A 286,113-nucleotide genomic window follows, 5' to 3' on the forward strand; every position below is an offset into this window, starting at 1 on the left:
TTACAGTGAAGGGATCAATGGTGGGAAGCCCCACGACAAGAACAAACACGGAAGAACCGATTGCTTGTGAAGAACTCACTGGTGAAGCGCTTTCCAGATGGCCTCATTTCTCCTCAGCTTGATTACAAGCTTCTCAAGAGAACCCCAGAATCAAAAACTCTGGGGACTCACCTTCACTTTGCTGGGTGAGAAAGTCCTTTGGGAAGTCTTGTTTCCTCACAGGAAAAACAGCAGGACAGATGACACATCAGGAAATGCTACTTAGATTCAAGCACGATGAAATTTTGTCAAGCAAAAATAGTCTTTATTCAAATTTAATGGAAACGGGTCACTATACTTTGCAAGACGGGGAAAAATAAAATTAAAAAAAATTTTCTTTTTTAATATAAAACAATATAATCACAATACCAGAATATGGAGCTCTACAGTTTACTTCCTATGGGCTATGCAGTATCAATTTCTCTTGACTGTGCTATTCACAACGTTGTTAAGTCCAAAAATAGGAAACCAAAGTGGTGGGAAACTGAAGACTTGCACTTTCACTACGTGGCATACATCAAAGGGCATCAATTCAAGGGCAAAACGGTTGAACTCACCACACCTACCTATGCCATCATTCCAGCCCGAGAAGCCGTCGGGGTGCTGAGCTCCCTTTAGCCGTGGCCAGGCCTTAGAGCCAAGGCATTTGGATGTCCTGCTGTGAGTAAAGGGAGGTTTGAGGAGCTGCTTTTCAGTGGAGGAGCGGGAGGCCTGGCGCCAGGAGGCGGTACCGAGGAAGCACTGAGATTGAACAATTGGAGACACACCATTAGGGGAGTTCAATGTACAGCGGTGAGGGTGTTCTACTTCACTCTTGTGCTACGGCTACCAACATGTACAAAAGACTTCTCGGCAGTTCCAGTGTGGCATAGCCAGTTAGGATCTTGAGTGGGACCTGGATCTAGATCGGGAGGGCGACCTGGAAGCAGACCTGGATGGAGACTTGGACCGAGAGCGTGTTTTTGAAGCTGACTTCGACCTGGAGCGCGACTCTGCAGGGAGACTAGGTTTGGATTTGGAAGTGGATCTTGACCTAGCTCGGGGCTCTGGATTGGGACCCGCATTCTCCCCCTCAGCCCGGCCTTCCCTCTGGCCAGACTCTGCCTTGGCATGCTCCCGCTCCTTTGACACTGAGCGGGATGGTGACCGGGAGTGGTCGGTGTCCTCCTTCTTCTTCTTGCTGCTGACCTTGCTGTCTCGCTTGCTGCTATGCTTGCGGCTGCGCTCACTTTTGCTGCGGCTGCGGCTTCGGCTTTCCTCCCTGCTTCTCTTCCTGCCCTTCCGCTTGTCCTTGCTTTTGCTGCGGCTGCGGCTCCGGCTGCCCCCTTTGCTGCGGCTTCGGCTCCGACTCTTGAGAAGGTTCTTCTCTTGGCTTCGTCTCTTCTCCTGGCTGTGACTCCTGCTCATGCTCCTTCGCTTCTCCTCCTCTGCTCTCCTCTCCTTGCTCCTGCTCCGACTCTTACTGCCATGGCGGCTGGGGCTGCGGCTCTTGGTTTTGCCAGCACTGTCGTTGTTCTGGAGCTTGTCCTCAGCATGATCTTTACTCTTGCTTCGGCTCTTGTCAGCACTACGGCTGCGACTGCGGCTCTTGTTGTCTTTGCTGGGACTCCGGCTTTTCTCCTTCTTACTGCGGCTGCGGCTCTGACTGCGGCTGCGGCTCTTACTGCGGGAGTGAGAACCTGACCTGGAAGACATAGGTGCTAAGTGAGTAACAGGTGACTAGACACTCTGCAAGTCAGGAAGTAAAGAGCGCACAGAGCACGTGGGGCTCGATCTAATGCATGGAAGCAGCCAGGACGAGGGAAGGTGCAGGCCCACCTGGATCGGGATCGGCTCTTTGAATGGCTGCTTTTGCTGCTGCCACTTCGGCTTCTGCTCTTCCGGGAATGTCTGCTTCGAGAGCGGGACCTGTAGAGAGAAAAATTTTGACAGGGTCTCATTAACCTTTGCTGGCCTGGAAAACTCACAGAATTCACCTGCCTTACCTCTTGAGATTAAAGGTGTGTACCACCACACGCAAGTGAGAAAACAAAAACTTTAAATTACCAACAAGGGGCTGCAGAGTTGGCTCAGTGTTTGAGAGCACTTGTTCTTGCAGAGGACCTGGGTTCATTCCCAGCACTCATATGGTGGCTCACAACTATCTTTAACTCTAGTTCCAGGGGATCTAATAACCTCCCCTCCTCTGACCTCAGCAAATACAAGGCACGCACATGGTCCACAGACATACATGCAAAGCAAAATACCCATACATATAAAATAAAACTTAAAAAAAAAGACTGCCAATAAAAGACTGTCTAGAGTGGCTCAAGAGATGGTTCAGCAGTTTGGACCACTGGCTACTTTTGCAGAGGACCCAGGTTTGATATGCAGCACCCGCATGGCAGATCACAACGGTCTGTAACTCCAATCCCAAAGGATATGATGCCTCTTCTGGCCCTGGCAGGCAGCAAGCACACACAAATGCAGACACACATGCAGGCAAAACAACCACACACATAAAGAACTTTAATTGTATAAAAAATAGGCTGTCTAGAGCAAACCAAGATATTTTTTTCAATCAAAAGCCATCTGTTTCACATAGCAGTAGGGCATAGTGGTGCATGCTCGTAATTCCAGTGCCAAGAGTCAAAGACAACATGTGAGCATGCTCCAGGTTAAAGAGACTTGATGACCTCTGCTATATGACTGAGCCGGGTCCTGGCCAGGAAACACTCCAGCACAAACACACCCATGGAGCAACCAGGTAAATAGGAATATCGCTTTGCTATCTGGTAAAGACCCAATTATATACTGTGTGTGTTCTTGGGGACAGTTAGGTAAGTGCTGTAACTTACGATGTGCTTCAGAACACAGTGCAAACACAAGAGTATGTAATAAATACAAAGGAAGGAAGGAAAACAAGGCAGAACCACTGCAATCGTATCCAAACTGGCCTTTCAACTTTGAGGTTTGAGAATGACCACAAGGAAAGGCATGGGGAAGCAGTGAAGTGCATTCAAATGGAAAGCAAACAGGAAAAGGCAGGAGACTGAAGATACAGGGCTCCAGTGACAGCAGACAGAATCAACCTGAGTACTAAAATCATGACTGTAGTGGAACACAACACACACACACATCCAGAGACACCAAAAGAGTACCTTTGTTGTTTCTAGACAGTGGTCAGTCACACAGATGCTACTTATGGTGCAACAGAAGTTAGGGACAGAGCACTACTTAAGGCTGTAGTCTTGTTGAAGTATGCCCTGTTTTTAATGTTGCAAGTCCTAGCCTTGAGTTCACAGGGAATTTAAACTGGGGGGAAATGCACTAGACAGCCTCACTTCAACACAAATGTATGAAAAGTTGTAGCTCGCTATCCTGGGAAAGTCACCCTTGCCTCATTCTAGAGAGAGCCCTGTGCACCCGTCACAATGGTCACCACTTGCTCACTGCCGGTTTTCTCCAGGGAAGGCAGGGACCAGGTCTGGCTGGTGACCTCTACTCTTGAGACTTGCTCATCAAGAAGAGTAAGCACAGGCACAATGGCCACACATGCATCTAACCCAGTCTGTGACTCAGCTCTCCAGAAGAAAGGTGAGGCCACTGAGTTGTGCCTCAGAAAAAGGACTTTACTTCTGTTTATATTTGTGATGTAAGAGTTCAGGAGTTTCACAAATAAATGTTCAGATCAAAGTCCTGAGTTACTGAACCGCATGGAATCATGCTCGGAGAACCCCAAAGGAGAGCAGGAATGGGCTGTCCATGCTGCTTAGTGAATTACTGTAGAATGCCCACTCACAATGTTAACAGTACCTTGAGTGACTCCGGCTCCTGGAGTAAGACCGGCGCCGTCTAGAACCTGGCTTGTCTTCAACTAGTCTGATTTTTCTGCCGTTGACTTCAGTTCCATCCAACTTTTCCAAAGCTCTTTTCATATCAGAGTAAGACACAAACTCAATCACCCCTTCATTTTTTCGTCCCTTGTGAGCATCTGCATACGTCACTTCTCCTGCCTGGCGCATGTAATCCTAAAAAAAAAAAAAAAAAAAAATACAAGTTAAAGTGCAAAAGGCAACTGAAACTGGTCTAAGTGACCATAGGCCTCTGTCTTCATTGTCTCAGGCAGTGTGGTCAAGTCGAAGAACAGATGTATGAATAAAGGAGAGGAATGACTCCGGGCAGAATTTAAGATGTAGGGCATTGTCTAATTCCCAGTGTTAGTGTGTAACACACTTGACAGACATTTGTGGTATGCGTTCATTTTGCTGAGTTCTGTCCTGACCAAGTTTGAAGACACTGAGCAGGTCATTTTATGGCATTTCCCTACTTGCTATATCACAAACATGTCTGTCAGTGTTTTAATATACCTAACATTCCTAGTCACCACCCCTGCATATTTTTGAAGGTTTCTCAATTATCGTGAGTGGAGGTTACACCTAGATTTTGATCATTAGTCATAATCCAATCAAGAATGCCTCTGCACAGAATTTGATTATTTGCAGAAGTATGGGTTCTGGATAAAGGGCTGGGGGCCATCCAAACTAGGACATTAGTCATAGTTAGACCAAAATGGATTACCCTGACAAGATGAGGGTGAAGACAACTGGTAAAAAGCTGGGCCAATGCTACTAGTTTTTAATTTCTATATGTGTATGAGTGTTTGCTTGCACGTGGCCTCAGAGGTCAGAAGAAGGTACTGGGTCCTCTGTACCTGGTTACAAACTCACATGCCTGGCTGACTGCTTTGAGTCACCATGTGGGTGCAAATGCAGCCCTGCTGAAGAGCAAGTGTTCTTTTTAAAAAACATTTAACTTTATGTGCACTGGCATCAGATCTCCTGGAACTGGAGTTACAGACAAGTGTGAGCTGCCATATGGATGCTGGTAATTGAACCTGGGTCCTCTGGAAGAGCAGCCAATGCTCTCAACCACTGGGCCATCTCTTCAGCCCCAAGAGCAAGTGTTCTTAACTGCTGAACCACCTCTTCAGTCCCCAGAGCCACTACTTTATTTCAGCTAGCCACGCTTCCAAATAGTGATGGATAATAGATGGCTCCTAACAGCAGCTTCATACTGATGCTCCTTCATGTTTTAAGTGTTTACTCCTAATTATAACCACATAGGCAGATATAAATAACTATCAATCTTACAGATATGGACAGTAAATTTCAACGAAGTTAACTGCTTAAGGTCAGTGAGATAGTCATTAGTGAACAGAGACCGTAAGAATCAAATATGGAATCATCCCCACCCCCATCCCGAGACAAGGTTTCTCTGTGCAGCTTTGGAGCCTGTCCTGGAACTTACTCTGTAGACCAGGCTGGCCTGGAACTCACAGAGATCCGCCTACCTCTGCCTCCAGAGAACTACGATTAAAGGTGTATGCCACCACCCAGATGGAATTATATTTTCATGAAGCAAAGTTAGGGAGAGCCCCATAGTATGGCTTTGAGTAAACCCCTATAAGAGTTGCCTCCTTCAAGTGTGGTACTGTATGCCTTTAATCACAGCACTTGGGGAGACAGAGGAGTTAGAGGCCAGCCTGGTCTATAGAGTGAGTTCCAGGACAGCCAGGCTACACAGGGAAACTGTGAAATTGCCTGTGGAACCAAATTCTCTCCTCTTCCTCTTTTTTTTTTTTTTGAGACAGGGTTTCTCTGCATAGTCTTTGCTACCCTGGAACTCACTCTGTAGACCAGGTGGCCTCCAATTCAGAGATCTGCCCAACTCTTGCTTCCCAAGTGCTGGGATTAAAGGGGTGTGCCCCCACCACCTGGCTTCGGTATTTCTTGAAAGAGGGGACGACCCCCACCATCTTTCTGAGATAAGGTTTCACTTCTGGAACTCACTATGTAGTTCTAGCCTCAAATTCATGATCTTCCTGCCCTGACCGCTTATCCAAGCATACTACACCTGACTGAGAAACAAAACTTACAAAAGAACACAGGCTAGACAGTTTCATTGTGCCGACCCACACTTGAAGCTGACATCTGCAATGTTCGAGCTTGGGTTAACAGAAACATGGGCTGTTTTAGCTTTTTCTATGCAGCTCCACCCCATTAGCTCCCTAGAACACTGTCTGCAATGGAAAATTCCATGTAATACAAACGATTCCTTGGAGCAGTTAGCCTCCTCCTATGTAAAGTAGGAGTGGTGTTTTGATGCCCTTTGTACTCCTATAGGACCTTTATCTGGAGAACTGCCCAATGCTCTGGTGGTTTTAACTCTGTAACCATTACACCGTGAATGCCCAGGCCTGCATAAATTGCTTATTTTCTACTCTTACCCATGCCCAACCTTATCTGAGAAGTTGATGAGGCCCAAACCTTGAGGTCTTGCCAGCTGCACCGACTTGACAAGTTCTCCACAATAAGTCTGTACTCTGTGCGGGTAGGAGGACCATATTTATCTCGCCCACTTCTTCGATAGCCATATCCACCTTTAGAAGGTTCAGACAGACGAATTACTACAGTGTAAAATGAAGATGACACAGCAGACTCTCAAAATATGCAACTTCATGCCCCCTCTCCAAACAATGGCATGTGTATTTTAACCTTAGGCTCATCTTTTATTCTAGAGTTTAAACATAAAAATTTAGCAAGCTATAACACATACTCGTCAGTTAATATTTATATTTTAAATTAGCATACATAAAAGATAACAATTTAGGAAAAGCAAGTTATTAAATCAGTTACTATTACTACCCATGGTGATTAAATTTTTTTGTGAATATTTTACATGGAGGGAAAATAAAGAGAACCTAATCTCATCTGCAGCTAAAGGGTTCTCACCACCCAGTTCTGAGTATGACTGTGGTCATCACATGGCTTCCCATTTTGGTCAGCCAAGGGCCACTCATAGAAGGGTAACCAAGGTGAGCAAATGGAACAGGTGGTCATTTTAGCCTCAAAGGATTCTTTTAATTAAAATTGAGATCTTTCATAAATATATGTGAAACAATTGCATTACAGAGGAAAACAAGCACATCATTAAACATTATGAAGCATTAAAACAAATTTATGCCATTGAGTTTTAAAAATTTACAATTCTGTATTTTAAAAGATACAATCTTATAGAAACAGCTTAAGTATCAGTACTTTTAAATAAAACATTACTTTAAAAATTAGCATCTGGGGCTGGAGAGATGGCTCAGTGGTTAACAGCACTGACTGTTCTTCCAGAGGTCCTGAGTTCAATTCCCAGCAACCACATGGTGGCTCACAGCCATCTATAATGAGACCCGATGCCCCCTTCTGGCTTGCGGGCACACATGGAAGGAATGCTGTACACATAATAAATAAATAAATATTTTTTAAAAAAAATGATAAAAATTAGCATCTATAACAAAGGCATGTAACTGATAAAAATATGTTCTTCAAATGCTTACTGCGTCCAGAACCGTAACTGCCATCCCGGCGTGGGCCTCGGGCATGCTCAACAATGACTCGTTCACCACAGAGGTCTTTGCCATTCAGCTCATAAACAGCATCATCTGCATCACGCAGATCATCAAACTCCACAAAACCATACCTACAAGAGAGCAAACAAAACCTGGTCAGCACCACTGGCAACCAGCTCCATTAACATGTCAGAAATCAACGAGGTTCATGCTTAGCACAGGCTGGGGTTGCAAACTAAGGGCCAAGTTTCTCTTTGTGTAGCCAGAACCACCTTGTTTTGTGCCAACAGGCAACTGCAAGAGTCAAAGGCTGTGTAAAGTCTAGCAGGAAGCAGCAGCAAATGCTTTCAAGGGCTGCTTGGGTTAAGGAATCAAAACTCTGCACTTCCTGGGACTCGATCTGTGATATTTTAAACACCACATGAAAACTCACCCTCTGGCAGTTTTACATGTGTACCTTAGGTGCAGCTGGGCCTCCACTGATGCACTGTTTTATTAACTGCTAAATCATGTTCAAAGTATAAAGCAGGTAAAAGTCACATTATCTTAAGATTCTTTTGCCAAAGATTTTTTTTTTTGAGAGTTCCTGTATTCTACCTAAACAAATCAGTCACAATTGCATTAACTGTTCTAGAAATTACTGGAGAAAACACCTGGAGTTGCTTACTTCCCCGTGGGATTCCAAGTTCATTTCCATGGTGTCTGGAGATAGGCTGGAACTGTCTACACACCACTGTATAAGAGCCTATATACTGTATTACTAGATACTTTCGAGAAAAGATATGGTTGGTGGTTTAATACATGTAGGGTAAACTGCCCCCCAAATCCTGTTAATGCCTGCTACAGACTATAGTTTTTTAAGCAAAGTACAGAATTTGTAAAATACCTACAAGCAAGGTTAAATTCTCTTGAATGAAGATTTAGTTTGGTCTATGAAAGACCTGCTTTGTGAATACTGTCTGTATTTAAAAACCAAAGTCATCCTTCGGATCCTGCCCTGTCACAAAGGAGTTACAAGCCAGTTCTTTAGATTCTTGCAAGCTGTGCACAGTGCAAACAGTGTTTGTTCTTCTTTAAACACAATGACACTGGACACAGGCCACAAGACTTGCCAGGAACAACAACAACAAAAATCTCAGGATTATTTTTTCTGTGGGGGCAGGTAGGGTTTCACTGTGGAACCCTGGCTGGCCCTGAACTAAGTAGCTCCCCCCTTCCCCGTGTGTGGATTACAGGTGTGTACCACTGTGTCTACCTAGTCCGGTTTCTTGAGTTGGTGATCTATTAGTTAAAATGTCAAATTAGAATGCAAAATTGCTGAAATTTACCTTTACTAAAGAGTTCTTTCCAAACAAATCTCTCAAGGTGACAAGGTTTAGAGAGTTAATTTTTTTAAATTACAGTAAAAAAAAGTATGCATCATGGCTCCTGTGTGTAGGTCAGAGGAAAACTTGTGGGAGTTGAGTCTCTTCTTTCACCACATGGGTCCTAAGAATTGAACTTAGGTAGTCGGCCTTGGTAGAAAGCATCTTTATTCACTGAGCTTGGTGGTCCCCTTTTGTTTTACAGGGTCCTTTAAGTGGCATTCAAACTTTAAGAAAAAAAATCTCCATTAAAAAAAAAAACAAAAATAAGAGACACCTACTTAACAGGAAGTGTTTTCAGAACACCTGCTCATGTAGCTCTGTGGAATCTTTGAAACAGGCTTCCACAGGCTGGAATTAAGAGTACAATAATAATAATGGTCTTAAACATGCTGTTGCATTTGTCAAGGCAAATAAAAGAAAGCCTTCCTAACTACTCATGTTCAAAACTACTAGTCACTAAAAACCCTAAAGGGACACTATATTGCAGCTGCCTTTCCCCTTCTAGGTAAGATGAGTCAACAGGAAAGTGATTGTTTTTGAGATCAGGTCTTGCTATAGCCCTAGCTGGCCTCAAACTCATAGAGATCCACCTTGCCTCTGTCTCCAGTGCTGGGATTAAAGGTGTGTGCCACCATACCTGGCAAGGTAAAGTTTTTCAAAAAGCAAATTAAAAAAAAAAAAAAAACCAACAACAACAAATACAAACACTACTTTACTTTGGCTTGGTTTAGGATCTTTTAGAGATCATAAAATACCAAAAAGATCCAAGTATGGTCCTTTCTCTAACTGTGTAGACCAGTCCTGGACCAGCTCTGCTCTCCTCTGCTCATGGCACCAGGTGACAAGCAGACACCAAGTAGAAAGATAGGCAAGAACACTTGTCATGGGCATGATGAAATGGCTTTCTCTCTTTAAAAGGTATCCACTGGCTCAGCACCCGCCAATGATCAGAAGAGAATTAATGTGAGGTCACAACAGCACCAACTCCTAAAGACTAAACAAATCAATTACAGGAAAATCAAAAAATATTTTCCCCAAATACTTAAGGTTTATATTACAGATCACAGAATCACAAACCCAAGACCCTAAGTCCTGCAGGGCAAATGAGGCAAGAATCCCAGCAGCTGTGGGCCCAGTGAGGCTTCAGCTTAGACTCCTATGTGATGCTGTTCTCAGCAGAGACCACCCCATTCTATGGCTTATATGCAGAGCTCATGTGACCTTTCAGGAAAGCAGTGACAGCCTACTTAGGGGAGGCACAGTCATTTAAACATAAATCAATGCTCAGATAGACCAATCTCTACCATTGAGGCTGAAGTAAGACACGGGGACAATTTATGATGCCAAAGGAAATTGTTCCTGTATTTCCTAATATTTACTTCTAAAAACTCCACAGGGGGTCATTTAGTAGCCTTTATGGGGGTACTTATTCAAATAGTTGACTTAAGGTCCAATTTATTTCACAAGAAAGCTTTGGTGACTCCTCCGTGAAAAGCTTAAAAATCTATTTGGAGCATTTTAATGGCAAAGTCCAGATCAAAGATCAAATCAGACATTAGATTGTCACTTCCCTATGCCAATGGCATGCTGGATGGAGCTGAAATCACAAAAATACTATGGAGAAACGGTGGGGAATTCTGGTTCTGAGGATGGAACAAACATTAGGTTAGTGTATTTCTACCAAAATGCTGTCCACTCAGCTTTGCTTTCTGTGAGCAGGTCCAGTGAATGGCCCCCCAAGGAGGCAGAAGCCTGGGCAAGTAATACAATGTATTCATCAAACAACCTCTTATTCTAAACAATATGACTTTAATATTCATAGCACTCAAGAGTCAGGTACCAGTAAACCCAGTTTCACAAATGAGAAACCGAGGCACAAAAGTTAAAGAACTCTCTCATTAAGAACTCAGCAGGGCTTTTGTGCGGAGTTTTGACTCACAACTATATTAAGATGGTCAGCTGGACTGGCTGTAGGCCCAGTTCTGTAAGGAACAAACTTTACAGCAAACTTGTTTGTGCCTAATCGCCAAGGAAGAGTATATGCTACATACAACTAAGGTTTAGTAGCCTTTATGGGGGGTATTCAAATAGTTGACTTAACATCAAGAGTATACTAAATGAGTGAATAATTTAAAATTTCAAAATTGGGCAGGTCTAGACCAAGAGAGAGTAACACCAGAGTCAGGGATAAATTTAACATTTTATTATCTAAGATGTCTTTTAAAACTGTGGTTCCCAAATTAGTTTAAAAAAACTTAGCAGTCCTTCAGCTAAATTTTCATATCTTCAAAAAGAAAATCTAACAGATTCTTCAAAAACCAACCTGCACCCTTCTTTAAATCCCCCCCCCCCCTTTTTGGAGACAGGGTTTCTCTATGTAGCCCTGGCTATCCTGGAGTTCAGACATCCACCTGCCTCTCTGCCTCCCAAGTGCTGGGATTAATGGCATGTATAACCACTGCACAGCTAATAAATGTATTTTTAAAATTAAATATTGACATGAACACCACCTATTTTGTACTTCATACCAAGTAACACAAAACTGACCTATTCTCAAAAAACCATCAAAGTTCTTTGGAATTTCCTGTCCAGGTATGGAGGGATTCTGAGGCATACGTGTGACTTTATCACATGACAAAGCACCTGGTGGGACCTGTAAGTCCCACAAAACACGACTTGGACAGATAAATTTCTCTAACTATAAACCTGCTGCTGCTGCATTAAGAACACTGTTAAAGAGATTTTAGCATGAGACTGATGAGTGTGAGGGAGTTGGGGAGAAGGAATTTAAGTGAAGGCTCTATCTTGCAGAGACTGATTAAAAACCCATATCTCAACTTCCTCTACGGTGGCAGCCTTTTATGCTTTCTTCATGCTATGTGTAAGCACTACCACACACACAACACTTCAATTAAACACAAAATTTTCCTTCAGTGATTCTCTATTGCTTCTTTGCCAAAGTGTTTCCCATGGCCTTGGCATATCCTGACAAACACAGTCAAAAGAATGAGGGGGAGGGAAAGCTAGTATTACTTTCTCCTTATGAAGCCTTATGATTCTGAAACAACTCCAGTGGGTACCTGGACAGCATAAAGCAAAGCCATGTTGCACCCATGGCTGCTCGGATTTTGGTCCATTCTCACCCCTGGAATGAATGCTCTAGTACTGCTCAGTTATTGGTCAAACTGAAAAAGTACAACTGGAATGACATATTGATTTCAATACAAGGTCTCTTAAGCTATCCATTTTAGAAATGCTAGTCACATTTCTTGCAAGAGTTATTATCACCCAAATTCACAATGCTGCCAAGCAGGCTTTCTCTGACCCCAGTACTTGTAAATACCAAACAAAGGTCCTGAACACCACGAGGTTTGCATTTTCCTTGATGTTTCACGGAAGAGGTCGCCACTTATCTCACCCTCTTCAGAATAGTTTATTTAGGGTTGTCTGTCCTCCAAACACCCTCACTCATCAGAGACTGGAGCACAGGCCTAGGGGAGAAATGATAAGCACGCTGGCCTGGAGATGAGCTACTCAATGACTAATTGAGCAGGTTTGACTAGGGGGTGCTGCCGGGGAGTGGATACAAGGAGCAGGGAAAGCAAGCCTCCATGCGACTGCAGACACCCACCAACACTGCTTACCGAGGAGCATGCCTCGGATGGTCTCTCAATAAGGAAATGTGCCCCTTTCCACAGTGGATCTCTGCTCACCTTTGTCCTAAAACTGTGCCACATGCTTTTCTTTGTATGTGGACAAGACAGTCCTCAGCCAACCATCAGCAGGATGTGAGTTTTGCTTTCCCAATGTGGTGAGCCATTCCCACATTCACTCATTTTCCTTGTAAGAACCGAACCTCTCCATGGCTGGTCAGGATTAGGGATGTTGCTGTAGCCAAGGAAAAATTTTCATCTGTTGAAGTTAACCCACAGGGTGGCTTGAACCCTCAATCTAGAGCCAGTAGCACTGTATTTTGAGGGCAGAGCCCTTAAATCTGCCCTGAAAGAAATGGTATTCAGTGAACAGGAATCAAACAGCTTTTTTTTCAAAGCACTCAGTTGATCCTAGGCTTCAGCCAACTTGGGTCTTAAGAAGTGGAAAGGGCACTGACAGGAAGGACTAATTCTTGACAGCTGCATCAAGTGCACGGAAACCTGCAGAACAAAGACAGTTCTACAGCCAACTCTTGTGGTCAGGTGAGGCCGACTTGGAGAGGCGTGTGAATGAGAACAGTGTGACTGCCCTGACTCCACGGGTCTGCAGCATTCCAGGGCACCGGCAGCCAGGCCCTTCCAGCATATTAACCAGTGTCACATTTACTGCTTAGCATCAGTGGTCATGGGTGTGAACTGACTTCCACAGTGACTGAGGGAGTTTACAACCCATAGTGGCAAGCTGCTGCTCCAGGAGCAGGTTCCTGAGACCCTTTCCTATTCTGAGACAGGAAGGAGGCTGCTCTTGGCTTTCTGCCCTCCCTTTCTTTAGTCTCAGAGGAGGGAGGGCCATCAAGGCCATCCAGAGAAGGTGGAAGACTTACCCGTGCTCACTCAGTGGCAGAGCTGGGGTGCGACTTCAGGGCTCACCATTACCCAGCCTGGGGCTCTTTCACGTCGGCAAACTGGCAGTTCCCGCACACCAAGAGCTCTCTGATTAGAGCTAGTGTGGATTCCTGGTCTGCAAACGGTTGGCCACAGCTCAGTCTGCACTTGATCTTTCCCCACCTTCAAAGAAGAAAACCTACCTCATGATTTCTCTCTTCCAGAGCCCCTGATCACCTGATTCACTCCCAAAAACCTTGCAATCATTTCTGACTATCCTCCTTTGGTAATCCACTGCAGCTACTGTCAAGTTCACTAGTTTTCTTACTGCGCTGGGTCCTTGGGACTGTTTGTGTCTGATCATAATTGCAGACTACAGCTATTTTCACTCAGGCAACTTGTCTCTTTTGTTGTAGTGGGGAAAGCCAGCAGCGAAATTACTCTGTTGCTTAGAAGTCTCCTAATATCTTTATGTACTTCTAAACACTCTGACTACATAAGCTGAATCCTTTCAACCTTGCTCATGGCTGAGAAGAACCTTCTTCAGGAAGCCCCAGAACCTTGCATGCCTGATGCTCATCCAGCCATTTCTCTAGTGCGTCCGTCAGTATTTTGTCTTATAAGGCAATGCTTTTCTTTTCAAGCCCTGTTTCTTTTGGTTTGTATTATCTCATCAATTATGAGGGCTTTCACATAATAAAGGCTAGCACCTATTGGGTATTTAGCACAGTGCCTGGCTCATAATAAAGACATATTTTATTGTCTATAATATTTCATTTGTAACTCATAATAAAGGCTAAGAGTGAATTATTATTTTCACTCATGATGAGATAACTAGGCACGGAGAGGTCAGGCAGCTTGTTCACGGTCAGGGAGCATTTAAGTGGTGGAGCTGGAGGTGAACCTAGGCTCAGGACTCTTGAATCCCAGCTTTAAGACACAGATCCCAAAGCCTTTGAAAGGCTTTTCTTGTTCCCCACAGTCCCGAAGAGAATCTTTTCTATTTAATAAGCACTGCTGCTTGACTTAACCATAATCTAACCTCAGATAAGCCAGGTGGTAGCAGTTTTTTGGTACAGCAGAGTGAAGTCTCCAGAGAAAAAGGACATTGGTCTTGGGGTAGGGTGAAGCACTCTAAGCTGGGGCATGAGACAACCGGGTTACTTTCACTCTTGTCTTTTGGTTCCCATTAGCCAGTGTCAGCCATCTGGTCCTTCCGAAAACATGTGTGGGTTCAGAACATAACAGACTAGAAGAATAGAGGAAAAATAAGATTATTCTGTGCAATCTCCATTCTGGAGGTCCCGCATCAACCCCTGCAGTCTGTCTTTGCTTCCAAGGATCAGCAAAAATTAGATAAGGATAAAGGTACTTGGACCTAGTTGTGGTGACATGAGTGATCACCAGAGACATTACTTAAGGATACATTTAATTAGTTTTGCAAAGGAATGGTGACTGGGACCAAAATATTTGTATATTTATGCATGAATATTAGGAGAAAATAAATGGGCCAGAAGTCAGTATTAGGTTTACAGACTTCCAACTAGAACAAAACAGTAGCAATGGATGATACAACATCTAAGACCTGATTTAATTTTAATTCCAAGCTACTCCACCCCATCAGGACGCTTTCTTCAAATTCCTTTGTAATATTAACCAACTCCTATTTTTCTAGATCTTGCTATGTGTCAAGCATTACAGGAAGCACTCGTTGCTTTACTCACCCTTCCCAATTCTGAGGTCTACTGCTATCTCCTAGACAGAGAATTAAGACCTGGGTCTCTGACTAAGGCTATTCAAAATTCTCAGACTCTTCAAACTCTGATCCTAACCTAAATCCTACACCCCATCAGGCTCTGCCACCTCCCAGACCAAAAGAAAGCAGTCCTTAACAAGCGAATCTGAAGGAAAAAACAAAACAAAAAAAAACCCCAAAAAACAAACAAAAAAACCCCCAGGGGTTCAAGGAGCACAGGCCTGAGAAGACAAATGCCCACATGTTGAGCACAGTGAAGGCAGAGATGCCAACCCTGTAACTGTGTGAACACTATTCAGTTGTAAATGTCTCCTACTAAGTCATTAGTGGAAGCAAAAATAACTATAAAAGTTTCAACAGTTTGAGGGCTCTGATCTCATCAATGGATTAATCCAATGAGCTCATAATCCGATGGACTTACTAGGAAGTAGTGGAAACTTTAGTGGGTTTGGCCTAGTTGGAGGACATGGATCATAGTATGTATTTGGAGAATATATAGGCCCTTTCTTGTTTCTGTCTCTTGGTCATCACAAGGTGAGCGTCTCTATCGCCACAGGTTGCAATTGACAAAGACATTCTCCTTAACAAAGGTCCATAGCCAAGGAACCAGCTGAGCATGGACTGAAACTTCTAGTATGGTGAATTAAAACATATCTTTCTCCTTTTAAGTTCATTTGCTTGGGTATATAGTTACAATAATGAAAAATGACTAACATGGAGTAAATCGTTTGATGACAAAAAAATCTAACGAAAAGTAGCTAAATTCAAGTCTCCAGGTTTGCTTTGATTTTTAGCTGGAGACTGAACCCAGGGACTTAGGCTTGCTAGGCAAACATTCCACCACTGAGTTAAATCCCCAACCCAAGCCTGGGGTTTAAGCCACAGCGTAGCTACCAGGAATCTCTAAAGGAATATTTATGTACCGAGGTGAGAAAAATAGAAACAATCATTATAAAAAACTAAATAAAACTTACTCTAAAGTAGATGATCCACCTGCCTCTGCTTCCTGAGTGCCAGGATTAAAGGTGTGCCCTATCACCTCCCTTGAAACAACATTGTTAAAGAGCTAAGTGCGCTAAGCCGCTTCACTGCTCTTACCATATTCTTAGCCTAGGAAATGGGATGCTTAGAAAGCAACACATTTGTAAATAATCTGTGGATCAAACTATACTAACCATAACCTCCTTGCCATTATTAAATAGTTAAAGTCAAAAAGCTGCTTTCCTTAAAGGAGTATGAGGCAGCTAGGGTCCAAAATTACACCCGTGTCTCTTTTTCAATCTTCTGACACTGAAAGGGCCTCACACTAAAGTTCACGAAGCTCAAACCACAAACTACAAACAAGATTACTGACCTCATTACTATTACCAGTTCAGAACACATTTCTTAGGACACAAAATGACATGCACCACTATGTCCATTATACCCCCTCACCAAAACAAGGACACACTCAACAACAGTGCTACCCAAATCTACACAGAAAGTGGTCCATCCTCTCAGCACACTGGAACAGACTGTTTAAACTCACAAGGCTTCTGCCTCTGGGAGCATCTGAGCTGTTCACAGACCTTTCCTAACTGGCCCTCAGTAGCTGTCTATTCTTCTTCCCTTCAATTTTGTTAAAGATGCCAATGCCATTTCTTGGAGATACATTTCCCCCAAACTGGCCATTTCATTATTTTAAGAAAAATTTCAAGTTCTTTTAGATCTGTTGCTTCACTGCACATGAAGCCTGTCGAGTCTTGACCATCTGGTCAGGCTGCTTTCAAAGTTCCCCTCAGTCGCCCTCTTCTCTCTAGTTCTTGGAGGTCTCTTCTGGCATTAGCGCCATGTCTGGCATTAGCTATCACCTCTAGCCTGGGATTTCACCTCAGCCCAGAAAAGGTATCCAGAGCACAATCCCTTCGCTTAAAGGATATTCTAAGAACAGAGGCTGTAGGAATGGCAAAACATTGAAATATGTGCTGATCCTGACACGCATCCTACCCCAGGTGGTCATGACAGAAAAGCCTGAGGAGGGTTAACCTAGCACTCCCCATCCATTCTCTGCCCAAGGCCAACACTGTAAGTACAGTCTGTCTCACTTTAGGTTCTTCGGCTTATTAGAAGCCTCTAAAAGACTACAGGGTGAACAGGCCAGAGGACCCAGATTACCCCTCCAGGCAGGAAAGGAACAACAGTAGAGAAGCTTGACTGACTGTCACAGCAATGCCATAGTTTCTAGAGCTTTCAAAAATTCATTCTGCAATTTTGGCCTGTCAATCACATGCCTCAGTTTCTATAGTTGCACAGACCAGGGATACCACTTGTTTATAAAGTGCTTTCATACAGTCAGTTGAAATAGAAACTATGCAGCTGGTGAGATGGAACAGTGGATAAAGGCATCTTTCACCAAGTCTGACAACTTAAGTTGAATGCTGGGAAACCACAAGGTGGAAGGAGAGAACTGACTCCCAACAGTTTTCCTGTGATCTCCACACACGTGCTGTGGCATGCCACACCCCCATAAATGGACTTAAAGAGAGACTATACAAATGCAAGTTGTTAATGTTTTCTACTGCTTAAGAGCTCAGTGTTAGCTCACACATTTACAAGTACCATTCCTGATATTTCTTTAGGTATGTGGAGCACTTTTTGGAATACCTGGAAGCATTCCAAATCTCCAGGAACCCAAACCACATCCTGTCTACATTCTGTGCTCTAAGAAGAGCTATCTCACACAGCCTTCTCATTTGAGCAGTCATCTCAATGAGAAAAGGAGGAACAATATACTAAACGAAGAATGGAATTTTAAAATGTCTTGACCAAATAATTACACGTCACGTTTATTCATAACACAAATCAGGAGTCTGGCAGCCAAGAAAAGAGAACTGAAGCGGGGTAATTTATGTTAGAAATATTTAGATATAATTTAAAGTATAGTCTTGTTTGATATTGCTTTCTCAAAAAAGTTTAAATCTCTCATGTTGTGGGAAAAGAAGTAACGTAGGATTGATTGCATCTGTAATAGTTATAAGACTACCAAAACAATGACTATTACTTCATTTGGGATTCTGTCCTGTCTTTTTTTTTGGTTTTTCGAGACAGGGTTTCTCTACAGCTTTGGTGCCTCTCCCGGAACTAGCTCTTGTAGACCAGGCTGGCCTCGAACTCACAGAGATCCGCCTGCCTCTGTCTCCCGAGTGCTCTGTCCTTTTCTTTTTGTAAGAACAAGGTCTCACACGGTCTGGGCTGTCCTCAAACTCTGAGTAGTCAGACACTTTGCTGTACTTCTGATTCTGCTGCTTCCACCTCCCAAGTGCATTACAATCAAATGCTACCACACCTGGCTGAATTTGTTGTTTACTGAAACTGAATTTTTTCCCTTTCCTTTTCTTTCTGAGACAAGGACTAGTTAGTTACATTGCCCAGACTGGCCTTCACCTGAATAGCTGGAACTATCCTATCAGAAGACACCGCCACATTGTGCTTCAGGCAGCAAAGATGTTAATAGCATGGCTCAATGCCAGTGAGGTAGCCACGATGTGTGCATTCTTAGCTTCTGCTGGTGTTCTTGTAACTGGTGTGGTTCTTTCTCTTTTTGAGATAGGGTCTTACTATGTGGTCCTGGCTAGCCTGGAACTCACAGAGATTTATTTGCCTCTGCCTATTGGGATTAAAAGTGTGCACCACCATGCATTAAGACTTTTGTGTGGCCAGGCAGTGGTGGCACACGCTTTTAATCCCAGCACTCGGGAGGCAGAGGCAGGCGGATCTCTGTGAGTTCGAGGCCAGCCTGGTCTACAAGAGCTAGTTCCAGGACAGGAACCAAAAGCTACGAAGAAACCCTGTCTCGAAAATCCAAAAAAAAAAAAAAAAAAATTTTTGTGTGCTCACTAATGAATTCTGTTCCATGAAATATGTCTTAAGACAAAATGCAAAAAAGGTTTTCATGCATGATATCCAACAAAGGGTTATTTATTACAGCTAGAATTAGGAGACAATCTAGGGAAATAATTTAGGCAAAGCACAACTCAGCTAGACAAGGAATTTTAGGCAACCAACAGTGAAGATTCCAATATAATAAGAAAATTACACAATACAAAAAGTAGCACACAAGACATGGGGCTATACCTTAGTCGGAGTGTCTGCTTAGCATGCATGAAACTCTGGGTTTGATACTTGGCATAAAATGGATTAGGTGGCCCGTATCCAGAATCCCAGCACTTGGGAGGGAGAGGGCAGGATTATCAGAAGGTCAAGGTCATCCTTGGGCTAGTATAGTGGGTTTAAGGCCAGTTTTGGCAACAAGAGAGTGTAGTCCAGATTGGCCTTGAGCCTTGAACACACGATAATTTTGACTCAGCCCCCTAAATGTTAGGATTACCATAATATATCATCAGAAAACATCAAAAGATCTATAATATCTCCTTTCTGGTTTTTCTTTTCTCCCTTTCGTCTTTTTGAGACAGGGTTTTTCTGTGTTTAACAGCTCTGGCTGCCCTGGAACTTGCTTTGTAGAGATCAAACTGGCCTTGAACTCACAGAATCCACTTGCTTCTGCATCCCAAGTGCTGTGATTAAAGGCATGTACCACCACTGCCTGACTTCCTTTCCGGTTTTTACACTGTCTGAATTACCTACAAGCTGCACATAATCTCTAAGTCAAAAGTTATGTTGTAAAGTTCTTAACTCTGGTAGGCTAAATGAAAAAAAAATCAGTTTATTGAAAATTCAGAAAACAAAGAGTTCTTAAACAAGGGAAGTAAAAATATTATTTGGGGCTGGAGAGATGGCTCAACAGTTACTAACACTTTGGCTGTTTTCCGGAGGACCTAGGTTCAGGTTCAGTTCCAAGCACCCACATGGTGGCTCACAACTGTCTGTAACTCCATTTCCAGGAGACCTTGTCTATTCTGGCATCAGACCCATGCTGCACAGGCACACATGTAGGGAAAACACCAGCACACATAAATTAAATAAAATAAAACCTATTGGTTTGGAAATCAAGGGCTACCAGAAAACATAAAAATGCACCCCCAAATCCTAAAAACGTGCAAGAAGTTTTACATAAAAACATTCTCTAGTGCCACATAAAATAGCGAAAAATCAAAAACAATCTAAATGTCAGTTCTAACTTAGCTTTAAATGCAAACCCTAAAACGAATTCATATACAGCAATTCTATATAATCATTATAAAGTCGAACTACAGAGGCTGGAGGTATGGCTCAGCAGTAGAGTGACTTGTCTACCATGCATGGAGCCTGGAGTTGGATCCTTAGCACAACAGAACACATCATACAAGGCAGGTTGTTGAACTTAGAGAATATTCAAAGACAGACCAGGCTTTTAGGCAAACAGGCAGTAATGTGTCACATGACCCTAAGTTGGTTGAAAAAGGAAAGAAAAAAAGGGGGAAGAGAGACAAGGAATATATGTATGCATAGATGTATAGCTGGGCATAATGGCGGATCTCTTTTAGTTTGAGGCCAACCAGGTCTACTCAGTGAGACCCTGTCTCAAAAAACAAAACAACCACCACAACAAAAAACCCAAAAAAATTAAAGAAAGAAGGAAATGTATGTGTGAAAGATTTAGATGTGACAAAAAGTTAGACCATGTGCCCCAAATACAAGCAGAATCATCTCTGGATGACCTTTTGCCCTCCTTCCAATATTAGAAGTTAAGCAATGTAAAACTGTCATAATGGGAAATATGTTGTATTTTGAAGAAAAAGTAAAATATGATTAATTCCTAACCAGACTCAAATGATTGAGAGACACAGTTCAAGTGGCACACTACTTTTAAGACTGGAGGATGATCTTAAGGTGGTGGGACTTTGTTAGGGAGTGTATAGCTTTGTGCCATCACTAACAGCAAAGCATTTACCTGCTATTTGGCAGCGCTCAACTCACCAGAAATCTATTACCCGTAACATTAGCTTAACTAGACCTCCTTCACTCTCCCTCTAAAGAGCGAGCTCCTGGGAAGGCTTCAGTCCATGGAGAAAATGCATGGATTCCTCTCAGCAAATAAGGCCCAGTGGCACTTGATTAGGATAGGGAAACACAACAGGGACCTAACTCACTGCAAGAGTTTTAAAACACACACACCAAGCTTCATACTACTCTAATTTTAAACAAAGGTAAAGACAAACCTACCCAGTAGAATGAAATGAAAACAAGAAAACCAAGCACCAATCCCAAGTTTTCTATCGAAACTCTAGCCGTCTACCATTTCACCGTCACATCAAACACAGCTCCGGCATTTCCAGCTCACTTTCCCTTGAGTGCTTGAACTTAGGACTTTAGCCAGCTAGCTAAAGAAAGAAAATCTCAATGATTTGGGAACCTATTTTTCTAGTTCCTAAGCAGGTAAATCAAATCACCTAAGGATGTATTAAGTTTTACTCAAAACTAAAAGACCTGTGACTGAAACTACAAGATGTCTGTGGCAAGAGAGAAAATTCTGTACATAAAAACAAAAAAGTCTAGACATTACAACAAAGTGATTTACTGCTAAAAAAGAAACTCCATACTACATGTAATCAAACTCAATAAAAGCCACCATAAAAGCTGAAGGGACAGGAAAAGGTACTAGTAGTTTTGTCTCTTTGAGACACTCCCAGAATTCAATCTTGGTTCACTCTTGCCCAGAGTGGCACCAGGTGGTCTCTGAGGCAGGTAGGTGTAAGGTCAACACAGCCCCAGGGAGATTTGCATCACACCTGTAGTCCTAGGAAGAACCATCTGTCTCCAAGTTCTCTAAAACAGAGGCAGGTTGCCTGGCTCAAGGAAACACTGAAGTGCTTGTATACACAAAATCCTCTCCTGGATAGTAAATCTCTATTTTGCAAGTAGAAACTATGTTACCCCATTACCTAATTAAATTCTCAACTTTACAACCCATCTGCCAACACCTACAAGATATCTCACCTTAATAAATGTGAACAAACTCTCTAGCAATTCTTTACAGTCCTATTAATCCAAAACCTGTTCTAGAGTTTCAATCCAGAAGTGTTCAGACACTTCCCTGTAAGGAAGTCCACCACTGCCCCAGGTTGAAGACTGTGAACTCACACCCATAGCTACGTCTCCTATTCCACTTCCTTCAGCTCCCCAGCATCTCTAACACATTGTCGTCCTCTTCCCTCAAGTTATTTTCTTCTGTAATGATTTCTGAGTGATACTAGGTCATACTGTATGGAATTAAGATGTCTGTCCCACCTGTCTTTAAATCTCAGAAATACTTTGCACTCCTTAACTCAACCTTGATCTATAAGGATGGATTTCGTGCACATCATCCATCATCCGGCAATATAAGAATGAGAAGCACCCAGGCAGTGAGTGTCTGTCCTCTGAGCACTCCCCTGAATTGTTCCATGTTTCCCTCAAAACCTTTGAATTCTATTCATGATTTAAAATTTAGCGTAAAACTTTTTTTAAAAAATCTTTTTTATTTTTATATTTATCTTTTAAAATTTATTTTTATGTGTATGGATGGTCTGTTGTTTGTCTGTGCACTGCAAGCCCTGCCTAGTTAGTGCTCAAGGAAACCAGAGGAGTCAAATTCCCATGAACTGGAGGGCCAGTTGTGAGTGCTATATGGGTGTTGAGAAGTGAACCCAGGTCCTCTGGGAAGACAGCCAGAGCTCCTAACAATGGAGCCGTCACTCCAATCCCCTAGTGTAAAACTCTTAATAGCTGTTTCGGGTTTGGTGTTACTTTCTAGATCCTCATGAGGCTTGATCCAGCTAGAAGGTATCATACAAATGGTCCTTACCAGACCACCTTTCCACCAATTAAAACATGTGTTTCTGGACACTTCTCTTTCTTCAAGTCCTAGTAAATCCACTTCAAAGCTCATTTTAAGAAAAATCTGTTCTGGGCTGGAGAGATGGTTTGGTGTTAAGAGCACTGGCTGTTTCTCCAGGGGACCTGGAGTCTATTCCCAGCACCCACATGGCAGCTCACAACTGTCTGTAACTCCATTTCCAGGGGATCTGACACCACAAACAAACATGTAGGCAAAACATCAATGCACAAAACAAAAATAAACAGTTAAAAAAAAGAATCAATTTCAGTAAACTATTCCACATTTTACTTGTCTGAGTTCTAACTGAGAACCAGTATTCCTTGATTCAGTTTAGTCAGGAACAGAACACTTCTGCTGCCTTACTCAATCATGAAGCACATGCGGGCATCCTGTTGGGGGTACACATCTGAATCACCCTTCAGTTTTGCCCTACTACCTTTTCCAACTCTCATCCACACCCTGAGAAAACAGACCTCACCAAATAATACACTGTTCTCAAACACTTAGGAGCTGACACACTTCCTAATAGGACTTCAGTACAGTGTACGGCCAAAGTATCAACCGAGAAAACAGGTTCAGAGTAACTAAGTCACTTGCTTAAAGAAACGTAAACTGAGGACCCAGGATTTGACTCTCACTTATCTAACTTCCAAAACCCATGTTTCACCCAGAGTTATTCTGTCAACTTACTTGGGCTGTAGGGGGAAAAAGGGTGGGTGGGTGGGGATAATCTCTCACATGTAAGGTAAGGACCACAAAAAAGCAATCCTCTCACGTTGTCTAATACTTTCTGTAAGTTCACTCAACAAAATAAGAAACTGTCTAAACCCTTTATGCGAACCCAGTAGTCTGTAACATTTCACCGAAGTCTTGCTCTCAGCAAGGAGATTCTTCTAAGTATCAATTCGAAATCCAGACAGTCTGAGAACGTGCTGGCTCATGTGCAACTCATATTAAGGTATATTTCTTCTCAAATGTCAGTTACCACTGGTCTCAACGGAACAACGGCAAAGTCTTAGAAACCAGCCAAACAACAAAGGCAACAAAACTAAGGGCTCCTCAGGCTTAGTGCCTCCAACGCCGTTCCGCTGCTTAACACCTTTCAAGTCCGACTTAGTATTCCTCAGCTCCCGAGCAAAATATGCGAATATCTTCTCCGGGCTGCACGGCTCACCCGTTCCCCCTGAACCCAGCTGGTAGCCTCGGCTAGCCCTGGTCCGCCAAAGCAGATTAGGGCTACACGCCCAGACCGCACGGGGGAGGCTGTTAAGCAGGCAATTTTGAGATCTGTGTCTCCACCTGCACCAGGAGTCGACGCAGACCTGGCCAGGGCGGCCACTACCCACTCGGCAAATCCTCCAACAGCAGGCATCTTCTGGCAGGTCGGAGAGCCAAAACCCCAGCGTGGAAACTCTGTACGGACTCCCCCAAGATAACGAGCTAGCACTTTAATTTACTCTCGTAAAGGGAGCGGGGAAAAGCTTTCAGCGCGGCAAGACGATACTTTCGAAACTGTCACTACACTACTCAAACTAGAGGCTCCCGCCCAAAAAAAGTGTGGCACACAGAAAAAGCCAGCGCTCCGGTCCCCGGAAACACGCGCCGGGAACCCTCCGGCTCGGCCGGGCAAGCAGGCGACCAGGGAGAAGGGAGCCGGAAACCTCGTCTGCTCCCAGCAGCCTCAGAGCGGGAAAGGCCCACCTCTCCCCAGAGACGAACCAGGCCTCGGTCCCGCGGCCCAGCGAGGGAAACCCAGGCCTCCCCGGCGCCCGGAGCCCCAGCCCAACCCGGGCCGCCGTCCCCATTATCCCGCCACCACCCCCGCCCGCGCAGGCGCAGTGGGAGTCGGGCCTACCCGCGCCCCCGAGGCGCCGCCGCCATGGCGGAGCAGAGGAGGCCGGCGGCGGCTTAGCGCCCCAGAGAGCGCTGCGTTCGCGTCGCCGCGGCCTCCCAGCCACCGCTGCGGCCCTGTCAGCCCCCCGGCCGGGCCCTCCGCCGCCCTCCTCACCCGTTCTTCAGATCCACCTCCAGGATCTTCCCGTAGCCCTTAAAGAAGCGCTCCACATCGCGCTCCCGGGCCTGGTAGCTCAGGCGGCCGATGTACACCCGCGGCATCCCGGCGGCGGCTGGCCCCGGCCCCCCTCAGGCGGCGGCCGGCGAAAGGAGAGCGCGGCGGCGGCGGCGGCGGCGGCGGCGGCGGTAACGGGCGGGCGGCGGGACGGACGCAGCCGAAGCCCGGCGACGTACGCGAGCACGCAGCTCGAGAACGCGCGCCCCCGCGCCCTCCCCCCACCCCGGGCGGAGGGGAACGGGAGGGAGCGCGCGCCCGCTTCCCGCCCGGCCAGAGCTGGGGGAAGGGCCTTCCTGGAGGCGCGCCGGCGCGGGGCGGGGCCTGGCCGGGTGAGCGACAGCTGCAGCACGTCTTCTCGCGAGCTCGGCGTGGCGTCGGCACTTCCCCCGGAAGTGTGCGCGGGTGCGCGCCGAGCGGGTGGTCCATCCTTTGTCCTTTTCCCGAGTGTGTTTCTGCGTCCGAGCGGTTTACGGGTCAACGTTCCGGGTGGGAAGTTTGTGGATCCGTGACCTTGAGCCCATTTCCTTTTCTCAGGTCTCTGGGCCTCCTTTATCTTCCTTGTAGTATTGTCTTGACAGTTATACTAGGTACGTAAAACTGTTCAAATAAACGATTCCTTACTATTTTGCGTTGTTGTGGACCTGACCCGCAAGTGCTCTACCTCTGAGTTACATCTCAGATTATTATTTTGGATACAAGCTCTATTGTCCTGGCCATCCTAGAACTCACTATGTAGACTAGGCTGGTCTCACAGAGGTCTGGCTGCGTCTGCCTCCCGAGTGACCACTTTAATACGTTGCAGCTAGATGAGGCACGACAGGAAAGTTTTCTAACCTTTAAGAATGTAATATATAGGTGTCCACTGTGCTGCCAGAATAACCAAATGGCATGGACGTGCTTGTTCTGGGTCATAGTGAACTCAGTTTTGATTGGTTCCCTTTCAGTTTTACCCAGTCACTGATGGGTTTTGTTTCTCTCAAATTGAGAATGGGTTTGCATTCTCAATTCAACTGATGTTCAGTGTAAAGTTTTCCCTTTTTCTCTTCTGCTTCCTTAGCGTTCCTTCCCAGGAGCAGTTCCTTAAATATTTTTATTAATTTACTATACAGCTTAGGTTTTTTTCATACAAGAACTTTCTATATCAAATGGCCTTGACTTCCAGAAACCTCCTGTTACAGCCTTCTAAGAATATATTTCAGGTGTCACCATACCTAAATTTTGGCTATTTTGAAAATAATTCCAGAATTTCATGAAAAGCACTAAGGATCATTTTTGTCTCATAACACACCTTTTACTTTATTTATTCTTTTTTGGATTTTTCGAGACAGGGTTTCTCCGTAGCTTTATGGTTCCTGTCCTGGAACTAGCTCTTGTAGACCAGGCTGGCCTCGAACTCACAGAGATCCGCCTGCCTCTGCCTCCCGAGTGCTGGGATTAAAGGCGTGTGCCACCACCACCCGGCTAACACACCTTTTATACACAATAACTTACATAGTCACACAGGGTCCAACCTTTGGGTTTTATAACTGCCACAATCAGTGACCATGTAGGATCTATATAGGAATATCATTAAGGACATATCTAATAGAATACTTGTCTAACCTAGTTTGATCCTCAGACAACTAAAGGGTATGAGCATTTTATTTTGGGACAGTCTCAGTATCCCAAGCTGGCCTTGAATTCACAACAGCCTCCTGCCACAACTTCTTGTGTGCTGAGAATGCAGGCATGTGTCACCATGCCTGGTTTAGCATGTATAACTTGGTAGCTGTTGTGTCTCATCAAATATTTTGATCTCTGTCAATCCAGCGAAAGTGGTATCCTCCAGGCTATTTAATGAAGAAAGGAGTGAGCCTTTCTTCATGTTCTCTTCTAGCCTCTAAGGGCATCCGCACACACTTGGTATACACACCTTGACACATTTTCTTTTTTTCTTTCTTTCTTTCTTTCTTTCTTTCTTTCTTTCTTTCTTTCTTTCTTTCTTTCTTTCTTTCTTTCTTTCTTTTTTTTGGTTTTTCGAGACAGGGTTTCTCTGTGGCTTTGGAGCCTGTCCTGGAAGTAGCTCTTGTAGACCAGGCTGGCCTCGAACTCACAGAGATCCGCCTCTGCCTCCCGAGTGCTGGGATTAAAGATGTGCACTATTACCGCCCGGCCCTTGACACATTTTCCTTGGTGTGTTTTATCCTTTGCCTATTTTACTTGATTCATAGCTCACTGTAGACTAGGAAAATCAGCAGTTTGACAAATGAATTGCAAATATTTCACCAGTGTTTTTTGGCATTGTTATTTTGTCTGTGTTATGTGTGTGTGCACGCATACGTGCACATGTGTGATACATGCGTAGAGTCAGAGGACTTTAAAGAAATGCTTCTACGTTTCATAGTATGACCCAGGAATTGAACTCAGGTCCACATAGACTTGTGTGACACTTTTTTTTTTTTTAAGCCTGTTGAACCTTCTTACTGGCCCTATTGTGTTTGTCTTATAAAAAAAATTTATGTGAGTGCCCCACCCCTAATTTTATGTTATAACTCAAAGGCTTTCTCACTCTGTCTTTTTCTTCTGATGTTGTTTGGAGGTAAGGTCACACATAGACCAGGCTGGCCTAGAACTTGTGGCTGAGACTGGTCTTAAACTAATCCTCCTGTTTCCTAGATGCTGGAGGCACAGGTCTGAGCCACCACATTTGGTTTGAGGTGTGAAGAATTTTTTTAAAAAATTTAATTCACAATATGCATATGAGTTCAGAAGTCAGATGTCAAGTCCTAGAGCTGGAATTACAGGTGGTTGTGAGCCACTTGACTAATATGAGTGCTGGGAACACAATTCTGGTCTCCTTCAAGAGTAGTATATGCTTTTAAAGTGCCGAGCCAGCTTTCTATCCCTTTCTACTAGTTATAAGGTTTGCTTTGTACAGTAGCAATTTATCACTCGGGAAGTGGCTCAGCAGTAGAGCACCTACCCACCATGGTCAAAGCCCACCCTCTTGCTAGACCCTTCCAGACAAGAAGAGTGATGACCAGGTGGTGGTGGAGGCAGAAGCAGGTGCATCAGGTGGATCTCTCTGAGTTTGAGGCCAGCCTGGTTTACAGAATGTGTTCCAGGATACACAGAGAAACTTTGTCTTTAGAAGTCAAAAAAAAGAAAAATAGAAAAAAAAAAGGGGGGGGAGACACAAGGTTGTGCAAGCACCCTTCTCCCTTTTCTGTTTTCCCCTGAGGACACAGGCACTCACAACATTGTGGTAGACACCATGGAATTGTGGGATGGATGCTCCCAGAAGAGGACATGGAGGCAGAGCCAGGCCCCATTAAGGCTGCAGGTGTGCTCCAGCTTTGTCTTAGGAGGTCATGGCTATTTGGGAACCTAGGGCTCCATTTACAAAGGGTGTTTAATGGGCCAGAAGGGTGACAATGTGTCCTGCCTTTGTAGAGAGGAGGAGCAAAGGAAATCATTCTTTTTGTCTCTTTTCCTTACTGGCCTCTGAAGTGTTGGCACCCATTAACTGGTCTTCAAAATTTGACTGTGGGGTGGGGGGGAGGGGGTTTGAAATTCGGAAGCCGGGGAATTTCTCCTTTTATCCTCTCCTGTACTTCTGTCCTAGCACTGCCCGAGGATCTTTCCAAAGCCTGTGCCTCTTCTCAACTGTCTTTTTTCTCCTAGAGTCTCTTGACTGAGAATCCTGACCTGCTACACCGCCTGCCACCCTTTGCTACATCTTGGCTTAGTTCTGGGGAAATCACTTAAGATGATTAATCAGTTAAATGACAATACTAAGCGGAGATTCTGAGGTAGGCAGCTGGGGGTCTGGAGGTGTGGGTGGGTCCTAGGTTCCTCTGACTTTGTGTCATTCTTACCGGGGTCAGACACGGCTGTGTACGCTCCAGGAATCCTGTTTGAAATTGGGTGGGAAGGTAGAAGGAGAAAGACAGTGCATAGCAGCTTCATTTGAACAAGGTTCTAAGACACTAGCAACCTATACCTGTCATATCACAGTGCTCAGACTTGTTAGTTGCAAGGGAGACGGAAGCACATTGATTATGGCCTACTAGGTCCACCCCTAGAGGCTGCAGGTTTTAACATAGCTAGTGTTTGGGGAAATCAAGGGTCAGCCATCAGTGCCCCAGCTCTAACTGCTTACCTGAGCTGAGTCCTGCAGCTTGTCTTCCCTTCCTGAGTAGACAACGGAAGACCCAAACCTCATACCTCTAAAGGCACAGTGAAGCCCTTCACTGTTCTTCCTGGGCTGATTCCTATGCTTGTGCAGGAACCCTCTGCACCTGCCATCTTGGATTGGAACAAGGCCTCCCTTACAAGGCTTTAACCTCCAACTTTGTGACTCCCCTACCTTTTATTCCTGCTGTCTCTGGGCTGCCTTCCTGTACCCTTAGGTTTTCTCACTTGTCCACAGGGACCTTTGGTGCAAAACACCTATCCCAGCAACCCAGAGGACATAAAAGGGCACAGGAACAGGGTGAAGCTGATTCTGAGCCCAGGTGTAGAAGGCAGCCGATTTTATTCAGGAGGCATCTGCTGACCTGCCCCAGTCTCGGGCTGAAGCAGTCCTTTCCTCTAGAGAGCACAGATGCTCCCAGAGGCAAGCTGAGCAAGCTGGAAGCCTGTGTGCACACCAGCATGCAGATATAGCCTCCCAGGCTGTGCACACCGGCACGCAGTCATAGCCTCCCAGCCTGTGTGCACATTATCACTGCCTTGAAATCTCGTGCTCTCAGGCAGGTTCTAACCTAAAGGATCTCTGTGATCTGATACACACACACACACACACACACACACACACGTTCCCACCTCTGCTCAAGTTGCAGCCCTTTAGGCAGTAGCTTCATGCTTCTGGTTGTGATTTCCCAAGGCCCGGGACTTCTCTCCAGAAAACTAGCTGCTGGCTTTGCTTGGTCCACATTTCCTACTTGGTCTTCAGAATTCTGCAGACAATACTGCCTTCATGAAGCCTCCCTCCCTTGACTGAGCTGAACCTCTGTCCTCTCACATCTTTGCCCTTTTTACTGTAATGGCCTCACACTAGGCCACACTAAACATTCAATAAATGCTCCCCAAATGAGACTCTGAGATGAAGGTACAATGAATGGATCAGCTGACAAAGGAGACAACTCCAAGTTGTTGTGCTTTGCTTTGGGCAAAATGATCATGAAGCAAAAACGAGAAAGCCAGACTCCTTTAGCTTGTATAAAACAACTTATTTTTCATAGTCAGCTTGTCACCTTGCACCTCGAGCAAGCCTTGCCCAAAGCCCAGGTGTCTGCAGCCCTGCATGCCTTCTGCATAGCACCAGTCATAGTGGCTCCGCCTGGGGGTTTAATGCTGGCGTTTCTCAATAGCACCACTAGGGACCTTTTGGGCAGGATCATTCTCTGGGAGGTGGTCCTGGGCGCTGTATCTGTTCTTCTGACAGTTACTGGAATGGAACCCAAGGCCTGCTGCATGCTAGATAAGCACTCTGTCACTGAGCTATACTCCTGGTCCCCTTTGTAAGGAAAAAGTTTGAGATAGTTTTGGTGTATAGCCCAAGCTGGCTTCCAACATGTGGCAGTCCAGCTGACTTAAGCCTGCCGATTCTTGGGATTCTAGGTGTGTACTACTTTGCCCTGCTGTAAAATATTTAGCAGTACCGATCTCTGCACAGTTGCAGCAATAACAACTCCCTCCCCAAGCTGCAATAACCAAGTGTTCCTCTGGGTTTAAAAATGGCCCCTGGCTGAGAGCCACAGGTATAATGTTTATTCCCTCAGTTACAAAGGAAGTTCCCTCAAGGTGGCTCAGACACCTGAGATCCTGTGTTCTCGGTCTCTTAAGCTTTAATGACCTCAGCCTGGCACTCACCTTGGCAGCAGATTCCCTTGCCCTGGACAGACACACACTCTGGGAGAAGTTAAGCACCTTTCCCCTTCTGCCAGACCCTAGGGCACACACTGCTTAGGGTGTGACGTCTGACTTGGCAGCAATCCCCCAGCCTCTGCGTTCAGAGTGGTCAGGCAGGGCAGGGGCTTCCTGGTGCTATGAGGCAGCAGGTGCACAGTAGTCCTCCACAGGGATGACCTCTAGTCTTCATCCTGTCCTCGGGAAGGCCAGCTTCTCATCCTCCTAGAGGGAAGAGGCAGTGAGCAGAAGGCAGCCTGGGGAAGACTGGGGTCCTCACAGAAGGGTCAGCAGCCAGACAGACTTACTGGTGTCCACTCTTGCTTTCCTCCTGGTCCTCTGGGACAATCACATGGTGAGAATCTGCTTTGAAGACACAAAGGGCTTCATAGAGGCTTCCAAGGCCTGCTGGTAGTCCTGCAGTGGAACCTCGGAACAGGCGGGGGCTGTGAGCTGGCCTTGGCGAATGAGGTCACAGAGGGTGAGAATCAGCTCCCTGAACTCATCTGCAGGAGGTGGGAGGAAAGTTAGACAAGAAGCGAGGGTCTGACATTGTGAGGCCAACATGAGACAGGGAGACATGAAGAGAGATCCTAGGACTGAAGGGTGGGCACTGCCTACCTTTCTAAGGGGGCTCAGATCCACAGAACAGGAGTGGTGAAACTGGCCCTGACTGGTGGGTGGGGCAGCAGTAGAGAACTAGGGAAGTCAGAGAAGGCCAGAAAGCAGTGTCCCAGGCACTGCTTGATGTCAGCAGGTCAGATGAGGGAAAGCTCTCCTTGACAGCCCTGGACTTCCACGGGACTCTTCAACTAAGGCAACCACTACCCTTTCCTGGGCCTGCCTCTTACTGAGGGCCAAATCCATGCAAGAGGCCAAGTGAAAGCTTTGGCTGAGAAGTGCTTTTCATAGAAATAAACTCACTCTTGAAGTCTAATCCAGTTCCTGATTAAAACACTACTCTGGTGGGTGTAATGTCTCACACCTTTCACACCTTTAATCCCAGCTCTTGGGAGGCAGAGGCAGGTGATCTCTTGAGTTTCAGGCTAGCCTGGTCTACATAGTGAATTCCAGGATAGCTAGAGCTACATAGTCTGACCCTGTCTTGAAAAAACACAAAACCACTATGTTGGCTTCCTAATCATCTTCAAGGTAGGAGTATGAACTTAAAAAAAAAAATTATTAAGCCTTGCCTAATCTGGTCAGAACCTGTTCTTCAACTTCTCAGTCCAGTACCAGGCTAATGCTCCAGGTGTCAGAACCTGCTTTGGGTGCTGGGTTCCATGCTCTCTTCTTAAATGTTTACACTGGGAGCTAGGTGGTGGTGGTGCACACTTTTAATCCCAGCACTCAGGAGGCAGAGGCAGGTGGATTTCTGGTTTGAGGACAGCCTGGTCTATAGAGCGAGTTTCAGGACAGCCAAGGTTACACAGAGAAACTCTTGTCTTCAAAAACAAAACAAAAGAAGCTTACATTGGGTGGGGTATATGTACTTCTAAGTGTATGTATGTAGGTAAGATCAACACACATTGAGGTGTCTCCCTGAATCGTGTTCCTTATTTACAGACAAGGTCTCCCTGTGCTGTCCTGACTGACCTGGAACTCTCTATGGAGACCTGCCCACCTCTGCCTCCCGAGTGCCGGGGTTAAAGCTGTGCGCCATTCTCAGAACACCTTTAGTTTTCTTTTTGTTGTTGTTTTTTTGTTTTTCGAGACAGGGTTTCTCTGTGGTTTTGGAGCCTGTCCTGGAACTAGCTCTTGTAGACCAGGCTGGCCTCAAACTCACAGAGATCCGCCTGCCTCTGCCTCCTGAGTGCTGGGATTAAAGGCGTGCGCACCGCCCGGCTCACACCTTTAGTTTTTGAGTCTCTGAACCTGAAGCTCTTTATTTGGTTAGGTTGGCTGGCCAATGAGCTCCAGGGATCCCCCTGTTTCCCTCCCCCTTAGCCTCTCCCCGTAGTCCTGGGGTACAGGCTTTATACATGGGTGCTGGGAATCTGAGCTCAGTCCTAAGTCTGTTTGGCAAGCACTTCAACCAACCCAGTCAGCCCCCAGCCTTCCATTCACCCCCGATGAGCTTTTTGCATGTACCACTCTACTCAGAACACCCATGCACCCACCACTTCCCTCCCTTTCCTTTGGCCAACTCCATGGCATTCCTCATTCTCAGCTAATGACTGACTGGGTGACTCCTAGTCTGGGCAGCTAGGCCCTAGCAGTAAGAGGGCTCATCTCACTCTGGCAGCCCCATTCCTAAGGGTAATTGACTTAGTGGCTATGAACCTCAGTTTTCTCCTCTGTCAAATGGCTCAAAAGAGTTTAGACCCACAATGCTTGAACTAAGGCAGTTCTGCAGCTAGGCCAGGGCGACCTGGATCTGGTGATGCTGGAAGCACCACGTAAATGGTTTTTTGTTTGTTTATTTTTGTTTTTTCCTTTTTTGAAACAGTATCTAGCTGTATAGCTAAGGATGGCCCTGGCCTCACCATCCTTCTACCTAAGCCCCTAGGGCTGGGATTATATGTGTATTCCATTGCACCCAGCCCGCTCTCTTTACTTGGCAGGCTTCCCCACCACCCCCAGTCAGCTCCTGGGAACAGGGCTGGTCCATCTCTCTGGACTCTGGCCAGTCTAGAAGTGATGCGCTGTGACTGTGGTCAACTCTATGCTTTAATCTTGTTGTGAGGCTGTGGACTCCGTCACTCTGCAGGTCTTAAGAGTAGCTGGTCACTTTATACTCGGCTCTACCCTCCGGTGGCTCTTGGTATCAGACAATCAGCCACTCACCTGAACTGTGGTTCTTCTTCCACTGGGACAACCAGAAGCCCCGAAGTCTGAGGTCCTTAAAAATGAGCAGGCTCTGTGGACACAGGAGGATTTGCTGGGGCTCTGAGTACTAGAGCTTAAAGCATTGCTTCAGGTATAGATCCCTGAGTTTAGATGGCTGGAGGGCAAGGAAAGAGACGTCCCAGCCCTGGGCTGCAAGTCCCCAGCTTACCACAGAGGCTGTTACAGGTTGCTTGGCCATTCCCCCATAGGTCACCATGGTTCCTCCAGGCCTGCAGAGTTCAGAGAGAAGAGTGGGTACAGACAGAGACAGGACCTACCATGGCCTTAAGGTCCTCCAAGAGGAACCTGCTAAGACATTTACAGGAAACAACTCTGGCTCTTGAAATCTCTGGGGAGGTTAAAAAAAATACAGCTTCCCAGTTTAAGCCTCTGATTTAAGGAATTAGGAGGCAGGGACTTAAAAAAAAAAACATTTATTTATTTATTTATTATGTATACAATATTCTGTCTGTGTATATGTCTGCAGGCCAGAAGAGGGCACCAGACCTCATTACAGATGGTTGTGAGCCACCATGTGGTTGCTGGGAATTGAACTCAGGACCTCTGGAAGAGCAGGCAATGCTCTTAACCACTGAGCCATCTCTCCAGCCCGAGGCAGGGACTTTTATTAAAAATAATACACATGCTGGGTATGGCGGCACATGCCTTTAATCCCAGCCCTTGAGAGGCAGAGGCAGACTGACCTGTGAATTTGAGGCAAGCCTGGTCCACAAAGTTCCAGGCATGCCAACGGTCCAGTGAGACTGTTTTAAACAAAGCAAGCAAGCAGACATAATGAGGCACAGGGGTCAAGCCAATAGTCTCAGCAGTTGGGAGGCAGAGGCAGCAGGATTAAGTTCAAGGCCAGTTTCAGCTACAGAGAGATACCCTGCCTCAAACCCAAATACAGGGACAACACTCTCATGCTCCAGATAATCAAGACGATGATCCAGGGTTGGCCCACCCATGGAGGCTGAGGCTGCGTGCTGTCCTGAATCTCCTGGACAGCAGAGCTCACGGCCAGGCTTAGTCTGGGCTCCACTTGCAGCTACAAAAGTGCGACCTGAGTGTTGTAATGAAGACGGGTCAGGCCTTGTCTCTTCATCTGTAGGTGCTCACTCTAAAAGATTTCTGCCATGGCATGGAGAGCCAGCTAAGGAAGGAGTGACGTGGACAGGGAAGGTGACAATGCTGAGTGTCCTCTCTGGAAGGGGCTTTGTTGGACCCTGCAGGCTGACAGCCATCTCAACAGTTAAACAGGCACGACACAAATGCAGTGTTTTGTTTTTGAGGCAGGGTCTGGTCATGCAGCCCAGGCTGGTATCTAATTTGTAATCCTCCTGCCTCAGCTGAGATTCCAGGCAAGTGCCAATATGCTCTAATGTAATTTCTTACAATGAATAGGTGAGGCTATCATATGCTAGACTTAACCTTTGCTGCCTTCCCTGCTCCTTGAGTCTTTTAGGAGTTGGTTGATCAAAAATGACCTGAGGCACATTTTAGAGCAACTGAGGAAAACTGCAAAGGCCCTAAGGGAAGTAACTGCCGTATGGACCTCCCTACCTGTCAATCATAGTTCTGGAGCGGTACTTACCTCTTCACAGTTTAAGCGCATGCTCTAAGCCGTATCCTCGGGCTCCTTATTTGTCTTCTCTCTGTGCTGCCGTGTCTCCGTGTACGTGCCTGTGTGTGACTATGTCTGCCGTGTCTCCGTGTACGTGCCTGTGTGTGACTATGTCTGCCGTGTCTCCGTGTACGTGCCTGTGTGTGACTATGTCTGCCGTGTCTCCGTGTACGTGCCTGTGTGTGACTATGTCTGCCGTGTCTCCGTGTACGTGCCTGTGTGTGACTATGTCTGCCGTGTCTCCGTGTACGTGCCTGTGTGTGACTATGTCTGTATCTTATGGTTGCCTCAAACTTGGCACATAGCTCAGTCTGGCCTGGAACTCACAGAAATTCTTTTCCTTAGTTTCTGAAGTGCTAAGGGGTGCCCCACAAGCCTGGCTTAGCTTGTCCTTAAAGTTCCCCTCAAATGGCTCTCACTCAGGAAGGAAGCTTCTAGAACAGCGGTTCTCAACTGTGGGTCACGACCCCTTTGGGGTTGAATAACTCTTTCATAGGGGTCATCTAAGACCATTGGGAAACACAGCTATTTACATTATGATTCAAAATTAGCAAAATTAGTTATGAAGTAGCAATGAGATAATTTTATGGTTGGGAGTCACCACAACATGAGGAACTGTATTAAAAGGTAGGTCCCAGCATTAGGAGGGTTGAGAAACATTGTTCTTGGGGAAGCCCTCCCCTGTACCAAGCACAGCTCTCAGCATGTTATCTGTACTGTCTCCATGAATTAGCACAGTGACATCACGGGAAACTAGTGTCTTCTGTAGGGGAGCGCTGAAGCCCGTCACTGCTGCATCACCTCAGCATCTCACACCAGCCGCAGAGGCAAGGCCTATCTCCTACTCCCATTTCAGAGATGAGGAGACTGAGGCTTGGTCTTTTTCATATTTGCCCTAACTTTTCACAGGTTCACAATTATGTCAGTGTCCACACTTGTGACCCCCGCTTCCTTTGACAGCCGTACGGAGGATGCAGTCAGCCTCAGACTGTTCATGGACTGAACAGGAGCGTCTGTAGTTATGAAAAACTCGGGCTCAACTTTTGCTGTCTTGCCAACTATACCTTGAATGAGGTGATTGTTCTCTCTGGGCTTCATTTTTTAAAGTCTAGAATGGAGATGGGGCGGGGGACACAGCTCAGAGATGGAACACATGCTTAGTGTGCCTGAGGCCCTGGTTCAACCCCAGCACCCAAAGGAAAAGCAAAACAAATTTGGAATAGCAGTAGCTGCCTAGGGCTGCAGGACGGCGCGAAGGTCACTGCAGAGGCTGACTTTCAACACAGCCACACAGCTCACCTGTCCCAGGTTATGCTCTGCCACCTCCACAGCTGGTAGGTCTCCAGTTAACAGTGAATGGAGCTCCTTCCTCCCCAGTGGTGGGAACTGGTAGAGTGCCCACCTCTTCCCCTCAGTACTTTATCTGCTTTCAAATGTTTGTAAGAGCTGTAATGTTTCCTTCACATTAATCCTAGTTTTAACAGACATTAGGACAATATCAAAGCACTTAGTTCAGACTGAGTGACTGCTTTTTTTTTTTTTTTTTTTTTTTTTTTTGAGACAGGGTTTCTTTCCAACAGTCCTGGCTGTCCTAGAACTTCCTCTGTACACCAGGCTGGTCTCAAACTCCAGAGATCCATCTGCCTCTGGGATTAAAGGTGTGCACCACCACAGGCTAGGGAGTGACTTTTTAAGAGGCTCCTCGGTGACGACTCCTGGGTCCTTGGGGGAAAAGAAGCTGACCAGGCTTCTTACGCACAGAGGATGAGGCTGGGGAGTGCAGGCCAGGAAAATGTCCTGGTGTGCTGCTACTCAACTTCCTGAGTTACACCTGTCACCAGACAGCCCTCCCAATAGAAATCTGCGGTTGAGGAACTTACGCAAGGTGTCTTAGCAGCTCTGTGGAACTCTTCCCACCAACACAATTGAGAGCCAGTCGGGGCAGGGGCACGTCCTAGAAAGTAAGGAGCCTACCGTGAGGGTGCAAGCTGCTGCAGTGGGGTTCGAAGCTGCTACAATCAGCAAGTGCTGTACCAGGGAGAAAGAGTGAAGGAAATGGGGTGTGGGTGACTTTTGGACGTGTTATCTGCCTAGGAAGGGCTTAAGCAGCTTCATCCTGTTGCCCACCCTGGGACTCTGGGAAGCACAGATAAAGAGTGTCTCTGGTCAGTGTCAAGGAACAGAGACGTCTATCTGTGATGTGTTGACCTCCACTTCAACAATGTTCTCCAGGGCAAGCGTTCAACAAGCAGGTATTTGGTCCTTACATATGGTTTAGTGCAGAAAAACTCCAACCGGGCCGCTCACTTCCTGAGTCTGCTGTCCCACCTGCCATGTGAGTTGATAGAGCATCCCACAGATGTTTAAAACCTCAGCTTTCCTAAAGTCTGTCTGCTTCTGCCTCCTTCACAGTGTCTGGGCACTTACAGCATGTTGTCCCATACTGAGGTTGGGATGGGCTTTGCTCTTTCCAGAAGAGAAGGTGGTTGTCAGGGTAGAACAAGGAGCCAGCCCCAGACTTCCCAATTACAGGGGATGGCACAGGACAGAGGGCATTGTTCGCTAGCTGATGGCCTTGTTTTTAATTATTTTATTTTATTTTATTTTGAGACAGGGTTTCTCTGTGTAGCTCTGGCTGTACTGGAACTTGCTCTGCAGACCAGATTATCTTCGAAATCATAGAGATCCTCCTGCCTCTGCCCCCCGAGTGCTGGGATTAAAGGTGTGCACTACTACCACCTGGCCTATTTTTAGAGATTTGTTTTCTTTTATGTGTGTGGATGTGAGTATTTTGCCTGCAGGTCTGACTGTGTACCATGTGTGTGCCTGGTACCCATGGAGATCAGAAGAGGGCAAGGGCATCTGATCCCTTGGAACTGGAGTTACGGATGGTTGTGAGCCACCATGTGGGTGTTAGGACTCAAACCCAGATCACTTGCAAGAGCAACAGTGCTCTTAACTGCTTAATCACAGCCCTGGCCCCTGGCTGGGTACCTTGAAGATGGTTTTTGTCTCGGGGATCCTTAGCTCCTCCTCTGTGAGGACATAGTCAGCTCCCAGATTCTTCAGTCTGTCAGTTAGCTTCTGGATGTCAGGTCTGGAAACCAAACACAATAAGGGGCCTTAGTCACACTGGCCAACTACCCTCTCTCAAGCTCCTAGGACCCCTCTGCCACAGCTTCGAGAACATGTGTTTCTGTTTTGAGACCTGGGATTGAGGTTAAGCCAGACCTCAAGTAGGGACCGGTCACATAACTTAGTCATGCCCCACCAGCTCTTGCCTCATTTCCCCACTGCCATTCCTCCCTGCAGAGCCAGGCTGGGAGACAATCAGAAAACCCTGTCAGTGTGCAGGCTGGAACTACTGGCCCCGGGCAAGAGCCACTCTCCTTCCTAGTTCTGTCCAGACACTACCTTCTTTCCTCTTGTTCTCCAAGGCACTCAGGGCATCATGCAAACACTCTTGTGCAGTGGCCCTGGACTTTGGACCGGGCACACAGAATCACTTTATCATCACTGCAGAGTCAGGGCTGAAGTAAGCACTAATAGTAAGAACGGACTCCATGAGTGACTAGGCCACACTGGAGCACAGTGAAGCTTAAAGGGACTAGAGGGGACAACGGAAAGAAGGAAGGACTGCTACTGACTTGCTGTGTCCTCCTGAGGAAGCAGCTTCCTCTCTTGGAAACTTCAGCTTCCTCATCTGTAAAAGAGATCACAAGCCTGCCCCACCTCCTTCCCAGCTGTGTTTAGTGCAAAATGCCAAGTGGATGGGGACCATGGGTTAGGGAGGTCACACAATGGTACACCTCAAGACCCTCCCAGCCGGGCAGTGGTGACGCATGCCTTTAATCCACTCGGGAGGCAGAGGGAGGCGGATCTCTGTGAGTTCGAGGCCAGCCTGGTCTACAAGAGCTAGTTCCAGGACAGGTACCAAAAACTACAGAGAAACCCTGTCTCGAAAATCCCCCCCCCCCAAAAAAAAAGACCCTCCCAAATGGGAGCTGTGGTTTTAAAAGTCTGGGTTACATTAAGCCAAGCTCAACTGTTCAGTAAGGACCACCTCTAACTCCTTCTGACATCTCTGTTTCAGACTTCCACATAGACTTCTCTGCTCTGGTGAATGCATGAGCGTCAGTGGTCAATCACTCATGCTCACACAAGTGCGCCATCTGGTGGAGATGTGGGTACCCACAGAGTACCAATTTCCAATATGGGATTAGACCCCCCCCCCATACCTGTCTCGGACCACATTGATGGTCTTTAGGCGGAGGGCTGAGGCGATCTGGATGACTGCTTGCCCTACTCCACTGTTTGATGCGTTCTGGATGATCGAGTCCCCTGTGGAAGAGATCCAAGTCAAGTCCTGCAAACCTTGGCAGGTTGGGGGCTCCCAGCCTGGGATCCTGGGGCAGATCTAGGACCCAGCAGTACAGCCTTCTCAGACCTTGAACTGTTACTCTCTGTTATCCCCTTACTTCCCACACTCTACCACACCCCAATGCTTCACGGGGCCTTGATCATCTTCCCATTTTTTTTAAAAAATTTCTTTTGGTTGTTGTTGTTTAATTCTCTGTCTGGGCACCTCTGGCTTTTCTGTATCTTGTCCTGTAGACCAGGCTGGCCTTGACCTCAGAGATCCACCTGCCTCTGCCTCTCAAATGCTGGAATTAAAGGCACGTGCCACCACCACCTCTAATTTTTATGTCCTCTGTTCTCTGCTTGGGCCATTTATTGTTTTTAAAGTTGCATTTCTTTGTATGTATATATGTGTGCACACGTGTAGGTCAGAGCTTGCAGGTGCATAGGTTTTCTACCATGCAGGTTCAGGGGTCAAACTCACGTTGTCAGTTTCAGTGGCAAGCACTTTTGCTTGCTAAATCATCTCCCTGGCCCATGTGCAGGTGATGTCTCTGATTCACATTTTTTTTTTCAGTTAAGCTCAACTGTGGTTTCCTTCATGAGGACTCTGATATCTCACCAATGTTCAGGCTGTAACTGTGTCCTGTACGCAGCTGTACCTAGGTCCACATCTATCAGTCACCTGCAGTCCTAGAGGAGGGCTATACCTTATTCCCCTCTGTAAAGGTGCACTTGAAATGGATGAGAGCCGTACTGGAGAAATGAGAAGCTCCAGGGCCCTACAGAATATTTGCTTTTGCTTTGTGGTGCTAGGGGTGGAACCTATGGCCCTGAGCATGCCAGGCAAGCACTTTACCCCTGAGCTACCCTCACCCTACAGAATGACTGTGCTCAAAGCCCAGGCTTAGCTTTGCATTTCACCAGCGTGAGAGGCTGTAGTGGCATGGCATTTCATTTGTATTTTATTTTTTATTTTATTTTTTAAAAAATATTTATTTATTTATTTATTATGTATACAATATTCCTTCTGTGTGTATGCCTGAAGGCCAGAAGAGGGCACCAGACCTCATTACAGATGGTTGTGAGCCACCATGTGGTTGCTGGGAATTGAACTCAGGACCTTTGGAAGAGCAGGCAATGCTCTTAACCACTGAGCCATCTCTCCAGCCCCTCATTTGTATTTTAATAAATAAAGCTTGCCTGGGTATCAGGAAAGTAAAACAGCCATGCTGGCCAGCCTTACAGACCAGGCAACAATAACACACACCTTCACTACCTTGCCATAGAAACCAGGCAGTAGTGGTGCATGCCTTTAAACTAGAGAGGATTATAAGATGGGAGGAGACAGCTCGCACACACAGTCCCATTCTGAGATTCCTGGAGGCAGGATCGCCATTTCAGACTGAGGTAGAGGTAAGAGCCAGTGGCTGGCTGCTTTGCTTTTCTGACCTTCAGGTTGAACCCCAATTTCTCTGAGTTTTTTTAAATTGTGCTTCAAGAGGCAGTGTGCTGCACTAGGGAAGTATGGGCTCTGGAATACAAGGAAGCTGGGTGTGCATCCTGCTTCACTACTGACTGTAACAAAATGAGACAGGCCACATCACGTCCTCTTCAAACTTCAGCTTGTCTTCCTTAGACAACAGTAGGCCTGAGAGTGCCTATCAGAGCATCTATGACTGAAGCCAAATGAGCAGAAAGATGCTCTGCTGACTGGGAAACACTATCTGTTATCTGTTTTTTTTTTTTTTTTTTTTTTTGGTTTTCGAGACAGGGTTTTTCTGTGGTTTTGGAGCCTGTCCTGGAACTCCCTTTGTAGACCAGGCTGGTCTAGAACTCACAGAGATCCACCTGCCTCTGCCTCCCAAGTGCTGGGATTAAAGGCGTGCGCCACCACCACCTGGCTGCTATCTGGTTTTGAAAGTCAGCAAGAGTCAGTGTAGAATGGGCTATAGCTGGCGGCAGACTCCTGGGTCAACCATGCCCATTTGCCTTGGCCAAGGCTTCAGCCTGTCTCTTGATAGTGCATTCTCAACCGTGTAGGCTGCCAGCAGCACTGGTCTGTTTCAGTTAGAGGCTTGGAGGACAGGAGTGCAGAACAACAGAGACACTGGAGCAAGCACCAGCCTGCCAAACGCTGCTTTCCACTGTGTTCATTTATGCAAATGTTCTAGTGAGCAGTGTGACATTTGTGCTTACTTTGGTCAGGTCATGAATTTGTTTGGCCTCATCAGCCCTGAGGCAGCAGAGTGGAAATGTGGCCTGCAGGCACTTAAAGTGGGTAGCATCAGAATGCCTGGCTCTGTCAAGCACAGGGCTGCCCTAATCAGGAGTGACCTCAGACTAGGACATGAGATGAGGCACCCAGTGTCTGCTTTATTAAGATGCTCAAGTCTCTCACCACACCTGGCTCTCTCCACCACAGGCACCCAAGACTCCCCTTGTCATGGCTGAAGGCCTTGGTTGGTGGCTATCTAGTTTTTTCATAGTCCAATAGCTCTTGGCCTCGGTTCTTTACTGGCTTGAGAGAAGAACAGTAGGTGATTTCTACAGCCCTGCTTGGCTCACAGATATGCAGTATACAGAGTATACTTTCACACATGGGGAAGGTAGGGCTGGCTGGGGCATAGAGGAGTAGCCAGAAGGTCTGCTTGGCATGTTCCAGGCCCCAGATTCTATTCTAGAACTGGAAACAAAATCCCCCAAAGCAACAAAACCAAACGGGCCTGTCTTCTGTCTTTTGGGGGTTAATTCTGCGGTGTATCTTATGAGGACCCTTAGGAGATTATGGGAATGACAGCAGTAACTGGTCTTAATGGGCTCTGCCTCTGTCCTGTCTTGCTGTCCCACTTCCCCCACTCCTGCTTCTAGGGACGACTTCCCAAACAGCTTGCCCCAAGGTCTGCTTGGTTTTTGCTTTCAGAGGAACTCAAGTGACACTTCTGGCTGCTTACTTGTTCCCTCACTGGTGAAAGGAAGCCTAAACATCACACTGTGGTGACCCGTGAGTTTCTGGCATCCCTTCACTCTCAATCTTATGGGTGAGCAGTGATGTGATGGAGGTGATGCCTGGGTCCAGACCCTGCTTGTTTGCCTGGGGCTTGAGTTTTTAATGCCCCAACAGGACCTTCTGCATTGCTCTGAGGATGAAATGCTCTCTGCAGGAAGATGCCGCAAAGGCGCTCATGCGAGGGCAGGGCTGTGAAGTGCTGAGCAGAATTATTAACACCAAGTTCAGCATTTTATTGAAAACAGTGACACTGTCTGTCTCCCCTGGCTTTGTGTCCCCAAAGCTTAGCACAGCTCAACACATTTTTGCTGGGTGACAGCATTCCAGCCCCAGCTCCGGGGAGTGTGACCAGCACTTCTCAGTGTGTCCTCGAGTGTTCTCTAGGAACCCATTGAACATGTTAAACTTAAAGCATAAGATTTACTCAGGTTAGAACTTGGCATTGCCCCTAGGAACCCTCCCTCTGCCACGTGTGCCAGCGAGTTCCTAAGTCTTTTGGGCCAGGATTTGGGTTGCACTCCAGTGGGAAAACCCGGGCACTTGTTTCTTCAACTCGTAGGTGCCTACCTGGCTGCAGCTGTTCAAAGTCCACCAACATCCTGTAGGCTGTGCAAGGGTTGACACCTAGGGTAGCAGCGCTCTGGAGAGGGATATCCTTAGGGATTCCGATCAGCACTTCCTCACTGAACACGGCCTCAGTCCGCCAGGTTCCTGAGTCAGGATAAGGCAAGGTAGTAAGGAAGGAACCCTGCACACACAACCACAGGCTACCCTCTATGGTACAAGGGCATCGAGGGGAGAAGATTTTGAGCAACACTTGGAGGAAAGTGAAAAGCTGGCAGTGTCTGAGTCCTCATGAAAGTTACATGCACAGCGATGTAAAATAATAAAGCAAGTTTAAGTTAGGCTTAGTAAGTCATAGCCCAAAGAGTCCTGATAGAGCATAGTGGGAAACACGCGAGACAAGACTCCGCTGGGTGCTCTCTCTGTTTGTGTTTGAGTCTGAGCAAATTTTGCTTCCCAAGCTTTAGCTCCTTGTACGCAGATATTGTCTGCTATTCTACTGGGCAAGGTGTTAGGGAGTCAGGGGAGTAAAACTAAAATAGGTCAACCCAAGATTCAAACACTAACATATCTATATGTGATCCTTAACAGCTTCTCATTGTTTTGTAAAAATGAACAAAGCAGACCGGGGCCTCAAACTGGCCCCAAAGCTAAAGGGTAAATTAATGACAGTGTGTAGAGTTAGGTGTCCCTTCTTGGCCAGAAACTAGAGAAAAAAAAAAAGCTAAATGGTAAGCCTGAGATAGTCAGTTCAGTTAGCTAGCTGCTATCTCAAACACCTACTCTTGGGGGCCACACAGAACAGCCTTTCACCACCCTAAAGTTAAAAACCAACAGAAACAAGGGCTGGAAAGACAGCTTCGTGGTTGAAAGTCTTCAAGATGACCTAGGTTCAATTCCCAGCACACACATGATGGGGCTTACAACCCTTTTTAACTCCAGTTCCAGGAAATCAGATGCCCTCTTCTGGCCTCCAAGGACATTGCATGCTTTTGGCATACAAATATATGCTGGTGAAATACCCACACATACTAAATAAAACTTTAAAAATCTTTTAAAAGGCAGGATGTGGTGGCACACACCTTTAATCTCAGTACTTGGGAGCTGAGGCAGGTGGATTCAATCTGAGGCCAGCTTGGTCTACCCTGTCTCAGGAAAAAAAGAAAAAAAGAAAAAGAAAGAAAGTCTACAGAAACAAAATGTGGGTTAATTATTTCTTCAGCTTGCCTAAGGAAATGAAGCTATTTTCATGTCCCAAGCTCAGTTCATCCCACATGGACCTTAATAAAGGGCTCAAGAGACAAAGCTGAGAGGTGCCGATTCTTAGTTTTCTCTGGTGTGCTGTTCCGCTCTCTTCCCACCTCCACTTTATTAAAGCTCTCTTACCCTCTCCTCTGGTCTCTATTTCATTCCTAACCTTAGGCCACCTCACCCACCTTGGGGAACACTGCCTTTTGCGGCTCCCATGAAGATCCATTTGGATGATGGACGTGCCTTGAAAACATAAGGGCTGAAAAGCAGAGCGCTCTAACGACAATTTTCCATACATAAATGAAACGCTGTCCTCAGCTTCGCTCTTCAGGGCTCCACTCCACCTCTGGAACCTTCTCATTATGTAACCTCTCCCCCGGGCAAATCCTCAGCTGGGGCTACACTGGAATTTCCATTTCCCAAACTCACCCTGATGTGTGCTCAGCTTACTTTTTCCATAGGAAGGGCCTTTTGGCCCATCTCTGCACAACTTCTCCACCAACAACCTGTTCTAACAGACTTTCTTACACAGTCCTCAGGAGCGTGTGTCTGTCTCACACACATGCATGCAGAGTAGCCCTTGGGGTACTCCCTCTGTTGAGGTACTGCCTCCCTGATGCTCCTGAAGGCAGGGCCAGCCATCTTTGTGATCTGCACCATCACACCTTACAGCCCAGACTCAGGAATCAGATCCTCATAGCTCCAATCAACATGGAGCCAAGGAGATGGACATGCAGGTATGTCCCGCCAGGGCACAGCAAACAGGATTCTGCTCTCTTGGCTCAACTCCATGCTACTGGAGGCAGGCCTATGAACTTAACAATGAATCCTTCACTGCCTAGTTACACCAAGCCAGTGGGTGTATGTCTCCAGAGTAGATGAGCTAGGATCTGGAAGAATGAAATGGTGGCTCACACCAGGGGACGCTCACCTAAACCAGCACTTGCTGGGATCACCCAATCTCCCGGCTTCAGTCGAGACACACTGCTGCCCACTGCCACCACCTGTCCGACGCCTTCATTCCCTCCAACAGCAGGCAGCTTGGGAAGGAGGCCATAGTTCCCTGGGAGAGAAGAAGCCAGAGGGTACATGTGATCTGACTAAAAGTGTTACCCATTGACTTGCATATTTGAACACTTGGTCCTGAGCTGGCAGCACCCTTTTGAGGAGGTCTGGATTTGTTGACGTATGTCACTGAGGGTGGGATTCAGTCTTCAAAGCCATGTGCCATACTTAGTGCTTGCTTTATGTTCTGGGTTCAGGATGTGAGCCCTCAGATGCTTCCTGTTCATGCCTGCTCCTGTGTCCTGCTGTTAACAGATGCTAACCCTCTGGAACTGTACGCCCAAACAAACTCCCTTCTAGAAGTGTTTATGGTGTTTTATCATGGGAACAGAAAAATAATACAGTCGCACTGTCAGGTTAGACTCGAGGGCCTAGAATTTGGGGTTATTCACATCTGAGTCCACCAGGGCCCTGCACTTACCACCTGTCCACCTAACCAAGCTCTGGCCTTCTGCTTTCCTGTCTTTGTGGGGAGCTATACTCTGTGGTACAGTTATCACCAGGGTAAGCTAATACTCGGTGGTACACAGTTATCACCAGGGTAAGCTAATACTCGGTGGTACAGTTATCACCAGGGTAAGCACAAGAAAGAAAGGAATCCAGAGTGTCACAGGCTCTTCAGAGGGGTAGGTTTACCACAACTGCAATCCTCCCAACTCACAGAGCCTCATGTTCGGAGGTTGGCCAGAGAGCCGATACTGTATGCAGACAGCCCCTCTAATGGACAGCCACTGCTAATCCTGAGAATTTCATACCCTACCTGAGGAGGAGTGGAAAGGAGGCAGCTGCTGAGCCAATTAACATAAGCTCCAGAGACCAAGGTTACCTTGGATCATATTTATGTCAGATGGATTGACAGGGGCTGCCAGCATCCTCACGTGGACGTCAGATTCTTCCACAGCAGTGAGCTCCAGGTTTTTCAGTCTAAGCACAAAGCCACAGAAAGATATTGTTACCAGCCAAGACTAAGTGTCTTCTGTTCAAACTGTCTCCCCAAAGTAGGTCAGCAACACATCTAGGTTGCCATGTGTGCCCAGGAACCTGGTTCTGATGGAGAAGAGATGCTTCGAGGACCAGCACAGAGTGGGCTCACAATGACTGCAATGGATAATTCTTGCTGGCCTTTTAGCACCATGGCTCAGTTAGAGACAGAAATGTTAGTAAGCCGTTGCCGGCGGGGCCTTCGGGTCCCCTGAAGCTGTTTGGTTCTAAGAATGTTCTGCACTCACTTTAATATAGCCACTGCTGATGTGTGAACCAGCATCACCTGGTGAGGGCACTCCAGGTCAGACCTGGCCTCTGCCCATGTGTTGGTGGCAGAGGGGACATTTCCCTTAGTGCAGAAATTGAGGCGATGGAGAGAGCGCCTCTGTATTTGTGAAGTGTCTCTGCTGCTGAACTCGCACCCCAGGGAGATGGCCCTTCTGGGCTGGGGTCCTGGAAAGGATGCTGGGGTGGAGACCACGGTGCCAAGCTCTGCCACAGGGTGGCTGGGCACCACAAGAAAATTTCTTCTCTGTGCTGGGCTTTGTGATGAAGGTTTGCGCTACACCCCTCCCACAGCTCCCAAGAGGGCCCAACTTCAGCTCTCACAGAAAAGGTAGATGTGTAGCCCTGGAGGCAAAGCAGAGAAAGGCAGGTCCTGGGGCTCATGGTCAGTCAGTCTAGGGAAAATGTGAGCGCCAAGTTCAGTGGGAGGCCTTGTCTCAGAGAGGAAGAAACAACTGAGGAAGACACCCCAATGTCAACCACTGGCTTCTACACATGCCTGCATGGGTTAGCTCACCCACATACATGTACAAACCACTGGCTTCTACACATGCCTGTATGAGTTAGCTCACCCACACACATGTACAAACACACGTGTAGGGACCCCACATATGTAAAAAAGACCTGCCAGGGGCCTTTGAGGGAACTTTTGTTACAAGTGTTTTGGATGGGTATGATGGCATACTCCTATATTCCAGCACTTGGGAGGCTGAGGCAACAGAATGGTGAGTTTGAGGCCACTCTGGGCTACATAGTGAGACCTTGTGTCAAAACACAGAAGTGGTTTTTATTCCAAAATTTTGTTTTGCTTTTTTCAAGATGCAGTTTCTCTGTGTAGCCCCAGCTGTCCTTGCTCTATAGACCAGGCTGGCCTCAAACTCACACAGACCTGCCCCTCTCTGTCTCCCGTGTGCTGGGATTAAACGTATATGCCACTACCATCTGGCCTTATTCTAAAATGTTTAATGTGCATGTATGTGTCCTGCTTCCTGTGGTGGCCGGAAGCAAAGCTGGGTCCTTTGAGAGTGAAGTCTGCACTCTCAGCCTTCATCTCTGCAGACCCATGGAGGGGTGCTTACTGGCTTGCTCAGCTTTCTTCCTTTTTTTGTTCCTTTTTAAATCTTATGTATTTACAGTTTATTTATTTCTTATTTTTAATGTGCATTGGTGTCTCTCCTGCCTGTGTGTCTTTGAGAGGGTATCGGATCCCCTGAAACTGGATACAGATGGTTGTGAGCTGCCATGTGGGCGCTGGGAATCCTCTGAAAGAGTAAGTAGTCTTAGCCACTGAGCCATCTCTCCAGCCCTCAGCTTGCTTTCTTATAGCACCCAGAACCACCCACACTGTGCTGGGCCCTCCCACACTGGTCACTAATTAAGAAAATGCTCTATAGGCCTGCCTGTCGATAGCCTGAGTTTATTGACACAATCTCTCAATTGAGGTTATCACCTCTCAGGCGGCTACAGCTCGTGCCAACTTGACACATAAATAGCCAGTACAGTTGCTGACAAGACAGTGCTGATCACTGCACTACACTGTGAATCCCCATGACATTTCGGTGAATGCCAACTCCTTTTCTTTCCCGAAACTTAATGTTTCAGGCCTGCGATGCTTCTCTGCCCAAATGTATCTACAAAGGAATCCTTTTCCTCATTTTCCCTTAGCAGAACCATAGAGAACTCCCAGTCAGAGGCTCCCAGCATGGTGCCACAGTATCCCCACACTAAGCCAAGGTAATCCACCCCGCCTACAGAATTCTCACCTTCTTAATTAGACCCAGGGCATGATCTTGGGCTAAAAGTGTGACTTTCCACGTGATGTTTATACTAAGAGTGGCCATAGGCAGGTTCTCCTGAGCTCTTCTCTCCACCCGGCTCTGTGCGGAGAGCTTTAAAATGGAAGGCTTCTGGGGGAAGGGGGGATTAACAGCCCATGTCTAGGGGAGCACAGGTCCTTGAGATGATGAAGTGCAAACTGGTGACTTCAAACTGACACTGATTTACATGGCTGAGTTTGGGGATCCTGACAGCCTACAAGAATCTCTGAGAATCTAGGGAACACAAGCTAGGAAACTCTATACTGTCATGATCCCATAAAGAAAAATGAGGTTTCACCACGATTAAGAACCATCTGTCGGTGGTGGCACATGCCTTTAATCCCAGCACTCCAGAGGCAGAGGAAGGTGGATCTCTGTGAGTTTGAGGCCAGCCTGGTCTACAGAGAGAGTTCCAAGATAGCCAGGGCTATACAGAGAAACCTTGTCTCAAAAAACAAAAAAGAATGAGCTAAGAAAATAAACTAATAAATTCTCACAGAAAATGGTTCACTAGGAAGAGTGGGAGGCCAGGGCCAGAAGAAAAGGCTTTGCAAAAGGAAGGCAGTACCGAGGATTTCATGTGTGTGTACATAGCTGGAGGAGGGAGGGGTCCTCCCTACAATAATAACAGCTACTTACTGAGTGTTCACCAGCCAGGCTCCCTGCCAAGTGCTTTATAGGCCAGCTTCCAGCCCATTTCAATAGCTGCAGACTATTGTTCTGCTTTTATAGCTGAGGAACAAAGGCACAGAAGAGGTAAATAACTTGCGCAGGGCTGCTGACAGTGGGAGGTGGTTGATCTGATCTGAACCTGGCACTCAGACGTTAACAGAGGCCACCTGGTAAGCACTGGACTCCAAACCAAGCAGCAGGCAGTGAAATGAGCTCTAGCCTGACCTGGCCCAGAGGTTGACTCTTGCTGCAGCAGCCTGAGGGGGAGGAAGGGAGGTTGGCATTGGCACAGCCTCCCCAGCAGACCTCACAGGGAGGCCATCAGAGATATTTCTCTGGGACTATATATTAGGTCTACATCCCTAAGAAAATTCCAGCCCTGAGCAAATCGGTTTTTGGACTAGCTGCCTCTTTGTGTTATCCTATTGCTTCTCCCACACTGACAGATAATCAGACCTTTCCTGTAGGATGACAAAGCTTGGGAGCTCAAGCTGCTTAGACACAGCTTTTCTTTTCTCTGCACATTTTTCTACACGCTCTTCCCTCAGCCAAGAATTTCATTTCCACAGCTTCACCGTTAAATAAAAATTCAACTCAGCCTTCAAGACCCAGCTCAAACTTTATCTCCTCTAAGATGTCTTCTGAACCTCTTTCTGGTGCTGGCAATGGTCACTTTCTTAGCCCTTCTGTCCCACAGCAGGGTGACTCATGGGAGGTTAATGTGTTTGAGTTTATGAAGTTTTTCCATCAGAGTTTTTAATTGATGAAGACATAGGTTCAAAATCCCTTTTCTGGAGTTCTTGGGGTCTGATGTCCTCCAGAGTTCAGAATCCTGAGTTATCTACACCCTCAGAGGTTGAGTAGCCCCTGTGGTCAGGTGCTCCTGCAGCAAGTGGCATGAATATTCACAGCAGGGGAATAGACAGTGGCAAGCTGGTTTTCCCTCACAGAGTCAGTTTGCAGAGCTTCCTGCAATTGTGGAAAGGAGTTTGGGTTGTGATCCTTCAGACCTAAAGCCCAGGACTTATCACATGGACGGAGGGAGGGAGAGATAGGAGGGGGGGCTTAAATTTCTCCTTAGTGATTAACAAGTACCTAGGACCAAACTGTCATCTCTAGTGAGAGAATGTGGCATAAAAGTGCCAGTCACCCGAGCTGGTGAGATGGCTCAGCAGTTAAGAATACTGGATATTCTTCCAGAGGACCCGGCTCAATTCCCAGCACTCACATGGCAGTTGACAGCTGTCTGTAACTCCAGTTTCAGACATCTGACACCCTCACTTCAATGCACATAATATGTGTGTGTGTGTGTGTGTGCGCGCGCGCGCGTGCGCGCACAGTCAAGGGAAAGAAAAGTCTGTGATGGTTCCTAGACTTAGTCTGGATTCCTGGATGAGCAAATGGTGAGGAAGGATGAGGGAGCTCACAGTGGACACAGAGGTGTTGTCTTTTAAGTCTGATGCAGGTAACCTGCAGGATGGACAATAGATGATGCTCTGGCTAGACGTAACGGGCATCCAACATAAAGAGCTGCCAGCCCACTGTGTAGGAGGAATCTAGAGATTATAACTCAACTCTGGCCACCAGGTCAGACAACAAAGGACAGCTGAGTCTTCCCAAGCCTGTCAGTCTCCACCTACAGGCTGCTTAGTCTTTCCAGTGCTTATGCTTCAGGCATCATCATGCTGATGTTTAAAAAGAGAAGAAGCAGCCGGGCGGTGGTGGCGCATGCCTTTAATCCCAGCACTTGGGAGGCAGAGGCAGGCGGATCTCTGTGAGTTCGAGGCCAGCCTGGTCTACAAAAGCTAGTTCCAGGACAGGAACACAGGAACCGAAAGCTACGGAGAAACCCTGTCTCGAAAAATCCAAAAAAAAAAAAAAAAAAAAAAAAAAAGCTAAGAAGCTGAGAAACTAAGTTAACTGGCAAAGAAAAAGGAGGAGGAGGAGGAGGAAAAAGAAGAAAAGTAGAAAGCCTGTTCTTTCTTAAGCCAGACTCCAAGCCCAGGCAGAGCACTCATGTTGGTGGTTCTCCTAGGAGGCATTAGCTTTCCCTGGGATTCAGGACATCATACATCTGAGAAACACTGCCTGCTAATCCTCTAAGAGCCAGGCTCCAAGAAGTCCTGCAGGAGAGCAACCCAGGTGGCTTGGTCCAGGTACCCTGACTGAAACATGACTTTCACAGACCAGCCTACTTCCAGATAGCAGGCAGGGCATTGGACTACAAACTGTTCCTGGTTCCCTTGGGCTCCTGGGAAGTTCAGCTGAGATCCACAGAGGAGGGCAGAAAGGTGGGTAGGGACAGGCAGAGCAGAAATTGAGTCTAGGAAGTAGAAACTGCACACACCAGTGGTGGTGGTGGATGCTACCAGCCTGGGGTAAGCTTTGTTGGTCCAGCTGCATCTCATCAGGGAGACCAGCCCCAGCCTGCCCCCACGGAATACCATCAATACCACAGACATGGCTGTTCCTGCAGTCGGCTCTAACGGCGTCGTCAAGGATACCGTAGCTGCTGAGACAAGGAATACAGGGCTGGGCCTGAATTCCAGGAGCTGGCCCTCCAGTGCGATGACAGCAATTCTTGTCCTGATTCTGGCTTTTTAAATTCACCAAAGGAAACGACGGCTGTGTGGCTGAGCTCAAACGACGCACCCAAACGTAACCTGGCTAGATTGCAAGTCACTGTCCCATGAGTTTGACGACGGCGCCAGGCAACTCCAAGGGCTGCCACTGTCTCAACTGATAGATCCCAGGCTGGATAAGGTCACAATGGCTCCTTTGAGGCTGAGGCTGTACACCTGTGATACCATATGAAGTACAAAGGAAACAAAAACAGGCAGAAGAAAGAGCCTTTTGAGACAGGAAAAAAGCGCCCAGTCCCCTGGGACTGGCTCAGTTCTATCTGCTGGGTAAGGTAGACACCAGCCAGCAATGCTGAGCACTCTTCCCTGCCTTCCATGTTTAATTAGCCACCATTTGTTCTTATCTTTCATCTTTCACTCCATCACTGCAAATAACTTCAGACAGACCTAGCTGAGAGAGCGTGTCACCGACTAGAGACTTCCCCATCTGCTCGGTACATGAGCTAGGAATGTGTGTTTTCACACAGCACTGGAGAAGGTGACTGACACCTCACGTGGCCTTCCTCAAGTCTGCATGTGGTCTCATGATCAACAAGCCACCTTCCGTGCCTTAGAGAAGTGCCTCGGGTGCTGGCACACATGTCACAAGTGGGAGGGAGATGGTGCCTCAGCTTCTGGTTTGTGACCCCTAGCAGGGAATGAGTGGTCTTAGCCGGTAGAGATCTAAAGGAGTGCTGGACTCTTAGGGACCAAAGCTCTCTGTCACTCATCAGCCTTGTTGGGCCTCTTTTGGCTTTTCTGACTCAAGGTAATCCTGCCCACCCTCCACTTGGGACTCATCTTTTGGTCTGTCAAACACAATTTCCACTGCCCTGACTTTTTGTATGTGTAGGTCTCACTGTGTTGCCCAGCCTAACCTTTAATTCCTGGGCTCAGCATCCCAAGCAGCTGGAGCAGGTAGTCCAGTGGCTGCTGACTTTCCCAGAGCAGTCAGAGGATGACTGGAACAATGAAGAGTTATTCCTCAGTTTCCATGGCTGCAGGGTTGTGCTGAGAGGGATCTGCTATAGTTCAGACCAGAAATGTCCCTGTGTTAGAGGTTTGGTGGCCAGGGCACTGTGGGTAAGAGGTGGAACCCTGACGTCGGTCTTCAGGTCATTGTGGGTACCTAGTCCTTTCCTCTCTGGCTCATGCTAAGGAGCATGGTTTTGGTGCATGTCCCTATTCAGAAGCAATGGCACTACTCGTTGACCACAACCTCCAAAATGTAGTTTTTTAAGCAGTCTCATGCATACGTTGTGACAGAAGGCTACTTAACACAAGGCCCCATCCTGCCTTGGTAGGAAAGAGTGCTCTTGGGGAGATGGGCTATAAAGGCCGGTAGATGTAGGTACACAGAAGGGAGACCTGTGAACGTCTGTTATTGGCATAGAAGCTGCAGGGAGAGTAAGCATATCACCACTGCTGGTCTTGGCCGAGTGACTTCTTCAGAGGAAGGACTGGAATGTGGACCACTGCTCTTGTATTGTTGTTGCCTGTGGTCCCAACAAAACATCTTAAGCTAGTATGATTCTGTCATCTGTTCATCTACTTCTAAAACAAGGGCCCATCTGAACTCACCCCGAGTGGGAAAGGCCAGGAAGCATTTAATAGGACAGATAGGAATGTGACCTGGAGCTGCACTGAGTGACAGCATCTCTCAGAGGCTCAGGATGGAGGGATAACATCTAACCTACTGTGGGATTCGTTTGTCTGCCACATTTCATCTGAGGCAACAGGAGGAAACCGGGACAGTGGGACACGGCATGAACTCCACAGTATAGTGTGAATCCCATGACCTCAGCGCAATCCCCTCGGGGTCAGTTATCAGTAGGTATTGAGGCATTCAGGGCTTCTGCACCTGAAGCCTCTTTTGCTCAAGACAGTCCTCTCATATGGCTTTGACTTCTTGCTAGTCTGACTGCCCAAAGGCAAGAGAAGGAACTAGGCATCCCTCTTTTGGGTACTTATTTCATTCTGAATATATCATAGCATCTACCCCACTGGGCTGTGGTGGCCCAACTGCTGGACTAGACTGGGGTTTTCTGGGGACAAAGGTATAAATCACTTGTCTCTGAATCTTCCGGGCCCAGAGTCTACCTGCCCCTCAAGGAACCAATGCTGGCTAGTTTCCTGTATCAATGAACACTATGTCCACTTCCTTCATCTTTGACTATGAAAAAGTTCTCAACAAAGCACCAAACATCAATTTAGAAAATACTAAATTCCAGTTTAAAAACCAAGTTACCCACAGAGTTTTAGTTTAAACACCAACATCAAGTGTAGAAAGACTCGGAATAAAGAGCACCCTATAATGAAAATGCCTTACCAACCTAACCCGGGCCCCCTAAATTCCATCTGGTTTAAATCAGAAAGGGTATAGAAAGCAAAGGTTTCCCCACGTGGTTTATCCTGCAGTTGGCAGGTGAGAAACCACTTTGGGTGTTAGGTGTTTCTTTTTTTTTTAAATATTTATTTATTATGTATACAATATTCTGTCTGTGTGTCTGCAGCCAGAAGAGGGCATCAGATCTCATTTCAGATGGTTGTGAGCCACCATGTGGTTGCTGGGAATTGAACTCAGGACCTTTGGAAGAGCAGGCAGTGCTCTTAACCTCTGAGCCATCTCTCCAGCCCCTAGGTGTTTCTTTTGGTGTTTTGAGACTGCATCTCATGTTTCCCAGGCTAGTTTCAAACTCACTATGTAGCCAAGACTGGCTTCAAATTCCTGATGTTCCTGCTACCAACTTTGAGTGCTGAGATTACAGTTGTGGGTGACCACACAAGCTGGATGCAGGCACAGGAAAGAAGAGGGCAGAAACTGGTACCTCCCTCATCCCAGGGCAGATCCCAGGGCAGAACAGAAAATTCGGGGCCACTGAATGACCTATAATTTCACTTTCTCTTCTAAACAATCATGATCCTAATTTTACACTCCATTCCATCCTGGAAAACCCTTTCAGATGACTGTAACTGCTTCTTTCAGTGTTTGTCTCCACTGGGGGCTTCCATCCCCATGAAGAACTTTTAAGCAGGAACATTCTAGTTGTCCTTTGGGCAAGAGCCTTTCAATCTTGAGATTCAATTTCCTTCTCTGTTAAACAGGGAAGACCGAACAAAACTGGATGATGCTGATTTGTGATGCCTAGGACTGAACTCAGGGCCTTGTGCATGTTAGGCAAGGACACTACACTGAGCTACAGTCACCTCGGTCCCATTTGAATACCACAGTCTTCACAGAGAACTTAGCTTGACACTTGCTACTTCGTAGGTATACAAGAAATGAGTTACTTCCACACCAGCACTTAAGAGAAAAGCGAAGATCTGAGGGGATGTTCCCTAGAGTAGGAGGGGAGAAGGATGGGGGGGAGGGGTAAAGGACATCATGGCTTCCAGAACCTTCTAGAACTCTGCACAGAGAACAGGCTCTGAGCACCTCTGAAATTTGCAGACTACTGTAAAATCCTGCATTCTGACTTCGTGCCTTTCCCTAGTGTCTCCCCAGCTCCTAGACTGGCCCACAGTACAAAACACACCTGTCTGGGAACTGTTGTTTGGATTTTGGGTAGTCTCATGACCTACTCATCACAAGATCCAGAGACGCCCTGTCACTGGGATGTGAGAACACTTGATTCTTTTGAGGCTGTGGTTACTGTAAACCGCATACAGAACTACAAAGGAAATTTTGGTCACGGACCTCAGCCCACACACAAAGTTGCCCGAATCTGGGTCAGAAGGGAAGGCCATTCCAGACAGGGGACAATGCCTACTGCCTGGCTGTCTATCCACAGGCATTATTTCCCAGCACTGGCTGGACATCAGTCACCTGGAGGCCTGCGAGCTTAAACAACAGACACCCCAGACCCACTGTGCGCTTCAGAGGTGGAGCCTGGAACAAGCGTCATGTTCTGAGCTTGGGGACACGACTAGGGATCTACACAGAAGACAGAAGCAGCTGTCTTTATTTCTATCTGCCGACAGACAGGGCTGTTCCAGCTTTTCTGATTCTCTAACAGGAAACCAATCAGGAAGCCACGGCACACAGCTGTTCAGCCACTCGAGCCTTCCTCATCGCGCTGGGACAACTCAATAAAAGGTGTGTCTCTTAATGAAATGAGTTTCGGGTTCAGCTAACGCGACAGGAGCAGCTGTTTCACGCAGGCCTATGAGAGAGACACAAATGACAAGCCTTTGGGAGCAGCAGCACACCGCTCTCCTTTTGGGGCCATTTCTGAAATGGAGGCCTGCTCACAAAGGCTTTATCAGCTCACCGCAGCAAAGTCTTCAGGGAAATGTCTTCCCTGACATGATTCATTGCCTCTCAGCAAAATACAACTAGGGGGCTGGTGTGATGGTTCAGCTGGCAGAGGAGCAAGCTGCGAATACAATGATGACCAGAGGTCAGTCACCAGATCCCAAAAGATGGAAGAGAACTGACTCCTGAGAGCTGACCCTGATCTACGCACGTGCACTACTGAACTCAGATATAAAATGTTTGATCTTAGACTAGTCAATCCACCTCTCAGCCTTCTATGTCTATAATACCCTCTCTGAGAATTGTTGGATCGTAATTCATAATTTTTACGTACGGATTACCAACAAATAAATCTACATGTAACTTGTCAGTCTAAAGAGCTGTGAAGGCTGCTTGGAGCGGGACGAAAGTGAAAGCCCCAATCTGGAAATCACGGTTCTCGGAGGCAGCTCTTTGCCCTCACTTGGCTTAGTTGTGTGTTTAGCAAGTGCACTTAGTTCTCTGGGCCACTTCACAAACCCAGCACACAGGACTAATCAGCTAAGAACGAGACTCCCCTGCGGTGCCTTCGTAACTCCTTGGTTCACAGCAAACCGTACAGCTGTGACGGTGAAAATACAGGCTAGGTGCTTTGACAAGCGGAGCGGAGCTGCAGAGAAACTCAAGGTCGTGTGCTGGCCACACCCACCTTTAGAGCAATTTCAAAGAATGCTCAACCAGTAATTTCAACTCCTTGAGGAGCTGAGGCAAGAGAACAAGTTCCAGGCCAACCTGGGAAACACAGGGACACCTTGTCTGAGCTGGGAGAGAAAGGAAGAGGAGCAGGAGCAGTGGAGAACAAACACATCTGTAATCCTGGCACTGGCAGTTAGAGGCCAGACTTTTTTTTTTTTAATGGGACTTGGAGTTGCACACTTTTAACTCCAGCATTTGGCAGTGGGCAGAGGTAAGAGAATCACTATAAATTCCAGGTCAGCCAAGTCTACTTGGCCAGTTCCAGGCTAGCCAGGGCTAGACAGGGAAACCTAAAGAAGGAAAGAGAAAACAATATTAAGAAGATTGTATGTTGGCAAACACCAAATTTTTGTCTTTTGTTTTTAAGGCAGGGTTTCAATATGTAGTCCATACTGGCCTCAAATTCACAATCTTCCTGCCTCAGCCAGTGCTGGGGCTACAGGCATGCACCATCATATACAGCCCCTAAATTGTATTTGGGTTTTTCAAATTTTTTATGTATTTTGCTCTGTGTGTTTTGAGACAAAGGCTCATTAAAGAGCCTATGCTGGTCTCAAACTCACAACCCTCTTCCCTCAGCATGCTGGGATTATGAAGCAACTCGTTTTTGTTTGTTTGTTTTGAGACAGCGTCTCTATAGTCCTGGATATCCTGGAAGTCACTGTATAGGCGAAGCTGGCCTTGAACTCACAGAGATCTGCCTTTACCTCCAGAGTGCTGGGATTAAAGGTGTGCACCAACAAGCAGGGTTTAAACAACTTGTAACTACGTCAAGATACATACGTGATGTGGTGGAAGGAAACTCACACGAGAAAGGGCCAGAGGTGAATTCCAGTCCCTATTCCAATCACTGAGTAACTGTATCACTTTGGACAAGTCCTGCGAGCTCTGTGAAACCGAAACAATAACCTATTGCCTATTTAACTCAGAACTGACGATCCAAATAGATGTAAAATTACTCTGATCTCTTCCTCTTAAATATAAGTCAACAAAGGAGTAGAACTCAGGGAGACCATATGTTCAAATTCCGATTCTCACTGGCTGGGTGACTTTGGGCAAGTGGTTTTAACTTTCGTATGCCTCGGCTTTCTCATCTGCACAATGGGAATACATCCAATAACCACCCCCCGACGAGCGTTGCCTTGACAAGCCACCGAAAGCATCCCCCTAGATAAAGGAGTGCCTGCCACAATCCTCGATCAATATCGATCAACGAGCGTCGCCCTTCGATCTTGCATCTGTACTTCGCGGGTCTTCCGCCGCCAGGAAGCACCGGAGTCGAATTAGCGAGCGCGCCTTGGGCTTCGGCGTCTGTCGGACAGCGGCGTCCGCTTCCTCGGACCCTGTCCTCTCTTCGCGGTCCGCCGCCCGCCTTAAAACCCTCCAGGGACCCCCAGCTCCCTGCCCCGCCGACTCTTACTGGATGACCTTGGCCGGATCCCCGTGGTTGCCATAGATCAGCGCCCGCACCTTGGACGGCTCAGAGGAAGCGGAGTAGGAGGACGCGGTCCGCCTGCGGCGGAGCCAAGTCTCGAGGAGACCCGCATGCTGAGGCACCCGGGCTCGCGCCCCTGTCAGCCGCCCGCTGACCAACATGCCGCTACCAGCGCTGTCAGAAGCCGGCGCGCCGGGTCACGTCATCAGCCCGCGACCGCAAGCCTGAGCCTCGCCCCGCCCCGCTCTTGGCCACGCCCCCTCCCCTTTAAAGAGGCGCTCGACTCTCTTGCCCAGTATCTGCGTTGGTTGGAAAAACGGCTCCGGGCTTGACGTTGGGGAGTGGGGTGGAATGGCGTAGGAAAATCAGGAACCTGGAGAAGAATTCAGAGCCAACCAAAGCAGCATTCCCAGCGAATAGAGTCTGGGACTGGCCTATAGTTGCGAATATTGCTCGCAGTGTGGTGTTTCATTTGGGGAAAGTCATTTACATTTTGGCCTCAGTTTCCCCTTTCCACCATCTATTGAGCTATCACCATGCCCTTTAAAGTATCCCTTCCTCTCATCTCCAATTCCCCAGAACAACACCGGACTTTATCGCCGTCGCCACCACCACATCATCGTCATCATCGTTGTTATATATATATATTTTTTTTTGAGACAGGATTTCTCTGTGTAGTTCTGGTTGTCCTGGAACTTTCTCTGTAGACCAGGCTGGCCTCAAACTCGGAGATCTTCCTGCCTCTGCCTGCTGAGTGCTGGGATTATAGGTGTGCGCCACCAGAACACGGGGTTTTAAAAGTTACTTCTCTGCCCCAGCTGACCGGGAAGCAGGAATACCACGCTCAAATCCTAGCCCTGTTCTTTTCCTAGCTTGATCAAATGAGACCTGTAAAGATGCAGGGTCTCTGGTGGAGAGAGGACATAAGCACAAATAAACCTCTGGTTGAACCTTCGTACGCATGCAAGTGTGCACTATTGCAGTTTGAAGGAAAGGAGTACTCTGTTGGAGGCAGGCTGGAACTTTTGAGGGAGGAGCTGTTGGAGTTAGTCCTTTGATTCCAAATCTGGGTGCGTGGAAATTATATGAGGTTTTGTGGAATATTACTTTAACTAGGCCAAGATGTGTTACATTTGTTTCTGCTGTGGAAGATTAACTGTGTAAAGATGTGTTACGTTTGTTTGTGTTGCATTTGTTTAATTATGTAAAAATGAGTTGCTTTTGTTTCCCCTTGCCTGTGTAAGGCAGCCAGCTGATTGGGCTAATAAAGAGATGAACAGCCAATAGCTAGTCAGAGAAAAGATAGGCGGGGCTGATGGGCAGAGTGAATAAGTAAGAGGAGGAATCTAGGCTCAGGAAAGAAGAAAAAAGGAGAAGAAAGGAGAAAGAGCAGGGCTTACCCAGGGCCAAAAGCCAGAAGCCAGGCAGCTCCAGACACTGAAGGAAGCAGTAAAGTAAAACATACAGAAAGAGAGAGAGAGCCTTGAGGAAAAATGTAGATAAAGAGAAACAGTTTAAATTAAGTTACAAAAGTCTAAGAAAAAAGTTCATAAGGTCCCTCTGCAGCAGAACCCTCTAGGTGACATTGAGATATTTTTATTACCTCCCCCCCAACCCACCCCAGTCCTTGGGTAGCCAACTAGCTGGTGAAACAGAAGCAAGAAGTCCTGGAGGCTGGACTTCATCTCCCCAGACATCCCTATAAACCTGCACTTTTGTTCTGGCCATCTGGGTTCATCCAGGCCACAGTCTGAGAACCACAGATGAAAGTCTTAACTTTGCATTCAAGACAATATGTACTCCCTGTCTTTCCTACTTTATCTTCTTCTCTTTCATTGTACATAGCCTGTGACCCAGCTACACCTGACCCCCACCCTCAACTTTGGCTAGTTCTTCCTTGTTTTATGTTTTTTTTTTTAAAAGATTTATTTATTTATTATGTATACAGTGTTCTGCTTGCAGGCTGGAAGATGACACCAGATCTCATTACAGATGGTTGCGAACCACCATGTGGTTGCTGGGCATTGAACTCAGGACCTCTGGAGAGCAGCCAGTGCTCTTAACCTCTGAGCCATCTCTTCAGTCCCCTTGTTTTATGTTTTTATTCGGGTTGCTACTTCCTGAAATGAATTTTCCTGTCTAAACTGCCAGGGGAATTCCAGGTTAAGGTACTGTTTTATTTGTCAAGCCCAATGCCTTTGTATTTTCTCTGGGCTAACATTATGGCCTTTAGGATACGGTATCAGAGTTATTTATATGCCCACTTCCCCGTTCAGCTAAGTCTGGGGCCTTGTTTAGCTCATCTCCACGACACCAGCACTCAGTATGGGCCTGGCGCAGGATAGGCATCATAAATAGTCCATGAGTTGTAGGTAATTGAATTTCTTCTTGACCTGGCGTGGACTGTGGCACCCTAGCCTTCTCCTTAGATTTGGGACAGTCACTCCAAGCCAGGGCCTTTCTTCATCCCTCAAGGATTTTTGAAATCTGTGACCCCTTTTAAAAGCAAAGGGGCATGTTCTCTTCATCTGTCCACCTGTTGCTACCCGGGCACTTTCCATTCACCAAAGCTTCCAATGCTGTCCCTTGACCAAGGAGCAAGGGAATGGGGACTCTATCAAGTTCAAGTCCTGGTACCTTCATGGACTAACTTTGTGACCTTGGGCAAATAGCTTAAGCTTTCTGAGTCTCAGTTTACACACTTTTGAGATTACAAAAAAAAAAAAAAAAAAAAATTCAGTTCTATTCCCCCTGCAACCTGGTTGCTGGATAGTCTTCTGTTTCAGCATGTATTTCTAAATGTATTTCTATCTTGTCCTCACTTTCCCTTCTTGGGACGCTCAGTTTAATGCTCTGGTGCTCTGGTCCTCGCAGGCTTTGTGTCTTTGCCCCCTTCTCTGTCTCTTCCTGGAGTCAGCAGCAGTTACAAGAGCAGAGGTAAGGAGCCCTGGAACACTCAGTTCTTCCCTTTCTAGCCTCAGGGCAGAGTCTCAGTGTGAGCCAGCTGGGGAAAGACACAGGGAACAGGAAGGGTTCACATACACAGATGGCAGGATATGTTCTTAAATACATGCTTTCAATGTCCCCATCTCTAGTTGTTGGGAAAATAAAAATATCAGAACTCAAGCCCCTTCCCCTTATCACATCAGCAGGTTATCACTTTCCTAGGGTTTAACCTGAAACTTCCTCCTTATTCAGCTTCCTGTATGGTCTGCAGACCCTGGCATCTTCTCCAGCTGCACCCATGTCTCCTCCCCACTCTTTCATTCTGGCCTCCCTAAGTTCCTTAGACCCACCAGCCTATCTTTGCACAGGCTAGCTCCTCTGGCTGCAAAGTGTTCCTTCCCATCTGTCTGCTTGAGGCTGGCCCCTCATACTTGAGGCCTCAGATCACGCCGCATCATGCCCCTTCCTCAGCAAAGGCCTCTTGGAAAGTGTCATCTAAAGCGGGACCCCCTTCCCAGCGTTTCTTGTGGCCGAGCTTCATTTCCTTGAGGGTGCTTGTCTCCGACTGCAGCTCCATCTATTTATATTTGCTGCACCACCCCCTGCTGGAACGGAAGTTTCATGAAGCCTTCATGAAAGCAAGGGCCATGTCTAGAATCATTTGTCAGTTACCCACTCATTCAGTTGAGCCTGCCAGATACCCGGCCCGGAGGGACAATGCTTCCCTAGGGGAGCCCACATTCTGAAGACGGTGATAACTACCAAATCCATCAAATTGCAGGGATCTGTTTAGAACTGCAGCAACCCTTGACCCCCACTGTTAGTTCCTCTCACCTTTCTTCCTCTCCCCCCCCCCACCATGTAAGCTTCATGAGGGTGGAGATTTTTTTAGAATTAATTATATGTCTGTTTATGTGCATGAGAGTGCAGTGCCCTACAAGGCCAGACGTGGTAACCCTGGAGCTGCAGTTACAGGCAGTTGAGCCACTGAACAAGGGCTCTGGGAATCCATTCTGGGTCCTCCGCAAGAGCAGTATGTGCTCCTAACCACTGGACCATCTCTCCAGCTCCCAGAGAGAGACTTGTTCATTTTATTTTATTTTAATTTTTTTGACAGTTTTATATCTCCTCCGTGGCCTATTGAACCAATGACCCTATGTCTTGTCAATATTTGAGGAACAATGGGTTTTCAGATGTGCGGTTGTTTCTTACGCTGTTCAAGCCAGCCAACTTTGATGCAGGTCTTGCTGTTGCCTCAAACGGATGCATAATTATGGAAAAGTCATGCTCTATAAATCTCAGTTTTTTCAACGGTGTAACGGGATTACAGTGGTCTGTGCCTCCTAGGGCAATGGGGAAGATTAACGGAGTCCCAGCGGGAGAGGCACGTACATGACGCCTGGTTTTACGTAGTTACTGACAACTAGTTTGCTGGTGATTGTGCAAGAACTTGGCCTGGGCAGAGTTCCAAATTTATTACCCTGAGTAGCCAGAGGCTACTGTAGGAGACACGAGCGTTAATGAGAGAGGTAGATTTCATGTTTCTGAAAGTAAAAGCCAGAATTCTAAAGGTCCAACAACGATTTTTTGGTAGGTTGAAGAGTGCCCTGTCATTGGAGGGAGGTGGGAATGTATATTCCGAAGGGCCAAGGTAGAAAGAAGTTAAACAACGGAGGGGACAGAGGAACCAAGTGTCCCTGGATCACAGTCTCAGCCGTGAGCAGCAAATGTGCTGTCTGAGAATGTTGATTTGAATACTGGCACCCGCCAAAGGGTCTTCTCGACGGGGTGCCGGAGTGGGGGGGAAGGGCGCACCGGAGCCGGAGGGCCCAAAGACCCGGGCCGCAGTGAGCACCACTGCCAGCAGGGGACGCCTCGAGACCGCGGAACTCGTGCCCGGGGGCCTGACGTCAGCGCCCCGCTCGCTCGGGCTCCCGCTCTGGACTCGGCGCCAGTCCCGCTCCGCGCGGAGCTGCTCCGCTACGGCTCCGGCTCACCGTGGGTTCGGACTCCGGCTCCTGCGGCGTCGCCTTCACAGCAGAGGGTCCCCAGGACCGAGGCGGCAGCGCCCCAGCCATGGCCCGTGCTCAGGCTCTGGTCCTGGCACTCACCTTCCAGTTCTGTGCGCCGGAGACCGAGACTCCCGCAGGTAAGCGCGCGTGGTCCCTCCGAGCTCATCCCTCGAGCCGGGGATGGCTCGTCGCGCGTGTGCGGAGTGCGGGATGCTCGGTCGTATGCTCCGAGTGTTTGTGACCGCTATGTCCGTAGTTTGTGTGCGAGCTGAGGCTGCTTGTATGCCGCTGTGAGTGTGCTGGCGTGAGTGTTGTCTGCGTGGGGCACCGGCTGTGCTCTGGCTCGTGTCTGACGGTGCTGCCAAGTGGGTTGTGTATTTGAGTTTCGGTAGCTTGGCTGGAGTTGCGTCTGACACTGTGTTGCATTTGTTGGCTTTTTTGTATTCCCCAGGCGGGAGTGTTGGTGTGTTCGAGAACCCGCGTATTTGTTTTATGCGTGTGCCGCGAGGTTTCTGTGGATCCTTCTCGAGTGTGGGCCTAGGAATGAGTGGTGTGTGTGAGTGTGTATGTGCGCTCGCGCGTGCAGGCGTGGGAACGGGTAGGAACCTGTCTCTGTGCGCTGTGTCCACGAGTGTCCCTGTGGGAGTGTTTGGGATGTGCTGTGTGGGTCCGAGTGAATGCCAGGGGTGGGGAGAATGCGTGTGGGGAGCGTGTCTGGAGTGGATGTGAGTGTGTCGGTACCCGTTCGCCGCGTGGCTAGGAACGCTGCGAGCGTGGGGCGCTCCTGGGCCGTGGTCGAGTGTGGCCCGGACCCGAGGGTGTGTGTGCATGTGTGAGTGTGTATGATCGTGCGCGCGCGTGTGCGTGGCGCACCCGGCCGGAACAAGTTGTCGCGGTAGCGTCCCTTGGAGCCTGGGGCGGCCCTGCGGCTGGCGAGGGAAGGAGGGGGTAGAGAAGCTGCCGTGGCCGCCTACTCCGACATTTCGGGCCGTTTGTTGTTTCGCAAGTTCCGCGCGGCGCTGACTGGCGGCTGATCCGAGGCGGCGCCAGGGCCGCGGGGCGCCCGGGTGGGGAGGGCCGCGGGGCGCACCCGGCTGCGGGCGGGGCTGCGGCGTCGGGGGCCCCCGCAGGGCCTGGCTGGAGGCCGCGGGACGGCGTCCCCATCATGGCTCGCCAGAGGCGCCGGGGACGCCGCGGTCCCCGGGGACGCCGCCTGCGTCTGCTTTGCAACTTTGTGCGGCCTCCCGACCAGCCGGGCCCGCGTGTGCGGACGTGTGTGTGTGAATGTGTGCGTGGGGCTCCCGCTTGACCTGCGGTGTGATCGCACGCTTGAGTGTGCTTTGGAGTCTGGCATCCTTTCGAGGGTGTGTGCGTGCGTGTGTGTGTGTGTGTGTGCGCATTCGCCTGTCTGAATGTGTATGTCCAGTGCCTGTGTCTGCGTCCGCGAGCGCATCGCATCGTGTGTTGTGTGGAAGGTGTGTCGGTGTGCTTGTGTATGTGCGTGGCCCATAATCTCTTACTGAGGCCTCGACCCCAGGCCTCGCCCCTCCAGCAGGCGTGTTTCCAGGGCTTTTCTTCAAGGGCTTTCTCTTCCGCTGGTTCCAGCCACCAGGCGTGGGGTAGCAGGGAGCCGCCCCGGGTGGAAGCAGAGGGGTGACACGCGCTGTTGCCTCTGGCCCTGGGTCAGACTCCTGGCCGCCTGCCCCGGACAGCGGGCCTCCCGGGTTCTAGTTCACGGCCCCGCCCCCCTGGGGGGGGGCACCCCGGGAGCTGTCCTGGCCTTGCCCTGTAGCTTTTGGGGCCTTGCTATTGAGCTTCAGTTTTGACCTTCTGGTACCCGAGAGGGTGACCCAGGCAACCTGCCTCTTAGACTTTTCTCAACCCTTCTAACCTTCCCCCACTTTGAGATCGAACCCTCTGTACTTCCCCACCCCACCCCACCCCACCCTATCCCCTTGATTTGGGAACACATCTGGGCCTCAATTGCCATGACAGTGGGCTATCAGGATTGAGGTTTGGGAGAATGAGGTTATTCTGTCTCCTGAGCCTCAATTTCCCCATCTACTTCATGGAATTAATTGTGATTGTGTGTGATACTTGGTAGATATTTGAAGGCAGGGTTAACATGGGGTCAAATTTTGCCTCTGCTACTTGCTGTGTGCACGTGTGTGTGTGTGTGTGTGTGTGTGTGAGAGAGAGAGAGAGAGAGAGAGAGAGAGAGAGAGAGAGAGAGACCTTGAATAAGTCTCTTTACTATGGAAGTTCTTGGCACTTTTGAAGCTTTTACTATTAGAGACTGATTGAGAAGCCCTGGGAAGAAGGGAGGTGGCAGTCCCCTGTCTTCAGTCTAGAGAGTGATTCCAGTCCCCTGCCTACCCTCCCTTGTCACCCAGTGTGTGTGTGTGTGTGTGTGTGTGTGTGTGTGTGTAGGGTGTCTCTCAGCTGTGCAAACCTGGCACAGTAATTTATCCTACTGTACTCTGGCTCAATCTGTCTTTTTGATCGCTGGAGTTGTGGATGGCAGGAATGATGAGAGGTACCCAGAGGGCTTGTCAGGACAGCCCAGACTTCTCTCTGGGACTGAAAAGGGGGGCTAGGCAGGAAGCCAGGAGGGTGACCTGAATCCTATACCACACTTCCCGGCTGCCTCCTGCCTGCATCTGGTGTCAGGGGAGGTCCTTGGCCATATCCTGTTTTCTGGAAGCACGCTGCTATCCTCCATTCTGTCCCCAGCTGGGCTTGTAGGGTGACCTCCACACCCAGCTAGGTCAGCCAGAGTGGCAGGAGGTGCTTTGTGGCTTCCCTTTGTGTCTTACCCATGCCTCCCCCACCTCTCCCTTCTCAGCCATCTTCCACCTGCAGGAAGGCACCGGCCTCTTCCTTCCTCCCACTGTGCCAGAGTTCTTCCTAAAATGCACATTGTAAACCTCTCCTCAAATCCTCCTCGAAGCTCCCCAATAGGTCCCTCTTGGCCTGACAGTGCTCTAGCCCCTGGCTACCTGGCCCACCTCACCTTGTTTTGGGATCAGATGTTCTGGTTAGCCTTATTTACCAGTAGTCCCTAAGTGCCTCTTCTCTGTATCTTTTACAAACTGTGCTTTCTCCCCAGGACTCTCTGATTCCATATCTTCATATGTGAGTCCCTAGTTTGGTGAGCTTCCTCCAGGAAGCCTATCTTGGTTTTTCCTCTGTTCTAGCCCAGGAAAGGGAAGGTAGAAGTTGACTTTTATATGATATTGTAATTACAATCTCTTAGTCCTGTCAGCCTTACTAGATCAGGAACTCCGTAAGGAAAGTCAGTGTGGACCTTCAGTTACTTAGCGCCAGGGACAAGGCCTGAGCCTCTTTAGTCTGAATAAATGGATGTGACATCTAAGAATGAATGAAGCTGGGTGATACAGTTCAGCCCTGGGATCCAAGTACTGGGGAGGCTGAGGCAGGAGGATTGATTGCAAGTTTGAGGTCAGCCTGAGTTGCACCGTGAATTCCATGCTAGCCAGGGCAACTGACATCGTATTTAAAAAAAAAAAAAAAAAGCCAGAAAAGAATGAATGAAGTCAAGTGGGTCGAATCCAGAGCTGGAGGTGCCAGATGGGGGCGCAATGGCTCCACTGAACGTCGAATTGAAGGCTGAGGGATTTTTTTTTTCTCCCCTGGTAAGAATCTGGAAAATTCTGCTGGTGGATGGTGTTACATTGTGAAAAGGCCATGTCCAGAAAGTGTCATCTGGGAGCTATGAGTTAAAGAGGGTGAGTCCCTGGCAGAGACTGAAGGAGAAAGCTCTTACAGGAGGGCCTCTCCCCGCAGACTCCTGGTGCTTCTTACCCCTAGTCTAGCCCCACCCCTGGCAGCTGGCTCAGCTTGTCCAATCCCGCGAGTTCCAGCCTTTTGTGATCAGGACAACCGTTGGCGAGGCGAGGCATCGAGTCTCAACGGTCAGTCTGAACATGGGAGGAGGGCCCCTGTTTAGCAGGCATTCCTTCAATCTTCAGTCACAGATGGATTGTGGTCTGGGCAGAGGAGGCCAAAGCCTTCCTCCTGGATCTGAGGGACTGTCTCTGAGCTGGAGAGAAGAGAAGCCACCATTATAGGGGTTGGGGGGAAGGTGGACAGATGCTACAGGTGTGATCCTGCCGCCTGGGCAGCCAGAGTAGGGCATGTGTGTTTATGCATGTGTGTGAAATGGAGGCCAGGGCACAAGGCATATGCATGACGTGTCAGGGTGCCAAGCCTTCTGGTCACCTTGGTGTGGCTAGAGCGGGGTTTGGATTGGGAAGAGACACCTGGCAAACCCCCGGCATCTCATTCCTGGAATGGTACAGTTTCTGGGTGCCTCAGAGTAGGTGCACTGATCCCAGGGTGTGAGAATATTGGGGTGTACAGTGGCTCAGACCTGCAGGCTGGTGCCTCCAGGCTCTGTGGGCCCACGGACACATGTCCAAATCGCCTTATCCAATAAAGACTTCCACAGAGATGACGACAGTGCTCTTTCCTTGCTGGGGTGGCTTCTTACTCACATGTGGCTACTAAATTTATATTAGGTACAATTAATTAAAATACTAATTTAGTTAATCAGTTGCACTAGCCAAATTTCAAGTCCTCAACGGTTACACATTGTCTGCATGTTGGCAAGTAGGGGACATTCTCACACTTGTAGACTGTTCTATGGACTGTGTTTGTCTGAAACAATGGTTCTCAACCTGCATATCAGATATTCGCATTGCGACTCATAACAGCAAAATTACAGTTATGAAGTAGCAATGCAAATATTTTATGGTTGGGGGGGGTCACCTCAGCATGAGGAGCTGTATTAAAGGGTTGTGGTATTAGGAGTCTGAGAAGCTTTGGTCTAAAAGGATAAGGCTGGAGGAGCTTTAGTGTGGCCTGGGCTTTGCTGGTGTGGACAGACCACTGCTGCCCCATCCTCCACCCTCCCAACAACCTTCATCACACTGTGCCTGTCATTGCAGCTTCTCCTTTGCCCCTGGACCAAAGTGCCCTTTGTAAGGCTGTCATGTTGGGCTGCCACCCCTTTGCCTCAAGTCTCCCCAGCTCCCAAGGCTAAACCCCAAACTGACATGGCAGTTCAGGCCCTCCCTGGCCAGCCCATTCTTTAGGAACTGGCCTCCTCCGTGTCACTTGTCCCTAAACTCTGCTCCTACCTGTCTGCTTTATAATCCAGACCCCTAGAGCCTGCTGTGCCCTTTGCCGGGTCTCTACCTTCGCTCATTCTGTGCCTTTTGCTGAGACCCTCTACACTAGGTCTCACTAGTCCCATTGTCATTGTCACAGTAAAGCTGCCCTGCCCCCACCAGGCAGTGGGGGTGATCTTCTCTCTCCTAAGCCTTGCATGATCATAGGCTGCCCTTCTTTTGTGGGAAGCCTTCTGGGGGCTGAGCTGGGTGTTTGTCATCTCTGGTTCCCTTAGGTGCTCATGGAGTGTTTGCATTGGTTTGAACCCTTGGATACTCCAGGGAAGGCTTAGAGGGGGTGAAGGGAGGTCCTGGGGTACAGAGGGCTGTTAGTGGGAGGCTGATAAGCATCCTTAAATGGCCTGCAGCATGGTAAGTGGTGGGGCACCCCTGTGGTGCCAACTCTGAAGATGCTATGCCTGTGTGACTCTGGGGGATGGAGTGTGTGTGGAGTCTTGAATAGATTCCCATCACACAAAGCCCAGGACGTAGAATTGGACTCAAAGGGGACCAGAGAAAGGCAGTTGGGGTGGGGACGGGTTGAGGTTGGAGGCAGAAGCTAGAGAGCACTGAGATGGAATCGTGGGACACGGCATTGGGGATACTGTAGGTAGGACCTCAGTCAATGCTAGGGACAGGTCTGGGGCTGAGGGCACAGCTGGGGGGAGGCAGCTGGTGATGGTGATACCTTTGAGAATGAGACAGGTGGGGCTGGGGGGTAGCTGGGGGATGCCGGTAGGCAGATGAGGGACAGCAACTGGGAGGTGACAGAAGCCTGTCTAGAGATGGGTGAGTCTCAGCTGAGAGAGTGGGATGCGTGTTTTTAACATGAGCATGTGTGCATGTTTATGTGAGTGTATAGCAAACCTTTTTCTGTCCTGCCAGCCAGCTCCCAAATCGTGACAGATTTATTATTAATTATGAAAGCTTAGCCGATAGCTTAGGCTTGTTTCTAGCTAGCTCTTGTAACTTAAATTAACCCATATCTTTTAATCTGTGTTCTCTGATGTGGCTCAGTCACCTTTACTTTGTAATGCACATGCTGCTTGCTCTGCATCTCCTGGCATCTCTGCCCTTCTTCTTCCCAGCGTCCTCTGGGCCTGGAAATCCTGCCCAGCAATTGGCTGTACAGTTTTTTCATTAAACCAATCAGAGTAACACATCTTCACCACATATAAAAAGATTATTCCACAACACGAGTGTGTATCCTTCTTGTCATGTTATGCATGTGTGTAAATGTGTGTTTGAGGCCTAGAATGTCATGGGTTGGAACAGGGGCTCTGAGACCACACCATCTGAGTTCTCCCGGTTTCCAGTTTCCTGCTGTGAGTAATGACTTCTCTGGGTCATGGAGTTGATTCCACTTGGGAAATGAGGATGGAGATGTTACACAGAGCCCAGAATGATGTGGTGGCTTTTGTATTTAGACATATTTAGTCTAGAACACATCCCGGTACATAGTGAGCACCATGTAAGTGTGAATTATTCTTAAATGTGTGTGTGTGTGTGCGCGTGCGCGCATGTGCAAGGCTCCTATGTGCTCGAGAAAGATTGTTCTTGGCTTCCGATGAAGTCCAGGCCTGGGGAGAGGTGATGGTGGTGGTGGATGGGGAGGAGTGAGGATCCAGGCTTGTTGGGGCAGGCACTTCTCCCCCATCTGCCTCCTGTTCATCCCACATCCTATGCCAGGCTTTAAACCAACGGGCCCCTCCCCTATCCTGTCTCTCCTGTCCTGCCCCATACTGCCCTACCCTGAACTGGGGGCTCGGGGACGCAGTGTAATTGTCCAAAAGATTTTCAGTAGAATTCACTTCTATGTTGGCCTGCCAGTCCTCAAAGACCCTGGTCAGATAGAATACCTGGATTGTATGCTGAGGTTGGTATCACCTGCCCTGTGCGTGACAGTGCCTTCATCCTGGGCCTTTGGAGAGTCACTGGAAGATGTTGGAGGGTGAGAGTAATGGTGGACAGAAGCCCACAGGGCAATGGAGGCAGGCGTGGCTGAGTGGCTTCCCACCAGTCTATCCCCAAGAGACTTCTACAGTGTGCCCCATAGCACCTTCACAGTGTACCTGTGTCTGCCTCGCAGTAGACAGAGGCACTGTTTCAGCCCTGGCCTTCTCATATGAGTGTAGCCTGGGTTTCTGGACCTGGTGTCTGTACTGCTCTGCAACTCAGTCTATGTGAGCCCACTGCAGGGACGCTGGGCTACAGCGATGTGAGCTCACTTCAGGGACGCTGGGCTACAGCAATGTGGGACTTTTCCAGGGTTTCTGTGTACTCCACTTTTGCAACATCCTGCTCACCAGAGCCTGCATCCTGCAGCTGTCCTGCCATGCTCTTTCCTTGCGGTTCTCTTCCGTGGTGTGGTCCTTGCTCTGCCGGATACCTGGCTTACATTGGGGGGGGCGACTCTTTCCGGGTGTTTGGGTGGAGAACCCTCACACAGCATGGCACCTGAGATCAGTGCATGGCTTTCTACAGCCATGCCACATGTTTACACTATGCAGCAGTCTGTTGCATCAGATGTGTAGACTCACCTGGCCTTTGGGCACAGCACCTCACATGGTGGCGCACTGCCAACACGTGGCCTACTGCCACTACCCTGCATGTTGGTGTCTGGTGCGCTGCAGTTTTTGCAGTAGGCATCTGCACTGTCCTGGTCATGGGGACCCTCCTGTTTCTAGGCACAGTTCCTCTGCATGCTGACCCCGTGTTTCAGATATACAGTATACATTGATTGCCCCATTGTCTCATGGCTTCACTGGCTATGAGTCTAACAGCCCAGCCTCCACACTGCCCCCATCACAGCTACCCTGAAGATGCCTCTGTCATCTCAGCCTTTCCCTGAGTGTGTTACAATGGAGGTGTCCAGGTGCTGGCTGTGGGCAGCTTTCTGTGGAGAGTCGTGGGAGGGTCACATCTTGGTGCGTCCTCAATGCAGTTCCCCCCTGTTTCATATTGCACATAGAACTTGGGCACTTTTTGCTGAACGTGGGGCAGCTTGGGTTTTGCATTGCTTCCGAACTGCATAGGACTGCCACCCGGAGAGTCAGCCGTGTTATGCATCTGTTCTCTGTAGGGTTGTGTTGCCTGACTTTTCCCGGGGAGACACAAGCAACCGTCTATTCACTCCACAGACCAAAGAAACAATTCTATCCAAGTCTAGCTTGGTGCACGGAGTTTAGTGGGTTTCCTTGCAGAAACACCGGTACCTAAAAGGCAGCTGCATTTAGGAAAAGCCCACCCCAGCACGGGGAATTTCTCCTGAAAGCCTTGTCCCCGGCAGCTTGCAGAGAGTCTTCTCTCTCCAGGAGCTGTGTCTGCTTATATAACCTCAGAGCAGGTCTCGGGAATCCTGTAACTTCCCCAGCTTCTGGAGCCTGCTAGATTGTGTGACTGCCTCCTCTCTTCTCCCTCCAAAAGGAGATGTTTCCATTGAGAGGAAATGGCTTCCTGCCAGGTTGTGAGCACTCTGCCGAGCTTCCAGACCCAGAGCCCTTGGAACCAAATCCATGGCTCCACAGGGCATCATCAGGGTGCCACCTTTTACCCATCCCTGGAGGCTGTTCCTGTTCTGTACCAGGTCCTATGCTGGAGCCTCCCACCTTCCATTCTGCCACCCCCCCACCCCAATATGGTGATATATACCCGAAATGAATGTGGTTCCACACTGCACAGCCCTGACCACTTCCATGCCTAACGGGAATCAGTGCTGGGGGCTGTGTGTACGACGTGCTCTGCAGCCTTGCACAGAACTGCGGGAGTCTTGTCTGTTGTGCTCTATCTCCAGCACACCCCATCACAGCGGGACACAGCCCTCCCTCTCTGTGGAGCCTGCGCACACCTTCACTGCTTTAGCCCGCGGTGTCTTTATCTGGCTGCTGTGCAGGGCATTTGCCCCACAGAGGATCTATGTGTTCTGCCCGTTGTACTTCTGCACGCATCTTAGTCTCCCCCCCACCCCGATACATGGTGTCCAGCCCTGGACTGCCAATATAGCAGTCCTCTCGTCGACTCTGGAATTCATTGTGTGGGCAATAGGGATGGGAAAGGGTCTACTGTGAGTTTGTCAGCTACCGCTGGCTTCCTCTCATACTCAGCGGAGATGGCAGGACGTTGGCATCGCTAGGCTCTGTGTTGGCTCCTTTGGTGGTTCCAGCTTTCTCCGCCTGTGGCCAGCCCTGGGCGGTCTCCCAAGTTGCTGCACTCTATGTGGTTATAGGAGTATTTTACTGCCACCGCACTGTGCTTCTTATTAGTTATTTGGTAGTTCTGGGGGCTGACCTCCACTTGGATGTGTTAGCATAGGGCTAGGCTATAGTGACATCCTTAATGTAGTGCAGTTGGTCGAGGTTAGACCAGGTGGGATCTTGGTGTTAAGAAGTCTGGGCCCACTTGGCCATCTGCTGTATACGGGGCTTGGAGATGGGGTTCAAAGGCTTCAGAACTAGTCCATAACTTCAGGAAGGGAGGAAGGGAGAGGACTGAGTAGGGCAAGAATATCCAGGGTTGGGTTCAGTAACCTAGAGGTGGGGGTGGGGATGGTGGACTGGGCTGGCATTGTTGTTGGGTTGTCTGTGGGGTCCCTAGGCTATGGTTGGGTTGTGTCTGGCAGTGTGAGGTCCCAGACTAAATTTACCATCTGTCTAGAGAAGTTTTGTTTCTTCTGGGGCTACCCTTGGGAACTGGATGTTTTGTTGACAAAACAAAGAGAAGGCGAATCTCACTGCAAACAAGCTCTGTTTACGCAGGGTCTTTAGAAAACAGGGCTGCAGGTGCAGCAGGCCCAGAGCACACGCCTTGTCTGCCCTGGCTAGAGGAGGACAGGCTGTTGACACACACACACACACACACACACACACGCACGCACCTCTCTTCCTGCCATGTACAAACATCCACCTCCCCCAGGCTCATGCCCACCACAGAATGTATCTATGTATTTCTGCTCACAGATATGTTCCATGATTCAACTTTACAGAATTTCTGAGCGCCCTTGCTGGCAGACATCCATGCCCTCTTATGCACACCATGGCCTGAAGACACCACCTGTTATTGTTTGTATTGTTATTACTATTGGTTCATTTGCGAGAGGGTCTCATGTAGCCCAGCCTGGCCTGAGGATGACCCCAAACAGCTGACCTTCATGCCCATTTGTCCATCTCTCAAGTACTGGCCTCGGAGGAGCGCATCACCATACCTGGCGATTGTAAACTCACACAAATGAAATCAGAGCCAGAGCCGTAACCCCTGCTCCCATTTCATGGTTGAGGAGCTGAACTGGGCCTGGCCTAGAGACCCAGGGCTGGAGCTGACCAGAGATCATTGAGAAGGGGTCATGCAGTCTAAGGTCACCCTGGATGGAATCCATTAGCCTGAGAGGTCATCCTGACTGTGGTTAGAGAAGGCAAGTCACATGTCCCCAAGTCATGAAGGGACCCAGGGGCCCAGCAGGACTAAGATACAGATTTCCTGGTCTGTAATTAGTTGAGTGTTTTTGTACCAGTGGTCCTGGTAGGCTCACAAGTAGGTCACACACACACACACACACACACACACACACACACACACACACACACACACAGGAGTGGTGGTGGAGAGAGAGATAGGGAGAGGGAGACCCCTGGAGGGACCATCCCAGGCCCCTCTCCAGAAGTTGCTGGTTTCTGACATCATCAGGCCCAGAGCATGCCGGATGTGGATAAACCAACCATCCCCCTTCTTCCCAAATTGTGGTTGACGGTTACTCAGGCAACCGCCTGGCCAGATTGGGGAGATTAGCAAAGGAATGTTGCTGGGCCAGTTGGAGCTGAGGCTGGGGGAAGCACTGGGGTCCTGCATACAACCTATCTATCTTCTCTGAGAGCTCTCTACAGAGATGAAGTGCTCAAAGAGGGACCTTGTCTTCGTTCCCTGTTCCCAGCCTAACTTACAGCGTGCCTCAGGGACTTGAATTGGGCTGGGGAATGAGTGTGTGTGTGCACGCGCACGCACATGTGCCCATACACGTGCATGTACATACTCTCTTGACTGGAGTGTGTGCTGTTTGTATTCAGAATGAGACTTCAGGTCTCCTTTCTTGCTAATCTGACACCAGGTTCCAGACCATGTGGTAGCTTGGTCCCTAGCTCGCTCTTGACCTGTTGCACTCTGGAAAAAAATGCCTGTTTGAACTACCAGAATCCAGGCATTCCCTGCTCCAGCACCTCCTATGGCTCCCCAGTTAGGAATGCGATGGAACTCCTTATCCTGGCATCCAGGACTTTTTAAGAACTGGCCTCAGCCTCTGGTTTCCTGTCATGTCAGTCAGCCCAAGCTCCTCTGGCTCAGTTCAGGTGTGCCGACACCCCTTCTCTTCGTGTGTCCTTTCCAAACCCAATAACCTTGACCCTTCTTAACTTTCATTTCCTCACCTTTGCCCAGGTGGGAAGCCCCCCAAAGCAAGATAGAACTTTTTCTCCCCAGCCGCCCTCCCCATGTTGGCGCTCAAACCTAGGGTCTCACCCACACTAGACAAAGCTCACTGAACTCCACCCATTGCCCTTAATCATTCTTGCGCCTCTCACAGCGCCCATCGCGGCTCATCCTACGCTGTGCTGTTTGGGGAGACATGGCTGGTATGAGAGACCAAATCGGGATCTTGTTTTGTCTGTGTTTGCTCTCACTGTACAGCCAGGTGGTTTAATTTGTGTCGTCTGCACATTGCTTCTGTGTGGCCCCTGAGTGTCACACACTCTTGGTCCATAAGACAAGAATAACAACAGCACTATTTCCTAAATGCTGAGTTCCTCATGCAGGTTGGTCAGGGTAGTCCTGGTGGGCATGGTGATAATCGGTGCCCCCTTGTGCTGGTACTGAAGCCGTGGTAGGAGGAATTGGCTGTTCCTATCCCTGGGGGAGCAGGGGGAGGAGCTGAGATGGAGTTGAACTGGGCCTGGCCTAGAGACCCAGGGCTGGGGCTAACTAGAGATCTGAGAATGGTCACTCTGGCTAAGAGGTCGCCCCGGATGAAATCAGTCTGTCTGACTGTGGTTACACAGAAAGAACAGGTGTCAGCCAGGCTAGTGGCTATTTGACTGACATCTAGGGGAGTGTCGTATGGGTAAGATTGAGTCACTCTGGCCAGGCACGATTGACAAAAGGTCAGCCTAGGGAGGGTCAGTCACTTGGAATCATGTAATTGTGGACTGAGCAGAGACCCCAGTTTGGCTGTTAGTCTGAGGTCAGTAAGCTCTGGGTGGGGTAGGAGCCCTGTCTGGTCATGTGCCTGACTCAGGACTGATGGGGAGAAACCACAGGGCTGACTGGCTACCTCAGGCTTGTCAGGGCACTGGAGGAGATGCCTGGGGCAGCCACTTTGCCTTTGTGTAGGAACCAGAAGGGCCTTGACTCTAGCCTGGGATCCAAGTCATACTTTTTCCTACAGTCTATCCCAGTGATTGGCCAGGACCTCCAAAGGCAGGAAGTGAGTGCTCCCCTCCTCCTGGAAGACCACTCACTGACTACCTTTTCAAGAGGAAAACGGGGGCCCTCCCAACACAGATGACATTAAAGCTCACTTACCTCATGCCTTAGGGCTCGGTGCTGAGTGGAGCTTTCAAACAAGCACGCAGAAAGCACCATGGATCCCTTACACCAGCTCCCCTGCCCCAGTATGCTCGGTGCAGGCTCATGCAGATCTCATTGCTTCCCATTCTCTGGTGGGGTTCAAGGAAACAAGAGACCCCAACAGTGACGAGCCCAGGCGTGCCTAGCTCTGCGTGCGTGTTTTCATGTGCCGGGTTCTCTTACAGGGCTGGTGGAAACATAAAAACGGTAGCACACAGTGAGTCCTCCGAGGGAAGCCGCTCCTTGCCTGCCCTGCCCATGCCACTTACCTGGTGGCTTATTGTCTGGCCTGCCCTCTGCCCCCCTTTCTTGAGACCTGGAAGAAACTCTTCCTGCCCCTTCTCATATTTCTGGGGAGTGTGGGCTTTGGATGGGCATGATTTCAAATCCATTTACTTCCCTCATACGGGAACAAGCGGCACACCTGAGCTGGTGTTTCCTGAGTGCTCAAACGCGTTGATGTTGTAAATCTTCAGCAATGCCATGTGTGGATGGGGAAACTGAGGTTCAGAAAGTGGAAGCAATCTGCCCAGGGTTGCTAGGGATGTCAAACGGCAAAGTCAAGATTCCATCCCAAGTCTCCAGCATCCACCCCTGAGCCACTGCTCTGTACCATGGGCAAATGCCTTTGCCTCTCAGAGCCTTGGTCACCTCATCTGTCAAATGGGTCTGATAGGCAGGCAGGATGGGCCTGGCCTGACTTCCTGCCAGTTCTCTCAACACTGGTTTGCTCGAGCTGCATACACTATGATTACAAGCGTACAAGTGGGTACAAGGCCCAGCTCAGATCCCTTCCTGAACCAGTGCAGCGTGGGGTTATTTGATGCTAACTCCAGGTGCTGATGAACCAGCTGAGATACAGTGGACCTCACCACCAACTGAGGGGTTTGCACGTATTTCAGGCCCCTCCTTCACTTCCCTGTCATTTAGATTTTTTTTGTTTTATTTTTGAGACAGGGTTTCCCAATAGCTATGGAGCCAGTACTGGGATTCACTCTGTAGACCAGGCTGACCTTGAACTCACAGAGATCCGCCTGCCTCTACTCCCAGAGTGCTGGGATTAAAGGCGTGCGCCACCACCGCCTGGCATCATTCAGATTATTAGTCTTGGTCTCCAGTCACCAGAATTAGCATCCTCTAGTCACATATGTGTTCATACACACAGAACCATACTATGTCACATCCCTGGGGACAGAGATCGAAGGTGACTGACTTTGGGCAGTGAATGAATACCCTTGATGTCTGTCACATTGTCACCTGACACAGATAGTGACATTCAACCTTTGGTGCTTAGCTCATGCTATGCTGGGCCTCCATTTCACAGTCGGTGAAATGGGATGAGTCTAGGGCTGATTTTGACTGGAGGCTCTATGCTTGCAACAATAATGATGGCTGGTTTTATCAAGGAGGGTCTTGTTGGATGATGGAGCTGTTGGGGATCCTGAGATGTGGTGGGGGAATGGGCAGTGGAAAGTCTTGGGACTGGTGAGGGACAGTGAGGGGAGGATGTTGGGGTGGAGGAGGGAGAACTCTGTTAGTTGGAGGGAGTCATGATAAGGAGGGGAGAGACTGGCCTGGGGAGGAGAGGCCAGTGGGGGAACCTGAAGGGTTGTGTTGGAGTCCTCTTGGTCAGTGGCCTTGCCTGGGCTTAGCTAATCAGGCCTCGCCCTCACAGCTGGCTGCACCTTCGAGGAGGCGAGTGACCCAGTTGTGCCCTGCGAGTACAGCCAGGCTCAGTATGATGACTTCCAGTGGGAGCAAGTGCGGATCCACCCTGGCACCCGGGCCCCCGCAGACCTGCCCCACGGTAAGCCTAATCTCCATCACTACTGTTTTTCTCCTTCCAGGTCTTCCCTAGTTTCCCCTAGGGTTTCCTGCTCTTTTTGGGATCTGAAGACACTGAGGAGAAGTGATATGGGGTCTCAGGATATGCCTCTGCCCTCTTCTTGGGAGCCCTGGGTCCCTCTGTCCCCACTTTAGTACCAGACATTTGGGGCATTTGGAGCACTGGATTGAGAGGCAGGAGGCTAGATGTAGATTCTGGTACTGGTCTCCTACTCAGATGATAGCCTTGAGAATACTCATTCCAGAATCATAAAGACATAGGTTCAAATCCTGGCCCCATCATCTAGCCAGCTCTGAGCATTTGTTGTCTTGACTGTGACATGGGAGAACAGTAGCCCATATCACAGGGCACAGAGGCTGCCCACTGGATGTCAGTTAAATGTTTAGTTGTTATTGTGGAGGATATTTGAGAGTGCTCTCCTCTCTGGGTGCAGAATCAACTGAGAATTAAGAGTAGACATGGATGGGCAGTGGTGGCGCATGCCTTTAATCCCACAACTCGGGAGGCAGAGGCAGATAGAGCTCCGTGAGTTCAAGGCCAGCCTGGTCTACAAGAGCTAGTTCCAGGACAGCTAAGGCTATTACACAGAGAAACCCTGTCTTGAAAAACAACAACAAAAGAAGAAAAAAAAAAAGAAAGAAAGAAAGAAAAAAAAAGAAAAGAAAAAGGAACATGAAGCTAGGGCAGGAGGGTTAAAAGTTTGAGGCCAGTCTGGGCTCCTTGGTGAGATGCTGCCCCCGAAAGAAAGAAAAGAGGGTTGAAGCGATGGCTCAGTGGTTAAGAGCACTGGCTGCTCTTTCAGAGGACCTGGGTTCAGTTCCCAGCATCACATGACAGCTCACAGCTGTCTGTAACTCCAGTTCCAGGGGACCCAGTGCTTTCTGCTGACCTCTTCAGGAATTGTACACATGTGTACACAGACATGCAGGCAAAACACCAGACACATAAAATTAAAAAATATATCTTCTTAGCTGGTGGCACACATCTCTAATCCCAGCACTTGGGAGGCAGAAGCAAAAAACTAGTTCCAGGACAGCCAGGGCTGTTACACAGAGAAACCCTGTCAACAAACAAACCAAACAAACCCAATAGTTTTAAAAGGAAAAGGATAAGAGAGATGGAGGCCAAATGAGCCACTTTGTTGCTGATGAGGCCTGTGTGGCAGGACAGACCATGAGGGAACTTTAGGACAGACTGTCAGAATCTCCCCTCCCTGTGTCCTGTTACAGAGGTGGCCCAGGGCCTTGACTGTGAGCTCACAGCATGGCCAAGATGGCATCTGCTGGCAAGAGTAGGCCAGGGAGGTGGCAGCTCTTAGTGGTGGGTGGACTAGCAGCTTTAGGCAAGGGGTTCCTAGGGCCTGGCTGGCTGGCTGGGCTCTGGAAGTAGACTCTGCTTCCCCTGGGCTCTCCCTACCAGGCTGGTCATTGCTCATCTATGTCCTTCTGGATGTGATTATTTGTCTCTTCCGGATCCTTGATCCTTGTATATGTCTATTCTAGACGTATCACTGTTTAGCTTGTTTGAGAGAGATGCATAAAGGTACCCACCCACCTTACAGGATCTCTGTATGACCTCTGTGTACCCCTAGACCCAGCCATTCAGCCCAGATCTTAACAGGTACTCACGGATGAGTAGATATAATAGTTCTGGCTTAAGGCCTGGAGGTGGAGGTGCATGCCTTTAATTCCAGTACTTAGGAGGCAGAGGCAGGTAGATCTTTGTGAGTTCGAGGCCAACCTGGTCTACAAAGCAAATTCCAGGACAGCTAGAACTGTTGCACAGAGAAACCCTGTCTTAACACCCTCCCTCCCCCCAAAAAGAGTTCTGGCTTAGATTCATGTTTTCCAGACCTGCCCACTTTGTTTCTCTGTCTTCCTTGGTGAAGGGGGCTGATCTAGGTCTGGGAGGAAGGGTGAACTTAATGAATAGTCTAGGGAAAATATAGGGGGATGGAGATGAAACAAGGAGAATCAGTCCCAGAGGAGAGCAGGAGGGAGAGAAGAGAACCATGGGGATGAAGGAGTGCGTGATGGGAGGAGAGGCAGTGTCCAGGGAACAGAGGAGGAAGAGGCAAGATGTCACATTGGAAGATGAGTCGCCACAGGAGCTGGCTAAGAAGTGCCTGGCTAGGATGTGTCCCTTCTAGGGTTCTAGTAGGGACAGGGACCTGGAGGTTCATTTCCTACCTCTGCAGGACATGGGCAGCATCTTCCTTCTCAGGACTCCAGGCTCACAGAGATAAGATCCCTCTAGTCCCTGGGAGCACTCCCGAGCAGGCTCAGAATGTGCTGTCATCTGGGGAGGAGGCTGTGCTCATGGCTGCCGTGCAAGGGTGGCTTTGGGTCTCTCCTTAGTAGCTGCACCCCTCTTATCAACACTCCAAGAGAAGCTTTTTTTTTTTTTTTTGATTTTCGAGACAGGGTTTCTCCGTAGCTTTTTGGTTCCCGTCCTGGAATTAGCTCTTGTAGACCAGACTGGCCTCGAACTCACAGAGATCCGCCTGCCTCTGCCTCCCGAATGCTGGGATTAAAGGTGCGCGCCACCATCGCCCAGCCCCAAGAGAAGCTGTAATCCCCAGTCAGGTCCTGAGGCACTCCCCACCATCTCCAGAACACACGGAGGATCTTCAGGTTGGAATCTGGTGGGGGCGGGAAGGGAAGCTAATCCTTCCATTCAGTCTGTCCTACATATTCATCAAGTTTGGGCTCAGAGCCTGCCTGAGGACACAGTGAGGGCCTGAGGCATGACAGGCTGGTAGCAAGACTGTCTCACATGTTATGAATGATCAGAGCCAGAGGGAAGTACCCAGCACCGGGAAGTACCCAGCACAAGGAAGTGTCTGAAGTTTTGGAAGCAGTGACTTCAGGGGATCTTCCCTGTGCCAGATTCTTGACTCCTGAGAAGAATGATCTAATCCTTATCTCCCAGAACAGCACAGCTTGGAAAACTGGTGGCTTGTGGCCATATGGGCTGTGACAAGGTTGAGTTTGTGTTTTCTACTGTCTTAGTCCTCTCCTTTGGACTAAGGGAGAGAAGGGATCTACCCCAAAGCTCCGACCAGAGCTAAAAACTCTGATTACACCCTGAACTCTTGATTCCTGGTGGGTCCTTTATTTCTGTCCCTTCCTCAGTGTGACCTTGGCTTTCCCTAAGGTCTCCTTGCCTTTTCTTTTTCTCTCTCCAGGTGCCTACTTGATGGTCAATGCTTCCCAACATGCTCCGGGCCAGAGGGCCCATATTGTTTTCCAGACCCTGAGTGAGAACGACACGCACTGTGTTCAGTTCAGCTACTTCCTCTATAGCCGGGATGGGCACAGCCCCGGCACCCTGGGTGTCTATGTGCGTGTGAACGGGGGCCCCCTGGGCAGTGCTGTGTGGAATATGACGGGATCCCATGGCCGGCAGTGGCACCAAGCTGAGCTGGCCGTCAGTACCTTCTGGCCCAATGAATATCAGGTGGGCTGGGTTTTTAGACAGTTGGTGGGCTTGGGCTTGGAGGTCAGGGCAGCAGCAGGCCACCCTCAGGTCGAACTAGGTCGGATTTAATATGTGTCCAGCATCAGGAGCCAATCTGGGTTCATGTTTGGAGTTGGTCTGGGGTCAGTGTGGGTAGAGTGTCAGAGATCATTGTTAGTAGGTCAGAGATTATCATTAGTAGGTCAGAGGTCATTGTTAGTAGGGTGGCCAGCGTTGAAGGTGAGTTGAAGCAGTACCCAACTGGAAATTCTGACTAGAAGGATTCTGCTACTTCTGAGGTACTGTCTGAACTGGAATGGATCTTCCAGACTTGACCACACCCCTGAAACAGCTGGCTTGGTAGTGAGGGTCTTTGTGAACTGGGTTGGCACCTATTGGTGGAGAAAGGGGTGGGGTTGGGGCCCAAACTGACCTGGAGGGCTGTCACTCTGACAATTGGCTTCCCACTTCCCTCAGGTGCTGTTTGAGGCCCTCATCTCCCCAGACCGCAAGGGCTACATAGGCTTAGATGACATCTTGCTGTTCAGCTACCCCTGCGGTGAGTCCCAGTCCCCTCGGACACAAGGATGAGGGTAGCCTTGATTCCTGTCTGCAGGGCACGCAGGCCCAGCTCATGCTGGGGCTCTGCCTGTTTTCCCACAGCAAAGGCCCCTCACTTCTCCCGCCTTGGAGACGTGGAGGTCAATGCAGGCCAGAATGCATCCTTCCAATGCATGGCAGCAGGCCGAGCTGCAGAGGCAGAGCGCTTCCTCCTGCAGGTGAGGGCGTCCCATGTAGACTTGGCCCAGGAAGGTGGCAGAGGGCAGAACACTTCTCCTAGTCTTGTTCCCTTTTGGGGTTCTGAGTCCTTCCTTCATACCCCAACATCTATATACTGTCTTGCCTCCCCCCAGGCGGTGCTCTGCCAGTTTGGGTTCTCCTTCACCCCAGGGTGGAGGGCAGTTCCTGGATCCTCACATACTCCTGGGATAGTAGGGACTCATATATGCTGTCGGCTTGGAATTCTCCCTGATTCTCCCATCTCTTCTTCCCTTCAGCGGCAGAGTGGGGTGCTGCTGCCTGCTGCTGGGGTGCGGCACATCAGTCACCGTCGCTTCCTGGCCACTTTCCCGCTGACTTCCGTCAGCCGAAGTGAGCAAGATCTGTACCGCTGTGTGTCCCAGGCCCCTCGCGGGGCTGGTGTCTCCAACTTCGCAGAGCTCATCGTCAAAGGTCAGCAGATTGGTCTTGATGAAGGCCGGAGTTGCAGGGGAGAGGTGGGGGCAGGATAGGATAGGGTGGAGTCCATAGGGTTGCGCCGCCTAAAGCTAGTCGGTTGGGGTCCCAGGACAGGTTTAGTTGAGGGTTTGGTAGCAGCTTGAGTGGCCTGAGAGGACAGGGAGGGGTCTCATGATGGTTGCGGGATTAGGCTCTTGGCTGTGACGTGAACTGACGGACATGTAAAGGGAATAGTGTAGCTAAGGGATGGGCTGTGTAGGACAGGGCACAGGGAGTGAGGGTCTGTCTAGTTGCACTTTTCAGGTGCTAACCCAGCGAGTGTGCTGGTGTCCCCCAGTTCCGGGCTTGGGAGTTTGGAGTGGCCAATAGCCAAGCTATGGGAGTTCTAGGGCCACGCGGCAGCATAAGTAGGCTCCTCCTCTTCCGCCTATCCTCGCAGAGCCTCCCACCCCCATCGCGCCCCCACAGCTGCTGCGCGCAGGCCCCACCTACCTCATCATCCAGCTTAACACCAACTCTATCATTGGCGATGGGCCCATCGTGCGGAAGGAGATCGAGTACCGCATGGCGCGGGGCCCGTGGGCCGAAGTGCACGCTGTCAACCTGCAGACCTACAAGCTATGGCATCTTGACCCAGACACGGAGTATGAGATCAGCGTGCTGCTCACGCGCCCTGGGGATGGCGGCACAGGCCGCCCGGGACCACCGCTGCTCAGCCGGACCAAGTGTGCAGGTGGGTTGTTCCCCGTTCCACAGGGGTAGCAAAGTCTCCTGAAACAAACACATTTATTGACTTCAATCTTAACACAAGGCAGGGACTCTGGAGGCTATTTCTCCTTAGCTTTTCTCAAAATGCAAAAGAATGGGCTGGAGAGATGGCTCAGAGGTTAAGAGCATTGCCTGCTCTTCCAAGGGTCCTGAGTTTGGTTCCCAGCAACCACATGGTGGCTCACAACCATCTGTAATGAGGTCTTGTGCCCTCTTCTGTCCTGCAGGTATACACACAGACAGAATATTGTATACATAATAAATAAATATTTAAAAAAATGCAAAAGAAAACAAACAAACAGAAGAGACAAAGGAAAACCAAAACAAAACAAGAATGCAAACCAAGAGACTAACTTACCAGCACACAAGACCTAGGTGCTGTTGTAATACCCATTTCACCAATGAGATGACTGAGGCAGAGATGTTAGGTGACTGGGCAGAGACCATGCAGTAAGTGGCAGAGATGGGGCCAGAACCCTTATTCCGTCTTCTTAAACACTTTCAATTAAAATTTATGTGTGATGGATTTTGTCCAGATTCACTGGGCCTGTCATTAAGCCTGCAGTCAGCTCTTCTTGCTTAGGAGGGTGAAGGAGTGGTTGCTGAGGACCCGTGATGCAGCGGGAGACTCATCAGAAGTGAGTGATGGGTGGATGATGGGTGGAAAGCAGGGTTCTCAGTGACATCAGTGTGCTGTCGTCTTTCTCAGTGACAAATGTGGATTCTCAGTGTGGACCCCCCTGCCCCCCGTGCTCTCGTGAGAAAGCAGAGGTCCTCCAGCCTCTAGCACGTTTTCCTCAATAGTTACGTTTTGTACAACTATGGTTTAATTTTACAGTAAAAATTGACTTCTGGGCCTGGCAAGCTGGCTGGAGTTGAACAAGTATTCATATGATTGATTTTGGAACATGTCATCACGCTAAAGGGGACCCTTACACCGTCTGACAGTCACCCAGGTCATCCTAATCCTGAAGCTCTAAGCAACCATGAATCCTCTTTTCCTCTCTCTTGATTTGCTCTTTGTAGAAATTTTATGTTATAGAAGCATGTATGATGGTTTGCAGTCTTTTGCAGGTGGCGTCTTCATTTGGTCTTATTTGCGCTACGGTGGGTTATCGTTACTGCATTCCTTTCGGTCGCTATGTGTGACCCTCTCCTATCTCATTCGTCCGTTCGCCAGTGGACAGACACTTGGGTCAATTATGCTTTGACCATCAGGAACAATTTTGCATATCAGTTTTAAAAATGTTTATTTTATCTGGTGTGTGTGTGTATCTGTGTCTGTGCACTTATGTGTGCAGGAGGCCAGAAGAGGGTGTTGGTTTTCTCCCGGGAGGTGGAGTTACTGGGTTGTGAATCACGGGGATGGAACCTCACAATCTCTACAAGTGCTGCAATTGTTTTTAGCAGCTGAGCCCTCCCCAGCCTTCTCCCTCCCTTTCATGGCCTTAATTTGCATTTCTCTAGTGTCTAGTATTGCTGAACACCTTTCCACATGACTTCCCCGGCCTGTGTTCTTCACTGAACTGCCTGTTCCTATCGTCGCTCATTTCTTAATAGAATTACTCTTTTTCTCTGTTGAGGCTTGAGAATTCTTTATGCAGTCTAGATACTAGATCTATCTAGAACACATTATGAATGTATCAATGGACGTGTAATCTGCAGGTCCTCCTCCCAGCAGGGATCTTCTCTGCTCATTGCCTTTGTATGGATTGCGAGTCAACATTTTAGATTTTGATGAATTTTCAGAATTTGTTTCTCAAATTGCCCAGTGCTTTTGGAATCAATCATAAGAGTTCTTGTCCTCTGGCTCCCAGAGCTCTTTTCCTATTTCCTCTTTTATTTATGTTTTTTTTCTCTAAAGGTTTAACAGTTTCATCTTTACATCTGTCTTAGTTCAGGTTTCCATTGCTGTGGAGAGACACTGTGACCACGAAAACTCTTATAAAGGAAAAACATTTAATTGGGGGTGGCTCTTAATAGTGCCACTTCCTTTGGGAGCTATTTTCTTTCAAACTACTACAACATTCGTGGTATATTTTGGATAATATGTGAGGTTAAGGTTAAGAGTTAGTTTTTGCAGTTGATGTTAAATTATATATATATAGAGATATATCTATATCTCTCTCTATATATATCTATATATATATATCTGAAGTTTATTTACTTAGTGTTCATGTATGTGGGCATGCATTTGCCACAGTGTGCATGTGGAGGTTGGAGGACAGCTTATTCGAGTCTGTTCTCTCCACCATGTGTGTCCTGGGGATTGAACCCAGGTCCTCAGGTTTGGCAGCGTTTTTTACCCACTGAATCATCTTGACAACCTGCAGTTCATAGTCTTAAGTGCTATTAAGAGCTGATTTGTGAGCTACCTAAAATGTAGTTTAATACCTGACTTTAGGAGAGAGGTGCTTGGGTGGTGGGTCGGTGTCCCTGGGGTCTGGGTCGGGCGATATACCCATTGAGAGCGTCAGTCTTCTTTCTTTATAAGTGGAAGCAATACTAATCTCTACTATATGGGGTAGCACGAAGATTCAGGCAACGGGTGTTTATTGAGTGTCTATTATGTGCCAGGTAAAGCCACAGTTTCTAAGGATACGTGGCTGCACCCCAGACAGAGGCCATCAGCATTTGAGTCCTCCTTAGACTCTGCAGGGAGCTCCTGTCCTGGCAGAAGGAGGCAGATGATAAATAAGTAAACAAGTGGAATATATAGTCTGTCAGATGGCGATAAGTGTGTGAGGAGGGAATAAATCAGGGCGGAGGATGGGGAGGGGCAGAGGGTTGCTATTTATAAAAAAGCTGAGGGACTGTCTTACTGAGAGGGTGGCATTTGAGCAGAGTCATGTGGGAGGTGAGGGGGAGCTAGGTGGTGTGCTGTAGGGGACAGCTAGGGAAGGGACGGTCCAGTCAGGCCGACTGGAGGCAGGAGCACGGAGAGGACCTGAGGGAGGATTGTCTAAGTAGAGTTTGGAGTGTCAGGTTCAGAGGCGAGTGAGCGAGGGGAGTGATGGCAGGGTGTGGAGAGCGGGAGCGAGCGTGGGCAGCTGGGGTTCAGAAGGTCTACTCTGGATATTTCGTGGAGAATTGACGAGGAGGGGATGCTGGCTAGTTTTTGTCAACAGGGACAAATCACCTAGGAAGAGGGATTCTCAGTCGAGGAAATGCCTGTAGCTGATTGTCCGGTGACCTTGGCTGTGGGGCATTTTCTTAATGATTGATATGGGAAGGCTCAGCCCACTGTAGGTGGCGCCCCCTTTAGGCAGGTGATCTTAGGTTTTATAAGAAAGCAGGCTGAGCACGTCATGAGAGAGGGAGCACCCCTGCCCTGGCTTCCCTGGATGATGGACACGGTGATGTGGAAGAGTAAGCTAAATAAACGTTTTCTTCCCCAGCCGCTTTTGGTCTTGGTGTTTATCACAGCAACAGAGAGCCAGACCATGACAGAGGGCAAAGGTTCCTGAAGGGGCTCCATGGGGAGGCTCTCGCAGCCATTGCAGCCAGAGATGGTAGCCGGAAGCCGAGGGGAAGTAACGATGATGGCACTGATGACAAGTTGCTCGGTCCCTTTGGTTCTGAAGTCAATAGCATCTGCTGATAGATCTGCTGTGGGATGGGGAAGAAAGAGATAGACCCCAGGATGCTCCAAGGTGTTTTGCTTGAGCAGCTGGACGGATGGAGCTGTCACTTACTGCACTGCAGCAGAGTTGGCGGGGGGGGGGTGCTGACCTGGGGGGGGTGCCATCGATCAGGAGCTGAGGGTCGGACACAGTTACTTTGAGATGCCATTAAATGTGCCAGTGGCGATCTCCACCAGGCAGCTGGATGTATGAGCAAGACATGGAGGGACGGGTGCTGGCTGCTGGCATGGATCTGAAAGTTGTCCTTACAGAGATGGTGTTGGTGGCATTTAAAGCCACGTGGCAGGATCACATCTCTCATGTTAGTGTTCTCAACAGGGTGGATTTTCTCTCCCCGGGGACATTTGCTGGTGTCTGGAGACCTATTGCTGTCATACTGGCTGCTGCTGTGGATGCGACTGGCGTTAAGAGCCAGAGGCCAGGGACAGCTAAACTCCTCGCAGTGCACGGGCAGTGCCCAATGACAAGTAATTATGGAGTCCAATAGTGGCGAGGTTGAAAGCCCTCTTTAGGTTCTGGGGGAATGGAAATGAGGAACTGGACACGTGAAGCTGATCCTTGGGGTCCTGTCGCAGTTTGGGTTAATCTGGGCAATTGTAGGGCGTGCGTGGCATGTGTGTGAAGTACAGTGACTGGCAACTCCGTACGTGACAGCTCTCATCGTTATGGTGTTCTTCATGTTTTAAAGGCATTTTTGATTTACCACTTAGAATAAATCAGAGCTCGAGGCACATAGAAAACCTCTACTGCACTCTACTGAGTGTGCAGATGGGGGCACTGAAACCCGGATGGGGCAGAGACTTGCCTGTAATCAGACAGTGGGTCAAGAACCCAGGTTGTGGGGCTGAGGAAATGGCTCAGTCAATAACGTGCACGCTGCCAACTCCATAAAAAGATGACTTCCTAGCTGGTCGGTGATGGCGAATACGCTTCCAATCCCAGCTCTTCTGAGGCAGAGGCAGCTGAATCTCTAAATTCTAGGCTAGCCTGGTCTACAGAGCAAGTTCCAGGATAGCCAGGGCTACACAGAGAAATCCTGTCTCAAAAAACCAAAAAAGGTGTGTGGTGTGGGGGGGTGTGGAGGCAGAAGATGCAGATATGTACACACACACACACACACACAGAGAGAGAGAGAGAGAGAGAGAGAGAGAGACAGACAGACAGACAGAGAGAGAGAGAGAGACAGACAGACAGACAGAGAGAGAGAGAGAGAGAGAGAGACAGACAGACAGACAGACAGAGAGAGAGAGAGAGAGAGAGAGAGGTAGCTACCAGGAAGTTACAACTATTTTTTGTGATTTGACTGGGCAGAGCAGGTTGTTTTTGAAACCTGTGCATGTAGTTTCTGCAGGTGGACCTGAACAGTCAGGCTGTGGTTAAGCCATTTTTTATGGCTAGGTGCTGTTGCCTGACCCAATTCCTCATAACTTTTTTTTTTTCCATTTTGGTTTTTCAAGGCAGGGTTTCTTGGTAGCTTTGGAGTCTATTTTGGAACTCTCTCTGTATACCAGGCTGACCTCAAACTCACAGAGATTTGCCTGTCTCTGCCTCCCGAGTCCTTGGGATTAAAGGCGTGTACCATCACTGTCCAGCTCTAACAGTTATAACTTTTGATCATTCCCATTTTACAGATAAATAAACTAAGGCTTAGAGATTCAGCCGCTTGACCAAATCTGCACTGAGTCACAGCAGAGCCAGAGGCGGAGCTGGTTTCTCAGTTACATTCCTATTGCTGTGATAGATACCCCCGAGACGAACAATTTGAAGATGGGTTTACTTTGGCTCACAGTCTGAGGCTACAGTCCACCATGGTACGGAAGTGAAGACCACAGGAGCTTGAAGCAGCTGGTCACATTGCAGGCACAGTCAGGGAGAACAGAATCCCGGATGCTGGTTCCTTGTTTCTCTTTTCTTCAGCCTGGGATCCAGCTTACGGGATAGTACCGTCCAGGTTAAGGTGGTCCTTCCCACCGCAACCACAGGCAGGCCCAGAGATGGTCGTCCCAGGTGGTCCTAGAACCTGTCAGGTGGCTAGCCACCTCAGCTGACAGGTCTTGATTTCTAATGGGTACTGATAGCAGCCGCAGCAGCAGGGCCCCTGCCTCAGGCCGAGTGCCTGCAGTGTCAGCCACAGATAAACATTTTTCTAGAGGCTTGCCGGGGTGGGGATGGGCCAGGGGCCAGGTGGGTAGACTCCAAACAAAAACCTTCTCCAGCCCCTCCTAACCACAGGCTCCTCTTTGTTGATATCACCGCCCTAGAGCCTGGCTGGGGTTGTTTTGCTCTTGGGCAGCTGTGTTGTGGGCTCTCTAGGCCCACAATTCCCTCCACTCTATTATTACTGTAAAAACAATAATATTGTACCAGTGAAAGGCCTAAAAAACAAACAAACAAAAAAAAACAAAAACAAAAAAACCCCAAGAAACAGAACAAACCCTCTGAATCACTCCATCCTAGCTCAACAGCTGCCTTAATTTTCTGTCTTGTTCCGGTCTCTGCCCATGTCTTCAGGGTACATTTTCACATCCTTGTCATTGGCTGGGGCTGCCGCTCAGGATTCTGCTTCGTTTGCTCGATGCCGGTCCATGGTATTGCCTGCCAACGTCTACCCCGGATTTCTGGGCTGTTTGTTTCTACATTCTTATTATTATAATGCTACATCAAAAAAATTAAATGCTTGCAGTTCTTTTTATTCTCTCGAGTCGTATTCTTTAGCACACACGGTCAGGAGTGACTAGAGGAAGGGCTCTGATATGTTATTGCTCTGCGGCATGCTTGCACTAATTCATGTTACGGAAGTCTCACTTTGGTGCACACGTTTCTTTATTGATTCCTACTGGCTGGGTACTCTGGTTTGCCACGTCCCATGTGATGCTATGTTTCCCTTTTTTGTTGTTTTGAGGCATGGTCTCCTACAGCCCACTATGTAGCTGAGGATAAACTTGAAGTCTTGATCCTCTTGCTTCTGCCCACTAAGTGCCGGGATCACAGGCAAGTGCCCGGCTTATATTTGGTCTTTAAAGGAGGTGGTTTTGTTGTTGCTTGTTTGTCTCATCTACTTCCTCTACCTCAGGCTGGCTTTGAACTAGGCTCGGTAGTTGATGATGACCTAGAACTCTGCATCATCTGACCCTTACCCGCCCAATGCTGGCATAATTCACAGTTTTCAAGTAGGCATTGTTTCCTCCGTCGACATCAGTCATTCGGAAGGGTTCAGCAACTTTCCTGGAGTTGCAGAACTAGCGAAGAGTGGATGCAGGATGTGAACTTGGATGTACTTGACCCTATCCTAAAACTCCTTCCACGAGGCAGAGGCATTCATTGGCATTATTAAAATCAAGTCATTCTGGGTTAATTTAATAATGTTACATGTGCTCTCTGGCTTTTTCCCATGCCCACTGTCCTCTTGTCTCTGAGTGGCTTGTGGGGTTCACCTGGATAGGGTTTCCTGGTCCCTGAACTCTGCCTTGCCATTGTGCATTGGCGGCTGAAGGAGCGCCTTGGTAGCAGATAGCTTCTGGAAGCAGAGAGACTCTGGGTTCGCACCCTTCAACCAGCGTGTCAATCTTAGTCAACATGGTGTTTGAGTCCCGGATGTGTCCGGGACAGAAGAGAAGAGGGAAGCGAGCCTTCCATTCAGGGCCCCTCAGCCTGTGAAGGTGGAGAGGGAGATACCCACCCACACTGGCGTTTACCCTCCGTGGCCGAGGCTCCGTCTTGAGTTCTAAGAGGTGCTTTTGAGTAGCCTGAGTGGGTTGCTAGTGCTTAGAAACCTGGAGATTTCATATAAAAAAAAATCTTGAATTTCTAGCTCTTAGAGACTGGGAGGGTCTGGAAATCCTGAGCCTGGAGTCTTCCCTGGGAAGAATGCTCATGAGGAGACCGGCTTCTGCTGCTGTTGGTGGTGGGACCCCTGCAGCCTTTTTCACTGAATCTGAAGCTTCCATCTAGCCAGACTACCGTAAACTGGCCCTGCCCTTGTCCAAATCTTGAAGGATGGCAAGAAAGCAAGTGTCTGAAAGATAGGAAGGAAGATGGGCTGGCCTTCCAGGCACAGGGCGGTATGCGGGCAGAGACCCACTCTCTGTAGAGAAGAGAAAGTGGCTGCTGTAGCCATGCAGGCTCAGTGCACATGGGACAAGCCAGAGCCAGGGGACAGAGACCGAATCAGACTTCTGAGCAAGGTGGCAGGTGAGCACACACAGTGTTCTGCCCCACGCACACAAGCATCATGGGTCAAACCAAACCCACAGGAACACCTGTGGGCTTCTTTGTGGGCCAGAACGGTGAGAAGTCCCATGTATGGCAACTGGGCTAGCAGCCTAGTCTGATGCCCATGTGGGATGGGACTTGGGTGTGTTTTGCTTTGGGGGAGAAGGGAGGGTCAAGAGATAGACCTTGTTAGTATGAAATCAGAAATCTCTTTCTGAGGGCTCCATACAGGAAGACTTGCCTCTTGCCCAGGCTAGGAAGGAACTGAAAGCTGGGTGGGAACAGGAACTTGCTGCGCTCAGTGCTAGGTTGACCATCGCCACTCCTACAGTCCTGTGTTGGAGAGTGAGAACTGATGTTTCCAGGTAATAATTATAAGGGGCTGCTGAGTAAATTTTTCACAGATGATGACCACAGGGTTCTCTTTAATTCCATTACGGGACTAAGTAGCCATGTTTTCTCAGCCCCTAACGAAGAGGATGGGGCACTTTGTAGGAAGGCGCCCCAGAACCTTTGAGGATGGAATCCATGTCCCAGAATTGTGTGTGAGGGATAAAGGTGTAAGAAGAGACTGCTTTTTCATTTCCTGGCCACCCAGACCCGAATAATCACACAAAACTATATTAATTACAACAGTGTTTGACCAATGGCTCAGGCATATTTCTAGCTAGCTCTTACATCTTAACCCATTTCTATTAATCTGTGTATTGCCACAAGGCTGTGGCTTACTGAAAAGGTTCTGGCGTCTTTCTTCTTTGGCAGTTACATGGCGTCTGCCTGACTGCCTTCTTTCTCCCTGCATTTAGTTTAGTTTTCCCACCTTGCTATATTCTGCCCTGCCATAGGCCAAAACAGCTTCTTTATTAACCAGTGATAATAAAACATTCACAGAATGCAGAGGGGCATCCCACATCATCAAGAACTCTTGGAAGTGTCTTGACTCCCTCTTAGAGGCTTAAGATCATAGACTTGTTAAGGCAGACATAGAGATATGGGCTGAACCCTCTCTCTGGAGGGTGTGTGTGTGTGTGTATACCATAGGTCATGTGTGGAGGTCTGTGTCCCAGGGACCATACTCAGGTCATTAGACCCTTCTTGTATTTTTGAGACAGGATCTTGCACCGGCCTAGAGCTCACCTGATAAACTCAGCTGGCTGACCATTGAGTCCCAGGGACCTGTCTGCTTCTCCTTCCTAGGTGCTGGGATTACAAACCCACATTGCCACATTCATTTTTATGTGGACTCTGGGATTGAACTCAGGTTCCTCACTCTGGCAAAGCAAGCATTTTTACCACTGAGCTATTTCTCCAGACCCCAGTTTTTCTGTTTACAAAAGGGGGACGTGTTTTAGGCTAATGGAGTTGTTAAAAGACTGTAGCACAGCTGGCCTCTCCCTACTGTTGGAGCAGCAGTGTCTCTCCAAGTAACAAATGTTTGTGAAGGTGAATTCCTCCTGGGGACCAGGGCAGCAGCAGCTAAGAGCGTGCGTTCTGGTGCTGGCCTGATTGGGTTTAGATTCTAGCTTCACCTTTGGTTGTGTGACTTTGGACTCCTCACCTAACCTCTATTTCCCTGCTTTCTCATTTGTACGACAAGGTCAATGACAGCCCCTGTCTCGCTGGGTTTCAACCAAGATTAAATGACATAAAACATTCTGAAGCCTCCAGAAAGATGTTGGCCACTTCCAAAAAATTTAACTGCCAGTGTTATCATTGCACAACAGATTGCGTTTTCCTTGTGTCTTTGGCAGTCAGGGAACTCATCATTGAATTTGCACCTTAGTGGTAGAGCCCTACCTCAGCCATAACGACACGGAATTCTGTTTATGCTTTCCGAACATTCTCTGCTCTAGTCTTGTTTAGCTGTCCTAGCACCCATCATCCTGGTTTGTAAATACTATGCAATTTTATATATATTGATATAAATGTTTCTGCATTAAGTTTAGAATTAGTAAATGAAGAAAATATAGCAACAGGTTGATTCTGAGTGACCAGGTGTTATTCAGAATGTTCTTGAACTAGGGGGTAAATTCTGCTAGTTACATAGCACAGTGTTCTATCTTGAGACAGGATCTCACTATGGAGCCCAGACCGACCTCCTGAGTGCTGAGATTATAGGCATGTGCCGCTACACTGGCAAGAGCTCATGGTTCTTGTTTTACATTTACTTTTTATTTATAGTGTGTGCACGCACAGACCACACTGTGGACATGGAGGTTAAAAACAACGCCAGGGAGTTCTTTTCTTCTATCACATGGGTCTCAGAAATTAAATCCAGGTCATTGGGCTCAGCCAAGTGTCTCTACCCATTGAGCCATCTCACCGGCCCGGTAGCTAATGCTTCTAACGGGTTATGGTGTGTTAGCCTTTGTCATGCCTGTGTCATGGGTTTTACCTTAACAGTCTCAGTGTAGCCTAGCAATCCTCCGAGGGAGCCTTGCCTCTGTGTAGGTACTGGGGATCCAAGTCCACGTCTTTTCCTTTTGCAGTTCAGGAAACTCAGGCTGAGAGAGGCGGACTCACTCAGGCAGTGATCACTGGCTGCAGGTGGTAGACCAGGATTCGGATGTGTCTCACCTTACTCTAGAGCATACAGTATTAGAGCCTGTTCAGTTCTGAGGGTGCTCAGAGTTCCAAGAGGCAGAGGAGGTTTCTGGCCGTTGATTGATGCTTTTCTTCCTCCCCTTCTTTTTCTCTTCCCATCTCCTCAACCTTCCCCCTGCTTTCTATGTCTCCAGAGCCCACGAGGGCCCCCAAAGGCCTGGCTTTTGCTGAGATCCAGGCTCGCCAGCTGACCCTGCAGTGGGAGCCCCTGGGCTACAACGTGACTCGTTGCCACACCTATGCTGTGTCCCTCTGCTATCACTACACGCTGGGTGGCAGCCACAACCAGACCATCCGGGAGTGTGTGAAGATGGAGCGAGGTGTCAGCCGCTACACCATCAAGAATCTGCTGCCTTTCAGGAACGTCCATGTGCGTTTGATCCTCACGAACCCTGAGGGGCGCAAGGAGGGCAAGGAGGTCACCTTCCAGACAGACGAAGATGGTAAGTGTGCAGGCTGGATTCCCGGAGCCCAGAATGCCTCCCATACGTGGGGCCTCTGCTCAGACTCATGTAGGGAACTCCAGCAAGGCAGTGGTGGCCGTTTCTCATTCTTGGGGAGACTGTGGGTTGTTAGGTTAGTATAATTTCTTCCTTGCGGGCTTAGAAGAATTCAGTGGTGAATTTGGATCAGGAATGTTCCTCATGGCAAGGTTTTTAATAACAGTTTTCGCTGGTGACATAGATTTGGGTGCATTCTGTCACTTTCTGCCTTGTTCTTTGAGATGGCCTCTCACCAGCAGGCAGATTGGCAGGTCAGCAGGCTCCAGGTTTCCATGCGTCTCTGTCTCCGCCCTTCCCCGAACACTGGGCTTACACATGTGCACTCCCATGCCTGGCTTTTACATGGCCACTGGGGATCCAAGCTTAGGTCCTCCTGTTTGCATAGCAAGCTGTCGACCACCCGAGCTGTCTCTCCAATCCCGGTTTTAGCTTTTTGAGTCTTTACTCCACCCCTCTCCCCTTTTCTGATATGGTCTTGCTGTGTAGCAGAGTCTGGCCTCAACTTGTAATCCCCTTGCTTGAGCCTCCTCAGGGCTGGCATTTTGGCTATGTGCCACCATGCTAATTTCTAATGCATGCATTAAAACCATGTGCTTTTCTTTATGCTCGACTCTCGCTGCATCCCTTAGTGTTTGTTGTCGTCCAGTGCTGGGGCTTCACCTCAGACTTGTGCACAAAAGACAGGTGTTGTGCAGCCCCGAGCTTTGTCCTCAGCCCACCTGTAAGTCTTACTATGTTGTTTTCATTACCATTCAGTTTAAAATAGTTTCTAATTGCTGTAATAATTTCCTCTTTAACTCAAAAGTTATTTAGAATTACTTAGCTTAATTTTTTTCCCTCCCTCCCTCCCTCCTTCCTTGCTTCCTTCCTTCCTTTTTCTTCCATTCTTTCTTCCTTTCCCCCCCCCTCGCCCAAGACAGGGTTTCTCACTGTAGCTCTGGCTGTCCTGGAACTCACACTGTAGATCAGGATGGTCTCAACTCACAGAGATCCACCTGCTTCTGCCTCCTGAGTGCTGGGGTTAAAGGTGTGCACACCACTGCCTGGCCACTTTGCTTAATTTCTAAGCATTTAGAATGTGTGTGTAGCCCATATAAAATTCATCTCACCTCATTGGTTTTCCCTGGACACCACTCACCTCAAGCATGTGCGTAGGCCACACTGAAGCTTTCTCAGGGTAGGAGCAAGCAATGGCTGGGACTGCCCCAAGGCTTTGCACAGTCTGTAGCTAAACACCACACTTCTCCATTCTCATGATCTCTGCATGTCATTTGGTCCCCAGGATTATGGTCAGGCCACCTCATTCTGTCCAGGGTGCTTATTCTAAGTGGTCAGTCCAATAAATTCCCATAGACTGGACACTTCAGCGAACTCACTCCCAAATGACGAGATCACATCCCTGCACCCCAGGAGGCCACTGATGTTCCTGTGTCCACCTCTTCCCAGGGTAGCCGTTACCTCTCCCAATAACACTGTGTATTAATTTTTGCTTGGTTCTGGGCTACGTGTAAGCAGAATCATACCGTAGATGCTTGCTTTGTGCCCGCTTGTTTCTGTGAAGTTTGTGCTCTCTGGAGACCGGATCGTGGCAGGCGTGGCCCTAGTGAATGTGTTCTCACCCCCGTGTGGTTCATTCTAGAAATGAGTCCGCCATTTTTACTGCCTGTTAACTGTCTGTGAGTATCTGGGCAGATTCCGATTTGGTTACTTTGAACAATGCTTTGAAGAAAGTCTGTGTAGATTATTTTTGGTAGATATTCATGTGTCGTGTGGGTGTGTGTAGGAGAGAATGACTAGGTCGCAAGGGTGTGTGCTCATCTTTAGTAGATTTAGCCAGACAGTTTCTCATTGGTCGTAATTGTGCCAATTTCTACTCCACTAGCAGTGAATGAGACTTGGTGGTTCTGTGATCTTACTGACTCTTGGAATTGTTGATTATACTTTTTTATTTTCTGTTTGGATAGTTGGAGAATGATCTTGGGAAATTTTTGTTTTAACCGAATGCTTAGCTTTCATTGTATTATTATTTGTGTATGTGTGTAGGCGTGTATGTATGTGTGTCTGTGTGTGTGTAGGCGTGTAGACCAGAGGTTGATGTTTTTCTTTATTGCTTTCTATCTTATTTTTTGAGACAAGGTCTCACGGAGCCTGGATCTCCTTGTTTCTGCTCGGCTGGCTGGCCAGCGAGTCCCAAGAAACCCACCTGTGTCTTCCCCACAGCCCCCAGTGCTGGTTACAATGCACACCCCCAGTGCTGGGTCACAATACACACCCCCAGTGCTGGGTCACAATACACACCCCCAGTGCTGGGTCACGGTGCACACACCCATGCTGGGTCACGGTGCAAACCCCTAGTGCTGGGTCACGAATGTACACCAGAGACCTGGCATTTGCGTGCATATTGGGGATCTAGACTCAGGACCTCATGTTTCACCCAAACTGGCTCTTCAGCCCAGCTCTCGCTGGTTCTTAACCCTCCCTTCCACTGTCCCTCCCGATGACCTCCACTTCCTCAGAAATGTTTTTTTTTTTTTTTTGTTTTTCGAGATAGGGTTTCTCTGTGGCTTTGGAGCCTGTCCTGGAACTAGCTCTTGTAGACCAGGCTGGTCTCGAACTCACAGAGATCCGCCTACCTCTGCCTCCCAAGTGCTGGGATTAAAGGCGTGCGCCACCACCGCCCGGCCTCCTCAGAAATGTTTATCAAAGTGTTTTCCCAGTCAGAAGCTGCACCCTGCCATGCTTGTTTAGGTTGTACAACACAGCCCAAACAGACCATATCTCACAGTGCCCATGTGGGGATTTTTATAGCACGTGTGTGTGATGTAGTTATCAGTTTGTTAATCTTCTCCAATCTCGTTGAGACTTTATGTAATTAAGATCTTTTTAGACAGGGAACCCTCTCCACCCATGATCCAGACCCCCTGTGGCAACTGATTTCCTTTCTCTGGTAAATAACTGTATCTCATGAGCCTGAATGGAACCTGCTTGGCCCTGAAAGTGGAAGGAATACGTAGGCCCCTATGGATTGGGTCATGTGAACTTTGAACTTTGCATACTTCACTTTATTTACTCCGGTGAGAGAGGGGCTGCGTCATGTCCATTTCATAGATGCAGAAACTGAGGCTCAGGGAGACTGACTGGCCCAAGCAGAACAGCTAGGAAGAGGCGAGACTGACACATGAACTCTGGTGTTTGGAGCCGAAGTCCACTTTCTTCTCCGCCCTTCCCTCGCAGTGCCTGGTGGGATTGCAGCTGAGTCCCTAACCTTCACTCCCCTGGAGGACATGATCTTTCTCAAGTGGGAGGAGCCCCAGGAGCCCAATGGCCTCATCACTCAGTATGAGGTGAACAGGGGCCCAGGTGGGAGGTCAAAGTTCCTTCCTGTGCTGTGACAGAGAGGGAGGTGGGCCTTCAAGCTACTTCCATGATGGTCAGAGTCTGTGCTCTGTGAGTTCTGACTAGGGTGGGGGGCAGCCCAGAGCACCTCTAGTTTCCATGGAACATAAAGGTTGGTGGGTGGGATTCCCGGGATAGTGATGCCCATCCCTGTCCTGTTCCACCTACCTGCTCCTTCTGCCCCCAGATCAGCTACCAAAGCATTGAGTCCTCGGACCCAGCCGTGAATGTGCCTGGCCCGCGGCGCACCATCTCTAAACTCCGCAATGAGACTTACCACGTCTTCTCCAACTTGCACCCTGGCACCACCTACCTGTTCTCTGTGCGTGCCCGTACCAGCAAGGGCTTTGGCCAGGCGGCTCTCACGGAGATTACCACCAACATCTCAGGTGAGCTTCCTTGGGAGGGGGCCTAGGGTCCCAGGTTCCAAGGATTTTGAAGGGTGGAGCAGCCTGGTGTGGGCACAGAGGACCCTGCTGAGATAAATGAACCATTTAAAGGCTTCAAGTCATAAGTCGGTACCAAATCAGAGGGGTCACGAAACTATGGTGGGTGGAATCAGAAGGTTGAGGTCAGAGGTCAGCACCTAAGATGGGGAGGCATGGAAGCTTAGATCAGGGGAACATGATGGTAAGGGGGTTAGAGGTCTGGCCTCCCTGGCCAGTGACCAGATGCCATGCGTGTGTTCCTGTCTCTTCTCAGCTCCCAGCTTTGATTATGCTGACATGCCGTCACCCCTGGGCGAGTCTGAGAACACCATCACAGTGCTGCTGAGGCCGGCCCAGGGCCGCGGAGCACCCATCAGGTGGGAAAGCCGGCAGAGAGAGGGTGGGCGACAGCCCTCTCCTCTGATATGGCCAACTCTCTGGTGACCCTACTTGCTGCCTGGGCTCCGAGTTGAGGAGGGTGCATCATGATTCTGGGCAGTGGAAAGCTTGAAGCCACTCATTTCCAGCCAAGACCACCGGTCTCTGCTGATAACTGTCATGGGTTTCCTTGACAGTGTCCAGTTTGGAGAAGGAACTAGGCCTCCTCAGGGTGGTTCACTAGGCACTCAGGAGAAGTAAAACTCTTGGGGCCTTGTATTTTCTAGCTAGTTTTGTTCCTGCACACACAGGGATGGGTATCCCTGTAGAAGACCAGGGAACCAGCCAGTTAAGGCCATCTCTATGGGGATGGTCTAGGACACAGCTTTTCTGCACCCCACGGAGGACTCTGGGATTATTGATGTTGCCACGGCTGCCTCTGCTCTGTCTGTGTGCGTGCGTGTGTGTGTGCATGTGTGTGTGCACGCTAGAGTACCGATGAGGAGTGAGTGGGGTCTTCTCACAGTTGCCTTCGTAATGTGTTTGGAGACGTGAGGGTGGGTGAGACACATGTGCGGGGAGTCAGTAGGAACTTGCATGTGTTTGAGAGCATGCAGGTGTTCGTGCAGGTATGACTCATGGTCAGCCTGACAGTGCCCTAGGACTTCATGCACAAAGTTATTTTAACTTCAAGGAAACCTGTGCAGAGCATGTGATTAAGCTCACTAGCAAAGCCAATGAAGGGAGGAAGGACTCAATTTGGCTCATGCTTTTAGACGCTTCAGTCCACGGTCTCTTGGCCCTGTGCACTTAGAAGACCAGGATGGTGAGAACATATGGGGTGGGGGTGGGGGTGATGACTGACCTCAGGGCAACTGGGAGGCAGAGAGAGAGAGAGAGAGAGAATACCTGGTTTCTACCTGGCTCCCTCCAATATTCCACCTGTACCCTCAGTCCATGGGGTGGTACCCCCACATTCATGACAGGTCTTCCACTCTTAGGTGACCCTCTCTGGACATATCTTTGCACACATGCGCAGAGGTGTGCTTTTCTAATCTCCTAGGTGTTTCCCAATTCAGTCAAGTTGCCAGCTATGTTAGCTGTCTTAACCTGCAAAACCTCTGGTGTGTATATGCTGGAGTAAAGATGGGAACGTGCGTGAGCAGGGTCATCTCAGGTAGCCTTTGTGGTGTGTTTGGCATGGAGAAGCGAGGGTGGGGGTGACTTTTGGAAGGTACAGAGCCTCTCTGCCTGCCACTCAGGTCTCCCCCTTTGGTGGGGACTGGGAGCTGTCCCATGAAGGTGGCTTGGTTGTTCTCTCCACCTTCTCACCCTGCCCTTTACCTTCTCTTCCTCACTTGCTGGGTCTCCCCGATATTTACTACCACTGCCTGCTTTGGCCCCCGTAGACTCTCAGGCCCCTGTGGGTGTTGTGTTCTTTGAGGAAGCCTCCAGGTTTTTGCGTGGCAGTGTCTGGCAGGACTTGGTCAAGCGAGGTGGGAATATGGAGATGGGACATGGTGGGCTGGGTGATCCTCATCTCTCTGAGACTCCGTTTTCACAGACACCATTTCGGTTTGAGGCTAATGTGAACCTCCTGGGAGCATTTGGAACTGGGGAAGGCTTGACCCCGAGCTTGGGGGTGGGTGCTGAGAAGGATCTGGGCTGGCGTTCGCAGCGGTTTTGTGACAGGCAGTGAATGGATTCCCTGCGCTGGAAACTGGAAGGAAGGCAGAGGCATTCCTACTTCCCAGAGCAGAGTCTGGCCGGCGCGGTGTCCCAAGCTGACGGGAAAGAGTTAAGCATATCAGACCCCACATGTTTGCTTGGGCTCAGTTCCACAGTGGACTGGAGGAGCCCACAGCCAAAGTCCCTTCTTCGAGGCGCTAAAATAAACAGAACCCCAGTGGTCAGGAACAGAGACACGAGTCAGGGCAGGAGGGCCCTGCGGGGCACAGCGGGCTCCAGTTTGCCGAGGGTTGCCTGAGGATTGAGAGGGCTCTAGATGGTCACACCAGCATATCCTTGTTTGCTTTGTGAGCATCTCTTTCCTGCTGGGGACAGTTAATTCCAGGAGGGCCAGATCCCTCAGTACCAGCGCAGGCCTCTCTCCTGAGCATAGTAAATGTGGTCTTACCCTAGTCATCCTTTACCGGAAAGAGCCCGGGTGTTACCATGTTCTAGGTTGTGTGTGACATACAAGAAGGCTCATTGATGAGATCCAGTGGGCCTTAGGGTTTAGTCCCACTGAGCAAGGCTACAATTGGTGCCAGCAATAACAATGGACACTCACTTGCTAAGTGTCCCTTTCTAGCTACACCCTGGTTCACTCCCATCTTACAGAGGAGGAAACTGAGTCCTGGGAGCTTCTGTAACTTGCTGGGTTAGAAAGAGGCAGAGCTAAGACCCCCGACCTTCATTCACTACCTGAAGGCTCTCTGTGGTCACTTGTACCATCTCCTCCCTGTCCAGTGTATACCAGGTGGTTGTGGAGGAAGAGCGGCCACGGCGCTTGCGACGGGAGCCAGGAGGTCAGGACTGCTTCTCGGTACCTCTGACCTTTGAGACCGCACTGGCTCGTGGCCTGGTGCACTACTTCGGGGCTGAACTGGCTGCCAGCAGCCTGCTTGAGGCCATGCCCTTTACTGTGGGTGACAACCAGACCTATCGTGGCTTTTGGAACCCACCACTTGAGCCCAGGAAGGCTTACCTTATCTACTTCCAGGCAGCGAGTCACCTGAAAGGGGTGAGGAGCCGGCTAAGTCCTAGGGGTGTAGACTGGGGTACTGGGCTGGAGGGTGGGGGACCTTTGGGGAGGCCTACCACTGGGGCCTGAGACCTGGTCCTAGACTCTATACCCTAACCTCCTTTCCTGGAGCCTCAGCCTCCTGATCCCAGGCTTCTTCCCATAGATGCCCCAACACTCCTGTTGACTGGGCTCCCTTGCTTCCTGCAGCCCTACCTTCTCTCAGATACGTCTTCCCAAGAAGCCCACCACTAGAGTCCAGGCCCCACCTCCGCCCCAGACTTTCCTTCCTCCCTGGGATCTGCCTTCTTTTCTGGGCTTTCTGGATCCTCAGTGCTCCAGCCCTTGATTTCTTCCAGTTTTTAGCAGACCCCTGGATCTACTTCTTGCCCTCATGTGTGGGGCCCCGCCCCACTTTCCCATGCTGGTTTTGTGTCCTCTGATTTTATTGATCTTAAGGCATAGCTCTCTGGAGTGTCCCTAGTTAACAGTTTGTACCTGACATGTGAGGCCTGATTAAGTCCAAGCTATCCCAAACTGGGGTTCCTGAGCTGTAGAACATAGGTTTGTGTCTCTGAGCCTCTTCATCTGTATTTCTAGGAAACCCGGCTGAACTGCATCCGAATTGCCAGGAAAGGTGAGTCTGCTGGGTGTCCTCAGCCCTGCCCAAGCATGGCCTCTCATCTGTGCATCTCCAGGGGACCTGGGGCTATGGGAGCAGACAGGGCTATGAGAGCCTAGGGCTGTGGAAGGCAGGCCCCGACTAGGAAGGTCTCCCTGACTCAGCTACCTGGTGCCCACTTCAAGGGCTTCTTCTCTCAAACTAGACAGCAGGCAGCCTCTCCCACCCTTCATGTTCCCCATAGTGACAGAAGGGTCCCTGACAGAGACAGAAACCAGCCTGTGCCGGGGAAGCCATCTTGCTTGTGCCTTGAGAGTGATGGTAACTGGTCCCTTGTTCTGGGTTCTGTATCTGTTCCTTTTTCTATGGTGGAATAGACAGAGGACAGGCAGGGAGGATGTGGTGTGAGGACCACCCCTCTTCTAGACATGACATATGGTTGGTTACACCCTGAGATGTCTCATCTATAGCACAGGTACTTTCCCCTCCCTCACCTGGTAGGAGGGCAAGAGGATAGGGCTGAAGGCCCCAAGCATCCCCAGTTCTCTGTCTGAAGATCCTGGGGGTGGGGCTAAGAGGAAGGAGAGCAGGTGACTGAGGGAGACTGACCTGGGATGTGGAAGGCAGGCTGTTGGCTGAGAGGCAAGGTGAGAAGACAGATCTCCGACTGAAAGGCAGGGCAGTGCCTAGGTGCAGCGCTGGGGCCTTGGTGCGTGCATGTTTGGGTGACTTGTTCCGTGCCTCAGTGCTCAGATCCTGGCCTGTCGAGTGGGGTGGTCTCTGATCCTCTGTCTCACTCATTCCCCTCAGCTGCTTGCAAGGAGAGCAAGCGACCCCTTGAAGTGTCTCAGAGATCGGAGGAGATGGGGCTTATCCTGGGCATCTGTGCAGGCGGTCTTGCCGTTCTTATCCTCCTCCTGGGAGCCATCATTGTCATCATTCGCAAAGGGTGAGTAGTGCCCCTCACCCACCAGGGGCTTCCTACCCCTGGAAGGCCTGCTGGGCACAGAGGAGCCATGGCTGGGGTTGGTAGAACAGCCCCTTGCCCCTGGTGGTGAAGTATGTGGAGGGTTGCCAGCCTGGGCATTGGGCCTCTGGATTAACACACGCTGGACAGTGAGTGTCAGAGACTCAGCAAAGAGCACTGCTGTGGCTGGAGCACAGGTCTGGCTGGTGCCAGGAGCCACTATCCAGGAATGGGTATTCTGCCTTGTGCCAAGGAGCTATGCTGGAAGCAGGCACTCCCTTCCTTTGCTCTACAGAGGCGACCTGACTGTGACTTGGCCCTCTAGCCAAGGTCTCTGCCATGACTGATTGTGCAAGCTCAGAGCCCCAGAGTGAGCGAGCTGCCAGGGTGTGTTGAAGGACATCTGGTCTAGTGTTTATATTGGTTTCAAAGCGACGGAGCCTGTCGAAGCTGATGATCCTCCTCACTTTGCAGAGTGCTTGCCTAGCATACACGGAGCCCTAGCTTTGGTCCCTGGCCTGGTATAAACCAGAGGTGATGGCACACAGGCGTGCTAACCTAACATTCCAGAGATGGACGCAGGAGGATCAGAAGTTCAAGGCTGTCTTTGTCATCTCTGTTGTATACTAAGTTCAAGGCTTGCCTGGGCTCCACGAGATCCCGTTTCAAAACAAAACAAAAGCTCAAAGTGCCAAAACAAAACAAACTCTCCATCTGGAGCCAAGTGAATTAAACAGAGTTGGAGGCAGGGTGGGAACTCCTGAAACCCCTCTGCCTGCGGCCATACACTATCTCAGTTTTACCAGGCATCTCCAGAACGTGGTGGCTCAAACACTGTAATTGAACCCTAGAGGGGGCGGCGGACCTGCCCAAGGTCACCCTAGGAGCCAGAGGCAGAGCCAGCCTCCTCCTTCCCCATCTGGACTCTGGCTTCTGTAGCCCCTGCTGCTGCCAGGCTGGGCACATGCCGGCTGGTTGGCACCGGCTCTCCGGGCTGCCAGGAGCAGATAAGTAGGATCCAGGGAGGGGACAAAGAGCTGGCTAGGGCCGTCAGCGGTAGAGACAGGGTGTGCCGGTGGGATGGGGATTGTGTGTGGGAAGGCCTATCCTGGACTCTCTCCCGAAGTCAAAGAACAGAATCTTGAGACGAACTATTTTTAATGATCACTTAATGAGGAATGACTGTGTGCCAGGAGAGGCGCTAGCTACTGAGTGCCCAGAATGTGCCAGGCGAGGTTCTGGCACTTGGGGTCTATCCGAGAACATTTCCTTCTTGGATCCTGACAAATAGCAGGCCTGACTCCCTTTTCTCTGATGGAGAAGCTGTAATTAAAGTGAGTTGCTCGTGTCTCTAGGTATGGTGGTCGGGCTTGCCCTAGACTCAGGCTTGAACCTCACTACGGATGCGAAGGCCTCGCTGTAGGCTCCGTGCCAGTGGTGGTTCTCGGCGCTTGCGCTGTAGGCTCCTTGCCAGTGGCGGCTCTCGGGCCCTTGTGCCCAGCAGAGACCTGAGAGGACCTCCGAGTAGAGCGTGGGTGTAGGAGGCTGTGAGTGGAGCTGCTGGAGTTTGAAGTTACTAGAAATCTCCCCTGAGGGGAGAGGATTGGCCGTGTGGGGTATTTTCCCCACGCCCTGCAGACAGAGCCTTGGCCAGGACAGGGCGGTCATGATGCCGTCAGGGTGTCGCTAGGAGACCGACCTCATCACACAGTTGCTAACTCATGTATCAGTACCTGTCCAGGCTATCTTGAAAACCCCTAAGCCCGTTGCCTTCCCTGGAACTGCAACGTGGCTGCTTTCTTTATTTAAAAGCTACCAGTTTCCACAGTGGCCTGTCACTGTACTCGCTGGTCCTGGCCTTGGGGAGCCAGTGCACTCCCCAGGGCTCCCCCACTTTTTGGGGTCTGAACAGGTTTCAGATTAGCCTGTGTTGCAAATGTAAAGGACCGAGTAGGAGCTTCAGCTTCCTCCCAAAGCCTGATGGAGCCTGGGTAGGAAGCATTGAGGGAGTTCCTGGGCCAGGATCCCGAGACACGTATTCTGAGACCTGGGGGACTCTGGTCTTTACCATGACTACCTGTGACTTAGTGACCTCATCTGTGAAATGGGATTATTTTTCCAGGGCTAGAGATTGAGCCCTGAGCCTTGAACATGTTAGACAAGTGTTCTACCAATCAGTAGTCTTAGTTCAATGTCAGGCTTTACACAAAAGCTTTGGGTGTGTAGTGAGAGGGTGGCCTCCTAGTCAGGGTTAGTCAGGGCAGGAAGTGTGGGTCCTAGGTTTGTCTAGGCATCCCGCTGGGGCCTCTCTACCCTGCCGGGGCCTCTCTACCCTGCTGGGGCTTCTCCACCCTGCTGCGGCTTCTCCACCCTACCACTCCTTGACCCTAGCTACTCTCCTTCCTAGGTGGAGGTGTATATGAAGGGTTACCTGTGCAGAGGCTGTGGAGACTGCAGAGGAGAGCCTGAGGGTGGGGGCTGTCTGCAAAGGCCAGAGCAGGCATGGATGCGGAATGGTGACTTTGAGTGTTTGAATACATGTGTATTTCTGCATATGAGTGTATGTATATGTGAATCTATTTATTGTGTGTGTGTGTGTGTTTCTGCACATGAAAGTGTGGCTGCACCCTGCCTCTTTGCCTCCCTCAGCAGCACACTGAGGGAAGGGCTTTTAGCCTGAGCTCATAGTGATTGAGTCTGGTCAGTCTTTAGACTGAGGATGGCCCCTTGACCTGTGTGGTCCCTTCCTTCTGAAGCCTGGTCACATCGCTGTTTCTCTTTGCACGCTGCCAGGAGGGACCGCTATGCCTACTCCTACTACCCGTGAGTAATTCCGACCACCCTAGGCCCCAGAGCCTACCCTCCCATCATTCTGTCTGTCTGTCTGTCTCTGTCTTTTTTTTTTCTCTCTCTCTCTCCCTCTCCCTCTTCTGCTCCCTCTCCAGCTATGTCAAGGCCAGCCCCTTTCCACGGCCTCCCCTCCCTCGTATTATCTTTCCCTTTTGCTCCAGCAATGCTTCTATACTCAGCTGGCCCGGTGCTCCTTCCAAGCCACCCTGCAGCTCACATCACCTTCCTGACCTCAGTGACCTCTCTCCACCGCGTTCACTGCCTCCCCTGCCCCCATGCTTCCTGAACCTATCCCCCATCCTGCTGGTTCCCAGCACCAGCCCCCAGCTTCCCTCCTCTCCCTCTGAGGAACTGCTGACATGACTGCTTTTCCTCCCCAGGATTTCGTGTAGATAATTTTTGAACCTAAATTGGGAACTCTTGAGTGTGTACATTAAATTCCATCCACCTCCTCTCTCACTGAGATCAAGCGGAGGCCGGTGGAGTCAGGTGTCTCCCATCGGCCCCCATGCTCCGTCTCCTGTGGATCTGATAGGTTTGTTTTTGTAGTTTTTCCAAGGAGGCTGAGAGCCCCTGGCTGGGAACAGAGCCCTGTGGTTCACCACTGGAGACTACCTTCCGGGCCAGTATCCATTCAGCGAAGGGCTCTCTTGGGTCTCTTCGCTCAGCCAGCTTGTCAGGGTCTTCACAGCATCAACATGGGCCCCAGGCTATTTCCAGGCGGGCATCTTTTCCTGTTGGCCACAGTCTTCTGCCTCACATCTTCCCCAAGAGCCCGGGAATCGCAGCCTGAGGTCTCCACTCTTGATGTGTCCCAGGCAGGCTGAGCCCTCCTTCCCCTGCTACACTTACTTGCTGCCAGGCAGGTGGGTGATAGGAGCCACAGCTGGTGTTCCCTGGGAGACCCCTGAGCTGGCAGTGCAGCTGCCCTTGGAAGGCCTGGTGCTCCTCCAGGATGGAGGGAGCTCTCTGGCAAGGCTCTTTCAGGAGGCGGGGTTTTGAGGCTGTCTGGATTAATCTTCCAGTTTGTGGGATGGCGGCTCTGCAGTCACACCTAGTTAGGTCTAGAGTGAACTGGCCCTCTGTCTCCTGAGACCTTGGAGTCAGAAGGGATAGGAAACAGGGTCCCAGCTATCATGGTTGCTATTGGCTGGCGAGTTAAGAGTATAGGCTGTGTCCCCTCTGTGTCCAGAGATACATTTGCAGTGTGGCTGATTCGTGATTCCAGGGCCTTCCCTCCTACCTCTAGGTGCCGTTGGCCCCACCCATGGTACCAGTGTCTGTTTCCAACTGTCCCCTTCTGCAGGAAGCCAGTGACCATGACTAAGGCCACCGTCAACTACCGCCAGGAGAAGACTCACATGATGAGTGCTGTGGACCGCAGCTTCACAGACCAGAGCACCCTGCAGGAGGATGAGCGCCTGGGCCTGTCCTTCATGGATACTCCTGGCTATAGCCCTCGGGGTAAGTACTGGCCCTCCCAATCCCCAGGCTCACAGGTCACCGGACAAAAATCAGAGAATACAAGGGGGTGGGGTGATACTGTGCTTGGAGGGGCTTAGAGGAAGTCTGCCAGCCCAGCAGTGAGGTGACATGCACACGCTCACCTCTTACTGGGCATCTACTGTCTGTCAGACTGGGGTTCAGTAGCTGGGGGTGTGGAGATAACCAGGCTGTAGTCACACAGACCTGGACTGGCCTCTGGGATCTCTTCTTTATAAGGCTGTGTGGCCTGGGGCAAGTTGCTTAATTAAGCTCTCTTGACATCTGTTTTTTCCCCATATAAACTGGAAAGAAGGTCATCTCTTCGGTGGACCAGTTCTCCTCAGGGCTGCAATGATGTCCAAATGAGATAGCATATGTGAATCACTTGGTGCTGTGTCCCATTTGCTGGAGCAGAGCGAGGCAGCTGCTAGGCGCTAGGTCTTGACTTCCTTTGTTCTCCTTCTTTTTACTTTGCTTAGTGTTGTTGTTGGTTTGGGTTTTTTCAAGACAGGGTTTCTCTGTGTAGCCCCAGCTGTCCTGGAACTCACTCTGTAGAACCAGGCTGGCCTTAAACTCAGAGATCTGCCTGCTTCTGCCTCCTGTGTGCTGGGATTAAAGGCGTGCACCACCGCTACCCAGCTAGTGTTGATTTATCCAAAAGGAAATGGGGAAGGTCACTGAGGCACTGTTTATGACTAAAGCCATAATCGTACCAAATACGTGAGCCACTGGCTGCTCAGAGCTGTAGCAGAGTTAGTTCCCAGATACACCACTGCCACCCTCTCGTATAATTGTGAAACTTTATTTTATATGTGTCTGCCTGTATATCTATATGTGCATCACGTGCTTGGACAGTAGAGGGCATCGAGATTCCCCAGAGCGGTGTGGGTGCTGGGAACTGAACCTGGGTCCTCTGCAAAAGTAAGATGTTCTGGGAGGCGGTACAATGGCAGAGTGCTTACCTAGCACATAGGCAGCCTTAGGCTCAAACCTCAGTGCCCCTCACAGAAACAAAACAATAGAAAACAAACCACAAAAGAGCCGTGAGCCCCTCACTTCTGAGCCATCTCTCCAGTCCATCTATCCAACTGCCTGGCCTTTTGTTCTCTTTTGTTTTTTTGACGCAGGGTTTCTTTGTGTAGCCCTGGGTGTTCCTGGAATTTACTCTGTAGACCAGGCTGGCCTCGAACTCACTGAGATCCGCCTGCCTCTGCCTCCTGAGTGCTGGGATTACAGGGCATGCGCCACCACCGCCTGGTCTGTCTGGCCTTTTAAGGTCAGTTATACCATGTGCACATATTTCCCAAAGAACACATTGTCCAATTGTACTCATCGTCTAACTTTATAAGATGGAACCCACAGTCTGTTGGTCTCAGGCTTGCCCGTGTGGACGTTCATTAGCTGTACTCTGTTGTATAGTTTTCCACTGTGTGGCTGTGTCTCAGTTGTGTTCTCCGTGGCTGTTTGTCGCTTCTGGTTTCCTGTTACCGCAGTGAGGTGTCTGAGCGCTCTCTGACGCAGGCCTTTAGACCCTCCCGTGTGAGCAATCCTAGAAGTAGGCCCGCTGGATGATGAAGTGCGCGCTCCTTCAGCCTCACCAGACGGGACTAGGCTCTCTTCCAAAGCAGTTTTGCTTTGCCCCTTCTAGTGTGAAAGACTTTGTGGCTGTACCTCAGGATGAAACCTCGCCAGCCTCCTTCCCTTTGCGGAGCTGGTTTGGATGAAGTGCTGATTTTCTATAGTCCTCATTTGCATTCCTCTGAGTGCTAATGAGGTTGAACACATTTTCCAGTCATGATTGGCATTCAGGCCTCTTCTTCCATGAAATGCCTGCTCACATCTTCCACCTCATTTTCTGTTAGGCTTTTTTCGTTGCTTTCTTAGTGGTTTTTAGGAGTTCTTTATATATTCAGGATAATAATCATTTGTCACATATGAATTGCAAATATCTTTCCCCAGTTTTGTAGCTCGTCTTTCCAGGTTATTTATAGCATCTTTGGAGGAATAGAGACGTCTTTATTTTAAAGCCCTTACATTTACCAGTTATTTTCTCCATGACTGCTGCTTTCTGTTTTTCTTAGACTTTTTCTCAGGGGCCGGGAAGATGACTCTGTCGGTAAAGTGCTTGCTACACAAGCATGAAGACCTGAGTTCAAGTCCCAGAACCAGCTTTTAAAAGGCCAAGCAAGAGCTGGAGAGATGGTTCAGCCATTAGAGGCTAGGCACATAAGGGTCCCTGTAACTCACTGATCAGCTAGTGGAGCTGAAGTGATGAGCTCTAGGTCCTGAAAAGTAAGGTGGAGAGGACACCCAGTGTTGGCCTCTGAATTCCACATGCATGTCCACCCATGCCTGCTCACACATGGGCACCCACCCATAGCCAGACCTATAGGAGCATACACATGCTTACAGGCGCACACACACATATATACATATACATATCACACATACACACATACCACACACATTAACACACACATGCACACATGCACATACACACATACATACATACACATACATAAACACACATCATTAAGCATTTTTTAACCCTTTGTTCCCTCTAATATTTTGCAATTCATATTTAAATCTTTCTCTGGAATCTGTGTTTGTGCGTGGCATGAATGAAGGATTTTCTTTAATCCACAGGAATAATGAGCAGCTTCCGTGTCATTTTCTTAAGAGCTTGTTTTGATTTAATTTCTGTATTTTGTGTATCTATGATGTGGGGCTGGGAGAACTTGTGCTGCTGAGGACAACTTTGCGGAGTCTGTTTTCTTCGTCTGCATTTAGGTGGGTTTGGGGAATCAAACTCAGGTCGCCAGGCTTATGTGGCAAGTGCCTTTACCTGCTGAGCCATGTCGTGGTCCCTTCGCTCTTTCCAGATTCGCAGAGCTGTCCCTATCAGTCTGTCCCAGGGTTGTGATGTGTGGATTGAGTTCTGGCTGTCCACTATTGGCTCAGTTTTCTGGTCCCTGGGCTGAAGTCATGGGGTGCTCTTAGCTGTCTCGACGCCTGAGACATCCCCACCCCTTTCCTCTTCATAGTTTTCTTGTCTTCAGTTTCTTTGCTCACAGATTTTAGAATCATATTTGCAAGTGGCTTCTTATCAAATCTGTGCATCAGTTTTAAGAGAACTGAGGTCTTATGAAACGTCTTTCCTCCTGTGAACGCTGTGTATGAACATAACACACATCACCTTGCTTGTTTATATGTACGTTTTTCTCAATGAACTCTGTACATCCTTTGGGAGCTATGTTAGGTCCTTTACTCTTTGGAGCTGAGGACTCAACTCAGGCTTGGTTCACGCTAAGTGCAGTGTCTTTCACTAATCTGCACCCCTCCAGGTCTCTTATTTAGAAACTTAAAATTACGTTACTTGTTTGTTTGCTTGTGTGTATGTGTGTGTTACACCCTGTGGGGGTGCAAAAGAAAATGGCCCCCAAAGGGAATAGCACTATTAGGTGTGTGGGCTTGTTGGAGTAGGCATGGCCTCGTTGAAGGAAGTGTATCACTGTGGAAGCGCACTTTGAGGTCTCATATGCTCAATCCATGCCCAGTGTCTCAGACCACTTCCTGATCCCTGTGGATCAAATTGTAAAGCTCTCAGTTCCTTCTCCAGCACCATGTCTGCCTGCATGCCACCATGTCCCACCATGATGATAATGGACTTAACCTCGAACTGTAAGCCATCCAATTAAATTTTTTCCTTTATAACATGGTGTTTGGTCTCAGCAATTAAAACCCAAACTACATACCTACATATATAATATGTAAATACATTCATATTATATTGAGTAGAAGTGGTCATAGCAGGAATCTTTGTCTTGTTTTATTGACTTTACGAAGATGTTTCCAAGATTTAAACATGGAGACTCGTTTGCTGAGGGTTTGGGGTTAATAATTATCTTCAGTTTTCAGTTTGCTAAGTGGGTTTTAGAGTAAACAGTCATTAAATTTTCTCTCCTATACTTGCTGCAATAGTCGTGGTTTCCCTTTCATTTGTTAATGAAGTGAGTGACGTTTTAAATCTCCTAACTTACTGTATATAGTCATTGTTCAAGATCTTCAAGTGGTCTTTCTGGGTGGGCTCTTCTCTTAAATGCTTCTGTTTTGTACTTCTGTCTGGCTTTGGTATCAGAATTTTAAAAATGCAATGGGTTTCTGCTCTTTTTCCTTCATCATGGAAGATTAGATTAATTTACTTCTGAAAAGTTTGGTGGAATTCATCAAAAAACAATCTTCCAATTGTTGTTTTCTTTATGGAAAGATTTAATTTTTTTCTTAAAAATTCTTACATTTTGTTGGGTGGTGGTGGTACATGACTTTAATCCCAGCACTTGGGAGGCAGAGGCAGGCAGATCTCTGTGAGTTCGAGGCCAGCCTGGTCTACAAGAGCTAGTGCCAGGACAGACTCCAAAGCTACAGAGAAACCCTGTCTCGAAAAACCAAAAAACAAAAACAAAAACAAAACCCCAAAAAACAAACAAACAAAAAAAAAACAAAAAACAACCGCCACCACCACCACCAACAACAAATCATTACATTTTGCTGAACATGGTGATGCATGCCTTTAATTCTAATATTCCAGAGACAGAGGCATGTAGATTTTTATGAATTTGAGGCCAGCCTGGTTTACATAGTGAGTCCCAGTAGTCTACATAGTGAGTTGCAGTACAGCCAGGACTACATAGAGAGACCCTGTCTCAAAAACAAACAAACAAACAAACAAACAAACAAACAAACAAACAAACGAACCTAAAATAGCCAGATGCTAGTAGTACACACATTTAATCCCAGCTTTCAAGAGGCAAATGCAGGTAGATCTCTGTGAGTTCGAGCCCACTTGGTCTACAGAGTGAATTCCAGGACAGTCAAGACTGCACAGAGAAACCCTGTCTCGGGAAAAAAAAAAAAATCAAAAAACCAACAACAACAGCAAATAGCAACAACAACAAGACAATAAGCAACAACACAAAATAGATAACATAAAGACCTTTAAGATTCTTAAAAATAAATGGATATTGAGTTGGGATTGACACAGGCCTTGCTGCTGAGTGCCATGGGAAAAGGTGGGGTGGGAGGTGGAGACCAGGGCCACCACCATGTGAGCTTTGGAGACCAGGGCCACCACCATGTGAGCATTGGAGACCAGGGCCACCACCATGTGAGCATTGGAGACCGGGGCCACCACCATGTGAGCATTGGAGACCGGGGCCACCACCATGTGAGCATTGGAGACCGGGGCCACCACCATGTGAGCATTGGAGACCAGGGCCACCACCATGTGAGCATTGGAGACCAGAGCCACTACTACCATGTGAGCGTTCCAAAGAATTAGTGCTACCAAAAGTTTTGAGAAGTTATTAATATATTTTTATTTACATATTTTCTCTGCATATAAGTGTATGTGTGTAGGTACGTGAGTGCCACTGTGTGTGTATGTGGGGGTCAGTGGACAGCTCATAAGAGTTGGGACTCTCCCTTTGCTGTGCCTGTCTCGGGGTTTGAACTCAGGTCAGCAGAGTCAGTGACGGGTACCTCGACCCACTGAATCATCTCCCCAGCCCAAGATTTGAAATTCATAATCAACTTCTTTAAAGGAGCCAGGCTTTCAGACTTTATATTTTTGAGTCACTTTTGATCTTTTTTTGCTATGTCTATAAAAATATCACACATATATCAGAAAATGATGCAATTGGTGTTACATTTTCCAGGGAATTTGTCTGTTTCAGCTCGACATGCACTCATTCCCTTTTTGTAGTTTTCCTCCTTGAATTCGCACCCTTTTACATTGCCCAGTGGTGATCACCAGTCTTCATTTTATTAAAAAAAAAGAAGAAGAAAGAAAGAAAAAAAGAATGAGGAGGAGGAGGAGGGCTGGGGATGTGGCTCAGTGGGCGGCATGGTCACCTGAAGGAAGCCCTGGCTGGGCTAGATCACAAGCATCACACGCAGAGGACATGGGGACTCATGCCTGTCACCCCAGCGTTTGGGTGGTGAAAGCAGGAGCCATCCTTGGCTACATAAGGACTTTGAGGCCAGCCTGGGCTACCTGAGACCTATCTCAAGACCAAAGCAAGCAAACAGTCAAGCAAAAAAATGAGGAAAAAGAGGCTCAGAGAGGGAATATCCCTTGTCCATGTCACATAGTCAGGCAGCAGATCCACAGTTTGAGCACACTTCTTTTTGAATGGCCGATGCACGTGTGTGCTGCATGGGACTAAATCATAGAAGGATTTAGGCAGTCAGCAGTGAGGAGGATGAGGAGCAACAGATACAAGTGTGTAGAGGTGTGTATAGGACGGACCAGGGCCGTGTTCCACTGGGCTGCGCATGCTTGGTGGGAACTGGGAGAGTGGGTGCGGGGTTGGGTGGTGTCTTAGTTAGGGTTTCTTTTGCTGTGAAGAGACACTATGACCACGGCAGGAAAACATTTCATCGGGGCTGGCTTACAGTTCAGAGGTTAGCCTATTGCTGTCATGGAAGGGAGCATGGCGCAGGCAGGCAGAGGTGCTGGAGAGGTAGCTGAGAGTTCTGTATCTGGAATGGCAGGCGGTAGGAAGAGCGAGTGAGCCACTGGGCCTGGCCCGAACTTCTGAAACATCAAGGCTCACCCCAAGTGACATACTTCCTCCAAAAAGGGCACACCTACTCCAACAAGGCGACACCTATTGCAATGAGGCCACATCTAATAGTGAGACTCCCTATGGGCCTATGGGGGCATTTTCCCTCAGACCACCATAGGGGGCACAGGCCTTGCAGCTGAGTGCTGGTGGAAAATTCAGGACTTGGCTTGTGGTGGGAAGGGGAGACTGGACACAGTGAAGGCCAGGTTGCAGTGTCTGGAAAGCCATGTGTCCAGGAGACTAGAACTGAGTCTTAGAACTCTCTCACGCTTTGTCTACTCCTGACCTGTTGGCTCAACCTCCTCTTCCTTCTCCTTTCCAAATATCAGAGACCCAATTTTGGTTGACAGCAGAAAACCATGTGGCATCCTTTAGATCTATTCAGTGCCCTGATACAAATCGCTTCAGGGAGGATTGGTTTCTCTTTCACTCATTGTTTTGGTGGGTTTCGTCCCTCGGTGTGAGAAGGGTACAGTGGAGTAGAACTCATGCCAGACCACCAGGAAGGAAGCAGAGTCATCTCCCCAGTCCCTGGGGAACGATGAACCTGCCTTCGGGTGAGCAGGTTGGTCCTTGGGGCAGAACTTGGAATGAGGTAAGAAGTGCTTCTCAGATCCCATAGTTAAGGGAATGGGGACCTGGCTTCTCTGAGTCCAGGAAACCAGGTCCTATCATATGACCCCACCCTTTCCCCGTCGTCTGATCTCCAGAGTATCTAGCACTGTTCTTGGGCTTCGTTGTGAGCTGCCTGGCCTGGTTCTTGCTCATCAGAAATTGACTCACCTACGTGCCTGCTGATCATGGGGGCTGATCGGGATCTGTGGGATAAGTGTGCAATCTCCTGTCACTCTTGTTTGATTCTCTTTCTACCCGGTGATCACTTCATGAGCTTTTGACTCTGTGTCCACAGCAAACCCCCGAGCTCCCGGTCTCTTTGATCCTCTGGGTTCTTTGAACCAGCAGAAACCCTTTGTGTATGCATGTATTGTGTGGTATGTGTGTATTTGTGTGTGTGTACATGTATGTGTGTGTGTGTGTGTGTGTGTATGCATTTGGATGCCAGAAGTTGACATCAAGTGTCACTGTCTCAGATGGTGAGGTCTCTCACTGACTATAGTTCAAAGTAGACTAGACTGTTTCTTTCACATGAGCGTGGGGGATTGAACTCAGGTCCACATGGTTCATGTAGCAAGTGTTTTGCCGGCAGAGCCATCTCCTTAGCCTTAGTAATCCTTCTTGAACTCTTGCATGCCTTCACCTTGTGTAGTTGTGGCTGCTTCTTGGAACTGGCTTTTCAGGCTGGACCAGTATCTTACAGTGGAGAAGGACCAAGCATTCAGTCAGCCAGCTGCCCTGGCTTTTGGGGACTCGGGGACTCCCTTTCCTGGAAGTGATGCCAGCGATTGTTGTGGGTGGCTGTGCCAGGCTCTGGGTGCCTCTCACGTGCCGTCTTATTATTTAACATTTACAGCAGCAAATGTTTAGCAGCATCAGTTTTTACTTCTGTTGACATGTAAAAGTGGAAGTTTAGGCAGACTAAATAGCGTCCCCGAGGTCATATGCAGAGCTGGGATTTGATCTGAGATCTGCCTGGCTCCAGAGCTTTCAGTCAGTCTCCACCCACACTGTACTGCAGCCCCTGAGGATGTGACTATAAAACACAAAGAGCCCTTCATGGCGAGAGAGGCGAAGCGGCCTTCTTCCATTCATCTCTCGGGTATTTCAAATGCACACCGACATGCCGGAAGCCCTGAGAGGTCTCACTAGGCATAAATCTACTTGTTTTTGTTTACATCAGAACTGCGCAGACTCTTTTAAGCACAGATCTCCTCTCTTTATCTAATTTGTGTTTCTGTGTGTGTACATGTTCGTATGTGTGTGCATGTTCATGAGAACCTGCATATGTATATATGTGTTCACGTGTGCATGCATGTGTATGCATGTGTGTACGTACATGTGTGTATGTGTGTGTGTGCATCCACATCTTTGCAGGCTCATGTGCCTGCAGAGGTTTTTGGGATGTCTTCCACATCTCCATCTTATCTTGTGAGACAGGGTTTCTGTGAACTCGGAGCTGCCAGATTGAGCTAGACTAGCAGGCCAGCAAGTCCCCAGGACACATCTGTTTCTGCTTTCCAGGTGTTGGGCTTAAGGGTGTCTACCACAGTGCCCAGCTCTTAGGTGCTTGCGGTCTGAACCCATGTCCTCATGCTTGTACGGGGAGCACTTTACCTACTCAGCCATCTTGAATAATTCCTGTACTTACCACTGTGACATGAGCCCTGTCTTGCCTCTTGGACCTCAGCTTCCCCATCTGTGTGGTTAAGGGCATGGAGCATCTGACTACATGATAAGTAAGTCACTGACCAGTTCAGCTGTAAGCAACTGGATCTCAGGATTAACTACAGGAGACAGCTCTCTGTTAAACTGGGCACTCTTTTAGGCCCGGGCCTGCTGAGAGCAGAACAGCGAAGTAGGAAGACCCTGCATGGCCTTGAGTTCCTACTCAGAGGCAGCTTTCAAACCTTGGCATAGGAAGCTCTGGGGTCTGGGGAGGTGGCCTGTGCATCTTGTATTCATCTCCTCTGTGAGTCACTAAGGAGGAACATAGGCCAGCTAGGGGATCATTTTGGCTGAGACCTGGAAGAGAGGCTTGAGTTCTCCAGGCATAAAGGATAGGGAGGAAGGGTACTGAGGCAGCCACGCAACCTTTCCTGAGAGGAGATAGGAGCCAGTGAGTCGGGCAGGAGAAACTATGGCTGCTTTCCACAGTCTCAGATGTGATCCCCGGAACCAGGGCGGGATGTCCTTGAGGATGCTGATTCTAAGAGCTGGAGCGGGGGTGGGGGATGGGGGGGTGGTGTCTGTCTGGCAGGGTCTGGGGTCCATGGGGCCCCCTTGTCTGGGCCATTCCACTGGCTGACAATGGAAATGCTGGCACAGGAGAAACACTCTATTCAGGTGCCTGGCGTTGTCGGTGGAGGGGGCGGCTGCGCAAGCTAATTTTGCTTTGCTCGTCTTTGAATGGGGGTAATTGCTGGGAGTTGCCGTGGTTCCAGATTGTTCCCTGGAAGAGGAGGGCACATCCAGGGCTCTGCTAATGCTGTCCGTGCAGGTCAAACAGCGAGACCTGGCAGGGTGGTGTGAAGACGTCACCGGGTCACAGGGTAACACAGTCATGAGGACCCTGTGGCTCACTTCAGCTGTTCTGCTTATTTTGTGAATGGGAAACCAGAGATACCGAAGGGAAGGGCTTGCAGGGCCTCATGCAGGGTAGCCTCGCTAAGCTTGACTCTAAGGAACGATCCGGGGCCCCCCTCCATGTTGACTGTGCTCCCTGCCCGAGTCCATCTAGAGACTTCCAGGCTGGGCTTGCATATATGTGAGAGTCCATTTCCCTTCCTCTGGCTACAGGAGACCAGCGAAGCAGTGGGGTCACCGAGGCCAGCAGCCTCCTGGGGGGCTCCCCTCGGCGCCCATGTGGCCGAAAGGGCTCCCCGTATCACACAGGACAGCTGCACCCCGCAGTACGGGTGGCTGACCTTCTGCAACATATCAACCAGATGAAGACAGCGGAGGGCTATGGCTTCAAGCAGGAATATGAGGTGGGCCCGGCCCGTTCTCCTCACTGTGGATCCTCACTTGGCTCTTCTCAGTCCAGCCCTGTTGGGCCCTTCCTTTGACAGTCCCCAGCTCAGCCTTACACACTTACGCTTAGTCTCACCCTTAATCTTTATCGTTTAATCTTTCCTCTCTCCCCAGGTCAGACTCAGGGTTCTGTATCTTAAACTCTGTGAACTCTGCCCTCCCTTTGGCTCAGCTTTCCCTTCCCTACACACTCATGTGTTTTGAACCTATCCCTTATGGTGCCCCGCCCCCACCCCGCCTCCGTCATTCCCCTTGTGGGGAGGGATCCCGAAAGTCTTGGGGTCTCTCTCCCCCACTGACTACCATTTTCCCATTGGCAGAGCTTCTTTGAAGGCTGGGATGCCACCAAGAAGAAAGACAAGCTCAAGAGCAGCCGGCAGGAGACAGTGTCTGCTTGTGAGTCCCCGGGAAGGGACTGGGGCCCACAAAGACAGGAGGAAGTGTGGAAGGAGGAGAGCGGCCAGAGTATGCTCTAGGGAGTCCTGTCTGCAGAGAAATAAGGGCCCTGGCCTTTGTGTATGAGGGCCTCACACCACTGTCTCTGTCACTGCCCTGTCACAGTAGGGGCTTCTCTTAAAGACGAAGGAACAGAGGTTTGGGAGGTTGCTCAAGTTTGCACAGCTAATTGCTGCTAATCTTCCTTAACTCCACACCCAGACTCAAACCCTTGGCCCAGCCTCATGGTGCCCAGAGTTTCCTGGTCAGCTCTGAGTCCTTATAAAGGTCACCTGGCAGCCATGCCTGGATACTTCCCCTAACCTTCAAGAGGACCCCCCCCCCCCCCCCCGCCACCTACAAACTCCAGGCTTCCTGACACAGCCCTGCTCTGCCACTCTGTTCGCAGATGACCGTCACCGAGTGAAACTTAACCCGATGCTGGGAGACCCAGATGCCGACTACATCTCTGCCAACTACATAGACGTGAGTGCCTGAGCCGGCTCTTTCTGCTTACCTGTCCCTGTCCCCTCCAGACTCACTGTCCATGCAGGGCACAAACCTACCAGAGACTAAACGGGGGTCTGAATGACTGAGGTGCATTTGGTGCCAGGGAACTCAGACATGGGGAGCTGAGAGTGGGTGGCGGTCTGCGGGAAAGCATCCTGAGGGCTGTGCAGGCCTGTGGGGAGGTAGAACAAGGTCTGGGGCAGACAGGGAGGCTGAGGGAGGGGAAGAGCTGCCTCAGCAAGGGGCCGAGAGCTTGGAGGTGGGATTCTCATGATTCCCATCCTGAAGCAGAGGAGGTTATGCAGAGTGAGATGACAAAGACCTTACCTGGCAGGCTAAGGACTCGGGCTATCTCCCAGGGCCATCAGGAAGTTGTTCAAATGTTTTGGCTTTGTTTACAGTGGTGCTTCACGTGTAGGGAGGCATGTTTACTGAGCACATTACTGTGTGCCAGGCATGGTGATAAGCACTTTACATACACTCTTGAATTTCATGTAACCTTATCACCCTATCATGCATGACCTCCCCTTACAGGGAAGGAAGCTGGAGACCAGAGAGGTGAAGCTACTGGTTGTAGGACACGCAGCTAGAGTGGTAAAGAAAGGACTGAAGCCCCAGCTGGGCTGTCTCTGCAGCCTCCGATGCTGACCGTTTGGGGGCCTTGACAACTCTTGGACCTGTGTGGATGGGAGGAATGGGCCAAGAGAGGCAGACTTCCCAGGTGTGCATGGGGGATGGTGATGGAGCTCGGGCAAGGCCCAGGGACTTGACTGCACTTCATGCAGCAAGCTGAGCTTTGAAGAGCTTTCTTTAATTGTGTAGGAAATGTATTTTGAGCACCTGGGCACCAGGGATAGAAATGAGATCACGTGACCACCGCTTTTTCTTTTTTTATGATACAGAGATTCTAGTAGGGGGGAAACAGATTAACATCGAAGGAAATTCATTTCAGATTAGCTGGAAAAGCATAGGCAAGAAGAAAAGTGTCACAGAGCCAGTTAGTGGCAGAGTCGGGGCTGGTTGTGTAGACTGTGGAGAAAGCAGTGTGGCCGCAGAGGAAGGGGAGGGACACTCGGGGATGAGCAGTGAAGGCAAAGAAAGGCCCAGGAGGAAGCCGCAGTGTACCAGGGTTAAGGTCATCAAGACCTCTGGAGATGACTCTCCTCTCCTTCCACCTTCCTCCTGGAGCTGAATGTGCTACCCCTTGCTTCCCAGAACCCTTTGCCGTCTCCCTGCCTCCCAGCACGGTCCTGGTTCACAGGCGTGGGCAGCTTGGAGACAGTGGATCTTTCTCATTGGGTTCCACCTGGTTGGTTTCTCTGGAGCCCTGACAGGGACATACCCATGCCTCTCTCCACCCAAGTCCTGGCCTCCTGTCTCTGTTCTGCCCGCCAGCTCACATCACCCTTTCTGGCCTCTCCTGTGCCCCTCCCACCTCCATCCACCTCTGGCCTAACATCTGTCTCTTTTGCTTTGTTCTGTTCCCTCACTGGAATCATTAAGATTCGGATAAACCGACAAGTAAGTATCTCTTCCTTCTCCTCCTCCTCTTCCTGTCTGGTGGACTGGCTGTGTCCTGGGCTCTCTCACAGGCTCTGGTTGGCTGTCTCTCTCTTTCTCTCTCCCCCTCCTTCCCCTCTCCTGGCACTGAATGCCAGCCACCCATTCCAGCAGCTTGCCAGGGGCTGCCACGGTTGAAGACTGTCTTCCCACTGGGAGACATTCCTTGCCACCTTTTGCTCTCTCAACAAGGACAGCTATGTTGGAGTGCTGGTCACTACTGTCACTTCTGTCCCCCTGTCTAGCCATTTCCTGTGAGCTTCACCTGTTCTGCTCTTCTGCAGAGCTCCTCCTGGTGTGTGTGGTGGGGAAATTGCCCTGAGACTTGTCTTTGCCACCCCACCCCTCCCCCCACCGAGCAGCCCCAGGCGGCAGACAGGCCTGGGCCAGTCCTCCTTAAGCTCCCTAGTGTTCAAACCCTTTATGGTCAGTTTGCTTAAAACTCAACCACTATCAGTTTGCCTTCCAGTTAGCCTCAATTCAAATGTGCTTTTTTAAAAAATCAGTTTGAATATCAGTTTAAACATTATAATGTCTTTTACTCTTTGGAGAATTGAAACAAGGGCTCAGTTAGTGGAATGCTGGCCAAGCATGCTCGACACCCTGGGTTTGAGACCTAGCACCAGGTGAAAACTGGGTATGGTGGTTCACTTCTTTAATCCCAGCACTTGTGGGGCCGAGGCGAGTGGATCTCTGAGTTGCAGCCAGGACTGTGTAGAAAGACCTTGTCTCAAAAAATAAACAAAACAAAAACCAAAGAAATTCAAGGCCATCCTGAGCTACACAGTAAGTTTGAGGCTAACCTGTCTCAAAATAAGTTGTTTTCATTGTATTTATAATCATTGTTATTATCAATAATTTTGGCTTTTCGAGATGGGGTCTCACTCTGTAGCTAGACTGGCTTGGAGCTTACTGTGTAGTTGAGGCTGGAATCAAATTCCCAGCCATCTTTTGCCTCAGCCTCCTGAGCGTGAGGATTGTATTTCATACTATTTAATGACTGGTATTCTTCACTATTTTGCGGGTACATTTTCCATTTTATCTTCTTTTTAAAAGATATTTCATTTTTTTATTATCATTGCTAGGATTCTGTTCATTATCAGACTTCTGGACAACACAGAGAGACTAACATAAGACGTGAGAGGTTCCCCCAGCCACATTTGGCAGAGCCAGCCAATTATCTCAGCCATGCCCCTTATTTTGAGTGCAGCCACACAGTTGGTTTGTAAAATTCTCAAATGTAAAAGGCCCATTAGGCTCACAAAAGACAGCAGATGTGCTGGGTCCTAGCGCCCCCTGTGGGTTATGATGAATATTGGTCCTTACTGGCCTTAGACTCCTTGGTTCCCTAGGGTTAGACATTTGCCTTTGAATCTCACCCATTTGGTTCTCTCTTGTCAGACTCTTAAGAAATACCCTTAGAAGTCCCAGTGGGCTCCATGCCGCCTCAAATGCCAGTTAATGATTGTGTTGCCAATGTCACCTGCCAGGTGCCAGGCCCCTAGAGTGCCAAGTATCATTTGGCGGATGAGAATGTTGAATCCGAGAAAGGTGAAGTGACGTGTGTAAGGCCACAAGCCGGCGTTAAACCATTCCGCAGTCCCTCAGCACCACCCACTCTGACCCCAGCAAGCTTGTAGATGTATGATCCTAGCACCTGCGTGGGGCACGAGGTCCAGACCTCTCCAGTGCCACTCCCTAGAGCGAAGTGTGCAAGGTGATATGGTCATTTAAAACGTGTATTTGTGGGGGGTTGGACATGGCTGAGGTGGTAAATGCTTCCCTTGCAAGTGTGAGGACCTGACTTCAAGTCCCAGAACCCATGTGGGGATTCAAGTTTGTAATCCCAGCACTGGGGAAGTAGAGCCAAATGAATCTTTTGGGCTGCCTGGCCAGTCTAGCCTAATTGCAAGGTAGCAGGCCAAAAAGAGGCCCTGTCTCCAAGGAGATGACAGCTGTTCTGATAATAGTTCTTGAGGTTGTCGTCTGACTTCTACACACATGCACACATGTACCTTCCTGGCATGTGCAATCCCCCACCTACACGTGCGTACACCTAGACATATGAATATGCATACGTATATGCATAGGCATAGCAAAACCTCTATCTGTGTCCCTGTATAAAATGGCTGTGCAGTAGCACATGTCTTACTTAAGAAGTGAGGGCTGTGAGATGGCTCAGCAGGTGAGAGCCTGCCGCTCAGCCTGGTGATCCCACATGGGAGAGAGGTAACTGGCTCTTGCAGGTCACCTGACCTCCACACATACGTCGCTGCGACCACACTCTCCCCTGTGATCACAAAGGAAATAAAAATGTAGTAATGTTTTTTAAAAAGCGACCATGTAGAAATTTCGGGTTGCGTACCTGTACACTTGCTTCAGATAGGGTGTGTGGGGCTCGGAGAGATGCTCGGTGGTTAAAGGTTCCTGCTGCTTTCGCAGAGGATCTGAGTTCAACTTCCATCATACCACAACCAACTATGATTCTAATTCTAAGGAATCCAATGCCTTCCTCTGGTTTCTGCTGTGCCTGCACGCACGTGGTGCACATAAACTCATATAGCCACACAGGCATACACATAAATGATAAATAAATATTAAGACAAAACCAATAGGCCTGCATGACAAAGTAGGTTGGATGGCTCTGGGCCATTCTTTCTTCAAAATGTAATTTTCCAACAGTGAAGGAATAGGATCCTGGAAAGGACTGGAAAACATTGCCCCAGAGCTGAACTGTAGGCCATTCACTCACTGGGCAATCAATCAGGTTTCCATGGGCCTCTTCCATGCCAGGCAAGTAAGTGTTCAGCTATAGCAAGCCCAGTCAGTCTGTTTAGTTAAGTTCAGGTCCTCTGTTATTTACTGACTCAGGCTCAAATGCTGGCACGGAGCTGGGCCTGGTGGGGTGGGGTGGGGGTGGAGGTGCAGAGTTTACTGACTCAGGCTCAAATGCTGGCACAGAGCTGGGCCTGGTGGGGTGGGGGTGGAGGTGCAGAGCTGGCTGACTCTGCTGATGATCCTGTGTCGGGGTGGAGCTTAGGCAAACTGTTTGTGCTGGGTGCAGGAGTACAGGCAGTTCAGGGTAACCTGTTCCCAAGCTTGACTACTTCCTAGGTGGAGTCAGCTGGGAACGGGCCCTCCCCATCCTCCGGCTCTGCTGTTCCTCTGACCGGCTGTAGAGACAGTGGGGACGTGGGGAGGCTGCTGGAGTGCAGGCAGAGTACTCCAGAGGTTTTTCACTTTGAAGGGGTTTTGGCTTTTCTCCGGGGAACCACGAAGCTGTCTGGCTGTCATCTTCCAGTTGCAGAGGGCAACAGAGGCTTGGAAAAGTTCGGCCTTGTTGGCTACTATGCTGTCTGAGGCTCTGCAGTGTGAGCATTACCAAGGAACTGGCTGGAAATGCCTATTTCCAGACCCACCCCCATCCTCAGAGCCCAAATCTGCCTGGGACGATATCCCAGGGTCTCTGTGCACCAAAAATGCCAAACTTCTCTCCTCTTGGAGAAGTGACAGACATGGATTTTATAATATCACTAGGATCAATGTGGTATTTGTGTGTGTGTGTGCGTGTGTATATGTGTGTGCCGGTAGAGAATCCAGAGTCTCCCACATGCTAGGCAAATGCTCTACCCCTGAGCCTCATCCTCAGCCCAATTGATCAGTTTTAATTGAGTTCCATTACTTCGTTATTTATACCGACTAATAAGTGCTGGAACTTGTTGGCACCTGCCAACAGGGATCTAGGTCCGTTACACCCCAATCCTCTGGAGGTCATCTCCCATCCCAGCTGTTCTTTATCCCCTCTCTGTTTTTGCCTCCTGAGTGCTGGGATTAAAGGCATGTGCCACACACCCAGCCAAGCAGTTTTTGAAATTAACACTATCTGGACCTTTGGAGACCTCCTAGGCAGGGTTAATAATCACAGCTGCTGTTGGCCCTGCCTTGTGCTTGGCCTGGTGACAAACGCTTAACCTCCATTGCGACTTGTACTCCTCACATCCCTGGCAGGGAAATCTTGTTATGATCTACTTTATAGCAGTGAAGATGGAGGCCCAGAGAAGGAAAGGGTGTTTGTCTGAGGGCAGCTGGAATGGATCCTGGCAGGGAGGCACTAGGGCCCTTTGGGTTCTCAGTGCTCGGGGGTCCACAGGAGCTGTGTTGAGGGTCAGGGCAGAGCTTGGTGACTTCCTCTTGCACCTGCCACCATTCTGTTTTGGAAACTTAACACAGAGTCTACACAGACTTCCTGACTGGTTCTTGTCCCACAAAGGTGTCTTCTTGTGAGGGACCTGGGGGCTACTGTGGCTTTGGAACCTCAGCTCTTTGCTACTTGGCCTGAGGGCACTGGGGATGGAGGATGAGGGCGCTCTCGGCTTTTCTTTCCTATAAAGCGGACAGTAGTGTTTAGGACAGTATGGGACCATCACCATGACTCTGGGACCTCAGCTCACTGATGCTTGGCCTGAGGTCTCTGGGGATGGAGAGTGAGGTAGCTCTTGGCTTCTCTTTCATGGAAGATAAACAGCAGTGTTTAGTACGGTATGGAACCATCGGTCTCAGGAAAATTCCTCATCAGTAAAACAGATTTTAAAACTGTATCTAAAGGCCCTTCGCTTCCGATTTGAAGCCCTCTTTAAGATTTCTCCCCCAAGCTCTGGGTACTCTCCATTCTGAATGCCCTGCCTGAAACTGGGGATTCTGCCAACCCCTGGTTCTCCCATATCTGGGGTCCAGGGTGGAACAGGGCAGCAGCAGCTGGCGCTTCATTTGTCTCTGAACGGCAGCCATGTTATTAACAGATAACGTTCCCGCTTTGAGGGTGGGAGACTCGCTGGGCTTACAGAGGAGCACCCTCCTCAGGGCTCCATGGCAAGACCCTGGTGTCTCTTAGCTTCATTCATCTTTGGGACTTGGAGGAGGACCAGGTCACCCTCATCTAGAGACATGAGTTTCTGGAGGATGCCTGCTCCTGGAAGGACGGTGATAGGGGCAGTCTGAGGGGACAGAGGTCTGCTCCCTTGACGTTCACTTCACCCTATTCTCCTGTTCCAGGGCTACCACAGGTCAAACCACTTCATAGCCACTCAAGGTACCTGGCCCCTCCGCCTGTGGCGCCCTCTCGTGACCTGGAATGTCTGCTGCCTGCCCGCCTTCCCTGCTGACCTGCTCAGCATCCCCCTGCCCCCCCCCCCCAGTCTGCCTCCCCATCTGTCTGTCTCTCTGTCCCCACTACCTGCCTGGATCTTTTACATCTAACCGCAGCCCTTATCCGCCCTGTCTGTGCCTCCTGAGATGCTCAGTCCCTCCCCCGTAACCTGGTTGTGTGTTTGTGTGTTCCTCTGTGGTAATGTATGTGCAAGGACTGGGGCTGTACGCACTGTCATGGAGCATGCCTCTCGGTCCAGCTGGCCGCCTGGATCCCCTCTAGTCTTGTCTCTCTTCTGCTACTGCCTCTCTGTCCACCTGTCTTGCCCACACACTGAGGGTCTATCATCTACACGGCTCATTAGTTCTTACTCAGCACACCAGACTCTCCAGCCTGGCTCTGCCTTGCTACTGCCCATCCCAGGGCCCTGTAGGCATGAAGCCGTGGTTGGTGGGGTATATTGGGGTAAATGAGAAGTCCCCATTGGGGTTGGGTCTTGGGAGCGTCCCAACGAGGGATGGTGTCCATCACTGAGCATCATGGTGGGCTGGCCATGGAAGGACCGTGCTCAGGGACAGGCATCCTCTACGCCCTCAGGGCCGAAGCCCGAGATGATCTACGACTTCTGGCGCATGGTGTGGCAGGAACAGTGTGCGAGCATCGTCATGATCACCAAGCTGGTAGAGGTGGGCAGGGTAAGCGGGGTTGAAGGGTGGGCTGGAGGCAGGGTGGGCCTCATGGATGACTCGGAGCCCACTGAATCCTGTGCTGTGGGGGGTCACAGGTAAAGTGCTCTCGCTACTGGCCTGAGGACTCAGACATGTATGGGGACATCAAGATCACACTGGTAAAGACAGAGACACTGGCTGAGTATGTGGTGCGCACCTTTGCCCTGGAGCGGGTGAGTCTCCCCTACGCCTGTCCATGTAGTAGAGCCTACGTTGCCCGAGTCTAGGAAGCATAGGGGAAGGAGGGGCAAGGAAGCATGGCCGAGGGATGGTTTGGTGACTGTTTCTGCTGGAGTCCCGGATGCATGTGATATGGAAATGTGATATCTGCCCTGTGTTGTTCCCTGCTGCATGAGGCACTGTGCTGAACCTCTTGCACGCATTGTCTGAGCCCTGTGAAGACACGAGTTCACCATCAGCCCTGTTTGGCAGATGAGAAAAGCAAGGGTCAGAGGGTTTCCTTGTGTATCAGGGTCTAGGTTGACATGTAATTACTTGGTAAAATCCTCAGAGGAGGGCTGGCAAGATGGCTCAGGGGGCAAAAGCGCTTGCTATGCAAGCCTGAGGACTCCTGAGTCACAGTGCTCTTCCGTTGACATGGCAGCCCAGGGACCAGGTGGATGCCGGACACCATAGCTTTAGGATCTGGCGGACTCAGTCCAAACCCAGAGTGTGTGCCTGGTCAGCCTCAGCAGAGGGGATGGTCCGCCCCGGGCCTTCAGGTCCTCCTCATCTGTACAATGGATGTGGATACTTGCCTTGCCAAGGAGGAAAGAGCAGAGCCTGGCACACAGCAGGTGTCCGGTGGGTGCTGCTGTCACTGACTCTCACCACTGTTGTTCCCACAGAGAGGCTATTCAACCCGGCACGAGGTCCGCCAGTTCCATTTCACAGCATGGCCAGAACACGGCGTCCCCTACCATGCCACGGGGCTGCTGGCCTTCATTCGGCGTGTGAAGGCTTCCACTCCCCCGGATGCTGGCCCCATTGTCATCCACTGCAGGTGGGAGCACTGGGGATCCCAAGGAGAGTGGCCAGGGTGTGGGGAGCTGGGCTGAACTGGGGCGGGTTCAAGGTCCCTAAAGAGAACCAGACCTGGGTTCAGCTTGCTTGGAGATAGAGGATCGAAAAGAATGACTCACCCAAGATCCTGAGAGATTTGGCTCTGAGGTTGGGACCACACAGAACCCCTTTACCAGAAATGAGGAGTACTGGAACCTGCAAGCCTACAGCCCCTATGGCTTATCTTGGCTCCTTTGCAGGAATTCTCACCAGCTCACCAAAAGCCACATGGCCAATTTCCCTTGCCCTACAGCCTCCTGGCTAGACTTTTCTTTCTTTCTTTCTTTCTTTCTTTCTTTCTTTCTTTCTTTCTTTCTTTCTTTCTTTCTTTCTTTCTTTCTCTGTTTGTCTCTCTTCAGAGCTCATTAAGATAGCATCTGAGAATGAATTCCAACTGATACAGAAAGTCTGTCATAGAAAGTGTAATTTATATTGCCAACAATGTGCCTGCAACTGATGGTTTTACTAACTGAACCACGAGCTCAGTCTTCTCAGATTGAATAACAGAGTGTGGGGGTGGGAGACAGATGTCCGAAGTGTTTGCTACGCAAGCCCGAGGACCTGAGTTTGATCCCCAGCACCTGTGCAAAAAGCTGGGCGTGGAGGCACGTGCTTGTAATCCCGGTCTTGGGAGACAGAGATAGGAAAGTATCTTTCCCTCACTAGCCAATCTGCCATCACTAGCAAGCCCCCAGGGCCCAGTGGGAGACCCTGGCTCACAAGGACATGTGTAGTACTCCTGCAGAGTGACACCTGATGTTGACTCTGGCTTCTACATGCTTGCACATGTATACAAGTATTAATCCCCCACTGTACACACACACACACACACACACATTCTGGAATGTTCCCAGAGGAATGGCGATCTGACTTCTCCCTTGTAGGAAGCCTTTCGTAGGTTTGAACATTGTGTAAAGTAAGACCCCAGTGTGAGCTCTCTGCTGTGTGACTTTCTTCTCACCTTAGTGTGCGAGGTCCGTCCACACAGCATCACTTTGTCAGGTGTGCAAACCCCTCCCTGAGTATCTGTCCACCTCCTGGTACTAAGGATTTCGCTGGTTTTCACCAGAAACAGTGCTGTTAAAATCAAATGCAGCACTAAGGATGTTCTAACACAGTGGTTTTCAACCTTTCTAATGTTGCAGTCCTTTAATACAGTTCCTCATGTTGCGGTGACCCCCCCCAGCCATAAAATTGTTATGTTGCTGCTTCATAACTGTAATTTTGCTGTTGTTATGAATCGTAATATAAATATCTGATATGTGACTCCAAGGGGTTGCGACTCACAGGTTGAGAACAGCTGTTCTGAGGTGTGGCTCTTTGATAGGAAATGCACACACATCGCTGTGGGCCGTGTGTAGGGGCAGAACTGCGGTCTGTGAACATTCAGCCTTAGCAGATGCCGCCCAGGTCTCCCAAAGTACTTGTGTGATTTGACCTGTATAGTTCTGCTAATGCTTTGATGATGCCGTCTTCAAAGCTGGAATCTTGGGGCATTCTTCCCAACCTGCCTCCCCATCAACACTGTTCCTTGTGATAAATCCAACCCAGCCCTGCGCTTGCTGTGCTCCAGGTGGAGTTAGGGAGCTGTGCCACGTAAATAAGGGACCACATCACACGTGTTTTAACAGAAGCTAGCCATATTGCTCTGAGACTTTGGAAGAGAGCCATGTGTCTAGAAGTGTTGGAAGCTCCACTGGGGATGTGGCTGGGTATGAGTGTGTGGGGTTTTGAAGCTTTTGCAGGAGACTGGGATATCCAAGGGGAATGTGTATTCTTAGATGGAACTCTGAGCATCACCTCCAACCCTTCCTAAGTTTTGTCTGTGAAGTTGAACCAGCCTCACTTTCATCCACGTTCTTCTCCCATCCTCTTTCTGTCCTTTCCTTCCCCAGATCTTGCTCTATGCTCCCAACTGCCGCATTATGTCCCCTGCCACATTATATGGAACCCCTAAGTTTTATAACTCTGGCAGACACCCTGGTCTCCCCTTCTTTTCTTCTCCCTGATGTGGCGCTGGCCTTCTCTTCCCCTCAGTGCAGGCACCGGCCGCACAGGCTGCTACATCGTCCTGGACGTGATGCTGGACATGGCCGAGTGTGAGGGCGTCGTGGACATTTACAACTGTGTGAAGACCCTCTGTTCCCGGCGGGTCAACATGATCCAGACTGAGGTTCGGACCAGCCCTGTCCCCAACTTCTCCTCTCCATCTGTCATGGAGCTCAGAACTGGAGTAACATGTCCTCAGGGCATCCTAGGCTCTTCTGCCCCGGGACCATCACAAACATGGCAGTGGTGGTGGTGGTGGGGGCTCGTAGGTCTCCAAACCTCACTTCATGGTGTGATGGTGGCGGGCTCTGGAGTCACATGTATCAGGGTTTGTGTCCTCACTAGATCTGGCACCTCAGACTGTCCCTCACAGCTCAGATGGGCTGGGAATATTCCCAGTATGCAGTAGAGATGAGCTGATGTGATCAGTTGACGTGATCAGCTGAGCACCCCGGCTCAGCCGTGGCCTTGTTTCTCCTTCATCCTCGGTAGAGCTCAGCTTCCAGTCCCCCCGCGCCCTCATTCCTCCATTCTCATCTCTTGTCCCAGGAGCAATACATCTTCATCCATGATGCAATCCTGGAGGCCTGCCTGTGTGGGGAGACCACCATCCCTGTCAATGAGTTCAAGGCCACCTACAGGGAGATGATCCGGATTGACCCTCAGAGCAATTCTTCCCAGCTGCGGGAGGAATTCCAGGTGGGGGATGTATGTAGATGTGGGGTGTGTGAGTATGTGTATAAGTGTGAGGTGTGGGGTGTGTGTGTAAAATTGGGTGTGTGTATACAGGGCATATATATATATAATGAGGGGGATGAATGAATGTTGTAGAAGAGTTAGGTGTGTGTGTGTGTATAGGAGTGGGGTGTGTGAGTATGTATAGGGTTGTGTGAATATGTGTATAGGAGTGGGGTTTGGGTGTGTTTGTGGGTAAGAGCAGTGTGTGAGAATATGTATATGTATAGATGTGAGGTATCTGAGTATGTATTTGTGTGCAGGTATGGGTGTCTGAGTGTGTGTATATAGGAGTGGGATATGTGTGTGTAGGAGTTGGGTGTGTGCATAGATGTGAGGTGTGTGTATGTAGATGTGGGGTGTGTGGGTGTATATAGAGGAGTGGGATGTGTGTGTGTGTGTGTGTGCGTGTGTGTGTGTGCATGCACTGGGAGGTCCTCAGTGCTGTAGCTATCAAGGGTCAGTCATGATACCCAGCTGGAGGGACAGAGTCGGGTGACTGGAAAGGACTTGGAGACAATGAACGACATGAGTTAGAGCAGCTGTGATTCCAGAGTTTTGGGGTCAGATAAATGTGGGTTCAGATCTTGGTTTACCTTGAGGAGCTGTGAGGAGCCTGGGCAAGTCACCTCACCTCTCTAAGCTCTCTTGCCACCTAGGAAAGAAAGGAAATTCCTGTCGCCCTGCAGGTGCGTGGCCGTCAGGATTTTCTCCGTGTCCTAAGGAAGCTAGCTCAGGGGCTCCAGCAGGCGCGAAGGGTGAAGGCGCCATTAGCCATACCTTGACATAGCTCGTTCTAGGGACTCAAGCGTTAATGCTACATTTGGTTTCTGCCCATCTTTGGTTTTGCTGTTTTTGTTTGTTTTGTTTTGTTTTTGAGACGTTCTTATGTAGCCCAGGCTGGTCCTGAACTTGTGGTGTATGCGGGGATGACCTTGAGTTCGGATATTTCTGCTTGTACCTCCCCAGTGCTGTAATTATAGGTGTACGCCACCAGCTCAGAACTGTGTGTTGGGGGTGGTGGTGACTGAGGGCAACAGTAGGTATTATCTGCCTCTTTTTTGTTTTTGAGATAATGTCTTTCAAAGGTATGTGACTTGCCAGGTAACCCAGTCTGGCCAGCCAGCAAGTCCTGGCGGGCTAGGGGGTCTGCCTGTCTCTTCCCATTACTGGGATAACAGTTTGTGCCACCATATTTAGCTTATTATTGTTATTATTATTATTATTACTATTATTTTTAAAATACAAGTTCTGGGATTAAACTCGGATCCTCATGCTAGACCCATGCTAGACCCGGGCTCTGGCGCTCTGTTTTGGGTGGGGCCAGGCTCACCATGCTGTAGGCTTCTCTCCAGACGAATCTGCTGATCTCTGGGTGCCAGAGACCCGGGGGTTCCCTCCATTCAGAGTTCCTATCTCTCAGTCATATGGCTCCTGGAGCCAGCTTAGGGAGACCTGGAAATGTGACTAGTGATTCCTGGAGAGGGGTGTCAGCTTTGGGGATCAGGACAGACTTGGGGTCCTGGGAGGAATCCCCAAGAATAAGAGAGAAACCGAGACTCTGGTACATGAAACCTGAAGGCGGGGTGTAAAGATAGCATAGCCCTGGCTAGGACCGGTGCCAGGTGCTCAGGACTACATTCTGTCTAGACGTCTGTGACCAAGGCTTCTGTCTCATATCCTGGGTTGGCTCTAGGAAGAGGTGGGGTTCAGGCTTGCATCTTTGAAAGCGCTGACAAAATAATGCTGATCCTCCCTGAGCCTGCCACACACTGAGCCCTGGCTCCACCAGGCTCATTGCATGATATGATCTCATTTTGGAGTTTTCCTGATCTCCTGATGCCCCAAGAAAAAGGCGCATCATTTTCCCATTTTACACGTAGAGAAAAGTAAGTCACTTACCCAAGGTCACACTGGCTCAGGGTGACAGGTGCTTGTCCCAAAGCTCAGTCTAGGCCTACCGTGGCCTGGTGATAGGCAGCTTGGGCCCCTAACTTCTCTCTCTCTGGGCCTCAGTTTCTCCATTCACAACACAGTTAATTATCTAGCCCAAGATCCTTCGTGGAGTTGCGAGGAGACCCTGAAAGCCCTGGCCATGCTCTGTCCTCGCTTCCTTCTCCGCAGACACTGAACTCGGTCACACCTCCCCTGGACGTGGAGGACTGCAGCATCGCCCTGCTGCCCCGGAACCGAGACAAAAACCGCAGCATGGATGTGCTGCCGCCGGACCGTTGCCTGCCCTTCCTCATCTCCACTGACGGGGACCCCAACAACTATATCAACGCGGCTTTGACCGACGTGAGAGTCCAAGGCTGCAGTGGGTCTGGAACTCCCACCCTGGGGGGGGGGGCGGGAGTCAATGGAGCAGAGTCCAGGTCTCTGATAGAGGGGCAGCCCCCTTCAATGACCATTCAGTGAGACAGACCTGCAGGAGACCCTCTTACCCCATCAGTCTTCTACTGGGGGCATTCAGTGCCCCCTTTCTGGTGTTTTAGTCAACTTTAGTGCAGATCCGTGGGGTAAAGTTCAGACAGGGTTGTCTCCAGGATCAACCCCAGCAGAGACTGGGACAGGGTGACTTTGACTGGGGATCACTAAGGATTTGAGGTCGGGACTGGATACCTGATATTTAGGGCTAGAGGAGTCTGTTCTGAGGCCATGGGACTGTACCCAACTCCAGGACCTGGCCTGGAGTAGTGATCTGACCCCTGGTCCTTATCTAATTGTAGCCGGAGGGCACAGGAAACATTTAGCAGATGCATTGCCTGTCCCTGACCCAAGGGACTTCACCCTCTTACTGGGCATTGCAAACAGAAAAAGACATGGGTGCTGTATCTTGGGGGACCGAGGATGATGTCCCCTGAGAAGGAAGAGTCGGTATCAGTCCTGTACCTCTCCCCTCTCAAAGCCGATTGAGAGAGAAGTACAGGAGACAGACAAACGGAGATCAAATGCTGCAGAAAACGGGGGGAGAACGTCTGAGGGAAGGGGTCAGCTGGTTAGAGCCATCAGAGGCCCCCCGCTGAGTGCCGTGTCCCCCGCAGAGCTACACACGGAGCGCAGCCTTCATCGTGACCCTGCACCCACTGCAGAGTACCACACCAGACTTCTGGCGACTGGTCTACGACTATGGCTGCACCTCCATTGTCATGCTCAATCAGCTCAACCAGTCCAACTCCGCCTGGGTGAGGCTGGCCGGGGTCACAGGGCACGTGTAGCCACTGTCCCCAAAGTGGAGAGCAGGAGTCCACCTCTGCTGTCAATGTGCTCTGTGGTGTTAGAAGAGTCACACTCCCTCCCAGGGCCTTGGTTTCCTAATCTACAAACAAGTGTTTCAGACGGGATCAACTCTCTCCTCTTTAGTGAGCATCTGCCGTGAGCCAAGAACTGTTGTGCACACTTGATCTCGTTTACCATTGACAGTGGCCTCTGGATGGAGGCTTCAGGGCAGAAAAGGAATTAAGGCCCACAGAGAGGAGGTGCTTTCTCCAGGGTCACATAATGGGGGGTGACAGTGCTCTGTTCCCCCACTGTGGGGTGTTCCACTCAGTTTCTGCTCTTGCAGTAGCACCCCTAAACTGACTCCTCTGGGGCCTTTGAGGTAAAGCAAATTCAAGCCTCCTGTTTTCTCTTTGACTCGGGGTAGCTGTGTTACCTATTTATGCCACAGTACATGTGTACATGTGTGTCACAGAGGGTTCCCTCTGTCGCTCGCCTCTCTCTAGTGTGGGCTACAGGGGAGGTGCGGGGATAAAGCCGTGTCCTGGTATCAGGGCCACCCTGTCCCTGAGCTGGAGCTGGGCTCGGAGATGGTGAGGAGGAGGCATTGTTGGTTTGGGATGGGTGGGTTATCTCTGCCTCTTCTCAGGGGAAGGCAGCGTGATGCAGGAGTCCACACACATGTGTGCAGGATGTAGCTAGCATGTTCGAGCAGAAGTTTTTATCCACATAGCCATGGGGATCACGGCACTCTTTGTGAAGTTTGCTGTGACCACTCTGAATGGGCCAGTGCTCTGGGCAGGTGTCCTTGTGTTCTGATGGGTGAGCGGGGGAGAGATAGATGTGCCGCAGGGGATGCTAGAGCCAGGCACTGAGCCATGGTGGAATCCCCAGAGCTAGCACTGGGGTGGGGACTGGTTCTGCCCCACTCAGCTTGCTCTCTGTGTCCCAGCCCTGCCTGCAGTACTGGCCAGAGCCAGGCCGGCAGCAGTATGGCCTCATGGAGGTGGAGTTTGTGTCTGGCACAGCAAATGAGGATTTGGTGGCCCGAGTTTTCCGGGTGCAGAACACTTCTCGGGTGAGTATCCCGGGGACCCCAAGGGTGAGAGTCTGGGTGGCAGCCAGGGCTCATTCACGCTCATGTTTCTTTGCCTGACTGCTGTGCCCCCAGCTGCAGGAGGGCCATCTGCTGGTACGGCACTTCCAGTTCCTGCGCTGGTCTGCTTACCGGGACACGCCTGACTCCAGGAAGGCCTTCCTGCACCTGTTGGCCGAGGTGGACAAGTGGCAGGCGGAGAGTGGGGATGGGCGCACTGTGGTGCATTGTCTGTGAGTGCCCCCGGGTGAGAGGGTGGGTGAGGGGCTGGAGACTGACAGGCGCTCTTGTTCCGCCTCCAGGGGCTGTGGCCGGGACTCTCTGGTTAGCGAGTTTAATGAGAGTCTCATCAGGATTCCTCACCCCGTGAGATTACAGCAGACTTAATTTTTTTTTTCATTTGTATGTGCATGTGTGTATGTGTGTGATGGGTGGGTATGCACACAGCACAGCCCATGTCTGGAGGTCAGAGGGCAACTTTGTAGAGCTGGTTCTCAGTTTCTCCCTTTACTTGGACTCTGGGGCTCAAACCCAGGTCACCAGGCTTTCATGGAAAGGGCCTTTACCTACTGAAGTATCTCACTGGTTCCACATAGCGTGTTTTAAAACCTTTTCAAAACTGCCCTTATTTAAAGTATGTGTGTACATGCACGTGTGCTCAGACGTGTGTTTTTGTGTGATAGTGTGTGCATGGAGGTCAGAGGACAACTTGCACGAGTCTGCTCTTCTCCTCCACTGTGAAGATCCTGGGGGCTGAACTCAGGTCATCAGTCTTACTGGCAAGCCCCCTTACCCACTGAGCCGTCTTGTTGGCTCCGTGTAGCATACTTGTTACGACAGTGGGATTCTGGTCTTTGTTTATTCATGCATACCTGCAGGACTTTTTTCTCCAGTACATATCCCACTCATTCACTCACTCATTCATTCATTCATTCATTCATTCATTCATTCAGATGCACCTCTGTTCAGGAATGCATGTTCTCACGCATGTCTGGGTACACGGTCCCTTCTTTCCATGGTTCTTGCCACTTTGTGAGCCTCCCTGTGCCAGCTTGGGCCCCGTCCTCTGAGGGCTTGCCTTTGGTTCTAGTGAGAGACTCCTGTAGCAGCAGGAGGCCAAGGGTGGTTATTCTCCCATTTCCCAGAAGGCTCATATTTGGTCACAGGAACAGTGACAAAAGGAAGAGAGGATCCCTGGTGGCCACAGGCTGAACTCAGTGCCTGGGTTTGGCTGTGTCTCCATTGCTGGTCCTGGCTAGTCTTCCCATCTTGCTCCGGGGCTTGTTTGCCTCTGGGCTTCCTTCCCTTCTCTGTCACTTTCTCTTGAAGCGTGTCTGGATCTTCTCTCTAGTCTACAGGCCGATCCTTTCTGAGGGTGTCTTCTCACGTGACGGCAGCTTTCGGTACCATTCTCAGCCTTGAACTATCCTTTTAGCCTTCTGGTCCTAGGGCTGGCTTCTGAGCTCCAATTCTCATCCCTCCTAGTCCACCCTCCGTGACTCTTTAGTGTTACCCTCCCCTTTGGCCTCTCTGACCTTGCCCCTGCCTTTTGATTGCCTCGCTCCGTCCCTCACCCTTGGTTCCCAGGCCCTACCCTGAACCGTTTTTGTTTCCTTTAGAAACGGGGGTGGCCGCAGTGGCACCTTCTGTGCCTGTGCCACGGTCTTGGAGATGATCCGCTGTCACAGCCTGGTGGATGTTTTCTTTGCTGCCAAAACGCTTCGGAACTACAAGCCCAATATGGTGGAGACCATGGTGAGGAGCCATGTCCCAAGCACAGTCACCTCAGCTCCCCATCCAAGCCCCACCTGGTTCCTCAGCAACTATACACCCCTGTCTGGTCCCCAGCTTTGGGCCTCCATTCTAGTCCTGGGGTGTTAGACTCTCGTCCTCATTTTTTCGCCGGAGGGTGGTCAGAGCTCAAGGTGCCCTCTTTCCCCAGGATCAATACCACTTCTGCTACGACGTGGCCCTGGAGTACCTGGAGGCTCTCGAGCTGAGATAGCAGGCACCTGGCCTGGAGCACCCACTGAGCACCCAGGGCGTGGCCCATCATCGCAGACTGGTGAGGAGGGCCTGTGCCCCCAACTTTGCTCAGCCATAATTCCACAGGGAGAACACTGGAGTGGACGTTGCATTATCTTGGTGGCCCCCATGGGCAGGCTGCAGGCCAAGGAGGAGTTTTGCAAGACCGCAGCCAGCCCCAGATCCTGAGGGCCCGGTAGACCTGTGCGGAGAAGCTTGAGACAATGACACTGGCCAGCACAACCAGTACTGGGCACCCCAGGCCAGGCCTCTCCACTCCATTCCAGTCCTTGGCAAGAAACGAATGGGGGCCTGCAGAGAGAGTGTCCAAGGTTTGCTCCCCAGCGTGCTCCCTTATGCACATGGCGAAGGCTCGCTGGGGCTTGGCAGGGGCTGAGTCGTCCCATCTGGCTTGGCCCCCGAGAGTCCTGAAGCAGGGGCTCTTTCCTATCTTGCCAGCGGGACACGCTGACCATCCTGCAGCTCTGTTCCCCGTCTCACTGCCCCTGCGGCCCCAGGGGTACTTTGCTCGCCATACTTCCCTTCTTCTGCTTCTGAGCTTCCTGCAGCAACAGGACCTGGGCCTCCCTCCTGGATTCCATCCCTGCCTGGCCCGGTATATGCAGAATATCATCTCAGCCCCCTCGTTCCTAGCCTTCAGGCCTCCATGGCTCAGTCCTGCTCAGCGTGGGCCTGTGACAATCCACAAGGCTGAATCCCAGCCCCCAGGGTTGAGGTCCCTGTGGCTCTTGGTGAGCCTGCCGCTGGGTTGAGGCAGGGGAGAACGGGGTGACAGCTCCTGGAGCCTGGAGAAAGAGGGTGCCATGGGACGGAGGACCAGTACTTTTTTGTTGTTATTTTTTTGATGGGAGGGTGGAAGTTCTCTTTATAGTGGGGTAGGCCACACCCCCATTTCGTGCCTCAATTTCCCCATCTGTAAACTGTAGATATGACTACTGACCTACCTCACAGGGGGCTGTGGGGAGGTGTAAGGTAATGTTTGTAAAGCGCTTTGTAAATAAACGAGCTCTCTGAATGCCACCCGGTGACTCTGTGTGTGACTGACCAACCTGATGGTGCCGAGAGGCTAGGTTTGCTTTGGTTTTTCTGTCCACCAAGACAGCAGAGATACGGACCAGGGCATCGCTCAGAGTCTCTCCACAGAGATGGCTCCAGGGGACCCTGGTCCTGTTGCCTTTACTAGGTAGTAGGTACTTACTGCATTCCTTCAACACAAACCTGACCAAGGCAGCTTAGGGGAGGAAGGGGTTATTCGGGGTTACAGTTCAAGGGTACAGTCCACCATAGTGAGTGTTTGAGTTTGGCCTCTGTTGCTATGGTAAACATCTTGATCAAAAGCAACTTGGGGAGAAAAGAGTGTATTTCATCTTACAGGTTGCAAGCCTCCATCGAGGGAAGTCAAGGCAGGAACTCAGGGAGGGAGCTTGTGTTGGCTTGCTTCCAGACTTGCGCTCAGGTATCTTACATAGCCTGGGCCCATCTCCACCTCCCTAGGGATTGTACTGCCCACAGTGGGCTGGTCTCTCCCACATCAACTGTTAAGTAAAACCAGTGCCTCACAGTCATGTGGCCACGGACCAATGGGATGGACGCTACTCTTCCATTGAAGTTGCCTTTCCCAGGTGTGTCAGGTTGATGACCAAGATGAGGTGTCACAGTGGGGGAGACATGGGGCAGGGGCTCTAAGCAGCTGGTGACATTGCATCTGCAGCCAAGAAGCAGAGGACATGGGCTAAGGAAATGCCTTGATGGGTAAGAGTGCTTGCCGTCCAAGTGTGAGGGCCTGAGTTTGAGTCCTCATCACCCACGCAGAAGCTGGGCATGGCTGCACACATCTACAACCCCAGCATTGGAGGGTGAGGACAAATGAGCCCTGGGCGTTCACTGGCTGGCCGGCCACCCAAAATGGCGAGCTTCAGACCAACGGGAGAGAATAATGTGGTCGGTAATAGAGGAAGACCCCAGATGTCCTTCTCTGGCTTTTGCACGTGCACATATGAAAATGTGTCACCCCTAAAATAAAGGAGCAGACAAGCCAGGCAGTGGTGGCTCCCACCTTTAATCCCATCACTCGGGAGGCAGAGGCAGGTGGATCTCAGTGAGTTTGGGGCCAGCCTGGTCTACAGAGCTAGTTCCAGGACAGGCAGGACTATTGCACAGAGAAACCCTGTCTCGAAAAACACAAACAAAAAAGGATTTGACAATGGTGGACACTGACCCTCAGTTCCCTTTCTCCCTTTTGTTGGCTCCAGGACTCCAGTCTGTGGAATAGCATCTCTCAGAGCTGAGGTGGGTCTTCCCTTCTTCGTGAACCGGATGGTGGTGTGCCTACAGGCTTGGTGGTATTAACCGGCAGGCTTCTCAAGCTGTTCCCCAGGCAATGGGCTTTATCCTGAGGTCTCAAGCTGCTTGTTATCCTGGGTGGGGGTGGGAGGAAGATGTAGGGTGTGGAGTGGGGGTGGGAGGGGCTGGGTCAAGTTCAGCTCTGTTGTTCCGAGAGAGGTTCAGCCTTTGGCATCAGGCAGACGGATCTCAGGTAAGTCATCTGGGGGCCTGATGTGGGTCAGCTGCCCTCTCTGGGCTTCAGTTTCTCTTCTGTAAATGAGAACAACCTTGTTAGGATCTAATGAGATGGTGATGGAGGCCCCCTGGAAAGGCTGGAAGGGCTCATTTGCTAAATGTATAGTAGATATGAGACAGGAAGAGGCATCCCTGCTGAACATGATCATCCAGCTGCCCTGGGCCAGCCCACTCCCAACCTCAGGCTCCTTCATGGGGACCCAGGTCACCCCTGGCCTGGTTGCAAGCTTGCTGTGTATGAGCCCTTGGACAAGACACTTCCTGTTCTGTATTTCTTCACAGGAAAACTGGCCTTTTGATACGCGGATTCAATTCTCACAGTACCTGACCTACTGTGCATCAATGGAGGGCTTCTTCTAATGGCTCCCAGTTCAGTTTCCTCTAGTCTGAGCTAAAATCTCATTAGGTGGTGATGGAGAGATAGCTCAGCAGTTAAGAGCATACACTGCTCTTTTAGGGGACCTGCCATTCCAGCTCTGGGGGATCCAAGACCTCTTGTCTCTGAGGGCACCTGCACTCATATGCACGGACATTTTTGCATACACATAAATAAAAAATAATTGGGCAGTTAGGGTTGACCTGGCTTGCCTATAGGCTGACCCCCCCCCACCCCCAACCTCGTTCTGAGCTGACCTGTAAGCCTTACCTGCTGGACTCAAATGTGCGTCAGAGAGACGGGTCAAGACATGGACTATGATTTGCTTGGACCAGTAGAATGCGGTGGTAAAGTGTGGCGTTCAGGACCCAGACCCAAGGCACTCATTTTAGCCTTGTCCTGGAAACCGGCCCTATAAGGAAGCCTGTGTAGCCTCCCAGATGACTGAGAGCCCCTGTCAGTAGTAGCTGTCTGGTCTACGAATGAAGTCATCATCAACCTTTCAGTCCAGCTGATCTGTTGGGTAAGTGTGATTAATTAAAAGAGGCTGCCTGACCAACCTCTACTACCTGGAGCGATTATAAACATGTCTTTCTTATGCAGGAAGTATGGAGTTCATTTGTTAGATACCAAAGGCTTACTGGGCCGGGCGGTGGTGGCGCACGCCTTTAATCCCAGCACTTGGGAGGCAGAGGCAGGCGGATCTCTGTGAGTTCGAGACCAGCCTGGTCTACAAGAGCTAGTTCCAGGACAGGCTCCAAAACCACAGAGAAACCCTGTCTCGAAAAACCAAAAAAAAAAAAAAAAAAAAAAAACCAAAGGCTTACTGGTACATGTATGTTGTAGGTGCAGACATTGCTTTTTTACATTGACCCACACTGTTGAACTTGAGGACAGGGAATGCTTCTCTGTTTACCTTGCTGTATTTATTGTCTAACAAAGGGCTTGTTTTGAAGCTGGTGTTCCAGTATTCCTGGCATTTGGAGGGAAGGAAGTGAGGAAGTGTGTGTCTGCTTGCCTGAGTTCACAAGTCTTTCAGAGGAGTTGGGACCTGGCTAGGTATTGAGAAGAGAGCCAGCTCCAGAACCAGCAAGCCACAGGTGTTTCTTTTGACCCCACAGTCAATGAGGAGGTGCTCCCCTAACTCCCCCCCAATGAATACATGGTCTCTTAAACACCCACAATGAATACATGGTCCCCTAAGCACCCCCCATGAGTACACAGTCCCCTAAGCATCCCCCCAATGAATACTGTCTTTTAAACACCCCCCTCAATGAATACATGGTCCCCTACACACTCCACAATGAATACACGGTCCCTTAAACACTCCCCATGAATATACAGTCCCCTAAACATTCCCCATGAATGCATGGTCCCCTAAACACCCACAATGAATACACAGTCCCCTAAACACTCCCCATGAATGAATGATTCCCTAAACACCCCACTATGAATACATGGTCCCTTAAACACCCCACAATGAATACATGGTCCTCTAAACACCCCACAATGAATACAATGGTGCCCTTTTGCAGAATTAGCTATGAGGCAAAATATTTAAAAAGACTGAATATACGCCACTTTGTACTGACACAATTGTCCTTTGGTAAATGCTGCTTCATATCATACTACGGGCAACTCCCAGCTTACAATAGTTCAACTTAATGATTTTTTAGTGTGTGTGTGTGGGGGGGTATGGGCCCCAGAATGTGTGTGGAGGTTAGAAGACAATTTGCAGGAGTTAATTCTCTCCTCTACCACATGGATCCTAGGGATGGGACTCGGGTCGTCTAGCTTGGAAGCAAACATCCTCACCTGACGAGTTAGCTCACTAGCCTTTAATATATTAGTGCACACTCTCTAGTGATACTGAGTGCTGGTCATGTGACCAGAGGACAAGCCAACCCTACTCTCTGGGTGCTGTTATGATGCTAGGTGGTTAGGTAGGTTAAAGGTGCTTTTGACTTAGGAGAGTTTCAATTTATGATGGGGTCTCACAGTGGAAGTCAAGATCTAGAACCAAGGTCCTGGTGAACAGGACAGCATCTGCTATTTTCTTCTGACAACAAATCTTGTGTGTGTGAGTGTGAGCGTGCATGCGCATGAATGCTTCAGGTCACATTAAAAAAAAAGGAAGATTAAAACCCATGTCATATGACTCCAAAGCCACCGCTCATGTAATCTGTCTAGAAATTCCTGGAGATTTGGACGCAAACCACATCAATTGATGGACATTTCTCTCTGGCAGAACTCAGTACCACTTAGTGGAAGTTACAGTGGCCGGGAGTGGCTTTAACCCCAGCTCACAACTGAAGAGTGCCCTGGGCTTAGTGTTTTGTTCCCTGTAGACCTGTAGACAATGTTGCTGAATGAATGATTGAAGGCCTCCAATCGGCAGATGGGGGTGGGATAGCAGGGGAGTGGGGGGCAGCCTGACTCAGCAGGAGCCAAGGAGCTGGAGAGTCTTTTCAAGAAAATAAAATGCATCTCAGCTCACCTCCCACTTCTCCCAGGGGTGGGAGGAAGGAATCTGTCCAGGAATTTTGTTTTCTGTTACTTTGAAAGTGGAACAATGTGGCTTTCTTGAGCTGTGTTTGGTATGTGACTGCATTTTCTTTTTTAAGCAAGAGAGAGACGGTGTTGATTCCTTAGGGCCCTGGCCCAGGCAAGCCTCTTTTAGGAACTCATTTCTCTGCCTCTTCCTTGACATCTGTCTGCTCCCCCAGCCATGTTCCACTCCTCTTCCACCCCTTCTACCCCTCCCCCATCCTCCACAACCATCCCCTTTTCCACCCTTTCCACCCTACCACCCCTTCCACACCTCCCCAATCCCATCTGCTTCTCTCCCTGTACCATTTACTGATGTATCACCCCGAGCTCTGAATACACGCATCTTTGCCTGGCTTTGATATTGGACCTGGTTCCTTCACAGTTTTGTCAGAGGGAGCAATTCTAGAATCAGTCAGTAGAGGCTCTAGACCTATACCAGGGTGATTCGTAGTGGGGAAGGCCTTTCCTTCCAGGGTCTGGTTCTCCCACTTTCCCCTTTGTTTCCCTACCACAAAGACAAAGACCCAGTTCCCATCTCCTCTGTGACCCATGTGGGACAGCTTCAGATGTCCCCCCCCCCCCCCCAGGCTTCCCTGTCCACACTTGGAAGTCACTTTTTTTTTTTTTTTTTTTTTTTTAAAAACAGGGTTTCTCTGTCGCTTTGGAGCCTGTCCTGGAACTAGCTCTTTAGACCAGGCTGGACTCAAACTCACAGAAATCCACTTGCCTCTGACTCCCGAGTGCTGGGATTAAAGGCGAGCACCACCACCATCCAACTGGAAGAAGTCACTTTGATAGAAAAAAACGTACATGCTTCGACCATGCTCCCACTCCGAGGGATTAGCATGGGCCAGTCTAGTCCACTTGGCCTGGCCAATTTCTTAGCCACTGCGGTGGTTGCATGTTCCGGTGGTCATGTCTCCCTCGTAGTGGAAGTCTGAACTGGCTGAAAGAGGGAGGACAATCTCCTAAAGCCTCTACTCTTTAAAAGTAAACATTGCCAGGTGGTGGTGGCACACGCCTTTAATCCCAGCACTCGGGGTGCAGAGGCAGGCAGATCTCTGAGTTCAAGGCCCGTCAAGTTTACAGAGTAAGTTCCAGGACAGCCGGGACTGTTATACAGAGAGATCCTGTCTCAAAAAACCAAATAAATAAGTAAAAGTCTTTAACGCTTATTTATTCACCTTCATCTGTCTGTCTGTCTGTCTCTCTGTGTGTGTTGCCATGGCATGTGTGTGGACAATTTACAATAGTCAGTTTTCTCCTACTGTGTGTGTCTCAGGAACTGAACCAAGACTGTCAGGCAGCAATCACCTTTATCCTCTGAGCCATCTCACCTCCATCTGTCTCTTTTCTTTCCTTTCTTTTTTTAACCACTTATTTTTATTTTATGTGCATAGGTGTTTTGCCTGCATGTGTACCTGTGTGAAGGTGCCAGAACTCCTGGAGCTTGAGTAATGGCAGTGATGAGCTGCCGTGTGGATGCTGGGAGTTGAACCTGGGTCCTCTGGGACAGCAGCATTCTTAACCACTGAACCGTCTTTCCAGCCCCGAGCCTGCTCCTGTTTCTTATTTACTTGGTCCCTTCAGAGACTCAACTGCTTTTCTCATTTGCTGCCTCAGGGTCTTTAGAGCTCCCTTTGGCTGCTTTAGTGATTAACTGTCACCTGCTGGATTACTATTCTTGATATTAAAATCCTCAAGTTCATGTTCATATTATTATGGACATGAGCTCTGCCTCCTGACTGGGCCCTAATTGATGCTGAATGGGGCGCAGGTGGTCCCAGGAGACAGACTGATAGATTTCATTGTGCCCTCGGCCTTGAGCAAAGTGTTGAGCTCCTTGCCAACAGGAAGCCGGAGACTCATAATCTACAGCCTGGTGGCACTGTAATTATGCCGTCACCTGTGATGGACTTTGGTTCAATGCCAACTGAAACACATGTCTTGCGTGTCCTGGTAGCTTCTGCACTCAGCCCTCAGTCATGGCGACTATGGGGCATGTATGTGGCAGGGCACGGAGCCCTGGATGCACCGGAGCACACTCCCTAGAAAGCTGGCGAGAAGGCGAGGCCATTTCCCTCTCAGCTTAGATGACAGCTGGAGAGCTGTGGTGTTTCCATGTCATCTGCAGAGGAATCTTTGATGTTATGGTGCCGCCGGGGTATGACTGCTGAAAAATGAATCATAAAATTTGATTGTGTGGGTTGCATCATTAAAATTGACAACGCCGCCGAGTGTCTTACGGGGAAATCTGCGGATGACTCATGGAAGACTTCAATCCTCACACTTGGAAAGGGACATCTGATTGGATTCAGTGGAATGAAGACCTGGATCCTGGAGTCACCCAGAGGAGACTCTCCTGCCAACAAAAATGACTTTTTTGTGTGTATTTTGTATATCTGGGTTTTCTTTGTTTGAAAACTCTGTGATGACTTACATGGGGCAGATGTCTTGAAAGGGAATGACAGACCTTTGAAAGACAGGTCCCAAAGACACTTGGTTACCATTATATCCATAAACAACGCCAAGTCTCACTGTGCTTCAGTGGGTCAGGTGTGCACTGGTGTGGGAGAGCAGACGGCTTACAGCACAATGGTGCAAAGACTTGACATATCCTTGAGTGGCGAGTATGTGGGAGGTGATCCTAAGGATGGAAGAGATTACACTGTCATTCTGAATCCGTGGTGCTGGATCGGGGATTTAACGTGCTTAACTCTACAGCTGAAGTTGGCTCTGACAGCCTACTTGGTTGCTTAGCTGAAACATGGCCATGGAGGTGACTTGGATTTCATTAGTTGAGATGCTATAATGCCCCATGACGTAATGTGGAGGAAGGGTTTCAAAGTTCAAGGAGGGATTTCAAAGGCTCAAGGAGACAGGTATTGGAGGGACATTTAACAGGTTTGAGATGCATAGCCCCCCCCCAAACTATAATACATAAAAATTCTCAGAAGATAGACTCATACTAAGGTTTTGGGAAATATATGAAGGAGAGGGAGAACCCGTGTGTCTTAGTTAGGGTTTCTGTTGCAGCGAAGAGACACCATGGCCACAGCAACTCTTACAAAGGAAAATGTTTAACTGAGGTGGGGGCTTACAGTTTCAGAGGTTCAGTTCACTGTCACGATGGGAAGCATGGTGGCATTCAGGCGGACATGGTGCTGGCTACATCTTGATCAGAAGGCAACAGTAAGTGGTCTGGGACTCTGGGCACCTCCACAGTGACATACTTCCTCCAACAAGACTACACCTAGTCTAGTTGGACCTAGTCCAACAAGCTCTTATTTCCTAATAGTGCTATTCCCTTTGGGGGTCATTTTCTTTCAAACCACCACACCGTATCCTAGTGAAATGCTGCCGTCTGTGTCCACATCAGCACACACAGTCATGGGCATTGTGTGTGCGGATGTGGACACCTTTGTAGTCCAGTATTACCTAGCATGTTCTTGTTTGCATGGGCTCTCTGATTTCATGGTAAGGACTGGGCTTTGCCTCATCGGAGGCTGAATGCTTTTCCTTAGTAGCCAAAGGGCAGATGGGTACATTCCTGTGAGAGGCAGCATGGATATCCCAGAACTCATAAGTGCTGGCTCACTGGGGACTTTGGTGATGGCTGTCTGGTTATCATGTCCGAGGAAAGAGATAGACGGAATCGCACACCTGTGCGTTCTGGCTTGTCTCCCAGTTCTCAGACCTAAGCTCTTTCATTTCCCAGCCTCCCAGACCCGAAAAGTCACACAGAAGCGATGAATTACAACACTGTTGGGCCAATGACTCAGGCATATTTCTAGCTAGCTTTTACATATCGAATTAACCCATTTCTATTAATCTGTGTATTGCCACGAGACTGTGGCTTATTGGAAAGTTTCCGGGTCCTTCTCCTTTGGCAGCTTCACGGTGTCTCTCTGACTCCACCTACTCTCTCTCTATATCTCTTCCAGCCTGGCTATATTCTGCCTTGCTATAGGTCAAAGCAACTTTATTCATTAACCAATAAAAGCAACACATATGTAGAAGGACCTCCCACACCAGTCTTTCCAGCCCCACTAACCATAGTTATTTAGGATGTAGCTTGCCGCTGTTAGTTTAATTAACCATCAGAGGTCTCTTCACTGCGTGGGCCCTCTATCTCCTCGGATCTGGGTTCTTAGCCAGGCTTACAGGCCAACGCAGTGTACCATGCTTTGTAGCCATTGATCTATCGACTGCATTTTTCTCTATACCTATTCCCAAACACAATGGGAAACAGTTATCTTTTCCCTGGAAGGGCCAACAACCTACCTTCCCAGTCTTGCTTGGGGCTATCTCCCATATCTTGCCTTTCCCCTCCCATTACATGGTCTATAGATAAGTGGTTCAGCTCGAGATTCTAAAAGCCTCACAGCAGCACACTAGACCAGTGACAAACTGATTGTAGCAGGCAAAATGTTTGGACAAGAGGTTGGGAATCAAAGCTGGGTGGTAGTGTCACATGCTTTTAATCCCAGCACTCAGGAGGCAGAGGCAGGCCGATCTCTGTGAGTTCGAGGTCAGCCTGGTCTACAAGAGCTAGTTCCAGGATAGGCTCCAAAGCTACAGAGAAACCCTGTCTTGAACCCCCACCCCCACAAAAGAGGTTGGGAATCAAATTTCACAGAGTCTCAATTTCAGAGGCTTTGCTGTCTTGGAGAAATCTGGGGGTTCAGTGGTGCAGAAAACACGATGATGTTTCCTCCTAGGTGAAAGTCAAGTTATTACAAATGACACTTCTAATCACACATGCACAAAGACACAACCCTTGATAGGCTTTTTAAAAAAATCTTTCATTTAGATTTATTTATTATGTATACAGTGTTCTGTCTACATGCATGCTTGCATAGCAGAAGAGGGCACCAGATCTCATTACAGATGGTTGTGAGCCACCATGTGGGTGCTGGGAATTGAACTCAGGACCTCTGGAAGAACAGCCAGTGCTCTTAACCTCTGAGCCATCTCTCCAGCCCCCTTTGATAGGTTTTTGTATTTTAGAGTCAACGTATAATCCGTGAGAGTGTGTTAGCGTTTTTGTGTGGTGCTGGGGACTAAGCCCGAGGCTTTGCACGTTAGACAAAAGCTCTGCCATTGAGCTACATCCCAGTCCAGTATTTGCTTCTTGAGTTATTGATAAAACCTCCATGAGGCTTTGAGTTTTGAGGGGAGATCATAGCAAAAGGCTCTTGCCTAGCTCCTATCACTTGGTTTTAATGACTGAGGGGAGCCACTGATGATTCAAGGGTCCACAGAGAGTAAGGATGCTCTGTGGGGTCTCTTGAAGTCCCCAAAGGTGAGTTCCAAGACAGGCCTCTAGGCTTTCAAAGTAAACGTCCTCCCTTACCTGGAGCACGTTTTCTTCCATGTAACATCTAGCTTGCTACTTGATATGGTAGAACCTAGAGGCCAAAGCCTGTGAAGGCCTGTGAATCCATTTAGGATTCTCTCTCTTATAAAGTGAGAACGGAGGCAGCCCGTTTGTCCCAAATAATCTCACAGAGACTATATTAATTACAACACTGCTTGGCCAATAGCTTAGATGCGTTCCTAGCTACCTCTTACATCTTAAATTAACCCACTTCTATTCATCTGTGTATCATCATGAGGCTGTGACTTATCTGAAAGGTTCCTGGTGGCAGCGTCTTTCTCCTTTGGCAGCTACATGGTGTCTCTCTGACTCTGCCTTCTCTCTCTCTCTCTCTCTCTCTCTCTCTCTCTCTCTTTCTCTCTCTCTCTTTCTCTGTTCTGATTTCTGGCCTGGCTTTACTCTGCTAAGCCATTAGCCAAAGCAGCTTTATTCATTAACTAATAAAAGCATCACATATACAGAAGGATATCCCACATCATTAAAGATTTTTAAAAATTATGTGTGTGTCTGTGTGGTGGTATGTGTGCATGAGTGCAGGTATCTGCAGAGGCCAGAAGAGGGCGCTGGATTTCCTAGAGCTTGCACTATAGGTTTTTGTAAGCCATCTGATGTGGGTGCTGGGAATTGAACTCTGGTCTTTAGCAAGAGCAGCAAGTGTTCTTGACCACTGAGCCATCTCTCCAGCCCCTCATTTAGGATTCTCTTTAACAACTCATTATAAGGTTAGCTCTGAGCAATGGCAGTTCATCATCTTCTGAGAATGATATTGAAGAGACCTTACTTGGTGAGTCTTGAAGTCTACCCGTGAGTTAGCGGCTCAAACTCCTTAGCACCCACCCTCTCCCCCAAACCGCATCTTTGTGGGGAGTTCCTTTTGACCAGCTGACCATCCAAAAGATAAGGTGGAATATGATAACTCTATCAAGAGGACTCTAAGGTACAGAGTGAAGGAAATTCTTTTCGGTGGTAGAATTGAGGCAGAATGCTTGGAATGAGAGGCAGCAAAGAAGCAGAGATTTCTCCACTGATTTAAGAGCAGTTAATGAAATGGTCTGGCTGGATGGTTAGGGTCGTGGAAGCCGCAGGTGTAGAAGGTCACTGACAAGGAATTCTGGAGAAGAGAGACAAAGATGGCTCTTCAGGACAGGGCTTAGATGAGCAGCCTGTGTCCCAAGTGAATGCTCGCTGAAGGGCGTCTACCGGAACCATATTGGTCAGCTAACTTATTTACCCAGATGTCCCTGTTCTTGGCCAGGAGTCCCACGAATCAAGGGACTCTTGTGGTCAGGGTGTATGATATGCATGGTCTCCAAGCCACAAACCGCCCTTTATCAAGGGCTGCCCTAGATTACAGTTATTGCTAGGTGCTCAGCCCCCCAACAGAAAAGATAACGGGAGCCCAGAGTTTGACACGGTCCTTGGATGGACCAGCAGCTACCTGGTGTCAGGCTGATTTCATTGTGCTTGTTCCATCCCCCAGGGACAAAGGCTCTTTCTTACTGGGATGAAATAATTCTCTGGATATGGATTTGCTGTTCTTGACGGTGATGTTTACGTCCACGCCACTATTCATGTACCTGGAATCCTCTGGCAGCACCGAGGCGATCGACACAAAGAACTGACTTCACAACAGAGAAAATTGAATAGTGGGTTTATCCGTGGAATTAACCAGTCGTACCACACAGCTCATCACCTGCAAGTAGATGGCCTAATTAAAAGGTGGAAGGCTTACGGAGGGCTCACGGATGGCGCCAGTTGGGAGATGTGCTTTGAAGCTGACGCTGTAATAGAGTGATGTTTCCTGTCTCACAGTGCTCTGGTCCACTAATGAAGGAGAGGTGTTGGGAGTGATCCCATGCCCGTAAAAAGATGGCAATAGATTCAAGAGACTAGTGAAAATGAGGTAGTTTTTAATATATGCCTGCACAGAGAAAAGGCAGAAGGGGCTGCATGCTGATTGGATGTAAGGCAGTGGTTTTTGGGGTCTTCGGACAGTGGGGAATTCCGATCCTCTATTCCCAGTGGCCGGGCTTTGCCCACTTGTTGAATTTCCTATCTCTTTGGTTGAGGGTATAAAGTCTCATCTAATTTGGGACTTGAGACCACCCTCTTTTCTGATTGTGGGCTCAGTCACAAGCTGACGACCTGTGCTTTTCAAGTCCCAGAGTTCTGAGACAAGCAAGTTTCAACCACTAGTTAGGGGAAGGCCTGGTGCCTCCCACTCCTCCACAGTTCTGATGAATTCTGAGAGCAGCTCACTCTGAAAATGGACCAGACAATTTATTTCTTACACAGTCAGTTCCAACTAGGGGACAGAAGCATTAGTTAAGGGGGTGTTTTGAGAGTCTCTTCTGGGGGAAGATTCTAACAGTGTCTGTTCCCTCCTCCCAAGGTCCCAAAGACAAACCAAAGCATGATTCCACCATAGTTCACCTTGGGGATCCACTGAGTTTGTTAGGCTTACTCACAGAGGATGGGTGAAGGTTACTGACAGGAGCTGGGGTGACCCCAAATTAGCCACAATGGAAAGATTTCACACAGCATGGATAATGGCTTCCTTATAGATCAGTGTTTCTCAACTTTCCTAAGGCTGTGATCCTTTAATGCAGTTCCTTACGCTGTGGTGACCCCAACCAGAAGGTTACTTTCATTGCTACTTCATAACTGTAACTTTGCTGCTGTTAGGCATCATAATGTAAATATTTTTGGAGATAGGGGTTTGCCAAAGGGGTCACCACCCACAGGTTGAGAACCACTGCTGTAGATTCACAGAGCCCTCCTCAGGGAAGCTCTCTACGCCTGTGCACTTTGACACTTCCCAAAACCCAGACTGTGTGCAATTATTGCAGAATTATAGACGAATGGCTAAGAAGTGTGGCTAGCCTCTCAGGGGAGTCTAGGACTCCCTATTACTTCCTTCTGTGATCTGATGAAGATGATGGCTCTTTTGCTGTGTTCTACAGCAGGGGAATAAAGACAACTCTAAAGAGTACCACTGAAATGAAGAATATTCAAGGGCTAAGACTTGCCCATGGAGGGGATCCAGACCACTGTAGCCAGTTGGCTAGAGGTGAACATAGGCTAGGGAACGGTTCAATAAGCCAAGGTTCATGGGCACAGTACCGTCTCCTGAGGCAATGCCTGTGGGTCCTGTGGCTGAAACTCGGGGAAGCCACTCGGGCTGTTGAGAAGGCTCTCCGCACATCAGGGCTGGGAGGACAGGAAGCTGTCAGAGTGAGGGGGCATGGGAGTGAGTTGAGGCCCCTATTGATCTTGCCCTGGAAGCTGGATGTAGGGGTGCTGCTGCTCTCTAGGAAGGTGCTCCGTGGAGTATCCTGCATATCTCCTCATGTGGAAGGAGTAGCGAGAAGCAGAGTGGTCTGGAACGAGATGGAGCCGGTGATGACGCCAGTGCCCATGCGTACCGCATCTAATGGTTTGAGGTGGGAGACCTCGGAAGCCACTCAGTATCCAGTCCCACAAGGACTTAGATGGCCTGGTGTCAGCAGCACTAAGGAGAGAAAACTTCAAATGTCGTCCCCAAAGAAGAAGCCACTTGCTCAGTCATGGGGCTAGCTTAGAGTCTAGGTCCCCAACTCCTTTTTAACCCTGTGCAGGAAGAACAGGAACAGCGCTCCTGTAGGTGGCAGGCATTCCCTAACCATCTTGCTTTGTTGTCGGTGTTGTTTCCTTTCTTTTCCATTGCTGACAATATAACACAACACCACACAGGAAGCTGAAGAGAAAGAGGTTCATTTTGGCTCCCGTTTCTGGAAGTCCCAAGCAACGATAGCTTTCTTGTTGCCTGAGGCCTTAGGCAGCCCAGCTGCCTTAGTTACCTGTTGCCCTGAAAAAAATATCCTGACACAAGCCACTTTAGGAGCTGAACATGTGGTGCTTGCTTTTCACCTCAGCTGCTGAACTCTGTGAGTTCAAGGTCAACCTGATCCACACCATCAATTCCAGGGCCAGCAAGGGCTACACACAGTGAGGTCACATCTCAAGGAAAGAGGATATTAAGGAAGAAATGATTTCTTTTGCATCACAGTTCAAGGTTAAAGCTCAAGGTCACAGTTTGAGGGGAAGTTCTGAGCGGTGAATGGACAGTTTCAGCTCACATCCTCCTGTTTATACAGTCCAGGATCACAGCCAAGGGAATGGTGCCACCCATAGCAGGTGGATCTTCCCACTTCAATGAACTGAGTTGAGATACTCCCACCCCCACCCCAGGTATGCCCAGAGGCTAACCTTAGTCTAGATAATCCCTCACAGGTGTGCCCAGAGATTTGTCTCCTAGGTAACAACAGAGATTAATCTCCACAGCAGGGCCTCACATAGCAAGAGACAAGGAATTGGGCGTCCACTGTCTTTTTGACTCTTTTCTCCTCCCTTCTCCGCTGCCTCCTTAATCTCTTCCTTTTTTCCCCTTTTGAGTCAGGGTCTCAGGTAGTCCAGCTGGCCTTTAACTAGCTGTGTAGCTGAAGATGACCTTTAACTCCTGATCCTCCTGCTTCCACCTCTCAAGTGCTGGGGCGATAGGCCTGCCCAGCCAGCTTTCACCATTAGAGAGCCACCAGGATCCAATTCTGGACCTTTACTCTGATGGCCGTGTTTAATCTCTGTCACACCCCTGCAAAGGGCCATGGCTAAACTCTAGAGTTGGATTATTTCCAGCCTCTTCACACCTTCCAGCGGAGATTCAATTTCAGAGCATGAAGCCTTTGAGGGACATGGTCATACCATAGCCAAACCACAGCGCTCATTAAGTCCCAGCCATCTCTCGCAGCAACCATCTGCGACTCGGCTTCTGTTCTGAGCTGCCAAGAAGTTGTGAAGTTGCAGAGAGAACTGCACCCAGCAAGTACAGACGGTGTTGCTCAGGGGCAGGAGCTAAGGCCAGCTGGCTCCAGCACCACCCTCCTTTCTCCCAACCCTCCAGCAGGCTGCTGGCTCCCCTCATCTTCCACCCTTGTTAATGCCCCACTCCACCCCAGCCATCACTTCCTACTGGGTACCCTGACTTGCTCAAGAGCTCTGGCCTCTCCAGCACACATGGCCTCCCCAGAGTAGACAGCCCAGCCACCACCACTGACAATGGTTTTGCTTCCTTGGCTGAGACCCATTTGTCCCTATCCTCTTGATAAGTTATTTTTTGTTTGCGTCTTCAGGAGTCTGTGCCTGTTATCAGAACCTTTTTTCTCTCCCACTCTCTTTTTAATCCTTCCTCTCCCTCCCCCCAGTTTGTCAGTTCCCCCATACTTTATGCTTCCTGCATAAAAGTGGCCCAAGTCTCCCCCATACTTAATTTTAATTGCAATTATTTTTTTGAACCCCTTTGACCTATGGAGAACTTTCACTGCCACCCCGCCCCCACCACGCCATTCCGGATTAGCACTGTGTCTGCCCAGCAAGGACTCCTCATGCCACCCACCAGTTCAAACAGCAGCTTTTGTAGATGTCATGCTGCTGCTGCTGCCTGTGTCCCACCCTGTGTCTCCTCAACGCTGTGAGCCCTGCACTTAAGGACAGTGCCCAGTGTTCGGACGCGTCCTACCCCAAATACCTACATTTCTTTCCCCTCTTTATCTGCTACTGGGGAATGGGCTTGTTTGTGTGGCAGGTGCTAGTACAAGGGCAGGAGGAGTTAATGCCTCAAGCTGGTGGCTAAATGCCCACTAGGAGGGTGACTGAGAGGGGCCCAGAAGGATTTGGAATCCATGCTCCAGGTAGCTCACTCATTAAGTCGTTTAGTGCTGGCTTGGCCTTCTGGTTCCTCACCGCGCTCCTGTGCCTCCTCTCAGATGCACGGTTGGTTCCAGAGTTCTTGTCTCAGGGCCCTAACAATGCTCCTGCCCATCTTGGGCACCCATGCTGGGTAGACAGGCCTTGCGATCTGGTCCCTTCAACTCTGCCCTTCCTTCCCCACCAGGAAGCCCATCACTGCTCTCCTGCCTGGCCTGGAGCCTTGAAACTCTGCCCTTAATGTCTCTCTGTCCTTTGGGATGCTGCCGGCCCAGGATGTCTCCTGCCAGGAAACATCCCTACACAGGGAAGTGGCCTCTGCAGGAGATTCCAATTTTGGCTAAAGAAAGGTTATGGCATGGGATAAAATCTGTTATCATGCAACATAATGCACCATTGCCTTCTAGCAGATCCTACTTTGGGGGAATAGAGTTGTCCCCAGTGGACTCTGGGACTTGCTCTGAAGTGCTCAGAACAGATACCTGCTGCTTCTGACGTGAACAGCTGCTGCAGGGACCGATGATTTCTGTAGATGCACTCATTCTGCCCAGCCCCTAGGCCCTGCAGCCAGCGTGAGGGATTATGTCTTTCTAAGATGTAGACTAGGGGCTGCCAGGCCCCACAGTTCCATAGTCTATGGGCCACAGCATGAGAGGCAGAGCCTGGACTCAGCCGCGTAGATGACTCAGTAGGGAAAGCGTTCGCTGCACAGTGTGAAGATCTGAGTTCAGATCCTCAGCAGCTGCTTAAAAAGCTGGATATGGCGGTGTACACCTGAACCCCAGCCAGGGTAGCTGGGTGGTCAGCAGGTTTCCCCCCAAAAAGGTGCAGGCTGGTGTGGTGGTGCACACCTTTAATCTCAGCACTTGGGAAACAGATGCAGGGGGATCTCTGTGTGTTCAAGGCTATCCCGGTCTCCATAGTGAGCTCCAGACCAGCCAAGGCTACATAGTGAGACCCTGTCTCATGAAGGGGATGGGGGAGAAAGGTGGAGAGCAATAGAGAAGATGCTTGAAGTTGACTTTTGGCCTCTACATGTGCAGACACTGGTGCATTTACTACATACACATGTGCACATACATATACCATGTGTATACATACACATATACTATACCCTTACACACACACACCATACAATACACTATATTGCACCTACCCCACCCTACCCCATCCCATATATACATAGCCTATACTACACGTACCATACACATCACATATGCACATACGACACTGTACACACATAGCACACCCATACATACATACACACTACAACACACATGTGCATGAGCACACAGACACACACACACACACACACACACACACACACACACACTCCCCTGCCCCCCAAACCAAAAAGTTAGAATCTGGATTCTAGCTTAGCTCCACCTGTGGCTAAACCCTGATCAAACCTCATAGTTGACTCATCCTGTGTCTGTGTCTGGGCCTAGGAGGCTTCCAGAACCCAGCAAGCCTGGTGGCAGAGCAAATCAGTGCAAATAAAAACATCAGGGATGAAGGGAGCTTCCTGTTAGCTCTGATGAGTCTGACAGGAAATACAAGCGAGGACCACGGCCCTAGAAGGCTGGCCATGGATCTTTGGGCTCGCCATCTCTCTGGGACCTCAAAATCCTCACAGCCTCCTCCAAGCTTGGCAGCAACTCCACCACATGGTTACAAGAGTTCCTATTCTTAGCAGATGCCACCTGGGTGGCCGTGACCACGGGGCTGTGGGCAGAGATGAAATAACTCCGGATGTCTGCATTTTCCACGTGGGATAAAATGTGAGCTAAATATTTGTCTTAGGTTTGAAAATAGTGTTGATTCTGAGATGCCAAGTTGTTTCAATGTAATATATATAACAGTTCACAGAGTTGGTCACATGCAGTCAAACACTCAAGCACAGGCATTCGAGTAGAAGGAGTTACACATGAACACACATGTGAACATACATGCATGTAGGGAAGTCAAGGCAGTACCTGGAGGCAGGAACCCAGAGGTAGGGCTTGACACAGAGAAATGCTGTTTCCTGACTTGCTCGGTCTGCTTTCTTACATACAGGACTACCTGGCCGGAAACGACACCGTCTACAGTGACCTGGGACCTTCCACATCAATCATTAACAAAGAAAATGCCCCCACAGACTTGTCTACAGACCAATCCGGTGGAAGCATCTCTTCAGCTGAGATTCCCTCCTCTGGGATGACTCCAGCTCGTGTCAAGTGGATAAAAACTAACCATTATATTACCACCTTCTCTGCCATCTTCCTCATTACCATCTCTGTCTCTGTGTGCTTGCTTTGTGGTCCAGACTAGCCTGGAACTCCCAGGTTTGGATCCACCTTCAGGACTGCAAGCATGTACCTCCCTGCCTGTCTCTTCTTGCCCCTCTCTGTCCTCAGCTACTTGCTACCTTGATCCCAGACTGGCTACATCCTCAGTCTAAGCAAAGGAGACCAAGACAAGTTCCTACTAGGAATTTCCTTGTTTTAAGAACTCCCACTCCACCATTTCTTCACCTTTCATTGGTTTGAACAGAGTTACATGTCTTTCCTTGAACCAATCATTGTGTACAGCAGAACTGGATAGACTGACTGCTTACCCAAACAGAATCCATATTAGGAGCTAAAGGTGGGCCATCCAGTCTATGGGATGAGGGTGGGCACAGGGAAGTTCTGAAAAGGAAGGAGAGGTGAAGTGGAGGGGGAGGGATACTGAACTGGACCAGGCGATGCCACCGTGGGTCATTTATGTGAACTCCCTGCTTCTTGGTCCCATCTTCCTTATCTTGCCTTACATCCAAGCCTGCTAAGTGGCATGGGGATACCAACCCCCGCCCTGGTGGTTCACGCCTGCATTCCTTTGCCTTGCCGTACCCCCATCTGAAATTCTCAGCCCGTCCTCAGATGACACTTCGACCCTGACCTTTCACAGCTATAAAATGAATGAATCATGGCCGTGTCTTCCCATTGCCTGGTCCCCTGCCAATCCTTCCTTCCACTGTGCCAGACTTTCTTACTGCACCAGTGACCTGTCACCCACCCACACAGAACCTGCTGGTCCCTTGAGAGGTTGGTTTTGGGCACGTCTCAACCAGTCTCTCTATTCCCAGAGGCTAGGCATTGCCTGGCTTAAAGAAACGGCCCAGTAAATATTTGTAAAATTAAATAAACTAAGTCTGTTTTCAAGACACGACTTCTGGGAAGTTGTTTGCCTTTTGACAAATGACAAAGTCTGGAATATGGGGAACAAGTCTTGGCATTTCAGGCACCAGTAAGCTGGGGACAGGCGCTTCCTCTGTCCTTTGTGCCTGGGGGAGGAAGGCTGTCTTGGCAGGTGGAGTTTTCTATTCTTGCCTCCTTTGTGAAAAAACAAAAAACCAAACCCACAATTGTGCTGTCTCCTGCAAACACAAGTATGTCATGGAAACAAATGTGTTTTCATTTGCCTGTGGGCTAGGAGGAAACTGGACTGATCAGGTTTCCTGGCCTGGTTCTGGTTGACAGAATGTTCCTTCTGACATCTTTGTGAGTGATGATGTCCATGTTCCGACTGACTCAACCTTGACCCCACAGCCTCTACCTCACTTGCCAACCCAGCTCTGCCTGGCAGGGAGATCCAGACTTTAGTAAGGCATTTGAGGGAGACGTGTTCTAAGACATGTATGTTCCCTGGCCTGGTTGCTTCTTCTCCTGACCTGGGGCCTGTCCTTACCCTCTGTGCCCTCCATGGTCCTTTGCGGAGTATCCTTCCTGCCCCAAGTTCACACACCACTGGCCTCAGTGCCTTCAAGGTTTTCCCTCCGATCTGCTCCAGAGTAATTATAGGAGCACACTGCCTCTGGGTTCCCACCCTCAGCTGGAAATAACTTCCGGTTCCCAATACCTCAGGGTCACAACACACAGTCACCATCTTTTAGTCAAGCGGAGGTATGGGTGTCAGCCACAACCTGCCCCGGATTTTGCCCCCACCATTCCCTCTGCCTGAATGCCGTTCCTTTCCTGCTGGACTGGTGAACTCTTTCTTCTCAACATCTTGTCTCTGAAGCCATGTTAGCCGATCCTACTTATGTGTGCACACGGCCCACGCCGCTGATCCCTGGTTTGTTTCCCTCAGTGTCTTGTGGGTGGGTGGGTAGCTAGGTTAGAAGGCAGAGTCATTTTCAGTGTTGCCAGCAGCTGGCGTCAGAAGAACGGTTCAGCGTGCAATGGTGGAGGGAACGGATGAGGGAACGGACGCAACCGTCGAGAGAACAGCAGCACGGCCCTATCTGTTGATTTTGGAGCTGTGCAGTTTGGCTGTGCTTGTCTCCTCTTGGTTCATAAGCCCTCAGGAGTTGGCAGCATGGTCAGAACTACCTTACAGATAACATACACTGGACTTAGAGAAGGGGGGAGAGAAGATCACACCAGAGGAGGGCAGAGGGAACAGAACTCGGTGCCACAAATGTCTCAGACTTCTTTGTTTATTGGGCACTTTCTATGGAGGAAGAGCTACCCCGGAGTCTGGGGATACCCCAGGGAACAAGTAGAATGATGGTTGCAGTTCAGAACCTAGTCCACGTAGGAGAGGGGACAAAATACAAATGAACACAGAATGGATGTCAGGCGCCAAGCGCCACGTGTAACATAAGGCAGTTGGGATGTGTCTCAGTTCATAGTGGCTATCACAGACAATGGCACATAAACAGCAGGGATTGATTTTCTTGGAGTTGAATGTAAGGAGCTAAAGATAGTCCCAGATAATTTGGCTCCAGACCTGCGCCATCCCAGCTCTTCACAATCAGGGACGCTCTGATAGGTCCATAGGCCATGTGGGCTCCTTAACAAAGGCAGAGGTTCTTTTCTTGTCAGGAAACTTCAGCTCATAGAACAAAGTGGAGTCCTTACCTTAAATCAAGGAATGGCAGGTTTGGTTTCTTTGAGGTCTCTCCAGGGCCATCTGACATCCACGTTTTTGCTTGTTGCTCGGTTACCTGTTCCTGGAAGGATGTGGACACGTTCTGACTTTTGGCCCGACTCTGGCAGCTGGCTCCTCTATCTCTGCCTCTCCTGCCCCCATCCCCCTAGGCCACTCTCCACACGGAAGACAGAGAGCTGTGAACACATCAAGCTCAGCTGAAGCTACCCTCAGCCTTGCCAAAGCCCATGTGGCCATGCCCAAGCAGTTCCTAAGGGCTGGGAGGTTCCAGGCACCCCAGTTTGCCCAGCTCCCTCCTGCCTCAGGGCCTTGGCACAGGCCATTCTTTCCAGAGGAAAGACATTTCCCTTCCATTTCTCCTGACTGGCTTCTCTGACATGATGTCTTTCTACAGACCCCCAAAGCAGCGGGATCAAGAGGTTCAAGAGGTTTATCTTCAAGCTTGTCAGCAGTAGTGAACGTTCCTCTTCGAAGGTTGCTTATCTCAGGTATTTTGTTCTAGTAACCGAGAGCTGAATAATTCGGGAGTACACTTCCTTCCCCACAACCCTGGGCCTGTCACCTGTATCTGCTGAAGTATCATGAACCATTCAAAGTCCACATCAACTCCCCCCCGACCCCTACTCGGGTCCCCAGAGCTGTGTACATATGCCTCCTTCGCTCCCAGCAGTGAGGGGAAGGAGCCCGGTGAGCACGCAATGAAAGCCAGCAGGGAGATTTGCCTGACTGTGAAAACTAGGAGCCTTTCAGGCCCTCTCTGAATCCATTTCTGCATCTATGACCTCTTGACCTCAGCCTCGCACTGCTGGCTCAACTCTCAGTAAGGGCTCAGTGGATCTGATCACTGCTCGTTGGACAGTCTTGTCACTCGTGGCGTTCAAATTCACTGTGGAATGAGGCCCCAGAGGTAAGGACTCCACTTTGTTCTATGAGCTGAAGTTTCCTGACAAGAAAAGAGCCTCTTTGTTAAGGAGCCCACATGGCCTATGGACCCATCAGAGTGTCCCTGATTGTGAAGAGCTGGGATGGTGCAGGTCTGGAGACAAATTATCTGGGACTATCTTTAGCCCCTTAATAGCTATTTATTGCTCACCTCTGCCTGACCTAACATCCTTGTAAAATCCATTTTGGAATGAACAAATAGATCTCTAACCTCCACCATCCCCAAGGCCAAGAGAGTGGCTGATAACATCTGAGGACCTCAGCGGAGACTTCTCCACTCCGCTGGAGCCCAGTGACCTGATGCGCCCACAAACGTATTTGAACAGTACCTTAATTTATGGCTTTCTTTGTTCTGTTGCTATAAAAGCCCCTGAAACTGTTGCTACAGTGGAGTGTGGTGTTTACAGTAACCCAAATCTGTGTTCCTCGGCTACAGTCACTCGCGTTTAGCTCTGGAATAAAATATCTCTTATCCCTTCTGAGGTGCGGTCTGGGGCTTGTGATGATGGTTTCCTTGTCTTCATTGGTTGGACAGTTATCAACCAAGAGTCTCCTCTGCACAGTTACTGGGCATGGGAATATGGTATGCAACCCCCGTCCTGACTTCGAGGTATTCATGTTGGGGTCACAGTGGGGTCTATGGGCTCCATTTCAACTTAGTATAGCCACAGAAGCTGCATCTTGTATATCTGCTTCCAAAGGTAAACTATAGGGGTGGGGCTTGTACCCCATAACACATGTTAATACTGTATTCTGCACCCTCAGAGAACTGTGGTTCATGCCCTGAACCCACAACCTCCCAGACAGAGTCTGCAGGGCCATTTTCCCTTTCTCCCGACTCCCTTCCCATCTTCATTTCACAGAAAGATCAGCTTTTGCTGTCTGGTCTCTTCTCTGATTTTTCTTTCTACTGCCAAATCTCCCAGTTCAACATCACGAGTATGCACACACACGTCAGAAACCAAAGATAACATTGCAAAGATAATATTCTCATTTAGAGGGCAGGGAAGGGGAGAGCTGAGTGGAGAAAGATAAAGTCCTCTGTGTGAGTGAGTGAGTGAGTGAGTATGTGTGTGTATGGTTGCAAGTACATGCACGATCATAAATCCATTCCCGCCAGGCAGGTTATCAGTAAGAGCCTGGAAAAATCCCTGCAGCCCCGAGATGCTGAGAGTCTATGAATTTTAAGATGTCAGACCTCAAGGGGAAGGACTTGCTCTAAAAGCCATTATTCTACCGGTACCTCTCAGACTCAGCCACGGCTACCGTCATCTGACCGCTGGAGAGCAGTCCCTAGTTTGTCAACGCTTTCTCTTGTTATATTAGAGAAAATGTAGAGAGGCTGAGCTTCATCAAGGCTATATAGCCTTTCAGCCCCCGGGCACCATTTTGTTTTCTGTGGCTCCCACAGGGCTTGAGGAGGGCGACTAAGCCTGTATCACAGACTCCCTTGAGGAGTTCGCAGCCGCCAGAAGAGCAAATTGCAGGGTACACAGTGGATTTATCACAAGTGGGGCGAGGCTGTGCAGGCAGGGGCTCTGACACTTTGACAGCATAGCTTCAAGTAGAGACTCAGTCTTAGAGAGACTGGATGTTCTCCAAGGAGTTAGGAGGAGCCACACCTACGAAGGGTTGATCTAGGTAGAGAGGAAGACGCAAATAAAGATCCTATCGTAGGTGGGAGCTGGTGTATTGTGGGAGTCTGAGAGAAGACCCCAAATGCTAGAAGGCAGAGGGAACAGTGTGGGGAAGCCAGTGCCTGAAGGAAACATGTGAGGTAAGAAGGGTCAGGCTGAGGGGTGCTGGGGGAGCCTCCCCGCTCTGCTCCCATTGCTGTGTTATCCCAGCATCACAGCCTTGCTCCATCCTATGCTGGATGTTAAAGCTCCAGGGGATGGAAATGGGAGTGAAGCTTGCTCAGCTGATCTCGGCTCCCAGAAGCTCCCGGCTGCCCAGTTTGCCCTTGCTGTACACTCTCCGTGTTCTGAGGACTCTAGACTGGGTGCTGGTGTGACCCTGGGAGGGTAGAGTTGCACAGCTGATTGTGTGGCCTGGGGCAGCTGCTCTTACCTAGAAGTGGGAAGAACGCAGTGTGAGGGGCAGAGCAGACCAGAGGCAGATGACAGAACCCTGGGAGACACAGCCCCAAGCCTCCACCACCTCCCCAGACATCCTTAAAGGTCCTGTTCTCCTTAGATTCGTCACTGGCTGTGCTCAGAGCACACCCTGGGGACACTGTTTCACCAGGGACAGGGTGGGCAATGGTTGGTCCTGCAGGGGATGACTCCATCTGTCCCTGACCGTCCCATCCTGTGAGTTAGATCACTCAGCTCTGCCTGTAGACATGACATTTTCTTCTATGTGCTCTGTGCTATCTATCTATCTATCTATCTATCTATCTATCTATCTATCTATCATCTATCTATCTATCTCTCTATCTATCGATCATCTATTCATTTATTTATTTGAGATAGGGTATCAATGTGTAGCCCTGGCTGATCTGGAACTTACTATGTAGACCAGGCTGGCCTAGAACTCACAGAGATCCACCACCTCTGTGTCCCCAGTGCTAGAATTAGCAGTGTGGCTACCACCTGGTCCCTGTGACATTTCTATAGCCTTCTCACCCCAAGTACCTATTGCCCTTGAGCCTCCCCACCAGGCTCAGACTGAGCTTCAAGGCCAGAGAGTTTGTACAGGGCAGCGCTGTCCACTGTGAGAGGAACTCAGTAGCTCCTGGGACAGGTTGAGTCCTTGTTAGCCACAGGCTACAAGAACACAAAGAGGAAAACATCATTTGAAAACATACCCACCGCCGTGGACGTGACCAGACCTTCACCTGCCCCAGCAAGCCAACCCTTTCATTCTAGAAGCAGACTGCTTTCTCACAGCCAGTGACTCTCTTCAGTGGCTGAGCGCAAGTCCCCTTCAAGCCTTGGCCTGTACGCGTACAGTTTTATCTTGGTGACCTTTCTATCATCGCCATGCCAAAAGATCCTGTCTCTTGTAACGTGAGCATGGTGTGAAATCCAGCCCTGCCCCACTTTCCAGGATGTACACTCTGTTATGCAGTGGGAAGGTCCCAAGAGTCAAAAGGACTAAGTTCTTAGAGATTAGGACTCAGGGACCCAACAGCAAGGTCAAGAACAAAGGTCCTGAGGTTGCACCAGCTTCAGGATGTGAAGGCCCAAAGCTGGAGTCGACCAGAGAGAGAGAGAGAGTGTGTGTCTGGGCTCTTGAGGGGTGTGTAGGTGAAAGGGTAGCTACCTGCAGGACCAGAGTTGAGCTGAGAGAAATAACCAGCCTCCACTGTGTTCCTGGAGACTGTAAGGGAGAAGGAGACATGGTACTAGTTAGGAGCAGACATGGTACTAGTCAGGAGCAGACATGGTACTAGTCAGGGGCAGACACGGTACTAGTCAGGAGCAGGCATGGTACTAGTCAGGGGCAGACATGGTACTAGTTAGGAGAAGACATGGTACTAGTCAGGAGCAGATGTGGTACTAGTCAGGGGCAGACATGGTACTAGTCAGGAGCAGATGTGGTACTAGTCAGGAGCAGACATGGAGACATGGTGCTAGTCAGGAGCAGATGTGGTACTAGTCAGGAGCAGACATGGTACTTACTAGTCAGGAGCAGGTAACTGCAGATAGGTTGTCAGTAAACCAGTTTAACGTGGGGCTGGGGCGATGGCTCCCTCAGCAAAGCTATTGCCACACAATCCTAAAGATCTGGACTTTATCTCCCAGAACCCTTGTAAAAAAGCAGGCCCTGATGATTGTAAGCTTAGCTGAGGGAAAACTGAGACGGGGTTCCTGGAGCTTGTTGGCCAGCCAGTCTGGCATGAGTTCCAAGCTCAGTAAAGCTCCCATCTGCAAAACTAAAGTGGAGAATTACTGAGGAAGAGACCTGCTGTTGACTTCTGGCTTCTACACACTTTGCACACATGCACATGTGCCTTCACACACACACATACACACACATGCACACATCACATACCAACCCAAATTTTTAAAAAAAATCCCTGTTCAACCCTCTTCCTAAAGGCCTAGTGCGCACACACACATGCTCACACTCAGCCACACTTGATTCCAGAATAGCCTTTTAAGAACTGCATCTTTCAGGAGGTCACAAATTCTTCTTCCTGAGCAGGTCTTTCCCAAGAATAAATGTCAGAGACCATTTTCCTGGCCATAACAAAAGGCCATTGTCTGATATAAGGCTTACGTGACCAAGAGTTATTTTCTCATGATTTTGGAGGCTTGAAGTTCAAGACCATGATGCCAGCGAGAGGCTGCTGCCTCCCTGTCTTGGGGCCCCTTCTCCAAACATGATGGCTGTGATGGCTAATCTTCACTGATAGTTTGACTGGATTTAGAACTGGTCAGGAGACAACCCCAGGGCATGCCTGTGAAGTCGTTCCTAGAGAGATTTAACTGAGTAGGAAGGACTCCCTTGAATGCAGGTGGCACTGTGCCACCAGCTGGGAACAAAGAAAAAAGTGAGCTGAGACCAGCAGTCATCTGCTTCCTGACTATGGATGCCATGTGACCCACTGCCTCATCCACTCTCCTGCTGCCCTGCCTTCCACGGCCATGGCGGCCATGACGGGCTGTGTCCCTTAAGCCCCCCTTAAAGCCCAAATAGACCTTTCCCTCCTGAAGTTGCTTTTTGTCAGGCACTTTGTCAAAAGCAACAAGAAAAGTGACTAATCCAATCACCGGGGGAATTACAGCTCTGGCTGTAATGTATCAATTTGGGGGGCTATAGCAACCAACAGGGCCACTGTCACCCGAAAGGAGGGAAAAGGAGAAAACTTAGCAGGCAGTGGAGTGGAAACTGCTTTTAACACAATGTGGCTTAATGGCGGGGCGAGCACATTTCCCAAACAGCTCCTAATGAGGCTCTCAGGTATGCAGGCAGCCTGCTCGCTCACAAGAGCCGCACAGTAGACTGCAGATGGAGTTTTGCTTTCATCATTCACCCGATAGAAGATACCATCATTTTCTATGAGATTTTTATGGGGATAGAAAATCCATTTCCATCCAGAACCAGCCCAACCCTGTCAAAGCCGGATGGGGTGGGAGGGAGGAAGCGTTGGGGCAGGAGGGGGTGGCTGTGGACCCCATGCACAAGAAACAAACGGGAGCTGTGAGAACAGTAAGCCCCCCTGTGGACCCTGGGTGCAGACCTGCTGCCTGGGGCGGAGGATGCCCTCCGTGCCAGCCTTTGTGCTGGGCACCGTATGGAGAGCTCCGAGTCCTCAGTGAAATTCTGAGCTCTTACACACCCCCCCCGCCCCATTTTGTAGATGAAGAAACTGAGCGCAGAGGGGCAGAGTCCCCACCCTGCCCCCAGAGTCACACAGCAAAGTGAGCACAAATCTTCCACGTGTGCCTGTGGGTCTCACACCGTGGCCCCTGGTTTATCCTGCCCAGTGGGAGTCAGGGTGGGGCCGTGCCTCTCAGTTCACAGTACTTCCCCACTGCAGCATAGAAGAGGGGGTGCTGAGGTAACTGACTTGGGGTCACGGTGATGTGTGTGGAGCAAGCTCAATGTTCTCTACTCACTATACGCCTCCAGAGCACTTTGTTACAGGAGAGTAGTCCTCAGGTTGGACCACTACGGTGATTGTTAGTCTTGGATATCATCATGACAAGATCTAGAACCAACTGAAAGTTGGAAGCTGGGCACACATGTGAGGAATTTTCTTCCTCAGATTATGGTTTTTTTAAATATTTATTTATTATGTATACAATATTCTGTCTGTGTGTATGCCTGCTGGCCAGAAGAGGGCACCAGACCCCATTACAGATGGTTGTGAGCCACCATGTGGTTGCTGGGAATTGAACTCAGGACCTTAGGTAGAGCAGGCAATGCCCTTAACCTCTGAGCCATCTCTCCAGCCCCCTCCTCAGATTATTTGAAGTGTGAAGGCCCCCTCTAAAATTGGATGCCACCTTCCAGTGGTAGCCCAGATGGAGGAGATGGAAGAAGAAAGCCTTTTTGCTTTTTGCCTGCTTGTCTTCACTCTTGCTGGCAAGTTCATCTGCTTTGTTGCCGCTTTTGCTGCTTCCTTCATTGACACTAGAACCAGACTCTCTTGGTTTCCAACATGGACTGATGGTCAGCTGCTCTGCAGGAATCCTTTGAGCTTTCAGTTCCAGACTGGGACAGCTGAGGCATCCGGCTTTGTGGACTGAGCAAGTACTGGGTTCTTGGCCTTTCTGGTGCGAGACAGCAATTGTTATACTCTGATTAACCTCATTGTGTAGGTCATGCTGTGCAACAAATCTCTTTCTGTATCTCCATCCTGTCACTCCTGTTCCTCTAGGGGACCCCACCATGTACACCTTTTAACCTTTGGGGGGAAGTGGGGGGCAATGGGAGGCAAGTCACATCCAAGCCGCCACAGTCCTGGATGTGCTGTGTGGTTGTGTCCGGGTAAAGTGCGAGCACAGCAGCTTGTTGCCTTTCTGCCCTTGCGAGTGGGCCTGGGGCTGGCCAGGGCCGAGCCTCTGAGCTCCCAGACTCTGTGCAGCACACACTCCAAAAGATGCGCTCTTCTGGGCCACAGTGGTGCAAGCCCCGAGGGCCGTGCAGAGTGCAGGTGCTGCCCCCTGAGGGCATGGGCCAGAGTGGGCGACACTTTGTACAGCCTCACAGTCTGCTGTCCCACGGGCATCTGTCAGGCAGGCTCGACATTGAAGGGTGGAGAAAAAAAACAGAAGCAAAGAACCAACCAACCAACCAGACATCAAGGTCAGGGGTAGGGGCGGGGGTCTGTGGAACAAAAGCTCACACTGTCTGGGCCCATTGGGCAGCTCACTTCCTCTTGGGATTCCTTGGGTCTGGTTATGGGGCTGGGTTACTTCCAAGTACTCCCCACCCCAATTGAGTTTCCCCAGCCTTGTGACTATGGGGTTGCTCCAGGTCTGGTGCCTGAAGACCCAGGAACCCCACTATGAATTGGGACTGTGGTGGGCTTAAGATCCATGCCCGTATCCCTTCCCAGACCTGTGTCTCTCTGTCCGTCCTCACTGTCACAGCCCCAGCCTTCTCTTGGGCTGCCCCTGCGAATTTGGTCCTCCCTGCTCCCCCAAACTTTGTCACTTATAGCGAAGTTCACCCCCAAACTGTTTGGCATCGCCACTGTTGTCCAAACTTCTTTTTGTTTGTTGGGATTTTGGTTCCTCCTTCACCTCCAGAGAAAATCCAGACCTCATCTGCTCTGAGTCCATCCCAGGCCCCAATACACATTCCTCATTACAGTTTTCACCAGGAAACCAGAAGTAAAGGCCAGTCTACCTCGCCGGCACCTGTAGGGCTGAACCTGGCCCTCCTCATCAGCAGGGCCACACACCTGCCTCATGAGTCTTGTCATGTGAAGGAACCCAGCCCCTGCTTTGACTGTCTTCAGATTGTTCCTCCCAGGCCAGTTTCTCCTTTCTTTCAGCCTCCAGCCACCTACTGCCGCCGCTCTCAGGATCTAAGGCATCCTTTTGTGCGACTGTAAATTGCTTTCAGTTCCCCTGAAGTCTGTCTTGAGCTCTGCATAAAGTCAGATCTTCTGGTCCGGAGGACTGGCTTGTCGCGTCTTTTCCTCCCTGGCAGCCAGGAGCCATGGTTCATTGTCTGAGTCACAAAGGAAGATGGAATGGCACCTTGAGTGTGACAGGAAAGCCCTTCCTTGTGGCTGCAGATGTACCACAAGGTGTGGGCCAGCTAGGTAGGTCCTGGCCATGTGCACCATCTAATATGTCCCCTGCATTCACCTGGGAAGGAGAAGCAACGTGACGATGCAATTACCCAGCTCACCCTCACTCAGCTGTTCCTCGGGGCAGGGCAGAGTTGAGCAATTCTTTGCTCCAGCTGTTAGCCTTCAGTGAAACTGAAGTGGGTCCGCTGTAATCCTACAGAGAAGCCTCGTGCGCTCATTTGCACTGAGGCGGTGACAAATACCCAGGATATTGGAAGTTGGGTGTTTCCAACTGCTGTATATCGTGTGTGTGTGTGTGTGCGTGCGTGCACGCGTGCATGTACATGAGTGCCGAATCAGGGCCCTCATACCGTAACTGAGGGCTCAGCGTGCCCAGGGAAATTCTCACTTTGCTGATGAGGCCTGTGTGCACATGGTGGTCTATGAATGCTGGCGATGCGGAGTCCAGATGCTTCTCTGTGCTCTCCTGACCAGAACCACTGCTGTGGGCCCAGCAGTGTTGGATACTCCTCTTAGAAATACCCGTAAGCGTCTTCCTGAACTTCTGAATCCCAGAGACAGTGGGGTCTTTGCTGAATCTCTCTCTCTCTCTCTCTCTCTCTTTGGTTTTTCGAGACAGGGTTTCTCTGTGGTTTTGGAGCCTGTCCTGGAACTAGCTCTTGTAGACCAGGCTGGTCTACTCACAGAGATCCACCTGCCTCTGCCTCCCCAGTGCTGGGATTAAAGGTGTGCGCCACCACTGCCCGGCTTTGCTGAATCTCTTTAAGTTCAGTTTGGACCTGGGATGCACCCCAGAGCTTACCCCTTCCTTTCTCCCTGTTCTCTTTTCTGGCTGCAGAGGTGTATGTATTCCTGCCCTGAGTTTCACTGTCATGAAGTGTTCCAAAGGGACGATCAACAGAGAGCCGAAATCTCCATCTCTGGGAACCAAACCGAACCCCTCCTCACTGTAGGTGGCTACATCTCGGATGTGTGCTTTAGCGCTGGCAGGCTGACACCTCCTGGCCCATGAACATGCCCTCCATGTGCCCCCTGTCTTCATGAAGAGGACCCACGAGCCCCAGAGGGCTCACAAGCCTCTCCCTCCTCTGTTGAATCTGATCCGTCCATTACACCCCCCACACCCTCTGCCGTCTTCCTCCCTGACAGAGGAAGATAATTAATGGCCATCACTCGGGTTAATCAGCTCGAGGTGGGGAAGGACTTCGTGATGGAAGAGCTGGGTTGTCGAGATGTGAATTAAGGGTTCACGGCACTTCATCACCCTCCATTACCGTCTTATGCTTATTCATTCTGGCAAATGAAATTAGCATTGTCTTTCCAATCTTGCTTCCCAGGGGGAATTATACAATGGTGGCAGAGAGAGCTGGCTGCCCAGATGTGTTAGGTGGACTTTAAACGTCTTGTGCTGGAAAGGGTCACAGCTGTGGAGAACATCAGGAATTCATATATTCTAAGTGTCATTTGGGGTATTTACCTTTTCCATAATAACACATTGCCTGGGGTGGGTGTCATTCAGCCCAGATCCAGTGTGACCTTCTGTGCCTCAGTTGTTCCATCAATAAAATGGGTGATGACTGCCATCAAACTTTGATGGAAGCTCTGTAATTACATCTGACAGTATGAAGACAGATGTAGGAGAGGCCAGGGTGCTCTCTGAGGGGACTCCAAGATCTGGGACAATTTTGAGACACAAAAACTACAGATTCTTTAGACTGTAGATGACCGTTGTGCAGGTGGGTGGCTGGGGCTTCTGAGCTTCCCCAGAGACTCAAGGGCAGTCTGTTGGGGCCAGTTTGCAAATCAGTTAGGGCTCACTCCTGCCACTCTATAGTCCCTACTGCTTTTGTGGAGAAGTTTTGTAGGCATAAGCAGTGTTTATCAATATCTTGCTCTCTCTGTCCCGGCCATATGGAAGTCTGTATTTCCCAGCTTACCTTGCCGTTAGGTGGACCATGTGACTGGTTCTGACCAATGGATGATGAGCAGAGCCATGTGAGCTGCTGTTTGATAGAAACACTGATATATTTCTTCTGGGCTATCCGACTTCCTCTTCTCTGAGATCTGTCTGTCTGCCTGCCTGCCTATCTATTCTATCTATCTATCTATCTATCTATCTATCTATCTATCTATCTATCTATCTATCTATCTATCTATATCTATCACTGTGTGAGTGTGTGTGCACGTGTGCACACTTGCTACAGATCACCAGGATTATAGATACACATGCCATGCCCAGCTTTATGTAAGTTCTAGGTATCTGAACCCAGATCCCTATGCTTGTGCAGCAAGCACTTTATCTACTGAGCTGTCTCCCCAGCTCCTTGTTAACCTTGAAGATGGCAAGCTAGGACAATTGTGGCTCAATATTAAAGCGATGCGTATCATTGGATCTCACACAGAGGACAGAAGCTTTGGAGAGTCACTTGACCCATAGGGCAGCTTGTGAGACAGAGGCATGAAGTCACAGCTAGTGAGATTTGGGGCTGTTTGTTACTACAACAGGATGCTAGCCCATACTGACTGATATAGAGAGACCTTTTTGATAATCTGGTGAAAACTGTAGATCTTCTCTCTGGAAAAATGCATAGAACCATTACATTTGGACTCTCCTGGGGTTCTCTCTCTCTCTCAGATCTAGGAACCATGTAGATTTTAGCACTGTGGGTTTCATACTCTGTGAACTGATTGGTGATAATGGTGGTAGTTCCCTTGATTACAGTTTCTTTCCCCTGATCCCTTTGTTGGTGGCCTTTGGCAGCACCAGCTCTTTGCTTCCACCCTAGAATATCTAAAGACGTCCAGATGCCCAAGAGAATGGAGGGCCTCCTTGGGCAGCCCTCATTTCTCAGAGGTGTATGGGAATAGAATTATCGTCATCACGTGCACATATGTCTGCAACATTTAACTCCCCAATTTCATGGACTTGGTTTCCCTGAGTGTGCTGGCTAGTTTTATGCTAACTTGACACAAAGTCAAGTCACTGGAGAGGAGGGAGCCCCAATTAAGAAAATGCCTCAAGCCAGGCGGTGGTGGCGCACTCCTTTAATCCCAGCACTGGGGAGGCAGAGGCAGGCGGATCTCTGGGAGTTCGAGGCCAGTCTGGTCTACAAGATCTAGTTCCGGGACAGGCACCAAAGCTACAGAGAAACCCTGTCTCTAAAAACAAAACAAAACAAAACAAAAAAAGAAAAAAAAAAAAAAGAAAATGCCTCAATAAGCCTGGACTATAGGCAGGCCTGTAGGGAATTTCCTTAATTAGTGATTAATTTGGCAAAGGTCCAGCTCATTGTGGGTAGGGCCACTCTTGGGCTGGTGGTTTCGGGCTCTATAAGAAAGCAGGCTGAGCAAGCCAAGGGGAGCAAGTCAGTAAGCGGCACCCCTCCACGGACTCTGCATCAGCTCCCAACTCCAGTTCTTGGCCTGACTGCTTATCATGATGAACTGTTATACGGAACTGTGAGCGAAATGAACCCCTTTCCTCCCCAAGCTGCTTTTAGGCATGGTGTTTCATCACAGCAGTAGGAGCCCCAACTAAGACACCAAAATCTCACCCTATTTTTCATAAAACTCAGATCAGTGATTCTAGTTCTAACCTGAGGTCAGAAATCTCCTGGAGGCTCATGGGAAATTCTCTTGTACCTCATCAGTAAAGAACTTTACACTTGGAGTCAGACCTCTACCTTTGAACTCTGAAAGTGAGTCCTCCTTGCCCACCCTGGTGCCCACACTGACCCTGCTCCTAACCCTCCTGCCCCACCCTGGTGCCCTCACTGACCCTTACCCTCCTGCCTGGGTTTTGTTGTCAGGAAAACCAACTTCTGATGAGCTAAGATTCCCTGCCCAAGTCTCTGCTTTACCTGCAAGGTGTTGACCTACATCTGGGTAAAGAGGGGACCCCAGGGCACCCAGACCTGGATTCAAATGCCAGGTTGGACACTTGCCAACTGGGTGAGTTTGGGTAAATTGTTTCATTTCTGGGCCTTTGTTTCCTTATCTGTGATAGGATGGAGAAGAGCCCTGCACTGCCTGCAGACGGATTCTCATCACTTTTGTCCTTGCGGGAACTCAGGTGGGGTACAGAACACTTCTGGAGGCTGTGTGGTGGGATTAGCTTTTTTATTTTTTTTATTTTTTGGTTTTTCGAGACAGGGTTTCTCTGTGGTTTTGGAGCCTGTCCTGGAACTAGCTCTTGTAGACCAGGCTGGTCTCGAACTCCCAGAGATCCGCCTGCCTCTGCCTCCCCAGTGCTGGGATTAAAGGAGTGCGCCACCACCGCCCGGCGGGATTAGCTTTTTTAGCTGTGAGCTAAAGAGGAGGGGCAGCCTGGAGCACTGCTGGGGTCGCCTCCCCCCTTCCTGTCTCCACCTTTGCTCAGCTCCCAGGCTGTTTCTCTTTATCTCCGGGTAGCATGCTTGCCTCTTCTTGCTCTGTCCCAAGACGGTTTCTCCCGTTTCCCTGTCCATACTCCATCCTTCTGCCTGCGTAGTCTGTTTCTGTCTCCCTGTGTTTGTTTCCATCTCTGAAGGGGGCAGGGATGATGGGCTGTTAGTCTCTTTCCCCAGACCGTTCCTCTCTCTAATTTGCTCTCCTGTAACCTCTCTTCTCTTCCCCTTTCTCTTTCCATCTGGGTTCATATTTTCTATTTTTGTCTCTCTCCAGGTATTCCTTGTCTGTGTGTCTCTTTTCCCTTCCTTTTTCTCCCTCATTTCTTTCTCTTTATTGTGTAGTTAACTTCCAAACCACCCCAAATCTCTCACCATTTGTCTGTTCTTTCCTTCTATGTGAGAACGTGCGTGCGTGCGGGCGTGCGTGTGTGTGTGTGTGTGTGTGTGCAAGTGTGCAGATGAACCTCCTGCTTAGGGTGTGCACGAGCCCCTCCCAGTGTCTCCGTCTCCATTTCTCAGTGAATTAATCAATCTTCCTCTTACTTGCTGTTCCCCTGCCTGGTCTTTGCTGCTGGCACCAAAATGGACATCTGGCAACTCAGACTGGGGTCTCTGGTTCCAAAGAAGCATATGCCAGTTTGGGGGCAGCAGGCTGCTCCCAGTCGGTTCTCAGGAAGGAACATGCTGCAGACTCAAAGGGAGGCCAAGTCACCTTGTCTAGACACAATGGGGAAACACTGGAGGGAGTGGCAGGTCAGCAGAGTTCAAATCCTGCCTGTTCTGCTTTCTGTGTGGCCTTGGTCAAGTTGCTTAACCTCTCTGAACCTGTTTCCTCACTAGTTTGGGAGGCTGTGGCAAGGACCAAATGAAGTCCAGTCTACCACGTGGGTCACAGTAAATAGATGGATGAGCCTAGGCCCACGCTGCCCCCGTGTGGCTGGAGGCAGACGGAGTTCAGTGGGTGAAGATCCTTTCATAGGAGCTGTGTAAGGACAACAATGGCGACATCCTGAGAGGATTTTGGTCTAGAATCTATGTCAGGTGGGCCTGTGTCTAGTTCTGAGGTGCTGTTGAATAGCGGGGGAAGGGTGTCTTCCTGTTTACCCCACCTTTGGTGGAGACAAGTCACAAGATGATGTCTTGCTGGCGTCTATGAAGAACACAATGGACTGGCAGTTCCGTATCCTGGCCAGCTGGGTCCAGCGGCAGGAGGAGGGACAGGGGTCAGTGTGCCCTAAGACAGAGTCAGACCTTGGGTCCAGTGACACGAGGCTCCAGCATGTCTGTTGGAGTTGGGAAGAAGGAGGCTGGCTTAAGTCAGGTACCCAGAAATCCCTTCATGGGCTCCTTCTCTCAGCCCTCCATATTCCCCAGAACAGGACACATGTCTATCCCCAGGGGAGGAAACTGGGGATTCAGGATGTGACCAAAGCCATATATGGAAGTAGGAGAGGACAGGCTAGGTTAACCTTGGGTGTTTGTCTGTCTGTAACCATCTCCCCTACCCCAAGGAATGCTCGAGAGTGCACACACACACACACACACACACACACACACACACACACACACACCCTTCTCTGGCTGCTGCCTGAATGCCGCACGTACACTGGCCAGGTTCCAGGTTTCTGCTGTGCCATGACCCAGGTTCAGAAACTAAGGTGGAGCCTCAAGTGAGGAGAGGGAACTTAGAGAACCCAGACTCAGCAGGAGCTGCCTGACCTGGACCTGAACCTGAGGTGGTTTCAAGCCAAGGCCTGCTGAATGTTTGACTTTGAAATGTTTCTTGTTCCTTCTCAGTGGCTGCTAACCCCTCCCACTCAAGTCACCAATGGTCACTGCACTGAGAGCCAAGAGGTGACGGGCAGTGGAGGGGGTGTGCCTCAGATACCTGTGAAGTTGGTCACTGTTGCCAGTGGCAACCAGGAAAATCTTGGAGACTCCAGTTAATTGTCTGTGGCCACAAGTTTATCCTCCCTCCGAGGAGTCCTGACCTGGGGACCCCGCTTCTCAAGTGACCTTTGGTCCCAGGGACTCTAAATCGGGCAGTGGCGATCTGCTGAGGAAGGAAGGAAGGTGGTGGCCCAACAAAGCTTCCACAATGTGAGAAATAAGATAAGAGGTTGACATTCGACTTGCTCTCAGGAGGGAGTCCAAATTCCAGAACTTTCTCTGACCTGGGAAGCCAAGCCATTAATCTTGGTGGCTTCCTTTCCCAGGTGCTGAAGTTCCCAAGAAGCTCTGGGTCCCTCCTATACATGGGTAGCCTGCGGGGAGGGGGCAGCATTCTGGCCCTAAGAGGCCTCACTCGTGGTTCACTCTGTGGGGACAGCCCTGGGGACCCTCTGGAGACTCCTAGGAAGGGCCGATGGGAGCAAGCCTTTCCCTCTATGCAACCAGGATCTGGTCACCACAGCTTCCCTGGAGGAGCCTGTGAGAGGTACAAGAAACTTGAAATGTAGCTCATTCTGAGGACTCAGGTTCAGAGAACCAGGTCCAGTAACAGCTTGGCTGTTCCTGGTCGTCTGACCTTCCTGGGGCCTCAGACTCCTCACTGGGAAAGAAGGATGACACAGACAACCCCCAAATTATGATAGGCTCGCAGCGGTTTTCAGTGTACAGTGGACGGATGAGGAAGAAATCCCATCGTAAGCTGAGGACCCCTTGTGGTTTCTTTTCCTTTGGCTCCCCGTGAGCAGTACGTGGCATGGTGCTTGTGGACTTTGTGCCAGGCACTCAGATGGGAGCTGGCACCTGGGATGCAGACGGGGAGGATGAAGAACCAAGTACATGGCGGCCACCGCCACTCTTGGGCATGCCTCTTCACACCCCAAGTTCCAGGATGACATGAGGGGAGGGAGCAGTTGGAGCTTTGGGTTTCCTGTTTCTGTCACGCTTAAGTTTAAGGCTTGGTACAGGAGGGGCCATTGCCATCTGGAGGCAGTGACTCAGGTCTTCGCATCTTGCAGAGATGCCTGGAAGTGTCTGGGTAGCAAGAAGAGAGAGAGTGCAGGCCAGGAGAGCAGGGAGGGGGCATGGTGGGCATCTGACCAGAGAAGGCCCTCTAAACCTTACTCCTGCCTCCCATGCAGTGGCTCTCAACCTGTGGGTGTCAACCCCTTTGGGGTTGAATTACCTTTTCATGGGAATAGCGCACCAGGAATTTACATTATGATTCATAACAGTAACAAAAGTAATCACAGTTATGAAGTAGCAATAAAAATAATGTTATGGTTGGGGGCCACCACAACGTGAGGGTCCCAGCACTAGGAAGGTTGAGAACCACTGCTCCCGTGGCACAGATCCCAGCCCTAGGAACAGTGGAACCAAGATTGGCTTCTAGCATCCCTGTGTTTAAACACAAGACCTCACAAGGGGAGGACGTTGGTCCAAGGTCATACAGAAAACCCTGCCCACACTGGGCTGAGCCCCTGGTTTCTTGCCCACTGCCTTTTCCCTTAGACGGTCAGAGAAGGAGAAAGCTGGAGGCAGGTGCAATCCAGGCTCCTCTGGCACCATCACCCCAGGCGTCTCTGCGCCTCACTTCCTTGGGAAGGACCTCATCAACCCGGTGGCTAGATTAGCCAGGGCCACAATTAAGGATGCTGAGGCCCTGGGAGGGCATGATGGGCTGTGGGTGGCTCATTGTCAAGCAGCAGTGCAGGGATTCAGCTGAGTTCTTGTCCCTGAGCCCAGTCACAGCCCCCAAGTTTGTCCCTTTCATTTAAAATCTCACCTAGAGCTTTGGAGGAAAAGCCGATTTCATTAGTACTCCCCTCTTGCAGGAATTGTGCCCACACACCTGTCAGCTTGTGATGATTCTCTGTCTACAGAGCCTGTGGCTCCTCCAGGCTCCTCCCACTGCCTGGGTCCTCAGGGCTGGCCACAGTGTGGCACAAAGTGGCTGCATTATTTACTTAACAAATAACAAGCCAGCTTCCATGACCCAGTGGGAGAGTAAGTGGAGATTTACTGCGAAATGATTAACCATAAAAACACAGATCACAGCAGTATCAGAGGGGGAGGAGTAAAGGAACAGAGATGGGGAGCTGCCGGCAGCGTTGTCACCTAGGATGGATTTACCTGTGTAGCCTGGCGAAGGCTGCGAGGGAGGCGGGACTAGCTTCCGTCCCTCTTGCCCAGGGACCCAGGCCTATCTCTGGACCAGTTTCCCTGCGCGTCTGATGTGGAGACAGGAGGAGTGGCTTCTTGCTTGGTACCAGTAGGAAGAGCATCTTGGTACCACCAGGCTGGGGCAAGGACCTAGGTGTGGCTGAGTTCTGGGCTCGGCCTTAGCCGCGCCCTTTCTGTGTCTTCCCCACGAGAACCGGCAGATAACAGTAGTAAAGGAAGTTTGAGAGTTAGTAACAGCGACAAACTCCACAACAGCACTCTGGGAAAGCTCCATTTGTCCAGCCTATCCTCCGTAGGAGCTGTTTAACTCTCATAGCTGGCCTAGCCCATTCCCTTCTCCGAGCACCGAGGGGGATCGCCCAGCAGGTGTCTGGCTCCCCAGAGAGCAGAAAGCAGCGAGCTTGTTTGCACCGCAGGGGGCTGCTTCCTGCTGGCTAACCTCAGCCTGAAGGCACCAGTTTCTTTGCTGTATCTACTACTTCTGCCGGGAGGCCTGAGTCGCAGAGCGAACTGCCAGGATGAGACATAGGGAGAAGCTTTCTAATTTGTTTGTCTCCCGGGTACTCTACCTCCAATCCATACATTGCCCATTTCGGTTTCATTTAGGATTCTCTGTAGTCTACAGTAATTAATCCCTTTAGTAGTCAATAACCCTTTATATTAAACTTTCCTTGATTAAATTACTGTGTGATTCTGTCTTCTGATTACATCCCGACTGATACAGAATTTGTACTGGGGCAGGTGTCCATGCACACCTGTAATCTAGCACTCAGGAGGTTGAGGCGGGGGTGGGGGGTGGGGGTGGGGGGAGATTGGGAGTTTGAGGCCAGCCTGGGCTAGCTACACTGTGAGACTCTGTCTTAAAAAAAAAAGATGAAAATATTCTACCAACCAACCAACCATACAGAACAAAATTGGTACTGGCCCAATGAACAGCTCAGCAGAGCTGCATTTAGTTTTGTTGTGGTTATTGTTGAGATAGGCTCTTACCACGCTGCCCAGGTTGGCCTTGCACTCAACGACCCTCTGTCTTCCTCAGAGCCTGGATTATAGGCACACACCACTGCGCCTAGAAAGATTTTTTTCTTTTCAACATACAAATTATTCTCAACAGCTCATAGGACATGCAAAAATAAAAGCCGCAGGCCAAATTCGGCTCACCAGCCACAATTTGCCAATTCCTGGGGTGCAGTGACTGTCTGCCAAGGAGAAGGGAATGAGCACCAGGCTTTTCAGGGATTCCTGTATGTGGCTGGGGGATGATGATGAACTGGGGCATCTAACACACCACTGTGACTGCTAGTCAACATGGGGATACAACGGCCAGGCGGTGGGGATACAATGGCCAGGCGGTTGGGATACAATGGCCAGGCAGCAGATGGAGTTTTCGTTCAGATACATCACACTGAAAGCCAGGGCAGCAATTCTCTGATTTTCTGAAGTGTCACTGGTATAGATAAACACAGAACTGGGGCCTCACTCACTGGCGTTTGATGGTCCACGGGGTGATGCTATGGTGATAGAAAGGCTAAGTAGGCATCCCCAAGCTTCCCTTCTGCACCCAGAAACACAGTAGATTCCTGTGCTCCTGGAATGCTCCCCGAGTAAGGGGAGTTTGTAAATATGAATGCTGATCTCAAAATTCAGAGAAGCTGGGGCTTTCAAAAAGGGCGCTTACTCACCAATCCAATCAACTGGGAGGTTCACGGGTCCGGGAAGACTGTTGTGAATTTGAGCAGGTGACTGTTCCCACAGTTCCTGTCTCAGACTTGTGGTCTTCACAGGGCAACCTCATTGGCTGCAGGCATCCTGGACACAACTGTTGAATTGCTGGTGTCTCTCTTATTCTGTTTCATGTGAAGGGAGACAGTTTGCGTCTATCTGGAAGGGCCCATAGTGCATTGTCAGAATGTCACCTAACGGGTCTGGGTAAATAGATTGATTCAGGGCTCAATTTGCAATCATGAAGAAATAAGTTCAATCCCCTGCACCTGCATAACGTAAGTGAGCTGTGTGTGGAGCATGTCCTTGTCATCCAGTGCTGTGGATTCCTGGAATCACTGGCCAGTCAGCCTACTTAATATGAGTTCCGTGTCAGTGAGAGACCCTGCCTCAAAAACAATCAGGTGGATATTTTCTGAAGAACCACAGTGGACATTGTCCTCTCTTTTTCCCTGACACCTATACCTACATGTGTGCGTGCGCGCACACACACACACACACACACACCACCTCAGGCCAAGTGACAGACTGTCTCTCATGAACAGCACACACGGCATCTGTACTGTACTGGCCTGCACTTGGGGGTCCTGAAGGAGATACATCCTCAGCTGCAGCCACTAAGGGCACCTCCTGTGCACATTCACTATGTTCCCTTTTAAAAGGTGGGCCTTGCTCACCTCACCTTCTCCTTCCTTCCTTCCTTCCTTCCTTCCTTCCTTCCTTCCTTCCTTCCTTCCTTCCTTTCTTTCTTTCTTTCTTTCTTTCTTTCTTTCTTTCTTTCTTTCTTTCTTTTTTTTCCTTCCTCCCTTCCTCCCTCCCTTCCTCCCTCCCTCCCTCCCTTCCTCCCTCCCTCCCTCCCTTCTTTCCTCCCTTCCTCTCTCCCTCCCTCTCTCTTTCTCTCTCTCCCTTTCTCTTCTGCCACTCTTGTCCTCAGGGACCGATCTCTACCTCCCTCTCTGTCCCCTCTCTTCCCCCTTTTCTGCCCACTTATCTCTCCTCTTCCAATAAACCTTCTATGTGAGCCCTGCTCAATGACACAACTCTCTTTCCCACCATTTTTAAAATTATAACAACACACAATCTGGAGACCTCTGCTACCTTGACCTTGTACAGAGAGTAGCACTGGTCCATGGTATTGATGACCAGTTTGTACTGTATGGATTGGACTGGGGAAGAAGAAGAAGAAGAAGAAGAAGAAGAAGAAGAAGAAGAAGAAGAAGAAGAAGAAGAAGAAGAAGAAGAAGAAGAAGAAGAAGAGAAGTAGAAGAAGTAGAAGAAGTAGAAGAAGAAGAAGAAGAAGAAGAAGAAGAAGAAGAAGAAGAAGAAGAAGAAGAAGAAGAAGAAGAAGAAGAAGAAGAAGAAGAAGAAAACAGCTAGCTAAGGGGTGGGAGGTTAATTCCTCCACACACCTGAGTTCACTGCCTTAGTAAACTTCCTGGGCTTTGATAGTTAGCAATTTGTGGAGAAGCCCCTTCAGGTAGAAAAATTATCAACTGCATCTCGCAATGCAGCAAGAAAAGAGGGAGGATTCTTGGCAAGCATTTTGGACTAGAGATGACGTCACCGTGCCTTTAAATGTGTTGCTTCTATTCAGCATCCACACACCCACCGCTATATTTGAGGGGAGAGCAGAAGCAAAGCCTGCCTATCACTTCTAGACTGAGGTCAAACAACTCTGCCCCTTGGCTTTAGGATACAGCAGAGCCAATGATGCTCAAAGTGTCTAGGGAAAAAAAGGGATGCAGCTTGGAGCCCCAGGCTAGCCCCAGGGGCAGAATCAGTGAAACTGTGTAGTGTTTGTAGGTAAAACATGTCCAGCATCGGGTGGCCTCTCCTGGCTCCCTCCAGTGTGACACAATTCTGCAGGGGCCGGGAGCCATGCTGTGGAGGTAGCCTAGAAGTTAGCGGAACTGAGTTCTATGCGGACAGAGGAGAGCGTGGATCTTAGCCCTGCTACTCACTAGCTGTGTTCCTTGGGCAGTTCCTTTACCTCTGAGCCATGTTCCTTCTCTGTGGAGTGCTCTCTCTAGGTTGTAGGTCGGTTTCAGGGGCTGTCGTTGCAAAGTCTCAAGTCATGAAGCTTTACTCTAAGTGCTGAGCTTCATGGTCCTTGGGAAGAAGGCCCGGGAAATGGGACTGTTGCAATTTACTGTATTGGATAAGGACTCTGAACCCAGAGCGGCTGGGTTCCTTTCCTGGGTACTGAGTGGGAGATCTGTTCCCTGGCTCTAGAACAGATGGCTACAGAATATTGATCTTAAACACTAGGCTGTAAAATGTCCACATAGTGCCTCAGACGGGCCTGACTGGGCCATCCCCAGCACCTCCCAAACAAACGGCAGGCCTTCTGACTTCACTCCCAGAGATACTAAGTCAGAACCGTCAGGATCTTGGGTGGGAACTTTCACTTCCGACAGACACCCTCCCCCATCTTCTTGTCCCCAGGAGATTCCTCTGCAACCCGAACCTTATGCTTTTGCAGAAAGAGCACTGTGCCGAGACTCCAACTCAGGAAGCATGGGGGCCAGACATGGGCCTCCTGAGATGTGGTCATACCTTGATCCTTCCTAGGATCACTGAGAGCATGACATTGGCTGCTGGAGATATGATGGGCACTAAAGTTACTTCAGCTGGAGGCTGAATGTAGGCTCTGATACGCTTATATAACACAAGATGCTGGTGCCACAAATCCCTCTGAGCCCTGGCTCCTTGGTTGTTAAAATGGCAGCCCTGGCAATGGTGAGGTTGAGGGGTGGGTAGCAAATGTCATGCCAAGGTCAACCCCCGATCTTCCTGCCTCAGCCTCCTGAGCACTGGGATTATAGGGTGTGTAGTCACCTTCACATATGTAGTCTGCTCTCTCCTAGTGCTGATTGCTGTGAGAAGATTCTGAAGCAGTGTGTGCCTCTTGTGGAAAGCGACGAAGCTGGAAAGGTGCACGGGTTGTCATCCTGAGCCTTAGGGATGAGCCTGGATGCACTGTGGCCCATTTTCTGCTACAGTGTCTTCTGTGCACAGGACTATAAACCAAGACCCGTCTGCCTCTGTCTGCCTGTCGTCTGTCTGTCTGTCTGTCATCCAAACTGGCAAAAGTGGCTTTGAAGATTTTCACTGAATGTTGAACTCCCGCTGGGATGGTCTGTCTCAGAAGCCATGCGGAGTCTTTGAAATTCTCTGGTGGGGATCAGGGGCATCTTTAAGATGTGAACAGCAGGCCAGTGAGATAGCTCAATGGGCAAAGACTTGTGTTATGCTTGATGCTTGATTCCGTCACTAGAATCCACAGAGTGGAAGAAGGAGAGGACTCACTCCTGCCAGGTGTCCTCTAAGTTCCACACACATGACTTTGCATGTATGCGTGTGTGCATACCTCCCCCAACTCTGAGTGAAGACATGTTAAGAGTAAAAGAGAGAAATGAAGAACCGTCGTGCAGGGAGGTGGAAGCGAGGGACTCGAAGGGCTGGTAGGGCCACTCCTGAAGAACTTGCTACAAGTATCTTGATCCAGTGAGTGGAGACCAGACAGACACATGGCTGGAAAGTTCATCCTGCCCGTTGTTCTAACCTGTGATTATTTAATGATGAATCCCAGCAGGGGGATTTGCCTAAGCAATGCTGGGGAAGCTGCCTGTTGCCAGTGTGTGTATGCATGCGCACATACATGCACACATGCACATCGCCATGTGTGTGACTTAACAGGTGTCCTCTCTGTTGCAAGTTTACGCTCTAAGTCTCCTTGTGCTATATTCCACTAACATTTGCCTCACCCTGGAGTGAAGGATGAATGGGAGGGGCTGAGTCTTCCTTCCCAGGTACTGGTCATCGGTAGTAGGGTGACCCCAGTGTCTGTGAATGCGTGCGGCCTTTATAAGTGACCACCAGCACAGGCCACACATGCTGTATACCAGGCTCTGTCCTGGATGGTCCACGAAGGGGCTTCTTTCCTGCTCTAATGGTGAGAAGGCATGCTGTTCTGCGACCACCCTTGCTGTGGGGTGCATATTCTGGTTTGGATATGAATGGGCCCCACTGTCTTGTTTGTTTGAACACTTTACCCCTCACTGGTAGCATGTTTTGGGAGGTTATGGAACTTTTAGGAGGTGGGGCCTCAGTGGAGGTCGTGACTCACTAGGGGAGGTGGGACTTAAGGTTTATAGCCCAGCCCCACTTCCTGTCTCCAGTCTGCCCAGATGTGAGTGGGCAGCCACTCCCGCCACACTACCCGCAAGCCTTTCCACACAGCAGAGAAGCCTCTCAGCTGGGAGCCAAAGCGAGCACTCCCCACCCTCCACGGATCTGCTTCTTGTGAGGTCTTTGATCACAGAATAAGGAAAACAACCAACAGGGAGAAAACTAAAATCCCTATTATCAACTCCCATTTCTTTCTGGGTCAGGAGTAAAGGGATGAACCCAGTGCTGTGGTTATCAACCCATCTTCCAGACGAGGAGACCGAGGTTCAGAGGAGCGGAATGCTCCAAGTCTTTTCGACAAATGGTGCCGTAACTGTCACACGTCCACGGGCGAAAAGGGAATCTCCTTCCCAAGTGTCAGACTATGCAGAAGTCAAACAAGATTGCTTGCAGATCTGGATGTAAAATCGATGGTACAACTTCCAAAAGCACATGCAGGAGAGAAAGCCTCTCCTGACTTGGGTTTAGACAGAGAGTTTTTACACACAGCACTAAAAAACAAGATCTATAAAACACAATGGAATAAAACAACGATAAATTATACTTCAAGATGTTTTTTTTTTCTTTGCAAAAAGCATTATTAAGGGAACACAGAGATAAGCCACAGACTGGGATAAACTATCTGAGATTACATATCCAGTAAAGGATTTCTGTCTAAAATATGCAAAGAGATTTTAAAAATCAGTAGGGAAAAGATATAACTAGAAACTATGGACTCAAAGAGACGCGCAGGAATACAAAGGGGTGGCAGAGAAGTGGAAAACGAAAAGCTGCTCCTGGCACTGCCAACAGGGAAACGTGTGTCGGAGCTGCAGTGGAGGCAATGTGTGTTGGTCAGAATGACTAAATAAGAGTTCCTGACAATAACATGTGCTGACGAGGAGGTAGAGCAACTGTCCGGGATGCAAGGGCAGCTCTCCGTCACTGTGGGAGGGGAAGGGAAAGGGAGAGCCATTCCGCAGCATGTTTCGGCCACTCCTTATGATGTTGAACACACGTTCACTGCAGCAGCATCCGGCAGTTCCAGAAGTTCCATTTTGGTATTTGTTTATTTAGAGACAGAGTCTCAGGTCTCATTGTGTAGCCCTGGCTGGTCTAGCACTTGCCATGTAGACCAGGCTGGCCTTCAGCTCATGTCGATCTGCCTGCCTCTGCCTCCTGAGTCCTGTGAGTAAAGGCATGCTCCACCATGCCTGACCGCAGGACCCTAAGTTCCAGTCTTCGCTGTTAGAATCCACTCAAGGGCCTTGAACTCAAATGCTTATATGAAGAGACCAACAAATACCAACGTAATGGCGTGCTACTCAGTAGTCAATGGAAACATGCTCTTTATTCACTTGTCTCCACAAAGGGAGTGAGAAGTGGCTCATTCTGAACTATGAATGTCCATGATCTGGGAGCAAGGATTGGTGACCCAAGCCACACACTCCACTATGGAAGAGGCCACGTGATAGTCATGACTTCTAAGCAGTCAGCCTGCAGGCTCTAAACACTGATCTGGCCTTGTAGAGGAGCCTGAGTTCACAGTTCTCGGATCTGGCCTTATAGAGGAGCCTGAGTTCACAGTTCCTCTTGTCCATGCATCACATTTTGTGCACGTGGTGGCCAAATGTTTTATGGCACAGGGCACGAGGAAGGCTCATGCCTAGGATCTGAGGAGGATGAGGCTGAGCAGGCTTTGGGAAAGCAGTTTTTAGCAGTAGAGGCGTGGGGTTTATTTGAGATACAAGGCAGATAAATCTCACTGGTGTGAGGCTGAGCCCAAGAGCTGGCTTCAAAGTGTTGCTATGTGATTCTTAAAGATATTTTTATTGTTTTGAGAATTTCATACATGAGTAATATGTTTACATCATTTTCACCCTTCCCTCCAATTCCTCCCCCGCACCTCTTAAATTCATGACCTCTTATTCTCTAATTATTATTGTTAAACACACACACACACACACACACACACACACACACACACCCCTACTGAGTCCATTTAGTATTGCTTACACAAGTCTAACCCTGGCCTCTTGGGATTGGATAAACTATAATGAAGCTGGTATCTGGAGAAGACTGATCCTCCCTCTCTCAACAGCCACCGACTGCCTGCAGCTCTTCACTTAGGGGATGGACCCTTGTGCAGTGTCCCCGTCCACATAGACGTGTCACCTGGTGTGGTCGTCTGAGTGTGTCATTTTCATGGGTGCAGCTTCACTGTCATGTCTAGGAGATACTAACCAGCAGCAGGTGTCCTGGCCCTTACAGTCTTTCTGCCCCCCGTTCCGTGCTGCTCCTTGAGCCTTAGGTGTAGGGGCCACATTGACAATTGGTCCACAGTCACTTACTTTTTGCATCTTGACTGGTTGTGGATTTCTGTGGAACTGTCTCTTCGGCAAGGGCCGAGAACTGCTCTTGCCTGGGTGGGGCTCATGCGACTCCTCCTAGAGCCCATTTTGAACAGATGAAATGGACGTGACTAGAAGGGGACTAACAGGGACAAGAACTTTGGTGTGGGAGGGGGTGTGAGTAGAAGAGATGGAAGGGGTGGAGTTTGTTGAGGCTATAGACCTGTTCTTTATCCCGACAATGAGGGCTATCACACATGTATGCATGTGTCGAAATACCTGGAACTGGATATTCTCAGAGTCAATTCTACTGCTCAGTGGAAACTAAGTACTCTACCCAAGGCATGTTGGGTTCCTGGGAGCACTCAGCTAGAGAGAGGCTGAGCTGTGGTCAGCCAGGTCCTGCTAGCTTCCAAGTCCAAGGACATAATCACTACACTCTGGCCTCTGAAACCCACATCCTTGGTTCCAGAAGTTTCCAGCCATGGGGCTGTAGCTGCCACCTGGAGCAGAGACTGCAGAGTGACGTCAAGGGAGACAGGCAAGTCTTGGAAAATCTGCCTGGGTCAACTTTGCAAATATTGATAATTCTGATGACTACAAGCTGTAAGGACCTTAAGCTGCGTGCGATGGTTTCTGGCTCCTCTGAGCCTCAAAGGCCACCCAGGGCAGCAGGAGCTCTTGGGGGCTTCCTCTTGACTGCCAGTACTGGCGTTTCAAACCTTTGCCTGGCTCTCGGAGGATAAACTAATGGAGCCTTTGCAGGGTATTAAGAGCCTGGATCTCTCGAGAGGGATTTCCTTGAAAGGGCAAAGTAACTGTGTCCGGGCACTCAGCACATTCTTCCTCTGGCGAATTGCCTTGTATATGTGCTGTCTGGGGGCTGCTTGACCCGAGGGTCTCTGCGCCCCCATCGCCATGGCTGTGCTGGGGCAGGGCTCATATCGATTCACTAGGGAGCCTCTGAAGGGAGGGCAGGGAGGCCCTTGTACAGCTGGGAACACTGATGTCCAAAGGGGAGGCTACTGTGCCAGGGCAACACCCAAAGACGGCAGGGTCAGGATGTAGGCTGGGCCAGCCGGGTTGCAGGGACTGGAGTGTGCCAGGCTCAGCAGGGCTAGTAGGCACTGGATACTGAGCTTACAAGAGGAGAGAACTCGTTTTGACTGGCACACTCCAGGTCTTTGCTCAACCGTTAGAGCCTCAAGAAAGCTGCTACCCTGCTGAAATGTCAGCTTCTGGCCAGGTGCCATGGCTCACACCTGTGATCCCAGCACACGGGGATGGCGTGGGGGCACAGCAGGGGTCAACCCGGGTTGTGTAATGAGTTCTAGGCCAATCGGCATTTGTAGGATAACTTGGTTGCAAAAACAGAGTAGGGGTGCAGCAGATCCAGTCCTATCCTCACTCTGGTCCACGTCCTGCCATGTCACACACACTGGTATGTCACAGCATCCGGCACCTTGTGCCTTCATCAGCATCTGAGCTCTGCCAGGCTTCCTTGCCCTGGGCCCTGTCTCCCCAGGCTTTGGCTTTAAGCAGGTGCCCTGTGGACACTGGATGAACAAATGGATGAACCAGGAATGTTCCTCTTCTCTCTCATCAGTCTTCTCTCCCTCCCTCTCTCCCTCCCTCCCTCCCTCCCTCCCTCCCTCCCTCCCTCCCTCCCTCCCTCCCTCCCTCCCTCCTTCTCAGTAACCATCATCATCCCATTTTACAAATGAGGAAAAGTGAGGGTGGAGAAGAAACCAGTTTTTCCAAGGCTACCTGACTTCTGAGGCTACCCTGAGGAGGCTACCCTGATTACTGAGGCTACCCTGAGGAGGCTGCAGCTGCCACCTCAGAATCTTTTCCTCTGCCTCTGTATCGGGATTAGCCTAATCAGGGGACACCATGTACTGAGGACAGAGTGAAATCTTGGGATCCAGCTCAAGCCTGTTCTCAGGCTTCTGGTCCTCCTGCCCTGGTGGCGGGAGGCCTGGGTGTGTACACATGCAAGCCGGGGCAGGGGCCAGGGGTTGTACGTGAAGATCTCCTCTATCACCCTCTCCCCACGGGTAGGGGAGGAAGGCACCAGAGATGATCAGCATCCGGAAGCTCATTTGCTCTAATTTCATGATTCTTTAGGTCTTTTTTCTTGCTTGACAAGTATAGATCGGGAGATAATCGGAAGATCAATCTTTCTCCACGTACACCAGCCTCACTGCTCATCCTGGTTGATGATGTCCACGGACACTGATGGATGATGATTCACTGAGTTGGTGCTTGCAGATGCTTTCTGGGATGGAGGTGGGGCTGGGGCTTCTTCACCAGGCCTGGGGAGAGCATCACGGGGAGCAGCCATGGACCGTGTAAGGCTGCAGGAGGTGGTACTCTTGACGACATCCGTGCCATTTCGGGATGTAAGCAGGTGCTCTCAGGACCTCTGCCTCCTCACAGTATTCCCTTCGCCCTGGGACCCTGGGGCCCCCCTGCCACCTGTGATAGATGGCTGGTCGTGTGAGAGACTTGATTGTAGGTGTGCGGTTTCAGATAGACCTAAAAAGAACCTCTTTTAGAATTCAGGCTGGAGACATTCTGGCTTGCACGCTTCTGTTCCCTTCTGAGCCCTGGCCCTTTTAAAAAGCCTGATTGACATCTGAGAAGTGTCTGAGGGAACACAGGACTGAGATGTGTCCCTGGAAACACAGGAATCACTCATTGGAGTGGCGGGGGTGGGGTGGGAGGTGGATGAGCTGCTCATGTGGGTGAGACAGGGAAATGAAAGGCAGAGGAGGGACCTGGGTAATGGGAGGGTGCAGGGCACTTTAAGGAGTACAAGCGCAATGACAGCCTTGCTGTGAGGCAGACGGCTGTGTGTACCTGTATTTGTCAACTTGGCACCACCCCTGCAGGAACTGTCCACATTGGATAGGACCCTGGCCATTTCAGTCTTAAGTCAGTTGATGTGAGAAGATCCAGCCTACTGTGGGTAGCACCATTCCCCTAGTCAGGGATCCTGAGCTGTATAAGAATAGAAACATTGGTGGTCACCATGGAGCTTAGGGGCGTGTGTGTCGGGTGTGATGGGGAGCCCCGGAGAATGTAAGTGTCCTGTGAGGTGTTGGACTGGCGATGCGGGCCCTCTCCAGACCCTGTCGGCGGGTGTGGCCTGGATGGAGGAGCTGGCAGTTCTTTGGGCCCCTCGTGGAGTGGGACGCGCAGGGCGTGACAGCAGATCGGGGCGATGGTATGGACCTCGTGAGTTGAAGAGACAAGTGAGCACATAGCTGCGAGTGGCCGCGGCTAACGACGACTTCAGTATTCTGGCACCTTGATGCTGAAGCTCTTAGAGGACTGGTGCAGGGGGATGGATATGAACCCTCGGAAAGCACTGTTTGTTGCCGGCATCCCTCTGACCTGCGGAGTGGCGGAAATCGAGGAGGCCATGCAGGCTGGCCTGGCTCTGTTGGGGGAACACACACTGCTTGGGAGGATGTTCAGGAGGGATGAGAACAAAAATGTAGCCTTGAAGGGCTTACAGTAGAGACTAGCAGTGCTCTGGTTCCCAAGGAGACACTTGGAGGAGGCGTCTGGAGAGTGTTCTTTAAGCCTTCTGTTGCTGGTAATGAGTTTTGAAAGGGAGAGGTCATGACGATGGGTGAATTGACCAGAGTTCTTGGACTCGAAATGACCCTCTCAGCCTAGACCAGGGCACGATCCCTGAAGTGTGAGTCCCCATGTTGGCACAGGCATTAGCTGAGGCCTTTGAGCCTACCCTGCAGTGTCTGAGGTACAAAAAGCTGAGTGTATTCTCAGGCAGGGATCCTCCAGGACCAGGTGAAGTAGAATTTGAATCTCCGATGCTGCAGACGTCTCGGTTGACAGAGAGCCTTGGAGGCCCAGCGTTTCAAATTATTCGAGTCCTCAAGATAAACAACCCTTTCATTACAGTTGTAGAATGCCTGGAGACTCTTGAGCCAATATTTGGGATTATTGATAATCCTAGGGCGTTGTAGGTCAAATACCTTACTACTTACCAGAAGACAGATGGAAAGCTGTCTGCCGATGTTCTAAGGCTGGAGCCTTTGTTACAGAAATTGGTACAGAAAGGAGCAATTGAGAAAGAAGTTGTGAATCAGGCTCAACTCGACCAGATTGTTGCTGGGCAATTCACAAGACAGTCCGAAGGGAGCTTGGCCTGCCAGAAGTGGCCCAGCCCCAGGCTTGCTGCAGTTACACTGAAAGAGGTCAAGGAGGCAGCAGACGAGGAGGAAGAGGTCCTTCTTCAGGCTTCAGTGGACCCAAGACCAGCAAGGACGTCACGGGTAGAACATAACAGAGGAATTCATGTCAGGGATCAGCCCGTCCCCACCTCGTGCTGCCAAGTAACTAACCCTTTGTCGTGATCACCCTAGGGATGTCTCCTCAGTGTATTACCAACATGGGCTTGTCATTCTACACTGATAATTATGGAAATCAAAAGATCAGTCCTTCTACTAGTGCAGTGTTCCAAGAGGCCAAACAAAGGTCACTTACACATGTCATAGTCGTACACGACCATGTTATCAGTTATTAACTGTTTTTGAGTGTTGCCACATTTCTGGTGAAGACCCTGAGCCAAGGCCGGCTACGATATTTAGAGGTTTTTTTTTTTTTTTTTTTTTTTATAAATCAGTTATTGATTCTGTGCAATCAAAAAGCAAAATTGAATGCCAAGGTTAAGTCTGCAACTTAGGTTAGGTCTGTGATGTATCTGACTTGTTGTCAAAGCATCCGGTTCTAAATGCCATTTTCTCAGTGTTATTAAATTGAATAAATAAAGGAATGTTAATAATAATAAAAAGAATAGAAACATTTGACTAAGCACAAGAGAGAGAGTGGATGAGTGAGTATGAATGTATTAATCTCTCTCTGTTTGTGGCTGTGGTGTGAGTGGCTGGGTGAAGTTCCCGCCTTGAGTTCCCAAGTCGAAATAACTTCTTTCTCGCTTCAGGGCATCTTGTCACTGTAGCAGAAATGCAACCATAACAGGACCTCATGTATACTAAGTTCCTTTAGTGTTCAGGCTGACCTGGTGGGAGTAGGAACCGGTGGGATGATGTCACCTGCTGAAGTCACTCTGGCGTCTGGTTCCAAAGCCTGTGTTGTTCTTGAAGATGAACTAGACTCCTGGCATTTGGGGTTTGGTTGGACTTTTAGCATGCATAGCCTCAGCTTTCCGATTTTTTTTTTCTAGTAGAAATTAAAAGTACTTTGATGAATTTTCTAAGTTTGTATTACTCGGTAGGTATCAAATGTAGTGCATATAAGGAAGATTCCACTTCCTGCTGCCTGCTTTTCAGTTTCTGAGCCTGGAAAAGAATTAGGATTTTTCACCAGAGAACTGCAACCAAGAGGCAAGCAGACCTATTCACAATTGTGTGAAATTGAGGTCTCCTCTCTCCGGACTTCAGTTTCTCCATGGGAGTAGCAGGGATCACAGTCCCCACGTGACAAGGACTGACCCAACTTTGGAACATGGGGGCCTCCCTGCTGGTTCCCTTGTCCACCTTGCCACATTTGAGAGCACAGCGTTTCCTGTCGGTGGCACCCCTCTGCCCTCAGCCTTGAGAGGTTAAAGATTCTTATCTAGAGTGGTTCAGAGCCAAAGTGGAAGCAACCTCCCTTATAAAGACTGAGCGTTGACCAGGTGAGGCCTCACGGGTTATAAAGTTCCGTTCAGGCCCAGAGAAAACCACATGTAATGAGGTTCCGGAGAATTCAATGTGGGAAAAGAGAGGGTGTCAGCTGCCAGCACAAGGAGAGACCATAAAATTCAACCTAGAAATCCGAGGGATATAGGCTTTGATAGATGGGGAAACTGAGGCACCCAAAGTTGTCCTGGTAGGTACAGTGGCCCACACCTGGCTCTCCTTGGTGGCTCCCATCAGACATCACTGTCTGTTTCTGTGCTAATGAGACCCAGGCTTAGAAAGGTTGGCACGGCCTTAAGTCACACAGGAGGGAGGAGCTGAGCAGAGTTTGCCGGGTGTCGGGGGGTTGTCATTGTCCCTACCTCTCTTCCTCTACTTCTGACTTGTGAGTTCTTAGCGATCAGAGCCCATAACTGCCCACTCTGGTCAGTACCAGCAAAGGTACTACAGCCTAGCTTGGAGATGGGGAGATCTCTGCATACAGGATTCTGTGAAAGGAAGATTTTGAGGCTGAGTATAGGAAGCCAAATTCTGCCTGGATTCAGCTTCCACCTACCAGGACGACTTTGGGTTCATTACCCTTCCTCCCTGTGCCTCAGTTTCCCCATCTATCAAAGCCTATATCCCTCAGATTTCTAGGTTGAATTCTATGGTCTCTACTTGTGTTGACAGCTGACACCTTCTCTTTCCCCACATTGAATTCTCCGGAACGTCTAACAATAGACTCATCAGCCTCACCTCATCCCTCTGACACAACTTCCCCTCATCCCCAAAGGGGGCAGGGTGCGTATTTCTGGGACTCTCAGTCCAGGGTATGCTTACCCTGGGATGTGCACTATGACAAAGGGGAATGAATAACAGATAAAAAACATTCCCGTCCCCCATAGCAAATGTAAAGTATCTTTATTAATTCAAGATATATTTGTATCTATGTCACTTACATGTACCCATTTCTATATCTGTTCGTCTGTAATTTATATTGTTTACACCTATGCCACTTCTATCATCTTTATCTATATAACCTTCATCTCTTTCATAAACATCTTTCATCTCACAGGATCATATAAATCGTAAAGATAAATGCTAAAGTTCAAATGGCCTTTCACGTGCGTCACTTTTATTGGTATTTGTTCCATGCACTCATGGAGAAGAAGGGCCGGTGTAAGAGGCAGTTCTGGAAGCACAGGGATGGGAGGGCTTATTCCCATCCCTGCTACTACAGCAGATAAAGCTCCGTGTAATTGTTATTTCCCTCTTCCATGGTTGCATTAAACCTGTAGATCAACATGGGGGAAATTCCCTGCCCCCTTTCATTACTGCTCATGGTTGCATTAAACTTGTAGACCAATGTGGGGAAATTCCCTACCCCTTCTCATTATGGCTCTCCCAATCCATGAACATGGTATGCCTCTTTTCTAGGTCAGGTCTTTGGTTTCTTTCATCGTGTTTGTTGCTGTGTTTGACATGTAGATTCTGTGTATATTTTTTTAAAAGACAGATACTTAAGGATTTCTAACTTTTAGAGATATTCTAACTTTCTTTTAAAATTCTGATTTCCAGGTAGTCATTATAGTCCTCAGAGAGTTTTGTATAATGAGCCTGTCGCCTACAGCTCTGCCAGCACATCTCAGTTCTAGGAGCTATTTTCATAGATGATTTGGCATTTCCTAGATGGACAATTATGTTACCTAGCTAAGGGCAGTTTATTTACTTGATGCAAATTTTATTATTATTATTATTACTTTGTAAACCAGGATCTTTTGTGCTTCCTTGTGAATCTGAAGATTTTTTTTTGCTCTACTTCTATGAAGACTGTCACTGGAATTTTTATAGGAACTGCAATCAAATCTGTAGATTGCTTTTGGTAAGATAGCCATTTTCACAATATTGCTTCTGCCACTCATGGGCACAAGGGTCCTTCCATCCTCTAATGTCTTTCTAGGAAAAAGAAATCATGGAAATATTCCCATTCATAGTAGTCTGAAACATACCCCAGAATAACTTACCTAAGGCTGTGAAAGACCTCTGCAATAGAAAATTTAAAACACTGAAGAAGCAAACAAATAAAAGAAACCTTATTGTAATTGTTGTGGAATATTAGTTTCAGATGTGTTACATTTGTTTATGCTGTGAAATATTTGTTTAATGATGCAAAGATGTGTTACATTCTTTTATGTTGCGTTTAACACTGTAAAGCTATATTACTTGGCCTGTCTAAAAATACCTGATTGGTCTAATAAAGAGTTGTATGCTCAATGCTAGGTAGGAGAAAGGATAAGCAGGGATGGCAGGCAGGGAGGATAAACAGGAGAAATCTGGGACTGAGAGAAGAGAGGAGAGGAAGGATGGAGAAAAGGAGGAGGACACCAGGGGCAGCCACCCAGCCACACAACCATCCATGGAGAAGGAAAGAAAGGTATACAGAACAGAGAAAGGTAAAGAGCCCAGAGACAGAACGTAGAAGAGAAATGGGTTGAGTTAGAAAAGCTGACTAGGACCAAGTCAAGCTAAGGCCAGGTATTCATAAGAATAAGTCTCTGTGCATTTATTTGGGAGCTGAGTGGCAGGCCCCCAAAGACTAAAAAAAGAACCAGCCACATGTAATAGCTGAGCTTTTTGTATAGTTATGGGCAAGAGCAGTGAGGGTAGTCATCTGTGTTAGCTCCCCAGCTTGGCAGAAATGCTTTCTTGTTTTTCTATAAACAGTAACGTTAACTCCATTTTGTTTTTTGTTTTTTTTTTCAAGACAGGTTTTCTCTGTTTAGTCCTGGAAGTCCTGGACTTTGTAGACCTTGCTGGCCTTGAACTCACAGAGATTCTCCTAAGGCCCAGATAATTTTTCTTTTTTAAAATTACATTTGTGTGTGTGTGTGTGTGTGTGTGTGTGCAATTGTGTGCCTGTGCATGTGTGTGTGTTCTCTCCATGCACAGTGTGAGTCCTCAGGAGTGAACTCAGGTTGCTAGGCCTGGCAGCGAGCTCCTTTGCCTGCTCCACTATCTCACCAGCCATGGCTCTAAGTTTTCTGTAGGTGTTTGTTACCAAGTTCACTCTATTCCTAGTTTGTTGAGAATTTAAAAAGTTATTATGAGCAAATATTTAATAAATAAATAGTATTGACCCACACTTTGAATAAGGGGTTTTACATACCAGGAAAGCACTCTACCACTGATCTGGAAAACGTTGTTTGTCAAATATCCTTCCTGTATCCATGGATATTTGATCATGCGTTTTTCTTATTTGGGATGCTGCTGGATGCTACAGTGGTTCCTTCTTGAGTTTCAGTAAGTTCTCACGTTACTGAAATCAACTTGCCTGTGACAAATCATTCTGATTAAATATCATTGCATTTAGTTGAGAGCTGTTTTGTTGAGAACTTTTGCACATATGTTCACAAAGAATATTAATATTTGGCTTTTGTTTCTTTTCTTTTGGTTTTTTGAGACAGAATATTGCTAAATAGTCCAGCTTGACCTTGAACTCACCAGCCCATGCCTCAGCCTCCTGAGTGTTAGGATCGGTCTTGTGCCACCATGTCTAGAGTGGCTTTTTACACACACACACACACACACACGCACACACGCACACACGCACACACGCACATATATATGAGCTTTTTTTTTTTTTTTTCGCTCATGGTAATATTGACCCCATAAAGCATGCCCGGAAGCCTTTACTCCCTTCTAAATTTTGAAATTGGTATTATTCTATCCCTTCAATGTTGGTAGAATTTGCCAGTAAGACTGCCTGTTCCTGGAACTTTTCTTTTTGGGAGTTTTTTTTTCCAACTCTAAATTTAATTTCTTAATAGCTATAGGGCTACTCAGGTCATCAATTTCTTCTTGAGTGAACTTGGGTACTTTGTGTCTTTCAAGGACTTGGTCCATTTCATTGAAGCTGTCAGATTTATGGGTTTGGAATTATTCATATTTATTCTCATTTAGCATCTGTGGGGCCAAGAGTGATTTCACTGATGATGTTGGTAATTCTGTTCTGTCTTTTTTCTTGGTTAGCCTGGGCTGAAATATTTCAATTTTATTGATATTTTCAGTGTGTAAAGACTTGGTTGTATTTCTTCCCCTGTGGTTTTGTGTTTCTGATTTAATCTTTTTACCGTCCCACCTTCCTGCTCTCATTGGTTTTATTTTGCTCTTTATTTTCAGCTTTCTTGCTGCAGAAGTTTAGATGGTTGGTTTGAGACCTGTCTGTCATCACACAGAACAGCCCCCACCCCCACCTGCCACACACACTCAGTTGCATTCCGTGCTTAATTTTACTTCACTCTTAAAAATTTTTTTTTTTTTCTGAGACAGGACCTTGCTATGTAGCCGAAGCTGGTCTTGAACTTCCCATCCTCCTGCCTCAGCCTCCTGAGTGCTGTGACCACAGGTGTGTGCCGTCATCACTCCTGGCCTTAATTTTACTTTTGCTAAATTAAAAGTGTTTTAAAACTTGTCTTTAGATAACTATTTTTTTTTTTTGAGACAGGATCTCATTATGTAGCCTAACCTAAGCTGCAGCTAAGTAGATCTTTCCTGTCCCTACTTCCAGTGAGCTGGGATGGCAGGCCTGTGTCACCACACCCAGCTAGGAATACTTGGCAATCCGTAGCTTAAGAGCTACATTGCTTACTTTCCCAATATTTGAAACTCATCATATATCTTTTTAATTCTAAAAAATGCATTTACTTACTTATTTGTGTGTGTGTGTGTGTCACACACACATTACGGCTTCCTTACAGAGGTCAAAGGATGCCCTGTGGGAATCAGTTGACTCTTTCCACCATGTGGGCTCCAGGTATTGAACTCAGATGCTCAGGCTTGGCAGTAAACACCTTTACCTGCTGTCTTAGTCGCTGTTGTATGCTGTGAGGAGATGCCATGACCAAGGAAACTTATAAAAGAAAGCATTTTGTTGGGGGTTTGCTTACAGTGGGCTAGTCCGTTATCATGATGAGAGGGAATGTGGTGGCCCTTGGTGGCAGGAAGTCAGGTGCTGGAGAGGTAGCTGAGAGCTCACATCTGATCTATAGTTGCAGATAGAGAGAGACTGGACCTGGTGTGAACTTTTGAAATTTCAAAACCCACTCCCAGTAACACACTTTCTACAACAAGGCCACATGTCCTAATCCTTCCCAAATAGTTCCACTAACTGGGGACAAAACATTCAAACATTCTCATTCAAACCACCACATTCTACTCTCTGGTCTCCACAGGCTTGTAGCCATATCATAACGTAAAATGTATTTAGTCCAACTTCAGAAGTCCCCATAGTCTATCACAGTCTCAACATTGTTTTAAAAGCCAAAAGTCTCTTGTGAGACTCAAGGCAACCTCTTAATTGTGACCCTCTATGAAATAAAAAAAAAGGCAATAATCCGCTTCAATATACAATGTCACAGAACATGCATTACCATTCCCAAAGTAAGAAAAGAAATCATACTAAAGAAATATTGAACCCAAAGCAAGACTGAAACCCAGTAGGACAAACTCTAAATTCTGCCTTAATTTGCCTCCTCCAATCTCCCATTTCTTTCAGCTTTGTGGATTACAACAACATTTTCTCTCTTGGGCTGTTTCCACTTTCTGCGTGCATCTCTCCTTGGCTATGTATCCCAAGGCCCTGGCACCTCCAACATCCTAGGGTCTCCACCCCAGTCCAGGCTTTACCTTCTCAACTTCACACAACCGCCTCTCCCTTCCAGGTATCCATGCAAGGACCTCCTGCCATATACTGGCCTCAGTGGCTCCCCTTAACTATGGAGGAAGATTCTAGAACCGCGTGGCCAAAGGTGCCAGATTCTGTTGCCTGCTGAGGCTGTAAACTGGTTTTTCTAAGATTTACACCTGCAAGAACGTTGACTTGTTGGTTTCCTTTGTTGCATGAGCCTTCCTTTCTATAAGCTGCAGGATTGGCTGGGTGGGGTTTTGCACTGAGGGTACCTCTCTCTCTATCTCTCTTAAACAAATCTTTTTACTTATTTTTATTTTTACTGCATTGGTGTTTTGCCATGGGTGTTGGGTCCCTGGGAACTGGAGTTACAGACAGCTGTAAACTGCCATGTGGGGGCTGGGAATTGAACCCAGGTCCTCTGGAAGAGCAGTCAGAGCTCTTAAGTGCTGAGTCATCTCTCCAACCCAGGGTATTATTCTCTCCATTTCATTTAACATTAGGCTTTTCTTTAAATTTCTCATCTCCTTGCCCACAAGACTTGGCTCCAACATTCCATTTCCTGGTGCCCTTTTGTCCTAACATTTTGTATTTCTCTTTGCCCTGCTTGCTCTTCTTCATTGTAGATTTGCATAACAGTGTTCACTAATAACCACATGACACAGTCAATATCAGGCTGCCCTGAAATCTCCTCTGCTAACAACATTAGTTAGAAATTCTTCAATTTAGCCCCAGGTAGAATTTTAGGACAAGGGCAGAAAGCAACCACATTCCTTGCCAAAATATCTCAAGAAGAGTCTCTAATATTCTCTCTCTCCAAAACCTCTTGAGCCAGTCCACATTGCTTTCAGAATTACTGTCATCCAGGCTTCTGTTAGGATGGCCCCTTAAGCCCTTGCTTAAAGCATTTACCCACTTTTCTCGTCCAGAGTCCCCACATTTCCCGTATTTTTCAACAAGCAGCATGATCAGGCTTGTTATAGCAAAACCCCACTCCCGGTACCAACTTCTGCCTTAGTTATCGTTCTATTGCTGCGAAGAGACAGCACAACCAAGGCAGCTTTTTTTAGAAGAAAGCATTTAATTGTTTAGAAGAAAACAAATAATTTCTTTACAGTTTCATTGGGTTAGCTCATGATCAGGCCAACAGGCACTGGCTGGAGAAGTAGCTGAGACAGGGCTACCTCTGTAACATCTGATCCTCAAGTTTCAGGCAGAGAGAGAGAGGGAGAGAGAGACAGAGAGATAGAGAGACAGAGACAGAGAGAGAGAGGACAGAGAGATAGACTGAGCCTGGAATGGGCTTCTTAAACCTCAAAGCCCACCCCAGTGACACACCTACTCCATAAAGGTCAGACCTCCTAATCCTTCCCAAACAGTTTCACTAACTGGGGACCGAGAATCAAACTCTATGAGCCTGTGGGGGCCGTTCTCATTTGAACCACCATGCTTGCTGAGGGCCCATCTCATGAGCCCTCCTTTTTTATTTTTATTTTAAAAAACCATTTATCTCATTTTATGTATATGTTTGTGTCCCTGAGTGTATGTTTGTTCATCATGTGTGTTCAGTGCCTGTGGAGGTCAGAATAGGAAGTCAGATCCCATGTAACTGGAATTACTGTTGTTAGTTGTCATGTAGATGCTGGGAACCAAAACTGAGGCCTCTCTAAAAACAGTAAAGTGCTCTTAACTGCTGAGCCATCTATCTAGCCTCTTATGTGTATTGGAGTGTGTGTGTTTGTGGATGGTGTATGCACACATATATGTGCAGTGCACACTTTCACACCCCCAAAGGCCAGAGGCTTCATTCCCTTTGAATAGGTCTCTCACTGAAACCAGAACTAACCCAGTAACTGACGAGCCCAGAGAACCTGCTATCTCTGTCCCCATTGGTACCGGGTTCACAGATGGCATGTAGCCATGCTCACTTTAAATGTTGACGTCGAGGATCTGATCTCAGATTCCCGTGCTTACTTAGCTAGGGCTCTCACCCACCTACCCACCCCTCAGCGCATTTACATATCTCTGGGTGACTAATTCATAGTCAAGTTCTATGATGGTCAAAGGACATGTTCTACATGATTTCTGTTAAGTTTACCCCTTTGTTCTGTGACCCAAGATAAGTCTCTTCTGACAGATGTTCGGTGTGCATTTAAAGCGCATTTCCAGCTGTTGTTGAATGGAGTACTACTCTTCATAGTGATAGATTGTGTGGGTGGGTGGAGAAGGTTCACGGTGATAATTTGATTTCCTTCCTCTGTCAATTATGGAGGCAGGAGCTCTGAAGTCTCTCAACCTGAGTTGTTGATTTCCCCTACAGCTCTGTAAAGTTGTCTCATCTATTCTGAAGCCCTGTGTTAGCCCCACACCCACAACTGCCTGTCTTCTTGTAAACTGTCTTTTCATCATTGTGTTGGTACTTTTCTTACTCTCTGGTGTCTTTCATTTTTCTGACATTTTCTGATATCAACGACATCTCTTTCTTCTCTCTTTCTTTCTCTCAATTTGACCAGGGTTTCAATATGTAGCCCTGGCTGGCTTCAAACTCACAGAGTTTCTCTTGTCTCTGTGTCCCAAGTATTGGGATTGAAGGCATGGCCACTAAGCCTGGTCCCAGACTTTCTTTTGATTATTATGTGTATGGTATATCTTTTTACCAAATAAAAAACTATACTTCTTGTGCACACCATATAATTGGCATCTATCTATCTATCTATCTATCTATCTATCTATCTATCTATCTATCCATCCATCCATCCATCCATCCATCCAACCATCCATCCATCCATCCATCCATCCATCCATCCATCCATCCATCCATCTATCTATCTATCTATCTATCTATCTATCTATCTATCTATCTATCTATCTATCTATCTATCTATCATCTTTTGAGACAAGGTCTCTCTACATAGTTTTGGCTGGCCTGGAACTCACTGCATAGACCAGGCTGGCCTCGAACTTACAGAGATCCTCCAGTCTCTACCACCCAAGTGCTGGGATTAAAGGCGTGCACCAACCACACCCGGGGGCTCTTTTATTTTTAATTTTTAGAAAATATGATGTAGTCTTTTATTTAAATTTAGTTATCTTTATTTTATTAACTTACTTGTATAAGTGTTTTGTCTACATGTGTGTCTGGGCATGCCTGGTGTCTATGGAGATCAGAAGAGGCTGTTGAATACCCTGGAATTAGAGTTACAGATGTTTGTGAGCCACCATGGCTGTGCTGGGAATTGAACAGGGGTCCTCTGGAAGAGCAAGCACTCTTAACCACCAAGCCACGGCTCCAGCCCAAGTCTGTCTTTTAAATAATGTGTTTAGGCTTTTTGCATTTAATTGAATAATTGATACAGCCGGATTTAAGACTATTGGATTAGTTAATTTTCTCATCAGTTGACAAAATGTCTGGCAGAAGGCAAGGAGAAAAGGAAGGGTTTATTCTGGGTAATACATTAGGCTATCAACAGCCTATTTAAAATCAGTATTTTGTTCCTTGATTCAAACTCAAAAGCTTTACAGGCCTGTGGGTACTTTCCCTCCCTCCTCTGTGGGACTGTCAACTGATTTATAAACATGTACATTGACAGTCTGCTCGATAATGTAACTTTTATTTTCAACTCTTGTCTCTATTTAAAATGCTCGCGCGTTTCACACCACTGTCTATCTGTCTTTCTTCTTCCCTGTTGGGGTTTGGAAATGTTTGAGTGTCACCCAAAGGTGGGTGTGTTGGTCTCCTTGGCAATATAGGGGGTCAAGGGATTTTTGTTGTGGGGAAGGCGCTCACCTTGCAGCCCAGGCTATACTTGATTGTGCAATCCTCCTGCCTCAGCTTCATGAATGCTGGGCTTACAGGCATGGCCATTATGACCAGTTGATGATGGGATCTTCAAGAGGCACAGGGGTGAGTCCTTAGGTTATTAGGGGCATTTGTTGGGCAGGTAATACTGGTCTTCTAGAGTAAGTTCTCCCATAGGTAAAGCTGACCTCCGACCCCAGATCCCCCTCTGGCTTCTCATTTGGCCCTATGGTTTCTGCCGTTACATGGTCTTGATATCAAGATACAAGGCTTTTCCAGAGCCTCAACCACGCTCTTTGAACTTTCAACTTCTTTTTTTTTTTTTCATTTCTTTTTTTTTTTTTTATTAATTAATTAATTTAATTATTAAAGATTTCTGCCTCTTCCCCGCCACCACCTCCCATTCCCTCCCCCTCCCCCAATCAAGTCTTCCTTCCTCCTCAGCCCAAAGAGTAAGCAGGTTTCTCTGCCCTGTGGGAGGTCCAAGGACCACCCACCTCCATCCAGGTCTATTAAGGTGAGCATCCAAACTACCTGGGCTCCCACAAAGCCATTACATGCAATAGGATCAAGAACCCATTGCCATTGTTCTTCAGTTCTCAGTAGTCCTCATTGTCCATTATGTTCAGCAAGACCGGTTTTGTCCCATGCTTTTTCAGTCCCCGGCCAGCTGGCCTTGGTGAGTTCCCGATAGATCATCCCCATTGCCTCAGTGTGTGGGTGCACCCCTCGCCGTCCTGAGTTCCTTGCTCGTGCTCACTCTCCTTCTGCTCCTCCTTTGGATCGTGAGACTTCAGTCCAATGCTCCAATGTTGGTCTCTGTCTCTGTCTTCTTTCATCGCCTGATGAAGGTTAATATTCAGGGGGATGCTTATATGTTTTTCTTTGGGTTCACCTTCTTATTTAGCTTCTCTAGAGTCACGAATTATAGTCTCAATGTCCTTTATTTATGGCTAGAAACCAAATATGAGTGAGTACATCCCATGTTCCTCTTTTTGGGTCTGGCTTACCTCACTCAGGATAGTGTTTTCAATTTCCGTCCATTTGTATGCAAAATTCAAGAAGTCATTGTTTTTTACTGCTGAGTAGTACTCTAATATGTATATATTCCATACTTTCTTCATCCATTCTTCCATTGAAGGACATCTAGGTTGTTTCCAGGTTCTGGCAATTACAAACAATGCTGCTATGAACATAGTTGAGCATATACTTTTGTTGTATGTTTGGGCATCTCTTGGGTATATTCCCAATAGTGGTATTGCTGGGTCAAGAGGTAGGTTGAACCCGACTTTCCTGAACTGTGAGCTGAACATACCTATTTTGTTCATGAAGTCACCTTGCCTCAAGTATTTCATTATCATGATGAGACACAGAATCTCTGCGGGTCTGAGCTTCTCACTGCTACCATTTTCTTCTAGCTGCAGAGTTCCCTCTGGCACTTCCTTTGAGGAGGTCTGTGACAAGCTCCCTCAGAAATCCTCCTCCTGAGATTGTGTTTACTCTGCCTTCCTTCCTGAAGAATGCTTTTCACCCTTCAGGAACATAATATTCTAGACGTAGCATCCTGTGCCGACATTTATTTTCTTTCAATGCCTTAAAAATCTTCCACTGTCTTCTGACTCTCTGGGCTCTGGTTAGAATCTCGCCATTGCCGGGCGGTGGTGGCGCACGCCTTTAATCCCAGCACTCGGGAGGCAGAGGCAGGCGGATCTCTGTGAGTTCGAGGCCAGCCTGGTCTACAAGAGCTAGTTCCAGGACAGGCACCAAAGCTACAGAGAAACCCTGTCTCGAAAAACCAAAAAAAAAAAAAAAAAAAAAAAGAATCTCGCCATCATTGTACTGTTTCCCCGTTGAATGGAACATGCTATTTTTCACCCATGCTGTTTTAAAGATTTCTTTATGTTTGATCTCCAGGGCTTTGATTATGATAATGCCCAGGAATGATTTTCTTTGTGCTAATTTGGTTTGGGGTTGCTTAGGCTCTTTAATCCCTAAAATAAAGTCTTTCCTCAAATTTGGGGAGTCTTAATATCTTCAAACAAGCTTTTGCATCAGCCTGTTAATTTCCGAGTCTCCAAAGCACAAATACAAGGCTTGTTCTTCTGGTTTGTTTGAGATAAGGTCTGAGTCCTAGGCTGGGTTTGAACTTGTTAACTACCAAACCTCTGGTCCCAGCATCCTGAGGGAAGATTGCAGACATGCACCACCACCAGTGGGGCAATGTGAGACTTTTCTTCAAAAAGAAGCCGGGCGGTGGTGGCGCACGCCTTTAATCCCAGCACCTGGGAGGCAGAGGCAGGCGGATCTCTGTGAGTTCGAGACCAGCCTGGTCTACAGAGTGAATTCCAGGACAGGCAAGACTGTTATACAGAGAAACTCTGTCTCAAGAAACAAAACAAACAAATAAAAAAAGGTTAAGAATTATTTTATTTCATTTTTATGTGTGTGTTTCTGTGTGTGAATGCGTACACGTGTGTGTGCCTACAGGGTGCCCATGGAGGTCAGAAGGGGACATCAGATCTGGAGTTACAGATAGCTGTTGAGTCACCATCTGGGTGCTGGGAACTGGACTCTGGCCCTCTGCAAGACCAGCAAGCGTCCTTAACTTTGAGCCATCTCTGCAGGCCCAACGCTGGACTCTTAGCCCTGCCCCACAGTCTCCTGAAGCTCTGTGTATTATTTTTCTTCTCTTGTTCAGATTGGATAATTTATATTTATCTCCAAGCTCTCTGACTCATTCCTATGTTGTGTGCTGTTCTTTACTGAGTCTATGTGGTGAAAATTTAAATTTCAGTATTTTTTTTCAAGTTCTGTTCTCAAGCTTCCATTTGGTTCTTTGTTAACGGCATGTGCTGCTTTGTCGAGAGTCTCTACATTTCCATTTGTTTTAGGAACATTTGCCTTTATCTCTTGGAATCTTAAATGCTTTTTTTTTTTTTGACAATTTCAATGCTTCTGTTATCTGTTCCATCACATGTTGTTGACACATCCTGGTTCTTTGCATACTAAAAAATTTTGGGTTGTACTCTGGATATTTTGAAATTTTGGGTTCTGTTAAATAATTTGTGAAGAATGTTCTCGCTGTTTTTTTTTGTTTTGTTTTGTTTTGTTTTTTGTTTTTTTAAAGCAGCACCTGACCAGGCTGTGAGCCCTGACCCAGCTCTGTGGCTTTAGCTTCTGCACAGCTGTCAGGATCTTGGTGGCGTCACAGCAGAGTCAGTAGTGTGTGTCCCAGAACACACTGCACTGTGATTCGGCATTCCAGGTCCCTGGCTGCTCCCACGCTCGGCTTGATGGTGGAGTCAAGTGTTCACTCATAGCTGATACATAGGCTTCTTAGCTTCCTGTTGCTTGGCTCTGAACAACACTCCCTGGCCCTGGTTCAATTGCCAGGGCCCCACCAACAGATCAAGCCACATAACATAACTGTCACCCACATTCAGAGGGCATAGTTGGGTCTGGTGCAGGTGTCCCAGCTGTCAGTCCCGAGTCTTAGCTCCCACTAGCTCCGGTCAGCTGTCTCTGTGATTTTCCCCATCATGATCTTGACCCCTAGTCCCCTTGTTGATGTGATTCCCAGTTTCCTCTTGCTTGGTTCTTTCCAACTCTTTCTGGTTCCCAAGGCTCCTTTGCTGCCCCAAGCCTCAGTTTGGAACAGCCATTGTCTCTTTTCTCCCCGCCTTGCGTTGGTTAAAGCAGGTTTTGTGGCCAAGTCTGCAACCAGCAAGTGAGGAACGTGGCTGTTCCAGCTCTGTGCCCAGCAAGGTCACGTGGCAGTGCAGGCAGGGAGTGAGGAGCGGGGAGCAGACTGCAGGCTCAGAAGTGGTCTCTGAACACTCAGGCCTCAGAAGCTTCAGCTGGACTGCCCGAGGCCTCCAGCTTCTATCACTGCCCTCTCCTTTAATGCCCTGTAAACCAGTTGGAGTTTCAAACTCACCCACCGTGAAATGCTTAGCAGACCAGCCAAGAAGCCCAGCGATTTCCCCAGGCTTGGGGGTGGGGGCTCCTGATTGCTGCTTCCTGTGGCTTTTATTTCCTGTTCAATTTTATCCATCACCTCCCCATGGCTGTGCTTCTCTCCCTGGCTCCAGCCACCCCCACACTGAGCTTAGGACTTGTGTTTACATAATCAAAACATCTGCCTTGCTTGACTGAGCACAAGTCATCTATTCCGAGCTTCTTCTACTCTGTGGTATTATAAAATTCTGCGTGGAGTCTCCGCCCCACCCCCAGCACCCCCTGTTAACTCAGTAACGCTCAGAGGTGGCATAAACTACCTGTTTAGTCAAAGAACAAACTTCAGATAAATGGTCTGAAGAGCTAGTCCACACCTGGTGCCTGCTCCTTCGCCATTTTGCTGTGCCTGTCTTCTATAACAGTGATTCTCAATCTGGAGAGGGGGAGGTGCGGGGTCGAAGGACCCTTTCGCAGAGGTTGCAGAACAGATGCCCTGCCTATCAGATATTTACATTATGATTCATAACAGTAGCAAAATTAAAATTATGAAGCAGCATTGAAACCAATTTTCTGGTTGGGGTCACCACCGGATGAGGAGCTGTGTTCCAGGGTGGCAGCATTGGGAAGGGTGAGAACCACTGCTCTAGATCTCCCGTGAGTCTCCTCGGGGCCTGCCGAGTGGGGAGGCCATGCAGGATGCAGGCGGTTGTGCGGGGCAAATCCAGGCAAGCTTCCTGCATCTACTGACTTTTAATTTAATCTTTCCTTTCCAGAAACCACTCTCCGAGGTGACCCTGGAATTACCGTCCAAGCGGACATGGAAAAGAGGCACTGCTCACGACTCCGCCAGAGCAGCAGCCTCGGACTGGCCTGACGTGGGGAACTGGGACACATGTCGGCTTAGTCGCTCTGCAGTTGGTAGAGGCTCTCCCAAAATCCAGACTACACATGGACTTGTGTTCTCTGTCTGCCTCAGTTTCCATACCTGAGAAGTGAGGGTTTCTGATAATTTTTGTTCTTTGAGAAAGGGTTTCATGTAGCCCAGGCTAGCCTTGAAATGAACATCTAGGGAAGGAAGGCCTTAAATGCGTGCTCTTACCTCCACGTCCCGAGTGCTGGGATAACAGGTGTGCACCATCAAGATCGGTTAGTCACTTTTCATTTATTTAGTTTTTTAAACATGTGCATAGAAAATTTCTCCTGGCTACTAGTCTTGACACCTATGTCCTGCCTTCAAGGAGCTCACTGTGAAGAAGGACCGACAGATAATGGTATTGGTCATTGGCATGGTCTCTTCTTTATCCGAACCTTTGACCCTCAACTCACTAGCAAATATGAGTATGAGGGGCACTCAGAGGGTGGGGCATGGCAATGGACGGGGCGTCCACAGGAGTGTGGGCCTCGAGGCTTATACTTAAATAACCTTTGCAGGCTCCAGCGATGTCCAGGCTAGAGTCCCAGGGAACCGTGGGAAGAGGGCTGTGTTCTCGCCAGTGGAGATGGCTAGTCACACTCTCTTGCCCTGGGGAAGATGACTTGTCAGGGTGGATTAGAGCTGTGCACCCCCACGCCCCACCTGACAGCCCTGGTGGCGGATGAGAGGGTGCTCTTTATAAGAGGGACAAAAATTACCTTCTGTATTTCACCTCCTGCTTGGGCTGGCAGTCACACCCTGTGCCCTGCCAAACCTGAGAACAGGACTATCCTGGGAGGTGAATGGTGAGGACTCCAGGAAATTGCAGAGATTTTGCAATTTGGGCACCTCAAATTAGATTGGCCCCACAAGTGAGTTAAGAATCTGCCAATCACGTCTGGACCACAGCCTGTTTGCTTCTCCTGCAGCTTTCCGCATGGACCACTAGAGGGCATTGGGTTTGGCTTAGCCTGTAAAGTGTTTGCCACATAAGGGTGAAGCCCTGAGTTTGATCCCCTGGGTCCCTGTTCTGCTGCGTGGTGGTGCATACTTGTAATTCAAGCATTGGGGAGGAGAAGACAGGTAGATCTCTGGGACTTGCTGGCTAGCTCACTGGGCAAGCTCTAGACCAGTAAGACACAACACACACCAGAAAACACAAGTTCACACCCACACAATATAAGAGTGGGATTCAAAATATTTATCAGTCAACAGACCAAGAACACTGAGCAGTCAAAAGGGATACTGTGGGGCAGGGCTGTGGTTGGGAAATTAACCTTTTACATTCTGAACTGTGCAGAGGTGGGCATGGTTCTGGGAGAGGGGTAGTGTGGGTCAGAGTGCAATTCGCACAACTGCTAAGTGTCTGTTCTATAGTTTATCTCCTGCTCTGGCTGGCCCAGCAAGGCCTGGAGAACATCCTGTTAAGCTGAACCACTCCACTGATGCAAATAATTCTAATCAGACTGAATCAGACCAAATGAAAGATGCCCATGTTTAATAAAGTGCTCCAGGGTGACCCCAGGAAAGCATGGAGAGGGGAAGAGAGGAAAGGGGAGACCACGTGAAACCTGGAGACCACATGTTTGTTCTCTGGTCTAAATAGCCTGTGGTTTAAATAGCCTGTGGGAGTGGTCCCGACCTTCCCTGGGAAGGGGTCACCATTTGGTGGGCTTAAGACTGAGGCAACTCCCAGGGGAGGGGGCTTATTCCAGGAGCTGGGGTGAAGCTCCCAGCCAAACAACCGGACTTTTTGTATAAATGGGTGTTAGGGAGCTGCGGTGATGCTTTCGACCAAACACATTCTCTGGCGTTTCTGCTGTGTGCAGACCAGCGCTTGCTTCCTGGCCCACGTGTCCACAATATTAGCAGCAGGCTCACTTTCTCTACTGTTTTGCTAGCAGACATGTGCTATTCTTCAGAGTAGCCAGGCCACCTCAGGCTCCCACCTGTGAGGGAGCGTAGTAAGGAACTCAGGCACACTCACCTGGTGCTGTCCGGGCTGTTGTTGCTGTCAGGCTTCCTGATCTGCACCAGGTTGAACACTGCCAGGGACTGGCACCTGCCGGAGCCAGGCTGAAAGGGATCATCCTGCAGGTAGGAGTGAGAAGACAAGGCCAGAACACACACAGTGGGGCCTGGAGAGCTTGCTGTCCTGAGAGCCTACTGTGTGCGGAGCCCTGTTTTCAATTGAATGTCACATAGAAGGTGAAGCTGTCACCCCCGAGGAAGAGGAAACTGAGGCTCAGATTAGAAGTCACTTGTTTAAGTGGACCTACTTGCTGAGGGACATAGCGATATATGAGGAGAACTTTCTGGAAGCAGTCACATACTGCTGAGATCACCCCAGTCCCAGTTCAGCCTGCCAGGTCACCCCCCTCCCCACTCAGTCCTCCAGCTCACCTTCCCAGTGTCCCTCTAAGGTCCCTCTGAGGGCTGTGAAGCCTTGCAAGGCTGTTCCCCATTTCTATGACCTCCTCTCTGCCCTTCTCATTAAATTCTTACACTTGCCTTTGTCTCTGTAGTGAACCTGTCTGTTCTTCCATCCAGGACCTCACTCTCTGTCCCATAAGCCTGTGCGTCCCAGTTCCACAGGCTCCCACTCATACTGTAGCAGGCTTTCTTGGACGACCAGCCCCCAAATCATGACATGGGGACTTAATAATTATCAGTGCTCAGCCTTAGCTTAGGCTTGTTTCTAGCTAGCTTTTTAATAATTAAATTAACCCATGTCTACTAACTTATGTGCTGCCCCGAGGCTCGTTTATGCACTGCCCATCCTGCTTTCATGCTTCTTCCGCATCTGTCTGGCTCCCCTTTCTCTCTGCCTGCAGCCCTGCCTATCCCTCCTCAGCCTAGCTATTTGGCTTCTTATTAGACTAATCAGGTGCCTTAGGCAGGCAAGGTGAAACAGCAACACATCTTTACATAGTTAAACAAAGCAACACAAACAAAAACAACACATCTTTGCATAGTTAAGCAATTATTCTGCACCACAAACAAATGCAACACATCTTTACATAGCTAGACAAATACTCTATTCCACAACACAGGTCGGCTCAGAGGCCCCCACAGAGGGCCTGTCACACCTCTGCCTGTGGATTCCTTTACTAAGCTGACTCTTGGTGGTGTGTGAATGACTCTGACATGTCCCTGTGTATTTTGTTACCAGTTGTCATTGGCTCTGTGGTGAAGTTCCTCCTTGGTGTCCAGAGCACAGCTTGATGGACTGGATTTGCAAATCCAGTTGGAAATGGGGCAATGCTATCGACTAAAGATTAAATTAGACAGCACACACATGCATACTCCATATGGATGTGTAATGTACTGTATGCGTTGTGGGTTCCATATTTGTTTATATGTGTCCTTTACACACAGGCATGCAGATACCTGCATGTGTATCACTGACCCTAATACTGAGATGGAGGAACTTCATGAGTCCATGTCTCAATGAAGGATCTCATCCCTTTTTCTCCTGTCAATTATCCTCCCCATCTGGGCTTTGTGACCTGTGGCACCCTGGAGGGAGTCTGAGGGCTGCTGGTCCTATTCCTGTCTTTGCCAAGGCAGGGTGACCTTCCTGCTTGCCGTTGCTGATAGCTGTGAGACCCCCAGAGATTTCTGTCCATCCACTGCAACAACAGCAAAGGTGCCAGGGAGTGGCCATATTATTACTTAGGTTCCTTACAGCAGAATCCACAGGCGGAGCCTCCGCTGGACCCAGTGGACACGAGTCTGAGCGACAGGCTACTGATGGGGTGGCTGCTGGCCTTGCCACTCGACATAGTGACCAGGCTGGAGGGACCTTTGTTGTCACTGTAGAACAGTGTCTCTTGGGGGTGAAGTGGCTGCTGTCACTGACTACATTCGGCTTTCCTGTCTTTGCTTCTCCGGGTGTCTGACGAGGGGCAGAGAGAAGAAAGCTGGTGAGACCATGTCCACCCTTTCCTCCCCAGCTGTGTGACCTCAGGCCAGGCACTGTCCTCTCTGTGGCTGGGTTTTCTCACCACACAAGGGACACTGTGGTCTTCCTCTCCCAGCACACACAGGCTCTGAGCAGCCCGGTGATACAGGAACATGAAACCAGGCTGGTTAAGTAGGAGGCAGGCTGCTCCACTCAGGGTCCCCTCCCGGCTCACGACTCTGCCTTTGGTCTCCTGGCTCCTGAAGCTTCCTGGGAAGGTGACCTTGTTCACCCCGAGACGTGACATCCCTCAGCAGAGGGAACACAGGCATCCCTGCTGTCACACCGAATGCAGGCTCCCGGCCTGGCCCCACTGTCCCTGTCATCCATCACGTCCCTCGGCGCTCACACCTGGCTCCTTCCCACTAATGAGGCTGCCACAGGACTCCAACCTCCACTCCAGTTTGTCCCCATTTGCCCTTCCTGTCATCACAGGAGAGAGGTGGGAACCCAGCTATCTGTCAGTCGGAGGTGTGGCGTCCTCTCCAGGGCTGTCTTTGTTCTAGCTGAATTGGGGCTCCAAAATCATGGTCATGTATCAGGGGCCTTGAGTACCAGCCTCGGTACCCCCTCAGGGCTCAGAATTGGATGTCTGTGGCAGGTGAGGATCTGAGGGTAAAAAACAAATTAACCCAAACATGTTACCTCTGCATCTTCTTTATTTTTTGTATGAGGGGAGAAAGTGAAGGGGTGTGGAGAATAATAATAATAATAATAATAATAATAATAATAATAATAGCCAGGGGAAGAAAGAGAGAGGCAGAAAGGAGAAGAAAAAGAATAAGGGGTGATCTCCACAAGGTTTCTGGTTTTTACATATTTGGAAAATTCTGTAGGTAAGGACAATGATGATATGCATGTCAAAACCACAAAGAGGGGCAGTAGAACCTGACAAGGCAATACTCCGGAACAGGTGGCCTGACCCAGGAAGGAGCCAGCATCTAAGGGGAAGCACTTGACATTCCAAACCATTAGATAAAGTTACTAAACACCCCTGAGTCTTGGGTTCACCCGTTCTCCTCATCCAGTCTCTTTGGTGATAACCAGCTTTGGGGATGCCCAGATTCGTTTGTTGGCAAAGGTGGGGCATGCTGCCTTCTCCTCAATGCCTGCCTTCTGTAGAAATTTCTATGTGGTCTGTTAGCAGGTAATTCTGTGGAATTGACTCTATGTAAATTTGACTATTTGAACAAAGAGTGAATCTTATTGCTCTAAAGCCTCAATATGTAGGGGAATGGAGCAAGGTCCATTGCCCGTGCAGAAGTCACACTACTCAGGTGTTTGGGGAATGCATCCCATTTTGAAGGAAAGAATCATGGCTTCACAAGGTTTTTACAGATTTGACAGTGACTTTTCCGAAAGACAAGTGTTCCCGCAGCTCTGCAAAACGTGCGCCCCATAAGCTGTATGCTTGGGGGTCTGCCTTTATGAGTCGGTCAGCTGTCCATTTACTGCATAGTCTTGTGGTGTCCAGCAGTGATGTCCCCGTCCTCACCAGGCCGCCCGCTTCCAAGCCTGTCGCCAGCTTTAGCTTTCCTCCCAATTTAATCTTCCGGGTTGGCCACCAGGGGAGCCTTTCTGGAATCCAGTCTGGCAGTGTACTGACTGCAATGTGGCTGTGAACAGGGTCACCAGGTGTTGAGAACGATGGTTCAAGTCCCTCTCTCGTCACTCATGCCCACGACCTCGGACCTAATCTCTCGGTACCCCAATCTCATGTAGATGATAGTGCTGCCTCCCTTCCAGTTTCTGGAAGGACTAAATGTGACAATTTAGACAATGAATATGTTCAGGCGAAGTAGTCCCAGATCTCAGACTAACAGCTAATGGGCTAGCATCTTTCAGACATGACATTAGAGGCTTATTTCCAGGACCTCTGATTAACCCCTCCCCTTCTGATGCTCCATGACTTGATTTTCTGGCTCCCCAATGTTATGCCCAGATCTACGAAGTTCCCCCAAAACCAATGAGACCAAGTCCCGTGTGTAAAATCAAAGAGCCTTTATTTTATACAAGTTTGCAAACTCGGTCTCTCGGTGTGTCCAACATATTGGAATAATCGGAGCCCCGAGCTCCGTTAGAGTTGGGTTTTTAAAGTAGTAAAGGTGGGGGTGAGGGATTTCTAAAATTCAGGACTCCTGACCGGCTGACATTTGTCTGGGGGTGTCTTGGTGAGTGTGTGCTGGCAGGTGATCCTATCTAAACAGCTGGAACATTAGGAATTTCCTTTGAATGGTCTGTTCTTGGGTGATGCCTGGGTAATCTCAGCTTGTGGTCCTTCCTGCAACCAGGTATTGCTTCAGGGTAAACTACTGAGACTCAGGCCTCCATTAAGCTTATCATGGCTGAGTCCTAACCTGGCAGGTGGTAATGGTTGGAAGTTAAGAACTTCCTTTGGGTGGTCTGTTCTTATTATGCCTATCATGGCTGACTGAGTCCTACACCCAGCTGTTCCCTCTGCCACTCTACCGGGACTCACTTCTCCCTGGGTCACTCTGGAGACAGAGTTCAGGGTCATGGCTTTGGGAACCCCTCTGAGTGTGCTGCCATAACAAAATCCTGTGATAAACAGCAGGGATGGATCTTCTCATGATTCTTAAGGCTGGAAGTCCAGGACTAACATGGGCTGCTTTTCTCTGAGACCTCTGGGGCTGTTCTTTCTCTCTGCCCTCTACTGCACTTGTTTGTGTTTGAACCTCCTCTCCTCTCCTCCTCTCCTCTCCTCTCCTCTCCTCTCCTCTCCTCTCCTCTCCTCTCCTCTCCTCTTTTCTCCTTTCTTCTCTTCTCCTCCCTTTCTCCTCCCTCCCCTCGCTTTTCTGTTGGTTGATGAGACAAGGTCTCACATAGCCTAGGCCGGCCTTAACTTGCTACATAGGTAATACTCGCTTTGAACTTCTGATCTCCCTGCCTTCACTCTTTCATTACTGAGGTTCTTGGGGAGACATGCTCATGCCTGGGAGAATGTGTACCCTTGTGGATCTCAGGACTGGACAGGCAGGGCTCCTCAGAGGATTGCTGAACCCCCAGGCGTGCCTAGAGCAGAGGTGGAGGGTGCTGTGAACTCTGGAGGAGAAGAGCAAGATAGAGGGCAGCTGTGTGCACATCCAGGCTCTGGATCATGATGGGGACAGTGGCAGGGTGTCCTGCTGTTCCTGGGACTGGCATCTCTGTGGGAAAGGGATGTCTGGAGACTCCTCTAAGGAAGCTAGGAATTAGGGAGCCTTCCCTCAGTTCTAAATAACAAAAGAGCAGCTGGGTCATGCACGGTGACCATCTTCCTATCCAGGGGAAATGGAAGCATTTGAAAGTTAACCCCCTCACCTGACCCTCTAGGAACCTAAGTAGAACCCATACTCTGCAAGTCACCCCAGCAGACCAAGTCACTGTGACCCCCATAGCCCCTCCCTGACCCTTTGGTACAGTTCTGCTACCGGGGGACTCTCCTACCCACCCTGTCCATTCAGCCAGTCTGTCCGCCTTAGTATCCACAGATACGTTCTGCAGCTGTGTGGAATTTGCAGAATACCCAGCCTTCATTCTGTTGTCATAACTGTTGGCACCGTGGAAATTGCAGGATTAGAAATGAGACTGGGAACAAGGATTACCGCACTGCTCAGAAGTTCAAAGAAACAGGAACTTTCTGAACAATAAGGCAGCTCAATTTGCATAAATTAGCTGCAGAGGCACCCATGAACCTCATGGAGCCCGTGATCTTCTAGAAGGTACCAATTAATCCTGCTCCTATCAGATTTGGTAACGAAGTGGGGGCCACCGAACTGTCATCAGGTGGACAGAAAATGTCAAAGAAAAGCTTTCTTTCTCGATAACTGCATGCCCCACAAGAAACATCATGGAGAGCTGGATGGAGTGCTGACCTCACCACCAGCAGTGTGTGCAGATCCTCGAGCATCGCTCGTCACTGCCTCCCATCCCATGCAGCGGCTGGCAGGGCTGACCCAGGCACCCCAAGCCTCACACCTTTGCTCGTACTTCAGTTAATGCACACGTTGAAATCTTGCCCTACCCAGACTGTAGAACTCCATCCACGAGGCTGGAGGGATATCTTCACGGATGAGAGCGGGTACTGCTCTTGGCAGAGATTCAAGTTGAGTTTCCAGCACCTATGTGGGGCAGCTTTTAACTGCTTGAAATTCCAGCTGCAAGGGTTCTAGCTCTCTCTTCTGCCTCCATGGTGGCCTGCACTCAAGTGCATTTGCACACACACACACACACACAAACACACACACACGCGCGCGCACACACACACACATATAGAGAGATAAGAACAATAAAAACAAAAAGTTTAAACTCCATCCACAAGACAAAAAGAAGACTATTGGGAATCTTTTCTGTGTCCCTGCCATAGCTTTTAGTATGTGACATGTACCATGTACCATGGTAGACTCAGCATAGAGCACCATTCTGCTCCTCTCTCCATAGACCAATCCTTTGGAGCCCCTTTCATCACTCCTCAGTCTCTTCCCCTACCTTACTGGTCAGCTAGTGAGTCATTTTAGTCAGCAGGATGGGATAGAGATGACAATGTGGCATCTCAGGTCCTGAGCCCCCAGACACCATGCATTCTCCCATTCCACCTCTCTGAATCCACTATTGGAAATAAGTCCCTAGGAGAGCATGCTGAGACTGAAAAGATCCCCTTACCCCAGATGACAACCAAGTGGCCACTCGTCCACTGCCTAAGGTTATCTGTGATGATTAGTTTTAATTTAACTTAATCTAACTTGACACAGCCTAGAGTCACCTGGGATGAGACTCTCAACGAGGTGTTGCCTACGTTGGGTTGGCTTGTGAGGCATGTCTGTGGTGGGATGTCTTCAGTCAATTGGTGTGGGAAGACTCACCACTGTGGGCGGCATCATTCCTCAGTCAGGGGTTGCTGAACTGTATAAGACTGGAGAAATTGAGCTGAGCAAGTAATCGAGTGAGCATGCATGAGTTCCTGTCTCTCTGCTCTTGACTGTCGTTGTGACTGTGACCAGCTGTCTTCGGCTCCTGCCACTGTGTCTTCTCTGCAATGATGGATTGTAATTCGGAATTGTGAGCGAATGTCCTTTGTCTCCTAAGTTGCTTTGTGTCGAGGCGTTTTACAGCAGCGACAGAAATGAAACTAGAATACCGTAGTTGTTTGAATGTCATTGGCGCCCATAATCTCATAGCGAGTGACACTATTAGGAGGTGTGGCTTTGGTGGAGTGGGTGTGGCTTAGTTGGAAGAAATGTGTCACTGTCAGGGCAGGCTTTGAGGCTTCCTATACTCAGGATACTGCCCAGTGTCTCAGTTGACTTCCTGTTGCCTGCAAAATTTTGTATTATCAGCTATTTTTTTAGCACCATATCTGCCTGCCTGTTGCCATGGTCCTACCATGATGATAATGGACTGAACCTCTGAAACTGTAAGTGAGTCCCAATTAAATGCTTTCCTTTATAAGAGTTGACGTGGTCATGGTGTCTCTTCACAGTGATAAAAACCCTAAGACAAACACCAGCCAAGAGCAGTCAGCTCCAGCTAACCACAGACAAAGAGCATGTCTGTCTGAGAACATTCTGTCCAGACCAGGAGACTCTCAAGCAATTGCTTGGTGACTGATGCTGCCTGCTGTTGAGTATTCTGCAGGCCTGGCTGCCACACTCTGTCCTGTGTGTTTCTTCCTTTCAATAACTTTATGGATAAACAAAAATCCCTGTTTTTAGAGGTTGGGGTGAGACTCAGGGGAGTCTTAGCTCAAGTCACCTTGCCTCTAATCGAAGGCCTAAACATCAACCCAGGCCTTTCTCACTCCTCTGTGAAGATCTAATGTGACCAATGAATCTCTAACACTGAAAAGATAGATAGATTGAATTCCATTAGTTAAGTCTTCTCATAATGTAATGCAGAAAGATGCAGGGGTGGGTAACCAACACTGTGATTGATTAGTAATGTCTGCCACTGGTGGTGCAGTAGGCACAGTAGTGTGAGTGCTGTGCTATGCCTTTAGCAGGTAAGTCTTGAATACACTGAAGCTCAAAGTCAGAGAAAATTTTGGGTGACCTCTTAGGATTTGTCTCTGAGGTAGAAGAGGGTCCCAGCAAGACTGCCTGCACTGTACTTAGGTGCTGAGTCTAGTCAGTCATGCTACCATGACCGTCCTGCCCTCTGTGACAGCCCAGATCACTCATCAGGAGTTTATTAGAGACAGGGGTGAGAGCGTATTTAGTTCCAGATTAAGAATGATGACCCTGGCTGCTTGGATTCTGTTCTCTGAAGTTAACAGAAGGTGGCAATGACAAGAAACAGAACATAGCGGCGAGTTCTGTTTTGTTTCTTCTTTCATTCTTACTGAAAACAGAAATGACTACAGCTCCGAACCACAGACCTGGAAGGTTTCCTTCCCAAACTATGGAACATAGATCAGAACCAGAGGAAACTGAATCCATGCAGACACATATAGGAAAGCTATGTTTTACAGACATCCCAAAGCAGATACCTCACCCAGATCTGAAAGCTTGGACTGCTAATCCTCTGCTCAGAGCTCGAGGACCCACCTGTCCTCCTCAGAGGCATTGCTGGACTTGCGGCTGCAGGGACAGCAAGCTTTGAACTCTGAGCTGTGAAAGAAGGTCCAAGATGACGAAGCCAGATGTGAGCTGTCCCCGAGGTCATTGTCTCTGCTCCCCCTAGACAGTTTTACTACAAGGCTCTGATGGGTTAACAGAGCTGCTGAAGGAAGCATGCAGGGACTCTGACAGAGGAAGGAAACATGGCAAAGACAGGAAGTTCCCTGAGGACACAGGGGAAGTAGTGTTTCCACAGGCCCTAGTGATATCACTCCACACAACAATTCTTTAAAAACACTCAAGACGGAAAAAAAAGGTACTGTGGTTTGTGTCTGTCATCCCAGCAGACAGGAGGCTGAGGCCAGCCTATGGATACATGTGAGATGTCTCAAGAAATCTAAAATCTAAAACAGAATGAGAACAAATATAAAGGACCAGAAAATATGGGGATAGAAAGCAAATGTGGAATACAAGGTGGGTATTCAGGAGCTGTTCTTAGGAATGCAACTGAAGTAGATGAGGCAGGATGGGGGAGGAAGAGAGAAGGGAAGCAATTTAAACTATACAGACTTGAACCACCATCAAGTTGGAACTGAGTGGCACAGGCCTGTAAACCTAGCTACTCAGGAGAGTAAGATGAGTGGATTGAAAGTTCAAGGTCTGCCTGGACTATAGGGTGAGTTTAGAGCCAGCCTGGGGAACTTAGTGAAACCCCTTATCAAAATTAAAAGCATTGAAAAGAAGGGCTGGGGATCTAGGCCATTGATAGAGTGTTTGTCTAGCAAGTCTGAGGCCCCAGATTCAAGCCTCAAGACTTAAAAACAAAATAAAGCAACAAAACCCCCAGCAAATGAAACGAATGTAGCTGCTCTCTAGTGAGTGATGGCGGAAAAGCTGTAGACTGTTACCCAACATTAAATAGAAAAGAATGTCACTTTTTGAGTATTTTGTCACAGATTGACGGAGGAAGGTCATTGGTTAAAAAAAGAAACTGCTTGGCCCTCATAGGTTAGAACATAGGTGGGTGGAGTAAACAGAACGGAATGCTGGGAGGAAGAAGAAGTGAGCTCAGACTCGACAGCTCTGCTCTCTGGAGCAGAGGCCATGCTCCCCTCTCCCAGGCAGATGCCATAGCTCTGCTCTCTGAGCCAGACATGATGAAGCAAGCCGCCAGGTCAGACATGCTGAATCTTTCCCGGTAAGACTGGTGCTACACAGTTTATTAGAGATGGGTTGATCGGGATATGAGAATTAGCCAGTAAGGGCTAGAGCTAATGGGCCAAGCAGTGTTTAAAAGAATACAGTTTGTTGTGTTGTTATTTCTGGTGTAAAGCTAGCTGTGTGGGAGCCGGGCAGGATGAAAAGCAGGCCCACAGCTCCACACAACAACAGATGGCAGAGATGAGAGGCACAGAAGATGGCCAAAGTTATCCAATAGATGGACATTCCATGAGACCAGAGGTATAAAACTTCTGAAAGATATACTAAAAGAAAAAAATTTGAAGTAAAAGCATCTGTAGATCAAAAGTGCACACAAATGGGAAACATATCTTAGACAAGGTTGGAAGAAATTAAAACATCAAAAGATAAAGCTCTGGCTAGAACCGTTACTCAGGGGAGAGTGCTTGCCTTAACAGTCACAGGACACAGGTTTAATCCTTAGCGTTACAAACTGAAAGAAATGAACTAAAATGTGTCTGGTGATTTAGGTAAAAATGGTTGAGTCACAGAACTCAGTTGATTAAAGGCTTGCCTTGTAAGTAAGACCAGAGTTTAATCACTAGGGCCCAAATAGAAAAAGCCAGGCATGGTGGTCCTTGTGACCCTGGTTTGTGTGATGTAGACAGACACATCCTAGCCAGTCTAGTTTTCTTGGTGAGTGCCAGCCCATGGAGAGAGCTTGTCTCAAAATAAGATAGTGGCTAATGAGATGGGCCAGTGGGTAAAGGTATTTGTCATCAAGCCTGATGGCCTGAGTTCAATCCCTAGAACTCTCACGAAGGGGGGAATCCAACTCCCACAAGTTGTATTTCCTTCACACATGTGCTATGGTATGTATACTCGCATGTGTAGGTATACACATACACACAAATTAATCAAAACCACATTGATAGTCTCAAGACTGCTTAAACCACTATTAAGAGAAAGCAAACACCCTCGGTGGATGATGCTTTAAAATAATGACATCCAAGGTTGAATTTTCACCTTCATATACCCTGCATACACATGGAGTCATGGAACACACACACACACACACACACACACACAATCAAGCTGAAAATTTAGGTGCATCCAAACTTCTTTATGCCTTAGCAGAAGTCAGAAGGAAGGAAAGGAGGAGAGAGACCAAGAGGAAGCAGAAGGGTGGCTGAGAATAGTTCTATGTAACTGCAGCCACTGTCCCGAATTGCCACGTATTCGTGCTTCCAGGATACTGTGGTGTAGTCAGAGGTTTCTGTCCCGCCCAGTCCCACACAAAACACACAGAAGTCTGTATTAATTACAATACTGTTGGGCCAATAGTTTAAGCGTATTGCTGGCTAGCTCTTACATCTAGAATTAACCATTTCCATTATTTTACATTTTACCACCAGGCTCGTGGCCTACTAGCAATGTTCCAGCTGGCAGTTCATTTCTTTACCCTCTGGCAGCTACATGGCATCTTCTGACTCTGCCTTCTTTCTCCCAGCATTCAGTTTAGTTTTCCCACCTAGCTCTATTCTGTCAAGCCACTGACCGAATAGCTTTATTCATTAAACAATATAAGCAACACATATACAGAAGGACTTCACACACCATTTCCCATTTTCTGTCTAAATAAAAAGGAAGGTCTAATAGAAATCTCCAATAACAAACTGGTACACCAGCAAGGGGCAAGAATTTCCATGTGTGCTGGATGGAACTTTACCCAGTAAACCACAGCCACATGGCAATACACAGATTAATAGAAGTCAGTTAATTTAAGATATAAGAGTAAGCCAGAAATATGCTTAAGTTATTGGCCAAATAGTATTGCAAGTAATATAGTTTCTGCATGGTTATTTTGGGGCTAAGCAGCCAGAAATGAACTAGCAGCCTCCTCTAACACTGTGGAATGCCCCCAACCCTGACACAGTAGTAACAAGGCTAGAAGGGGCTGCGTTGGTCTAGCTTTGTGGGCTTTCCCCAGGGAATCTGTCTTCTACTGGCAGGGTTCTCCAGAGGAACAGAATGCTAGATTCATATGTATTCAAAGGGGATTTTTTTCAGGAGCTGGAAAGGTGGTTCAGTGGTTAAGAGCACTGGCTGTTTTTTCAGAGGACCCAGGTTCAGTTCTCAGCATCTTATGGTGGCTTGCAACTGTCTGAGACTCCAGTTCCCAGGGCTCTGACCCTTTCTTCTGGTCTCTACAGTCAGAAACACGTTACACAGATATACATGCAGACAAAACACTCATGCATATAAAATAAAAAAAATCTTCTAAAGGCCGGATTCCTTAGATTGGATTACACAACACCATGTGGGTGGCCCTAGTAACAGTCATCTTCATACTGGAGAAGTTGAGAATCAGAGCTTGCTTAGACCACGAGGCTAGACGCCTCAGCTGAAGGCCTGGAGGATTTCTGGAGAGTTCTGGTCTTCAGTTCACGTTAGAAGGCTACAGAAGCTGGTTTGGAATGCAGTGGTAGATGGTGGCAGCAACAGGGTGGATGCACTACCCAGGGAGATGCCAAGGCAAGCAGGCAAAATATGAATGCTTTCCCCTCAGACCTAATCCTACCTGTGCTGCCCCTGGAAGGTGGTGCCCACATTCGGGGTGAGTCTTCCCACGTCAGTTCACCTGATGGGGGAAATCCCTCATGGGTGTCCTCCACGGCTTGCCTCTTAGTTGACTTCAGATCTAGTCAAGTTGGCAACGAAGATTAGACATCACTATGCATTTGGCTTTGTTTAGATATATTTGGAGACAGTGTTTGGCTAGATATCCCAGTCAGGCTTCAGGCTGCTTGTATAGCCAAGGTTGCCCTGTATTTTCTTCTGAGAGCCCCTGTCTCAGCCCCCAGGATGCTGGGATTATAGAAGTATGTTATCATGCCTACATTAAGTAATTTTTCCTTATTGTGAAAGCATTTTCATAAAAAAAAATCTATGAGGAATCACTTACCTTAAATTAATATTTATTTGTTTCACCTCAATTTTCGTTTGTTATGTCGAGTGGAGTAAATTATATTTAGGAGTTTAAAATGAAGAATGGCATGTATAATTTCATTTTTCTTATCTATTGCTTCACATACACCTGCAGTGTGCCTTTTGGGGCAATTATTATTGTCTGAATATTTTACACTATACTTTTGCATAAATCTCAAAAATTTATTCTTTTAAAAATTTTGGTCAGATTGTTCATTGTTCAGAAATTGGTCAATCATCTGCAAGATGGAGGTTAGGACAAGCACCCATCTCTCTGAGCTGTGTGAGGAGGGCGTGAGGAGGATCCCGCTGGGTGTGTCAGAGAACAGCTTAACGGGATGCTGGCATTAGCTCTGACTGATAAGCATAAATTTGAGTTTTACCCCACAAAGGGCTCAGCTTGAGTCACATCAGAAACAAGATTACCTAAGAGCCATGTGTGATCGAGGCATGGGGCAGAAGGGGTGGGGTGAGCGGGACTATAATCTGGGGAGGTTGTTCTTCATGATGTAAATTCATAGAGCCCGAGGAAATCAGAGTAGAGGTGGGAGGGCTGTGAGGTGAACTGTCCCAGGGTATGATAGCTGGCTCTGAGGAGACACCCTGGGTGAGACAGACCTGATCCCAGGCTCTGTCCTTCACTTTGCCTCCAAAGATCTGATGCTATATTGTGTCCCTCGATCTGGCTGTCTCTGAGCTTGGCCAGCCACTCTGCACAGTGGCCTCAAAAATGAACTGTTTTCCTAGTGGCTCAAATGACAAACATATGCCTGGGAAGTGCTGTTCAAACAGAATGACTGGAACCTTTTGTCACCAGAGTTGGCGTCATATGGCAGACATCTGCAAAGGGGACAATTATAATCAATTAGACCTTCCTCAGGTTCCTGACACATGGTCTATCAGCAGGAGCTGCCAAGTCCTTTCAGAGGCACATGTGGAGGTTTTGTAAAGGGATAGGGGGAAGTTGTGGGATGGATGGACCCCACATTGTGCAACCCTTTTCCCTGGAAGCTCAGGTGCTTCTTGGCCCTGCAATCCTTGTGTGGGCAGCTCCATTGGAGGAGCCTTGTTCATCTCTACACCTCTTGGGTAAGGTTCTGAGACATGGGTAACAGGTGAGGGGGAGGTACTCGTGTTCAGAATGACAGTCATCAGTTTAATGCTGCTGCCGCTGGAGGTCATAATGGTGGTCATGGCAACGGAGATGATGATGGTGATGGTGGCAGTGACAGTAATGATGATGGTAGTGAATGTGGCAATAGTAATGATGATGGTGGTGGTGGTGATGATGATGACGGTGGTGGTGATGATGGTGAAGGTAGTGGTGGTGATGATGGTGAAGGTGGTGGTGGTGATGATGGTAAAGGTGGTAGTGGTGATGATGGTCAAGGTGGTGGTGGTGTTGATGGTAAAGGTTATGGTGGTGATGATGGTAAAGGTGGTGGTGGTGATAATGGTGAAGGTTGTGGTGATGATGATGGTGGTGGTGGTGGTGATGATGGTGAAGGTGTGGTGGTGATGATGGTGGTGGTGGTGGTGATGATGGTGAAGGTGTGGTGATAATGATGTAGAGTGATGGTGATGATGGTAAAGGTGGTGGTGGTGGTGATGATGGTAAAGACGTTGATGGTCTTGACTATGGTGGTGATGCTGGGCTGATTGTGAAGATGGTGGTGGTTGTTGTAGTTTAGTTCCTGTTGATGTGATAAAACACTCTGACCACAAGCAGTTTAGTAGAGGAAAGTGTTTATTTCCGCATACAGGTTGCAGCCCATCATCAAGGAAAGTCTGGGCAAGAACTCAAACAGGAACTTGAAGGCAGGACACTTGCTATTCCATGTGGCATTATCTCCAATCAGAGAATATACTTACTGCTAAAGAAGACCAGCAGAAACCATGGAGGAATGATTGTTGGCTGGCTCCCACACTCAGGTCTAGCTAGCTTTCCTATGAAGTCCAGGGTTACTTACCTCATGAAAGATGCTGCCTTAGTGGGCTGGCCCCTCCTACATCAATTAATCCCTACAGACATGCTCCTGGGCCAGTCTGATCTGGGCAGTTACACAATTGAGACTTTTCTCTTGGATGACTCTAGGCTGTGCCAAGTTGACCACTCAGGCTAAGTAGGACAATGGTGACCACGATGATGGTGATGATGATAGTGGCGATGGTATTGGTGATGGTGGTGGTAGTGCTCATGTGCTGGTACCGCTGAGTTAAGATTGTTAACTTGAACCCAGATGACATCATCAACACAGATGATCCCGTGACTGCTATCCTACCTGGAATCCTTTGGAGGGTGATGGGCATTCTGCTCTGACCCCACCCAGGGCTGCGGACAGTTTTGCTCCTCCACCTCAGTTCAGAGATCATCCCTCTCAAGTGTCCCCTCCATACTGTCCCCACTTCTCTGTCCACCACTGTGCATCATCCCTATCTTCTCTGTGTTCACCCCGTAGTTCACAGCTTCTGCAACATAGGTCACAGCCCAACATCAGCTTGGTTAACTGAGGTGTGAGGGGTTGTGAAAAATTTGGCAAGTGACAAGGGTTTCTGAACACGAAACAATCAAAGACTAATGCAAGTTCAAGGATGTAATGAGTCTGAGACATTTCTGTAGAACTTTTTACATGTTGTGTTGTGTGACTTCACTGCAGCCCTGTTGAACACACGGCAGAGGCACTTTGGGCTACACACGCCATCTCATTGTGCAGTGTCAACGAACACTGAGTGTCCCCAGCACAGAGCTGAGACTCTTCTGTTATTAGTGGCTGTGTTCCTACCATCCACAAAAAGCCATCTGCTCTTACAGACACATATTGTTCAATTCCAGAAAACAAAGACAATATTTTCCTGCCATCATTTCTCAGTCCACAAGCATCACACTATGTGTGTTTTGGATTGGATTGTACTAGAATGCTGATGTTAATAGTTGCTGTGTGAGGGGTTGACTTAGGTTTAAATGAAAGTTATTGTCTTAGTCGGGTTTTCTATTGCTGTGAAAAGACAGGCATCAGGACCATGACAACTCTTACAAAGAAAACATTCAATTGGGGTGGTTTACAGTTTCAGAGGCTCAGTACTTTATCATCACGACAGGGAGCATGGCAGTGTGCAGAGAGATGTGGTGCTGAAGCTGAGAGTCCTACATTTTGCAGGTAACAGGAAGTCAACTGACACACTGGGCAGTATACTGAGCATAGAAAACCTCAAAGCCCGCCCCCACAGTGATACTCTTTCTCCAACAAGGCCATACCCACTCCAACAAAGCCACATCTCCTAATAGTGCCACTTCCCTATGAGATTATAGGGGTCAATCACATTCCAATACCACAGTCATCAAATAAATTTTGGTTTGAAATTAAATTTTTTTTAACAATTTCTAAAATTGATCCTAAACATATGTCTGCCATTTTGTGCTATGAATTTATGATAGGAAATGTTCCCCACATCGACATGATAGTATCAAAATATCGATCAACTCTGAATACTTTCTGGGGCCTGCAGCATCGTATATTCAGCCAAGATGTAACTCTTTACATAACAAGTGTGCACACCCATCTCATTATCGTGCAAACCTGCTTTTGTCTTCAGTAAATGGTAAAATTATAGGTGCATTAAGAATGCTCTTATCATAAGAAATATTTTTTTGACTTATTATCAGCAAATGTTTAATTTTCTTGCCTGTTTTTTATACTTCTCTCATACAATACATCCTCACCACATACTCCTCTCCCTCTCCTCCTCCCGGCTCCTCCCCTGCCGCTGACCATATGCACTGCCCTCTGTTCCTTCAGAAAAGAGCAGGCCTCCCAGGGACATCAACCAAGCATGGCATAACAAGTTACATTAAGACTAGGCACAAGCCCTCATATCAAGGCTGGGCAGGACAACTCAGCGGGAGGAAAGGATTCCAAGGGCGGGTGAAAGAGTCAGAGACACCCCCACTCCCACTATTAGGACTCCTACAAGAACACCAAGCTAACGACCATGACATATATACTGAGGACCTAGTGCAGACTCAGGCAGGCTCTGTGATGGCTGTTTCAGTCTCTGTGAGCCCCTATGAGCCCTGCTTAGTTGATTCTGTGGGCTGTGTTTTCCCATTGTCCTCCATCCTCTGGCTCAGACAATCCTCCTCCCGCTTCCCACAGTTGCTTATTTTAATAGACTTACCCACCCAGGTCACTTGAGAGTTTCTCGGGCAGAGAGGGGTGGTGACTGAAGAAGTCAGAGAAGCCCTGCTCTGGTGCCCAGTTGTTTATGTCACTGTCACTGCTCCCCCTCACTGTGCGGGCTCTGCAGAGGGAACCGTGTCTTTTCAGTCCACTGCTGTATCCAGGTGATGGTGGGAGGTGGGGTGGTGGGGGAGGGAGTCAACAGAGAATTGTGCACTGCGGGAGCTCAAACGCTTGTCCACGCTTCCTCCCTGTAGGTTTGGTGACAGGTCTTCTGATGCTTCCAAGATCATTGTAATTCACAGACCTGTCAGGAGGCTGCAGGTAGGGCCTGGGTGACCATAAGTCTGAGGAGGTCTGTCACTCAGCAGTACCCCAAGGGTGGTAGCTAGGACAGGAAATGCTCAGGAAATGCTGTGAAATATGAAGCCATGATCCCCAGCAGGACTCAGTTCAGCACTATCACTAATTTCCATGTGGCCTTGGGCCTGTTGTCTCCCCTTGCCGGGCCCCTCCTATGGTCTAAGACAGTCATCCTGCCCTGTGTCACTTTGAAGATGATGCGGGAGAGAATGGGTGAAATGCTTTGAACTGATGCCTAGGAGACAAAGTGGTCCCCGAGCCATGTGTCCCATCCTCCCTCTGCCAGCCTGTGCATCTGTAAGGGCTTCATTGTGGAGTTCAGTCAACAGTGGGGCTTGAGAAGCCAGGAGCCACAGCCAGGCAGTTAACTCCTGCACCATGTTAGTGTCTCAGCAGGAGCAGGTGGGCACACAGGGACCCAGAGTGGCACCAGCAGGGGTAGTCACTCTACCTCACTGCTGAACCCCTGGGAAAGCTCATCTTCTCTAAGGAATGTATCTCTTTGTCTTGGCATCTATTTCATTTATTCAGCTAACACCTGATATCAGCTACATTCTTTGTGCTATGTTGGAAGCTCTGCTACCATGGACAGTGGCATGGCCCCAGCCCTCTGTAGGCAGAATCTGGATCAACAAAGTTATCACCTAGACCTTCTCATCTGTGTTCTGGAAAGCCTAAGCCACTCATTGCACCAAGGGGTAAACTGAGGCATAGAGACGTGAAACTACTTTCTAAGGTCATAACCCAGTAGGGGTGGTGTCTGGGACTCCCTGGTCCTTTAGACAGGGCTCCCCAACCCTGGAACTCCCTGATCCTTCAGACAGGATCCCCCAGCCCTGGGACACAGAATTACCTGGAGACCTAATTGGCATGCCAAGTTTTGATCCCAGTTCAGAGGAGGTCCTTGGGATGTCTATTTTTTTTTTTCCTGCTTTGGCTTCAGTTTCTCCCCTGTAGAATGGCTCCAGCCAGTGCTCCAGCTCCCTGCAAGAGTCATGAAGGTAAGTATTGTGAAAAAAGAGTCAAATCAAGGCAGAAAGCATCATGTAGGATGGGGCCATCCCGTCACTCTTTGCTTCTGCTGACGACTGTTGCCCTTGCTAGTCTAGAGACCTAGAAGGCTGGCTCTTTCGTTGGAGGGTGGAGAGGTCCCTAGAGCGTCATTGTTGCTAAGGTCTACTTCATCTCTGGTGGTGGGGTGGCATGAGGTGTCTCTGTTATCATGAATCCTGCAGTCTTTCTCCTTTCTGCCTGGTACTCTACCTGCAGCAGACAGGTTCAGAGGTTAAGGACAGGCTCTGTGTCCCCCAGAATCTGAGGAGGACCTTGGATGCTCCCTTCCTCTATATACACCATAGGCCCTGAAGCAGGGTTGCTGGGAACCTCTGTTCCCAGGGACACTGTGGAAGACAAATGAGATCTTACCTGGAAGGTGCTCAGCCTGTGCCCAGCACACAGTAGGGACCAAGCATTGGCTGATACATTTTTTTTTCACTTTCAATTTTATGTAAGTGAGTGTTTTGCCTGTACCAGGTGTGTGCAGTGCCCAAGGGGTCAGAAGATGGCATGTGATCCCCTAGATCTGGAGTTAGAGATGGTTGTTAGCCACTAACTGGGTGCTGGGACCTGAATTTGGATCCTCTGGAGGAACAACCAGTGCTCTTAGTCACTGAGCCATCTCTTCAGCTCCTGTTTGTTATAATTCATGAAGCACAACACACAGTAGGTGCTTTGGAACTTAGCATTGCAATGTGGTGCTGAGCTAACGACTGACTTGGCTGTTGAGCAAGGAAAGGGACCTGCATGGTTGTCCCATCTCCAGCCCTGCTTCCACCACCCTGTGCTGCAGACAGAGACAGAGATGGAGAGTCACCACCAGAAGCCTCCTTGACATACCACAGTAGCTGAGCAGGCCCGTGTCCATCTTGTGTAGCACAAATTCTAGTTGATCTTAATAATAAAAATAGGTGTTAATGCTGAAGCTCAGAGAAGCAATACAGGTAGCCGTTAGAGAGACCTTTCACCTCTACCAGTGCTCAGACCTAAAGGGTGATCCTGTCCTCAAACTGTCTCCTTAGACTTCATACTCTGACTGCAGGGGTGATCCACAGGTTGTACCTGTCTCCATCAAACCTCAGACTGCATCTGAACTCCTGTCTCCTTCCACCTTATCTTCCTCTCTCCACCCAACCATATTACTTCTGTCTCCTCCTCCCCAGTGCTGGGATTAAAGGTGTGTGATCCCAAGTGCTGGGATTACCTTTGTATGAGCTGTTTCTCTTTTAGACAGATTCAATCTCATGTAGCTCATGATGGTCTTGAATGAACAGAGATTCCTCTGCCTCTTTCTCCTGAGTCCTGGGATTAAAGATGTGTGCCACTATAGACAGGAGTCACAAGCCAGATGCAGAGGAAGCAAAATGAGGATGCCTCACTGAGTAAGGTACCAAACCACATAGCTAAACATAGATAAGATGTGTGGGTTAATTTAAGTTGTAAGAGCTAGTTAATAATAAGCCTGAGCTAATAGGCCAACCAGTTTATAATTAATATAAACCTCTGTGTGTTTTGTTGGGACTGAACAGTTAGATACCGTGGGTTCAGGAATGTTCATGTTAGTTATACCAGGCTGGACCAGGGTGAACAACACAAGGCCACAGTATGATTGGAGGACCAGGTTTCCCACCTGCTGCTCCGCCCAAGTCTTAAGGTCCACTGGGCTTCTGCAGTCTCTAGAGCATGTCTCCCCAAGCTGCTGAGAGAGGCACTTTGGATGGTGGTGGGGGAGGGGTGGCTCCTCCACTGTGGCTGGGAGAGTGCTACCTAGCTTCAGGTGGATTTGGATTTGACTCCTGTGTCTTCTCCCTGCTTGGAACCCAACCACATCGCCATCCAGAGTCCTAGAGTGACCCCTCCCTTATCTTTCCATCTGGACCATCCCTCTGTCACCTGATCACCCTCCTGCCTAAACCTCTCCCAAGACCCTCCCACCTTGTCAGCATCATCATCATCACTGTCGTCATCATCATTATCATCATCATTATCAGCAGCAGCAGCCTTAGTATCATCAGCATCCTGAAGCTCAGTCCGAGGTTCTTGGAACCTCCAGGTCTGACTTTGTCAATGTGTCTTTTATTAAACTTGTTAAATTACATTTGTTTGTTTGTTTGTTTTGTGTGTGTGTGTGCGCACGGGCACACACGTGTGCATGCGCTTGCATGTGTGTAGAGGGTACCACAGCGTGTGTGTGGCAGTCAGTTTGCAGGAGGCAATTCTCTTCCCCACCATGTGGGTTCTGGGTATTGAACTCAGGTCCTCAGGCTTAGTATTGAGTCCCTTTACCCCCTGAACTGTCTCGCTGGCCCTCTGCCAACCTTTCCAGCTTCGGAGAGGCCTCTTGCCCCACATCTTGGCCTCACTCAGCTTGTCATTCCCACATAAACCTCACAGTTTCTTCTACCGAAGGTTTTATGCTCTCCTTAAAGCTGTTGCCAGCTCTCTGCATCCTCTCCCCTGTTCAATGTGCCCCAGCTCAGCTGTCACTGTGTTTGTGTGTGCCAGCCTTCCAGAGCCCAAGCTGTGTCCATTTATTCTCCCTGGCTCTAGAGCCTAGCCTGGTACCTGGAAGAATTGGCCATTTATTTTGTCATCATTCATACATTTATCATTCATTCATTGTCTGTAGACCTAGGTATCACATCCCAGACCGGACTCAACAATCCCCTCATTCTTTACCAGTCTGTTCAGCAAATACACAGCTTTTACCCGTTACGTGCTCTGATGGAAAGGAAAGGATTGGAGTGAGAACCCAGTAGGGAAGACACTAACTTAGGCTGAGGGGCAGAGGCCTGAGAAGATTCTCTAAGGAGCTAACATCTAATTTGATGTCCAGACAGGGTGGGCCTTCCGGTGGGAGGACAAGTTGAGGGGGAAGGGCAGAGAGTCTAGAGGTGTGGAGCTTGGGAGGAGAAATCTGGAGGGATGGTGTGGGGAGTCAGGACAGCCTCTGTCTCTCCAGGATGAAAGAGGAGCAGCCCTGTGGCCCTGTTTGTATCTGAGCTTTGCTGTGAGGGCTGGGAGCTGGTGTGGATGTGGCACAGAGCAGCTGTGAGGGTCAGGGGGTGATGGGTGTAGTGGGGTGGGAGAGGGGAGAGGGAGGACAGAGAGGTGGCTTGGCTGCTGTGGCCCTAGGTTCTTAGTGACCTTGCTGGGGATGGATCTAGGGCCCCTGTCCACCAGGCTCTGAAATCTCAAGTCTGCAGGTACCTTGGTCCTGCATGTAGACCAGAAACTGCCAAACTTTGGGTTAGACCCTCTGCAAATTGAGGATGAGTCGAAAGGAGCCAGGCTTGTGTCCTGAACTTTTCTCTAACAGGCAGTGACCTAGGCTGCCTCATTCCTTAGACCCTGGACAAGGGTGAGGCTGCAGGGGGCAGAGGGATGTGGGGCAGGTGGCCTCCAGTGAGGTTCCATGAGGGCATCCAGAGAGGATCCGGAGCCTGTCTCCCACCTCTGTGAGGACAACGGGCACCCCATGAAGACATGTGGTTATTGCCTGCTCCTCAACTGAGCTGCAGAGCTGGCCCCTCCTCCCTGTGATTAATTCAGTTTGGTAAAGCAGCATTTACACTGGGAGTTTAATCGTCATTTCTGATGCTGAAGGAATTGAAAAATAAATTGAAAGTGTCAGACAACGCATTTGGGAGGGTGATGGAGCGGAAGCGGCCACCCTCCCGGCTTCCCCATTGGGTGGTTTGTGGGCTCAAGAAATTAGCTAAGTTACTGTTAGATCAAGATGATTGCAGGGTCAAGGACTGAGCTAAGGTGCAGGTTCAAGGAGAATTGGGAGGCAGCAAGGTGGATGGGAAAGAGAAGAGGGAGATTCCCATGGTAGGGGACAGGGTAGCCTCAGTACCAAAGCAGGGCCAGACATGGGAAGCTGCCGGCACGTGACTGTGTAAGATAGGAACGGAACCCATCCATGGGCCACCTTCTTTCCATTTAACAGAGGGGAAAACTGAGACTCAGAGAGACGGAATGACTCACCCAAGGTCACACGGCTGTCACAGCAAGGTGGGAGGACCAGTGACAGGGCTAGGCAGCCGGCTTTGGAATAGAGGTCAGAACTGCCTGTATTTAGATGGCAAGTCAGCTTGTCACAGGGTCCAGCCCCAGCCAGGGAGCACCAACCAGGAGTGGGGGGCCTTGTGGAGGAAGGAAGAGGGAAAAAAGAGAACAAAAGTTGCCTCATTTGCATAAAGGATCTGTCTCCTCCAATCAACTGGACTCAGCTGACAAAGCTACTGAGGACTAGCCAATGGCCAGAGGTTAGGTGGGTGGGGCAAGGCTAGGTCTCCCCCAAATCAATATCTAGGCTCTACCCCTTGGTTTACTTAGATCCGCTTCATTCCTGGGAGCAGTTGAGCATCAAGGACAAGAATAATCATCTATATCTTGCAGTTGAAGCAACTGAAGCTCAGAGAGGGAATGTGACTGCCCAAGGTCACACAGTGTCTCTGCAACTGGCCTGGTTCTGATTCCTGCCCAGGGTGTGGTATTCTGCTCTTTTCCTTCCTTCAACTGCCCGAACACAAGGTCCTATTGGATACCTTTACTTGGGGCCTGGCCTGTCACCATCATCCACTCTGCCTCCCAAGCATCTCTTCCCAGGGCTGAGCTTCTAGTTGTCGTTGGCCCCCACCTCTCCTCCACACCAACCCCTGACTCCCAGGACTTGTGCTCAGCTTCCCCAGACACAGGCCAGAGAGACAGAAGGTTGGGGCTGGCAGGGACCCCAGAAAGAGTTTGGCTAGCTCCTCTGAGGACAGGTGGGAGCTGCAGTCCTTCCAGAGCCTCAATGTCACCCTCTTTCATCCCAAATGCCCCCAGGTCCTGACGTGGGGTGTCACTCTCCCATGTCCTCACCTTCTCCTACCATACATCCCCTGCAGATTGTGGGTCCAGGACTGGGGTCTGAGGCATACACAGGGACGAAGGTTTTTGGACCTTGCTCCCAGGGGACTCGTCCCACCTGACTGCTGTAACTGAGTTTTGCTGAGTCTTCCTTCCTGGATGGCTGTTGGGGGGAATTTAGATGTGATAGGGGAAAAGGGAGTTTTGGGGACCCACCCAATGAAGTAAATCCATATAAAGTGGTGGTGAGGAAGGATTTGGGGGGCACTCCAAGAGCATGGGATACAATCCCTGCCAAGTTGCAACTTCAAGCTAGCTCAGAACTTACTGTGTTGACCAAGTTGGCCTTGAACGAACAGAGAGTTGTTGTGGAATATTAAAGATGTGTTACATTATTTTCTGCTGTGGAACATTTGTTTAATGATGCAAAGATGTGCTGCATTCTTTTATGTCACTTTTGTTTAACTCTGTGTTGCTTTGCTTGCCTGAAACCCCTGATAGTTCTAATACAGAGCCGAATGGCCAATAGGTAGGCGGGAAAGAGAAATAGGCGGGGCTGACAGGACCCCAAAGAGCAAAGAGTGAAAAGAAAACCAACTACAGAGATCTACCTGCCTCTGCCTCGCAAGCACTGGGATTAAGTGGTGCGCCACCATCTCAGCTCACCCGTATCCATTCATCTGGCCTTGGCTGGTGTGCTTACATTCCCATGACGGGTTGCAGTTCTCTCATGAGCTCCAGCTGCCTCAGTGCTCCTCATCTGTCTCTCTAGTGCCACTCGTTCTGCTTCCTGTGTTACAGACCAGAAATTCCCCTGAGACTGAGCTGGGAAAACATGGGTCCCATCTCTTCAGACCTCATCTCTCAGGAGTCATTCTCCTCCACTGCTGCATGTTCAACGCCTTGGATCTCTATTCTGGAGCTTTCGTTTCTTCAGCTGTGAAAGTGAAGAGTAACTAGCTCTCTCCTCCCTCAGCCGGGATGATTCCCCCTCCTGAACTGCTCGGCCTAGTGCTCGGTCTGCCTTCTAGATGGCGGTCCTGTGCGAGCGTGCAACTGATGGTGAGTTGGTGCATGTGGTGGATGGTGGTGGCGGTTATCATGCCAGGGCTGTGGCAACTACTGCTATTGAACAACAATGACCAAGGCGGCACCAGGAATCTAGAAGGGCTTTCAGAGAATTCTCTGATGATACTTGCAAAGGCTCATCCATACAACCACAGTGTTGCGCAGTGTGAAAAGGCAATCATTCCACTGCTGGGCAGCGCTGGGTGCTCTCAGGCATTGGGAAGCCAGCTATGGTCTCAGGACACTGTAATCACCATTCCCAGGTGATTACTCCTAAGAACTGGCCACTGATCTTACTCCGGTCACAGCCAGTGGGGACTTCCTATCTGTGTGGTCTGCCAGCTCATCAAAGATGGGCATTCCTGGGTTTTTGGGTCTGGCTTCACTACTCTCCCAGGCACTCTGGGGTCACACTCAGCATTCAGCATTCAGTCTTTCCTAGTTCAGAGATGGGTCCTTCTTCCCAAGTCCACCCCCAGTTCCCAGGCATGTCCAGCTAAGACTGTGTTTGTTTTATTCCCAGAGAGAATACATAATTGTCTGATCGGATGAGACTCAATAACATTGGCTCATGATTGTTTGCTATATGGCCCCTATGTAAATGAAACATATTCCACAGGATCCATTCATTTAGCTGGGGAGGAGACAGGAAGAAGGAGGTACACGATGGAGGCGGGAAATTTGGTAGTGGTGGGGGAAGAGGAGTGAGGCATCTAGGGCTTAATCTTTTCCAGGTGTGTTCAACCCATGGCGTATCAATCAAAGATAGCTATGAATGTGGCCTGACACAAAACCATGAATCTGTTAAAACACTATGAGGGTTTTCTCTGGCATTTTTAAAAAATATTCAATTGTAGACCACATCCTAGTGTCAAAGGCAGAACACACAAATTAAGGTCAGATCCCCCTTGGAGGAAGCCATGGCTACTGTCTTGAGGCATCCTTCTCATGGTAAATAAAGTCTGTTCTCACCACTGAGGTCACTTTGAATTTCCATTGTTTGTTTCTGTCTGTGAACTTAATCATTATAATAATGAGCATCACATATCTGCACACAACACACATACATGAACACATAGACACACAAACACACAGAACACACACACACAAACACATAGATATAAACACACACAGACACATAGACACACAGATACACACACACCCCCAAACCAAACCAAACCAAACCAACAATGAACCCAATAAAACAAAGCTCTTCAGCATGCAGGTGGGACTGACTTGTCCCCTAACTCCTGGCCACCCCTAAACATCAGTTCCTGGTCATAGGAAGCATTTCTGCCACTGGTAGATGACCTATCCCAGGCTGCAGAGTCCTCCCAGGAACTTACGTAGTATGGTCAATGGAGACAGATGCTAAGCCAGTGTAATGGAGCCCAGTGCTGTCCATGTACTTCTGCCACCCCCTGAATGCCAAGCATGACTATGTGTGATGCCCGGACAAAGGGCATGGCAATGCTAAGTTTATGGATTCTGCCATGTCTGAAGCCATCAATCAAGCCTTGGCTTTTCAGGTAAACGTACCAATTAATTTCATGGCAACAGTTTGTTGAAACTGCATTGAATTAGATTTTTTTTTTTTGTCACTTGCAGTGGGAAGTATTTTAGACAAATCTGCATATCTGGCAAAGAACACAGCATAGGAAATGTCCCTGAGGAGAGAAAGTCTGTGGTCTGTTCTAGAAGATCACAAAAGATGGCAGGAGTGAAGTATGGCCCTGTGATGGGACAGTGGAGAGTGTGCCTGCCAAGAAACCCGAGCACACAGGGAGGGGAAGGAGGGAGGTGCGGATGCTGCTGTCAACAGGAGCTGATTGGACGACCTGCACATCCCATGTCTTGTTCAAGGCCCCTCCTCCTCGTAGGGACTTTTCCCCCACTCACGACACAGCATAAATCACTGCCGCTGGTGTAATTACAGCACACAATGACGTGGTTGTGGGGGTGCAAGCACCACTTAGTCTAATATCTTCACTTTGTTATGCTTTAAATAATTGACCAAGTACTATAAAACACACTATCACAGTGGGGGAAAAAGCCTAATAATATTAATAAAACAAATGGTTTAATTATACAGCTGGTGATGGAATCCAAGAATTCATGTCTTACAGATCTGCAGACAATGATAGTTGTTACTCAGTTTCCAAAAGCTCTGTCTGAGCTCTTTTCAAACCTAGAGGGAGGAGAAACTAGCTGGTGGAGGGCTGGGATTCAGATTCAGAATGCCTGGGTTGAGTGCCTGCTTTCATTACTGGGCACAAGGCATGATTTACAAAAATCCTTCATCAACTGAGAACTCCCTTTTGAAGCATCAGGAAGTCAGCCATGCAGGGAGCCTGAAGGGAAAAGCCATTTAGCGCCTTGGGAGCTGTCCAGCGTGCTGAAAAACCAGCGGCTTTAGGCGTCTTCATTATGACTGTGGATTTACCTGGTGGTGGTGGAGGGGAACCTGCATTATGGTGTGTACGCCGAGTGCAGAAGACAATTCTGTGGAACCAATTCTCTCCTTCCATCTTTGCGCGTGTTCCTGAAGGTGGCCAGGCTTGAGCTGCAGGGGAGCTGCTTTACCAGTCCCCACTCCCTGCCACCTTGCCAGCCCCTAGCCTAAAGCTTCTTCAACTTTTCACAGTCACGACTCCTTCCTACCCAAGAAATTCTTATCCCATCCTGGGTATATAAGCATATAAAATAGGTATAAAAATCAAAAATTTATTAGTAATAAATTATAAAGACATTTATGTTAAAAACAATTCTTTACTATGGGTACAATTATATCTTTTATTAAAAGACAAAAGGAAATTTGCATACTAATAAGACAGACGTGTTGGTTTATTTTTACATAAAGGATTCAGCCTTGGCTGGATGCTGGAGACGACGGGATGCCAAGCATCTTCGACATTTTTCAGAGTTGATTGCTATTTGATTTTATAAGCTCAATCTCCTGTCAACGCTGAGAACACAGCATCACAGAAACTCATAGTACACAGTGGTAGGAGAATGCTCAGGGCCATTTCAGAAGTTACTGGAAACTCTATCCCAATCCTAAACCAAAATTTATAGAATGGTGTGTGTGTGTGTGTGTGTGTGTATGAAAAATCAAGTCCGCAACTCAAGTGGTAATTTTAAAATCCAACACTCTAATGCCATTTAATCCAAAGATGCCAACTCGATACGTACATGCTGAGGAATGATGGTAGGGGAAAATTAAAATCTGAAAGCTAAATTAACTAAATTAAACCACTGTGCTTCTGTAAGAGCAGAAGACTGTGATCCTTTTTAATTTATGATTTTGACACTTTAATACATTCATACAATGTATCTTCATCATATCCACCCACAGCTCCCCCTCCCACTCTTTCACCATGTCCATCTTCTACGTATATTCTCTCTCTCTCTCTCTCTCTCTCTCTCTCTCTCTCTCTCTCTCTCTCTCTCGTAGCCCACCAAATCAGTCATGGAGTGTGGCCAAGGGACAGGTAGGAACAGCAGATTTGTTCAGCTCAGGGGAAGTGAGTATAATGGTTAATCATCACTGTCAATTTGATTGCATTTGAAATAACCTAGGATACCCACCTCAGGGTGAGGTCCTTGCCCTGTGGATGGCTCCAAGTTTGGAATCACCTAGAAGACATGCCTTAGGGTGGGGTCTCTGTCTGGCTCCATCCCAAGGACTTGGGGTTCTAAACTGAATAAAAATGTGAAAGTCTGCCGGGCGGTGGTGGTGCACGCCTTTAATCCCAGCACTTGGGAGGCAGAGGCAGGCGGATCTCTGTGAGTTCGAGACCAGCCTGGTCTACAAGAGCTAGTTCCAGGACAGGCTCCAAAGCCACAGAGAAACCCTGTCTCGAAAAACCAAAAAAAAAAAAAAAAATGTGAAAGTCAACAGCACCAAGACCCCCCTCCCTTTCCCTGACTGTGGAAACAGAGTGAACAGCTGCCACCTGCTACTCCAACAGCCATGCCTTCCCCACCGTGATATACTGTGCTTTCCGGCCAGGAACTACCTCAGACAAGAGCCAGGCCTCCAACTATCTAAGCAAGTGCCCCATAGAGTCACCTCATTAAGGAAGGCTTGGACCTGGGCTGGGCAGGGGAGGGTTTAAGGCCAGAGCTGCCCTGGCTGTTAGTGTTGAACTTGCAGTTTCCAAAGGCCATGGGAGCTCCCCGAGCAAACATTTTCTCTCCTAATGACACTGCAGTAGATTAAGGAGGAGCACGCTTCCGTAGCAGCGTTGAAGAACAGCCATCCATTATCCAGAATTGTCTGTCCTGGCAGCCAGAATAACTTTCCCAGGACTGCTTGCAGGAGGGAAGCATCCTCTCACCCCTGCCATCAGCAAACTGTGCCTGGTCCCTCTGACACTCAGAGAGGACAGACTGGGAAAACACCGAGACAGGCTGTTGCTGTCTTCAGCAGTAGAGACCTCCTGGTCTGGAGGATCACAAGCTAACAGCCGTCTCCATGCAGTGTTACTCCCTTTTCCCTCACCCCTTCCCCACCTCCTCTTTTTCCAGGTAGTCGTAGATCTGCTTTCTGTTTTGAGAGAACAATTTTCATTTTTAGAATTCTATATAATCAGAGTTATAAAGTATGCCCCCTTTGTCTGGTTTCCTTTACCCTGCCTGTTTTAATTTTCATCCATGTTGTTCTCTACAGCAACACTTAGATTTTTATTGGCGGAGGGGTAACTGATTGCAGAGACATAATTTCTTAGTTCTTTGTGCTGCTGGTGGATATTTGGGTTGTTCCCAGTTATTTTATTGATTATTTGAGCAAGATCTCACATAGCTCAGGGTGGCCTTGAGCTTACTATGTAGCCAAGGGTGACCTGCTCCCCATGCCTCCAGTTCTGAGTGCTGGGATTACAGGCATGCAGTACCACACTGGATTTCTGTCTGGGGATTGAACCCAGGGTTTTGTGCAAGTGCTCTTATCATCTGGTCTGACATCCCAGACATGCCCTGTTTTTTAACGTTATAACTAAAGGTGCTAAGAACATCGCCCTTGCAGGTTTTCAGATATCCATTTTTTCCCCCTTAGGAAAATACGTGGGTGTGGAGGGGATGGTCATGTGGAGGTCTGCAGGGCTCACATCTTTGAAAACATCCCCATTGCTCCCCACAAGGCTTAGGAAATGGTAGGTAGTGCTCCCCGACACAATATTGCCATGCCACACCCTCCCCAATGGTCACCATTGCTACTGTGACAGAGGTCACTGAATTGCATCTCTGGGTGTGGCTGAGGGCTCCGCCATAATGAGTAGTTTAATCCACCAATGGAATAAAAATTTTAATAGATTATGGGAAGCTGAGGAAGAAGATCACAAGAAGGGCTTTTGAGGGAATATCTTGTTCCCGGTCCCTTTCTGTTACTCCATTCGGCTTCCTGGTTGGGATGAGGTCAGTAGCTCTGTCTGACCACTTTCCTCCTCTTTGGAGCTCTGTCTGACCACGCCCTTCTGCTGTATGCTTTCCCTGACCACACCCTTCTGCTGTGGAGCTCTGCCTGACCACGCCCTTCTGCTGTGATGCTCTGCCTGGTAATGCACACACAGCACAGGAACAACACTGATGGCTGGCCAGGGTGCATGACCTCTGAAGCCAGGAGCCCCCCAAAAATCTTTTTTAGGGAAGAAAAGGTATTTGCCTCAGTGACAAAAATCTTGAAGTCTGCCAGCCTCTTTCACTAGGACAGGTGCGTAGGAACTTCTTGTCTACTCATGCTCACGTGGCCTGGCATCTTCAAGAGACTTGTGTCTAAAGGATTGTGAGAGTCCATCTATCCTGTGGAAGCTAGTTGTTGGTCAGGAACACTGGCAGCAGGCATTTTCTCTTATCTAGTGTTTACTTTTCAATCTCTTGCCACTGCGTTTGGAAGCCTGGAAATTTTCGAGGAATGAATGATTGTGCCCTCCCACCCTGGCTTCCTTGTATGTAACAGATAACTGTGACCATGCTGCCGTTGGCCCAGTGCTGGCTGTTGTCTGTGACACAGGGACAACAGGAGGGAGAATACTTTGAAGGAACTCTCAGATCACAAGTGGAAGAACCCAAAACTGTCTGGAGATAAGTAGCAAGCAGACACCTCTCATGAAGCCAGTGACCAGGTCAGATCTGACTGGATCCAGATGTCCAAATCTCCCCACGAGATCCTACCATACTCTGTGGGCTTTGCTTTCCTTGTAAGACTTGCTCCAAGCAGTGGATCCATTAGCATCTGATGAAGTGTTAATCTAATTAATCTTAATAACAAGCAGGAGTCAGATATTGGGGTAAAAACCTAGAAGATCAAAGAAGTGGAAGCAATGGCTGGTTGCTTCCTACTTCACTTCTTTCTGCGTCCACAAAGGGATGAGATCCTGTCTTCACTCCACTTTATCACTTCCTGGGGTTAAAGGTATGTGTCGCCACTGCCCAACTGCTATGTCTAACTAGTGACCACTCTGCCCTCTGATCTTCAGGCAAGCTTTATTTGTCAGAACCCAAACAAAATGTCCCACAATAATCCACTCCTATTCTAGCCGTCTAGCAGTCCAGCACAGACAGAAGTCATTCAGTTTGCCACATCTAAAGTATAACTCAACTCAGATGTTTGCCACATTTACAGAATGGGCAGTCATCACGACCATCAGTTTCAAAGAGAGCCCATAGGCCCGTTTACACCTCTCCCTGTCCCGCTTCCACCTCCAGGCAATCCCTCCTCTCTTTTCTATCTCTATGGCTTTTTCTCGACAATTTGTACAAACAGAACAATATCACAGGTGGTTGTGATGGTCTGAATGAGAATGGCTCCCATTGGCTAATCTAGTTAAGAGCTTGATCCCCAGTAGTGGAACTGTTTGGGAAGGATTAAGAGGTGTGGCCTTGCTGGAGAAAGTGTATCACTGGGGGTGTGTTTGAGGTTTAAAAGCCCGTACCATTCCCAGTTAGCTCTTTCTCTGACTTGTGGCTGTGATCTCAAAATGTGAGTTCTCAGCTACTCTCCAGCATACTGTCTGCCTTCCTGATGTCATGCTTCCTGCCATCAGGGTCATTGGACTCACCCTTTCAAGCTGTGAGCAAGCTCCCAATTAAATGCTTTCTTTTATAAGTTGCTTTGGTTGTAATGTCTCTTCACAGAGATAGAAAACTAACTAAGACAGTGGTCTTTTGTGTCTGTCTTGAAAAACAAAACTATCATAGTGCTTCTGAGGTTTACTCAAGTAGTGGTATGTCCAGTACTTTGCTCATTTTCATGTCTGAGTAATAGTCTGTTGAATACCATGCTTTGTCAGTTCATTTGCTGATTTGGAACTACTATGAAGTTGACACTATGAATCTCTGTGTGCAAGTTGTGTGCATGCACATGTGTGTATGTGTGTGTGTGTGCACGTGCGTGCATGTGTATATATTTATGGCTTTTCCTAGGGAGATGTGCACAGTTACCTGCTCACCTTAGACAGGGAACCGATGACACACAAAAACAATGGTTCCACCAAAGTTCAACTCAGTGAGTCCATGGATTTATTTGCGCCACTTGCAGAAATATGGGTGAGGGCTTACTTGCAGGAACATGGATGACTCAGTCAGCTGCATCTGGTTGAGACTGCCTCAGCTTGAGAGGTGACTCAAAGAGGCTGGAGCTCTGGGGCTCTCTGCATGTAATGCAGCCAGCTCGACAGCTAGGAGATCTTTCTGGGCACTGGCTGGTCAGAGAGAATCTTCTTTGGGCAGCTATTTACTGCTTTGGTAACCTTGGGGAGGGATTTATGAATCTTGTTCTTTTCAGGATCCTGGGTCTTGAACTCCCATCCCATCCAGCTGTTGGGCAAGTTTGTTTAGCATCTTTAAGGAACTGACAGACTCATTTCCTAACTGGCTATTGCATTTGATGTTATCCCCAGAGGTCTACAAGGCTTTGCTGTTCCCCATTCTTGCAGCACTTGCCATTTATTTTTTTGTTGTTTTTTTTTGAGACAGGGTTTCTCTGTAGCTTTGGAGTATGTCCTGGAACTAGCTTTTGTAGACCAGGCTGACCTCAAACTCATGAAGATCCTCCTGCCTCTGCCTCCCAAGTGCTGGGATTAAAGGTGTGCGTCACCACTGTCCAGTAACACTTGCCATCATGATGATAGTTATTCTAGTGTGTAAAGGTCTGGTTGCAGACACCACTGTAGTGATGACTTCTGATTCTCTAAGGGTTAAGAATGCTGAAGATCTTCCTGTGTGCTTATTGGTCATATGACTGTTGTCTTCTTTGGTAAAATGTCTTTGGCCTATTTTAAATTGTTATATACTTTCTTATTGAATTGTAGGAACTCTTTACATACTCTGGTACTAGTCCAGAGATCCATAATTATAAGTATTCTTTTCAGCTGTAGATTCTCCTCTCTCCCCTCCCCTTCCATTCCCTTTCTTCCCTTTCTCTTCTCTTCCCCTCTCCCTCTTTTCCTCTTCCCCCCCTCTCTGTTTCTTTAGTTTTTGCAACTGCTGGGGATTGAGCCCTGAACATCAGATGTGCTAACCAAGGGCTCTCTCATCTCATTGATTTTAATGGTGTCTTAGAGCTCAGCTTTTATAAGTCATGATTTTAGTATCATATCTTTGAAACACTGACCTAACATAAGATTTCCTCCTAGACGTCCTTCTCAAACCTGGCAATTTCTGTCCTTATTTTTAGGTATGTGATCCATTTGAAGCTGTCACATGTGCCGGGTTGTTAACTTGACTAGATTTTAACCAGCCAAAAGGCAAACCTCTGGTTGCGCCTGTGGGGGTTGCTTGGTTAGGTTAACTGGTAGACGACCCACCCTGAGTGTGAGCAGCACCACATGCAGAGGCCCAGATACCAGGAAACGTGTGGAAAAGCTCTTGCTTCTTGCCTGCTTCCCATCTCATCTTGCTGGCAAGTTGCTCTGCCTGCTGATGCTGCCATCCAGGCTCAGCTTCTTGGGTCCCTCAGGAGTCCTCTAAGCTTTCAACACCTTGCAGACCAGGATGGCTGGCAGACCAGGATGGCTGGGGCATCTGCTTTCATGGACTGAGCAGTTAATGGTTGTCAGTTACTCCTGTGTGCAGACAGCCATTGTTGGATGTCTCAGATAGGATCGTGTAAGGTTTACACTGTAAGTCAATCTGACACCCCCTCCCATTTTAATATACATCCATTCTATTTGCTCTCTTTTGGTACAGGACTCGATTAATAATTTGAGGTAAGGTAGGGGTCCCTGAACTCACTCTAAGTACTTTCCCTTGGTGTATTAGCTTCTAATATTGCAAAACAATGTAAATCCCTTGGCTTACAGAAACAGGCTTTTGTTATCAAGAGGTTTGTGTGGGCAGGAGTGTGGGCAGGGGTGGCCAGCCTCTGACTATGGCCTAAATTGGGCAGCATCTTTGGAAGCTCTGAGCTCCTTGGGCCAGTGACCAGACTCCCTTCCTTAGAGCCGCACAGTATGAGGGTGAAGGAGGTGGCTCTTGCTGGCTTGTCCTCATGTCATAGTTCCTTGGGGCCCTCCCCACGGGCTATGGGGCCTTTTTCTGGTGTGTGCTACTGTGTGATAGGGACAGACGCTTACAGTCACCATCCCTCATGTGACAATTAGGGTAATGACAGGTCTAGCCAAATTCAGTGGGGTGGGGGAGGGGGAACAATCTTAGGGCCTGAACTTTGTTATCCTGTCTTGATTAAAACAAACAAACAAACAAACAGCTGTGGGGAGGATTACCATTAGGACTTACCAGACCAACCCCCAAACGTGAGGAAGGAAGAGATGCTCACTAGATGCCCGCATAGGGCAGCTGGAGTTGGCACAGTCATTTACCCTATCTTCTCCCTTCCTCCCTGCAAGTCCACCCAGACCCTCCTCACCGTGTGTCCTTGTGACCATCTGTTTTGCAGGTCCCTTGATGCTGGTCTTGAGTGACCCAGCACTCTCTGTGATGGCGTCTTCTTGACTCTGGGAGGTGAAGGGAAAGCAACAGCCTTAGCCCCAAAAGCTCAGAAGGCCAAATCCCACAGAGGAGGCTCCTACAGGCTCACACTGCCAGGGCCATCTCGGGGTCTCATTAGTGGGATCACAGTTCTGGTCCACTCCCGGTCCGTCCTTGGTGAGAGCTCTGGACGGCAACTCATGGTGGAGGAGGGGGAGGGGCAGGACAGAGAGATGGTCAGTGCGCAGACAGTGGCTTCCACAGTGCGGGGAGGGCAGTGGGGTCCACAGCAGCAGCTTCCCACCTGGAAGAGGTGGCAGCCCCACCTTGGAAAGGCCAGGGCTGCGGCTGCTTTGGCTGTAAGCAACTCCATCCCACATGGCATCCCGACTCCTGCTAAATGCAAGATTGGCTGCAAATTAAACGTAATGGAACTCTAGTAATTATGTTGACTTTTTAAACTGCCTGGAGATAAACACATGCTTAGCTATTTCCGAATATCAACGTTTCCATTGTGTTTTGTGCAGCAGTGGGGGAGGGGAGCCCAAGGCAGAGATCAATGCTCCTTGTAGCGGAAGGCTCAGTGAGGGGAAGGATGCTCCTTGCACTTTGTGGAGAATGGGACCCTAAGACAGATATGCTACCCAGCAGTCTAGTTCTTTAGAAATGTGTGCACCTAGTGTCCTGAGTGCACAAACCTATCAGAAGGAATACTCAGAGATGGGGACAAAGATCTGTGTGGGGTCAGTTGTCTGTGCACCATCATTAATGGACAAATGTAGTTGGCAGCCATCAAAGTGCCCAGCATGGGGGGACTAACTCCAGTCACCAACGGCCACGTGACAGAATGCTATGTAGCCATGAAGAAGACAGTTTACGACGTAGCTCACCATGGGAAAACACTGACAAGAACTAGGAAAACAGCAACACAGAGATCTGCTGCGGTGATTCCTTTTCTCATTGCCATGCCCAAATCCCCGACAAGAAATAACTCGAGGTTGGGAGGACTTCTTTTGGCTCATGGTTTGAGGGTACAGTAGTCCACCGTGAGGGTGATACACATCTCAGTAGAGCAGGAAACAGAGACAAGGAGCTGGGAGCAGGGCAGGCTATAACCTCAAGGCCTGTTCCCACTGCCAGCATCACTTCCCCCAGGCCGCACCTCCTAAAGTTCCCACAGGCTCCCTAATAGCATGCCACTAGCTGGGGACAAAGCGTTCAAACTCAAGAGCTGTGGGGGGAATTTCACATCAAATCGTTACCATTTGGTTATGAAGTACAGCCTGATAGTCTTAGGAAGAGAAATCCCTGAAGCAAGTATGCAAAAAATGCCAGCAGTTCCTGAATCTCTGGATGATGGGATTAAAAGCGAGTTTGACTTTTCTATTTTAACAGTTCCCACCCCGCCACCACCGCACTGCAACAAGCATCAATTACTGTTTTTCTCAGATTTGCTGTTCTGATGGGAATTTAAACACTGAAGGAACGCTCCACTCCAGGAGAGTCTCTAGTGTCAGGTTCTTTCTGCACACATCTGAACCCCCTGGTTGCTGCTAAGAGAGGCAGTAGAAGGTCGGCCCAGAATCCTGTGTTTCTTTCTTCTTTAGTAAGAAAAAGACAGTATTTTTTGTGCATGATTGTGGGTCCCAGCCCTTCCTTGTAGATTGGAACGGTCAATGAGATGTGAGCGGAGGTGGGCAGGGCAGCTTCTAAGATGCCCTTTAAGTTCTCTGATTCAGTTGGAATCTTCCCTCCCAGCCCTGCTTCTTTTCCCTCTTCTTATTCTATCTGATACATGGTTGTCAAGGGCTGGAACCCCCAGCAGTCATCTTGCAACCATGAAATAAGCATCAGGTAGAAGTTATGTGTCACCATGGATGGCAAAGAAAGGAAGAATGTGGGCCTGAGATGAAGCCCTGTAAGTAGAACCCCTGACAGAAACAAATGAAAGGTGGTTCATAGTTTCAGAGTCTCAGGCCATTACAGGAGTGGAGCGCATGGCAGAGGAGCCTAGCATCACAGAGCCCAGGAAGCAGAGAGATCAAACAGGAGTCGAGGCTATGAAATACAAAGGCTCAGTTCTAGTGACCCAACTCTGCTGGCCAGGCCCCTAAAGATGCCAGGACTCCCTCACTAGTGTCCCACGAGGGAACTTAGTGATATGTGTCTCAAGTGCAGAGGAGGGCGGGGATGTAGGTACTGATGACAGTGGGAGAGTACTGAGCCATAGCAGGAATGGACGTTCATTCTCTATAGTCACATGGATGAGCCTAGGGGACAAAGGACAGCAAATACTCTCTGTTGTCACATGTCGAAGCTTCAAAAGTTGATCTAAGAGAAATAGAATGTAGAATCATGGTGTCTTCGTCATGGTTTTTATTGCTCTGATAAGACACCATGACCAAGGCATTATAGAAGAACTAATTGGGGGTTACAGTTTCAGAGGGTGACTCCATGGGGTGGGGAACTGAGAGCTTATATCTTGACTAGATACCACAAGTGCAAGGCAGAGGAAGCTAACTGGGAACGTCATGGACTTAGATGTTTTGTGATGTTTGACCAGTCCCAATTAAATGTTTTCCTTTTTAAGAGTTGTTATGATCATGGTGTCTCTTCATAGCAATAGAAACCCTAACTAAGACCCTAGAGCTGGGGAGGTAGCTCAGTAGTAAAAGCACTTGCTGCAAAAACAGGAGGACCTGAGCTCAGATCCCCAGAACCCACGTACATGTTGGGCAGGGTAGGCATGCAATGCCAGCCTCAGAAGGCAGAGGCAGGGGATTCCCTGAGCAGGCTGGAGAGCAGGACTGACTGAATCAGAGACCCTTCCTCTGTGAATAAGGCAGAGCAGCAAATGAACCTGGAGCCTCTCCATGCACACACATGCATGCACACGTGTACCTGCGTACACACTCACGCCCGACATGTGTGTACTACACACACATATGCATGAAAATGGAAAATAAAAGAGAACACAAACCTCAGGACTCAGGGATTGTTGTGCACAGACTGAACGCTGATGACAAGCGGACAGCAGGCGTGGTGTCTGTCATCTGGAATTACACAACCTCCAAAGGCTCCAAGACACTGGCACCTGTGATCAGAGCTCCTTCAGAGGTCCCGCCAGACCCCTGCAGTGACTGCCGCTCCCACTTCTGAGCTGAGTGTTGGAGATCTGCCTTAGACCCATCCCCGGTCGCCTCCACGCTCTGAGCTTCCTTCAACCTCTTTTCTACAAATTGGTCCCCGGTTGCATCAGATCTGGCTGGTCATTCCGATTTGTGTTTCTGCTTTTGACTGTTGGGTTCTGTCTGTTTTAGACTCTTACCGAAGAAGCTTTTGCTGCAGGCCCCTTCAAATCAGCAGTGGCACGCATACAAGCTGAGAAATTGAAATATTTCCATTCCAGCCTTCACACAGGCAAAGCTCGGCACTCGCTGCCTCTGCTCTGGGAGGCAGGGGCCTTTGTCTTCTCTGAAAGGCTTCATTCCTAACCCCCTTCCTGTTAAACAGACACAGCACCAGTCCAGGCCCCTCTCAGCTTGGCTTCCTGGAGTCCAAAGTCCCTCCTGGAGAGGACAATAATTCACACTAGCTATGAGGTGAAATGGTGTCCATTAACAGATAAGAAAATGGAGATTCAGGAAGTCCAGGGGGCATGCCGAGTCACACAGCAAGTCCCTTTGGAGACCACCTTCCACATGTCATTCAAGTCACTGCTTTTCCCGCCAGGGCTTTCTTTAACCCATCTTTACTCTGCCTTCCTCTCAGGCTCTCCTGGAGCATCAGAGAGAGTGATGTTTCCTGCCTCTGTCCTTTTCTAGCTCCCACACAATCACTCACACACAAAATGTCACCCAGACACCCAGTTTCACAAGTATTTAATTATACAGGTATCCTCTTGTACAAAATCGCCTCATCCTCAGACACAATCACGTGGCACAGTATTACAAGCGTGTGCTCACAATAGCCCCTGCACAATCATGTACACATACCTCACACCTAGTTTCACACAAACATGCTATCTCTCTCTCTCTCTCTCTCTCACACACACACACACACACACACAGTGTTTCTCATTCGCTGTTGTGATCTGCACGCTTACAAATAAATAAACTCACCTGTTGGTGGTATTTGGACTCACCTGTTGGAGGTATTTGGAGCGTGTGTGTCAGGGGATGCTTTAGAAAGCAACGAAGTCATGTGGGAGGAGCTGGAGCGAGACTGGTGACTTCACAGGCAAGACACAAGAGGTATGAGCTGTCTTTGTAGCACAAAGACCCAGAAATAAGCGGGGAGAGGATCCTCACCAGGTACATAGTTGCCGCCAAACTTGATCTCGGCATTCCCACTCTCCAGAATTGAAAAGCGCATGTTGACTGAGCCACCTAGACCATGGCATTTGTCATAGCAGCACAAACAGGGCAAGGTGCTCAGCCCACACGCTCACTCAGGTGCTCACATACATTCAGACATACATGACTCCCATGAACCTCTTTTGTGCTCAAGGGCATTCTTCCTCACTCTCCTGTCTCTCTGGCATCGGTAGCCCCAATAATACCATCAAGAGCTATAGGAAATAGATGAGGGGAGGGGAGGTGGTTGGCCTTTCTAGAGTGATAGTCCTGGCTGCTGGTCTGACCTTCCATACAGTTCGTGTCTCCCTGGGCAGGACTCTCTACAGCAATGCAGGAACTTCCCACTGTCACAAGTGTCTGAGCCAGTATCTGCTGGGCAAGCTTTGCCGGTGACCTCAGAGAAGGAGGTGGCTGCAGGCTTCCTTTAGGGTGTGTCTTCATTTTCTTTCTATTGCTGTGATAAAGCACCATGACCCTAGTGACTTATAGAATGAAGGGTTTGCTTTGGACTTATGGTTCCAGGGGATTTGAGAGCCTATGATGGCCACAAGTGGCAGGCGGGCATGACGACCACCGCAGAAAGCTGAAGGCTCACATCTTGAGGGACCAGCATGAAACAGAGCGAGACAGAAATGGCAGACTCTCAAAGCCTGTCCCCATGACATACTTCCTCCACCTCTAAAAGGACCAGCACCAACTGGGGAGCAGGTGCTCAAACAACAGAGTCTACGGTAGACATTCTCATTCAAGCCTCGACAGAATGTCGTCTTCCAGACACTCGACAGGAGAATAGGGGTCTGGCCTGCTGGGGCTCTCGGGCAGAGAAGAGGCCTCTCTGTGCATCCTGAAACAGAGGCATGTGGCTTTGGGTAAGAACCCTGACTTCCATGTCCCTCACGTTCTTTGCACAGTGACCAAGGTGAGATGTCTTTGACTGGTTCCACAGGGAGTAGAGGACAGACTCAATTAGGATAAGCCAGTAGAACTGCCTCGTTATGAACGATGGAGAGAAAACAGATTGAAAACAAACACAAACTCCTAGAGACCCATGGGATGATAGCAAAAGAGCCAACAGTCACATTGCTAAAGTCTCAGAAGCAGAGAAAAGAGGGACTGTAAGATTCGAAGAAATACAGTCCTCAAATTCTTATTCCATTAAAGACACAGACCTATAGAGACAGGAAGCTCACACACAATCTCAGAGAAATTCCTGTCAATTCACACCGGAATTAAACCCTGAGAGCTAAGGACAGTGGAGACAGCTTGAAGGCTGTCGGAGAGAGGCCGTGTGGTGTTTGTGAGCTACAATTGGAAGGACTGCAGGTGTCTCTCTCGAAACCAAGGAGGCTCATGTGAAGTGGAACAACAGTTTCCAAGAACACAGAGAGAAGATCTGCAGACTGCAAATTCTCTAGATGGCAAAGAACCTTCCAGAATAAAAGGAAAACAAAGCTACTCTAAGACAGAATTTGTTACTAGCAAATGCCTGCTCAAATATGGATGTTCTCCTAAGGAAAAGAAGTTGACGGCAGAAGAGGGCTTGGAATTCTGGGAGTTGGAGAAGGCTCAGAAAGGGAGAGGTAAAAAGAGACCAGATCATCCCCCCCTCCCCTGAGTTTCTTAAATCATATTTAATGGCTGAATTAAAAATTGAAAAGTCATCAAGCAGTGACAAAATAAAGTGCAAATTACAAAACGCAAATCATCAATGGTAGTAAGTTCACTTTGGGTACCACTGAACCCTGCATTAGACACGGTGGTTCTGAAACTACTGATCTGGTAACAGAGAGAGGATGCTAAGTAGGAAATGGGCAGGTAACATATACAGCATGGATACTGTGGACAGAGGTACAGCATATTCTAGGTGGGCTAGAGGAGGATAACACAAGCTTCATCACACTACTTAGAATGGCATATGATTTAAAACTTATTAATTATTTTGGAACTTTGTCATTTAATATTTTTGGACTTCAGGGGATTGTGAAAATTGAAATCCCAGACACGCTATTACTATGCATAATGCAATGCCTAGAGCGTTCTCTAATTCTCACTGGGTGGGTGCTGGTTGAAAATGAACACAAGTTTCTGCTGCACATTTGCTACAGTGAATCTGTAGAGAAGCAGAAAAGCTGAGGGTGATGCAAACCTCATCATGGAACCCAAGGCTCTATTCTCTACCATGACCATTCACCTTATTGCCCATAATCCCCTGCTCTCAAATGCTCACATTCGTCAAGGAAAGTCTCAGAATGCACCCCTGTGGGCTCAGATTGGGTCAGGTGCTCATGTCTGCACCAACCACTGTGGCAGGGGACCCAATGCTCTGGTTGGCCAGGCCCGGAGTTAAGTTGGTGGATATGGGATGCAGAACACCAGACGCTGGCAATGGCAAGGACTTGAGATGGGCTGCTTGACAGAACGTCACCAACAGCATGCCTGCAAAAGTTCCCATTCCTCTTGAGGGCTGCTTCAGGCTCCTCCCCCTCGTTTCCCTGGCTACAATCACACGCAGGTATATCTTATGGATTGTCCCTATTGCCCCTCCATCTTTGCTAGTGTTCTTGTGAGATGCATGACTCGGTGCCAAATGTCCCCCTCGTTAGAAGGCCACAGTTATTTTGAATCAACCCCCATTCCCCCAATGGTGGCCGCATTTTAACTCAGTCACTTCTGTGTAAGCCTTGTCTCTGAGTTGGCGCTGATGGACCCTCTGCCTGAAGGTCACACTGCAGCTTGAGAGTGGACTAAGTGGCCCATTCAAGAGGACCTGGGTGGACTCCTCCACTATTGTGAGTGAGCTGTGTCCTTCACAAACTTCCTATGGCCAAGTGTTAGCTCTCAGTATGTCAGTGCTAACTGATTCTCAGCCTGTGGCGGGGGGCGGGGGCAGGGGTTCACACCACATGGTGACATTTAGCTAACGACTGACACCGGATACAAAAGACCCATCTCTGTGTCTGAGCAGGAATGGCCAACAGGTACCCGTGAGCTCCAGAGTGCCCTGTGGGCACAGGCTGTTGTACATCCCAACTGAGGTGGGACTTGTCTTCTCTGTGTCGCCCCCTTACTCCCTTCTCCTACTGACCCGTGTCACCCACGAGTCCCCATCTTGGGCTTGTCTCCTAGGCAGCCCATTCTACACTGAATCTTTGCTTGGGTAAGCTGTCTCCACAACTGACTCACTGTGACCCCATGGGGACAATCCTGAAAGGACACACACAGCCCGAGGAAGGCAGAGCTGTTTTCTTCAGGTCTATGGGCCCCAAACCTCTGTGCTAACTCGTTTCAATTCTTCCCACATCTGCTGCAGGTTCCCATGACATCTACCCTCTCCATATAATTAGCGTGTCTCTCTCTGCTCCAGGTTTGATTAACCAAAGGTTATAAACAAACCCCAGAAATCAGGAAACCCGGCGTCTCCCCTGAGCAGCCACGCTCTATCGGCAGATGGAAAATTGCTTTGCAACCAATGTTTTGTTTTCTTGATTTTTATATAGATAAAGACTTAAGCTAATTAATATATACTTCTTTCTTTCTGCAGGTCTTGGGGCCCTCATCGCCCCACAGTGAATTGGTTACTGTGTTCCAATAAAGGATCTGTTTTTGCAATTACAGTTCATTAATAGATTTACAAGGGAGGGAAGATGGCTAAGTCTCACTAAGAGGATTGTTTGCATTTCTCATTTTAATTACACAGTTATCTCCCAGACCATAGCTCTGTAAAAAATGGGGGTGGGGGAGTCCTAACACCCCATCTGTTCTGGGCAACAGTGTGATTAACATGGCAGAAGACAGGCACTGTACTGGGGCTTCCCGTTCCCGCAGACCACGAGCAGCCTCTCCATCTGTTGGTGGCTGGGAACTTGGTGACTGAGCTCCAGGGCCCTCAGGTGTGGCAGAAAGGGAGGAGTTGCTCTCATCACCACACTCAGTATCTGTGGACTTGAGTCAGGATAGCCCTGGGTCTCTAGAGCTACATTTCTTGGGTATGTCCCATCCCCAAGGGTCACTCTCATCCTGGATGGCTATGAATGTGGCCCCACACGTTTGTAGATGATACTATGTTGTAATGTCAAAGGTTAGACACCTCTGTTTGAGACTTTTCTAGCTTCACCTTCACTGTGATCTGTTTTTAGACCCATTTTACAGACAGAAGAGCTGAGGCAGACAGTTGTGCGCAGGGCAGCAGCCTAGAGGAAGAGGGCAGATACTGATATTGTGCAGCTGTGGATGGTGGAGGGAAGGCGGGGTCAGTAGAGATACCTGAGCTCAAATGTGACATCAGGCCTGTGATCTCACAAGTTTCTATTCTGTGAAATAGGCCCAGACTCCACACATCATGAACTCAAGACTGCTGTCTTGGTTAGGGTTTCTATTGTTGGATGAAACACCATGGCCAAAAAGCAAGCTGGGGAGGATAGGGTTTATTTGTCTCTCACTTCCACAGTGTAGTCCGTCACTGAAGAAAGTCAGGACAGAAACTCCAACAGGACAGGGATATGGAGGGCAGGAGCTGGTGCAGTGACCATAGAGAGGTACTGCTTACTGGCTTGCTCCTCTGTGGTTTGCTCGGCCTTCTTTCTTATAGAGCCTGGGATAGCATGGTCACGTGTTTCAGGAAAAGGAGCTGGTAAGACCTCCAGACGAGGACTTTCCAGCCACACGTTGAGAGGAAACACTTCTTTCCCACCTGCCCCTGGGTCTCCAGCCCATCCCTGACTTCTCCTCTCTTTTTGTAAAGTTCAGGTCCCGCCCTACTCTGTCATGGTGACAGGCATTGGGGTCCTCAGCAGGACCACTTAGAAAATGGTGTGAGGTACACAACTAGGTGATGGCATCAGACCAAAGACAGAACAGTTGCGGGGAGGGGAGCCGAGTGGCTGTGTGGCTCAGGCCACTGGATGGATGGATGGATGGATGGATGGATGGATGGATGGATGATGAATGGATGATGGATGGATGGATGGATGGATGATGGATGGATGAATGGATGGATGATGGATGGATGGATGATGGATGGATGGATTTCCAGACACGGTGGTGCATCAAAACCGACCCTCTCAGTCCCTTCTCACTCCCGCGTCTTTGTTTCCTTCCTTCCTTCTCCTCCTGTCTCCTTCCCCAGTTTCTTCCTCTTCCTCCAGAGCCTCCCAGGCTGCTTACTAGAGACAGGAAGGAGGCTCTGGCTCAGACATGGGCAAACGTTTTCTATTTTACCAGTCACGTATTTATTTTAAAGGGCATCAGTGGAAAAAAACAAAACCTCACAGGCAATTAGCACATCAAAGTTTTATTTCATGGACATTACTGCTGGTTGAGGCCAATTGTAAAGCAAGTCCACTTTTGTTCTGTTTAAAGGGGACAGGGAGAGATGCTCTATGGGTCGGGGAAGACACAGTACAGGAGAAATGGGAACTTGGGGAGAGACCTGAAGAGGTTTACACAGAACCTAGAGTCCTGCTTGGTTCTGTCTGTGACCCCCGGGTAGGTCTGATATCCTGAGTCTCAGTTTCCTCCTCTGTCACGTGGGGTTGAGAGACAAAAATTTGTGGATATTGTTGAGGGTCTGTGAGATGAGGAGGGTAGAATGTGACTGGGTTATCAGCTGAGGTGGTGCCATCACTTCAGGAGCCTTTGTTGGGTGAAGGGGCCGTGGCTGTATGCCCATCACTCTTCTCCAGAAGAGCTCTGAGTGGCTTCCTTCTCCAGTTGTGAGCGGGACAACAGTGATGTGGGGGAGAGGCTGGCTTTGGGCCAGGAGGGCCTGGGTGAGTGTGTCTTCTCATTAGGGGCGGGGACAGAAGCCAAAACTTTGATTGGAGACTGGGACCCCAGGGCTGTCTCTCAGGACCACGAGAAGGGAGTAGCTTGTTTGTGCCTAGAGTCAAATCACAAACCTCTGCTGGGGGCCTCTCTCTCTCTCTCTCTCTCTCTCTCTCTCTCTCTCCTCTGTGTGTGTGTGTGTGCGTGTGTATTAGGCTTAGTACCTCAGCCTTTCCCACTGAGCTTTCTCACCAGCCCCAGGCACTGTATTTTATTATGGAGAGGAACCTGAGACCCTCAGCCCAAGCTCAGCCTGCAGACACTGAGGTGGAGGGAGGACTGGAACCTTCTCTCCCTGTGGGTGTGAGAGTGAGAGTGTTGGGGAACCTGGGGGTGGGAAGGTAGGGGGGTGGGTGGGTGGGGTGGGTGTGTTCAGATCACAGTGTGTCTCCCATGGCATCTTTGATACCTGGGTTCTTGGAACCTGAACTTCTCTCATGAACTCTAAGGCATGTTGATACTTCCTGGGAAACAGGAGTTTTACAGAATTGCTTATGGACCCCAGACTTCAAAATCGAGAAAGTTCTATGACAAACACACCACAGCTTGTTAGACCCTACAGCTACTCTGGGGTCTCAGGGCCAGCTTGAGAAATGTAGAATTCAAATAAACATCCCGAGATTATAGATGTCTCAGGAGTGGGCCTTAGTTACCTCCGCAAAGGAATATAAAAACAGTCCTGTGGATGACATCAGAACTCAGGGGGAGGATGTTGGCACCAGTTAGGGCCACCTGTCCCATTGCTGCCAACACTGAGCCTAAATTGACCTCATGTGCTCCCACGGTTTTGTCCTGGTACTTCCTTGATGGCCAGGCCATGTAAAGAAGTGGCCAAGGCCTTAGCCCAGAGCCCAAGTCTGGCCAAGCATAGCTTGATCTTTGGCTAGAGGGGTTCAAATTCCCTGGGGGCAGAGTCAGGGCATGAAAATGCATGGGTCCCTAGTTCTCCTGGTTCCTCTTTATTCATGGAAGTGTGAAAGAGTTCTTTCTGTTGCTCTCCTTGGGGATGGGGGCCAGTCAGAGAGGCAGACAGATGAGAGATGGCCCTGGAGATGAGGTGTTCCATCGTGAGGCCAGGAAGGAAGGAGGAATGCTTCTTTTGGGGGGGCGAGAGGAGGCCCAGGGCAGAGGGGAAGGGGCGTAAAGCTGTCAGTCAGGTAGTGGGTTGTCCCAGTTCTTCTGACCTTGGGGTGACTCGGGAAAGCTTGTTCCACGCCTGGAGCCCAAGTTCATTCATCTGTAAAATGGGCTGGAGAAGCCACTCTGTCCAGTACGACTTTGGCATCTGGGGTGGTGATTGTCAACCTGACAGACTCTAGAATCACTTGGAAGATGAGTCTCTACGGACTTCTTTGGGGACTATCTTGATTGTGTTCATTGAGGCAGGGAGAGTCACTGGTTGTGGGTGGCACTGTTTCCTGACTGGGATGTTGGACTGGATAAGCAGAGAAAGGGAGTATGTATCCATCTCTCCCTGGTTTCTGATTGTGGGTGCAGTATGCTTCAGGCACCTTCAAGATTCTGCCATCTTGACATCCCCACCATGATGGACTGTACCTTTGCACTGTGACCCAAAATCAATTAATGTTTTTCTAAATTACGCTTGTCAAAGTCTTTTATCAAAGCAATAATGAGAGCATGTAAGAGAACACCTGTCTGGACTGGTCCCAGGGATCCTAGGAAGAGGAAGGGCTTCTCCAGTCAAAGAGGAGGAAAGGATGTCCCAGGCGAAGGGAACAGCCTGTCCCAATAGGGCAAGAGGGACATCTTGAGGGGGCAGCAGAGAGTGGGCTGGGAGCTCAGTCCTGCCCCATGTGCCATAGGCCATGGAGAAGTTACCCCATCTCTCTCTGCTTCCCTCCCTCTCTGTGAGGGACTGTGAGAGGCTGACGATGGCAGGAGGGTTCCCCAGGATGACTGGATGTGAGGTGCTGCTACAGATATGGAAGAGGCAATGGGGTGGATAAGGGTGCCAGGAGTCATAGCCGACAGAGGGGACCTCCTGGAGAGACCCCCTTCTACCTCCCACCTGGGGATAGAGTGTGGCTCTCGGACTCTAGAGACCACATCAGCTAGGGAGGGGCGGGAGAGTGGGGGAAGTTAAAACATGTCAGGGAATTATATGAAGGAGAGTGTTTATTTCTGCCGGAGCTGCGTCCTCAGCACCAGGAGAGATTTGATCCGAAAGCCAGCATGAGAATGTCACAGCGACTTAGAGGCTCTGGCGAGGTTTTTATTCTGACACAAAGAAAGGGTTTATTGTGTTCACTTCAAATGTCAGCTGGAGACAGGAGCGGGTCTGTGCTGAGCCTGGCCCACAGCGAAAGCATCTCGGATGCAGAGTCGCTGTGCCCCTCCCTGTCTTTGGTCGTCAGACTGCTGAGACAGTGGACCCAGGTTCTGACCACTTGGCTTACTGGGTAACTGGGAGCCAAGACAATGATGGGGCAGTGGTGGGTGGAGCCATGCCTTGACCAGGATTGCTTGGTTGTGAACACTTCTCTGTTTCTACTTAGACACAAACTTCTTGGGGAATAGCTAAGCGCTTGCCTTGGTTTGACCCTCAGAACCCGTAAACTGGGCATGGTGGCTCATGCCAATAATCCCAGAATTTAGGAGGTAGAGCCTGGAGGATCAGAAAGTCAAGGTCATTATGGGTTACATACTGAGTTTAAGGTCGGGTTACAGGAAACCATCTCTCCAATAATAACACTAAACTCCAAGTCAGGACCCCGAGATGCTGTCAGGGGTGTCGTTGAACCTCTTTGTTCGATTCTCAATGGTGGCCGCATTGTCTCAACCTCTCGTCTCTGCCTCTCACTGTGACTTGGTTCTTTAATTAGCCCGTGGGTGACAGGTGACAGAGTCTGGCTGCTTAGTACCAAAGCTCTGACCCTCATATCTCTTGGCTCATTGTTGTCTCATCTCTGATCCTGTAAGCTGGTCTAAGAGATTTGAACTCATGCCTGCTTGCCTCTAATCACTGTTTTTGCCTGGGGACTTGGGTGTTGGGACCTGCACTGGACCTGAAGGGCACTGAGTCAATTCTTCAGCCAACTGAGTGCTGGCCATTTCTGTATGATACACGAGGCCAAGCACGTTGAGAAAGGCCCAAGTGAGGTCAGCCGTGGGCTCTTGGTACCCAGAGGGTTTATGCTGGCAGACAGATGGGAAGGGACCCTGGAACCAGATCCTGCCTCTTTGGTTCTGGAAACATGGAGAAGAGTGGGAAGGATGGCAGACCCACTTGCTTGATCATCTAGTTAAGGAGACAAGCTGGGAAATGGGTGAGGCTTGAAGAGAACAAGGGACTCCCTCTGGGACATAGGCCTTACTTTTGGGGAAGGCGAATGCCTGGTGTGGCAGGGGAGGGGAGCCATAGGTCTTTATCCCTTTGACAATTGAACTGAAGAAATTCCTTTAGCATGGAGAAAGAGATGACAGCCTCTTTTCAGGGCCATGGGTGAGGGTGACTTTGTTTGTATTGTCACCCACCAGCAAGAAGTGGGTAGGTAAGGGAGGAGGCTCATCATCCTCTGAGCCTGGGTCACTGTCCCCTGAGAGACCGGGTAAAGCTGCTGGGATATGCTCCACCTGAGCCAGAGAGCTCAGGCTCAGCCCCTTGCTGACCCCACTCCATCCTCAGCACCTGTGGAAGTAGCCCTTTTCATCCTTAGATATGGGTAGCTGGACTATCACTGACCCCTCTTAGTGTTGGGTATGCCTGACCAGTAAGGGGCCAGTGGTGTGCCCAGAGTCTCCCAGCAGGGGATCCTGCACCACCCCTGCAAAAACCTGGTTCCTGACCCTGAGCTGGCTGGTACCCTGACACCTCCCTCCTTATACATCCCTCTCCCAGACCCCACGGTCACCTAGTTTACTGCTTTTGGAAGAGGAATCCTCTTCTTCCTCAGGCTTCTGGTCTCTGACCCCCTTCCCCACATTGTACACTGTCCCTCCTTCTCCTGTTCCCCTTCCTTCTGTCCTTTCCTGGAAAGAATTAGTCTTTCTTTGTTTGTCCCCAAACCCAAGTGCAGACAGCGCTTCTTGGGGATGTTTCTGGCTCTCCCAAGTGGGTCATGGGCCCCCTTCTGACTCCTGTATTGGTTCCAGTGTGTTTGTTTCCTCTGTCACCCACTGGGCCTGGGGCGCAGTGATGAAGTCTTGGTCCCTGCAGTGGCCCTAGGGCAGGTCTCTGTCAATACTATTAGAAGTCGCTCTACCCCCATGGACTTCAGGAGCTGGTCCCCGACTCCTCAGTTCTCTCAGCTGGTTGTCATGGGCGACAATCCACATCTCCCAGGCTGGCCATGGTGTGAAGCATAGGCAGAAAGCTGCAAACACAGAGGACAATGTGTGCAGGGAGGACCTCACCCTGCCCTCCCTCCACAATATTCCTCCCACCCCCACCTCCATCTGCGAGGCGTCAGGACTCCCCTGGCCACCTTCATTGCCTTCACAGGAGAGTTAATTAATACTTCCTTCAGGCTTATGTTTCCTGAAGTTCCTCTCTTAATTAGTACTTCCTTGAGCTGGGATGGGGGGGGGGGTCCCTTAGCCTAGACACAGCCCACTTCTCGAAGAATCAGCTACGGAATCTATTAGCCAGGTGTAAGGCAAATCCATGGAATCTGTGTTGTAAAAGCTGGGGTGGGTGGGAAACACCATCAAACACGCTGCCACGTAAAGTGTGCTCCTCAGGGCTGAAGGTCTTGTCATGAAACGGTGTGTTTTGTTTGCTGGGAAACCAGGCTTTTCAATTGCCAGCATGAATGGCGTCATTTTTTGTCAGACTGGGCAATGGCAGCTTTAAGCACATGTCTAAGAGCACTTAGCTCCATAAGAGGTCACTCCAGGCACACACACTCTTTGCATGCTATGGCTCATTCCGGTGTAGGTGTTTGATGGGCCCTGGGAGAGTGGGAACTCTGTAGACTGAGCCTGTAGTAAGGAGCCTGAGCTCACTACTGATATGCATTTTCGGCCAGGGTTCTCTCCTTCAGGAGTTCTGTGGACTGAGTTCTAGAACGGAGGAATTAGATCCCGATTAAAGGAGGGTGGCGGTGCTCTGCGGTCTACTTCTCTACTAAAGAAGTGACAGGCAGAAGGGAGGACCAAGGATCATGGAGAGAGGAAGCAAAAAGAAAACAATAATAGACTTTTACATTCTGGGCTGCAGACAGATGCCCACAGCTCCAACAGTGGCAGTCAGTCTCTGGGGACTCTAGGCTGGGAAGTTGGGGCCTCAAAGGGATCAGTAATCCTGCAGAGCCAGAGGTGAGATGCCTATGCGTGGCGCCCTCTCCACTGCTCGGTTCCAACACCAACTGGACCCTTTAGAGGACAGAGAGAGACTGTGGTGTGAACGCTCTGTGTCGCGGGCACAGATCTGGGGTGCCCAGCGCAGTGGCCTCTGTGGATGCTCAGACCTGCCTGCTGTTACTGCTCAGATTATAGCTTGATGGCTTCAGGATGGCAGATGGAGTGGGACTTCTCAACCCAACTGGGCAGGATTTCTTCCTGTTTGACTCTGGTCTCCAGGGGCTAGTGGGGAGGGCATGGAAAGTTGGGGAACCAGAAGTCTGGATTTGTTATCTGTGGCTGAAGACTTCTTGCACCCCTTAAGTCAGCTTTCTCTTGCTAAAGTCCTTGGCTAAGGATTCCTGGGCCATTTCATAAGAGGGCATATGGCACAACTTAGCTACTGTCAGTCGACAGAGGCTGCAATGTTTCCTTCCTGGATGTCATTGATCTGCATTTGGGAGTGAACTCTAAGGGGCCTAGAAGACCCCATGGGATGGGTCTCAGAGATGTGGCAAGGTGCTTGGTTCACATGCCCCAAGCCTGCTGTTCCCTTGTTACCAGAGCAAGGCTGGGTTCCACACAGAGAAAGCTCCCTCCCTGCTCTGTGCTCCACCTCCCTGCCCTGTGTTCCACCTCCCTGCCCTGTGTTCCACCTCCCTGCTCTGTGCTCCACCTCCCTGCTCTGTGCTCCACCTCCCTGCTCTGTGCTCCACCTCCCTGCACTGTGCTCCACCTCCCTGCCCTGTGCTCCACCTCCCTGCTCTGTGCTCCACCCCCTGCTCTGTGCTCCACCTCCCTGCTCTATGCTCCACATCCCTGCTCTGTGCTCCACCTCCCTGCCCTGTGCTCCACCTCCCTGCCCTGTGCTCCACCTCCCTGCCCTGTGCTCCACCTCCTTGCCCTGTGCTCCACCTCCCTGCCCTGTGCTCCACCTCCCAGCTCTGTGCTCCACCTCCCTGCTCTGTGCTCCACCTCCCTGCCCTATGCTCCACCTCCCTGCTCTGTGCTCCACCCCCCTGCTCTGTGCTCCACCTCATTGTTCCTATGCATGCCCAAGGAGATTCATCTAAAGCTTGAACCACTCATCTGGTCTACAGGGAAAGGGGGAGGATCAAATCTCTTGGAAGCATGGACTTCAAGCTCAGGGTGGGGTGGAAGTACGCTAAATGGCATTCTTCCAGCATCTGGAAAACACCTCCAGATGAGAATGCAGACTTCTACAAAGAACGAAAATCACGGCAATTTGTAAGTGCATGGATACATATGAAAAATACATTTTCTTTATTTAAATCTCTTTACAAGATAATTGACTCATTATAAAGCAAAAGGACTGACAATGTATAGTAGGAGTTGAATGTGCATAAATAGAATATACTAGTAAAATTGTATCAAGGCCCAGAAGGGGGCAAAGAGAGCACACTGCTGGAAGAGAAAGGAATTATGAAGGGCTCAGTTACTCCTCAGGTAGGGAGGCAGTGAGAGAGCTCTGGTGTGTGCCAGTGCTTTGAGTCTTGACACCTTGTGACCTTCCACTTGTGTGCTTGGGAAAGACATTCATGTAAATAGACACACCATGATCTACTTGGTTATATAGACTATGTGTAGCGATGTAGGAAGTCATGTGTTCTGAAGCTGTGGAGGGGAACTGAGTTACCACAGAGTTAGGATGCCCACGGGAGGGTTTTTCAGATAACAGGGCTTCTGTGCAGGCATTCATGAATGAAAATGAGTCTGTTTGCTGGATAAAGGCAGGGAAAAAAATCCTTTGGAATAAAATGTATAGTCTGTCAACAGATGGAGGTGGTCCCAGGGGTGGCAAGTTTAAGAGGGGTGAGAGATGGTGGGGTGGGGAGTCAGGGTTGGATCTAGAGAGACCTAAATATCAGTGCAAAGAGTCTTAGGCTTATCTCAGACTTTCTTCTGTCTCCCCGCTAGGTTGACAGGAAGTGTGGGTTCACTTTGAACTTTTGGAGGACACCATTCCTGGGCAATTGGGGAACTGGCCTCTAGGTACAGTAACCTTGGAGACCAACCAGGTTCTAGAGACAAGTGTGAGCATCAGATCTTGTAGCATAAATAGCAGACTCTGTCTGACTCTGGGTTTTTCTTATCCGTACTACACATCTCCACGATGAGACACAGAGACAATATGGAAATCCTATGAGATTAAAAACAAATGAAAAGACCAGAGCGATGACTTATCAGGCAAGAGCTCTTGCAGAGAACTCAGGTTTGGTTCCCAACACCCACATGGCACCTCACAACCTGCAATTCCAGTTCTAGGGTATTTGATGCCCTCTTCGGGCCTCCACGGGCACTGGATGCATGTGGTGCCAAGTTGTTCTCTAACCTCCACATGTGGCATGGCAGTGCCCTTCTCAGGCACACAAAATAAGCATTAAAAAATATGTGAGCTATAAATAATTTAAGAGTGAAAAAAATATAAAAGATATGTCCTGGTCATGTTCACAAAAATAAAGCTGGTGTGGTCATGCTAATTTCAGATAAAGCAGGTCTTCAAGCATAGACTGTGGCCAGGGGAGAAGGACATTTCACTGCCGTAAAGTGGTAACAATTCACCAAAAAGATACAAGGAGCCTCAGCTTTTATGATGGCAGAGTTTCAGGTCACATGAAACAAAAAGGAACAGAACTATTTGGAGAAGCAGACACCCCAAATAGCAGCCAGGTTGTTGTAATCCCCTTTCCAGTGGCTGATTAAAACAAGCAAATGAGGAATTTGTGAATCTGCCCACAGCTTGAAAGACACTATTAATTGTCATTCCTACTGATATTCAGAGCACTACCCGACAACAGATTACAGTCCAGTATTCTCATCACACATTGGACATTGACCAGAACAGGGCTTGTTCTGGACCAGAAAAGAGTCTTAACAGGTTTAGAAGGATTTCGATTTTGCAAAAGAAATAAAAACAAAAGTAAACCTGTTCTGACTACAACTGGATTAGTTTGTGAAATGAGCAAGTTTGTTGGAAAAGTCACCAAATGCTTAGGAACTAAAACCACATTTCTATGTTACAGATGTGTCAAAAATGTATAAAGGGAAACAATGTAGTCATGTAAATTAAATATAATTTGAAGGCACCCAAGATGAATTTGTGGGATGGCGCTACAAGCAGCACTCCAAGGAAAATTTGTATTAAAAAAGATCTCAAACCAATGGCCACAGTTGAGCCCTTCAGAACTACAGCAAGAAGAGCAGATCGAGGAACAGCTGAAGGCATGGAGTAATGAAGAGTAGGGAAGACAGTACAGTGATGGTCTGCCAGGGACGTTACTGACTCCCAGAGCCTGTCTGTTGCTAGGCAGCCACATTAACTCTACTACTCTATAGATATAGCCAGATTAGAGAAACTGAAAGCCAAAAAACAGAGAAAAAAAATCAGGTCTTGGGGAGATCACAGGGTCCCATTTGGATAAAGCGTGTGTCCAAAACCTAAACCTCTATGGACTTTGCTGTGAACGGCTATGTCACCAATCAGCAGACTAGGGGCCTTCTGGTCTACCTGGATGGAAACCACAGTGGATAAGGAGATGCCTTTCCAGTGTGGTCCTTGAAGGCTTTTGTAACTCTCAGCTTTTGACAGGAGCAAGTAGCAGCACTGACAGCTGTTGAGTAGCAGCAGTGGTGCCTTCCAGAGTATCGTTCTTGTGGGGCCTTTGGTCTTACAGTGACAAGTGTATCCGTTTTCACATTGGCTTAGGAAACAGAGAGTTCCTAGCCGTTGGCAGGGGCTAGCATACAGCTCCTGAACCTGAGTGTTAAAGACCTTCAGTTTCTAAGGACACCGTTGACAGTTCTGCCACTGCTGTTGCTGCGACTGCAGGCACTGCTCTGAGATTGGCTGTCACAGCCAGAGCTGCACTCTTTCTCAGTACCTTCAGCTTTGCTCTCTTGCTGTTCTATGGCTCCATCTCTGACAGTGTCAAGGCCACTAGTGTTACCCCGGCTAAGACTCTGCTACTGTCCAGACTGCTGGTGTTGACTTCACCACTGCTGCTATCGAGGCTGACTACTCGTGACTCTGATTCTTCTGTGGCTTCTCCACTTCTGATATCTGTCCCTGTCGCCACTGCTATCTTCCTGCTGTAAGCTCAGCCTGCTCTACAACAGGCAGGCAAGAAAAGACCACTGGAGAAGAAGCCTTTCACTGGGCCTGTAGGGGCAACATGGGGAATGAGAACTGACTACCTACAGAGTGGTGCCTGTGCCAACTGCATTCCACTTCCATGCAAATGAGGATGGCTTTGGACCAAGCGCAACATTGCCTCTTTGGAACAGTGGCAGTTGTCCCTCTGCTGGGCACCAAGGGGCATGCTTCCCTCTTAGCTTGGGTGGAAATAGTTGCAGTAGGTTCACCCCAAGCCATTTGAAGCAGCTGTGACCATGGCTGTTTCTTTAGAAGCTGGAATTGTGCAAGAACAGCAAGTAGCTAGAGCTGTTGTGCATCTTCCTCAAAGTATCTGTAGAGAGTTTAAAGTCCCTGGTGCTGGTGTAAGTGTAGTCCAGCTGACATTTGACTGGTAGCTCCCTTGTAGGTGGCATTTTCCTATCCCAGCAGCTGCTTCCCAAATAACTGAGTTGGAGACTTAACAAATTATAAATGCTCACCCAATAGCTCAGACTTATTACTAACTAGCTCTTACAACTTAACTCATTTCTGTTCATCTATGTGCTGTCCCAAGACACTTAGGGTTTTACCTCTATCCCATTTTGTGTGTCCAACGCATTCTCTATCTCGCTGGTGACTCCTCAGTCTGCCTTTCTTCCCAGCATTCTCCTAGTCTGGCTCTGCTGCCTAACTTTCTCCTGTTCAGTTATTGGCCAGTCAGCTTCCTTATTAAGCCAATCACAGTGACAAATCTTCGTGGTGTACAAAAGGATTATCCCACAGCATTCCCTGCTGGCAGTCAGGGCATTAAAAAAGAATCTGATAGCTGTCAGTCAAGTCATGTTACACTCACTAACACGTTTGATTATTTACAGAAAAATAATCTTCATTAGTTATTTTTCTATTGCTGTGATAAAAACATGACCAAGGCAACTTATGTTAGGAAAGATTTATTTGGGCTTATAGTTCTAAGGGACTAAAAGTTCATTATGGTGGACAACTGTGGCAGGAGGCAGCAAACATGGCAAAAAGGAACAGCTCAGAGCTCACCTCTCCAACCACAAACAGGAAGCGGGGGGGGGGGGGGGAGAAAGAGGGAGAGAGAGAGAGAGAGCACACACACTGGGAATGGCATGAGATTTTGAAACTTCAAAGCTCAGACCCCCGCACCCAGTTACATACTTTCTCCAGCAAAGCCACAGCTCCTAACCCTATCCAAACAGCTCTACCAACTGGGGACCAAGATTCAAACAGCTGAACCTATGTAGGACATTCTCATCCAAACCACCACAGCAGGGATTATAGTAAAGACATATTAACAGGGATGTTGAATTTAAGTGTTTTGTAATGTTCAGTGCTTGCTCAGAATTCCAGGGAGAGGAAGATCACCACACCCCACCCAAACCCACACCTAAGTATTCCCCTTTTCTTTAATAACTCAGATATAGATTTTTATCTTCAGCTTAAGACTGCGAATGTTTCTCCATAGTGCTTTATCCTCACAGGGAGGCTCACAGTGGGTTTCATGCTTCTTTATCATTTTATCACTCTCCACTTAGCAGACAGACCTTCAGGTTATTGTCCCCTTTGACAGATGAAGACTAGGCCTCAGCCCCCTTCCTGGGAGCTGGAAAAGTTCTTCTCTCTGCTGTTTCCTCCCTGACTTCATCTCCTCAGCTCAGTTTCTGGTCTCTTGAGTGCAGTGGTGCCCTATGGAGATGTCCTATGTGCCTGAGCCTGTCCCTTCCCCAACCCCTGGCCTGTCCAAAGGTCAAGGGCCTCTGCCTCAGGTGATTAGAGCAGAGTCTGAGGAATATGAAGTGGTGTTGGCAGAGAAATATGAGCAGTGGAAAAGGCCAGGTTTACAGATAAACAGAGATCTGGGAAGCAAAAAGCAGAAACTCTGCTCTTGAGCTGATGAGCTGTGGGAAACTACACAGTGCGCACTCGGGGAAGGGGCGATTAGCTAATTGCACAAGACTTAAGAGCTCACCTGGCGCCACACAGAGTGGATCTTGAGGAGGAGAGGAGCAGTGTAGGGCGCTAGGGAGTCAAAAGGTCTGAGCCTACACTCCACTGCTGCCTTTCCTATAGCAGCTGATGGCGAGTGATGCTCTTCTCTGAGCCTCAGTTTCCCCTTCTGCAGAAGCCTACCTTTGTAGTGCTATTTCATTTGTATTTTAATAAATAAATCTTGCTTGAAGATCAGAGTATAAAACAGCCGCCCTGGTCAGCCTTAAAAAACCAGGCAATGTTCACGCACCTTTAATCCCAGTAGCCACACTAGTTGCCATAGAAACCTGGTGGCAGGGGTGCACGCCTTTAATCCCAGCACTAGAGAGGAATATAAGAGGGGAGGAGACAGCTCTCAGACAGTCTCATTCTGAGGATTCCTGGAGGCAGGATCGCCATTTCAGACTGAGGTAGAGACAAGACCCAGTGACTGGCTGTTTTACTTTTCTGACCTTCAGGTTGAACCCCAATATCTCTCTCCGCATTTTTATTGATCATGTTACATATGAGGGTCTGAGTCTATGAAAATGGTATGTGAAGCACTGGTTACATAAAAGGCAATGATTGCAAGTAAGGACAAGGCTGCTCCTTCATTACTGTGCCCTGGAGCCTGCCCAGGACACATAGGAGGTACCCAGGGCGTGGACTCAGATGCTACCTGGCAGCTGAGCAAATTGATCTTTTCTTTTGTAAGGAACTGGCCTGTGTCTCACCAGCTGAGGCCCACATGGTAACTGTGTTTTGGGGTTACTGTGCACAAAGGATACCCTATTGATAAAGCCTGCACTATCCCTTCCGTTGGGGTCTGGGAGAGTCCTCTCCATACTGGCTGGAGTCTCTGAAAATGTGTTCATTATTCCCTCGCCAAAAATGACAGCAGCAGAATCACGTGACTCCCAAATGAGCTGACTTTGAACTCGTTGCTTATTTCCCCCATTTTTTTTTTTTTTTTTTTTTTTTTTTTTGGTTTTTCGAGACAGGGTTTCTCTGTAGCTTTGGTGCCCGTCCCGGAACTAGCTCTTGTAGACCAGGCTGGCCTCGAACTCCCAGAGATCCGCCTGCCTCTGCCTCCCGAGTGCTGGGATTAAAGGCGTGCGCCACCACCGCCCGGCTCCCCCATTTTTAACATGCGTGTGGGGTACTGGCAGAGCTGAGGACCAATGTCAGGGACCCAGGGTGTCTTAGTTAAGGTTTAATTGCTGTGAATAGATGTCAGGACCACCGCAACTCTTATAAAGGAAAACATTTAATTGGGGATAGCTTATAGGTTCACAGGTTTTGTCTATTATTGTCATGTTGGGAAGCATGGTGGCACACTGGCAGACGTGTTGGAGGAACAGCTGAGAGTTCTACATCTGGATCAGCACACAGCAGGAAGAGAGAGTGAAACTGGTCCTGGCTTGAGCTTCTGAAACTTCAAAGCCCTCTCCCTGTGACACACTTCCTCCAAGGCCACACCTATTCCAACAAGGCCAGACCTCCTAAGAGTGCCACTCCCTCTGGGGGCTATCTGGGAGCTCTGGGTGTGGACCTGGCCAGTGTCCTTTAGCCTACCTAGTATTTAATAAAGCTTGCTTCAGATTTGACTCAAAAGTTATGGTAGTGGTCTTATTCTGGTGGGATTAAATGTCCCCCATAGACTCGCATGTTTGAACACTCAGTTCCCAGCTGGTGGGGCTGTCTGTGGTGGAGCCTTCCTGGAGGAAGTATGTCCCAGAGGGTGGACCCTGAGGCCTCATATCCCACTTTCTCTTCTCTCTCTGCCTCCCACTCTGCTGCTGTCTATTTCCTGATGTGATGGGCTGCATTTCCCTGGTACTGTGAGCAAAAACACACCTTTGTCCTTTAAGTTGCTTCTGTCAGGGCATGTGAATGTGGACCTATGTGAGGACTTACCCTGTTTTATGCTTGGAGTATGTTCATTAGATTGCATTTCAATTACACCTCAGACGGAGCCTTTAAAGAGACAGGACAGGCAGCGTATGCTTGGCTCCCCAGCCTCTCCCAGAGGAGACACTGCAAATGACTGGAAAATTAACTTTCACGAACTTAGCGCAATCCATCCTCTGGAGCCCAAGGAGTAGATACTGTCGCTGCTGTTTTTTAAAGACGGGGCAATGAAGCTTAGGGCTGTGAAATGAGCCACCGAGGCCACCCTATTAGGAACAGAGATTCAAACCTAATTCTGTGACCCCCCAAGTCCACACTCTGCAGTAGCGTCTTCATTTTCATTTGTATTCCAAGTTCTCTTCCTTGAACAAACATGGGATCATGTAGCCACCTCTGTTTTCAAATTTCTCACTTGCTCTCCCCGCTCTCTTCTCTCTTTCACTGGCTATCTGGGCCTCTGTTACCATAGGCACCATGGCTTATGTAGGGAGTTCTCTGTAGATGGTGACTTAGGCTGTGTTCCCCCCGCCCCAGAACAGCGTTATTATGATAAGCCTGTCCTCCCCCCTGCTTGTTCATTCAGGGTGATTTTTAATGACACACGTGCCGCATGCAGACGCTCTGGTAGTTTAATATGCAGATATTCAGGTAGAAGGAGAGTGTGTCTCTCCTGCTCCACAGCCGTCTCTAAGCTAGGGCTCCTTCCCTGGAACACAATTATCAGTTCGGTGGCTCCTTAGAGACTCTACTACAAACACACATGCACACAGAGAGCTGGTTCAAAGGCAAACATTGTGTATGTCTATTGTTTTTTACCCTTCTTTTAAAGTACACATATTTAAAGCCATTTTTAAGCCCGAGTTTTATTTCCCAGACTGGTCTCAAAATCACTAAGTAGCTGAGGATGACCTTGAACTTCTGATCTCCTACCTCCACTTCCCAGGTGCTGGGATTAAAGGCGCCTGTGCCACCTCTGCCTGACCTAGGTTGCTTCATTTGTCTTTCTGTGGGACTCCTGCTATAGGATCTCCATCCGTGCCCCAGTGTTTCCTCAAACCTGTTCCCAGAAGCAGCACTGCAGGAATGATAGTTTTGGGGCTGGGTCTTGTCGGTAGCCACAGAAGGTGGAACAGACAAGGGCTGCAGACTCCACAACACATGAAAGTCCTCATGAGTCAAGGTGGGAAAGAATGGCTCCTTACCCAGGTTCTCTCTCTCTCTCTCTCTCTCTCTCTCTCTCTCTTTCTCATCCTCCCCTCCCTCCCTCCCTCCCTCCCTCCCTCCCTCCCTCCCTCCCTCCCTCCCTCCCTCCCCCCTCTCTCTTCCTTCCAACCCTCTAAACACTCCCATTTGAAAATAAAATTAAAATTAAAGAGAGCCCTCAAGGCTAGAAAGATATCTCATTTGTCAAGAGAGCTTGCTGCTTAAGTTTGGGTCTCAACACCCACATCAGGCAGCTCAACACACACACAGCTTCAGCTATGTGGTGTTTAACCCCCCCCCCCCACCGCACTGACCTCTGTGGGCACCTGCACACACATATGCAGATACATGCATATAAACAAACCACATTTTTAAGACATCCACTCCTCTTTATTGACAATATTTCCCCCTTTGTGAGAACTCCCTAAAGCTGTTTGATTCTGGGAACTTAGTTCATTAACCTCTCTTTCCCCAGCCAGTAGGCTCAGGCTTGGCCAATTAGTGCACTGAATTAACATTCTGGGACGTGGATAGGTTCAGAGATGAGTCAATCACAGTTCTTCCTTGACGCTTCTGAAGCTAATAGAAACCCTTGGTTTGGGGCTCTTGGAGCAGAAAGCTGCTGTTGCGGACCACCTTCTCTGTGTCTCTAGGGTGTTGGGAGAGAACAAGGCCCCTATGTGGAAGGAGACAGAGGCAGCAGGGGTGCAGGGTGGTATGGAGAGAATTCCTGGAGGGGCTTAGAGTGCAGTTCCCACTGCTTTTCTGTGTCCAAAGCACTTGTCCCTTCTCAGTCACAGGGAATGTCAGGGTGGCAGGACTTGACCCTCCTGTGCTCCTGATGCCCAAAGTAGACCTGATTTAAGTCATCAGAACAAGAAAGCCTATTCCATACACAACACCCATTCCTTACCCCTAATCCTGTGGGCAGACTCAGAACGCTTCACAAACAATGCCTATGGGACAGCAGAGAAATCAGGCCTGAGTGTTTCTCATCCCTAGTGCCTTGGGGTTTTGTGGCTGTGAAGAGACACCATGATCACAGCAAGTCTTCTAAAGGAAGGAAAACATTTAATTGGGGCTGGCTTACAGTTTCAGAGATTTTGTTCACTATCATTATAACAGGAAGCATGATGGGGGCAGCAGACATGATGCTAGAGAAGGAGCTGAGAGTTCTACATCTTGATCTGCAGGCAGCAGGAAGTGAACTGTGTGCCACACTGGGTGTAGCTTGAGCATATAAGAGCATAAAGCCTACTCCCACAGTGACACACTTCCTCCAACAAGGCCACACCTATAAACAGAACTGTAGCTGCTTTAAAAATAACCACTCAGAAGCTTAATATTAATGACCAACAGTTTGGCCTATTAGCTTGGGATTATTATTAACTAGCTCTTACAACTTAATCTATTAATTTAAGTTCTATTAAATTTAATTGATATTTCTATTAATCTGTGTATCGCCCATGGCTTACTGGTAATGCTCTGGCATCTGACTGCTGGCATCTTCCCCAACTCTGACTTCTTTCTCCCTCTATCTCTGCTTGGGTTTCCTGCCTAGCTATATTCTGCCCTGCCATAGGCCAAAGCAGCTTTATTCATTAACCAATAAAAGCAACATATATTCACAGCATACAGAAGGACATCCCACATTACACACCTACTCCAACAAGGCTGCACCTCCTAATAGTGCCACTCTCTGTGGGTCAAACATTCAAACACATAAGTCTATTGGGGGCATCATACCTGTTCATACCTCCACACCTAGGAAGCAACACACATTGTAGCAGACACTAAGGAGGGTAGGTCCTCTCCTGCTAGGGGCAGGAAGGCCCTGCTGGCAGGTGCCACTGTCATTCTTGTGCCTTCAGAGAGAACACAAGCTTGCACTCCATTGGGTCTCAGTGGCAGGTGGGCAGTGACCATCCAGTGATGATCCTGGTACTGAGGTTGCCCGTCTCATGGGTCACTCTCCTGTGAGCACAGCATACATGTGGTTGCTCAATGACCTGCTATGCTGCAAGGAGGGCTTTTCAGAGCTCCAGACTCCAAAGGAACATGGCGGTTGGCCATTGTCCAGGGACCTGATCAGATATGGCACCATCAGACAGCCCAAGAGGGATCAAAACACCTGGCCTGCCTGGTTCTGCTTGGTGTTTCCGAGCTGTGTTCAAGACAAAGAAAGGATGGGGGATTTCTGAGAACCATGGGTGCTTGGCTTTCACAGCACCCTCTAACATCAGAGTTCATTTCCCACGTGAGTGTGGTGGACAGGCTGGGTGAGGGATTGTCTTCCTGACCAGAGCTTTTGGTCAACAGTCAACAAAGGGGTTGACAGTCCCAAGGGTAGGGTTGCCTGGGAATCCTGCTGGGACACCTGTCAGCACACCTGCTGATCAGGTCTCTGATGCTTTCCACAGCTCCCGTCAGTGATCACGTGGGATTCAATATACTGTTTCCAGTACCCGATTAGTCCCCTAAAGTGCCTGCTTCCTTGTGATCAATGGTTGGGTGCTAGGCTGGGGCACGAGGCTTCTTTCTAGCCTTGGGGATCAATCTTTGAGCTACCACCTACTCTCATGGTTCCCGGGATTTTCTTGTCAAATTTCTTTGCACAAGTGAGGAACTCCAGGCTCAAAGAGACCAGGAATTTGCCTGGGCCTGCATACTGGGAGCATGACGGGGTCTGGGTTTGGACCCAGGCCCAAGCCTCTCCTCTGTGAGATTCAGTCCCAGTCTTGGGACCATCTGCGCCTCATTTTCATTCCATCTGTGGCCTGGTCTCCTTGGCTGGGTCTGTGGTGTGGGTGGCTGCTGGACTGTGGCTCTGTGCCTTCTTGCAGCTGCTGTTTTTATAACAACAGGGCCTGGGAAGGCCTGAGGTAGGTCCTGACCATGTGGGTTAAGGTACCAACTTGAATCCTTGGCCCTTAGGAACTGGGTGGTGGTGCCTACACTTCATTGCCAAGCCTTTTCAGTTTCTCAGTGCCCATTCTGCTCGGGCCAAGCCCCGCCAGTGCTCCCTGACTGCTATGCTACGCTTTCCAGCTCTCTAGCCTTCCGGCACTTTTTTTTTTCCTATTCTCAGCCACATAGTCTGGGCCAGGGAACTTTTTGCGAGTCCACAGTTCATCCTGATGGTCTGAGCAGAGTGACTGCAGAAGTGTGACCGGTTGAGTCCGGCATGTCCTTGAGCCGGTTTGATGAGATGTGGAGCCGTGGGTTCTACATCCATGGCCATCTTTCAGTCTCCAGGAAGGCCGTGGAATGGGATGAGGTGGGACTCAGACAGTGTGGGCCATTGAAGGTGTGGGGACAGTGTCACAGAGAGGTGGGTGTGGAGGATGTTGCTGCTCTGGGTATCTGACATTGGAATAGATATCCCAGAATGCAGAGCAGGCACAAGGAGAGCCCGTGATTCTGTCCCTGTCATTCCACTCACTAGGTCAAATCCTGCCTGCCATCTGCCCAGTTAGCTCTGTGTATATCCTTAAGAAAGAAGCCTAGGAACTGTGAAGAGCTATGGAAATTGGCAGTTATGATGGTTAATCTCAATTTTCAGCTTGAAAAGCCCTAGCCAGGCCCCTGGGCATGCCTGTGGGGATTATCTTCATTGCTCCCCTGGGCTGGGATCCTGGACTGTGTAAAGAGGAGAAAGGGGACTTAGCACCAGCATTTCCACACTCTGCTTCGTGACGGCGGCTGCAATGTGATCAGCGGCCCCAGCTTCCTCAACTTCCCTTCTATAATGAACTGTGGCCTCAAACTCTGACCTTGAACTGTGAGCCACAGCAAACCCTTTCTCCCATAAGCTGCGTTTGTCATGGACTTCAGTTGCTTTCTTAAGTAGCTTAATATCCTTAGATGACTTTTTAGACGGTGATTAAGACAAAAGGGGAGGATCCTAGGAAGAGGCTATGTAGGGGAGGTGCCAGGGCGGGTGGCAGAGGCTCATTGCTTCCGACAACCGGAGAGGGTGAGGGCAGTGAGAACTTCACAGAACCTGAAGAAACAGGTGTGCAGAGGGCCCGCCTTCTCATGGAGAGAGAGGGGCATAGAAGGTGAACCTTCCCACAGATCCACGAGTAGGTGACAGTTCCTGCTGATGCCCCTGTGAGAGAGGCGACCAACACCCTGGCCAAGCTCTCCTTGTTTCTCTTTCTCTCCAGGGACCTGTTGGTGCACCCCAGGTCTGAGTCGGAGGAGCTGCTGGTGGGATCAGTCTGTGGAATGCGGTGGGTGTGGAGCTGGGTGGATGATGGGAGGCACCCAGGGCCAAGCCCACCTCCTGCTCTTCACCTGCAGTCCTTGGTGTGTCCTCAGAAGGCAGGAGCTGTGAGAGGGGGCTTCATCACTTGTCAAATACAGGATGGGCTGAGAGGCCTGAGGCAGGGGCCCACTCTGGGTCCTACTCATCCTTCTCCCTACCCAGAGTGCCTTCCTTTCCCTCCCGGCACCTCCTCTCCCCCACCCCTGCATCTCTCATATTGAATTTGATCCAGAAGCTGAGGAGTAAAAGGCGGGAGAACACAGACAAAAGGTCCTGCGCTTAATGCTATATTCATGGCTAACCCTACTGGGAGTCCTTGGGCAAGTTACCTACCCACCTGAGCCTCAGTTTCCCCCTTTCTAACCTGACAGATCTCCTCTCATGATCTGTCATCTGTACTAAGATGAGTTGAAGACGTTCTAACCTATCTCGGTCTCTCCCTTGCTGTGTGTTCTTGGGCAGGTCTGTCGCCTTCTCTGGGCCTTGATTTTCTTATCTGTAAACTCATAGGTACATCAGGTGGTTTCTCGGGCCGCACTCCTTTTCTGGTGTTGCTTTGGTTTCCTGTCACCCAGTTGCTCAGCTCCACAGACACAGCCTAGGGGAGGGGTTGCACTAACGAGCAGCTTGGCGGCATTGCAAGGCCTGGCACGTCCACGCTCGTGTTTAATGACTCTGGCAACTGTCTCTGCCTCCTCGATTTCCTGAGCAAACACACTCATTATCTAGAGTAATTTACTGGCACTGGCTTTGGCTGTGTGGACTGGAAACTTCCAGATGGGCCCCCACTTCAGCCTACACACCCTGAACGTGCCCACGCAGCTAGGTGTTTGGTTGGAACACCGGCCTGTGCGGGGACTCTGAGCCCGGTTGACGCTCTGACCTGGGTCTGTGGGCTAATGTTCCGTGACCCAGTGGTTAGAGCAGGGCCTCAGAACACAGCGGCCCAGGCTAATCGCTGTTCAGTCTCTGGGGACCTCAGTTTCCTCATCTGGGAAGCGGAGACCATGCTCTTCCACATCCTTGCTCTTTCCCAGGACAGTAGGGTTCCCTCCATCCCGCATCCTGTTCCGCCATGTCCCCTTTCCTGGTCATTTGGTCTGATTTCGGAGCCTGACTAAGGCTGGCCACCCTGGCCACCAGTCTGCAGACCCCTGAAAGATGGAAGTGAACCCCGCATTGCTGTGGCTGCCGAATGCTGGCTTCACCTCAGTGTGTGCAGTCCACTCGTGCTGACATTTAGCTTGCAAGGGGTGGGGGTTATACCCTCTCCTGCCCTATGATGACACAGCAGGACAGTGTCACCTGAAGATCATGCCCCTCTGGACATCAGTGCTGCCTGGCCTCCAGAGCCATGTGTTCGGGGTTCCTCTTGTTGCGAGATCATGCACTGTGAGGTGTTTTGTGACCACGGCTCTCAGGGTGGCTTTCTTACATCAGCTCGCTCCACCCCAGGCAGCAGTCAGGGGATCCTCAGGTGTTTGTCTTCCTAATCCCCTCCAGCTCCCCCTCCGGTTCCTCCCAGGAACTTCCATCTCAGTTCACACAAAGCAGAGTGGGTCTCTGTGACATTTCCACAGCTTCTTGATTCTAGCTGACTTTCCCCCTTCTCCTGTCCCTTAGCCCTCCATCCCCTACCATCACCTGAACCTTCCACAGCTCTCCCCGCCTCATGTTCATATTTCATGTTTACTATTCTTCCTTGAAGCCTCATTTTTTTCTCTCTCGTGGGACCCTCTCAGCGCCTCTATCTACTTCCTCCCATAAAGGAATGCACAGATAAAAGTTAGAACCTGAGATCTGCATGCGAAAGAGGACATGCTGAGTTCGTCTCTCTGAGTCTGGGGTGTCTCACTCCACCATGATGTTTTCCACATCACGCCACTTTCCGGAAACTTTCGGAATACAATTCCTTTGTGCGCATGTGCCACACCTTCCTTGCCTACTCGTCTGCTGACAGACATCCAGACTGATTCCATTCCTTTGCTACCGTGGCTGGAGGAGCCATAAACAAACGAGCAAGCGTCCGCTGCAGGATATAGCCAACTTCAGGCATACTCCCAGAAGTGGGTCACACGATAGGTTTACCTTCAGCTTTCTGAGAGCTTTCCATACCTGTTTCGATGTCTACCCTGGTTTATTCCACCAACGGCAAATAAGGGCTCCTCTGGGTGGGAGTTTACACTCACACAAAATGACTAAGGCTCCCCCCGTGTGTATGTCTGTGTTGTATATGTGTGTGTGTATGCACATGTGTATGTGCGCATGTGTGTGAGTGCATATGTGTGCTCAGAGGCCAAATATTGATGTGCTGCTGTACCCAAGTACCCGATTTTTTTCCTTTAGAGATTATGCTATTTCTTATGTATACATGTGTGGACCTAGGTGTATGCATGTGTACCACATATAGGCAAGTGCTTGTAGAAACTGGAAGAGGGCATCAGATCCCCTGGACCACCTATTGTGGGTGCTGGGAACCAGACACAGGATCTCAGCAAGGACAACAACCACTGAGCCGTCTCTGCATCCCTGCTGTGCCCAGTTTCTGTGTATGTGCTAGGGAGCCAAACTCAGGTCCTCATGCGCTGTACCCTCTCACCTCTCTTCAGTCCCACGGAGTCCTCTTTCCCCACAGCCTTGCCAGTGTTTGCTGTCCTCCATTTCTTGATAACCATTCTGACAGGGTTAAGGTGGGAGCTCAAGGTAGTTTTCATTTGAACGCTCTTGACATTTAACACTTTTAAACATATTTACTGGCCACTTGTGTTCCTCATTTGAGAACTCTCTCTGTCAAGGCTGTGTCAGCTTTTTCTGGTGGGGGGAGTGTGCAATCAAACATCTGTGCTCCCCAGATAGGGCACCAGTGACAGGTCAAAGTGGGATTCCATCATAATCCAACCTGAAGAACCAATGAGTTTTTTGGGTTGATTTACAGAGCACTAGTGAGGGGTGACAAGGAGGACTCAAAGGCAGTTGCAACACTCAGAATATACCCAGCATAGAAAGCCTTGTCCCTGGAGCTCCCTGCAGGACTTGGCGCTGGTTGGCAGTGGGGAGCACGTGCTGGGTGCTCGGCAGTGGGGAGTATATGATGGGTGGTCAATAGTGGGGAGCATGTAGTGGGTTAGTGGGGAGCCTTGCTGGGTGCTCAGCAGTGGGGAGCACGTAGTGAGCATGGCAATGGGGGAGCATGTGCCCGGTGCTCAGCTGAGTACCCATTACATCTGGGTGGCCTAGGAAGCAGAGAGTGTCTAGAGTTTGAAGCTGTACCTGTAGCCATCAAAGTTCTGCCTTTAGGGACTCCCACCCTCCTAAAGGCTTCACAGTCCCTAGAATAGGACCCCCACCTGGGGAACAAGTATCCAGAACAGGAGTCTCTGTGGGTTACAGGTTCCAACCAGAACAGGGGAGGACAGCTGAGGAGGGTGTGAGTGGGTGGATTTGGGGGACTCACATTTAATTGGAAATCTCAAAGAGAGGGACCTGCTAAGTGGAAGAAGGTTGTTGACCAAGGTTTCTGTCCCACCAGGTCCCACAGTCATTCAGTTCCCCCCCCAAAAATACACAGAGGTCTACATTAATAATAAGCTAAACCTTATAACTTAAATTAGTCCATAATTCTTGTCTGTGTTAGCAAATGGCTTGGTACCTTTTTTGGCGAGGCAGTCACATATTGCTTCCTCTGTATCTGGATGACGACTGCAGACTTACCTTTCCTCTTCCCAGAATTCTCCTGTTCTCATCACCCCCCATACTTCCTGCCTGGTTGCCCCACCTATACTTCCTCCCTGGCTACTGACCAATCAGTGTTTTATTAAAATACAATGATAGGGTACAGACCATTGTCCCATAGCAGAAGGTGTTTTAGTTCTATGGAACTGTACATGCAAAACTCTGAAGCAGGAAGGATCTTGGTAAGATCAAAGGGAAAAGCAGAAGAGGGCTGAGGAACGGGGGGATGGAGAATGGGCAGAGGTGAACAAAGGCTATCTCACACTGGTCTGTGGCCATGGAGAAGACACTGCATGAGATTAGGGGTCAAAGAGAAGCCATGGAAGGGTCAGGAAGGGAGAAATATGACTGACCAGTACATTCTGAGCAGACTGTGCTTGGCACAGCATCTGGCAGAGAGCTGATGCTCAACAAATACTTGCTGACAATGATGTCGTGCGAGAGAAGGGAGAATCGGATAGCAGGCATGGGGGCTTGCTGCCTGTGCAGGGTGGAATAGTGTCTGCAAAGCTGCTGCTGTGTGTGCTGAGAAGGCTTCTCACAGGCCCATTCATGTGCCTTTGGTGAGCGCTGGAGGATGCGCACAGGTGTCCCCAGGGAGGACCAAAGGCATGTACACAGATGTCTCTGAAGTGGGACCGATGCTGTTTTCTTAGATGCCAGGATGGAGATCGCTAACCTGGTTTTCATTCCTGTGGAGCGGGACTCTTCAGCACACAGCATGTGGAGAGAAAGGTCCGTGTGGAAATCGATGGACGTCCACGGACAGAATGACCAGCTAAGTAGTGAGGGCGGATGGGTCGATAGACCCCAGTGAACTGTGGAGAAGTCTCCGCAGCTCACCCCTGATTACAGGGACCGAGACACTGAGGAAATAACACAGTAACAGTGAACTGTGAGAAGCACATGACTTTTTAACAAGGGACACAGGAGCCAGCTGAGGTGATGACAGACAGGCTTCCTGGCTGCACATTTTAGTCACACGACTGACTCTGGAGCAGTGGTTCTCAGCCTTCCCAATGCCGTCCCCCTTAAATACAGTTCCTCATGTTGTGACCCTTCCCCCATCACAACATTATTTTCATCGCTACGTCATGACTATAATTTTGTTACTGTTATGAATCGTAATGTAAGTCTCCGTGTTTCCCGATGGTTTTAGGAGACCCCAGTGAAAGGCCTGATTGACCCCAAAGGGATCCTGACCCACGGGTTGAGAACCATTGCTTTGAGGATCCACTTGTGTTCCCAATGAGCCCTGGGATGGACCCTCACAGGACTTCCCTGGCATGTTTCCCAGCTCACAGACTAAAATTAACACTTTCTACCCTCATTTCCAGGTCCACTTGCCCCAGGATGTCTGTCTCGCTCAACCCAGACCCCACAGGTCCAGGACTCTGACCTCAGGTCCTTCTGTCTGACCTCAGACAGCACTGGCCCCATAAGAATGCATACGACGGATTGCAGAGCTTCGTTTGGCTTGCCAAGTTTCTTTTCTTTTTCCCACGGCCGGTGACGGGGCTGCAGTTTGTATGACTTTAAGGGATTCCCCAGAGCCACCCAAGGAACAGAGTCTAGGGGTCGGGATCCCTAGTGTCAAATCCCACCTCCGCTGTTTCCTAGTTGACTCTGGGTATGGGATTTTCCTTGTGTGCCTCAATTTCTTTACCAGTTAGAGAGGGCTGATGGTATTTCCCTGTATGGTTGTTCTGAGGCATCGAGACAAGCATAAGGAAATCCCTCAGCCATGCCAGAGCTCTGCACCCTCCCCACTACCCCTCTACTGACTGGGAAAGGAAGTGGGAGGAGCTGCAGGGCCAGGATTCAGGTATAGTGGTGTGAATCTCTCTTTGCCGCACAGCTGCGGACTTGCTTGTCTCCCAGCTGAGGTGCAAGCATGTAAGGGACCTGGGATCCCTGGTCCATGACCCTGAGGTCAGGGGAGGCCCCCAACTTCTGCCTAGGTGACATCTCACCAGTGAAAAGCATCCAGCAAGATGAGCCCTGCCCTCACAGGACTGATGCAGGACAGCTCATTCCCACTGCGCTCAGGAGCAGCCTGGGGCTTAGAGGGCCAGAGGCCAGTGCTCAGAATTCTATAGCCGACTCTGTGCATCACAGCTCATGGCCTGGCATTTGTCCCTGTCTAAGTTCTATGTCCCTAGACGCAGACTGAATGATATGTGTGCTGTTCTGCACCCACCTTATCAAAAGGTGTCCCCAGAGGGAAATCTTCATCTCCCAAGTCACAAGCAAAGACACTGAGGTACATAGGGGGCATGGGACTCTCCCAAGTTCCCCATCTCCAGGAAAAAAAACCCATAGACTCAAATTCAGAACTGTCTGTTCCCAATCTGCAACTATGGGGGTCTCCCCACACCCTGCCATGTCCTCAGAGCCTGTGAAAAGACCGATTGAGACACTTGGGATTGACAGGGAGGGACAGGGCTCTATAGCAGGCCAGGATTCCCAGCCTGCCCCCAGGGTTCCAGAGATCAGCCAAGCTTTGTGGACCTTCAGATCTCCTTTAAGGTAAACAGCCGATGGCCAAGCTGGCCCACGAAGGCAGGAATTGCACCTGGGAGCTGTGTGGGCCCCTGAGGATGAGCTTCCAGGCTCCAGGAAACAAGGCAGGGTGATAATATCCACAGCAGTCCACAGACATCCTCTCCCAAGTATTTTCCCTGGGCACAGCACCACTTTGCCCCACCTTACTCTATCCAGGGCAGATTCCCATCTCTCCAGGGATCATGGTGCAGCCAGAGACTCAGCAATTTGTCTGTGGGGACTGTAGGACTTGACTATGGGCTAGGTGGGACTGAGCGGCTTCGGTGGAGCAAGATCCAATCTCTGCCCTACAGAGAACTCATTGCTACAGTAAGAGTGTAGTGTGTATGTGTATGTGTGTGTACGCATGGCATGGGGTAATGTGTGTGCCATGTGTTGGATGGTGCTCTGTGTTGTGTGTGTTGTACTATCTGGTATGTATGACATGTGTTAGTGTGTGGTTGTGTGTGGTGTGCTCTTTATGTGTCCTCTTAGAGCTAGCCTAGGGCCTGTGCCAGCTCTATGGTCTTGTGGCATAGGCTCTTGTACTGAAAGTTGTGTCCAGTTATCACACACCATGTATCATTTCTGAGTTCTGAGGCCAAGATACCCATGCACACACACATACACATGCACACACACACACACGCACACACACAGGCTGACACTTGCACCCCAAGCTGGGTACTGGGTAGAGACCCCTTCCCTTCCCTGGCCTTGACTGGAGGCCCCTCCTAAAAGCCCCGTTCCCTATAAGGCAGTTAGTTGCAGTGAACAGGTCTTCCCGAGTCTTCCCAGAGAAGCTGTAGGAGTAGGGGGAGGGGGGAGAAGGTTCTGGAAGGAGAGGCTCAGGTGTTCATTGACTTCTTTGTCCGTTGCACCTGCCAGGCTGCAGGATGCCTGGGGTCTCCTCCATTCTGCCGCCCCTTTCCCCCTCACTTCTACCGCCTCAGTTGCCCTGAGTGCCTCTTGCTGCACAAGTGGGTGACTCTTGGGTCACAGTGGAGTCCTGGATCTGGTCTAGAATCCTCCCTGGACCCGGGCCTCCAGGGCAGCTGGGCTGGCAGGCAGCATGTGCTGGACCGCAGCATCGCTGGAGCCTGGCATCGGTGCTGGGCCTGCCTCGGCGCCAGCGGGCCCCTTTTGTACCAAACTTGGCTCTGTTTCTCTCTCAGTGTTTCCCATTTAAGGACAGATTTCATTCTCTTGCCTCTTGTTGGGTTTTCTGTCCCATAATCTGAGGCTTGCAGGCGGCTGGGTCCACAGGCACATTCGAACAAAACGCAACAAGAATAATCAAGCAGATTTCTCTCTGTCTGAGAGGAAGATTCATCTCCTGTCACTGCCTTCCTTCTCCTGAGGGAAAAAGTTCTGAGCTCGGTGCCCCCTCCCCTGACTCTGGAATTGAATGGGATCAGCCTCTGATCACCAGAGATACATGTGCCCCTCACTGCACAGCCTGACACTCTGGTGGTAGGCCTCATCCTCAGGACCAGCAAATGGCCAGCCTCTGAGGGTATCGGGGGGGGTATCTCCTGGGATGAAAGAGAGTTAGGGCTGGATGGGCCTCCTGCAGGTACAGAGGCTTCCCTGGGAATGCACCTTAGGGTAAGTCCTTCATGTTGTTTGTGGCTATACCGTGCTTTTCTCTGGCCCTAGTAGTCCCCAGTGATGGATTGAGCAGGCACGTACTGAGCATGTGTGGGCTTAGCTTGAAAGGGATGGAGAAACAGAGAGGGAAGCAAGGAGGCTTCTGTGGGACCTCAGCTTCTTCTCTGGTAACATGAGGCGGGAGACCCAGGTTCCCAGGGCCTCAGTTTCCCCATCTGCAGTTTGCTGGAGTCTTAAATGAAACGGTAGCTAGAAAATGCTCAACTGGGTGCTTGGCACACCCGGCAGGTCCTGAGGAAACAGAGACTGTGACAATCTTTCCTCCACCCTGCTTGTCTACCGTCTGATCTCATAGGAGTCTCTGGGTGTGTACACCACACAAGGCATCAGAGAACAGACTCACCAGCTACACAAAACAGTTGGTGGTCTGCTGGAGAGATTGGGGCTAGCTCTGTAGGACAGCTCTACTGTGTTTACAGGGACAGGATTAGGGAAAGCCAAGTGGCACCAAAGGACTCAAGGTGCTTGGGGAGAAGGTGAAGGCTGACTGAGCTGGGGTCCGGGGTGGTGAGGGAGGGGGAACTTGAATTCCAGGGCCTGGGGTGACATTCCAGGGGAGGGAGTAGCAGGAAGAGCAGGACTGTGTGAGAGAGCTGGGGTTGTCTGGCTGGCCCTGAAGCCTGAGGACTGAGGAGCACAGTGGAGGGAGGAGGAGCAGGGATGGTAGGCGTGGCCATAGCACAGCAGACCTCAGTTTGAACTTTATTAGGCTGGGGAGTCCTGGCTGGCTGAAGAGAAGGATGAGATGTGGTCAGAGAGGCAGGGCTGGAGCTGAGGGCATTATGCAGCCACAGATGTTCCTTGTGTTTCAGAGATGGGTGGTGGGGACACATAGGGTAGGAAGCTGGACAGATCTCAGGACTCTGCATGGTCACCTTCCCTTGGGGACTCCAAGGGTAAGAGGTCAATGGAGCAGGGGCCCAGGCTTCCTCCACCTTGGCCTCCCTCTGCTGGCCAACACCCCACTTACCTTTCCCAGACTCCACAAATGTGTGACACATCTGTGGGATGAGGAGGGCTCTGTAGTTTTCCTAAACACCCGAGTCTGATTGCAGCACAGCTCCGCCAAGGCTCTGGCTGAGTTCTCGCAGCCCTGGTTTGATTTCACTCCTTCATTACATCCGCTTAGAAAATGAGGCTATCAAACCCTCTGAAGCCAACTGTCAGAGGGAAGCACACAGCTCTGACTCTGGTGGCAGCCATCCTTAATCTGGTCTCCCATGACACTGGGGGTGGATGCTGACATCCAGAAGGCTGCTTGCCCCCAGCACTCCACATCCCGCTCCCCAATGCTCCTCTCCTGGCTCTGTATCCTCTGTCCCTTACAAAATATTCCACTGAGAATCGTGGCTGGCAGAATGATAAGCATTTGCTTCTTCACAATTTTTCAAAGAAAAATGACAAAGCGCATATCCTCGTCTTTCAGAGTCCAGGGAAGAGAGAGGTGCTGGCTGTTAGCAAAGGAGCGGGAGAGGACAGGGTGGGGGGCAGTGCAGACCCCACATCTGTATGGCAGGAGGGGGTCTGGGAGGAAGCGGGTCCTCATTCCTTCTGGAGTTCGGAGATGGGTCCTGAAGGGTGTCAGCTGGAGCTGGATTGGGGAGGAGGTGGGGCTTCTTGCTCAGCTCCTCAATCCCTGATCTCCTCCTGCCCTGCTGTATTCTTAGTTGCCCACACTCCAGAGTTCAATGCTGCACCTAAGCCTGACATTCTGCTGCTTTCGAGGCTCTTCTCTCCACCTGCCCATCGTCTGACTACTTCCCCAGCCCTCGGCACACATTCTCATCATCCATTCGGGGGCACCCAGCGTGTACAGTGTGTCTGGATGTGTGCTGTGCCTTGTGTGAGCTCCCATCACAGCCCGTGACGAGTTGGCTCATGTCCATCCCATAATACAACTGTCCTCTAGGATTCAAGGACTGGTGGGAGAGACTCATTATAGCTGATCTACATGTTTGACTCATGATGAGGTACCTGGGTCAGCTAGTTTTCTTGGCGACCAGGTAGCCAGCAAAACAGCATAGGGGAAAGATTTAAGGTCTGGCGTCTGTTCTCTAGACTTCTGTCAATCGTAGGGCAGATGGTGTGGCGGAGCACAGCAGCTCACATCATGATGGCCAGGAAGCAGGGAGAGGGAGGATGATAAGGGAGGAGGGTGACACGAAGAGGGAGATGGGGAAGGGGCCCAAGGGGGAGATGGTGTGGGGGGAGAGTGAGCACCTACATGGGTAAGCCTTACCTCTTTCATTCCCCCTTAGTTTACCCTTTCTGCAAACTCCCTGCATCTCATCCCCTCAACACTTCTCAGTCTGATCAAGTTCACATTCAAGATTAACCATTGCAAGTCCACCCTCGTCAGCTTGACCTCCAAACACATCTAAAACTGTAATGTTCCACCGTTGCCTCCTTAACAGCTCCTGAGCATCTTATAACTCAAAATTCCTTCTGTCCACCTCTAAGATTTCCCACAGTCTTAATGCTTTGAACATTGTTTCAAAGTTGAAGTCCAAAGCCTCCTCTTGAATTCAAGGCCATCTCTTAGGGATGAGACCCTACTCAGGGTAAAAGAAAGCTCCACACTTCCAGTATCCAGCGACACAGAGTAAACATTCACATTACAAAAGCAAGCAGGGGGGACACAGAAAGCAGGAATGGGACTAAAGTGAGTCTGAAACCCAGCAGGGACAGCACCTAGGGAAGGTGGTGCCATGGTGTGAATTCCTATGGCCTCAGCCAGTTCTATCCTTATAGCCTTACATGTTCACATATACATCCATGTTTGTGGCCCAAATGGATTCTTCTTCCCTCTACTTTCAGCTGTGGCCTCAAGTTTTCCTGAGACGGTCCACGCTCCTGGCATCTCCTACTTCCTAGGATCACCATCATATTGTTGATGCCATTCTCGTAGCTTCATGCAAATTCCTCGTAGGGTGATTCCTGCAGAGATTCTGATCTTGAGTACTTGGCCTGTATCCCTTGGCCGTCCTTTGAAGTCTGTGTGGAAGCTTCCATGACTCAGCAGCTTTTGCACATCACCTGTTGGCAGAACCAGAGGTCTATTGCCAGCTTGAGGAGAAGCTGACCTGGGACCATAGTGGAAGCAGCTTCCAAATACCTGGCCAGAGGAGGCAGTGGGCACAGAGAAGCGAGTCCAGAAGAAAGAAGCTGAGTGCCCCACTGGGGTTCTTTTCAAACAAAAATCTTTTAAACAAGTTTATACATTTTATCCTTGTCCCCTCAGCCTGCGATGGGGACAATATCCTCAAGGCATCATTTTTCTTGTCCCTGTGCAAAAACTTTTGTTTTATTTTTTTGGATTGTCTCTATGGTAGCCTAGGCTAGCTCCTCCAGCCCCAGCCCCCACTGCATACAACCGTATTGGACCTAATAGTATCTTTAACAACCATGCCCTACTGCTAATAACTTTAATACGTTTCTTTTCTGACCAAATTGTACTTTACCAAAATATTTCTGTTCTAGTTTTTGCTCCTAATTCTGACTATAAACTTGGCTAGAACTAACCAGCAATAACCATACCAAAGTTACAGTCCCAGGCTTGACCTTTTCTCTACCAAATAAATTTTTCATCTTTAAACTCAGCCCTATGTAAAATCTTTGGGGCACAGTGCTAGGCAGGTCCTTCAGCACAATGTAACATGAATGGCTTCTGATCCAATACATTTCCTCCTGAAACCTCAAGGACACAGTCCTCATGGTCCTACCCCTCAGCATTCTGGTCTGAGGGATCAACAGAATCACCCACTAAGTTCTGCTTACAGTATCCTGGGACTTCACTAGTCTAGGGCTCCAAACTGTTCCGAATTCCTCCCAGAACCAGTTCCAAAGGCTTATGACCCCATGGTCTGGTCTACTCTCAGCAACCCCACTCCTGTCATTGATTTCCTACGTTAGTTTCACGTGGCTGTGACCAAGTACTTACAAACTAACTTAAGGGGAGAAAGGTTTATCCAGATCGCAGACCATCTTTCTGGTTGGCATCTCTAACCCTGAGGGGCGGCAGTAAAAGTATCTAACATCCAGCATTGTTTTAACCTCCTGGACCGAAGCTGGGAGGTCTCCTGAGACCCTCACTCCCATGCACAGCACATCACCCACCCCCCCGACGTCAGGATGGACCCCCAGGCCCCACACCACAATCTGTGTGTCCCCAAGGCTGTGTGTCACTCTTCCCAACACTTCCTTTCTAAACTATAGACAGGAAACACCCAAGGCCCACTCTAGGGCTTGCTGTGGGTCCTTGGAGATGGCGGCCATCATAGCGTCATCGGCCATGATGGTGAAAGGTGATGATTACGTGGATGATAAACCCCTGCTTCACACTGGGAAGCAGGCCCTGCCCAATGAGGGGGCTGCTGTCCTACAACTGATCTGGTGTTCTGTCCAGCAGATGGTACTGGTCACAGATGGGAAGTGACTCAATATGGGTTCTATGGCCTCTTTGTGGCTGCAGGTCTACGCTCTTCAGGTCCTGAGACGTTGGCTGTTGGGGTATCAATATTCCACCCCTTTTCTATCATGAGCCCCCAGGTCTCCATTGTTCGTGATCTCAGGGCAGTGCTTGAGCTCTGGCCTCTCTACCTTGTTTTATAACCTGATTTTGAATTGGAGCAGAGGATCCACAGCTGCAGCTTATGGTCTCTGAGCTCCATAGTGAAGGAAGGCAGTGCCATCCAATGGTTAGACCACAGGCTTGGGTAGCCCTGTTTCTAGGTCTCATTCTTCCACTTCTTTGCTGGGACACCTCAAGAAGGTTTCTTAACTTCTCAGAGCTCAGTCCCTTATTTGTGAGTTGAAGATTGCTATGGGGTTGGGGCCAGGGTGAAGTATGGGAAGCTGTGTGTGTAAATTGGAGGAGAGATTGAATCAGTTACTATTCTGTGTGTTGGGACCAGTGGCTCTCTGACTAAGGTGCAGCTGGGTGGGTGGCCCCTCCCCTAGGCTTCTCACTGGTAGAGCTGTGAGTCAAGAATAGCCTGGGATCTGCAGCCAGCCGCCTTTGACATGGGCAGGTGGTATCATCTTCGTGAGCCTCCCCATTTCCCCTCTGTCACGTGGTTACTGTACTCCTGATTGCGTGGAGCAGCTGGAGCTGAATTCTGGAATTTGATGAACTCGTGGAGGGAACCTGACAAAGCGTGGCCACCTCAGACCCTTCTCCATGATGGGGGCGGGGTTTAGGGAGACCTGCAGTCTCTACTTTGCAGGATGCTGTGGGAACTCTAGGGCCTGCTGAGTTTGAACTGTTTCACTGCAGTGAGCTGAGGGCACATGGGCACAGCAAACGGGCATGCTCATTATTGCTGCTATTTCTCTGCTGGAAGAAAACACTGTGCCCTGTGTTAGAGCACTAATTCCCCAGCACAGGGTCCAGACCCCGTGGAGGACAGATTTGGGTTGAGTAATAAGAGCGGGGACTCGGCAACACACTGCCTGCTTTCAAAATTGCCACTTTGGAGCTCTGTGTGACTTTGAATGAGGGTACAAACCTCTCTGAACTTTAACATCATCTGTAACACAGGGGAGGTGGCAGCCACAGCATCTGCTTCCCAGGGCTGTTGAAATAACCTGTTTCCAGTCCCGTGTCTTTGCTGGAACGTGGTGGGAAGGTTGGAAACGTTATGGGATGTATATATACATAGGAGGAAACTCCACACATGATGTATTCTTGGCATGGTGTCCTGCACATAGGAAAGCTCAGAGAGGACCAGCATTTCCTATTCTTACTTGAGGGGGGTCACTGTACAGAGGGCCTCTGAAGCCACCCTTTCCGCCTCACTTGGAGATGAAGAAACAGGCCAAAGACCTTATTACATGAGACATTTGGGAACAAGATAATTCATGGCAGTGCTAAATTACGCAAGGCAGGCCATTAGGGGAGAAACGATGTATAATAAAGAGCTAATGGGGCAGGACCGAGGGGGAGTGTCCAGGAGCCAGGGAGGAGGAGGGACAACTGACCTTGATGGGAGGATGGGAGTCCCGCCTACCTCTCCTCGCGGGAGCTGTGAATCTATATCAGAAAGTGATCACACAACCCAAACACAGGTGTGAAACAGTGCCTGGCCCACTGGGTCCCCAGACAGGAGCTCAGGAGCTCCCCTCTTTTCTTTCTATTTGGGACAAGCACATATTCTCCCCATGGCTTTCATGGGGATGTGGCAATCAGGAAAGGGTGGGGATGCTACAGTGACAAACAGTTCCTGAGAAGCAGCACAGCCTGTCCCCACACACTCCCTGTGGTCATGCGCAGGGGAGGGGGCTCCTCAGCAACACAGGGACTTCCCCCGAGGGAGGTACTTTGGATGGTCATCATCTCAGTATCTCCCAAGGTGCTCTGACTCAAAGGGACACCCTTCCTTCACTCACCTCCATTTTATTGGCCAAAACAGAGCTCCAGGCCACCCCTGAGACAAAGGCCCGGGGTTTGCATGTCCTCTTCTGTGTCTGAAGGAGGACCAGACACTGGTGACCTCATCCGTGAAGATTCAGACTTGAGACTACCAACCTCACTCTCTACTGTGACGAGCCCTGTTTCCTGACATACTTTAGGAGTTATTCATTTCATTATTGGCTTGTAATTTATCTAACGAATGTCCTATTGATATAATTCAGATGGTTTCATTTTTTTACTATTGTCAGTATTACCACAATTACTATTTTATTCTTTAATTGTCCTCTAGGTTTCTATTCTGTTAGAATTGTCTCTAGGGAGACATTGGGTGTGTAGAGTGAATAACTGTGGTTAGTGGAAGGGCAGAGGTAAATGTTTAGGTCATTGGTTGTTCTTGGCACAGACACTGGAGTCCCAGGTGTGTGCCTCAGAAGTGCGGCTGAACAAAGCAATGATACCTGGGTAGGGGGTCAGGGACACCCTGCCCTGATGTGCTGTTATTGGGACCATCCCTTCTCGGCCCACAACCCACCCTGCAGAACGTGACCATAATAATCCTCTCCTATCTACTTGCTCATCAGTGAGCAGCAATGGAAAATGTGGGCATGATCCTGTCACCAGAACAACCCCCAAACTCAAGGCCTAGGCTGGTCAGGCATTCATTTACCCGGTGAGACTGCAGCTTGTGGGGACACAGAAATGGAACCAGCCCTTTCTAAGGTTACAGGGAGAGATGCACTTGATCAGTAGATGTTGGTAAAGTCATCGGTGTGAGGCCACTAGGCTGAAAACAAGAGTAAAGGCAAGCAAAGCCACCCGTTCTGAGAGAGAACGGCCAGTTCCCAGCGAAGCAAAGCCACCCGTTCCGAGAGAGAACGGCCAGTGTCCCAGTGAAGCAAAGCCACCCGTTCCGAGAGAGAACGGCCAGTGTCCCAGTGAAGCAAAGCCACCTGTTCCAAGAGAGAACGGTCAGTGTCCCAGTGAAGCAAAGTCACCCGTTCCAAGAGAGAATGGCCAGTGTCCCAGCGAAGCAGGAGGTGGGCCATGAGGGACCGGCAGGGAGAACAGAGCAACCCTGCCACCCCCTCTTGTCCCCCAGGTCCCCTGTAGGTCAAGGTCAGTGTTATCTTTGCTTACCACCCTCAGAGCCTGGCACTTAGGCCTTCCAAAAGTCTGTAATGCAGTCTGTTCTTTCTCCTGTCTGCCCCACCCCCTCCTCCTTGTCTCTGTCCCTTCCCTCCCCCCTGATGGCCGCAGGCCTACAGTCTAAGGGCCAGGGCCTCTATCTGAGACTTCGCTTGGCCTTGCCAGAGAGAACTCAGCCTCTGTGGCAGATAGAGGTCTGGGAGGTGAAGGAGTTGCTGGGGTGTGGGCTAGGGAGGGGTCAAAGAGCAATGCCATTAAGCAACTCTGTCCCTGCTGCTCTTGACCTGATAATGTTTGAGTGCAAAGAAGGAGGGTCTCTCATTCTGTTACCTAACTTGGGGTCACAGTCTGTACCTTGAGAAGCCAGGTTTGGCCACCTGTCCTGGACAACCACCAAACTTTACAAAAAGGAGATTTAGTCAACTTGGCCACATTAGGAGGGGGACAAAGAGAAGCAGTGACCCTCCTAAGTCTACCTTAGGAGCCCTGACTAAGACGAGGAGGTGTTCATGCCCAAGTAGTCTGCTCAAGCTGTGATCCCAGCACCATCATGTCTACTGACCGTCTTTGTAACATTGTAAATCTCTTTCCTTCAATCTTTCGGAGAGAAGCTGCGGCTGGCTCAGCCTTGAGCTTTTAGCATGAGATTCCTGGGGGAATTGCAGTCTCTTGAGGTTCTTTGTTTTGACAGTCTGATAGGTAGAGTGTCTCTTCAGAAATATTCAGTCCTGCTGGGTCAGTTACAGTCCTTATCAGCAAGGGGAAAATGACCACATGAAGAAGAAATGCACAGAGAGAAGCCACCATAAGTCCAGGGGAGAAGGACAGATGAGGGGCTCTCTGGGGAACCTGTGGAGAGTCTGGCTTTTGAGAGGCCCCAGTCTTCTAGAAGTTCCATGGGACATGCCTCACCCAGTGAAACACCGCTCCGTGTGCACGCTGCCTCTGCCATGCTGGGGTGAATGGGTCCTTCTACTTGCAGAGTTCTGACTCAGACACCAAGGAAACCTATTTATTCTTAAAACCACTTTTCCAAAAGCGCCCTTTCCAACAACGAGTGTGTCTGCGTGGAGAGGTCTTGTCAAATGAGAGGAGCGAGGCGTTCGCAAAGCGACGTGGAAATGAAACCCACAATCTGGGCGCACGCGTGTTTGACAAGTGATAATTAACCGCTGACAATATAATTTCAGTTTGGATGCAAATGTGGTTTTCATTAAAAAGTCATCAAAGAAGAAGCTGTACGAATGGCCCACGAGTGTCAGAGAAAGCTCTCCACAGCCTTCGTCATCAGAAGAGTGTGATTAGAGGCACCAGGTGACGGCACCGGGTCCCTGAGGCACAGGCTAAAATTGGAAAGGCTAAAGATAACAAGTGTTGGTGAGGACCCAGAACTGAACCCTCACACGACATCCTGGCTACTGCCGCTGTGATGAAACATCTGGCAGAAGCAACTTAACGGGGGGAAGAGTGTATCCTGGCTCACAGTCCAAGGGTGCAGTCCACCATGGCGGGGACATCATGGCGGCCGAAGCATGAGGGGACTGGTCACTTCCCACTCACAGTTAGGAGGCAGAGAGAGATAAACACTAGAGTTCCCTTCCTTTCATACATCAGGGCACCCCCAGCAGTTAAAGTGGGTTCCTCTGCTCAGCTGACCTCATCTAGATAAACACCTCCCAGGCATGACTAGAGCCTTGTCTCTAGGAGATTCTAGATCCTGTCTAGCTGACTGTGTCAACCACCACACACGATGCTGCTGGGAACGCAGCAAATGATGAAGACAGTGGGAAACCCTGGTGTACAGAGGGAACAAGTACCCCCCCCCCCCCGCAAGTTTTCCACCCTTTCATCAAACCATCATGAGGTAGAGTACCTAATGGGCAGGGCAGTGGCTACAACATCGAAATCTCTCAACTGGGGCTGGGACTTGGCTGCGCTGGTGGAGTGCTTTGCCCACCGTGCATGAGGCCTTGAATTTGATCCCTGGTTCTGCGTACTGCGTGCCTGTAACCCCAGAACACTGGCAGTAGAAGCAGGAGGGTCAAAAGTTCAAGGTCATCCTAGGCTAGCTGTCGCTAGCTTGAAGAAGAGGAAGAGGAGGAGGAGGAAGAAAGGGAAGGGGAAGGAAGTTTCCGAAAGAAAGAAAAGAACCTTCACAACTGCACTAGTTGTAACGTTTGCCAAACGGATCAATTCAGCTCATAAAAATATTAGGTCATCTTCATCCCTCCTTCCTATGAGAGGGCTCGCCCTCTGTGGTCAGTCCGGGTTCGATCCATGAAGGGACTCTGTGACAGTGAGTAAGGATTTGTTTCCAGACCTCTGAAGGTCACTCTTTTCTGAGGACAGACCTGTGAAAATCCAAGCTTCCGACACCATGGTGATATCCT

General features: G+C 49.1%; 3 protein-coding genes across 12 annotated transcripts; 1 reads left to right on the plus strand and 2 right to left on the minus strand.

Moving 5' to 3' along the window:
• Positions 1-278: 278 nt before the first annotated feature.
• On the minus strand, positions 279-25,214 carry Srsf4 (serine and arginine rich splicing factor 4). The gene is made up of 6 exons (XM_057783893.1): positions 24,885-25,214; positions 7,409-7,551; positions 6,348-6,460; positions 3,835-4,049; positions 1,858-1,947; positions 279-1,723 (listed from the first exon to the last, which is right to left on the minus strand). The coding sequence occupies exons 1-6, from the start codon at positions 24,989-24,991 to the stop codon at positions 916-918; spliced, it is 1,476 nt and encodes a 491-aa protein (XP_057639876.1). The 5' UTR covers positions 24,992-25,214; the 3' UTR covers positions 279-915.
• Positions 25,215-29,284: 4,070 nt separating this feature from the next.
• Positions 29,285-58,528, minus strand: Mecr (mitochondrial trans-2-enoyl-CoA reductase). Of its 3 annotated transcripts, none has more exons than XM_057785559.1 (11): positions 58,381-58,528; positions 46,368-46,465; positions 45,408-45,539; positions 43,229-43,372; positions 39,531-39,633; positions 38,287-38,389; positions 37,173-37,246; positions 33,838-33,898; positions 33,627-33,699; positions 31,148-31,345; positions 29,285-31,064 (listed from the first exon to the last, which is right to left on the minus strand). In XM_057785559.1, the coding sequence occupies exons 1-10, from the start codon at positions 58,455-58,457 to the stop codon at positions 31,188-31,190; spliced, it is 1,023 nt and encodes a 340-aa protein (XP_057641542.1). In that variant the 5' UTR covers positions 58,458-58,528; the 3' UTR covers positions 29,285-31,064; positions 31,148-31,187. The 3 variants fall into 3 exon arrangements, with proteins under 3 accessions (XP_057641542.1, XP_057641543.1, XP_057641541.1); XM_057785560.1 differs by lacking the exon at positions 58,381-58,528 and adding an exon at positions 57,694-57,916; XM_057785558.1 differs by having other exon boundaries at positions 29,286-31,064; positions 58,331-58,528.
• A 4,703-nt stretch (positions 58,529-63,231) lies between these two features.
• Ptpru (protein tyrosine phosphatase receptor type U) lies at positions 63,232-137,124 on the plus strand. Of its 8 annotated transcripts, none has more exons than XM_057783444.1 (32): positions 63,232-63,440; positions 77,779-77,910; positions 81,137-81,408; positions 81,886-81,967; positions 82,072-82,187; positions 82,467-82,641; positions 83,087-83,380; positions 94,010-94,318; positions 97,613-97,722; positions 97,962-98,163; positions 98,477-98,579; positions 101,053-101,326; positions 101,927-101,963; positions 102,759-102,897; positions 105,709-105,738; positions 107,072-107,229; positions 117,291-117,481; positions 117,845-117,920; positions 118,369-118,445; positions 119,973-119,990; positions 125,082-125,118; positions 125,773-125,870; positions 125,960-126,076; positions 126,752-126,906; positions 129,003-129,138; positions 129,564-129,713; positions 131,874-132,047; positions 132,794-132,934; positions 133,921-134,046; positions 134,140-134,297; positions 135,684-135,819; positions 136,007-137,124. In XM_057783444.1, the coding sequence occupies exons 1-32, from the start codon at positions 63,368-63,370 to the stop codon at positions 136,067-136,069; spliced, it is 4,359 nt and encodes a 1,452-aa protein (XP_057639427.1). In that variant the 5' UTR covers positions 63,232-63,367; the 3' UTR covers positions 136,070-137,124. The 8 variants fall into 8 exon arrangements, with proteins under 8 accessions (XP_057639427.1, XP_057639428.1, XP_057639429.1 ...); XM_057783445.1 differs by having other exon boundaries at positions 125,773-125,861; XM_057783452.1 differs by lacking the exon at positions 63,232-63,440 and adding an exon at positions 66,868-66,959.
• Positions 137,125-286,113: the final 148,989 nt, after the last annotated feature.

This window comes from Chionomys nivalis, chromosome 11 (assembly GCF_950005125.1).
Source record: "Chionomys nivalis chromosome 11, mChiNiv1.1, whole genome shotgun sequence".
Taxonomy (NCBI): domain Eukaryota; kingdom Metazoa; phylum Chordata; class Mammalia; order Rodentia; family Cricetidae; genus Chionomys; species Chionomys nivalis.

Excerpts from the sequence above, each read along its gene's own strand:
- Ptpru (XM_057783444.1), top strand. The coding sequence starts at position 63,368 with ATGGCCCGTGCTCAGGCTCTGGTCCTGGCACTCACCTTCCAGTTCTGT. Across the intron at positions 83,381-94,009 it reads CAGCCGGACCAAGTGTGCAG|AGCCCACGAGGGCCCCCAAA; the intron begins GTGGGTTGTTCC and ends CTATGTCTCCAG. Across the intron at positions 126,907-129,002 it reads CCCATTGTCATCCACTGCAG|TGCAGGCACCGGCCGCACAG; the intron begins GTGGGAGCACTG and ends TCTTCCCCTCAG.
- Srsf4 (XM_057783893.1), bottom strand. The coding sequence starts at position 24,991 with ATGCCGCGGGTGTACATCGGCCGCCTGAGCTACCAGGCCCGGGAGCGC. Across the intron at positions 7,552-24,884 it reads GAGGTGGATCTGAAGAACGG|GTATGGTTTTGTGGAGTTTG; the intron begins GTGAGGAGGGCG and ends GCTCTCTTGTAG. Across the intron at positions 6,461-7,408 it reads CAGTTACGGTTCTGGACGCA|GTGGATATGGCTATCGAAGA; the intron begins GTAAGCATTTGA and ends AACCTTCTAAAG.
- Mecr (XM_057785558.1), bottom strand. The coding sequence starts at position 58,506 with ATGTTGGTCAGCGGGCGGCTGACAGGGGCGCGAGCCCGGGTGCCTCAG. Across the intron at positions 39,634-43,228 it reads CTTTGAACAGCTGCAGCCAG|GGGACTCGATCATCCAGAAC; the intron begins GTAGGCACCTAC and ends TCTCTTCCACAG. Across the intron at positions 31,346-33,626 it reads GAAGAAGAACCACAGTTCAG|ATGAGTTCAGGGAGCTGATT; the intron begins GTGAGTGGCTGA and ends CACCTCCTGCAG.